Source organism: Gopherus evgoodei, chromosome 1 (assembly GCF_007399415.2).
Source record: "Gopherus evgoodei ecotype Sinaloan lineage chromosome 1, rGopEvg1_v1.p, whole genome shotgun sequence".
NCBI lineage: Eukaryota > Metazoa > Chordata > Testudines > Testudinidae > Gopherus > Gopherus evgoodei.
Genome location: NC_044322.1, coordinates 20,608,605 through 20,896,962, shown reverse-complemented (window position 1 = coordinate 20,896,962; position 288,358 = coordinate 20,608,605).

Sequence of the window (288,358 nt, the reverse complement as noted above, 5' to 3'; positions counted from 1 at the left end):
TCTCAGCTCAGAGCCTGCAACAGGTGTAGTGATTCATCAATGTAAAATGAAATGTGAGCCATGTGCACAGGCATTTTTGAAGCGTGCAACCTGTGTCTTGTGCCCTCCCGGAGAGTGTAACAATCCTGGTGATCCACCAGGAGCCCTAGGTGCCTGCCAGCTCTGCTCCCTTTATCTGGCAGCGTAACCCCCAGGTTCCAGGGGAGAAACCTGAGGAGTGTGATGTCATCTGTATAGTGCATGCCAGCTGCCTTGTTGAATGTTCTTGGGGGAACCTTCCAAAAGAGGGCTTTGGGGATGCATCCCTGCATTGATACAGGAGGTGGTTTGTGCTTCCTCAATTTTAAGGTGGCTGGGGGCTGATTTGTGCAGTTCTAAGGCAGCCCTAAGTTGAGAACTGGCTACAAGGGCTATGGTCACACACTAGGCTGACTCTTTAAAGGAGCTGTGGTACTTTATCTGCCTTCCAGGTGATGGGTTTGAGACCAAGGGTCAGGTGATAGCCCTACAGGCTACGTGATCTTTAGGAAAGAGGCAGGCAAGGAGGGCCGGTGCAACCATTTAGGTGGACTGGGCAGTTGCCTAGGGCTCCAAGATTTGGAGGCACCAAAAAGCAGTGCCTCCCAATTTTTTTTAAGTGGTTGAGCGGCCCGCTGCTGCTGGGATGGAGGGGAAGTCTCAGCTGCCCGCGGCAGCGGCAGTGGGCAACCCAGGGTGTTCCCTGGGTCAGTGCGCTGCCACGGCAGCCGGCAGCCCAGGGTGTCCCCTGAGTCAGCGCGCTGTGGCGGTGGCCTGCAGCTCAGGGTGTCCGCTGTCAGCATGCCGCCGCAGCAGCCAGCAGCCCGGCGGTCCCCTGGGTCAGCACATCGCTGCCTGCCGCCGGCAGCCCAGGAGTTCCCCTGGGTCAGCACGCCACCGCCAGCAGCCCTGGGTTCCACTGCCAGTCGCTGCTTCACTTCTCCCGCCTCCCAGGCTTGCAGTGCCAATCAGCTGTGTGGCACCGCAAGCCTAGGAGGAGAATTAGAGCAGGACAGCGTGCTCGGGGAGGACGCAGAGCAGAGGTGAGCTGGGGTGGGGAAGTACCACAGGGCTCCTCGGGCCAGGGGGTGGGGAGCTGCCGCAGGGTGTGAGGAGCTGCCATGGGGGCGGGGGGCACACTTCATGGTGGGGAGGGCAGGGAGCTGCTGCAGGGCTGGGGGTGCGCAAGGTGGTAGTTTCGCCTAGGGCGCAAAACTTCCTTGCACCGGCCCTGCAGGCAAGCAGCTCCATCCCCACAGAGACATGCAGGAACTAGGAAGGCTCCTGTAGGAGATCCAAGGTCAGAAAGGACCTGGGAAAGCCTTGAATGAGGGGCCTCTACACCAGTCAGATGAGTTGGTTTGGATCGAGCTACCTGCAATAAGAGACAGGAATCTTAAAAGGAAAAGACTAAATGAAACACCAGATAGTAGGAGCAAGGTTTTTGGGAGACTATTGAGCCCAGCAAGGGGACTGAAGAACCTGTAGAGCTGGGGGAAAGACTGTCTTTGATTTATGTTGATGTTGAACTGTGATGTTATGCTTCTTTTACCCCCCAGCCCTCATGGCGGGGCGTTTTGTGCATGAGAGCCTATATGTCACTGTTGGGGAACCCACAATGGGGAAACTGAGGCAGCAAACCTGTTGATGTCAAACTGGATATGCTCACCCTCTCCAATTCCTATGGATGTTCTGGCTGCTGGGAAATAACTGGGATGCTGCTTGCAGCTCTGGCCTTGCCCTTCCCTCCCCATCCTGCCCAGAAGTGACCCTGTACTTGCAGCTGCTGGCCAGGAGCACAGAATTGGTTCTGTGCATGGCACAGGAGAACTCCTTTGCTGGTGGAATTCATGGGGCTCTTTATACCCCTGGCTCTGGCATAGCTGGCACAAAAGTGCTATGATGAATCTGGACTCTACCCGATTTGAGGGGGGTGGGGGAGGGGAGCAGGTTGCAAGCCTCTCTTTAAGTGACTTTAAGACAAGGAGGAATAGTTTGCAGGTGGAATTGATAGCAGCCTTTGTCTTGAGCCTACACAAAGCACTGTTGAATATACTGTAGTGGACAATGCTTTACTGGCAGGAGGATTTCATATTAGAACTAATAGTTCTTTGCACATATGAAATGTCTGTGGGTTTGTCACCAAAGCCCAACCCTACTTTTTACTGAGTCTTTCTCCAACCACATCCTCTTTCCTCTAGCTTGTTTCTTTTTATGGGTCAGATTGTTTCAGTAAAGCAATGTAAAAACACAGTGAGTGCTATGCTTAAGTTGGTTTTATTTGGTGCCGCCTCCAGAGTGAATAAAATGTGGCTCTTTATGTGGGAAGTTGCAGTAGCTTTCTCCCTGGACAAAATCTGGCTGTTTTGTCTCATTTGCTGCAACCTGCAGCAACAGATGTTTGATAGCAAATGTACTTTGGAGACAAAGTCCAATTGCGGCTGGGGGATTATAGCAGACAAATCAGGGGCTCAAATGTAGATTTGGGAGGAACTGGTCCCACTATGGACCTCTAGGACTTAACAGGGTCTAAAGAAACAATTATGTAAACACCTAGTTTAAGTATCTACTTAAATCACACATTTAAGTAGATACTTGTTTATAAGCTGGACACCAATCTAATTCTACAAGATCATAGTAATGTAGATTCTCTTTCAGGGGATTTAAATAAGCAAGTCTTCCATTTCAGAAGTGCACATGACTGAACTGCCAAATGTTTCTTAATAAGAGGATTATACTGGATTTGATTTTACTTAAGGATCTCTTTTATAGAAAGCAATTTTTAGCAAGCTCTTTGCTTTTGGGATACCAGTGTGAATTCAGCATGTTGTCCTAACTGACATGAGTTAATTTATGTCTTTTTAGTCCCTTATCGTGAAACCTCCATATACTGTATAATTTGATACTAATAGGAGACTCATAGAATCATAGAAGATTAGGGTTGGAAGAGACCTCAGGAGGTCATCTAGTCCAATCCCCTGCTCAAAGCAGGACCAACACCAACTAAATAATCCCAGCCAGGGCTTTGTCAAGCCGGGTCTTAAAAACCTCTATGTATGGAGATTCCACTGCCTCCCTAGGTAACCCATTCCAGTGCTTCACCACCCTCCTAGTGAAATACTGTTTCCTAATATCCAATCTAGATCTCTCCCACTGCTACTTGAGACCATTGCTTCTTGTTCTGTCATCCGCCACCACTGAGAACAGCCTAGCTCCATCCTCTTTGGAACCCCCCTTCAGGTAGTTGAAAGCAGCTATCAAATCCCCCCTCATTCTTCTCTTCTATAGACTAAATACCCCAGTTCCCTCAGCTTCCATGCAGATTACAGACCTACTGCTTAGTAGGCATGTAGGCAGAGATTCACTTCTTGTCCACAAGCAGGTTGAGAGCAACCTTTGCAACAATAGGCTTAGTGGACTGAGGTGTGTATTTTGTGGTATGTGTTTGGACAGGCAGGGGTGGTGTTTGTTTCAATGTTTGGCAAGCACAAAAAAACAGCATCAGGGGAATCAATGAGTGGCAAGAAGTTGGGTCTCTTTTAAAGAAGGTCATCCGGTGTATGAAGCAATGTAATGATGAAAATCAACCAAAATGAAAACTAATGATTGCCCATGCAATTGATGTGGGTTGACTGCAGTGCCTATACAGCCCTCCCTCCCCTCCGGCTTCAGTGGGGCTGCCCCTGGGGCAGCAGTTAACACATGCATTGTCCATTGGAGGATCTGACCTAAAAGAGGACAAACACCGTTGAGCTCTTCAAAGTGTTCCATGTCAAGATTGTAACTTTGCCCTATGTGGCACACAGAGGCCTACTACCCAGTTTGCTTGTCTCTGCACATGAGTAGAGCAAACTCTACCAGGCTCTACTGCCTCCACTCCAGGAAGATGGGTGGCAATACCTTGGCTCCACAACACAATAAAAATGTGGGGGAAGAACTGATTTTTTTCCCCTGGAGCAGATTGTCTCCTTGCTCTGGTTGGGAAGTGACAAGGAAAGGAATTGACTCAGTCATGAGTCTTTCTTTTGGCTCCTGCTGTGAGGGTACAGCTATTCACTGCCCTTTACATGGGGCTTAGATGGAAAGGTACAATTGAGCCCTTAAACCTATCTTAAATGAAAAAAAACTAGTGCCTAGATTCAAGCACCAGCAGTTCTGTAATATGCATTGACAGCTCTTCTTAGCTAGACAGAGCTAATCCTTGACCTGTTAGGGCTTCATGTGCCACCGGTAACATCAGTTAAAAACAGCCACAGCCACCTCTGAATTTAAAAGTTGCAAGACTAATGAGGAGGAAGAATTAAAACTCAAATTAACTTGAGTTGAGTTTTAAATTCTACATTTTTTTTTACTTGGGCTGTCTGAATTTGGTATATTAGGACACACATGTTATGCAGCTAAATGAGCAACCCACCCTCCCCCTCTGCACACCCTTTATAAGACCTTATCTGAATCCATACTTGATCGATTTTTATCCAAATGCAAAATCCAGTTCATCCACAGCTGTCACTATCCACAGTTGTGGCCAGTTGGAACTACAGAGACATCAAGGATAAAAAGTCTGACCTTGCTCCAAGAGCTCCACCCCTTTTTGTTAGAGTTTGTTAGCTGCCTAGGGCCTGTGGCAGGGTTGACTGGCTTGGCTGCCGTTCAGTAGAGAGCAGTGATGCACACGCATGCTAATCAGTTTGTTGCCACACCTTACAAGAAGTTTCATGCAGGAGCCCTTACAGAAGATAGGAATCCTCTACACTTCACAGAGCTGTCCTGTGCATGCAGCAGCTTTCTGAAAACAGGATGAGCAGGGACTAAGGTGAGGCAGGCAAGAGGGTATATCACTATACCCTTCGCCTTGCAGAGGGATTGTACATGCAGCGGAGACTACTACAGTTATGCAGTTGTGGCATGTGAATAATTCTAACTAGGTACAGTTGGTGTAGCCCATGCTAAGATAGTGGGTCTTTGGCCCCACTATCGTGGTTGGTCTGCACGACTCATGCTTCTAGTGAAGAAGATGAATGTTCAAGCCCTGCTGATACCCCAGTGAGGTCAATTGAGTTAGAGTCTAAGAGCAAGACCCACATTGCTGACAGACAGCTCCATGGCACTAGGTTTGAAGAGGCACTTACTTAGAAGGCATTTAGACCTTTCCCATGCCATTCAAGGCCCTATCTCATCTGCTATAACAAGAGTACTCTATAAAAGAGAGACTGACAGCAAATATCTAGAAAAACCAAAGCCCAGAAGGAATCCTGCCTTGGTCCAGTTTTCTAGTTTTGTTTTTTAAACATTGCATGAATACAGTTTTTTATTCAGCCAAGTTCTTCTCTGGACACTACCTCTAACCCTTATTTTCCAGGCTGTCTCTAAGTAAACAGCTAGCTAATAGGTGAAGTGCCAGTAGGTGGCACTCAAGGATATATGGCATTGTTCCTGGGTGTTGTAGGACCAGTGAAACTTCTTGTTGCGGTGCACTGCAAATGGCTTGGTTGGCGCAGCTCTTAATGTTGGCAAGAGAGCACATAGACCCTAGGCTAGCAACCCAGGCCCTTCCTGGGGATTGGCCCTTTTGGTGCACAAAATGTCCTCCCTGAGCTTGACTGCCCCTAGGATTGCCCTCTAGAGCCACCACTAGAGTCTCTTTCTAGAGAGCCACTCCCACCTCACCAGTAGCCTGGGTTTATGTAATGAGCAGCACAAGGCACTGTGAGGCAGTAGAACCGCAGTAGCTTTGTGCAGGGTTCTGATGCATGCTCCCAAACTCAGCTGAGCAGAAGAGCTGTGCCACCTTCTGAATGCCCTACAACTAATAGCTACCATGTGGCTTAGCTTTCAGTCGGGGCAAAACTGTAAGACAGTAATTTTTCAATGCATCTCCACTCAAGATGACATGGTGTAGGTAGATAATGGCCCCTGACTTTAAGTTCAAGTACTCTTTAGTGGCTGACAGTGTGTGTTAGTGATTTAATGGTATATTTATCACTAGCAGCATTGTCTAATGAATGAATACTTAATAAGTCTCCACTAAGCTTGGAAGTGCCCCATTTTAAAACCATTAGAGCATTATTTTAATGAGGTGTTTTCTACTGCAGAGAAATTAAAGCAAACACAATGGCCCTCTGAAACTGGATGACTGCTTTAGGCACAACAAAAAAGCAGAATTATTAAATCAGAGAAATAGAAAGCTCAGTCTGGGTCAGAAACCATGCAGAGAAATGGAAGCTTTGATTTCTTCACCGTGCTTCTTGGTTTAGAAACATGCAGTTTATATTGCCAAGATAAGAGCTCTGACTTTTAGCACTGAAGGTGAAGATCATTAATCATGCTGCCAGGCCTATCTTTTTGCTCTTGCGTTCCCCAGGAGGGGCTCCTGTTCATGGAGGATGAGTGTTCTGGTGGGGGGAAGTCCCATCACAACCAAATCAAGGGTTTTTTTCCTGGAGATTTCTTAACTGTAGAGAGGCTGTTCCAATGGTTATGGCACTAGGCTGGGCCTTGAGAGATGAGGTTCAGCTCCCTGTTCCTGCACCATCTTCTGTGTTACCTGAGTCACCTAAATACCTTTCAAAATCTGCCCTTTAGATGCACATAGGCACTTCTGAAAATCCCACTAGGTGCCCCCCTCTATCTGTAGGTGCCTAAATATCATTCAAAATGTTTGTCTGGGCCTCCATTCTCCATCTGTAAAATGGGGAAACTAGCACTGGCCTATCTTCCAGGGATATTGTGATGAAACATTTACCGACTGTGAGGTTTTCAGATACTACAGTAGTGGGAATTGGGAAGGGGTGGTCATTAAAGTGCCATAGATGTTTCTTCAAGTAATATCAAAGACACCTAGATAGATAAAGCAAAGACTGGAAGGGGAAGAGAGGGAGAATCAGGGAAAATTTAAATATAAATGCATATGTCTAGTCTGTCTGAGTCTAAGAATTATGCTTAGCCAGTCAGGGGAAAGAAACATACCATGTGATCTGTGTGTCCAATAAAAACTAACCAACACAGCTTGACCTAAAATTTTGATCACTGAATACTTGCATTGAACACTTTGCGAATTACCTACAGACCAAGCATTATGAGCCTAATGCAAAGTCCATTGAAGTCAATGAACCACTTTTCTATTAAAAAAAACAATGTGTCTTTGTGGCACCTTAGAGACCAACATATTTATTTGGGGATAAGCTTTTGTGGGCTAAAACCCACTTCGTCAGATGCATGGAGTGAAAAATACAGTAAGCAGTATATATATTACAGCACATGAAAAGGTGGGAGTTGCCTTACCAAGTGGGGAGTTAGCACTAACAAGGCCAATTCAATTAAGGTGGAAGTGACCTATTCTCAACAGTTGACAAGAAGGAGTAAATATCAAGAGAGGGAAAATTACTTTTGTACTGCTAACGAGGCCAATGCAATCAAGGTGGACATCGGCCATTTCCAACAGTTGACAAGAAGGTGAAAGTACCAGCAGAGGGAAAATTACTTTTTTGTAGTGACCCATCCACTCCCAGTCTTTATTCAGGCCTAATTTGATGGTGTCTAGTTGGAAATGGCCGAAGTCCACCTTGATTGCATTGGCCTCGTTAGCACTACAAAAGTAATTTTCCCTCTCTTGATATTCACCCCTTCTTATCAACTGTTGAGAATAGGCTACTTCCACCTTAATTGAATTGACCTCGTTAGCACTACCCCTCACTTGGTAAGGCAACTCTCAGATTTTCATGTGCTGTGTATGTATACACTGCTATATATACTGAAAATCATGTGACTACATCCTGGAATGCATTGAGAAAAAAATAAATGTCCAGCTTAGAGAGGAACAAGCATATTTTAGACCATTAAGATCATGTGTAGACCATATTGTTGATCTCAGACATGTTATAGAACCAAGTGTGGAGTGGCAAGCACCTCTTGTGATGACCTTTATAGATTTCCAGAAAGCTTTTGACAGTGAACCTCAAAACAGTCTTTGGAAAATTATGGCATACTATGGGACACCAGCAAAAATAATTAAAATAATCAAGTAGCTAAATGATAATGCTGAATATGCAGTCGCAGATGATGACGGCATCAGTCAATAGTGTGCAGTGACAAACAGTGGAGTAAGGGAACGGTGTATTATGTCCTGACTATTGCTTGTACTACTCATTGACTGTCATGAGGAAAATAAGCACAGAAGGCAACCAAAGCATTTTATGGCCAAATGACAAAGCACAATTGAATTATCACGTTTTTACTGATGGTATTATCATCCTCAGTTTAACACACTGCTTAATGGAAGAAAAGACCCAGCTTTTGGCAGACACTGCAAAGCAAGCTGGCTTATTTTTCAGCAGGGGGATGACAAATGACCATAGCTATCAATGTCCCAAAAGCAACCATCAGTTGGAAAAACACTAGAAGAAGTAAGTCATTCTTACCTGCGTAGGGACTGAAATATGCAATTATGGTGACACCACGCTAGAGGTGAAGCAACAAATATAAAAAGCAGCAAACAACTTTCACAAACTTGACCAGTGTTGGAAAAGTAGCATAACTGACACATACAAAAACTCAAATTTCTAATACTGACATCATGTCTCTCCTTCTTTATGGAGCAGAGTCCTGGAAAACTACATCAAAAATTGATAAGATCAGTTCATTTCAAAGTAAATGCCTGCAGAATATCTTCAGTGTCCATTGGACAGAGTTTCTCGCAACACCAGAAATTCTCAGTAGAGCAAACCAACCTAAAGCATCAAACATGGTAAGATGGACATATTTAGGACATACTTTAAAGATGCCACCAACATGACTTTCATGTCAAACGATAAAATATGGACACACCTGGGAAGAGAAAAAGCAGGCATCCTATAGAAACATTGCACAGAATGGAGAAAGAAGCCAAATCCATCAACGTGAGACTCAGAAGCCAGAGTAGACCAGCGCAAGACCAAATTAAATGGCGGAAACTGCTGGACATCTGTCATAAACAGATAGTTAAGGGTTAATGTCTCTTTTACCTGTAAAGGATTAACAAACAGTGAACCTGGAACACCTGACAAGAGGACCAATCAGGAGACAAGATACTTTCAAATCTCAGTGGAGGGAAGCCTTTGTTTGTGTTTTTTTGGGTTTTGCTCTGTTCTCTCTGGGTTCTGAGAGGGACCAGACATGTAAGCAGATTTCTCCAATCTTTCTGAAAAAGCCTCTTCTGTTCAATTTAGTAAGTACCAGTTAGAAAGGCGGTTTAGTCTTTTTGTTTGTTTTCTTTATGTGCAAATGTGTATTTTGCTGGAAGGATTGCATCTCTGTTGCTGCAACTTGTATTTGTGCTGGGGGGAGGATTCTCTCTAGCGTCTATAAGCTGAAAGACCCTGTAACATTTTCCATCTTGATCTTACAAAGACAATTTTTACTTTTTTCTTTTTTTTATTAAAAGTTTTCCTTTTTAAGAACCTGATTGATTTTTTGGTTATCTTGTGTAAGAACCAATGGGAAGGGGTCTGTACTCACCAGGGAATTGGTGGGAGAAAGGAGAGAAGGGGAGAGAAAAAACCTGATTTCTCTCTGTGTTAGTATCACTGTCTCTCTCTCAGGGAGAGTTTGGGAGGGGGAGTGAAGAAGGAGGGGAATGGTTTATTTCCCTTTGTTTTGAGACCCAAGGGGCTTTGGGTCTTGGGGTCCCCAGGGAAGGGTTTGGGGGCCAGAAAGTGTCCCAAAACACTATATTTTTGGGTGGTGGCAGCTCTACCATTTCTAAGCTAGTAATTAAGCTTAGGGGGGTTCATGCAGGTACCCCATCTTTTGGATGCTAAGGTTCAGAGTGGGAGTTCATACCTTGACAACATCTTATGCACATGAGGATGCAGAAGGATAAAAATAAAGAGGGAGAATCTTCAGCATGAGTCTAGGGTGCTCAGCACCTCACAGGATCAGGCCCTTTGTGAAGTTGTTATGGAAGCAACCTATGTAGGATCAATTAAGCCCAAAATAAAACATTTTCTAATTTGAAAGAGTACTAAACTTTTAAAAATCTAAGCTTGATTGACCCCAATTCTTTTATTTCATAATGAATCAGTGTTTTGAGGACTAAACTCATGTCCTTTGTTCATATCCAGACTAAGAAAAGCAAGACGGCTACAGTGCAGCTTTTCCTCTCATTACTGGCAGAAAGACTTATCTGTAAATGAATATGAGCTAATTCAATCTTCATGCTGCAATAGTCCTGAGCAGATACTATCAAGCAAGGACATTTATGTTATAGAATATAATAGCATAGCAAGGAGGCTATTACTGCGCCTTCCATGGACTATTTTACTGCATTTATTTCACAAGCAACCAAGAATACTTAAAGCCACCATTCCTGGGGGGTCAGCATCACATGACTTATTTTCATTACTGAACAGCATGGCACTACATGGCTTATCCATACACAATTGCCTTTAATTTTTGACAGTGGTTCCTCACAGTTATAACTTATTACAGAGTTGTCACTCACTAGAGGCAGGGATGCAACTCTCTCCAGTTAGTAGAAGATGGCAACTGAAACTGATCTAGGTTCGACGGGGACAGGTGAGCAAAGCCCACAGGTAAGTGGGTAACAAGACCTGGGAGATGGGTTGGAAACAGGAGGGAGCACGGGCTATAATGGCAGAGAGAGAGGAGGGTCAGGGCAAAGCTGGGAGGGAAGATCAAACCAGTATCTTAGATGTCTATATGCAAATGCAAGAAGTATGGGTAATAAGCAGGAAGAACTGGAAGTCCTAATAAATAAATACAACTATGACATTGTTGGCATTACTGAAACTTGGTGGGATAATACACATGACTGGAATGTTGGTGTGGATGGGTATAGTTTGCTCAGGAAGGATAGACAGGGGAAAAAGGGAGGAGGTGTTGCCTTATATATTAAAAATGTACACACTTGGACTGAGATGGAGAGGGATATAGGAGATGGGAGTGTTGAGAGTCTCTGGGTTAGGCTAAAAGAGGTAAAAAACACGGGTGATGTCGTGCTGGGAGTCTACTACAGGCCATCTAATCAGGTGGAAGAGGTGGATGACAAAAATCCTAACAAAATCATCCAAAGCCCAAGATTGGGGGGTGATGGGGGACTTCAACTATCCAGATATATGTTGGGAAAATAACATTGCAAGGCACAGACTATCCAATAAGTTCCTGGACTGCATTGCAGACAACTTTTTATTTCAGAAAGTTGAAAAAGCTACTAGGGGGGAAGCTGTTCTACACTTGATTTTAACAAATAGGGAAGAACTCGTTGAGAATTTGAAAGTACAAGGAAGCTTGGGTGAAAGTGATCATGAACTCATAGAATTTGCAATTCTAAGGAAGGGTAGAAGGGAGTACAGCAAAATAGAGACAATGGATTTCAGGAAGGCGGATTTTGGTAAGCTCAGAGAGCTGATAGCTAAGGTCCCATGGGAATCAAGACTGAGGGGAAAAACAGCTGAGGAGAGTTGGCAGTTTTTCAAAGGGACGCTATTAAGGGCCCAAAAGCAAGCTATTCCGATGGTTAGGAAAGATAGAAAATGTGGCAAAAGACCACCTTGGCTTAACCACGAGATCTTGCGTGACCTACAAAATAAAAAGGCATCATATAAAAAATGGAAACTAGGTCAGATTACAAAGGACGAATATAGGCAAATAACACAGGAATGCAGAGGCAAGATTAGAAAGGCAAAGGCACAAAATGAGCTCAAATTAGCTATGGGAATAAAGGGAAACAAGAAGACTTTTTATCAATACATTAGAAGCAAGAGGAAAACCAAGGACAGGGTAGGCCCACTGCTCAGTGAGGAGGGGGAAACAGTAACGGGAGACTTGGAAATGGCAGAGATGCTTAATGACTTCTTTGTTTCGGTCTTCACTGAGAAGTCTGAAGGAATGTCTAATATAGTGAATGCTTACGGGAAGAGGGTAGGTTTAGAAGATAAAATAAAAAAAGAGCAAGTAAAAAATCACTTAGAAAAGTTAGATGCCTGCAAGTCACCAGGGCCTGATGAAATGCATCCTAGAATACTCAAGGAGTTAATAGAGGAGGTATCTGAGCCTCTAGCTATTATCTTTGGGAAATCATGGGAGACGGGGGAGATTCCAGAAGTCTGGAAGGGGGCAAATATAGTGCCCATCTATAAAAAGGGAAATAAAAACAACCCAGGAAACTACAGACCAGTTAATTTAACTTCTGTGCCAGGAAAGATAATGGAGCAGATAATTAAAGAAATCATCTGCAAACACTTGGAAGGTGGTAAGGTGATGGGGAATAGCCAGCATGGATTTGTAAAGAACAAATCGTGTCAAACTAATCTGATAGCATTCTTTGATACGATAACGAGCCTTGTGGATAAGGGAGAAGCGGTGGATGTGATATACCTAGACTTTAGTAAGGCATTTGATACGGTCTCACATGATATTCTTATAGATAAACTAGGAAAGTACAATTTAGATGGGGCTACTATAAGGTGGGTGCATAACTGGCTGGATAACCGTACTCAGAGAGTAGCTATTAATGGCTCCCAATCCTGCTGGAAAGGTATAACAAGTGGGGTTCCGCAGGGGTCTGTTTTGGGACCGGCTCTGTTCAATATATTCATCAACGATTTAGATGTTGGCATAGAAAGTACGCTTATTAAGTTTGTGGACGATACCAAACTGGGAGGGATTGCAACTGCTTTGGAGGACAGGGTCAAAATTCAAAACGATCTGGACAAATTGGAGAAATGGTCTGAGGTAAACAGGATGAAGTTCAATAAAGATAAATGCAAAGTGCTCCACTTAGGAAGGAACAATCAGTTTCTCACATACAGAATGGGAGGAGACTGTCTAGGAAGGAGTCTGGCAGAAATAGATCTAGGGGTCATAGTGGACCACAAGCTTAATATGAGTCAACAGTGTGATACTGTTGCAAAAAAAGCAAATGTGATTCTGGGATGCATTAACAGGTGTGTTGTAAACAAGACACGAGAAGTCATTCTTCCGCTTTATTCTGCGCTGGTTAGGTCTCAACTGGAGTATTGTGTCCAGTTCTGGGCACCGCATTTCAAGAAAGATGTGGAGAAACTGGAGAGGGTCCAGAGAAGAGCAACGAGAATGATTAAAGGTCTTGAGAACATGACCTATGAAGGAAGGCTGAAGGACTTGGGTTTGTTTAGTTTGGAAAAGAGAAGACTGAGAAGGGACATGATAGCAATTTTCAGGTATCTAAAAGGGTGTCATCAGGAGGAGGGAGAAAACTTGTTCACCTTAGCCTCCAATGATAGAACAAGAAGCAATGGGCTTAAACTGCAGCAAGGGAGATTTAGGTTGGACATTAGGAAAAAGTTCCTAACTGTCAGGGTAGTTAAACACTGGAATAGATTGCCTAGGGAAGTAATGGAATCTCCATCTCTGGAGATATTTAAGAGTAGGTTAGATAAATGTCTATTAGGGATGGTCTAGACAGTATTTGGTCCTGCCATGAGGGCAGGGGACTGGACTCGATGACCTCTCGAGGTCCCTTCCAGTCCTAGAGTCTATGAGACCTGATTGCTATCCCTTACTCATGCCTTTAGGCCATTGAGCAGTGGTAGTGAAAGTGAGCAGGCACATGTAAGTTTCACTCTGCTGGAGCAGCTCCAGAAGCATGTGTTGTGATGGTTTACTCCATTAATGGAATCCAAAGGACTGTACTAGTCTGTAACTATAGCCACTGAAGTCACTAGACATTGACTGACTTCCTGTCTTGTAATAGGGATATTTTGCCATTGGAGCCAGGCTTGTGTCAGGCCCTTTCTCGTGTCCCTTATTAGGCTGACGGAGTTTCACTTGAGACAGACATTTCAGACATGAGGATTGTGAAACTAAAAGTCATAATCCTCATGACACATGTGTGAAGTTTTGGGGTCCACCCAGAGCAGTAAGAGGCTCCATCACTACCTTGCCTGTAACTTCGGGGGCCTTTGAGATATGCAGCTATGTTCAATTCCTTGACACCAGTAACCAGCCCACAAGCATAAAGTTTCATTCTGGCTCTCACCAACCTGGTTGCACTCTTCAGTCCCAGGTCTCCCCAAATATCTCCTTCACAAGTTCTTAAGTACCAGTTACTTGAACTGCCCCCTCTACTTTGTCACCTTCCACTAGATCCCTTTGGCACATACATTCCACACCGTTTGCACACCAGGGACCAGCCTGGGGTAAAAATAAACAAAATGTATTTAAAAGAAAAACCACCCACTCAAAGGTGCCATAATAACAGAAAGCAACTGTACAAGAGTTACCCAGAAAATAAACATAAAGGCGCAACCTTTACACATCCAAATCTGATAAAATCCCCTGTCATGTGAGTTACCTATTGCCTTAAAACAGTTTCCCAGCATACCCCTCTAGTTATAGGAGGGATCAAGCATTCACAGTCTCCTGCCTTGAGACCTTCCCCCAAGTTCTGGATGTTCTTCACTTCACTTCATTTTAAAGAGATTTGCTGTTTTTTCCTTCAGTCACTGTAGATATTCAAAGTGGGGAAAACACCTTTCTTTCTTAGTTTTCAAAGCAAGGTTTTCTTTACAGTTTCAACCTTTCTTTGGAGGATTCCTCAGTGTTCTTCCTGTGCTGGACAATGGCGAGGTCCTTGAAGCCGGGCTTGTGTGTTTGGGGTGGTAAGCCCTTTTCTTCCAGATTACTTCACCACCCTGTTGTGAGGTGATGCTGAAGTCACACCACAGTTACACTTACAATTTCCTATATTATACACCTACATGCATTCATAACCATAACCTGGATGTGTGTCTCATAATGACTATTAACATCAGTGCATTACAAACTTCCATAACAAATTTTACTCAATAGACTTACAGTAAAAGGATATAGTATGCAATCTGTTAGTTTACGTGCTTATTTTGGAGCATTTAAACCTTCTGTTCTTTACTTGTAGTGTCTGGACCCTGATTGTCACACCATGCAAAACAGACCTAAGCAATCATGTAGCCTTATCATGGTCATCCTTGTTTCCCATTCCCCAGTCCATCTTGTATGTACTCTTAGGCCCTTATCTTGCAAAGCCTTATGCACATGTTCAACTTTATGCTTGTTAATAATCCCATCAATTTCAAGGGATGCCATGTGCCTAAGTCTTTCCGGGATTGGGTCATTGATTTGAAAGCATTTTAGGGCAAGGATTCTGTCTGTGGTTTTTTACTGTGCCAAGCACAAAGGGTCCTCAGTTCTGAGTGAGGGGCCTCTGGATTTTACTACAATGTAGGGTTGTAACCCCACAATCCACCCCATGTAAGAGACAAAGAATCTGCACTGGGAACAGTCAGGAGCTATCCCTTTTGATGGTGCAGACTACTTCCTCCCTCTATGCCCAGCACCAGTGGGATGGCTTCAGTGGGTGGAGCCATAGCTCTGTCCCTTTCCCATCCTCACCTGCCTATTCCCCACTCACCTGCATGGGAGGGAGAGTAATAGCACCTCAGGTTTTTTTCCCTGTTCAGGCTTCAGCTTTGCAGCTAGCCCGGGACTAATGAGCCTTCTTATTCCCCTTCCTCCCCCGTGCGGGAGTGCCGAAGGACTCAAAGAGAGCCTATAATTAATGGGAGAAAAGCCTGAAAGGGACCTGCAGAAGATTAGAAATGGTTACTGGGAGGCCAGAAGAAGGCTGAAAGTGGAATCTACCACTGACAGTTAGATATAAGTACTTCAAAGTAATGGATCACAGTTACGTGATGGGAACTGGATTATGTTCTCCTGCTACTGCCACAAATCTGATTAGCTGGGAGTGTTGATTGCCTGGAGTGTCTTGTAATCCTTTCCCCTCACCATTTCCAGCTGCCAAAAATAGGTCATATTTCCCAAAATAAAAAAGTTGTGGTACCAAATATATGTGTGTGTGTGTTCGTGCGCACAGACACACACATCCACACACACTTGTTACACCTTTGCTTTGCACCACAGAAACTTGAGAGATGGGGCATAAAATGATGAATGCTCTGCATGCTGAGACTAGGAAGATAAGTGACAGAAAAGAAAAACAGCAGGTAAACTGCAACCTCTATTAATGAAAACTGTGGGATCTGAATGTCAAGCTGGGTTATTTCAGTCACTCATTTCAAGAATAAAGATTCTGCAATTGCAATGCAGTTAACAATGTCTGTTAATGCATGACCCAGAATAGAATCCAGAATCCTCTCTGTTAGCTATGCTGGTTTTGAGGCTCTAAAGTGAGTAAAAGGTAGTAAAAAACCCAACCCTAATTTGCTTAATAAAATAAGCAGATACAGTTCTCAAAATACCCAGGGAACAAGTGCTACTTTTATGGTCACTTTTTGGAGAACTATATTTTAAAGAAAAACATACTGCCAATACCCTTCCTGTAAGAGTTAGGACATATGTATGTGGGGCTGGGGGCAGGAAATCCCCAAACTGCAAAGAATCAGAAGATGAGAAAGCATTTATAATTATTCTATTCATTTCAGCTGATGTATGCCTCATTTTCGGAATGACTTCCGGCTTAACAGTATGTGTGTAACCACAGAGTTTACTTTGGAAGTTTTGTGTATTTGTATAAAATTTCAAGCATGCTATAAATGACCAAAGTTGGAAAATTCTCCCAACTCCAATTATGATTCTTACAAGCATTTTTTAAAATTAAATATCACCATTCTTACCAATCAGAAACCAGCAGCACTCAGGAAACTGCAACAAAACAAATGAATTTTGGATGGATCAGGATTTATTTCCTGGGGGTGATTAAAGAACCTTTGTAGGACAAGAATACAATTCTTGACTTTTGGGACTAGCTGACATAATAAGTGTTGCTAGGTAGAATGACATCAGACTTGGAGCAGAGAGGCAGGAGCTGCTGTTCTTATTAAAGTTGTCCAAAGAAAAACTAATAAAAGTCAGCACAAAGGCCAGACAGAAGCTACAACTTGACTTTTATAGATTTGCAGACATAACATGTTAGCTACTGAGCATTCCTTCCTTAAGAATCTGACTGTGGTCACTAGTTACCCAAGTACACTTCTTCAGTCATATACTGTTCTACTCTTCAGATTGTAAATACTGAGTCTTTCCTTTTCCCCTCTGATGCTATTGCTTTGGTTTACTTAGCATTGCAGAACATAGAGAGTTTTCACCTCTCTATGGTCATTAAAAACACTGTATTACATGGCAAATGGTTCTTATTTCTCTGAGGTTATTTTCAATAGCTGTTTTGCTTCCCCCCACAGTCTCCTTTTTGCCTTCTTTATTTTACTTGTTTTATTTAGTTTGTATAGCTTTTACTTGATGCTATAAAGTAAAATGTAAAACAGAGCAACAGAGAAACTAAAATCATATGTATCTTTTAATGTACTGAGAGAGGAGAATTTAAATTCACCATCTTCTCCTCCTCAGTCTAGTAGCTTATATGTTGTGAAATGGAACAGAATAATGTTGGCGTAGTTATGAGGGTCTCTGCATTTTCATTATAAACACTCTATTTTCATGGCTTTACAAAATCTGTGATAAAAATTCACTTTGTATTGAAGCTTGGGGTATGAGGTCATTGTAACCCAGGAACAAATTGACCAACCTATTGGGCCAGATCCTCAGGTGATATAAAGCAGCATAGTCCCGTTCAAGACAAAGGAGCTATTCCAATTTACACTATCTGAGGATTGGGCCTACAGATTTTTATGAATATTGGGGTTTTAAAAATATGCTACGTTCCATGCAACTTTCTAGTGTCCTTTGATATAAGGCTGTTTTGCATTCGTTATTACAGATAAAAAAAATTGCCTATGATTCCCATATGTTGAAATCCAAAAGTAGCTTTTAAAACACTGAACTAGAACATGCATTAAGAACATTTAGAAGATTATTTTAAAGGCACTATTTTAAAGGATTATTTTACAACAGAGCTATAACAGAGGGCTTTGTGCCTTAAGGGCTAGAGTCTGGATCCAGTGAACCCTGATTACTAAGAAGGCACTCCTGAGAAGCGATCACCTGGTTCCCCATTAAAGGGCAGCAGAAAGCAGCAAAGGGAGATCATAGGCTGCTGGGATTGAGTAGGATCCAGAAGAGGGGATGGGGACTATGGCAGGAAAGGCCTGGGAAGACCCCCGATAAGATGGTAACTGTGTGGAGTTGAGGATACTTTATTTTGAACTGCTTTGTGGATTAAACCACAACTCAAGGAGAATGGAAAAAGAACAGGCTCTTCAGGAGTAAGACAGGATTTTAGCCAGGTAGAGCTGAGAGCAGCCTGCCAAGGCAGGAAAGTGCTGCAAGAGGCAGACTAGGGAGAGAAGAGATGCCCCAGAACTGTTTGTTTTTTTTCCCTGTTTCATGTCAACAAGTTAGATGGTTATTACCAGACAAAGGAGTTTGAATTATTGAGGAAGTCTCCGAACAGGGAAAGTGCAATGAGGGGCTGCTTCCCTGTTGTCCTGATGCCATGAGTAGGCCCCACATTGGCATATGAAAATAAATAAACTGCTTGTGAAGTTAAACACCAGAGCCCATCTGAGGCAGTCCAAACTGCAGCAGATACTTATTATAACTACAGTACATCTCGGTATTATGAGCACTATCATTTATCACACTAAGTGATGCAACAAACCGTGAAAGCGTTTGAACGTTCAGTGGATCTGAATTCTCTAGGTTTCCCAGTGGCCTCATGTTGTTTCAGAGTGAATTCAAGGGAGCGTCCTGCCTGGGAAGGAGAGATGCAGTTGGACATGAACTCAATTAGGGGCAAAATTAAAAAAGCCAAGGCACAAAACGAGGTCAAACTAGCTAGGGACATAAAAGGAAACAAGAAAACATTCTACAAATACATTAGAAGCAAGAGGAAGACCAAGGACAGAGTATGCCCATTACTCAATGAGGGGGAAAAGACAATAACAGAAAATGTGGAAATGGCAGAGGTGCTTAATGACTTCTTTGTTTTGGTTTTCACGAAGAAGGTTGGTGGCGATTGGACGTCTAACATAGCGAATGCCAGTGAAAATGAGGTAGGATCAGAATCTAAAATAGGGAAAGAACAAGTCAAAAATTACTTAGACAAGTTAGATGTTTTCAAACACCAGAGCCTGATGAAATGCATCCTAGAATACTCAAGGAGCTAACTGAGGAGATATCTGAGCCATTAACAATTATCTTTGAAAAGTCATAGAAGACAGGAGACATTCCAGAAGATTGGAAAATGGCAAATATAGTGCCTATCTGTATAAGGGGAAATAAGGACAACCCAGGGAATTACAGACCAGTCAGCTTAACTTCTGTACCCAGAAAGATAATGGAGCAAATAATGAAGCAATCAATTTGCAAAAACCTAGAAGATAATAAAGTGATAAATAACAGTCAGCATGGATTTGTCAAGAACAAATCATGTCAAACCAACATATTAACTTTCTTTGCCAGGGTAACAAGCCTTGTGGATGGGGAGGAAATGGTAGATGTGGTATATCTTGACTTTAGTAAGGCTTCTGATACTGACTTGCATGACCTTCGCATAAACAAACTAGGGAAATACAACCTAGATGGAGCTACTATGAGGTGGGTGCATAACTGTTTGGAAAATCATTCCCAGAGAGTAGTTATCAGTGGTTCACAGTCATGCTGGAAGGGCATAGTGAGTGGGGTCCCACAGGGATCGGTTCTCAGTCCGATTCTGTTTAATATCTTCATCAGTAATTTAGATAATGGCATAGAGAGTACACTTATAAAGTTTACGGACAATACCAAGTGGGAGGGGTTGCAAGTGATTTGGAGGATAAGATTAAAATTCAAAATGATCTGGACAAACTGGAGAAGTGGTCTGAAGTAAATAGGATGAAATTCAATAAGAACAAATGCAAAGTACTCCATTTAGGAAGGAACAATCAGTTGCACACATACAAAATGGGAAATGACTGCCTAGGAAGGAGTACCGTGGAAAGGGATCGGGGTGGGGAGGTGGTCAACAGTGTAATGCTGTTGCAAAAAAAGCAAACATTGTTCTGGGATGTATTAGCAGAAGTATTGTAAGCAAGACACAAGCAGTAATTCTTCCGCTCTACTCTGAAATGACTAGGCATCAATTGGAGTATTGTGTCCAGTTCTGGGCGCCACATTTCAGGAAAGACATGGACAAATTGGAGAAAGTCCAGAAAAAGGCAACAAAAATGATTAAAGGTCTAGAAAACATGACCTATGAGGGAAGATTGAAAAAAATTAGGTTTGTTTAGTCTGGAGAAGAGAAGACTGAGAAGGAACATGATAACAGTTTTCTAATACGTAAGAGGTTGTTAGAAGAAGGAGGGGAAAAAATGTTGTTCTTAACCTCTGAGGATAGGACAAGAAGCAATGGCTTAAATTGCAGCAAAGGCAGTTTAGGTTGAACATTAGGAAAAGCTTCCTAACTGTCAGAGTGGTTAAGCACTGGAATAAATTGCCTAGGGAAGTTGTGGAATCTCCATCATTGGGGATTTTTAAGAGCAGGTTGGACAAACACCTGTCAGTGAAGGTCTAGATAATACTTAGTCCTGCCTTGAGTTCAGGGGGCAGGACTAGATGACCTCTCGAGGTCCCTTCCAGGTCTATGTTTCTGTCTATGATCTAATGTCTCTTGCGAAGGATAATCTATTTCTGGGCGCTGATTTATGTAATTTTTTTTTAGTAGAAATCAGAATACATAGGTATTGACTCAACAAGGTGCCCAACCTAAAGCAAGTGTGTCATCTCACTGACTCCAATGACATATGACATAAAAATTGGCATATGCTTAGTATTATAATTTATTAGTGCCGCTGTAGCACCTAGGAGCCCCAGGCATGGACCAGAACCCCATTGTGCTTGGTACTGTACAAACACAGAACATAGTCCCTGTCTCAGTATATAATCTATAAACAAGTACCTTGCTGAAGTGGGGCAAACAATGGATAAGTCTCCTGAAATCTAGCATGTCCCATTAAGAGGATATTGGGTCTAAGTGTACCCCAATTTTTTACCAGTGTCTCTTTTTTTTGCCACAGTGGGACAAAATCTAGCCCACTGGGAAATTTTTGCCTGTCACCAAAAAACCCACCCCAGAATAACCAAAATCTGCCAAATCAGAGATATAAACTGGGATTCCAACATCTGAGGTGAGTGCCCTAAACACTGGTCTAGAGAATCAATGTTGCACTGAGCCACTGAACGTTTGTTATTATTCGTACGAAGTGGAACAGCTCCAACAAGAGACTGACTCTGTATCCTGGTTGTTAGGGCACTCACCTGGGATACACAAGTCTCAGCTTCAAGTTTGAATCAGGCAGAGCAGGGTCTTGAATAGGGGTCTCCCACATCTTAGGTGAGGGCTCTAACCAGTCTGGCGTGGGCTTTGGCTGGGGGCAGGGTCACTTTCTCACCAGATTTTTTTGTTGAAACCTAGTTTCTGTGAACAGTTTCCATTTTGATTAATTGGGATCTTTCAATGAAAAACAGTTGAGTTTCAAAATTTCTGACCAGTTCTATGCATTGCAAGCTCAATTGTCTCCCGAGAGAGAGAGCAAGAGAGACTGTTTTACATGTGACAGATGTTCGTCACATTGCTTAATGCATTTCTAGAAGGTGCTCAGATAAAGGGATGAGGGTGGTTTAAGAACATATATGGCACAGAAGAAATGCAAAATGGTGACTGACACCGCTGGGCCTAAGTACTGGGTCACAGATTGCACACAATTACCCATACTGCTGGTTACACAATCACCCACATAACTGGTTACCTAGGACCACATGCAAATAGTTTTGTGGAAGGCAATCTAACTGCCAAATGCAGCCTCCCACAAGAAGGGAATAAGGGAGCTTGTGGGTGGGATTGCTAAGGTGTAACCATGCCTTCTTGGACCACAACTGAGAACACCAAATTCAGGGCAAACTGTTGAGGAATGGGGCAGATACACCCCAAGTCTAGTGGCTAATCCCCCATAGGATATACCAAACCAGCAACAAAAGTAAACGTCTGTTTCACCACACTGGCTAACAAGAAGTCATAAAAACAGTTTCCTTAGGCATTCCAGTCCTTGTGTTACCACCAAAAACACTAGACTTAGAGATGAGTGGTTCTTCAAAACCAGTCTCTTCAAATAAAAGGTTCTTCTGATCCCAAAGGACCAACCACACACATAGGTCAATATGTAAATTATATTTTACCCCAAAATCACACTGATGTCAATCCTTTAGTATCTAAAATCTACATGTTTATTCATACAAAGGAAGGTGCGGGTTAAAATTGGTTAATAGAATCAAATACATACAGTAATCGCAAAGTTCTTGGTTCAGGCTTGTAGCAGTGATGGAATAAACTACTGTCTTGATAAATTTCTGGTTGCTTCCAAGTCATTGGAAGGACCTCAGTCATTTGGTTGGAATGCTCCCATTAGTATAGGTCCATAGTCCAGAGGCTTGAGCAGGAAAGAGGAAAAATGGAGGTGTTTCCAGGGCCTTTTATAGCTTCTGCCATGTGGAAGGAAACCCATTGTTCCAAACAAAGCCCTCAGCACACTTAGTGGAAAATTACAGGTAAAAGATGGGATATGGAATCACATGGGCAGTCACGTGTCCATGCATAATTTTGCTTAGTCACAGGAGGAAATCATTACCTATACCGCAGACAGTACATTTGCAGGACAGTCCATTTATTTTAGATGGGTGTCTCCCACGGTCCATTGTCAGTTAAGTGTTTCTTGATGAGCCACTTAATTTGCATAGCCCTTCCAAGATGTGCAGGAATACCTTGTGGGCATCACCCCAGGAGCAAACATTTGAAACCCAGGTATAGAGCCTACACACGTAACTTCAAATACAAAAACGATACATGCCTACACTCGTAACGTCAAATACAAAAACAGATAGCATAATCATGACAAGCAAATTATAACCTTTTCCTAGACATCTTACATGCCACATTTTGTACAAGATTTGTTGCAAATCTAAAACAGTGGATGCAACAATGATCTATATGGTTATATTTTAATCAGATAATGTCAGATAAGGCCCGGGTTGGGGGAGGCTGGCTGAGGGCGCAGCCTCAGCCAATGTTTGTTTTTGGAGTTCGCACCCTGACCCACTCTCCTTTGTTATGGTTCTGTGGGTTTGAAGTCTGATGCTGATACCTTGCACAGCTCTCAAATGAGTAGAGGCCTCAATTCATTTATTTTATATAGTTTATTTTAGAGAGTACAATAGTAAAAGACAATCTTGTCCTATAGATACAATGGGTAATGGTTAGAATTTCCCAAAGCGCTTAAGTGTCTTAAGAGGTTAGGGTCCATTTTCAAAAGTGACTTGAGAGCCTAATGGGGAGACATAAAAAGGCATAAATGACAGACACTTAACTTCCATTGACTTTCTGTGAGAACAAGGCATTTCATTGCCAGTCATGTGTTTGAAAGTCTCCCCCTCAGACTCAGTGAAAGTCAATGGGACCTAATCTCCTAGGTCATGTAAGTGCTTTTGAAAATGTTACCCAAGGAGTCTACAATAAGATCCATAGCTACGAAGGATTCATTCTAGCTATGCCTGTTTTCACAGTCTGAGGGTCTGGCTCATATAATTCTAAAACAAATTATTTTAGGGGAGTGTCCGTGCACAAAGAAAGCGCTTCAGCAAAACACAATGGAGCCACAAAGTACAAAGAAGGGTACACTGGGTGGTCTGATTATGCCATTTGGCAGAGTTGGGAGATGATTACAAGCTACTGGTCATTTTAAATCCAATCTGCCTTTGGATATGCTTCTACTAAACCTAACAGTTTATGTGTGTTTTGAGGAAGAATTGGCCCTGCACTGCCAGCTTTGCTCTTTGGATTTCCATGCTTGTGTCAGCTTGTTTTGGGCCTGTTTTAGTTGTGGAAAGAATAAGAAAAAATACCACTATGGGATTTGTCACAAAGCAAGGGACAGACAGTGATTCATGTCTTTGTAGGTTCGGTGATTCTCTCTAGCACCCTCTGCCAGTGTTATTTATGTTCTAAGCAAGGTCACTTTCTGTAAGTTATGGGCACAAACTGCAACTTTAAAAATCCTCCTTTCTAGTAATATTCACTCATCATATTTCCTACATGAAAATAAAGCACATCAGCTTCGAAAGAGCACAGGCTGTAAAATAATTACTTTCAGTCTTACTAAAAGATCCAGTCATTTGCTGCAAAATAACAGTTCATGGTAGCAGAAGAAGGGCATTTGTTAAATAAGATATTCACCCAACTATTCATAATGTGATTTAATCAGTAGGTTATATGCAGGTTTAAATATGAAATGTCCAAAATCAGCACAATGAATTATTTACAGCTGATACCTTGGGGAAGGGAGAAGTAGAATCCATCCTCGCAGTGCTGGGAAAGAAAGAAAAAAACATAATAGATCACCCACAATGCAACATTTGTCTCTGTAAAACTTTCTCATCTTCCTGCTGAGCTCAGAGGCCAGTTTTCTGACAGGCATTTGAAAGGCCAAACAATGGTGGTTCCAGCGTTACCACACTGTGTCTCTCACATATGTCTTCTGCCTGGCTTAGATTCCAAGTGTTCTGCACTATGTATTGGAATTTGCCAGTCTAATTAATGCCAGCTCAGTGCTCTCTTCAAGACCCTTCCTGCTATATGTGTTTGTGTAGGCATGTGCATTAGCACTCAGTGCTGGTTCACTTGGTGCTGTTGAATCTGCAGCAGTACGGGGATGCCTGAGTCGTCACTGGGCTTCATGCCAGGCTGAAGTGATTATGATTTATCACGTCCCGGTGCCTCAGGATCTGGCATACAAGTGGACTTTATGGTAATGGAGTTCTGTGGTGATATGCCCATGGGAAATCAAGGCACCTCCTCCTATATTACTGCTCTGGCTGGGGGACATCACTAGCTGCCCCTTCCTTATGTTTATAGATGATATTCATCTACTCTTCACTCTACACACACTGGTTCTGGATGAGTCTCCTATCGTCCTCTGACCCACCAGGAACACCGCCCCGCCATGCCTCAAGCTGGCATGGCCTAGGAGTCTGGGAAAGATGGTTATACCCTCATCTGGATGTTGCAGCTGAGGGGATGGATAGGTGGGACTGAGTTAAATAGCTTTGCAAAATTGGGCACAACTTGGTTTGAACTAGTATCACAGAGGTTTCTGCGTTAGTCTGGATCTGTAAAAGCGGCAAAAAGTCCTGTGGCACCTTATAGACTAACATGTATTGGAGCATGAGCTTTCGTGCGTGCACATGCATCCGAAGAAGTGAGTATTCACCCACGAAAACTCATGCTCCAGTATGTCTGTTAGTCTATAAGGTGCCACAGAACTCTTTGGTTTGAACTGTATTTGTAATGTTATAATGATAAGCTCAAATCAAACCAGATCGACACACTGGTGGACAATGGAGAAGTTGGAGCTAGATGCTGCACAAATGGTCTCTATCGATTATAAGCTGGACCTAAACCACCAAATATTCCCAGATTTTGGATACATTTAGATCTGAACTTTGCATCTTGCAGCTAATTTTATATCAGTTCTGGTGTCAACAATTCAAGAAGGATGTTCATAAATTGGAGAAGGTTCAGATAAGAGCCACAAAAATGTTTAAAGGATTAAAAAACATGTTTTATAGCTGGGATCAGCGACCTTTGGCATGCAGCCTGCCAGGGTCAGCCCCCTGTACATCCCTCGTCCCATGCTGCTTCCCGCAGCCCCCATTGGCCAGGAGCAGCGAACCGCGGCCAGTGGGAGCCACAGTCAGCCGAACCTGCGGACGCAGCAAGTAAACAAACCAGCCCAGCCCACCAGTGGTCTTACCCTGGTGGGCCATGTGCCAAATGTTGCCGATCCCTGTTTTATAGTATAGCCTCAAAGGAGCTCAATCTATTTAGCTTAAGAAAGAGACAGTTAAGGGATGGCTTGATCCCTTTTTATAAGTACTTATACTGGGAACAAACATTGGAGAAGAGGGCTCTTCAATCTAGGCTGGACGCTGAAGCTAGACAAACTCAGACTATAAATAAGATGCACATTTTTAATAATTAACCACTGGAATAATGTACCAAGGGTTGTGGTGGATTATCCATCACTGGCAATTTTAAAATCAAGATTGGATGTTTTTCTAAAAGATATGTTCAAAGAAGTCCTATGGCCTGTATTGTGCAGGAAATCAGACTAGATGAACACAGTGGTCCTTTCTGGCCATGTGATCTATGACACTGCCACCAAAAATCATTGGTCTAATGAGCAGCTGTTCAGCTGCCAAAAGGTCAGTTGTCTAATGCAAGAGAATATTTTGATTAGTTGTACGGTTTTATTTATTTTTATGCTTATTAATTTGGCACTAGCAATGTGCCTGACACAACATAAAGAAGGTCCCCATCCCAATGAGTTTACACTCTAAAATAAAGACAGACAGGGCTGCTATAACTTGTGTGGGTTAGAATGGCACCCCCAGGGAAGCTTGATGTATGCTAGCCCAAGCCTCTACAGCCCCCATTATGCCCTCTCTCCATCTCAGAACAGCCTGACCCCAAACAGGAGGGCCAGCCCAGGCAGGAGTGGCCTTTGCTTGCCATCCAGGGTTAGAAAACATTTTTGGCACCAAGCCCACACCCTTGAGCAACCGAGATGGGGGAGCCTTGCCTTCCCGTAGACTCAACCTTGAGCCCAGCATGCATTAGCCCCATTTAGACCCCTTAACATCACTCCAGCAGGCAAATACTTTATCTTGAACTTACCACCCTTTGAAACCACAGTACAGACTTCACCACAAAGCTGGTGGCTTCCAACACGTGTATGCAGGCATTTTCAGTGCACTAACCCAAATTAAGACAAACTAATGTGTAGACAATGTCTTAGACACAGGGCTCTTAATTGCCTCTACCTATTGAATACAAGTAGTTGGTGCCACACAGTATTCATAACCGACACAGCACACTTCAGGAAGTGATAAATTGAACCATTCCAGATGAAGTAAGAATAGGCTCAGATCTTTGCTCAGCATTCAAGCCAAACACTTTTTACAGATTAGAAAATAATTTGATAACAGTGGAGAGGGATGAAGAAACAGAGGGACAAGTTATCTTTCATTTTTGTGTGCCTCCTGCTCTTTGGATTTTTAGCTGGGACATGAAGTGGAAGTGCTGGAATATTTTTAAGAGGCTATTCCTATGTTAGTTCTAGGGTATGCCAACAATCTCAGCAGAGGGTCTGTCCTCACTATATTATTAGCTCAGGTTAGCTGGGCTAACTTGTGGAGGAACATCTCAACCCCTTTGTGGTATTTATCCAAATTAAATTGAACTTCCAAACTGAGGATCTTCCATCATTAATCCACAATCAGTTGCCATAAATGAGACCATTACAAGAAGGTGGAATTTTCAAGAGTGCCCAACTGACTAAGGAGAACAAGTCCAATTGATCTTGAATATGGCTTCTACTTCCAAGTGTAAGCAGAGTCAGGATAAGCTCTACCCTGACATCTGGTGGAAAGAATTTCAGAGAGTGTATTTGCATAGGCACACCTACCCTATCCCAGACTGCCGAGCTGTGGGACTGCTTGGTGACAAATGACTCACCCTCAGTTGGGTGGTACTTGCTAGACAAGGGACATGGGTTCCAAAACCCAGTGAATTGAGAGAGGCTGGGGGCAGGTATCTGTGTCTGGTGGTGCAGTCTTCTTGTGGAGCCAGAAGCACCAGTTCTAGCCCCTCCTCTCTCCACTGTGGAATGTTAGAGTTGATTTTTTATTCCCTTAAGAATTTAAATACAGGTTACAGCGCTGAACTCACTTTGGGCTAATGGTGCACTAGCACTGGGGCTCCCCTACTATGAGCTGAAATCACTAAAGAGCTGAAAATCACTAAGCTGAGAGCACTGAGTACTGTGCTAACTAGTGGGGAGCCTGAAGCTATACTGTGGAACAGAGCCGCTGGCGGAGTGGAGCAGTTTGTGGGGGCGGCTGGAGTGAATCATGGGACAGCTGGTGGAGCAGAGCGGCTGGTGGAGCGGAGCAGTTTTTAAGGACGGCTGGAGGAGCAGAGTGGAGCGGCTGGTAAAGCGGAGCAGTTCGTGGAGAAGGCGGGAGCAGAACCCACGGAGAGGCAGGGCAGTTGGCCCTGGACCACGTAAGGTGCCCCTTTCTACCCAGGCTGGGGGGGGGACCTCTGCAGATAGACTGTCGAACTTTGGGGCTGCACTGACCCAGGACAGAGACTTTTGGGATTGTGGGACTTTTGGGACTGTGGGTGATTTGGGGGTTGCTGGACTCAAGAGCCCAGGAAAGAGGACACAGCCCAATTTCCTGGGGTGGGTCTTTGCTCACGGTTTGGTCTATGAACTCTAGTTGAGGTGTTTTTCCCAATTTAGTGTTTGTTGTTTATCTCATGTAATAAACCTTTTCTGCTACACCGAGACTCTGTGCTTGCGAGAGGGGAAGCATTGCCTCTTTGAGGCGCCTCGGGGGGTGTGTAAGATTTTCCCAGGTCACTGGGTGGGGGCTTGAGCTGGTTTGGCATTGGGTTATTGAAACGGAACCCCTAGATACTGAACCCGGCCCTTGTTGCTGCCAACTCAGAGGGGCAGAAGGGTTACACAAGTGACTTGAGTGCTTTTGAAAACTTCTCCCAAAAGCCTGTTTTAATCTAATCTGCTGGCTGAAAAATTCTCCATGAGTCATGTCAAGGCCTGCCAAATTGCTTGTGCTATGGACTGTACTGAAAGCAAAACCCCTAGATTTTCTTCCCTGAGATCTCTCTCAATAGTTAATATACCCCTTACTTTTTAAAAACCACACACTTACTTACACTTTCTTTTCCTGTTGGACAGTATATGCTGTAGGCTGCTCAGGGAGTCTCAGTGGTTTTATGAGGTGAAAAAATCCTACATGAGTTTTGCAAAATGTGGCACTTTTTTGTGTGTACGTGTGAAATTTACCTAAAGCAAATTTGCCTGTTTTGCAGAGTTCTAATATATGATGTCTGTACATATAAGCAGTTTTCTAACAACATGTGGTAGAGGAAGGAAACCTTTAGAAGTATTTCTTTTCACTCCAGCCACTTTTAATAGCCTGTAGAGATCTACAGACTTTTTTTATCATCTCTAGCAGACAAAATACAGTGTTACAAAACAGGAAGCAATGCCAAACCCTTACAATATGCTGCTGCTACATTTCTGTATGGTGTCTGGCATATGCCAAGCTGTATGCACAGGATTAAAGGCTTAAAAAAACATAACTTGTTAGCTGAGTTTGCCAGTTTATTGGAAAAATTACAAGTCAAACTTCCTGCTTGTTTAAAAATAACACGAATAATAAAGGCCTATATTACAGTATGTAGGTAGAAAATGTTAACTTGATTTCTTAATTTTTTATACAACAGAACATACTCTTCAGGATAAAGAAAACCATTAATTTTATTTCTTCCTAGTCTAAAATCTATGGTCCAGGGCATAACGCCAGATTTAGGCTGATGTAACTCCATCGATTTTAATGCTGTTAAACTTCCATAGAGCTGGTGTAATGGAGGAGGGAATTAGATATGTTCATGTTACGTCACTGTAAAATGGAGCTGGAAGTCAGCATGCCTGGGTTCTAGTCCTGACAGCTGCTAGCTCACTATATCATCTTTCATAAAGCACCTTGAAATTGTCAAATGATAGACAAATCCTTAGTTGATGTAAGATGGTGGAGCTCTGCCAATTTACAACAGCTGTAAATCTGACCCATTGTATAAGTGCAAAGTAGCATTAGTGGGCATGCTCTGGCTCCCACTGAAGTTAATGGACTTGCAGCATTGATTTCAAAGAGGCACAAGTTGGGCCCTTTATTATTACCCTGACCAGCGTGAAATTTGATTAATATCACACATTTCTCATTGTTTCAAGACTTTTCTACCAGTTCAATCAAGAATGAAGGCCAGACTCCAATTCATAGAATAACTAGTCCCTATATCATGATTTTCCTCAGTAGATCTCAAAACACGTTGCAAATGAGGGTAGTATTGTTATTCCCATTTTACCGATGGGAAATGGAGGCACAGGGAGAGGAAGTGACTTTCTCAAGGTCACTCAGCAGACCAGAACTGGGACTAAAACCAGGTCTCCTAGGTGCTAGCCCAGATGGCTAGCCACTGAGTCAGACTTCTTGAAGGCTGGTAGAGGACAAGGGAACCCTAGTCAATGGTACTAATTCCAGGACGAACATACAGTAGTGTCACTAAACCATGCTCTGTATTTTTAAACAATCTAACTCTTACCTGCATTTAACAACTGTGTAAGGACCAACCAAGATCTCACTGGCAAACGTTAGCAAGCCAGCAATCCTTCTGAGCATTCTGGCTGCAGTGTGGACCTCCACACCATGTCCAAGGGCTGCAGATGGCAAGGGCAACATCTATCCCTGACAGTTACTGTTCATTTCTCTGTACAGCTTCTTTGTTACACCTGAGCAAACCTCTCAGTCCTTGGTCAGGTTGTGATGGGGTGTATCCTCACACCAGCACTGAAAGGGTTAAAGGTAGCTGGAGAATTCAAACAGTACAGTGGGTGGCAACTATAGGGTGTGTCAGGCTCAACTAAGGATGAGACTCAGCTGGGAAGGCGCTGGGTGGCTAGTACAAAGGAAGGGGGTCAGAGTGTGGAGGAAGGAGAGTCGGGGAACAGTCGGCCTTAGCATAGTTTCTTGAGGAAGGGATGCTGGCAAAAGGCCTGGAGAGGTGGAGCAAGTTCTGCAGCAAACCTTGATCAATAGGTATGAACTGAGCTTCCAGGGAGAAAGTTCTGGGAGTCATTGTTCGCTACCAGGGCCGGCGGGGATTCTGCAGAGCCTGGAAAGGATCTGGGGAAGAGGGCCGGGCGGCAGAACAAGATGGGAAGTAGTGCAAGGAAGCAGCATGAACCTTAGATGCTCACTATAGGGTCCCTGGACTGGAGCTCAGAGTACAGGGATGGTTCCCATACCAACGAGGAAGGTGACATGAAACCCCATGGCACAAGGGATGAGGACTATTGGAGGCCATGTGACAAGGAGTATTAAGGCCACTGGGCCCAGAGTCAGGGCTAAAGACATGAGGGAGGTCATTGGACCATGTTTGTGAGACTCTTATGCTGGAAAAGATGGGGCTGAACATCACCTGTCTGAAAGGCTGAGTCATGAGAAGACCACCACTGTAGGGCTAGAGCAGGCTAGCAGGGGAGGTGAGACTACTACACCCCATCCTGTCTCAAGGGGGATGCGCTGCTCTGAGTGACTGTCTGACACAGGTAAGTTTAAAGCAAACTGTGCACTTGGTTTTCTTTCCAATACATCTGATGCTGATGCTGTTCCGATATGCTGACTTTAAAGCATTGATAAGGAATAGCTGACTGAATCTCTGAAAGACACGCCTGGCTACAACATTGCCAGAGTTGGCTTTGCAGATAAATTTGCAAGTGGAGACCCCACTGTTTGCAGCCTCATTTCAAAGTCAAAAGACAATTTTATCCTTGGTGTGACTCATGTCATTATGTTAAGGATGTGTTTTCTGGATGTGCCATCCTGGGGAATCTCCCAAAAAGATTCTGGAGTTTTTGCTCCTGAAAATGGAAAACCAAGAAAATTGAATGGTGCTTGTTTGTAAATTTTATGCAGTACAAAACCCACATAAAACCAGTAAATTATACAATGTATATGAACACATGTGAACCTGCTCTGCACGTGCAGCAGCTGGTGCCACACTTTGAAATCGAATTTATTGGGACCAAGGAAATCTACCTACTTATTAATAAAAGGATGTCAGTGTGTTGCTATTCAGAAGATGGCTCTATTGAAATGTGGATTAACTGTGGCAGATATCAATATAGATTTGTATTAAAGAAAAGGCAGCATAACATGTTTCTGTGCTTGCCAATATATATTATAGATTTCCTGCATAAGAAGCATCATTGAACCAGAACAAAAATATCATGATGTCATTGAATGTGGGGGTATCTTTGTATGAAACTACTTTGTTCTCCAGAATCAATACTAAAATAACAATTGAGGTTCCTAAGTAGGGTTTGTAATGAAGTTACCTTTGAACTGTCAGAGCCTCAATCACAAGACAAATGATTGATTTGACAAGGAATTCAAAATGACAAAACACACAGAGAGACATCTTGACTATTGCTCAGTGTCCTACCGTTAGGAATTTAGAACCCGAGACACTAAATAGTAAAATATTTCAAAATGACTGTGTGTGATAAAAGAGTGGAACTGTCTGAAATGAGCCATATTGGCCTGTCTGATTGTTCCTAATAGCTATAAAAATAAGGCTCTTAAAGCCAGATTTACTAACATTTTACAACAGACCAAGAGCCAAATAAAAATAGCACAAATAGCTTAGGTGCTGGTGACTATGCTGGTATAAAATAAATGCAGTGTTTAACAAACCAAATCCATTTGGTGGCTCTTTGAAGGCAGTTAAGTAGATAGGTAATATGTGGTAAATTAATGTTTATGAAAGAGCATTGTCTGTATGGTACCTGTTTAATCGCCTCAGGTATATTTGGACAGTTCCACAGTTTGTTAAATATATACGGATCTTTAGCAGGGGTTATCCAGGCTCCCTCACCCCAGCACAACATACAGCAAAACAGCTCTCGCTACATGGTGGGGTGCACACAGACTTTCTGCCCGGAACCAGTGCAATCTCCTTGGGTCAATCCAACCTGTCTGTATGCTATGGTCTGGTGCTGGTTTGCCATGTGAGCTCAGGATGCTGTGTCAGTGACACAGTCTCAGCACTAGACTGAGTCCCCTTTTGCCAGCAGCTGTCTGTCCTCCAAGCAAGTCTCTCTGCCCTAGCTCAGGGGTCCTTCTGCTTCCTTTTTCTCCTGTTTCAATCTTTCTGGGCTAGTCCTTAGTCCCTCCCCTCGTCTGCTCATTGGCTCAAACCCTGCCAGGGCTCAGCATTAATTCTGTGTGTTTGACTGGCATCTACCACGAATCAGGTGCTGAGTAGCTGGAAGTGAGGCAAAAGGGGGAGAAAAGAAAGGTGCTCTCTCTCCAGCTCCACAGTGAGTTGCCAGTTAAAAAATTTGGTAGCTCAATTTTGCACATGCTTGAGACGAAAATTGTGCCATGCAGGTTTACATGTAAGTAGCCTTGAGCTCTTAAGCAGATTAAATAGTACTTATCATGCTTAAGAGCAACTGTAGGAGTAGAATATCAGAGGGTTAGCCATGTTAGTCTGGATCTGTAAAAGCGGCATAGCGTTCTGGGGCACCTTATAGACTAACAAATGTATTGGAGCATGAGCTTTCATGGGTAAATACCCCCTTCATTGGATGCATCCGATAAAGTGGGTATTCACCCACAAAAGCTCATGCTCCAATACATTTGTTAGTCTGTAAGGTGCCACAGAACTCTTTGCTGCTTTTGCAGGAGTAGAGTTGCATGAGTTTGCAAAATCCTGAGACTTTGAGGTGAAAATAAGAGTGAAGATGGTGTTAGAGATCCTATTATGCTTGAAATGTGAGCTGTGTATCTGTATTTCCTTCACAATACCCAGAAGAGAATGATTTGAATAGTTGAAATCAAGATGTAGGCAAATTATGCCATGGGAAAAAAACAATTTTCTGTCCAAGTCAGTAGACTTTTCACAAGGACACATAGCCAAAAATGAGCAGGACTAAGGGAACAATGGTGTAGTTAAAATAAGCTTGTGAAAAGCACCATGCTAATGTTGCATATAATATTTCTCTCCCCTTTCCTGTACTTCAGCTTATCTCTCTATTGGGATAAAGACCAGAGTTTTGTCTTTTCAGCACTTTGATATAGTGTCTGTATGTTATACAGAACGAAATCTCTGAGAACAAAGCCATACACTCTCCCAAGGAAAAATATTTACTAAATCTGTGTACGAGTGTGTGCATAACATTTTACAAAATCCTGAGACTTTGAGGTGAAAATAAGAGTGAAGATGGTGCTAGAGATCCTATTATGCTTGAAATGTGAGCTGTGTATCTGTATTTCCTTCACAATACCCAGAAGAGAATGATTTGAATAGTTGAAATCAAGATGTAGGCAAATTATGCCATGGGAAAAAAACAATTTTCTGTCCAAGTCAGTAGACTTTTCACAAGGACACATAGCCAAAAATGAACATGCATTCATAACATTTTACTTAACCCATGAAACTATTACAAATATTGTCAATACAACTTTTTAATGTAACATTTTTCGAGTGAGGGGGTGAGGACCCACGTTTTAGTACTTGTTATTATTGTAAGCAACTAACCATACTACCCTCCATTGAACGGATATTTTTAGCACACTAGCTTTAGCAGAGCTAGTGCATGTGTGTCTACCTGCACTAGGAAGCATGCTCCCTAGTTGCAGTGTAGATATAACTCCAGTCTCTGCAGAAAAGTATCCAAGCTCCTTAATGTTGAGAAAACACAGGATAGGCCCACGGTCTTCTTCAAACTCCCCTGGCGTCTCTGCAACAACTGTCTGCAATTTGTATAGGTTGCAACAATTCTAGTCCTTGCCTTCTCTAGTGGGGTGATAGAGCCTGTGGTTAAAACACAACAAAACTGGCAAAGCCTCCGGGACACAATCTTGACAGCACTGTTCCATCACTGAGTCCTTCTCCCTCTTCTCCTATTTATACATGATTTTCCCTTCCCTTTAATTCTTATTGGTTCCACCCACAGACTGACTCTGGATATATCCTGCCAGGCTGCTTGCCCACAATGGAAATCACTCCAAAAGCTTCCAACACTAACGAACACATCAGTTTCTGGAAGATTCTGGCTCATCCCCCACCCCACCCCACTCTGACAAGTATAGTATCTTCTCACTTAATGTTGTAGTTACGTTCCTGAAGAATGCAACTTGAAGTGAAACGATGTTAAATAAATCCAATTTTCCCATAAGATTTAATGTAAATGTGGGGGGTTAGGTTCCAAGGAAATTTGGGGGGGGCAGACAAAAGGCATTATATACTGTACAGTACTGTACTGTACTGTGGTGGAGAGGTGCCCCTGGCTTACCCTGGGGGCTCAGGGCTTGGGAGTGCAAGGTCTGGGAGGGAATTAGGGTGCTCATGGTGGGGGTGCGGGGTCTGGGAGGGAGTTAGGGTGCGGGAGGGTGCTCAGGGTGGGGTGTGGGGTCTGGGAGGGACTTAGGGTGCAAGAGGGCACTCAGGTGGGGGTGCAGATTCTGAGAGGGAGTTAGGGTACGGGAGGGCGCTCAGGGTTTGTGTGTGGGAGGAGGATCAGGGCTGGGGCAGGCAGGAGGTGCAGAGCACTTACCCAGGGCTGCTCCTGTTTGGTGCAGGGGGTGTGCAGGTGGCTCTGCACAGTGCGGCACTGCCCCCATGGCCACGATTCTGGGAACTGCCACACCCCCCCCCGGCAGGCAGGGCCACCTGAAACACAGAGGCCTTAGGGTCTGCAAGGCCCTGGGCTCTGGGGGCCCCAGGGCCCTGGCCTGCAACTCTAAAGCCCCTTTCGGAATGCGGCCCTGCGAACACAGGCCAGAGGACTCAGCAGGAGCAGGGGCAGCCGCGCAGCCAGCGGCCGGAAAGAAGCGGCACTTTCCCCTTCAAAGCCCCTGCGTTCCAGGTGGCCCTGCCTGCCGGGGTTGGGGGAAAGGCAGCTTCCTTGCTCGCTCCCTCCCAAAAAGTCCTAAGCGCCGCCAAACAGCTGGGAAGCGCTGGAAAGGAGGGAGGGAAGAAGGGAGGGGGAGGAGGCGGAAAAGAGGAACTAGTGCAATGCTCCCTTATAAAGTCAGCCAAATGACATTATAAGGGAGCATTGCACAACTTTAAACGAATATATTCCTGAATGGAGCAGTGACGTAACTTTGAAGTAACGTTAAGCGGGAGGACGGTAAGTGAGGAGTTAGTGTGTGAAGGCACGCAATCCCTAAAACAAAAACAGGAAAGTATGTATCCATCCCAGTATTTCTTCTCTTATTTACATCACTAAATGATGCAATGCAAGCATGTGGGTTACTTAGGTGTTTAGGACAGGATGATTCAGAAATGCTATGATGAATGTTGTTTATAACAGCAATTACAGAGTAATGGAGGGAGCAGTGCAAGTTTCTGAGGGGGCAGAATTTGTTGAGATACAAGCAAGGGTAGAGGAAGGAAGTTTGGGCTCATGGTGGTGAAAAGTCAGTACAAGGATTACTGAGGAAAGCCATGTGTCTGGTCCTAGCGTAAAAGTGGTCTGAAGTGCACATTGTCACAAATACACACTATGTGCATTTCAGTGCGGGGGAAAGATCCGTGAATGTGACATAGATGGACAAGAAAGATCTTGAAATTAGAGCCAGGCAAAATTTAGTTCAACAACAAGCTCTGCTTGAAACTTGAAAACTCATGCAATTAGTTCAACCCTGTAAAATAAGCGGGGTATTTTATACTCTAGCCGTAAAAACCAGGGTAGGTTGTCTCCTCCCATTTTCTGCAATTGCTCCCCTCATTAAAAAAATAAAACAAGTTTAAAAAGTAAAAATAGAGCTTTCAATTTGTCTAATAGAAGCCATTATCCTGTGCCCTTTTGAGAGAGCCCCACAATGTTCATTGAAAATAAAAAAACACAACATTTTCCCCAGAAAATGAATCATCTGATTATATGTTTGATTATACATAAAATGTTGTATCATTAAGGGATAATTTTTGTGGCTTTGTACTATACAAAGCAATAAACAGCTGCCGAGACTGATTAATAGACAACGCAAAGATGAAGCCTTTAATCAATCCCAAAACCATTTATTATAAAGCAATAGAGATTAGTCCTACTCTACCTCATACATTAACACTTAAATAGTGAGAAAAAAAAGAAAAGAATCTGTGCCTGATTCTGATCTTGTTAATACTAATTTAAGGCCCTGCTTCAGAAAAACACTTATGCAGGTGCTTAAAGTGAAGTCTATGCAGAAGCATGCTTTCATGCATAAGTCTGCTTTCCTGAATCAGGGCATAAATTCTGCAAGAAGTCCATTAAATTAATTACATACAATTGTGTACTTGAAATTGGAATCTAGCAGTCTATTTCTTCCCTTGTGAAGGTTTGAATATGTTATGTGTGTCTGGCATTCCACTGGGAACAGGGATAAGAGGAATAAGCAGGGCTGGCTGGAAAATGAAATTTCTCAGCAAATTTTGACATTTCAAAATTTGTTTTTTCTCTGATGCCGAAGAAAGCCAGGATCATGCAAATTTTTTCAGGGGGAAAGGGAAGATTGAGCTCCTGTTCACCTGCCCAGGAAGTACACTGCTGTTTAGGGCATTTGCCCAGGCTGTAGGAGACCCACGTTCAAGTCTGTGCTTTACCTGATTCAGAGCAGGGACCCCAAGCCAGGTCCTTCACATTCCAGGCAAGTTCCCTAACCCCCCTGTTGCTGGCTACTTTATGGTGTTGGGGTTCTGTCTCACACACCAGAAATTCCATCCTCAACCTGAGAAATTTTCCCAGTGGAAGTATTTGTGATTGAAACAGATACATTTCTACAAAACATTTTGGCATTTTCCAATGGGAAAAAAAAGGTTTGTCAAATTTAATTTGACCATCTCTAGAAATAAATATCGGTAGAAAGGTTTTAAAGGAGTAAAATTTCTTGAAGTCAGGTGTTTACAGGTGAGTAATTGTTCAAGGGATGTTCATGTTCATGTGTGAGTTGGCACAAGTTCCTATGCCACTTTTTCTAAATGATCCTCTAGCCAGCCCCTCTGCATGAGTTTCTGCTTCCTTGAACTTTATTCAGCCTCACAGAACCCATACCTGACCCACCATGTATCCACATCAGTTTAGCTGCTGACCATCTTCATCATATCTCTGGCTCACTGTAAACTCCTTCCTGGAAAGTGGCCCAAACCAAAGCCCAGAGAACTCTCAAGCTTCTGTGTACATGGGGTGGAAGGAACGTGGGTGGAATCAACATCCAAAGTTGAATCCAATCCTAAACTTTGCAAATGGTGCTTCTCTTTTGATGGGCTGAATGAAAACTCAGGGTCCAAACAACCCTAGAAGATATTCCAAATCCAAGTTCTTCCACTTGGTTTTACAAGGGAACGTGATGCAGTTTACTAAATCTCACACTTACAAGTGCATTGTTTTGAGGTTTTTGTTGACTCAGCTCATGGCATGGAAGGAGTTTGGGAAGGGGTTAGCGGACGGTAGGATGTTTTTCCAAAAGAAGTGCTCTAGTTCAACTACAGCTATTGGACTTGACGCATGAATTAATTCAGGGAACTTCTATGGCCTGTGATGTACAGGGGTCAGACAATGATTCTGTCTGGCTTTAAAATCCATGGGCCTATAAAAGGGTGAAGAGGGCTGAGTGAGTGATTAGAATGGAGGTGTGCGTTCTCTTTACAGATTCTCACTGTGCAAACGTAAGAAGCCTTGAGTTTCCTGGGTGAAATTTACCCATGGTATGGACGCCCAGTGCAAGGCCTTCCATGCCACCCAGACTCAGTGAGGATTAGTTGGCAGAATGGCCATGCACTGTGGAACCAGTGCAGAAAGTCACTATGAAAGAGGGCTGTGGATTGGCATTAATACTGATCTGGTGGCTCCTGTGCCTTATGCAGCCAGCACAAAGGAGCTGTGCTGCTATTCTAGTCTAGTAACAGATGTGGGGAGGCTCCATGGAGGCCCTGCCCTCTTGCCCTGGGAGGGTGGTGGTAAATTTCACTACTATCTGCATAGCGTCCAAGTACTTGCGCTCCAGAGTGAATTTGCCCTTTGTCCTGGGTTACCCACTTGTGAAATGAGTCCACTTTTGTACTTTCCTACCTGTGGCAAGGATCAGTGAATGAATATATGTAATAACAGTGAGATCTGTGGCTCACAGGACGTACATGTGAATGATTAATTGTTATTTTTAAAACCTCAGTGCCGGAGTAGAGTCCTCATTTTCCTATTTCCCCCCCGTCCTATTTTTCTTTTTAAGTGACCATCTTGAAATTAGCCCTTGTCTATACTGGGATCTTTTTGTACTAATTGCACCTGCGTATGATGGGATTTGCAAAGGTGCAACTTAGGGTACGTCTACCCTACTGTCTACACTGCAGTAGTATAGACATTTGCTTCAGTGACACTGTAGTAAACCAACTCCCTCGAGAGGCAGTAGCTAAGGATTCTTCCATTGACCTGGCAGTGACTACACCAGGGCTTGGATCTGCTTAACTACATCTATAAGAAGTGAATTTTTCACACCCTTGAACAATGTAGCTAAGTAAACCTAAGTTGTAGCTGTATACCAGGCTTACTCTAGTAAACTACTAGATAGATAAAAACTAGTGCAAGCTTTGTTTGCATGGTTGGTGAGTGTCTACATTAGGGGTTTGCACTGGTGTAGTAGTTCTTACAGTGCTAGAAATTTTCTCTAGATTAGAAAAGCCCCAAGAAAACTGACAGAGCCTCAGCTGGTTTGCATTAGTTTAACTCTGTTGGCTTCAATAAAGCTACACTAGTTTACACCAGCTTCTGATCAGCAGTTTGTGGCTTAAGACCGCTCTCTAGCCTTCACTCAGTCAGGGAACGGGGTGGTGTAGATAGAAATATGTATTTAACCTTTGTTAAATTATTTAAAGGTCATAAAAAATTAATGTTAAGTAATACAAGGAAAATACTGAACAAATGATTGCAGTGTGCTGCACCAGGCACTGTACACACACTGAAGTGCACAGGAGGAATAAAATATTAAATAAAGACCATGATGTTTTATATTTGCCAGTGAAAAATCATTATTCATGTATTAAGGTTTTTTAAAGCACTTAGAAAGGCTGAATCCTGCCCCACCCTGGTACATGAGAGCAAATGTCTGCAGGCATGCTCTGAGGGAAAGGGACAGCAAGATTTGTGAAACACAAGCTGTCATGCAGGAACAGCTTGAGAGCAGAAGGGAATGAGGATGCAGATGCTGGAAGTGCTGGAGCTTCAAGGCTACAAGAGTGGCATGGAAATTACTTCCTCTCAGTTATTCACCTGCAGAAGGATTCTGCCCTTGGTTACTCCATGGGGTGATGTCCTATGTAAGTGAGAGGAGACCCTGGCCTGAAAAGTGCTGTAAATACCATTCATTCTTACTCTTATTTATTAAATGTTTTACCAATTGTGAAAAAGCCCTTGGAGGTTATTTTTATGTAAGAAATTGAAAATTCTGTTTATTATTTTAAATTGTTTCATTTTAAAGACTCTTCAGTAAAATTTTCAAATGCATCTAAGCCTATTTTTTAAGTGACATAGGGCCTGATTTTTAAAGGTATTTAGATGTCTAAAGATGCAGATAGATGCTTTCCAAATTCTCTCTAGGTGCCTATCTGCTAAGTATGGGCTACAGAACCGGATTTTTAAAGGTATTTTCAATGACACTTAGGAGCATAAGTGCCTATGTCTGTTTTGAAAATGGGATGTAGGCTCCTAAGTCACTTAGGTGCCTTTGAAAAAATCATCCATCTTCTTAATGAGGATGCTTCATTTTGTTGAATGGCATCCTGCCAGAGAGGGTCATAGAATGTTGTAATGTACCTGCTGGTTCCTCTTCAGTGGGCTTGGTAGCAAAATCTCATGTATATGAAATGGCTTTTGTTGCAAGGAAAAAGAAAAGTAGGGCAGAGATACTGTAGGTGTTCAAGTGCACTAGACGAGTCTTCAGATTTCATAGTACATTTTGGCCCATTAAACCAAATAACATTGTTGTAATAAGTGGGGCTACAAATTTACCCTAATTGTGAGCTCAGCTATGGGAAAAATTTTATAAAGTCACAGTAACCTATAAAAATGCTGATGAGAAAAGGTTAAAAAAGGAGATAGACTGAATCAGCCTAAAGAAAGACATTACTGTAACTCATGGAATACATTAATATCCTTTCTGTTAAACAGGAGACATGTAGGATCAGAACTCAATGAATCAAAATTGGTGCATCAGAAATTAGGCTTAATTGGTGAACAAACTAAAAAGGGGATGAGAGAATCTACCCATCGCTATCCTCTTGGGATCATTTTAAGAGACTTGGGAAGAAAACTGGCAAAGCTCAGATTCAGATGAAAGCCAGGGAAGGAATGAACTTCACCCCATTGTTTGATGGGACCATGGGATATACTATGACACCATTGGGTCTTTGTTGTCAAGAACTTGAGAGATGTCCTAACCAGAACAGGCCAAGAGAGGAACCCAGATGATATTGTCACCTTCACTGTTTCCGGCTGACTACTAAGTGCCGCCTGGGATGTGAGACTTTGTCCCTTCCCCTCTTCCCATACACAGCATCTAAAAGACTGTCAAACATGGAGCTTTCCCTTATAAAAACTCCCTCCAGCTAAAGAAAAGGGAATATGGAATAATGTTAAAATGAAAGCTTTATTTAATACCTTATGCTTCAGATTCTTTTACTGTTTTTCCTTTTTCTCTGTCTTTAATAAAAGACTATTCAATGGTGTGTTGGCCATAGTACTAAGCAGGCTGAGGTTTCTGTATGCCAAACTCTGAAACTGTTTAATGTTGGACAGTTACAAGCTCATATTAACTTCTTTGACTCTTTGGGCCCATGTATTCTTTCTAAATTAATAAAACACTCAGCAAAATAACCCTGTTTAAATAGGACCACCAGGGCTGAAGCAATGGAATTTGCTCTTCTTAACCTGATTCTATACATTGAAAGCATGAGGAAAGTGAACTGACTTAAAGGTGGGATTTACAGAGGCCCTGCAGGAGTTAGGAGCCTTACTCCATTTGAATTTAATGGAAGCCAGGTATCTTATTCACTGGGGCCTCTTTAAACATGGCAGGGTGGGCCTTCTTTCTTCATGATTCTGGAGACAAGATTGCTTCTCCAGGACTGTACATTTTCTGAAAGTGGAGTGTGTCCCATAGCTGTAATGGTCTGGCTATATGAAAGGAGTGGTACTCCATCTAGCACAGTATTCTGTCTTCTGACAGTAACCAATGCCAGAGCTTCAGAGAGTGTCATGGATCCACAAGATGAGTGCTACAGCCCCAGCTCTGGAACAGTCTTGGGGAGGAGCACCTTCAGTGTACCAGGCCCTTAAGGGGTCTGATGTTTCCTCCAGGATAAGCCACACAGTTTCACCACCTCCTTAAATTGACCTCTGGCTTGCAGCATGCCTGCTTCACACCTTGAGCTCTGTTCAGTGAGTCTAACTGAGACAGACCCTGATGGACACTTGTATACTTTTTGGGGATCAATGAACTTTAGCAAGCATTTGCAGTGACACTCACACAGCATTGTCAAAACAGCAGAGTTTATTAGTCAGCTGGAATGAAGCATAGGAAGTCCTTAGGTTATCATAGAGAAAAAAAAGATTAAGGCATATAGTTCTATCGGGTTAGCCCACAGTCCAGCCAAGCTGTAGTGAACCCCATTGTTCACGCTCTGTCTGACTCCAGGTGAGAGCCCCAACTGCGTCCAGGAGCCAACACTTATCCCCTACCTCACACCTGACCAGTCTTCTGTTCCCAGGTTGGACCAATGCTGCTCAGCCTCTCAGCAGGGATGTCTACACTACAGCTTACGTTGGCATAACTTATGTCACTCAAGGGCGTGAATAAACCACCTCTTCCCCCAAGCAACATAAGTTACACCGACATAAGCACCGATGTAGACAGCGCTGTCAGTGGGAGAACTCTGCCGCTCACGGTGTGTGGAGTAGTTAAGCTCACAGGAGATGTCTCTCAAGTCGGTTTAGAGCAGCTACATTAGAGAGCTTGCATGGACACACCTGCGCCATTGTAAATTCTCTAGTGTAGCCATGCCCTATATCTTTCTAGGTCATTGGTTGCTTAGTATTAATGTCCGGGCAATTGGATTTGTCATTGTCTTTTCAGAGGCTCCACTGATGTGGGGCCCAAGACCCAGACACGTAAGTGACACTCATATCTGTCTCTTCACCAAGCCTGAGAGCAAACAACCTTTTTCCATCCCCTAGGTAACAATGCATCACATGGGGGAAACTGAGGCACACACAGTCTTCATCAAACATTACAAAAAATTCCCACTCCATCTCATTGGGAATGAACAGACCGGGCATATTATCACGTGATCCATCCATACAACAACAGTGGGATGATAGGTGTAATAATCAGAAGTCACAGCGCATCAGTTGTCCATTGACAAGTATTTTATAGGCATCACACCACAGGTGAGATTTCACCAGTTATGATGATTAGGATTCGCCTTATGAATCCATACAAAATGTGAGTTGATGAAGTCAGCTTCTTTATGCCAACCATTTGACTCTATTTTTCCCCATCTTTGTATCCTGCTGGTCCACCATCTGCTCTCACATCCAATTTAATTTCCTGATAAGCTCTATATAAGTATCCTCCATTTTCTGGTTTCATGTCCCCTCTGCTGCTTCCAGCACTCCTGCCCTCTTCTGCTATTTATATGCATGTGTTTTGTTCTATGCCTGCATGGTACAACATTTCTGAGCTCAGCCACAAGGCCTTCTCTGGTCATTAACCTTTCTGCCAGGTAGAGTGGGCAGCAACAAGGGCCCGGTTCATTACCTAGGGAGTCCTCTGAACAACACAAAACAGAAATGGTTAAAACTCCCACTCAGAAATCTGGGAAAATCTAACACCACCCATGGCACCAATTTGAACCCTGATCAGGGGTGGCTCCAGGCACCAGCGCAGTCGAATCCGTGTTACTGCAGAACCGCCTCCAGTAAGGCACCATGACTGCTGTGCTTGAGGTGGCAAAAGACATAGAGCTGCCCCTGGCCTTGATATACTGAGGGAACGTCTTCACTACCGGCCGGATCGGTGGGTAGCAATTGATTTCTCGGGGATCAATATATCACGTCTCAGCTAGACGCGATATATCAATCCCTGGAACTCCACCAACACGAACGGCAGTAGCGGAGTCGACATGGGGAGCTGCGGACGTCCATCCTGTGCCATGAGGACGGTAGGTAACTTGATCTAAGATACTTTGACTTCAGCTACACTATTCACATAGTTAAAGTTGCATATCTTAGATCGATCCTCCCCCCAGTGTAGACCAGCCCACAGTCTGTGTATAACAAAAGAGAACTTTTATTAAAAGGGAAAGAGAAGCAAACGTTAGTGTAACCCTTCTGCCAGGTGGAGCCAGCAGCAGCCAGAGCCGGGTTCAATATCTAGGGGTTCCTTTCCATCGATACAACACAGAACCAGCTTGAGTCTCCACCCAGTAACCTGGGAAAATTACACACCACCCCTGGGCAGCTCTGAGTATGAGTGTAAAAAAGAAACTTTTAATAAAAGGAGGGACATAACTCAGAGTTAATTTTGGAAAACACCACAAACAGGGTTCAGAAATATAAACCATGAGTAAAAGACCCACCCCCAAGTAGGCTGGGCATTGCTCTTTTCCCCTCAGGTTTTTAAGTTCAGCCACTCAAAAGTCCCTTTCACATGCCCGACCTTTCTCTGCACTCCACTCACAGTTGCTGTCCTTGGCCAGTGCATCTGCAGAGTTCACCTCCCACCCTGGCTGGGGGGTAAAGAGGCATCTTACTCACCCAGCTGGCCAGCCACCTGCTCACTGCTCTTGCCGTGCCCCTCCACCAGCTACCCAGCTGACTGTTTGTTGCACCTCTCTGCCACCGCCCTGCTGGCTGCTCATCATGCCTATCAGAAGTTAGTCGAGTAAAACACATTACCTCGCCCACCTTGTCACTCTCTGGCTCTGTCACTCTGAAGCCTACAAGGTCTGAGCCAGTCTGAGGGGATGGACACAACTACAAGCAAAGCTGAGAGCTCTTTTTTTTGTTTAGAATATCACCAAGTTCAATTATCATTGGGATTCATGGTTCTTGTTACCGTCCAGTTTTTTAAAGTTCTTGGCTCTTTTAGGCTTTTTTATATTTTATGAATTACACTCGTATGAAAGCACAGGGTTTCACTTTGCGTCATTATAAACCAGTAGTAAACTGAACATAATGTCATGTTGTATTAGCCAGCTATTGCCCTGCTATGGCAAATAGAGCCTCAGCTAGCTAAGTGAGATAAGAATGGACAGCCAGTCAAAATGCAGAATATTCCCAAAGTTTAAATCTGTTAGAAGTTTAAGTTCTTACTTTGCATTATTATGACCAAGATCAGAATGGGAAAAGACAAACTTGAATAATCCCCACTGCAGTCTGGAGGTTTTGACTTTGTTGACCTCCTTAATTGTTACATGTCTGTGAAATGTGGAATAATTTGTTAGACCTGGTGTGTCTGCCTCCCATTTATGATGCTACTTTGCCTTTACATTAGATTCTAGGAGCTTCTTCAGACATGCAGTTCTCAACTTCAGAGATAACGCTCTGTAGACTTGATGTATTTTTCCGTATAGACGTGTTTTATGAAAAAAAATGAGCTGAAAATATTTTCAACTGTCTGAAAGTAAATCTCTGTAGTGAAAACATAGTCTGTTCAAAATAAAATAAAACCAGGGATCATCTCAACCTAATTTTAAACAAGCTGAGTGTTTAAAAGTGTTTTCAAAAGTCCTGTGAAAAATTACTTCTTCCTGGACGAAGCCCATTTTTTTTTCCCAAGTATACCACACAGAATATTATGGGAGTGAAATACTTTTGCACAAGGAATAGTATCTTGCTCTGAGAAATCGTATCAGTTTTCATGAGCTCAATGAGTAATGAGTTCTATTGCTTGCAGAGTAAGGTACTTTGCAGCGTAAGTGTCAGAATCTGGCCGTAAGCTATTAGCCAGCTCTAGTTTTCTTTAGTAAAAGTGAAATTTTTATTTTGTCCTAATTTTCAACAGTAGACAAAATGAGGTCAAAGGACAACAGTTGACCAAATTTCTTAACTGCAATACAGTTTGTATCATGTATCAACAACTCTCAGACTTGAAGATTTAGCATGGCACAGGCAGTAGGGTCAGCTGCTTCCCTTGCGGCTCATCATGGCCAATGGTGCCTTTGCAGTGCCCTGCTAACAACTCTCCTCGTCAGGGCTCTCCCATTTCATTCCTACCAAACAGTCTCCAGCCCTTCTGTCCAGGCTTTTATTCCCTTTTCATTCTCTTGAGCTCACCCACAATTGGAAACAACAACAGAACAATTGCCCTGCAGGTCTTAGGCTCTGTCCTCAGGGGTTACTTTTCCACAACTCTCTTGAGTCATAGGAGTCATGGACATAGGAGACAGAAGGATGGAGAGTCTCTGGGTTAGGCTAAAAGGGGTAAAAAACACAGGTGATGTCGTGCTGGGAGTCTACTACAGGCCACCTAATCAGGCGGAAGAGGTGGATGAGGCTTTTTTCAAACAATTAACAAAATCATCCAAAGCCCAAGATTTGGTGGTGATGGGGGACTTCAACTACCCAGATATATGTTGGGAAAATAACACCGCGGGGCACAGACTATCCAATAAGTTCCTGGACTGCATTGCAGACAACTTTTTATTTCAGAAAGTTGAAAAAGCTACTAGGGGGGAAGCTGTTCTAGACTTGATCTTAACTAATAGGGAGGAACTTGTTGAGAATTTGAAAGTAGAAGGAAGCTTGGGTGAAAGTGATCATGAACTCATAGAATTTGCAATTCTAAGGAAAGGTAGAAGGGAGTACAGCAGAATAGAGACCATGGATTTCAGGAAGGCGGATTTTGGTAAGCTCAGAGAGCTGATAGGCAAGGTCCCATGGGAATTAAGACTGAGGGGAAAAACAACTGAGGAAAGTTGGCAGTTTTTCAAAGGGACGCTATTAAGGGCCCAAAAGCAAGTTATTCCGATGGTTAGGAAAGATAGAAATGTGGCAAAAGACCACCTTGGCTTACCCTTGAGATCTTGCGGGACCTACAAAATAAAAAGGCGTCATATAAAAAATGGAAACTAGGTCAGATCACGAAGGATGAATATAGGCAAATAACCCAGGAATGCAGAGGCAAGATTAGACAAGCAAAGGCACAAAATGAGCTCAAACTAGCTATGGGAATAAAGGGAAACAAGAAGACTTTTTATCAATACATTAGAAGCAAGAGGAAGACTAAGGACAGGGTAGGCCCACTGCTCAATGAGGAGGGGGGGAACAGTAACGGGAGACTTGGAAATGGCAGAGATGCTTAATGACTTCTTTGTTTCGGTCTTCACTGAGAAGTCTGAAGGAATGTCTAGTATAGTGAATGCTTACGAGAAGAGGGTAGGTTTAGAAGAGAAAATAACGAAAGAGCAAGTAAAAAATCACTTAGAAAAGTTAAATGCCTGCAAGTCACCAGGGCCTGATGAAATGCATCCTAGAATACTCAAGGAGTTAATAGAAGAGGTATCTGAGCCTCTAGCTATTATCTTTGGGAAATCATGGGAGACGGGGGAGATTCCAGAAGACTGGAAGGGGGCAAATATAGTGCCCATCTATAAAAAGGGAAATAAAAACAACCCAGGAAATTACAGACCTGTTAGTTTAACTTCTGTGCCAGGGAAGATAATGGAGCAGGTAATCAAAGGCATCATCTGCAAACACTTGGAAGGTGGTAAGGTAATAGGGAATAGCCAGCATGGATTTGTAAAGAACAAATCGTGTCAAACCAATCTGATAGCGTTCTTTGATAGGATAACGAGCCATGTGGATAAGGGAGAAGCGGTGGATGTGATATACCTAGACTTTAGTAAGGCATTTGATACGGTCTCGCATGATATTCTTATAGATAAGCTAGGAAAGTACAACTTAGATGGGGCTACTATAAGGTGGGTGCATAACTGGCTGGATAATCGTACTCAGAGAGTAGTTGTTAATGGCTCCCAATCCTGCTGGAAAGGTATAACAAGTGGGGTTCCGCAGGGGTCTGTTTTGGGGCCGGTTCTGTTCAATATCTTCATCAACGATTTAGATGTTGGCATAGAAAGTACGCTTATTAAGTTTGCGGATGATACCAAACTGGGAGGGATTGCAACTGCTTTGGAGGACAGGGTCAAAATTCAAAATGATCTGGACAAGTTGGAGAAATGGTCTGAGGTAAACAGGATGAAGTTCAATAAAGATAAATGCAAAGTGCTCCACTTAGGAAGGAACAATCAGTTTCACACATACAGAATGGGAAGAGACTGTCTAGGAAGAAGTATGGCAGAAAGAGATCTAGGGGTCATAGTGGACCACAAGCTTAATATGAGTCAACAGTGTGATACTGTTGCAAAAAAAGCAAACGTGATTCTGGGATGCATAAACAGGTGTGTTGTAAACAAGACACGAGAAGTCATTCTTCCGCTTTACTCTGCGCTGGTTAGGCCTCAACTGGAGTATTGTGTCCAGTTCTGGGCACCGCATTTCAAGAAAGATGTGGAGAAATTGGAGAGGGTCCAGAGAAGAGCAACAAGAATGATTAAAGGTCTTGAGAACATGACCTATGAAGGAAGGCTGAAGGAATTGGGTTTGTTTAGTTTGGAAAAGAGAAGACTGAGAGGGGACCTGATAGCAGTTTTCAGGTATCTAAAAGGGTGTCATCAGGAGGAGGGAGAAAACTTGTTCACGTTAGCCTCTAATGATAGAACAAGAAACAATGGGCTTAAACTGCAGCAAGGGAGATTTAGGTTGGACATTAGGAAAAAGTTCCTAACTGTCAGGGTAGTTAAACACTGGAATAGATTGCCTAGGGAAGTTGTGGAATCTCCATCGCTGGAGATATTTAAGAGTAGGTTAGATAAATGTCTATCAGGGATGGTCTAGACAGTATTTGGTCCTGCCATGAGGGCAGGGGACTGGACTCGATGACCTCTCGAGGTCCCTTCCAGTCCTAGAGTCTATGAGTCTATGAGTCTATGAGTCTCAGCAACTCTTCACTGCCGCTTCCTGCTGCTCTTATAGTGAACTCATCTGATTCAAACAAGGTGTGGCTCTTTCATAATCAGGGTTGGTTAGCCTTTCAGGGCAAGCCACCCTGTTATCTACATGTAAAACTCAAAAGTACCTACTCCTTCGTAGCTGTAGTTGTAGTGCACAGGTGAAGAATACAGATCACACTATCATCACTCCAAGGGCCAGAACCATGCTGGAGAGAACCCTGAAGGATGCCATCTGCTGCCAATACGTGGAAAACCTGAAATGGAAGCCGGACCATGGCAAGGCCTTTGAGGTGATACACAACTGGGATGCAAGCAAACACTTCCTTCCTGGGAGCAGCTTCACCCAATTTGCCGATTGGAGGTTCATCCGCAGTGCCCAGCTCAACTGCGTCCCACTGAACGTAGTGGTCCACCATAGGAATTGAGACAAGCGATGCAGGAAGTGCGGCTATGCCAACAAGATGCTACCCCACATCCTGTGTAGCTGCAAACCCCATTTGAGAGATTAGCAGTTGTGACACAGCGCATCCAAGATCGCCTGGCCAGAGCCATCCCGCCATCCGTGGGAAAGGTTGCCGTAAACTCCGTTATCCCCAGAACCAACAGCCAACTGCAACTGGACATTGTCATCACCAACAAAGACCAAAAGAAGATCATCATGGTGGATGTCACAGTGTCATTTGAGAACAGGACCCCGGCCTTCCACTATGCCTGAGCTCAAAAGGTAGAGAAATATGCCCCTCTGGCCAAAACCTTCAGAGCAAAGGGTTAACCACATCCAGACATACACACTGATCATCAGAGTCTTAGGCACATGGGACCCCAGTAAAGGGCGAGTACTGAGAGAATGCGGAATCGGTCAACGCTACGCTCAGCTGATGTGGCAACTCATGGTGTCAGACGCCATCAGGTGGTTGAGGGACATCTACATAGAACACACCACTGGACAGCAGCAATACCAGGAGGGATACTTTCCTCATGGGTTGTATTTTCTAACTGGACAACCAACCTAATTCTCAATTACTGAGGGACAATCTCCACACATTGATATATTTTGCTTTCCACAACCAAATCTCCATACAACTGAGTATTCGGATTCTAATATCTAAACTGTATTGTTACATCTATTCACCTAAATTTGGGTTATTGCTGATTATGTACTCTATGTATCATTTGACTTTTAAAAACAAACTTTGTATTTGTGGATAACCTAAGCACTATACCCAGATGTACAGAAACTCATTTTCCAACCTATGTATTATATATATTTTGTAACGTTAGCTTTAATAAAATTTTTAAATATATAGTTATAAGGGATTCTTACCACCTGACCTGATTATGGCCCAGTGATACACAGGATGCAGTTGGAGTCTGCTGTGGTAGAGGAATTAAGAACTGTATACTCAGGTTTTACAAAGTACACTGTAACAAAAAAGTTTCATGCCAGCAACATGCTCGCCACCTTACAGCACACACAATATGGATGGTTCTGCCCCAAAGTGGAATGCACACAAAGCTGCTGTAACTTTTGTTGGTGAGGACAGTGTGATGTTGCACTCCATAAGGCTTTATGGAAATCTGGTTATGAACGTATATATGACATAACTGGAATATGTTTTGTGCTACATATGCCATGTAACATATCTATTCCTCCTATTTGTATGCATACATCATTTTTGTGCTCGAAGTTATGAATATTGGCTGTGTACTTGCTAGATTTCTAAGTAGCCTTAGTAAAGCATTTGGTCAGCTTCTTGAGAAAGGAATGTGCAAGCTAAGTACCTAATCAAGATGCACTTAATGGACAATGGATCTTGAAACACCAATCCACATAAGAAGTCTACTTGAGAAAGTTCAAGGCAGCATGTGAACCATGGCTGCTACCTGTAACTTCTGAGTCATGCATGGACATGTGACTTGCCCATGTGACTTCAAAACTTCATCTTGTAGCTGAACTTTGCATAGGAGGGAGGAGGGGGTCTCCACCCACAAGAGAAAGTCTATTTAAACCCCTGTGAGACCCCTCCATTTAGTCTTCAGCTGGCTCAAGAGATAGCCTCTCCACCCCCAAAGGATACCTGAAAGAAACAGGAACAGAGGACAGTAACCAAAGCGGGTGTGAGTGATTGCTGGACCCAGACTACAAGGAGACTAGTCTGTAAAAGGAAACTTACTGAAACTCCTCTGAGAGTGAGGTTTTTATCTATATTCAGTTTTCTTACTGTATTAGGCATAGACTTGCTGGTTTTATTTTATTTTACTTGGTAATTTACTTTGTTCTGTCTGTTGCTATTTGGAGCCACTGCATCCTACTTTCTGTATTTAATAAAATAACTTTTTACTTATTATTTAACCCAGAGTATGTATTAATACCTGAGGGAGGGGGCAAACAGCTGTGCATATCTCTCTATCAGTGTTATAGAGGGTGAACAATTTATGAGTTTACCCTGTATAAGCTTTATACAGGGTAAAATGGATTTATTTGAGGTTTGGACCCATTGGCAGTTGGGCATCTAGTGTTCAAGACAGGAACACTTCTGTTAGTTGCTTTCAATTAAGCTTACAGCTGTTAGGGGACATGGTTCAGAACTGGGTCTTGGTTTGCAGCAGGCTAGGGGGTCTGGCTCAAACCAGGTAGGGCACTGAAGTCCCAAGCTGCCAGGGCAGGAAAGCAGGGGCAGAAGTAGTCTTGGCACATCAGTTGGCAGCCCCAAGGGGTTTCTGTGATCCAACCTGTCACATACGGTGCCCTAGGGACTGTTCTGCTGACTATGGATTGGGGAACGGTATTGCACATTGACCTAGCCACAGTCGCACCCTCATGATATCTTGTCCCCAGCCAGCACATGGGCACACTCTCTTCTAAGCTGAGCATGTTATATTTACTAAGCTACTCGGTCTTCTAGAATTTTTTTCCTGCTTAAACATTATCAGGATTGTTTAGACAATAGTTCTCCATTAAAATAAAGAGCTTGATGTTCTCTCACTCTTCCCAACATCTGCCAAGTCACAACTGCTTGTGTGCTATTTCAGATTGAATTTGTATTTCAACATTGCCAATTCTGATGTGCTTTTGCCTTCTGAAACTAGCAATGTAATAATAAGTATCCACCTCCTAGTATTTATTATTAATAGGAAGATAATAAAGTGGGTGATTAAGCAGTCGCTGGTTATTCCTGTGATCACCAGACTGGTCCCCTAAGGAAACTGGGTTCAATAACATGTCATGGAAGTAATAAAATCTTAATGAGTCATCAGCTAGACATGGAATTGTGAGGCTTGGCAGAGTTCAGATTCTATTTATCATAAAACAAAGGGAGGTGGGAGAAGGAGAGACAAAACACAAGATCTAGAGGTAGATCGTCTGCTGGTGTAAACCATTATAGCTCCATTGGACCTATGACAGTTTACACCAGCTAAAGGCAGACGTGTCAAGTCTCACTGGGCATGAGATTCACTCATTGCATACTATCTCACTCTTGCACCCATTCCCAACCTTATTTCACTCATTTATAAAGATTTAAAATATTTTTACTCAGGCGCTGCAAGAGACAGCTATACATCCAGGGCCTCAGGCCCAGGGCTTAGAGCTTGGAGAGCTGCTTTCCAAGCTTGTGTACTGTGGTAACCATGGAGACTACAGGCCTGCATTCTTAGCAGATGTGACGGGAAAGAGGAGGCTATGTGTGTGTGGGGGGGAGGAGGTTGTGTGTGAGTACTTGACCCAAAAAAACAGCAGAACTTGATCAAAAGTTTGCAGGTTCTGCAAAATACAGTTAAAAATTCAAACCACGCTGGACAAATTCGTGTCCTTAGCGATCTCCAACCATCCAGGTTTTTGTTCCAATCAGCAAACAGTTGTTTTTATTAAAATCCACTGTATATAGAATATCAAAGGGTTGGAAGGGACCTTAGGTGGTCATTTAGTCTAACCCCCTGCTCAGGGCAAGACCAATCTCCAGACCCCTAAATGGCCCCTTCAAGGATTGAACTCACAATGCTGGGTTTAGCAGGTTAAGGCTCAAACTACTGAGCTATCCCTCCTCTTCTCACATACCCTAGACTTTGGTATGAATCAGGACATTTAAGTGTTTCATATGCAATATTAAGCAGTGTACATTTTAAAATAAACTACTAAGTGCTAGTTGGATTAAAAACCTGGACTATTGGCTGTCACCAAGGACCAAAGATGAGAGTTCCTGACTTGAGCAATGACCTAACCCACCACCTGAAAAGTCTCACCCTTTGGCCTTGAATCTCATTCTTGAGGGCTGTAAATTTTACTCTTAAGGACAGTCAACCTTTGGCATCACTCTAAAGATCGGTCTTCTAACATTTAGTGTAGCAGACAAAAATTATTCTAAAATGATTAATTTTTCCCAATTCAGCTCCTATGTGACACATCTGCATTAATTCAGGGGATGCCAATTTTAGGATTTCTTCACTTCTTAATCAGCTCCTCTACATGGAGGTAAGGATTTAAGGAAAAGCGTGTCCAGGCCCTCTGGATCTGCTTAGACAAGCTTGTCCTGATTATTTCAAAACTATTCTTGTTCTGATAATCCTCTAGTTTCAAAGCCTCTTTGTAGTTCTTCCATATCTTTTGTCCTCATGCAAAAGAGCAACTTTCAGGTATGTATGTTTAACTTTTTTCTTTCTTTTTCAACATCCTATAGGAATTGGGAGCTGTGAAATATGCTATCTTTTCTCTGTCTATCTCTGTGTTCCCCCTGCCATTAATAATTCATTATGGAAAAAAAAACTATAAAGCCCTTGTAAGACAGAGGAGTGACAGCACATCCAGAAGAAAGACCACAGGTCAAGTTCAGATCTGCTGTAAGCGGCTTCAACACCATTGAACTACTTCAAGATTATTCATAACAGCAAGGAGAAATGTCAACTAGGCAATAACAGATCCTTCTCCAACCTTCAATTAACCTTTTTTCTTAAGCATTTAACGTGTAAAGTAACACAAATGAATATATTGAGAAAGTAATAAACAGCGAATAGCTGTCTGAGGTTAGACCTTCACCTATATAGCATCTTATTTCTTCGAACTAGGCTTTGGTTCCTTATTTAAATTTTACTCTTAAACAGAGCTGTGTGGAGGACAGTTCTATTTTGTGAAGGATTTTGAAGTTTTGAAATTTGGTTTCACTCCAAATCAGAGAAAAGACTGAATTATGAAATTCTCAGTGAAGGAAAATTCAGAAAAAAAATGTTTTGGGTTGTTGAAAACATTTCATTTTGATTGTATGTTATAGTGTATTAGAGCATAGAATACAAAACAAAAATATTTGAAAAGTTTAATTCAAAAAATGAATTTATTTCTTTAAAATAAAATGCTAAGGAAATATACGAAATTTTAACAGGCATTAAGACTTCAATGGAACTGCTTATTCTAATGGAATATGGTTCCATTGCAGTTTCTCTGACCAGTTTTACTTTAATATTTTTTCTACATACTGTTAAAAATGTTGTTTTAAGCATGATGTTGCCTCTCCATGATCCAAACAATCTATCTAAGGCAGGGATCTCAAAGTCCCAATCTATGGGCCATCTGCGGCCTGAGAACCTCCCCATGCTGCTGGCAATGTCTGCGGCAGGCACCGCCCCCCCCACAACTCCCATTGGCTGGGGGAGAGGGACACAGACACTATCATTAGTTGCTGGGCAGAGTCAGCCATGGAGGCAGGGCACTTTTTTTCCACAATGAATATAAACATGTCAAAATACCGAACCCAGCTATCTAATGCACACCTTGCTGCAGTCCTGAAGGTCTCAGTGCTCAGTCACTGAGGCCAAGCATCAACAAACTGACAGAACTGAAGCATTGCCAGGTGTCTAGCAAACACTAAAAACTCTCTGGCAGGTGAAGAATTGTGTAAAGTTGCATGACAGTTTTATTATTTCTAAGAAATTCAAAATAAAAAATACAATATAAACATTTTCTTTTCTGAACACCATCTTCAGTGATGTTATTGACCCGCTGGGAGGATTTGAAGACTGGCACTAAGGTAAATTCAGTTTGAGACCCCTGATCTAAGGTACTTATAGGGGCTGTATTGCTATAGTATCCACAACTATGAGTTAAGGCCATTATCCCCATTTCACAGAGGGGGAACTAAGGCACAGATGCATTAAATAACCTGCCTAAGGGAATACAGGAAGTCTGTTGGAGATCTGGGAATTGAGCTCAGGGTTCCTGAATTCCAAGTTAACCAACCACTGGACCATCATTTGTGAGTAAAGTAAATTGACCTTACTGAACATAGCCATCACAAACGTGTTAACAAGAATATCCACTCAAAAGAACTTAGTATTTACTTGTCTCCTCAGATTATACTTTTTCACATTGCAGGTGCTTCAGCTCAGAGCAGAAACTAATCTGGTCTTGAGCCATTGTGATAAAGAGCAGATGGTATGTACTGGTAAATTCACCCTTTTGTTTACTGTCCCTCCTTTCCCCCAATTATTCCTGGTTGTTTAGAACACACATGGTTTTGGAAAGTGATACATATGTGTCATAAACAGATAGTTAAGGGTTAATGTCTCTTTTACCTGTAAAGGGTTAACAAACAGGGAACCAAACACCTGACCAGGGGACCAATCAGGAGACAAGATACTTTCAAATCTCGGTGGAGGGAAGCCTTTGTTTGTGTTTTTTGGGTTTTGCTTTGTTCTCTCTGGGCTCTGAGAGTGACCACACGTACCTACAGGCTCTCTAATCTTCTATTCCAATTTTGTGAGTTCAAAAGTAGAAAGGCGGTTTAGTCTTTTTATTTGTTTTCCTTAATTTGCAAATGTGTAGTTCGCTGGAAGTATTTTAAATTGTATTTTGCTGTGGGGGGAGGCTTCTTTCTAGTTTCTATAAGCTGACAGACCCTGTAACTTTTACTATCTAAATTACAGAGATAACTTTTACCTTTTTTCTTTCTTTTTATTAAAAGTTTTGCTTTAAGACCTGTCTGATTTTTTCCCCTTGTTGAGGCTCAAGGGAACTGAGTCTGTACTCACCAGGGAATTGGTGGGGAGAAGGGAAAGGTGAATTTCCTCTTTGTTTTAGATTCACAGAGTTTGAATCTGTATTGCCTCTGGGTGAAGGGAAAAGAGGAGGGAGGGGGAAGGTATCATTCCTCTCCGTGTGGTGATTCAAGATGTTTGAATCATGGTGATCTCCTAGTGTACCCAGGGCAGAAAGGAGCTGGGAGGAAGGGAGGAGGGGGAAGGAAAATGGTTTATTCCCCTTTGTTGTGAGACTCAAGGAATTTGGGTCTTGGGGGTCCCCAGGGAAGGTTTTGGGGGAGACCAGTTTATGAGGCACTCTACTCTAAGTCCTGATTGGTGGCAGCACTAAAGGATCTAAGCTGGTAATTAAGCTTAGGGGAATTCATGCTAGTACCCATATTTTGGATGCTAAGGTTCAGAATTGGGAATTATACTATGACATGGTAGGCCATGGTGGGATAAAGTAGAATCCAAAAGCCAGTAAGATTATTATTTTTCTTTTTTCTCTGCTAGCTGCTTATAAGCAGAGAGAGGGTTTTTAAAACTACAGCCAAAATTTTTTTATTCCTTGCTCCTTTCTGGTTGTGCAGAGGCTGCCTCAGGGCAAAGACATTAAGGTTTAACAAGGGTGTTTTGTTAAACAAAGCAGGCTTAAGTGAGCAGCAACAGACTCTAGCAGAACATATTTGCAAATGAAAGGGTTTTTTTTTTTCCTTTTTACCTTACTGTGAGTAACAAGGGGAAAAAATCAGACAGGTCTTAAAGCAAAACTTTTAATAAAAAGAAAGAAAAAAGGTAAAAGTTATCTCTGTAATTTAGATGGTAAAAGTTACAGGATCTGTCAGCTTATAGAAATTGGAGAAACAGCCTCCTCTAGCAGAAATACAATTTAAAATACTTTCAGCCAAATACACATTTGCAAATAAAGAAAAAACAAATAAAAAGACAATACCATCTTTCTACCTTTGTACTTACAAAATTGGAATAGAATATTAGAGAGCTTGTAGGTACGTGTGGTCACTCTCAGAGCTCAGAGAGAACAAAGCAAAACCCAAAAAACACAAACAAAAGCTTCCCTCCATCGAGATTTGAAAGTATCTTGTCTCCTGATTGGTAACCTGGTCAGGTGTTTGGTTCCCTGTTTGTTAACCCTTTACAAGTAAAAGACACATTAACCCTTAACTATCTGTTTATGACAATATGTAACATACCTATGCATGTCTATGTCTGCTGATGGGTTCAAGAAAGAGATTGCCTTATAATTTATGAATAAAGATGAGATGGTTCAATTTCTTTTAATAAAATGCAACTTTCTGAACACATGAGAACAGTAAGTAGTTATTGTTCCTTGGGAACATAGCTGATCAGTTCCATGAATTACAAATGTGCACTTCCTGGGTCCAATGTCCTGCGGCGTGTCTTAAGAAAATAGCTCAATATTTTCTACCACTCTGATAATCAGTCTATCGGAAGAGGGTACATCTTGATTCAGTAGTTATTGTTCAGGGGCATTGAGTCATTTGGTTTGTTGAAGAGCTTTGTTTTACATTTGTAGCTGAAAGATCCATGTCTTTAAAGTTCTCAGGGATATCAGCCTTGGGAAATATGCTTGCAGCTTCTTGCATGCTAGGCAATGACTTGAAACTCTCCTGCTGAATTTCTAGTCCACTGGTGAAATGGAGCATCTTGATGTTCATCTAGCTTTTTCTTGGTAAAAGGTGTGAGACAGTGTAAAGAGCTGATATTTAGTTGTTTAAAGTATCAGGGGGGGTAGCCGTGTTAGTCTGGATCTGTAAAAGCAGCAAAGAGTCCTGTGGCACCTTATAGACAACTAGACCAGTTGTTTAAAGGAAATTATTGGTCAGATAGTTCTCAGGTGGTCACTTCATAGCTCTGATAGCAAGTGTTCTGTGAAAAAAATGGGCTGATTTTGGTATTTTTTTAAAACTATATACATATATTATATGTGTGTGTTAAGTATTCTGCAGGAAAGTGCTTATGTAGGAGGTGTTAGGGGAGATTCTGCAGTTGTTCTTAGATCATGTTTTAAGCCAAATTGTTATCAAGAGAATATATTATGATTTTCCTTGGAAATGAAAAGGTGTCAACTACAGAATTACTAAACATTCTGTCTGAATTTATAGTTAGCTCAGACACTCTGTTTCCTTCCCCAGACCTGAAGAAGAGCTCTGTGTAGGTCAAAAGCTTGTACAATCCACGACAGACATTGGTCCAGTAAAAGATATTATCTCAGCTACCTTGTCCCTAAACATTAAGAGATGGCATCCTCTGGTATCCCCTGCTAACTGATCTGTGTTATTTAAAAAACATTTTTTAAGTGGCTACTTATTGGTAAAAGATCCAACTTTTTGATGAGATTTATCTCAGTTGATTTGCATGTGATAAAAAGTAAATAATAGCTTGTAGCATGGCTACAGGCATGTATTTTTGGCAGTTCCCAAACCTGGGTGAATTCACAAAATCTATGGCAGTGAATATTTTTTAAATTTCTATATGAATTCACTTTGACCATATTTGCAACCCTTTAACAAACAAATAGGCTAGCAGAAATGTTAGTTGACACAGTGAATTTTAGGAAATAATGTGGAATATTCATGGAAAATGAATGTAAATACATAACCCATGAAAATTCATAGCAAGTAGAACTAGTTACTCAAAAAAACATACCATGTTACCTGTGTGTCCAATCAAAGTAGCTCATTTTTTGAATATCAAACACTCAAAAAGACTGTTAGCTAATGTACCAGAAATTATTTGGTGAAGAGTTTGTTATTCAAACTAAAAATACACAATCTCCTCTCTGTTAGTATGTAGATAATGTACTAAAAAGGTAAAATGCATTGACACTTCAAAATATTCATTAAGATCCTTCTAAAGGATGCCATCTGGCAGCTGCTGCACAAAATCATTCTGACAAAATACTACACATGTGGGTGGCAACTCTTTACTAACAATAAATTAGCAACCAAAAGCTGTTAGTGACCACTAAGCTTGCAGCAGGAAACACTCCATCCACCCAAACCTTATAAGAATGGAAATAAGAAGTTAAGGGGGAAGAGTCATACTCCTTTCTACCTTATAGTCCTGCAAGCTTTGATAATGAATTCCAAGTGCCATTTCCATCTCCAAAGACACTGAAAAAACAATTCTTACCCGTGCTCCATCAAACTTGTGCTCTACTGCAAAACTTCAGGAGTGTATTAGTTGGATGTATTCATTGATCACAGGATGATTATTCATCAATATGATGTGGCTGTGAAAAATCAAATGCAATCCTATGATGTGCAGATGAGGTATTTCTGGTTGATAGAGGAGCATTAATACCAATGTGTGAGGCACTGGTAAGACCTCATTTGGAATACACCTGTACCTAGATATAATGCTGTCCTCAGGAGCCAAAAATCTTACCCCGTTATAGGTGAAACCGTGTTATATCGAACTTGATTTGATCCTCTGGAGCGTGCAGCTCCGCCCCCCCGGAGTGCTGCGTTACCGTATTATATCCAAATTTGTGTTATATCGGGTGGCATTATATCAGGGTAGAGGTGTACTGTGTACACTTTGGTCACCCCTTCAAGAAATATGAATTTAAACCAGGCCAGGTGCAGAGAAGTGCTACAAAGATAATCAGGGGATGTAGAGCCTATCTTCCAAGAGGAGAATGAACGAGCATGGTTTGATTAGCCTAGCAAAATGAAGAATGAGAGAGGACACTATTGCTTTCTATGAATATATCCAGAGGATAAACAACACGGAGTGAGAAGAGCTAGTTAAGCTAAAGAACAAAAGTTGTCATAAGAACAAATCAGTATAAATTGGCCATGAGTGAATTTACCTTGGAATGTAGCAGGATTCTAACCATCAGAGGAGTGAGGTTCAGGAACAGCTTCCCAATAGGAGTAGTGGGAGCAAGAAACTTATCAAACTGTATCTTAAAGTCAGATAAATGTATGAATGGGATTATATGATGGGGTTCCTGGTGATATCAGAGACTAGACTAGCTGATTGAGGATGCTCCCTTCCCTAAATTCTTATGAGTGACCTCATAGTCATACTTGTAGATCTGTTCATATCATTGATATAAATGCCTATCTTTGCTTTCTGTGCATTTGGGACCCTTATTCTGCCTTAACACCACCAGGTCACTGTTAAGGTTTTGCATTAGAGTGCAAATGCTAATTTCCTAGTTGTTTATTCAGCCAGAGGGAGGATTGACACCTGCTTTCCCAGTGTGTTGCATTACTATCTATTAGTTAACAGTAGAAGATTGGGAATCCTGGAGTCTATCCCTGACTGGGGGAGAGAAGTGTTGCCTATGGTGGTTAAAACTAACAGTAGCCCCTGTCATAAACATACAGCTAAGAGTAGCATAACATCCCTCTTTACCCTGTAAGGGGTTAAGAAGCTCAGGTAACCTAGCTGACATCTGACCAAAAGGACCAATAAGGGGACAAGATACTTTCAAATCATGGGGGGAGGGGCGAGGGGGAAAGGCTTTGTCTGTTTGTTCTGTGTGCTTGTTGGAGACAGATCAAGAAAGCAAGCAATCCAACTCCATTAGTATTAGTAAATACTAGCGAAAGAATGTGTTAGCTTACTTTTATTTGGCTTGTGATTTCCTTCAGGAGGAGGGAGGTTTATCCTGGGTTTTGTACTTTAAGGTTTTGCCTAGAGGAGAGATGTTCTTGAGTCTATGTTCTTGAGTCTTTTGTTATTCTGTAAAGTACTTACCATCCCGATTTTACAGAGGTAATTCCTTTACCTTTTCTTTAATTAAAATTCTTCTTTTAAGAACTGGATTGATTTTTCATTGTTTTAAGTTCCAAGGTTCTGTGTTCACCTGTACCAACTGGTGAGGGGATTATTCTCAAGCCTCCCCAGGAAAGGGGGTTTATGGGTTTGGGGGATTATTCTCAAGCCTGCCCAGGAAAAGGGGTGTGGGGGATTGGGGAGATATTTGTGGAAGGTAGGGCTCTAAGTGGGCCCTCCCTAAATGTTTGTTTTAAATCACTTGGTGGTGGCAGCGTTACTTAATCCAAGGTATAAGAAAGAATTTGTGCCTTGGGGAGTTTTTAACCTCAGCTGGTAGAAATATGCTTAGGGGGTCTTCATGCGGGTCCCCACGTCTGTACCCTAAAGTTCAGAGTGGGGAGGGAACTCTGACAAGTCCAAAGTGGCTTAGTTACTCTGAAAGGCATGTGCTATAGTGGCTAACATTAGGGTTTGTCATATTAGAGTCTTGAGTTCTGGGCCTGCAGTGACCTTGTGTGTAAGCTAGCTAGTTTTAAAAAATCAGGGTAGTGTTCAGTAGCTCTTCCTTAACTGTTTTCTGCATTAGGATTTATGAATTTACTTAATAATAGGAGTAGTAAATTACATTATGTTACAAGGAAGGATTTGAACTTGAGGGCCTCCTTTTCCTAAATCAGGAAAATTACCTCTAGGCTATAGGAAGAAAACTTTTCTTTTCTTTCTTTCTCCTTTATCTCATCTATATGTTTATTTTTTGTTCTAAGAAGTGAATGACACCCTTCATACTGCAGTAGATTTTCATCAAATTAAAATTCAGCAGGTGCCACTTAAGAGCACACATTTCCCATTATGGCTGAGCATTACCGAATACTCTATAGATCAATACTACCAATGTATAACTGATATGCTAGGAATCCGCATATAAGGGATTATATATTGCCAAAAAGACAAATCCCAGAGTGTGTTAGATTCTTGCAAAGGGATACAAGGAATAGTGAGACAATCTAGTGAGAAAAAAATGCCAAAAGGAGTGAGTTTTAAGCTCTTCTTATTCTTTCTGTATCAATTAATTTTTTTACCATGAAAAATTCACATAGTGCTCAAAGTTTATATTCAGTGGGGTGACTTTGCCATTTCAGTGAGATTTTTCTTTAAAATTGAAGGCTTAAAGTTCTTGTGAAAAGTGAGTTCTGTAATGCAACCTTTAGCTGCATCATAATAATGCATTTATCTCTGTTAATCAAAAACAAGGACAAACAAGCAGGTTCTTCACCAGTGCAGAGCTTGGAGTCAGAGGCCTTCCCCTGACAGGTGGCCAGTCCACCTCCCTACATTATTCAACTAGAGTCTAATTCACCAAACACTAAACCATCTCAACTGTTTTGAACTTACTTTTTGTTAGAAACCTATCCGAGTAAAATAAATAAATAATATGTAGTACGCACTCGGCACAAGCATACCATATCACTCAAGATTAAAAAGATGAGAGTATTGGACAGTGTTCATTAGTTTAATTCATGCGCTTTGAACATTTTAATGTGGGATTTTCAAAAGCTCCAGCCTTGGTCTGAACTCTGCTCACATTCTAGCCAATAGGCTTGGGATTGTTAAAGGAGCCTGCGGGGTATGTCTAACATTATAGCTGGGAGTGCGCCGCCCAGCCAGATAGACAGACTCCCATTAGCTCACCTTGAGCTAGCATGCTAAAAAATAGCAATATGGACATTATGGCTTGGGACAGCAACTCTCAACCTGCTCAGTTCCGGACTCTGGGCTTGGGGAGGTGTGTTTGTGGGGGTTACCCCAAGTATCTGCTGGAGCTGCAAATCCACATTGCTAGTTTTAGTGTTAACTTGAGCCAAGCTAGTGGAAATCTGTCTACCCAGGCTGGGAGTCTTGCTCCCAACCTACAGTGTGGATGTACCCTATCGAAGTTGGGAACTATTGACTTTTAGTAGGAGTTGGGCAGTCTAATTCCCCTAGGCCTCTTTGAAACTATTAGCCTGGAAGATTTATCAACAACTTCAGTCAGAGCAAAAGTAGGCCAGTCTGAGCGCTCTTAAATATCCCACCTATAAGGCACAATATAAGTTCAAATGCGCAAGTAGTCCCATAGATTTTAATGGAACTGCTGGTGAAGTAAGACTACTTAATATAAAGATGGTGGACTTAGCCCTTAACAATTTAGAAATACTTAATAATGCTATATGATTAATCATGTTTATTACGGTAGTGCCTAAGCACCAATGAAGAATAGAACCCCATTATGCTAAGTCTGGTACACAGAGTAATGTCATGTTTGTGCCACAATTTTGAGGGGGGGAGTTGGGTTTAGTTAGGAGGTGATCAACTATATGAATGAAAAGTGAAGGGAGAGGGGACACAGAGGAGAAATAGGATAAGGGAGACAGGGTAAAGGAAAAGAGAGAAAGTTTTATGCTCCATTCCCTACCATTCAAACATTCCCTACTTTTTTTGCACCACTTTATTTTCTTCAAAAGATTCTGGTCTTGATTCTTTCATTACCTTCTGCCTTTGGTAGTCATTTATGGCCATCCAAACAAGAGTAGAATAGCAACATTTTACATCCACTTTCCACTAGAAATGTCTGCACAAGGTGATGGGAGAGTCAGGTAGCTTCTATCACGAGTTTGATGTTCTCATTGAATTGCAGAATATCATTTTTTTATGAAAAATATTTGCTCTGATTGGAAAGAGATTACATAGCAGTTTTGGTATTCAGTATAGCTCAGATGTCTGAAGACAGAACAGCTGTTTTCTGATATCACTAGCCATTTGAAATCTGTTATACTGGTTGATCAGAGCAAGAACAGATTGACTGATGGCCTACTTGACCAAAAATGTAAGTCAATGTCACTGTTGAAATAAACACTTTTACTTTTACTGTTGAAAATAGATTTCTTTATTCAGCTTTTGAAGCAATTATTTCAATAATAGGGAAAATAAAAACCACTTACATGGCAAATGTAACCCTGCATGATTTCTTTATAGAGTCTCAAAACCCTACAATACTTATTCACAACAAAGAAAATTAGAAATAGTGCCCGAACATTAATGCAGAAGGATTTTGAAAAAAATATAATAAAAAAGGGCTCCTGATATACCATTCTCAGTATCCGTATAATGGAATCAGTAAGTTATCATCTTATTTTATTCAGAGACAGATGCATACTGTGTACTGGACATATAACAACATTGAAGATGGCATCTTTCAATTCAAATATGAAACCAAGTTTCCATCTGTCTATTTCTGGTCTTTTGTTCCTGTGCAAGTTTACAGGTCTCATGATTAAGAACATTAGTCGATCATTTTTATTAGGAAGTACTTTCCATGCAAGATACATCACAAACCTCCAGAGAATGAAACCTGGGGAACAAAATATTAATGAGAGATGAAGCAGTAAAAGAGCATTAGGCAGCATATGGAATACTGAAATGCTTTGCTGAAGAGAGGGCCTTTCAGTTTGATATAAACACATGGAGAGATGTGACAGGCAGAACTTGAGGGGACAGTGGCAATCTCAGGTACATCTGTAGATAAGACTGGTCATTTTCACCAACAGAACATAGGCATAGACCCCCCCCCTCTCTCTCTCTCCTCTCTCTTTCTCTTTTCTGCAGAAAAAAACATGAAGGATGAAGGTTACAGACTGATAAGATATGTCGACACTATGGATGGTTGTGGCTCTGGTGGAGCCTCAGACTAGCCTGACTCCGTCATGGCTTGAGCTTGCCTGAGTCTTTGCTGCAGCTACAATGTTCACACTGCTATTTTTAGAACACCAGCTTGAACAAAGCTAGAGCAACTTTGTTTACCCATTGCTGGAAGGATCTCTTCCAGCTGCCATGTAGATGTACTCGTAGTGACTCAAGCATTATAGAGACCTGATCCTAGGAGGTGCAGCACCCTCAACACCAATTGGAAAGAGATTCTATTAATATGGTGGATGTAGACTCTCAGCACCTTTCAGGATCAACACCTAGTTCAGCACCTATAGTACATACTCTCATACAAACAGAATAGTATTCAATTATATGAAAAATGCACTACCCATTTCTTCTTTTCATCTCATATGAAAAATATGATTTGTTAGTGTGTAAAGCTTGGCCATATCTGTTTGTAGGGGTTGGGCAAATTTATGATTATATAAAGGCATAACACAATCCAATGGTTGGAAGTTTCATCTAGATAAAAAATGTGCCTTATTACCAGTTCAACAGTAAAGATAATTGACCCTGTAGTTGTTACTAGGGATAGGTGGAATCACCATTACTTGAAATCTGTAAATCAAGTTTAGATGTCTTTTTAACAGTTGTGAGACCCTATTGTTACTTACACAAAGGACTTTTACACTCCTTTGGCCATGTAGAGGGACCTTAAAGTTCATGTAAATATATGTAGAGCTGCCTAGAGGATGAGAATTCCATTTTGAAAATGTTTGAATGCTTTTGCAAAATGGAATTGTGTCTAGACAAATATTCTCGGATCAAAAATGTCAGGTTTTCAATCTGTGTCTCTCTCTCTCTGGAAGTGTTCTGGCAGTCCACACAGTACCTCAGAAATCTTCCAGCTGAAAACTTTTTGTTGAAGTCAATATGTCTCCATGAAACATTTCTGCTTTGATGAAACTGCCTTATTTTGACAAAAAACAATTTGAAAATGTTCCAACCAGCTGTATATGTAAGCAGTGTAAAGAGGCCTCTGTAAATAAGAATAAAGCACATGCTAGACGTCAGCCACAACTTACTGATAATCATAAATAGTCTCTTCTGGCCTAGACTTTTTATTCCTAATAACCTTGTATTCTTTTAAAGAGTTTAGCCTCTCAGACCTAAGATGGTTCTGGAATCAACCAGGAACAGCAGGGCAAAATACCAGATCTTGCCCTGAAGATGGGACTGGATCTCTAGCATGAATATATCCCTTAGGAGTGGCTTGCAGATTTCTTTTTCTGGTAGAGTAGGGCAAGATAAAATTGTCTTGAACTTAAGGCAGGCAGAACATTCCATAAAGTAGCTCCTGAAAATAATAGATAGCAACTATGTGCCCTTAGTAATCTTATCCCAAAGTTTTACAAATGGCTAATATTATCTCCCACTATAGTAGATGATTCATAGTCAGAATTTACCTCTGGAACTGCATGGGGATTCTAGGATGATGTCTTTTCCCCCGGTGCATTCGTTGAAATAATCCAGAGCCCTGAACTTGGATATAAAGGCATGAGAATGCCAAGGTAAAAAACTATTTGCAGTGTTATAGCTCTGCGGGTCCCAGGATATGAGCGAGGGACAAGGTGGGTGAGGTATTATCTACTGACTGGACTGAAACTTGGTCTCTTCAGTGTTAGGAACAGTGTCTCTCAGATCGTGTTTCTCCTGAGAGGAAAGCTGTAGAACTTGTTAAGAAAATTGTAAAGAATTATTAAAGTCTTCAAGCAGTGCTCTAAAGTATCACACCAGTCGCCTGACATTCACTCTAATCACATGTTCCATTACCGCTAAGCTGAAATCTAACATGTATAGATATGTTGCAGAAATGGAGTAGAGCTTCATTCATTATCCTTTTTCTGCACGGTTATAACTCGATGGGTAGTAGATATGGTGGAAACTGCAGTGTAGACAAGGCACTTGCATGTATATCACATTCACACATCCATACTACTCTTATCAGAAAGAAACTTTGGGAAAGAGACAAAGAATCTGTTATGGACTAACAGACGTTTAGAGCATAGAGCTTTCATGGTGAATACGCATTTCATCAAATGCATGTGTAACATGACTACCCCTCTGATACGTGATTTGGGAAAGAGGGGTCTTTTTCCTGAGGATTAGGGGAGGTTTTCTTCTGAGTAAGAACAATTGCCCATGTCCCTAGTTAGACTTATGGACTTGAGTAGAGTTAGGTGGGAAATGGTTTTCCTGATATTTTTAAAAAAAATCTCATCCTGAATTAGAATGAAAAGTCAAAATCTTAAATTTTCCTGAACTGACAATCAGGTGGGGAAAATGTCTTTGGATCAATAAAAATGGTTGTTTTTTTTTTCATTTCATTTTTTTTCTGTAACTAGCTGAAAATTTGAAATGAAAAGACAGGTCAAACTAAAAAAAAATTTTCTTTGTTTCAAAAATTCAGTGCCCAATTTTGAAACTTTTTTCAAAATGAGAAACTTGTCTAAACTGACCCTTTCTGGGAAACAGTTTCAGTTACAACAAATTGGCCCTTTCCAAAGAAAAAAGTTTCATTGAAAAATTCCCATCAGTTCTAAACCTGAGTACAGGTGTAATGAAGTAATCAAGGAACATGTCCTACATATTCCCCACAGAGCTATCCTGTTTCTGAATCAGACAAAAGATGAGTAGGAGGAAGATGCTCTTTCCTTTTCCTCCTCAAGGAAGATAAATTATGGGACTTTGGGGGATGGAAGGCATTTTTAGGTCATTCTGGATGAAAGATAAACAGAATTGTTGACAATATATATTATTTTCTTTAAAAGAGTTATCAAGTGAGTGCTGCCTCTCTGGACCATTATGAGACTGAGATGACAGGTTGGGTATTCAGGGTGGGAGCCTTTTGAACAGACCATTTTTGCTTCTACAACACCATTATTTATGTTACCTGCTAATAGAGGGTCAAGCGGACCAAAGGGCCACACCTCAGGGCTTTCAGAGGCATGCCCAGCTGATGGACGTCAGGGATGGCAAGAATATCTGGTCGGGGAGCTAGGCTGGGTCAGCCAAATGGGGAAAGTTGACTGATCCCTCTCCCTATGCCCAGGATGAAAAGGAGAGGCATCATACCAGCTAAATATCCCAATTACCGTCCAAATATGGCTCAGTTGATGACCCACAAAAATATTTAAGGATAAAATTTTCAAAAAATACCCAAGTCCTATTTTCAAACTAAGTTTAGGAGCCTAAGTCTAATTGAAAGTCAGTAGGTCATAGGCTCTTCATTCAGTTAGACTCTTGGAAAATTTTACAATATGCTTGTTGATGTTCGCCACTGAGAAAACTAGCAGGCTCTGACCAGGAGAGGCTGGGGAGTGCTGAGACAGCATAGGGACTAGCAGACCCCTCACCCCATTGTGAAGCAGTTAATGTGTGAATACTGAAGCACTAGTGTCGAGTATCAGAGGGGTAGCCATGTTAGTCTGGATCTGTAAAAGCAGCAAAGAGTCTTGTGGCCCTTATAGACTAACAGACGTATTGGAGCGTGAGCTTTCATGGGTGAATATCCACTTCGTCAGAAGCACTAGTGTTCATTCTGCACTGAGCTTGTAAGTATGTTTCCAGGATTTGTCATGTCCACAAATACAGACAGTCAGATTTTTACTGATTTTCATTTTAGAAGGCAATCGTCAGCATACTTCAAATTAGCAACACAGGAAAAAAAGTGTCATAAGTGGAAGATTCCCTACGTAGCTAACTGAACTGGATGGCTGATCTATAATTGCCTGTGACTGTCATACTGATTTGCCAGAAAGAAGACTCTTATCCACATCACTAATATATTTAGCTGAAAATACCATGGGAGGCTAATCCCAAAGTCTTCTATCTGGTGAACAGACAGAACAAGCGCCACCATGCTCATCTACACTTTAATCTGGTCGTGAATTAAACAGAGAGTATACTGTAGTTCATCTATATGTAATTTCAAGTAGGAAAGAGAGTACAACACATAGAAGTGTTTATTCAATGTTTTCAATAATAGGGTGCATCTGTGCGGTTTTGCTATTCCTCAGTAGAAAACATCCTGCCCGCAAAGCTCATGTTTGACAGATAATGTTTTTGGCACACATTTTGGAATAGGCATGTTTGGGAATTCACTGAAATTTGGATCAGATCAAATGGTGCAGTCCTTAAAATGACTTGTTCATTCAAATGTCTTGCAAAACGTGGAAACTTGAAACTCAGCTGCATTTGCAGTTTATATTCTCTTTTACAGTGTTTATTGCTTCCTCTCTCTGGAGGGTTTGACCAGGGAGGCAAAAGTGTTTTACCTCACCAAAGAAATAGGTTGGAAAATTCAATAGTTTTCATATCTCTTGCCAAGCACAGTAATTACACAAACTCCAGCACATATTTAAAGAAAAGTAGCATTTCTCCCTCATGCTGGCTTTGTTGATACTAATGAAGAAGTGAGTTGATACGAAAAAAGCTGTAATTGGAAATATGGATGAAGAAATTGAAAACAAGTTAGCATACATCTATCTACTCTCAGTAAGAATGGTGCTAGGCTTTACTTAAGCAGACACTGGCATACTGATTTGCCAGAAAGAAGAAGCTTGTCCACGTAACTAATATATATTTAGCTGAAAATACCATGGGTAAGCTAGCTTGTGACAGACAGAACAAGAATAAGTTGTCCCATGCATTGTGTCTTACTCTCTTAAGAAGGAAAGATGTCCCTCACCACAGGAGGAGAGGTTTGATCCCCTTTTTCATGCAACTGCCTGCGCTAGTATAGAATTGTGGATACTTCACCTGGTCTTCTAGTGCCTCTCTTCCATTCCCTAATTGGCATAGATGTTAGAACACTTTTTCCTACTGCCTAATTTAACATTTCCCTTTTCCAGTTTTACGCCATTACTCCTCTTACTATCCTTATTAACCACCTTAAATATTTCTTCTTAAAGCATTTTCATGTTGGCTGTTATCATATCCCTTCTCACCTTTTCTCTAAGCTGAGTGTATGCATTGTTAAGCTCCAAGTGCAGGGACATAATCAAAGACTCTAGGTCTCAGCTCAGTTTATCTCTGTATGAAAATGGCCTTATTATATCTCCAGTAATATTCACTTTCTATTATAAGAAATGTCCTAGGAGCCCACACACAGATCCACCACAAAACCCTCTGCTAATGCAATGGAAAGTTTGCAGAGGGAAAATAATATTATTAATAAAAACACAGGAAATACAGAAATTAAGGCTTCTACAGCAAGATGAGCTCAGCTAGGTTGTACAAGTTGCATTCTCTATGCCTGTTTTTGGCTCTTATAAGTACTTAGCAAATGCCTAATTATAAGCATGTGTGTAGTTCCATTGAAATCAGTGGGAAAAATATCATAGGAGCAAAGATTTCAGAGGTGAAGTTTACTCATATGCTAATATTTGGACCCAGCAGAGCAGGCAATAGCTGTGTTTCTTTCTATCAACTCTTCCTCTATCTGGTGTAGAGACTTCATTGTTCAGGCAGCAAAACAGAAACCAAAATGAAAGTGGGGCTCTGCATTGAGTATACACTGCCTAACCATTTAAAGGGACAAGACGTCACACATACATAGGTATCTGGCTGAATCAGGGCCTTAACATGTAGCTTAATATCTGTCTAGGTACTATGCTGCAGGTACCATCACACGTATCAGAGATTTATCCTCACAAAACCATGGAAGTTGGGCAAATGTTACCCCCATGTAAAGATGGGGAATTGAAACACAGGGCTAGATTCACAAAGGGGTTTAGGCATCTAAGTCCTAAATTTGGATCCTCAAAACCTCCACTCAGCTGCCACCTAGCACTGTAGCTACCTAAACTCCCTAGGCGCCCACGTTTCCTCTGATAACAGAGATGCCAAGTTTGGCTGTCTTAAGAGTGCCCAAAGAGTGAGATTCAAGGCCAAAGAAAGAGACTTTCCAGGTGGTGGGTTAGATAATTGCTTAATTCAGGGACTCTTATCTTTGGTCCTTGGTGACATCCAATCGTTCGGATTTTTAATCCAACCAGCACTTAGTAGTTTGTTTTAAAATGTACACTGTAATATTCCATATGAAACACTTAAATGTCCTAGTTCATACTAAAGTCTAGAGCATGTGAGAATTCTATATGCAGTGAAAACCAGGAGATTTTAATAAAAACAACTATTTGCCAGTTGGAACAACAATCTAGATGGATGGAGAACTCTGACAACATGAATTTGTCCAGTGTGATTTAAATTTTAAACTTTATTTTGCAGAATTCACGAACTTTTGACAAATTCCTGCAGAGGTTTTGTGGGCAAACTCATTTTTTTTGACCTTCGAGTATTCACACACACAAAGAAAACCCTCATGTAGCCTCCTCTCTCCTCTCAAACGCAAATAGAATGCAGGCCTGTAGTCTCCATGGTTACCACAGTACACAAACTTTCCAAGCTCTAAGGCCTAGGCCTGAGGCCCCAGTTGTATTGTTGTCTCTTGGAGTGCCTGGGTAAAAATATTTTAAATCTTTATATATTTACTCAAAATGCATGAGATAAGCCTAGGAATGTGTATATGAGTGTGATAGCATGCACCTCATAACCAGTGAGTGAGGCTTAATACAGCTGGGCTAGTTGAGAGGGGAGGGATAGCTCAGTGGTTTGCATGTTGGCCTACTAAAGCTGAGAATATGAGTTTAATCCTTGAAGGGGCCATCTAGGACAAAAATCAGTACTTGGTTCTGCCTACTGAAGGCAGGAGGATGGGACTCAATGACCTTTCAGAGTCCCTTCCAGTTCTGAGATAGCTATAACTCTTACTTCAAAAAAAAAAAATAAGTCTCTTAGGTACCTAAAAATCTGCCATTTTGCATGACATACAGATGCCTCAGTGCAGGCACTCAACTCACATTTAAGCCCCAGCAAGATCTTCAAACTTGGCATTGCCCCACCCATCTCATCTGTAGAGCCAGTGCAGTAAGTGTGCTCAGAGGCCACCTGACCAATCATACCCTGTACAAAACACTAGAAGAGAAGCTTCCACTGCCCCCTTATAACGATTAGCCCAGTTATTACACCACTGACCCAGGATGTGGGGTACCTAGGTTCAGTTTCACCCTTTACCAAGTGTGGAACAGGGAGTTACACCCCAATCTCCTGTTTCTTAGGAGAATGCCCTGCCCCCTGGGCTTTGGGATCTTCTGAGGTAGGTGTTCCTTGTGTTCTTCTGTTGAAGCTCTTCCACTTGGTATTAAATCATTGTTGGGCCAGAGACAGAGGGAAGGACTGTATAGTACAGTGGTAGGGCTCTCATCTGGAACATAGGAGACCTCAAGTCAAGTCCCTATTCCAATGTCTATTTTAACTAATAATTATTTATTAAAGCTGAAGTGACCCACACAAGAAGTCTAGGAGCAGGGATCAGAACTGAACCTAAATATCCTGCATTCTGTTTTAATGTATTAGTCACGGAACAAACTTGTCTCTCTTTCTAATATTGTCAAAAGCGTATCATAAAACAGACATGAGTAGCAACACAGGCTCATTAACATTACAGTAAGACTTAATTTCTGCAATGTATGGTCCTTAATATTCAGCATTTTAATAGTTATCTTTTATTGTTAAGTTTACACCAGCATAAGCTAGTTCCATACATTGAATGGATAAGATAATTGGTTTGAGTTTCCAGTGAATGAGAGCTGTGCCAGTGAGTATTAATCTCATAATAGCTGCTAACTATTACTATAACCGAGTGACATAAGAGAATGTTTATCTGTAACTTCATGTAAAATTTAATTCCGTTTTCACCCCCATCCCCGGCGTGCATGTTACACAGGAATGCTGTTCTTGACTCAGTAGTTGGATATTCCATGTCTTGTCCAAAGCAATTATCATTTGAATCCTGAATAGAGAAATACAAACAGGATGATAATTACCAGTTACTCAGCTGGTCATTTGGTGTTCTTGTTTAGTCTTCAGAAACTAATAGAGGGCTCTTTATTATTATTTCTTTTCAGGGGCATTTTGATGAAGTCCTAACAAATGAAAAGCAACTTGTTCTTTCGGTCAGCTACAGAGTCCAAGTGACTCACAATCTTAAATGGATTTTATTATCACAATACACATGTGAGGTATGGCAATATTATCTGTATTTTACAGATCTGGGAAACTGAGGCACAGAGTAGATTAAATTATTTGCCCATGGTAACACAGTGGTCCTATAGCTGAGATGGAAATTGAATGCTGATTTACTGAATCCTAGTCCTGTGGCCTCTTTACTAAATCAAGCTTCCTACCCTGCCCCGTGTTTCACTGAAGAACATGCAGGGGGAACTTATTAGGGTAAAAATGAAAAAAAAATAACATTAACTCTAGAAAAGCAAAGCTGAATAACTTGTCAGCTATTTTTAATGCCCTTGCACTTATGTGGGGAAATTATTATAAAGTAGCCATGCATGCCAATAACTGAAGCTCAGTTTGACGCTCACTAAGGCCAAATGAGGAAAAAGAAGATGATCCCCAGGACATTTACAACTAATGATACTGCATTAGGCCAGTACTTGAATGGTTAAATGTTATAGGCTAACTTTAATTATAAAACATTTCAGGCCTTCGGTCAATCATCTTTCTCTTGCTCACTTTTCCTATTTTGACTCCACACACATTACTCAAATGGTCTGAACCAGGTCCCTCACCCTCTCTGCTACTTAATACTGAGGAGGCAAGGTGGGTGAGGTAATAGCTTTTATTGGGGCAACTTTTGTTGGGGAAAGAGACAAACTTTTGAGCTTACACAGTGCTCTGAAAACAGCTCTGTGTAAGCTTGAAAGCTTGTGGGGTTTTTTCACCAACAGAAGCTGGTCCAATAAAAGATATTCCCTTGCCCACCGTGTCTCTCTAATATCCTGAGACCAACAAGGCTACAACAACACTTCCAACACAATACTGGTCATTTCAGCTTGCCTCTTATTCAGAGACATACCATAAGAGCAAGTGCAGTATGAATTTTATAATAAATACCTGATGTGATCCAGGATTATGCCTTGCACTTTTTTTTCTGTCTCTAACACCTTTGATCCTCAGATTTTTTGTGTGCGTTTGTGTGTTTTTGTTCCTACATTCTGCTACTAGCTGAAGGTCAGCAGTTGCCTGAGCATTGGAGGAAGGGCTTGATCCAAAGCCCTCTGAAGTTAATGGAAAATGTCCCATTGATTTCAATGGGCTGTGGATCAGACACAAAGACAAAGGATAAATAATCAACTGAACTAAAATAAGCCTTAGTGGTTTCTCCCCCTCTTTTGACAAAGGGCCTTGATGAGTTTTCATGTCCCCTTTCACTTGTGCTTAATAAAGCTAGATGACAATTTGATAGAAAATGCAGTTTCCACAAAAATAGGAAAAGTTCAATTTTGCTGAAACTTTGATTTTCTTTCTGGAAAAACAAAATAAAATATTTCATCTTGGGTCAGTTTGACTCAAATGAACATATTTCACTTCATTAAACCAACCAAAACCTTTTTTTTTAAGCCAGTTCAACATTGAACTGCGTCTGTCAATGGTGCTCTGGGGGTTTAATGTCCCCATGCCCCTCTATGGAATAGGTTCCCTGGCTGGGCTACATCTCCCATGATGCAATGTGCTCTCTCCTCTAACCAAGCCTCAGGGTGCATCATGAGCCACATGACTGCAGATTTCTCATGAAAGATGTAGTTTGGCTGGGCAGCCCAGCCCAGAGGAAAGAATAGGGGCACGAGGTGCCTGAACTGCAACTCCCATGAGGTGCCATTATTTCATTAGCAAAGAGAGAAGCTGAATGCAAGTTAAGCTGAATAAGTAGAACTTGTCGACATGGCTGAGTTGCTTCCAACCTAACTCCACCTCTCACCTGTTACCTTGGTATCCTGGCAATAGTAGCTCCTTCAGGGAACAGGGGCCCTCTGATACCAGTTTCACTGATTATGTTACAACCATGGCACCATTGGCAGATGCAGTTTAATGAACAACTCAACATGAACTCACAGTGTGAGACTGACCAAGAGAGCTTATGCAATCCTGAGATGCGTAAACAGAAGAATCTTGAGTATGAGTGGAGATGTTGTTTTTTCTCTGTTTTTGGCACTGATGCAACCGCTGTTGGATTACTGTGTCCAGTTCTGGTGCCCACAATTCAAGAAGGATGATAATAAAGTGGAGAGGGTTCAGAGAAGAGCCATATGAATGATTAAAGGATTAGAACCCATGCCTTATAATGACAGACTCAAGAAGTTCAATCTATTTAGCTTAACATAGAGATAAGTTAAGGGGTGACTTGATTACAGTCTACAAATATCCATGTGGGGAATGAATATTTAATAATAGGCTGTTCAGTCTATCAGAGAAAGGTATAACATGATCCAGTGACTGAAAGTTGAAGCTAGACAAATTCAGACTGGAAATAAGGCATATTTTTTTGACAGTGAGGGTAATTGACTATTGGAACAATTTACCAAAGGTCGTAGTGGATTCTCCATCACTGATAATTTTAAAATCAAGATTGGATGTTTTTCTAAAAGATAAACTCTGGGAATTATTTTGGGGAAGTTTTATGGCGCAGGAGGTGAGACTAGATATTCACCATGGTCCCTTCTGGCCTTGGAATCGATGAATGTTGAACAGACTCAGAATAAAATGTTTTGATTCAGTTCAACAAACCAAAGCAAACATTTTCAACATTTCTGAGACAAATTTATTCAGGTTCATTTATTCATTCAGTGAAACCTTGAGATATTTCAACTTCGTATCCTGATCTGGGATAAAAACCAATGTTGAAATATTAGAATTTCCCATGCAATGGATGTTCCAATGTTTACTTAGCTGTGCTGCTTATCTCTTTTCCTAGCTGTGATGGGGTATATCAACACCATTCTTCCAGATCCACTAGGGGATTAAGAGATCAAGTAGATACCTCCTCAGCTGTGACTAATTGGTGGTCAACAGATGAATTAGGAGACTACAGACCAGGCAGAAGGAGCTGACTGGGGACTCTAAGGGGACCCAATTGCTTTTGCAGTAGAAGCAACAGCAGCAAACTGGCAGGAAGTGACATAAAGAGCTCCAAGGAAAAGCACAGGAAGGAGATGCTCTATGAAAGGGATCTGGGGGCAGATGAAAGTAGGAAGTATCCCAATGAAGCAGAAGTGAGTCTGTGGGAGCAGATCTTAGTTGCTTAATATGGGGTCCCTGGGCTGAAATCCTGAGTATAGTGACGGTCTAGGTTCCTCTACCTGCCAGCAGGAAAAGGGATATGAAAGCCTGCTGATGCAAGAGGGCAGTGACTACTGAGCCCTAAGTGGGGCTGAATACCTGGGATACAGTAATTAGATTTCTTTGTTGGACTCTTTACTACCCCACAAGGAATGGGGACTATAAGTGACCTGACCAGAATGCTGAGTTGTGGCAATGGGTAAACCACCACAGATTTGGACTGGCCATTGCAAGGGGGCCCCAGCTAAAGAGGCTGCTGCACCATGTCTGGCCATGAGGGCCCACACTGGCTGGTGACTGACCCTTCCACATGAGCATGTTACCAAATATTGCAGTCCCTTACTCACTCAAGTAGTTTGTATGCGTGGAGCCCCACTTGCTTTAGCAAATGCAGGGTTAGCAGGACTGGGTCCATAGGCTATACAGGTGGCATTTGAAATGCATTCACTAGTGGCTTAACTCTGCTCCCAGTGAAGTTAAAACTATTGACTACAATGGGAGCAGAGTTAGGTCAATGCTAAATGCTGAAAAGGAAAATATAAAAGCAGCAAATGGACATGAATGTTGAAATCAAATATCATTTAAGAAATATCCCTGCCCCTACTATCAGCTTGCATGATGAAATGCAGTGCTGAGACCATTGGATGCTAAATTACTGTTGCCCAAGAAATGAGAAATAGAGGACTAGTCAATGCTCTAGGTGTCTGCACAATGTTATTTAGCATGGCATTTCTGTAATTGTGTCAGAGTGGGAAAAATTCAGTGTTCAATGCCCTTTCAGTTCACACTTCCACTTGTGTGCTGGAGTCACTATAGAGGGCAGGAATATAATATGTGTAGGAATGCTGGCTGAGTAACCAGGACCCACTCATGCCTTATCCAGCTGCCTGTCTCTTTGTTTCTGCTGTTGTATTTCCCACATCTAAAAAAGGGAGCAGTAGGTTTTAAGGTTACTGCACATCACATGCTTTACTTAGAAGAAGCACGTAGATGCCACATAAAGACTTGAAACAAAGGGTACATCCAGACTACCCGCCAGATTGGCAGGTAGCTATCGATCTATCAGGGATTGATATATCACGTCTTGTCTAGACGCAATATATTGATCCCCGAATCTGCTCCCATCGACTCCGGAACTCCACCAGGGCGAGCGGTAGTAGCAGAGTCAATGGGGGAGCTGCGGCAGTCGGTCCTGCACTGTGAGGATGGGAGGTAAGTTGAAATAAGATACGTCCACTTCAGATACGCTATTCCCGTAGCTGAAGTTGAGTATCTTACATCAACCCCCTCCCTCCCCCAATAGTGTAGACCAGGCCTCAGGGATGATTCTCTTACAAAGCAGGTAATTCTGCTAGCATGCCACAGACTATGTCAGAGGAGCAGCCTGAATTCAGAGTGTGGTGTGTGGTTTCATCCTGAGATACAACGGTGCATAGCCTTTGTCTCAAAGGCCCATAAGAAGCCAAAGGTTGGTTCAGTTCCAGCCCAGACTGTAGTGACTGAAAGTCATTGCTATAAGGTGACTGTTCCGTGGCCAATATGAAATGTGTGCTGTTTTCAGTCTGTTATGTGTCCACATCACACATAGAGAAAATCCTCTATCGCCACCATTATTCATCAGCACCCTTATGACATTCTGTCCCCCTGGTGGGGTGATTCTGTGCTCAGCTCTTCCCATTAAGTCTCTGCTTCTTAGAGTGGAGAAGCCCCAGGAGGCAGAGCAGTGAGGCCATGTCCAGACTACCCACCGTATCAGCGGGTTAAAATCGATTGCTCGGGGATCGATATAAGGCGTCTAATCTAGACGCGATATATCGATCCCCGAGCGCGCTTATATCGATTCCGGAACTCCATCAACCCCAACGGAGTTCCGGAATCGACAGGGAGAGCCGCGAACATCGATCCCGCGCGGTGTGGACGGGTGAGTAATCCGATCTTAGATATTCGACTTCAGCTACGTTATTCACGTAGCTGAAGTTGCGTATCTAAGATCGATTTCCCCCCCCTAGTGTGGACCAGCCCTGAGAGACAGTAGGGATTGAGGAAGCAAGGAAGCTTTTATAGCAACTGTAGCTCTAGAGAGTTGGAGATGGAACTGCAGCGTAAACACTGCTCACATCCTCCGGCTACTTGGGACTCAAATGAGGAGAAAATTGGCTCTTGTACTTGTCAGAACCAAACAGTTGGTAAGTCTGGGTGTGAAGATCAGTTCAGCATGGATGCAGGATCCCCACTTAGTCTTGCCCAATTATCTGAACTGGTTAGATTTGCAAAATTGGGCCAGAGATCTTGCAAGAATTCTGGTAAATTTCATGCTTCCAGTTGACCTAGATATACCATTAGAAAAGCCTTTCTCTGAGTACTCCAGGACTTCTGCTTCTGGTCCGGGTGGAAATGGGAAGCAGGAGCACATGAGTATGAATTAAAAGTAGTAGTAGTTATTCACTTCTTTTTATAAATACAACAAAGGGCCCAGGTTGGTTTCATATTTGCATGAAAGTTTAGGTTGGATTTTATTTTATCTAAACCAACTCCCCTTTTCCTTCAAATACAATAAAATAGGAATCTTTGGAGCTCAGAGAAGAACTTGAAAGCCCCTTAAGAAAAAAATGGACTGCACACAGAGCTCATTGTTTCTGCATCTGTTTTACTTCTAAAGTCAATTGTTCAGTGTCTGACTAGCTGTTACCAAATATCTGACTTGAAACTTTCTTATGTAACAAGACTGTGCCTCTTCAATGTATGACAGTGAGTGAATATATTCCATATTCACCAAGAGTAGGATTGTGGAAATCCAACAGGATTCTACCGGCCACTGAACCAGTGGGGAAGGAACAATTGGTACACTCGGGGTGCTGAGAGCCATTGAACCAAACAGTAAACTGTATATGAGGGGGTACTGCAGCACCTCTAACACTCTTAGTGCCAGCACCTATGCCCTGAACATGGGCTAAAAGGAAACTGACACTTGTAGATTCATTTGGAGCATTAAATTCCACAACATCCTGTTTCTCCCTCTGTCCACATGGATCCCTGGGAACCTTTAAGTAAGCCATATTGCTCCCTGAAGACATCTCTTGTAAGTAGATCTTAGGGCTTTTAGGAGAAGAGAAGGCAGCAATGGAGGAAAGGAGGCTATCTGGGATGAATGGGGCTTTCAGAAGCTTGGAGTGAGGTTCACAGATGTAGCAAACCCAGAACCTCAGACTTGGTTCAAGTGGGTCTACAGTGCAGTGCAAATATTACACTGGAGTTTGCTAGAGTTGTGTGATTTTTCCCATCAGACAACACTCTCTGAAACTTTCATTTAATTCCTCGTCTTCTGTACTGAAGAACAGAGCTATGTCCTTTGGAGACTGACTTCAGATTTAATGAAAAGTAGCCCGGCTGTATTAAATCTGTGCAAACATTCTGAATGTAGCAATGTTTTTATTTTATTTGCCTTAGTGACATCTTTGAATATTTTTGATTTAACCAAACAGTTCACATTTCTAGAGGATAGCAATGTCAGTGTGTCTAGTAAATCCCCTTTCCTATTGCTAGAAAGATAAATTTAATTTTAATTTCAAGGAACCCTGGAGCTTTTGGGCAATGGTCTGAGGTCGGGATTTTCAAAGGTGCTAGGGAGGCATTGGTCTAACTCTGCTCCTTTGAAAATCCCACCCTGAATATCCCAGTACAGTACCATTCCAGGGAATAGCAGCACTCTGTGTATGTGAGTGTGTGCTTATGAGTATGTGCATGTGTGTGCACTTCTTTTGGTTCCTATACACGTAATTATTCTAATTGCACTATTAGTGCAGAGTGTACTCTCTCTTTTTTTTAATTTCAATGAGAGCAGAGTTGGGCCAGTGCTGAGCAGTTTAGAAAATTCTACCTTGCATAACAAAATGATTACTGCAGGAAGTATGAAGGGGATGTGTAGTTTGTGCCTTAGGTGTCAGATTCAGAGAAAGATTTAGGCACCTAAATCCCAAACTCAGGCCCCACTGGGATTCACAAAAACACTGCTCAGCTGCCCCCAATCCCCATAGATGCCTAAAGTCACTTGGCACCTACATTTTTGCAGGAAAAGTTCTGTAGGTGGCTATGTTTCTCCCTTGGGCATGCACACTGCAGCCCCATGCCAGGCATCTACCTAAGCCCCAGAGCAATGCACAAACCAAGAGAATTAGGCATTCCTCCACCTGACACAGCTGCTAGCACACCTACCAGATCAGGACCTTCTAGACAAGCTTAAATCAAATAGCAAGGAGGGAGAACTCCCTCATACCTTCTAGCCTAGTGGTTAGGATAGTCCCCTGGGAGACCTTTGGTTCAAGTGCCCCCTCCACCTCAGAAGGAGAAGTGATTTGAACTGGATTCTGCTACCTCATAGATGACTGTCCTAGCCATTGGGCTATGGGATGTTCTAGTGTGGGACTCTCTGTCTCTCCTGTTGAAGCTGTTCCACTGTGCATGAATAAAGAAAGAATCTCTGGGCCAAAGCAAGACAGCAAGCATGAGAATGACTCCATAGCTATATAGTGGTTAGAGCAGCCCCAGGATACTGTCTCTCTGTGCCGATGACTCTTTTAAAGTTTTTTATCCACAGTGGAACAGCTTCAACACAGAGAACAAGGGAGCACTGCATCAGAATATCCCATAGCTCAATAGTTAAGGCACTCCCATAGCAGATCCTGGTTAAAATGCCTGCTCCCCCATAGGGTGGATGGGGCTTTTGAACTAGGGATTCTTCCACATCCCAGATGACTACCTGAACCATTGGGCTAAAAGTTATGAGGGAAGTCTTCTCCATAGGCACCCAGTGCCAAGAGAAGGTTTGCAGCTGAGAAACCCAAGCAGACAGCTTACCAGTCACCTTGACATCTCCCAATGTCTATTTTAGGCAATGAGATGCCTTTTGTGCATCCCAGTCTGTGGTGCCTGATATCTCTATATTCATTGTACGGGGAGCCTAGGTGCCGAACTCAGGCTTTGTGAATCCCAGTGATTTTCTAGATGCCTAAGTTAGGCAAAGTGATGCTCAGTATCACCATGCCTAAATCTCTTTGCAAATCTAGCCCTAGGTCTCATAGTATTTGTACAGAATCCACTCTTCGTCTTCATCTGCTTCATCTTCTTTTCAAAGATCCAGGGATCAAAGAAATCTTACTATAATGACTCTTAATATTCATTCTGGCTTTTTTGTTTGTTTCCATCTCTTCCCAAAGTATATAACACATCATAACGAGATGCATAGTAGCAGCTCATCACTTTGCACACAGTAGAGCAAGACTTTTCAGTAGCATGGAAATTTAGTTTATTATGAGAAGCAGATTCTCACATAATACATTTGCATTTGACAAGCTGAGGAGAATGGGTTTTAATTATTTCACCTCAATTTTAGCACAAACTGTTACAGTTATCTCTCTGCAGAACACTTATCTCTAAATTCCTCCTAGCTCATAAGTTTGAAAAAGTTGGGATTTGCTCAACCCTTTGTTAATCTCCCACATACAACTTGGTTAGTTTAAAATTAATATTGCTGGACGGCGTAGCCCAACACAAATCATAAAGAACAAAGAAGTAAGCCATCAAGTCACTCAACACCTCATTTACAACTAATACATTAGTTAAGATCCTCCATTGGTGTGAACTGGTATAGCTCCATTGATGTTTCTAATGCATGTAAACATAGAAATATCAGTCCACACATGGTGATATTTATGAGGCAGGTTGTAAACTTATTCTGGCAGGGATCATCCTTTTGTTCTGCGTTTGTAGAGCACCAAGCACCATGGCACCTTGGTCCAAGACTAGGGCTCCCAGACACCACCACAATACAAGTTAATACTAAATATGTATTAAGTACATTTGACCACCACAACTACTTTCCATTTCCAACAGGAATTACTTCTAAGATCCCAGAACGCTAAGCTAAAACTACTGACATTTAAAAGCAAACAAGGACCATATAAAACTTAAACCAAAACACCCAGCCAGGGAGATATTCTAGTCTTCTCCCCTTCCACCTTTAAATAATACTCATGTGAGACCCAGGAGAAGCTGTTCCCCTTTCTCTATTACATCAAACATATGTTACATGGCTTAATTTTCAAGGCCCTTCATAGCCTATCCCCCCACACCTATCATCGCTCATTCACTAGCCAGATGTTGATTCCAGCCTCCAGCTGGCCCATGATGCCAGCCTCCATTATGCACTTGTCAAATTTTCAAACAAGTGCCCTTTTGTTTTCTCCCATGCTGCCCCTAATGTTTGAGAGGAACTCCCCATAAACAGACACAAAGCTACCTCATTATCCTCCTTCAAACTATTCCTTAAAACTCTCCTTTACCACAATACCTACAAAAAACTTGACAATGGTTAGGTGGCTGGTCTGCCAAGACCGACCATCATGCTGACAGTTATCTCATTGGTTCCCTGTACATCCTATCTATCTGTCTAAATCCATCCGTCATCTCCTCTTACACTTCAATTATAAGCTCTTTGAGGCAAGGACCATTTTTTTGTTCTGTTTGTACAGCGTCTAGCACAGGGATCGGCAACCTTTGGCACGCGGCCCACCAGGGAAATCCGCTGGTGGGCCGGGATGGTTTGTTTACCTGCAGCCTCCGCAGGTTCAGATCACTGGCCACAGTTCGCTTATCCAGGCCAATGGGGGCTGCGGGAAGCGGCAGCCAGCACATCCCTCACCCACGCCGCTTCCCGCAGCTCCCATTGACCTGGAACAGTGAATGGCGGCAGTGGGACATGCAATCATCTGAACCTGCGAATGCTGCAGGTAAACAAACCATCCCGGCCCACCAGCGGATTTCCCTGATGGGCCGCGTTACAAAGGTTGCCAATCCCTGGTCTTGCACAATGGAGTTTTGATACATGTCTGTGGGTCCTAGGCACTATGGTAAGACAAATAATAAATAATTCAGTTTTGGTCCAGTAAAAGTCTGAAGGTTTTCAGTCTCCTAATCAATTATGGCTATATGCAAGTATCAATTTAAGCTTTATTAGCACTAATGTGGGATGACTCACATGACAGTCATGACTTTTCCACTCTGGAATGATATAACTGTAACTCACGAGTCGGTGAGTAGTATGGGGCCCATTTTGCGCCTCATTCATCATGAGAATACGTTTGTTACAGCCCCTTGAGAGCTTTAGCTAATGGTTTTAGCTTTGGAGGTCTCCAATCAGTTCCCACTGTGTTGACCAGGATGGTGCCTGTTACATGAGTATCTGAGAAAATCTCTATACACCTCTACCCCAATATAACGCTGTCCTCGGGAGCCAAAAAATCATACCACATTATAGGTGAAACTGCGTTATATTGAACTTGCTTTGATCTGCCAGAGCGCGCAGCCCTGCCCCCTCGGAGTGCTGCTTTACTGCGTTATATCCAAATTCATGTTATATGGGGTCGCATTATATCGGGGTAGAGGTGAACATCATGTATTTAAAACAATAAGTGTAGTAATAAGGATGCTAGAATCAGCATTCTGCATACACCCATTAATGCTATTAATCACTGGGTTCAGACCTGATATAAGCGGTTGTATCTCTGGGGAAATTTTTTTCCCAACAGAATACATTTATTTCTGGGATGTTCAGTAGCACATTTCCCACAGCCGTACCTTTCCCCCTTTATTGCTGATTGAGTCTGCTAATTTTTAATAATAATGCAGTCTTGCTAGTAGGAGCTATTTTGGTAATAATATCTATACCAGCTGCTGTTTATTTTCTTCTTGCTTTGTCAGGGTTTTATTTGTGATTTAGTAATTTCTACAATTTGCAGCTATATATTGCTTTAGCTTATGTTAAGATCCCTTAAGAATTCCTCCTTCACAGTGGGATTGTTATTAATTCCACAAACAATCTCGTCCTTTTCAGAGAACCTTGTAGGTCTCCAAACTTGCAAGTTTTACTTTTCAGTCTCAATTACATATGGCTCTATTATCCCACTTTGTAATTGCACATAAGTGAAAAGCTGATCCCTTTCGTGGGCTATATTCTTTTTTGGAGTGCAGTATTCATCAAATTTCTGCAAAGCCACAGCTAGATGATAACTTTGAACCTCATTCTCATAGGAGATGAAGTTCTAAACATCCAAAGCTGGTTCCTCTCATTACATGGAGGGACAATGAAATCTTAACCCCAGATTCTTTGCTTCATTGAGCCTCCACTCGCACAGCAGAGATGGAAGGACATCAATCAAGGAGCCAGTTGCAGCTGATTTTTATTTTCAGGGCAAATCTGCACCACCTTGAGAGAAGCACCCTGATCCAATTGGTAGAGCACTCTGCTAATAATCAGAAAACCTGGATTTGCTTGTTGGTACTGTCTGCTGTGTACTCTGGGGCAATTCACTTCATTGTTCTTCACCTTTCTTTCCCCTCTCACTCTTTGATTGTTCATGCCTTAGAGCAGGGGCTGCTTGTACGCCGCCTAGCACAATGGGGCTCTGATCTCAACTGGGACTTCTAGCTGCTACTGTAATACAAACAGTAAGTGAGAAGAATTAGTAATCAACCAGTATCAATGTTGTGGTTTCACTATATGTCCTCAGAACTGTTGCGAGTTCTTTGAGAGTGATCATTAGTGTTGGAGGAGTTTTCCTTCTTCATCCAATTGACACATGGATATTATAGTTTCATCCTTTGTAAGGACTGAAATCGGTGTTTTGTTTCTCATTAGTGTTAGACAGATTACGTTTATTTCAGAGCTTGGAATACAGCCATTTCATTACTCTCAGCCTCTCTCAATCTAGCTCTCCTAGCTGTGCCTGTTCCAAGTACCTGCTGTTACACTGTAGAGTCTAGTGACATTCTGAATATAAATGATATATACTAAGTGAAAAATAAACCAAATGAAATATCCATAGGGGTTCTTTATTCTGAAAGTTTAAATACTTCACTTGCTAGATTAAAGAGATAGGGTAGACTCCCTGCATTCTCTTTCAAGTGTATTTTGCCAGCAAGAGTTGCAAAAGCAAGGGTTTCCCAGCTCAGGGAATGTCAAACCCATCCAGAGGTGTAGGGAGCATGGGAGAGAAGCAGCCTGGCTGAGAGAAGCTACATGACTCTGGGTCCACCCTGTCATAACATTCTTTCCCAGATCTGGACCTTAGCGTCGAAAATATGGGTGTTAGCATGAAAACCTCCAAGCTTAATTATCAGCTTGGACCTGGTAATTGCTGCCACCAGCCAGGAATTATACAGTGCCTAGCTCACTGTGGTCTCCCCAAAACCTTCCCTGGGGGACCCCAAGACTCAGATTCCTTGAGTCTCACAACAAAGGGGAATAAACCGTTTCCCTTCCCCCTCCTCCCCTCCAGGTGTTCCCTCCCTGGGTTCCTGGAGAGATATACAGAAGCAAGCTCCGTGAATCTAAACAAAGAGATTCTACCCTCCCTGTTTGAAGTCCTGGAAACACAAGTACCGAGAGATCTAATCTCTCTTCCCCTCACCCAGGGGGTATGCAAAGTCAGGCTTAGTAAATCTAACACAAACAGATTTTCCCCCTGACTTCTTCCTCCCACCAATTCCCTGGTGAGCAGCAGACTCAATTCCCTGGAGTCCCCACTAAAGAAAAACTCCAACAGGTCTTAAAAAGAAAGCTTTATATAAAAAGAATGAAAAAGAACATAAAATATAGTCTCTGTATTAAGGTGACAATATACAGGGTCAATTGCTTAAAGGAAAAAAATGAATAAACAGCCTTATCCAAAAAGAATACAATTTAACACATTCCAGCAACTACACACATGTAAATACAAAAAAATATATAAACCTATTGTCTTACTATCCTTGTACTTACAACTTGGAAACAGAAGATTAGAAAGCCTGGAGATAGAAAAATCACTCTCAGAGCCGAGAGGGCACAGACAGAAGAAAAAGAACTCACACCCAAAACTTCCCTCCACCCAGATTTGAAAAAGTCTTGTTTCCTGATTGGTCCTCTGGTCAGGTGTTTCAGGTTACTGTTGTTACCCCTTTACAGGTAAAAGAACATTAACCCTTAGCTATCTGTTTATGACACGCCCCCCAAATTGCAGACAGTGGGGAACCTCACTGGCGGCGATTTCCTCCTAGAACTTTAAATAAACAGATTAATACAACACATGCGCCTTTACATATACCACTAAGTATATAACTAACAGACTTGTACATTTTAAGAACACTTTTTAACTACTGGATTCTGGGAAACTTTCACGGGAGAGTGCATCAGCTACTTTGTCAGAAGCTCCTGAAATGTGCTGAATTTCAAAATCAAAATCTTGGAGAGCTAAACTCCAACGAAGAAGTTTCTTGTTGTTCCCCTTGGCAGTATGAAGCCACTTTAGCGCAGCATGGTCAGTTTGTAGCTGGAACCGCCGTCCCCAAACATATGGGCGTAGCTTTTCCAGGGCGTACACAATGGCGTAGCATTCCTTTTCACTGACTGACCAGTGACTTTCCCTCTCAGACAGTTTCTTGCTGAGAAACACGACAGGATGGAAGTTGTGATCCATTGCTTCCTGCATGATAACTGCTCCTATACCACGCTCAGATGCATCTGTGGTTACTAGGAATGGCTTGTCAAAGTCCGGGGCCCTTAGCACCGGGTCAGACATGAGCGTCGCCTTTAGTTGGCTGAAGCCTTTTGACACTCATCAGTCCACTTAACTGCATTTGGCTGGGTCTTTTTGGTCCGGTCGGTTAGTGGGGCAGCGATTTGGCTGTAGTGTGGTACAAATTGCTTGTAGTACCCGGCCAAGCCTAAGAAGGATTGAACCTGTTTCTTTGACTTTGGGACAGGCCACTTTTGGATAGCATCCACCTTGGCCTGTAGGGGGTTTATGGTACCTCGACCCACCTGGTGTCCCAGGTAAGTCACTTTGTTTTGGCCTATTTGACACTTTTTGGCCTTAACAGTTAGTCCGGCTTGCCTGATGCACTCAAAGACATTTTCCAGGTGTAGTAGGTGTTCGGGCCAGGAGTCTGAAAAAATGGCCACATCATCGAGGTAGGCAACTGCAAATTCTCCCAGTCCTGCTAGTAGACCATCTACCAGCCTCTGGAAGGTGGCGGGTGCATTTTGCAGCCCGAAAGGAAGGATATTAAATTCATACACCCCCGCATGGGTGACGAATGCTGACCTTTCCTTGGCAGGTTCGTCTAGCGGTACTTGCCAGTACCCCTTGATTAAGTCTATTGTAGAGATGAACTGGGCACGTCCCAACTTCTCCAATAGCTCATCGGTGCATGGCATTGGATAGTTGTCCGGACGATTTACCGCATTTAGCTTACGGTAGTCCACGCAAAAGCGTATTTCCCCATCTGGTTTGGGTACCAGAACCACTGGAGATGCCCATGCGCTGGTAGATGAGTGGATTATACCCATCTGTAGCATGTTCTGGATCTCCCGTTCTATAGCAGCTTGGGTGTGAGGAGACACCCGGTAGGGTGGGGTTCTAATTGGGTGAGCATTACCTGTGTCAATGGAGTGGTATGCCCATTCAGTCCGTCCTGGGGTGGCTGAGAACAATGGGGCGAAGCTAGTGCACAGCTCCTTGATTTGTTGCTGCTGCAGACGTTCCAGGGTTGTGGAGAGGTTCACCTCTTCCACGCCACCGGCTTTTTTCCCTTCGTAGTAGACACCTTCAGGCCACTCAGCATCATCTCCCTGGACTGTAAACTGACAAACCTGTAAGTCTCTGGAATAGAAAGGCTTGAGAGAATTAACATGGTACACTCTGGGTTTTAGAGAGGAATTGAGAAATGCTATGAGGTAGTTCACAGTTCCCAGGTGCTCTTGGACCATGAATGGCCCTTCCCATGATGCTTCCATCTTATGGGCCTGTTGCGCCTTCAAGACCATAACCTGGTCTCCTACCTTGAAGGAACGTTCTCTGGTATGTTTGTCATACCAGGCCTTTTGCTCTTCCTGAGCATCCTTTAGGTTTTCTTTAGCAAGGGCTAAAGAGTGTCAGGGGGTGTTTTGTAGGTTGCTTACAAAGTCTAGAATGTTAGTCCCTGGAGAAGGGGTAAACCCCTCCCATTGCTGCTTCACCAATTGTAATCGCCCCTTAACCTCGTGGCCATACACAAGTTCAAATGGTGAAAACCCTAAACTGGGATGTGGTACAGCCCTGTAGGCAAACAGCAACTGCTGCAACACTAGGTCCCAATTATTGGAGTAGTCGTTGACGAATTTACGTATCATGTCCCCCAAAGTTCCATTAAACCTTTCCACTAGGCCATTGGTTTGATGGTGGTACAGGGTGGCAACCAAGTGGTTCACCCCATGAGTTTCTCACAGTTTTTGCATGGTCCCTGCCAGGAAATTAGATCCTGAATCTGTAAGAATGTCGGAGGGCCAACCTACCCTGGCAAAAATGTCTGTTAGGGCTTGACACACAGTGTTAGCCCTGGAGTTGCCTAGAGCTACTGCTTCCGGACATTGGGTAGCAAAGTCCACCAAAGTCAGTACGTACTGCTTTCCTCTGGGCGTTTTTTTTGGGAAAGGACCCAGAATATCCACAGCTACTCGCTGAAATGGGACCTCAATTATGGGGAGTGGCTGGAGAGGTGCCTTGACCTGGTCTTGGGGTTTTCCCACTCTTTGGCACACCTCACAAGACCGGACATACTTGGCAACGTCTTTGCCCATCCCCTCCCAGCGGAAGGACTTCCCCAACCGGTCCTTGGTTCTGTTCACCGCAGCATGGCCACTGGGATGATCATGGGCTAAGCTTAAGAGCTTCCCCCGGTACTTAGTTGGAACCACCAACTGTTTTTGCGGCTGCCATTCTTCCCGGTGTCCACCAGAAAGAATCTCCTTGTATAAAAGTCCTTGGTCTATAACAAACCGGGATTGGTGAGAAGAGCTGAGAGGCGGTGGGGTGCTCCATGCCACTGCCCAAGCTTTCTGAAGGCTGTCATCTGCTTCCTGCTCAGTCTGGAACTGTTCCCTTGAGGTTGGGGTCACCAGTTCTTCCTCAGACTGTGGACTTGGGCTTGGTCCCTCTGGAAGCGATGTAGGTGATGGGGTTGTTTCCGTTGCTGGTGAACTACTCTCCGCTGGTGCACCTGAGGGTATTTCAGGCTCTGGTTGAGCCTTTTGGGTATGGCTGTCTGTTGCTTCTGCCAGTTCTAGCTTGCTGGCGCCCTCTGGCGTTCAGTTTGAAGATGTGGTTGCAATTGCTAGTGCTGGTTGCTGTTCCAGTTCCGGGCCTGGGACTGGAGGTGCTATGGCTGTTTCAGTGGTTGGCATGGAATCCGGGTCCACTACTTCTGTCTGGGTCTCTGGTAACACAGACGGGGCCTCTGTGGACGGCTCAGGAACAGGAATGGGTCTGGAAGCTTGCCTGGTTTGGCTGCATGTAACCATTCCCACTTTCTTGGCCCACTTCACCTGGTTGGCCAAGTCTTCCCCCAGTAGCACGGGGATGGAATAATTGTCATAGACTGCAAAAGTCCACATTCCTGACCAGCCTTTGTACTGGACAGGCAGTTTAGCTGTAGGCAAGTCTACAGCTTGTGACATGAAGGGGTAAATTGTCACTTTGGCCTTTGGGTTTATGAATTTGGGGTCTACAAAGGATTGGTGGATAGCTGACACTTGTGCCCCCGTGTCTCTCCACGCAGTAACCTTCTTTCCGCCCACTCTCAAATTTTCCCTTCGCTCCAAGGGTATTTGAGAGGCATCTGGGCCTGGGGATCTTTTGGGTGATGGTGGTGAAATGAACTTCACTCGGTTGGCGTTCTTTGGGCAGTTGGCCTTGATATGTCCCAGTTCATTACACTTAAAGCATCTTCCAGCTGACTGGTCACTGGGTCGAGGTGAGTTACTGGAGACTGGTGAGGTGGAAGAATAGGGTGTCTGTGGCTTTCCTTGGGTTATAGGTGGGATCTTTGGCTGCCCTCGGTTGTAGGGTTTATTGTCGGTGTGCCCTCTGGGGTATTTGTTCCCCTTGACAGTAGCTTTCTTGCTTTCTGCCACTTCCATCCATCTGGCTCCAATCTCCCCCGCCTCGGTGAGATTTTTGGGTTTTCCATCTTGTATGTACCATGTTATGTCCTCAGGAACACCATCCAAGAACTGCTCCATTTGTATGAGGAAGTGCAGTTTGTCTATGGATTTAACATTGTTTCCTGATATCCAGGCCTCATAATTTTTCCCAACATAGTAAGCGTATCTGGGAAATGACACATCTGGTTTCCTCTTTTGGGTTCTGAAATGCCGACGGGCATGATCCGGGGTTATCCCCATTCTTAATCTGGCCTTGTTTTGAAACAGTTTATAATCGTTCATTCGGTCCTTTGGCATTTCAGCCACCACCTCTGCTAAAGGTCCACTGAGCTGTGGCCTCAATTCTACCATGTACTGGTCTTCAGAGATGCTGTACCCAAGACAGGCCCTTTCAAAATTTTCTAAGAAGGCCTCGGTGTCATCACCTGCCTTGTTGGTGGGAAATTTCTTGGGATGTGGAACCATAATTGATGAAGGGTTGCTAGGATTGGCTGGAGCATGCTGCCCAGCCTGCGCTAACTCCAGTTCATGTTTTCTCTGTTTTTCCCTCTCTTCACTTTCTTTTTGTTGTTTTTCCATTTCTCGGTGGTGAGCCATCTCTTCTTCTTCTAGTTTTCTGTGGTGGGCTGCATTTTTGGCGTCTTGTTCTCTTTTATGGGCTGCCTGTTTGATCTGTTCTTCTCTTTCTTTCAGCTCCACGTCTTTTTCTCTTTTTTCGATTTGTCACCTGTGGTCTGCTTCTTTGATTTGTTTCCCCGCCCCCATTTTTGCCTTGGAAGTCATGGTTCTTGTTTTCTTGTGTTGGGGTGCCCTCCGGTGTTTATTGTCTGAACTGCAGGCTTTCTGTTTCCTGGGGTTTGCCTAGCAACAGTGCCTTTTTCCCTTTCTCCCTCTAGCTAATCTTTTAAATGTAAAGTAAACCAGAAAAACCACTTTATTTGCATGTGTATTGTGCTGGGTACTTGACTCTCGGAGTGCTATTGTCTCACAAAAGACCCTTTGTCAATCCTTAATGGTTCCTTGCTTAATATGCAAGCTACTGCCAGGAGAGAACAGAAAAAAAAATTTCTCTCTGGTTCCTTTTAAAACCAAACCCTCTCTGCTTAAAAGCCCCTAGCAGAGAAAAGAAAAATATAATATTCCTACTGGCTTCTGGATTCTATCTTTCCCACAACGCTGCACACCATGTCATACCATTTCCTCCCACCAATTCCCTGGTGAGCTGCAGGCTCAATTCCCTGGAGTCCCCACTAAAGAAAAACCCCAACAGGTCCTAAAAAGAAAGCTTTATATAAAAAGAATGAAAAAGGACATAAAATATAGTCTCTGTATTAAGGTGACAATATACAAGGTCAATTGCTTAAAGGAAAAAAATGAATAAACAGCCTTATCCAAAAAGAATACAATTTAACACATTCCAGCAACTACACACATGTAAATACAAAAAAAACATATAAACCTATTGTCTTACTATCCTTGTACTTACAACTTGGAAACAGAAGATTAGAAAGCCTGGAGATAGAAAAATCACTCTCAGAGCCAAGAGGGCACAGACAGAAGACAAAGAACAAAGAACTCACACCCAAAACTTCCCTCCACCCAGATTTGAAAAAGTCTTGTTTCCTGATTGGTCCTCTGGTCAGGTGTTTCAGGTTACTGTTGTTACCCCTTTACAGGTAAAAGAACATTAACCCTTAGCTATCTGTTTATGACACACCCTATGAAGGGGTTTTTGTGGGTGGGGCTGAGGCAGCAGATGGCTCGTTCATAGATTCCAAGGTCAGAAGGGACTTGTGCTTAATTTATGCTGGGATTTACCCCTGGCCCCTCTAGGCTTGGCAGTTCATAGCTTCACTTCTCAGCTCTCTGGGTGCCCAGCTCTGAAGGCAGCATTGCTGCCAGCAGCAGTGAAGAAGTAAGGGTGGCAATACATGCTCCCCTTACTTCTGTGCTGATGCTGGCTGCGGCACTGCCTTCAGAGCTGGGCAGCCAACAAGCAGCCGCCACTCTCCGGCTGCCCAGCTTGAGCCCCAGCTCCTCTTCCATTACAAATTAAGCACTGGAAGGGGCCATAGTGATGATTATCTAGTCTGATCTCCTGTGTAGTACAGACCATAGAACTTCCCCAAAATAATTCCTAAGGCATATCTTTTAGAAAAAAATCTAATCTTGATTTTAAAAAGTATTAGTGATGCAGAATCAACCACAACCCTAGATAAGTTGCTACAATACTTAATTACTCTCACTGTGGAAAATTGTATGCCTCCTTCCCAGTCTAAATTTGTCTAGCTTCAACTTCTAGCCATTGGATAGTGTTACACACCTCTCACTGAAAGCCACCCCACGTCCCTCCCCTCTGTGGCACTGAGCTCAACTGCTTCCCAGTTCTGTGGCATCTGGAATTGATGCCAATCCCGTGAACTGCTTGCCTTTGACCTCTTGGAATGGGGAGGAAGCAGCCATTATTGGGGAGGAAGCACCACGCTCAGAGAAGAAAATAACCATGGCAAAAAGGGTAAAACTGTGAAGGAAAACGGATTGGAGGAGGGGACAGAAAAGGAGAGAATAACCATTCTGCTGGGGGAGGAGGAACAGTCGATTACAAGGAGGCACCCCTATTAACAAATAAGACAAGGACTAGTACTGTAAGGTTTTTCTCCCATCTAAAGACCAGCAAGGAACATCTTCATAACATAACTGAGTTGAGGACTGAAAGCTATTTGTACCCTGCAGCACTTCCATACTGATGCTGCTACCCACTTATATTTGTTTATAGTAATTGCACCCTGCTGTGCATGTAGTGGGCCTGATCCTGCCTCCTGGCCTTGTATCCCATTACACAATGGGAAGGATTGTGGCATGGACAGGCCATGCAGGTGGGATTTCTCACTGCCTATAATAGCATTCCCCATGGCAGTGAGAAGGAGGTGGGTAATCACAAATGATGGAACTAGGGCTAGACAGAGACACCTCAATTAAACCATATTCTATAGAAATATATGGTTCCACTGGAATCAAAATGCTTCATAAATAGGCCCATTTTGCCAGAAGCTCATTTTGAAAGACTACTGGAAAAACGTAGTCGACGTTAAAATACCCTGTCCCAACATTTTTGCAATGAAATGTTTCTATTTTTCATTTAGAAATGACTCCTCATGTCAGGGTTTTTTTTAATTTTATATTTAGCTGTGACACTCTGAGTAAGTTTCCCAGACCTGAAGAAGAGCCCTGTGTTGCTCGAAAGCTTGTTGCCAACAGCAGCTGGTCCAATAAAAGGTATTACCTCACCCATCTTTCTCTCCAATATTCTGGGAACAACGTGGCTACATGCACCATGCATATAGCAAATGTGCAAACACTTTGGGTATGTCTACACTATGGGATTATTCCAATTTTACATAAACCGGTTTTGTAAAACAGATTGTATAAAGTTGAGTGCATGCGGCCACACTAAGCACATTAATTCGGTGGTGTGCGTCCATGGTCCAAGGCTAGCATTGATTTCTGGAATGTTGCACTGTGGGTAGCTATCTCGCAGCTATCCCATAGTTCCCGCAGTCTCTCCTGCCCATTGGAATTCTGGGTTGAGACCCCAATACATGATGGTGCAAAAACAATGTCACGAGTGATTCTGGGTAAATGTCATCACTCATTCCTTCCTTCATGAAAGCAATGGCAGACAATCATTTCACGCCCTTTTCCCCTGGATTGCCCTGGGAGATGCCATAGCACAGCAACCATGGAGCCCGTTCAGCTTTTTTTTACTGTCACTGTATGTCTACTGGATGTTGCTAACAGACGCAGTACTGCAGCGCTACACAGAAGCATTCATTTGCCTTTGCAAAACAGCAGAGACGGTTATCAGTAGTTCTGTACTGTCTGCCATGCCATTGTAAATTGGCAACGAGACAATGGTTATCAGTCATTCTGTACCGTCTGCTGCTGTCATGGGTGCCCCTGGCTGAGGTCGGCTGGGGACACAAAGACAAAAATGGGAATGACTCCCAGAGTCAATCCCTCCTTTATGGTACCTAAAAATAGAGTCAGTCCTGCCTAGAATATGGTGCAAGTGTACTACAGAACCAGTGTACCAGAGAACCAGAGAGCACAGCTGCTCCGTGTCAGATCCTGCAGAAACGATGAGCTACATGCCATTCTTGGGGGTGCCCCTGGAAAAACCCCACCCGTTGCTTCCCTGCTCCCCCAACCCTCCTGGGCTACCATTGCAGTGTCCCCCCATTTGTGTGATGAAGTAATAAAGATTGCAGGAATAAGAAACACTGACTTGTTAGTGAGATAAAATGAGGGGGAGGAAGCCTGCAGCTGCTATGATAGTCCAGGCAGGACATTAAATGGTGTGGGGGAGAGGAGCCCAGCATCCTACTGCTATCATAGTTCAGGCAGTACAGAATCTTTTCTTTACACATGAAAGGGAGAAGGCTGATGGAACTCAGCCCCCAGTTGCTATGATGAGAACGGTTACCAGCCATTCTGTACCATCTACTGGGAATGACAGGGAGTCATTCGTATTTTTACCAAGGCACCCCCGGCCAACCTCACCTGAGGCCAGCCAGGAGCACTCACAGGTTGATGACAAGGACGGCTATCCGTCCTTTTGTACGGTACTATCTGCCACCGGGGAAGGAAAGGAAGAGGATGCTGCTGTTCACTTCCGCTGTACCATGTCTACCAGCAGCATGCAGTAGACATATGGTGACACTGAAAAAAGTCAAGAAACGATTTTTTTCCTTTTTCTTTCATGGGGGGGAGGGGGTAAATTAACAAGCTATACCCTGAACCACCCAGACAATGTGGTTGACCCTGCAGGCATTGGGAGCTCAGCCAAGAATGCAAATACTTTTCGGAGACTGCTGGGGACTGTGGGATAGCTGGAGTCTTCAGTATTCCTTCCGTCCCTCCATGAGCGTCCATTTGATTCTTTGGCTTTCCGTTACGCTTGTCACGCAGCCCTGTGCTGTCGACTCTGTATCATAGCCTGGAGATTTTTTTCAAATGCTTTGGCATTTTGTCTTCTGTAATGGAGCTTTGATAGAACAGATTTGTCTTCCCATACAGCGATCAGAACCAGTATCTCCCCCACAGTCCATGCTGGAGCTCTTTTTGGATTTGGGACTGCATCGCCACCCGTGCTAATCAGAGCTCCACACTGGGCAAACAGGAAATGAAATTCAAAAGTTCGCGGGGCTCTTCCTGTCTACCTGGCCACTGCATCTGAGTTCAGATTGTGGTCCAGAGCGGTCACAATGGTGCACTGTGGGATACTGCCCGGAGGCCAATACCATCGATTTGCGGCCACACTAACCCTAATTTGATATGGCAATACCGATTTCAGCGCTACTCCTCTCATCAGGGAGGAGTACAGAAACCAGTTTAAAGAGCCCTTTATATAGATATAAAGGGCCTCGTTGTGTGGCCGGGTGCAGCATTAAATTGGTTTAACACTGCTAAAATCGGTGTAAACGTGTAGTGTAGACCAGGGCTTAGTACTGTTAACTTCAATGGGAATAGGATTGGCCCTGAATAGCCCTGGAGGAATGATTCCTCCAGAACAATATTGGGAAGCATATGCTGCCATTGCCTGTTTCATACGGTATAAATTCTCCAGCTAACCCAAGAATACAAGATTCACACTGTTAAGAATCTATTACTCCTGGATTAATCTGACCAAATAAACAGAACAGAATAGTAACTAATCAGTCTATTCCTTTTGCTGGAGATCAACACAAGAATGAGGGACAAATTGTAATCATTCCTAGCTTTTTCTTTAAAAAACGGCAAAAATTGGGGATAGTGCAACTGTGTTGGGGGCTCATATAACCTTACAACAGACCTAAAGATCTCTCTTCTATTTCTTTGTAGTTTCTGAAGTACCAAATTCAGACATAGAAACTGAAAACTACCCAGAGCCTTCTCCCCAAAATAACGACCAGTTTCCAGAAGCCTGTCAGTTGAGAGCTATTTCTGTGGGATTGGGAGCATTGCTGTCAACCCAACTCTGATGGAACAGTTCTAGGAAATAATTATAGGTTAATAGCATATTTTGCTTGAGAAGGAGGAGTGCACAGAGTCAAACCTTTTGTGGATACATCCAAATCTAACATGACCAGTCCCTAGGGGTGCTGTAGACAGCTTGCATCTAGAAAACTAGAGGGAAATTATCCACAGTTATTTTTACTGGCGGAACATCCCCCAGATATGCATTGTATTATATGTTTGGAGTGTGTCATTACTTCAGAAAGGTCCAATTGTTATAGAAGAGACATAGCCAATCATACTGCTACTGGACCTTCTGACATAAAATAAGAGCTTTCATAGAGTGACTTCCATACAACAATACAGGCATCTCAAATTGCCTATCAAGGTAATTCCAGAGTGCTAGTTTTGAGGGTTTCTGGGCTAGTGGTGTGACAGTAATAGTTCTAGACAGTATTAGAGTTAGAATTTCATTAACTTAGGTCAAGGGTATTGCTCACAACACTGGCATTATGCCCTGCTCTTTTTTAGAAAATCCCTCTGCAAAAAGAGGATATCTCACTTTAACACCTTATCTGAAGGCTGTGGCCACTTCTGACTACAGCAATGTCAACTATAGGTATAATGCATACAAGTCCCAGTGGGGACTTGAAGTTATAATACCTAGCCCTTACAATGCTCTGAGCCAAACATCTCAAAGTGATTGGCAAAGGAAGACAAGTATCATTGGCCAAGCTGGCAAGCCTCTACGCTCATATTGATGGCATTTGTCTGCTTGCCTTTATGTAATACAACAAAGTTTAAACCCTACATCCAATCCATTCCAAAATTTCAAGGAATGTTTTAACCATCAGTAGCCAGAACCCTGCTGATTTTGTGGAAAATTGGAAAAGCAGGAGAGGGAAAATGGAGCTCCTGGCATCTGTTTCACAGAACCACCTCTTCCGGACCCTCAGTAACTGTCTAGAGATCAAAGAACTGGCTGATGGTGCCTATTAACACCTTCCAGTATGACAATATCCTTATCTCATTGCTTCTTATCCTTCCAACAGAGTTTCATATTGATACCTTAAATGATTCTTCATCTAGATGGAAAGAAGAAAAATAATAATAGGAAGGAGGGAGCAGACAGAGCCTATGACATGGGGGCACACAGATTCACTGGTGGTGGGAGATTGGAGGACCCTTGGTATGCGGGAAAGGCGGGCACAGAGAGCCACTGACATAGTGGGAATGAGGGGCACACAGAAGCTTTGGCATGGGGGTTGTGGGAGACATGGAAAAGGGAGAAGGGGGTTCACATACCACCCCTGACTTGGGGAAAAATGGGGTTCTCTGGTCTGAGGGGAGGGGATGATAAGGGACACACAGAACCCCTGGCATGTGGGGAGAGAATGATGGACCTGGGAATGGAAGGCACACACTATGGTCTGAGAGGGGGGATACTTCAGGGAGTCTCGCAAGTAGAGAAGGATGGGAAGGTGGCACACAGGGATTTTATGGAAGGGAATGAAAGACTGCAAGGAGCCTCTAGTGAGTGCAGTGAATTTGGCCTGCTAAAACTGAGACATGTGCAACCCTCTAGTTAGTCCTGTTTTACTGCCAGGGAAACAGAGCTGAAGCAATTTGTCCAAGTTCAATTCAAGGTAAACAGTAGAGCTAGAGACCGAACCCAGAGCTCCTGGCTCTGAGTTCTACCAGATGGACCATACTACTTTGGTATGGCCTTAAGAAGAGTGCTAAAACGCCCAAAGAAATCTTTTGCAGGAGGAAAAATTCCATTTTGCTAGGGGAACCTGGGTCCAGCCACTACGCCAGGTTCCAACTCAGGCACCTGTTAATCAGTGGCCATGATTTGCTCCATCCCAAACCTTGCTGCCCTTTCTCTGAACCTTTTCCTATTCCACTTCTCTTAGGCTTCTGCTCCACCACCCCCGTGGGTAAACTCTTCCTTCAGGGCTTCTCTTCTCCCCCTGGATTCCCTCCTTTCCCTCTCTAATGGCCAGAGAGTGACTGTAGGCCTTCTCATTTCAGACTTTTTCTTTTCTTTTCATGTCATTTTATGGTGCAGCAGCCTCACCTACCGCAGTTTTCTCATAAGCAAAAATCCATATCCTCTCACCCGTCTAGTGTCCTTAAAAAGGCAAAGTAATGCTTGCTTACTGCTACCCCACTTTTCCACTACTCTCATCAATCCTTCCAGACTATATTTTTCACCCTGAGGCATCTCAGTTTTTCATAAAACATCTTTCTGTGTAATTCTCCCTGCTTTGCCAGAGCAGATGCTCAGATGTTTCTTGTGCTTTGCACGTGTCGTGAATCCCATCTGTGTGCTTGTTTCGTAAATATGAATTACCATTCAGTTCACAGTGACCTGTTACCACGTTAAATATAGTTACTTCACTTCTTCCATCATAGCTACACCATTTTCCTCAGGTTTAGGACATATTTCATAGAATCTTTGGCCTTTTTTCTCTTGGTACATTGTTCTTGCCACACCTACTTTAGTTATCTCTGCATTAAACTTTTGAAGTCCCCGTTTCTCAGAGGGATCTTCAGATCAACCCTTCATTTTCAAGGCTTTTTTCACTGGTTTTTCTGCCATTTCATTGCCCAGGATCACAACATGAGCCATAATCCACAGTATTACTATTACCTAATTTTACTATCTCTGTAATTGAGAACACTATTTCTTTGATTAAGTCATTCCTGCTTTCCGAGGTGCTCTTTCTAATCTCCATTATACCCAATAAAGATTTGGATAGGCTAGCATACATCCCTTATCGAAGTCAGTGCCAACAGTATGCCCATCAGTTCGCCACCAGAATGGCCACAAAATTGAATAGTCCCATAGCTCTCTTCATTCCAAATTCAGGAATATAAAAGGCTGTTCCCATTCTATCTGTGTTGTCATCTCTAGAGCTGTCAATATAGATTTGGCAATGCTGACCCCGTTTGCCATGTATAAACTCATAACTCTATGTCATCATATTTGAGGGTCCTGCTTTTACCATATAATTCCAAATCCACAACTGGAGAGACAACTGTCCAGTTATAAGCTGATTTCCCATGACCAAAGATTTTAATTTCTTCCAGACTTTCCTTTTTACCCACATCTTTTACCCACTTTTTGACCCTGTGAGCAGGGCCATCCCTAGCCATTTTGGTGCCCTATGCAGCTCCCCCCATGTGGGGGCTGTGTGGGGCCCTAGGCCTCCATGGGGGGAGGGGGCAGATCCCAGGCCTCCGTGGGAGGGGGCAGGAGGAAACTGCCCCCTGGTCTCAGACTGCTCCGCTCTGCTTCCCTGCCTCCCAGCTTTGAGGGACGGGGGGAACCGCCCCCCAGCACTCGCCAGCGGCATGGCTGGGAGCAGGGGAGCGGAGCAGGCTGGGACTGCTCTACTTACTGCATGGTGAGTGCAGGCCTGACCCCTGCTGCAGTCCTCAGGGAGTAGGGGCAAGTCTGGGGTGGAGCAGGGGTGGGAAGAGGTGGGGCAGGGTCTGGAGCAGCACGCAGCTGCACAGGGCACCAGGAAATGGGGTCCCCCAAATTTCCTGGTGCCCTACACAGCTGCATAATTTGTGTATGGGTAAGGATGGCCCTACCTGTGAGCAGTAGGAGTTTGTAGCACCCAGTTACTTCTTGTCTACTGAATTGTCAGCTGTCTTTGTATATTCATTTCGTACTCATACATTCACTATTTCCATTAACTTTAGCCCAAAAGCTTAACTGTAACAATTTCATCCTTAAGTTTAAAGGCATTTCTCAGGTTGCTACCAGCAGCACACACAACAGAGTTGTAATATTGCAGTGCATGTGATTCAGAGCTTGGGCTTGGATCAACTCTATTTTTTTTAGTGTTGATTTAGAAGCTGAATTAATGGTTTGGCATCCATAATCTGTAACTGTTCTTATTAATGCCCTATACAGCATCAACAACATGTTCTTCTCTGAACCCCAATTGTTCCCAGTGTCAGTTCAGAGCTATTTCTTCTTATCAGCACATTTAGCCTGAGCTCTGGGACGCTCCCACTTTGCAGCCTGAACCCAGACATCTACACAGCAATGAAACAGCCCTGCCACCTGAGCCCTACAAGCCCAAAATTGTCTAGTTGCTATGTAGACATTTCCCCGGAGCCCAGGCCTGACACTTCTATGCTCTGTCAACCCAGGGAGTGAATGTCCCCTAAATTTGAGGTCTCTCTGGCATTGCTGTGGGAGGTCTTTATTTTTTTTTCCAAACAAAACAATAAAAGAGGAATAATAAATGGACTGCAATGGCTGAGAGAACTTGTGAATTCGAATTTTTATAAGGATTTATTATGTTGACTGTGTCTGTTAATAAAAACTGCACGTCTGAGCAAAACTCTTTCAGTTGATGCTGCACACAGAAAATTTCCCTTTTGCTAAATAATGGAGTGTCTTTATTATGAATTACTATAGTGCAGTGCTGAGTTTTATATTATCTATAAACTAAGGTAGTTAAAAAAAAATTGTCTTGAACTTCTCAAGGTATAATATGAACAGGGAGCTCCTTGTATGTAAAATTTTAATGCCCTCTAATGGTTGGTGTTGCTAGTTATGGAGAGGAGCAGGGGAGAGAGATTGAGTCTTTGGATAACAGTGTGTTTTTCTTCTTTATTGGTTAGAATCAGTCTTCACCAGGTTCTCAGCACGTTAGGCTGAATTCACAAAACGTTCTACTAGGCCTTGGAATTACTCAGCAGCTGAATGAACTGAAGAAGAGCCTTTCCCGGTAAGATCTCTTCAGTGACCTTGAATCAAGGTCAGCTGAATGCCAAACTCCACTCCATAACTTGGAGCGTTTGTCCTTGTGTGATGCATTTGGATACTGTATAGGTTCAATTCCAAAGAGGAAGCATTAGTGCTGTGCAGCTGGCATGTGTTACATTTCTCCCTGAAACCCTGAGTTCCTCGGTAGCATATGCTGCCCATCTAAATAAAGGTGATGTCATGAGTAACAATTGTGTGGTGACTATCTAAGCAAATGATGGTCTTGTTTTGAAAAGAGCTATGGCTTATGGTAATCAGGAAGCAGTACCTTCTATCTCCCCTTTTCCTTGCCTCTTGCGGACCTCAAAACCAAGGGGCTAGATCATGCCATCAGTTTTTTAATCACTGTTAATGGGTATTTTAGAGTCAAATTAGATTATATGAATTGGCCCAAACAGATATAATCTACCCTCATTTTCATGTTGTTCAAGTAACAATAAGTAAATATGCTTAAAATGCTCTTTGAGTGTAGGAGATCGGGAGAAATAAGATAGGGACATAATCATAATTTTTGGAGAAAATCACGCAGGTAGTTACACTCTGTTAAATTGTTTTACTGGGAGGTAAACCTGTGGCATCAGCTGCTCTTAGTTTGACTGTTCCCATGCACTCAGATATTTTTCATTTTCACCGACATCCCTGGTTTTTCTCTGAGACATTATTTTGTCTCTACGTAGGATGATGTCTTAAGGTACCTCTGCATGTCTATGTAAATGTAAATACAAGTCTTCATTTTGTTTCAACTGATGGCCCTTTGCTGCTGGCTCTTTGACAGGACAGTCAGCAGGAATAGTAACTGCTAGAAATGCAGGCATGCAGTGCCAATATGGAGCCCAGCCTCTACTTATTTCTCAAGACCCAAGTAAATACCACCCCCAGTGTTGCTGATTATGGTGCTTCTGCATTGTGGTTTATAAATAAATAAACAAGAATCAAACACTGGGCTAGGGGTAAAACTTTCAAAAGCATTTAAGCGATGTGGGAGCTTAACTCCCATTTTCAAACACAACTTAGACACTTAGGCTCCTATGTCTCACTGAAAGTCAGTGGAGTCAACAGAGTTGTGCCACTGCACACCAGCTGAGAATCTGGCCCATTGTTTCTACCCAGTTTGTCCAAGTCAAGGCCCTGATCCTGCAAGCTGCTCTGCACAGACAGATACCTGCACCTGACAAGAGCCTCTGACTTTACTGGGGCTCTGTGGGTAGGTCTACACTGCAATTGGACACCCACAGCTAGCACATACCAGCTGACTTGGGTTCATGGGGCTCACGCTAATGGGTTGTTTAACTGCAGTGTAGGCATTGAGTCACGGGTTGGAACCCGGGCTCTAGGACTCTGCAAGATGGGAGGGTCTCAGAGATCAGGCTGGAGCCGCACCTAAACATCTACACCACAATTAAAGAGCCCCTTAGCCAGAGCCCCTTAGCTCAAGTCACCTGGCGCAGGCCAGCCACGGGTGTCTAATTGCAGTATAGACATATCTTGAGTGGCCACACAGAAACAGACTACACCGAAATAGAACTTGCAGCCAGATCAGAGCCCGTGAGTTTAATCTTATTTTTTGAGCAACTTGGGTCAGGACCTATTTCGTTCTTCCCTCACTAGCATTCCATGCGCATGTAGGGAGTTGTACTCAGATGTTAAAGAATTGCATATAACAAAGCTTTAATGAAAGACTTCTATTGTATATTTCTTCTTGGCTGCATTTATAAATGAAGAGAAACCATAGAGAGACATTAAGTTAATGGAAATATTGTGAATCTTCCCCTTAGGACCAGATTATCATACACCAGCCTCCATTTCCGTGGGTGCAAGTAATACTGCACTTACAATAGTCTGCATTCATAGTATAGGTTACTTAGATTTGTGGACACAAATGGGTACAGATGGCAAAGTAACATTAACTGCAGGTGCAATTAACAGTAAGAACAAAATTGCACCAGCAATTCTGAGCATGCAAAGATGTAGGGTCCAGTTAAGGCCAGGTTAAAAAATGGACCTTACTTGTCTTAATACCAGAAAGTACTGTTGGATGAACTTGGTGCCATTCCTTTTTGTTTTGTTAACTAGTTTGCTCTATTTCTCCCTGACTTTCTTCTCTATAGCCCATGGCTCTCTGGAACTGAACCAGTGATTCCCACTGGTTGAGAACAAAAAGTCTCTTTACAATCATCAGCAATGTGGAATCTTGCCACTTCCATTGTATGCCACTCACTTGGCAAGTTGGTTTGATGACACAAGCTCCCCCTGGCATAATCCATCTCGTTGTCTTTCTCCAAAGGGTAAAATCACTTTTATTGATGGCCAAAAATGGTACACACCACTGGGATCAGAAGAGGTTTTATTGAAGACTTAACTAGCAGCGCCAAGAGTTAAACTCTGTTTTAGAAGAAAGTAATTGTCTCTGGGGCTGTATGTTCAAGCTGATTCTTGTTCAGATTCTGATTCTTTCATCCACATCTTAGCTATGAATAATAATACTTAGTACCTACAGAGAGCTTTGCATTTTTTCAAAGCATGGTACAAATATTAACTAATTAATCAAGGCTTTTCAAGATTGCTTGCTGCTGCTTCCTTTCTGGAATTTTACTTCTTATGAATAAAAAGGTCCAAATTTCACCCATGACTCTATTCCCATCAGGCCAAAAGAACAACGGGAGGCTTGGGCCTGAAAAAGAGTTTAAAAAATATTGTATAAAAGTCTGCGGGAGGTTTAAGAACCTTGCTGTGCTACTGAAACAGAGGAATGACCATAGTGGATCAGACTCATAGCCCATCTAGGTCAGCATCTTGTCTCTAAGAGTGGCCAGCCTGAGAGAATTTAATAGGAAGGTGCAAAAAGCCTTACAGAAAGCAGCTATGGGATGATCTGCCCTTCACAAAGGTCTCACCCTACCTTCAAACAGAGATTGATTTCATTCTGGAAACATGAGATTTTATATTTTATTTGAAAATATAGAATTCTACTATTGCCTTCCTCTCCCACCATCCTTTCTTTTCTGGAGCCCCTGCTAAGTGAGTTCCAACACTCTTGGCATCCCTCTGATCCCTCAACAGGAAATCTAAGGCAGAAAGAATGACAGTATTAAACAAAAAACTATCCAAATATCTATCTGTGAAATGCTTGTAACCTTCCCTGCCTCCTTGGCTTCAGTGAGTTTGATCCATTTGTGGTATTGCTAAATGTAGTGTATAAACTGACAGTAGTGAAACAGTTGGGTTCATACTATTACAACAGAACAGCTCCTCTATAGAGTTTAATTAGTAGAGCGCATCAGAATTTTTCCACTGAAATTTTCCATGGGAAATTTTGAGTTTTTGTCAAACCAAAAGATTTCTGGCTGGAAACCAAAAGATTTCCTGCTGGAAATGGGAGTTGTGACTCCTGAGAGTTGTGGTTTGTTCCTTGTGTCTCCATTCTTTGCTATGGGACACAGGGCCGGCTTTAGGAAGTGCGGTGCCCAATTCGAACATTTTCAGTGGGGCCCTGGCAGGGATGACTAAAAAAAAAAAAGTGTAAAAAAAAAAAAAGCCTTTTATTTCTTCCATGTATTATTTACTTTCCATAACTATATAAATAATACAATTATATATTATGTACATTGCATCATATATGCTGTTGATTGCTTATTAATGACCTCCATTTCACATGTGTGGGTCCCTGCCACTCCCTGCCCCCCTCATTGAAGAAGGTGTGCAGGGTTACTGCCCTGGGAACTGCAGGGCAGCAGTGGACATGAGGCTGGTTGGAGGCAGGGCAGGGGCTGACTGGAGGTAGAGTCTAGCTGCAGGCAGGGCAAGGGGTGCAGGGCTGGCTGGAGACAGGGGGTGTGGGGTGGGCTGGCTTCAGGCAGTGCCACAGGGGGATGCAGCAGGGGTTGAGAGGGCTGGAGACAGAGGAGTGCGGAACTGGCTGGCTTCAGGCAGGGGGGTGCAGCAGGGGTTGAGAGGGCTGGAGACAGAGGAGTGCGGAACTGGCTGGCTTCAGGCAGGGGGGTGCAGCAGGGATTGGCTGGAGACAGGGCAGGGGGTGCAAGGCTGGGTGTGGGCAGGGCGGGCAGGGTGTGCAGGGCTGTGTGTGGGGCTGGCTGACTTTGAGCAGGGCCATAGAGTTGTGTGGCAGGGTTGGCTGGAGACAGGGCAGGGGGTTTGGCAGGGGCTGGCTGTGGGCACGGGATGCAGAGCTGGCTGCAGGCAGGGGGGGCAGGGCTGGTGCGGGCTGGGCAGGGGGTGCAGCAGAGGCAGCTGCAGCCCCCACTCTTTAAATAGCCTCCAAGGCTCCAGCTATCCCAGGGCTCTGGGGGTTATTTAAAGGGCCTGGGGCTCCAGTCCTTCTACCTCGCCGGACCTTTTAAATAGCCGCGGGAGCTCTGGAGAATACATGGGGGTGGCGGGGCTCCGGCAGCTTTTTAAAGGACCGGGGTGGCAGAGGCAGCTGGAGCCCTGGCCCTTTAAATAGCCCCTGGAGCCCCCCGCTATCCCAGGGCTTTGGGGGCTATTTAAAGGGCCCAGAGCTCCAGCCGGGAGAGCAGGGCTGCAGGGTAGGGCTTGCGCTCCGGCTGGGGCTCCAGCTGGGAGAGTGGGGTTGCGGGGCGGCTTGCCGCGCTCCGGCCAGGGCTCCGGCTGGGAGAGCGGGGCTGCGGGGCAGCTTGCTCCGCTCCGGCCGGGGCTCCAGCCGGGGCCGCGGGGTGGCTTGCCGCGCTCTGGCTGGGGCTCCAGCAGGGACTGCATGGCCGCTTGCCCCGCTCCAGCCGAGGCTCCAGCTGAGAGAGCCAGGCTGTGGAGCAGCCGCGCTCCCGCCGGCGCTTTGGTCAGGGGAGCAGGGCCATGGAAGACCCCAGAGCAGACCGCAGCCGGGGTAAGTAAAAAAAAATTAAAAGGCGCTTAAGGCGCGGAGCCCAATTCTGGGGAATCGGCTGAACTGGCCTAAAGCCGGCCCTGATGGGACAAGGTCGCCAGCTGGACTAAATCTCCCATAGTGCATTGTGGACTCCCTTTTGGTTGGGGGAAACTGTGAAACATGGAATTAATTTGGGGAGGTTCTATGACCAGTATTACACAGGTGTTCAGACTAGATAATCACAATGATCCCTTCTGGCCTTGGAATCTGGATCTATGGAGTTGCTGGCCTTGGAGCCAGTACTCAGATCCATATAAGTGTCTGTGCGTCTCAAAATCTTGCTAAACTTTTGGTACGGTATATCTTAGATTGTGAAACTCATTGCAACAATTTACTTTCTTCACAATTATCTTCTTTTATCCCTTCTATATCTGTTGCTTTTCAATTTCACTAAATGTCCCTTCATTCTTTTATTATGAGTGAACAGAAGAGCCAGATCTACTTCTCTAGACCATTCAGTTATTCAGTAATACACTTATGATGTCCCTTCTTCTATTTCCTGTCTCATGTAGACAATCCCAGTCTTTTCAAATATGTCTCTTTGTATGGAAGTCTGTCCATACCTATAATTATTCACCCATCTATGAGTCCCCTGTATTACTGATATCATTCGTGATACAATAACCAGGGCTGAACATAGTATTCCGGTCCAAAGTATGGTATTCCTGGCATGGCAATATAAGATTTCCAGTATTTTCCTTCCTTTAACATGCAGTTTGCTTTTTTAACTGCTGTTGTACACTGAGTAGAGGACTTCACCGTGATGGCCACAGGGCTGTCCAGGTCTTGACCTGGAGCTGTTATGAGTAATTGAGAATACAACTAACAGACTTTTGAAAGCTTCATGGGTAAATCATAACCATCTTTATCACACTGAGCTCCAGTTTCAGTAGCTGTTGAGTGTTTTTTAGGCCTGCTTGTCAGTAAATCAAAATGAACACATTTGGAAGACCACATTGCACCTTGGACAACACTCATTAATACTTTGTATCTTATCAGTTTAAAATCCATTTAATTAACAACTTCCAAATCTTTCTCTTTAGAGAAACAAGCAGGGGATAAAAGCTTTGATAATGCAATGTACCTTTTAGGGAAGCAACATACTATTGGTTGCTAATTGCAGTGGAATATTTTTAGAACAGCATTTCCTTCATCTACATTTTATCATTTCTTCATAAAAGCCCCAGGAATAACAGAACCAAGGAAGCGATAATTGGCAAGCTGTAGTTCTAGGTGAAGAAGACATAGCATCTGTCTTCACCTCTTTCAGACTGCTGTTCCACCAACATACTCCAAATCCAAGATTTTCCCAATTTCGTAACCACCATGCATTTATCCGCAGAAGTTTGCAATAAGGCAGTTAAAACGACTTTGTGAATTGTGTTGTATTTTAATTTTTAAAGAGGTTTAAAATTGCCGTCATTACTTTTTCTTATTTCTGCCAGCAGACAAATCTGCAACTGATAAAGATTTTTATTAAATTTATTCTGTGGGTTTTTTTTTAAAAAAGTGCTCCACTGATTGTGAGGGATTTTTTTTCTTCCAAGAAGAAACAGATGCCAAATTGCCTCACAGATGTTAAAGAAACAAGATGATATCCCAGTTTTTTTTTTAAATAAGGGTTAGTTCTTCAGTGGTGCAAACTAAAGTGAGTTTAGACTAGAAAAATACATTAGCAAATATTCAGGGACTTATTTTTCCCCTCTATTTCTTGGCTTACTGACAGCAAGTCCAATAAATAGATTAAAATTAGGATTGTGTGAATTTTGCCAGCACGTGTGTAGAACTGTGGTTTGCTTAATCTGCAGGTAATGCAGGAAATTTCAGGGACCCATATGTCTTCTGTTGACAGCAGGTGTTTTACAATGAAGCTCATGAACACATTTTGGGATGATTTACAATGCAGCTTTAAGGGGCTTTGGGCTACAAATCTGTAAGTAGATCCCCCCACCCTCTGTACTACAGCATGTTTTCTCCAAATGAGGTGTTTATCCCCGCATTGACATGACTTGCATAGGACATTGATTATTATAAACCAGCATATTCACATCATATTGCTTTGTGATTTTCTGGCTTTCTGTGGCAGAAGGTTATTCTCTCAGCAATGGTTATCAATCATTTTTGTGCATTTAGATTTTTCTTTTTCTTTCTTTTATCTGTCTTTTATTTTGTAAACATTTAGATTATTCACTAAAAGGCGAATGCCTGCTCCACAGCTGAAATGTATTATTAAAAAAAATGTAACATCCATTCTGATCACATTCTAATTCATGGGCTGTCATTGACTTGAAACAGCTTCCCCAGAGTGAAAGGGATGCCTCTGATTTCTTGATTCAAACTCTATCGCTCATGATAGAACTACTTGTAAAAGAAGCCTGATGTTTAAACTGGGCTATTTCTACAAATGTTTTATGCATCACCTGGGGTATGCATTCTTTTCTTACTGCATAGACAGAAATAATGGTATGTGAACATTTTTCAAATGTGGGGGCTTAAATTAGGTAAAATCCTATTTCGGCACATAAGTGGCCTAGTTTTCAGGGATGTTGAGCACCCACAGCAGTTTAATTATTCATAAGAATTGTGTATTTTGTATTTATTAAATATGTATATTGCAATAGCACCTGAAAGCCAGACCCAGGTCAGGACCCCATTGTATTAGGTGCTGTATAAACATATGACAAATGTCAGTCTTAGAGCTCCCAACCTAAAAACATTAAAGCCCAGGGGCTCCGCTGGTGTTACTAATCATAGTTTTTCTTGGTATTGTTCATGTTCTAGGGACACTCCTGATGATATCTTCTTAGGATTCAATTAGTGGGACAGATTATCATGAAGCGTTAGAGCTCGTGGTAAAGGGGAATATCAGAAGAGTACCAACGAGGGGCCAGGCAGTGATTATGGACAAATGCCTTTGTGTTGGGTCATTGTGCCTCTTTCTCAGAACAGCAGATACAGTAGTGCCACATGCACCAAACTGGTACCAGTGCACCAGTTGATGCTGTTTAGTTTCCGCGGTGTCCTTTCCATTGATATTGTGATGACCTCAGACAGCAGAGGCCTGGGTTGGAGAGACATGCGCATCTTCAGCCCTGAGACTAAGTGAGAGCAATTCAGGTCACACTGCGCGATGCTCACGTTAGCAGAGAGATCTTTCTTGTGGTCCAGACTGTAGGTGGAATTCTGCAGCAGCAGCTGTTCTGAGTGTGTTGTTTCCCATCCAGCCTGCCTAGTATTTTGCTCCTGCTGCTGCTGCTGGTGTTTAGTAGGTAGTGATGCAGCTGAATTCCACTGGCAGTTTTGGCTAGCCTAAATTCTGTCATACCCACCTGAAGTCCTTCCTGTTTCATACCAATCTTCTTAATGTGCAAGAACTGTGAGTTTTCATTTGTTGTCTTTGGGATACACATAGAGGCATGAGGATCATCTATCCGACTGTGGTGATATATGAGTGTATGCCCACTGGCTTAGTTTTGGGGAGGAGACAGTACTGCAGCAGCAGCATCCATCAAGATGGCACACTATACATGTGCAGTTCTCAATGCTCCTTTCTGTTTCCTGGGTTCACGGCCTCAGACAATGAGGCCAATGTGATGCATGTGGTATGAGACAGTGAGTTTGCCCTTTAAAAGGCATATTTAATAAAACAAACAATAACCTCAAGAAATGGACCACTTCTTCTCTCCATTTCTTATTGAAGAAATATGAAAATATTTTTGCAAATATGAAATCTGATCAAACATCACTTTCCTTTTTTTTTTAAACAAATGCTGCCCTAGAAGCCATCTCTAGAAAGAACAGCAACAGCTTTTGGAAACCTCACACAACATTCTTGAGCCCGTCAGCACCACGGTCTGGTAACGTGTTGCAAGTGAAAATTGTCTTCTAGGAACAGCTCTGAAGACATATATTTTGTAGGCAACCTGTGTTTACGAAGACATTTGTCAAGAAGCTAGAGTGGTCTCTTTCTTTTACAAGTGTGTCTTTTGTATATAAACAACCCTGCAATAAATATTAAAGAAAAAAGAGCTTGTATACACTTGTATACACTGCTCTTCACTCATTTGCAAACACTTGGAAGGTGGTAAGGTGATAGGGAATAGCCAGCATGGATTTGTAAAGAACAAATCGTGTCAAACCAATCTGATAGCTTTCTTTGATAAGATAACGAGCCTTGTGGATAAGGGAGAAGCGGTGGATGTGATATACCTAGACTTTAGTAAGGCATTTGATACGGTCTCGCATGATATTCTTATAGATAAGCTAGGAAAGTACAATTTAGATGAGGCTACTATAAGGTGGGTGCATAACTGGCTGGATAACCGTACTCAGAGAGTAGTTGTTAATGGCTCCCAATCCTGCTGGAAAGGTATAACAAGTGGGGTTCCGCAGGGTTCTGTTTTGGGACCGGTTCTGTTCAATATCTTCATCAACGATTTAGATGTTGGCATAGAAAGTACGCTTATTAAGTTTGCGGACGATACCAAACTGGGAGGGATTGCAACTGCTTTGGAGGACAGGGTCAAAATTCAAAATGATCTGGACAAGTTGGAGAAATGGTCTGAGGTAAACAGGATGAAGTTCAATAAAGATAAATGCAAAGTGCTCCACTTAAGAAGGAACAATCAGTTTCACACATACAGAATGAGAAGAGACTGTCTAGGAAGGAGTATGGCAGAAAGAGATCTAGGGGTCATAGTGGACCAAAAGCTTAATATGAGTCAACAGTGTGATACTGTTGCAAAAAAAGCAAACATGATTCTGGGATGCATTAACAGGTGTGTTGTAAACAAGACACAAGAAGTCATTCTTCCGCTTTACTCTGAGCTGGTTAGGCCTCAACTGGAGTATTGTGTCCAGTTCTGGGCACCGCATTTCAAGAAAGATGTGGAGAAATTGGAGAGGGTCCAGAGAAGAGCAACAAGAATGATTAAAGGTCTTGAGAACATGACCTATGAAGGAAGGCTGAAGGAATTGGGTTTGTTTAGTTTGGAAAAGAGAAGATTGAAAGGGGACATGATGATAGCAGTTTTCAGGTATCTAAAGGGTGTCATCAGGAGGAGGGAGAAAACTTGTTCACCTTAGCCTCCAATGATAGAACAAGAAGCAATGGGCTTAAACTGCAGCAAGGGAGATTTAGGTTGGACATTAGGAAAAAGTTCCTAACTGTCAGGGTAGTTAAACACTGGAATAGATTGCCTAGGGAAGTTGTGGAATCTCCATCACTGGAGATATTTAAGAGTAGGTTAGATAAAAGTCTATCAGGGATGGTCTAGACAGTATTTGGCCCTGCCATGAGGGCAGGGGACTGGACTCGATGACCTCTCGAGGTCCCTTCCAGTCCTAGAGTCTATGAGTCTATTTGTGATTCAACAGAAAACAAACGACTATTGCCTTTCTGCTATCTCTGATTTCTCTTCCAAATGCTTGACACACAGTGTGCATTCATAACGGGCAAATCTTCAACTAGATCCTCAGCTGGTATAAATGCAGGTAGTTCCATTAACTGCTGCGGAACTGTGCTGATGTGCACAAGCTCAAGATTTTGCTCTTTGGCTTTTTGGCTTGTTTAAATAAGCAGTAGCAACAAAAACTTGGATGCTTATGCAAGCTATCCAAAACCTCTAGCATCTACAAAAATTGGAAAGAAATCTTGCAAGAACACTTTTGTCTTAAGATGTCTCTTACTACCTATTCTGGACTTGCTTGTGGCAATGACATGATGAGACTAGCTGTGTGCTCCTGTAAGGAGCCACTAATGCCCACGTGGAGGCTTTGTGCACGGCTGGAGCCTGGGTCTGTATGTGGAGGGAAGAGCTGCCACTGCCAGCTGCCACTTGCCCTCCTGCATGGATGGGCAGGAGTGGACAGAGCTTTAGCTCCATCCTCTTCGGGGCAGCAGCCTGTGCATTGAAGCTCGTGTAGAGGGTGAGCTCATCTGTGCCAGTGAAAGGGCTCGTGGAAAATACTTCCCTCCCATGAAGCAAAGACTAACCAGGAACCAGACTGTGGCCAGTGGTGAGCTGGAGCCGGTTCCCACAGATTCCCAAGAACCAGTTGCTAAAATTAGACCTCCGTGGAGAACCGGTTGTTAAAGGGCCAGGGGGTGGGCAAAGAACTCTGGTCCACGGGCCGGACCATACTGTTGCTCCCAGAATTCCCAGCTGGGGAGGCTGAGGCTCCCCTGGCCCCATCCCCCGCTTCCCCCCAGCTGCAGCATAGCCAGCCACTGGCACCAGCTGAGCAGCTCAGCTGATCTCAGGAGTCATCCTGCTGCTGCTTTTTGAGAGTCCTGGCAAGGTGTGGGAAGGGTCCTGCTGCAAGCTCCAGGGCTGGCCAGAGGGGAGGGGAAGGAGCAAGTGGGGCAATTGGCCTGGGCCCTGCAGAGGCCCCTGGCCCCGCGAGGATGTCTCCTCTGGGCCCTCTCCCGCTTCCCCCACCCCGAAGAGCCACAGCATGGCCAGCAGCTCAGCTGAGCTCTGGGCTGCCGGCAAAGTAAGGGGGCTGTAAGCTCCAGGGCCATGGGGGAGTGGGGCAAGTGAGGCAATTTGCCCCAGGCTCCTGGCCCCACAAGGATGTCTCCCCCCAGCCCCCCCAGCCCCCCCACAGAGCTGCAGCATGGCCAGCAGCTGGGCAGCTCAGCTGAGCTCCTGAGTCATTCTGCTGCTTTGAGCTGCCAGCAAGGTAAGGAAGGAGGGGGCTGCAAGCTCTAGGGTTGCCGGGGTGGCAAGTGGGGCAATTTGCCCCAGGCCCTGCAGGGGCCCCCAGCCCCACGGGTATGTCTCCCCCTGCCCCATCCCTTCCCTGCTCCGCCCCCCTTAAATCAGAACTTTTTATAGGGAACCGGGTTGTTAGATTTTGGCAGCTCGTCACTGATTGTGACTGAGTCAAAACCTGCTTTCTGCCCCTTAGTCAGGATGGACTGTAGCTTTGACATCCAGCCCAGTATGAGGATGGACTCTCTCATGGGGTGCGCATGTAATGAAAGAAAATATAGTCTTTCCTGACACAATGTGAAAAGATTCAAACCCAAGGCTGTTTGAATGCACAACCTTAATTGAGCCCACTCGTGCATATTGATTATAAAATTATCTTTAATTACATGATGTGGTGGGATCATATGTAGAAACCCCACACTGGAGAATAAGGGATTAAGAAGTAGCTTTGGGCCCAGGCGGCCCCACCCAGCCACACCTCCAAAACCTGCATAAACTGGAGGCAGAGCTTAAAAGGGGAACCAGAGTAGCTCAGAAGGAGGCAAGCTGTGGAAGGGAACAGACCTGTGCCCTGAGCTCTGGGGAAATAACAGCCCAGGAGCTCTTGTTGCCTGAGACCTGACGACACTGATCTGCACAAGCCTGCAAAGGAGAAACTGGTGACTGTTTGGGAAGGTCAGATACTTCATTTTCATTCAGTTCTTTAATTTACCCTATGAGGAACAAAGGGGAACTCAGGTAGGAAGTGATCCAGGGAGACAGCTATTTAGCAATCCAAGCTGTATAATGTATCTGACCACCATTGGTCCCTGGATCACAGTCCAGTGGGGAGGAGAGACCCAGGCTCCTTTACCAATCCCTCAAGGTGGGATAACAATGCATCTATCCATTGGCAGGGAATCCAGCTGAGTAAAACCTTGAATACTAGTCCTGGAGCTAAGGAGAAAGTCCTAAAGCCCTCATAGGCACCACCAGGCTTCTCTGTAGTTGGCCTTTTCTTGCTGTATATCCTGAAAGGGGTGGGCTAGAACATGTGACCCACCCAGAGCTCTGAGCCACAAAAGAAAGAGACCGGCCCCACAGGACAGAGTGTAGAAGAAAGGAGGATCACCGGCCAGACCCCTGACTGACCACTAGGCAACACTGCCAGTGTGAGGTCATCTTTCACACATAATCACATACTAACACAAGCTTTCTGCAACCTTTGCAGCATCTTGAAGTAGTGTGTACTGTACTTTTATCCAAGGTAACAAGTTAATTTGCTTGGATCAGAAACTTCTATAAATAACAATTGTAACTAGGCTACCACCCTATCATCCATTTATCTTGTTCAGCAGAACAGTTCAATAAGCCACAAAAAGTCAAGAATTTCCTTAATCTTGTAAAGCATGCATAGTACTGTATTTCCTCTTTTTTTTTTTTTTTTTTTTTTTTTTTTTTTTTTTAAATAAGCAGCATTTGGAAAAGGAGTAAAGAATTAAAGGAGGGAAACTACAAAGATTAGCAGAGATTGTCATGGATTTTAAGACCCCTGTAATGATCTAATCTGCTCTCCTGCATAATACATGCCATAGAATTGTGCCCAGCAATTTCTGCATTGAGCCCAATAACTTCTGGTTTACCTAGAGCATACTTTTAAGAAAACCACCTAAACTTGATTTAAAGATTTCCAGTGGCAGAGAATGCAGCACATCCCTAGGTAAATTGTTGTAATGGTTAATTACCCTCCTAGCTAAAAAAATTGCACTTTCTTTCCAGTATGACTTTATCTAATTTCAACCTCCAACCATTTGGTTTTGATCTGCCTTTGTCTGCCAGATTAAAGAGCCTGCTGCCATCAGAAATCTTCTCACCATGTAAGCATTTACAGACTGTGATCAAGTCACTTTAACCTTTTTTTCTTATACTGTTCTTGGAGCACTAAAAAGGTCGGGGTGGGGGGGAAGGAAGAATTAAGGTCAAATTCTGTAACTAGATGTGCTTGGACAGCTCCCACTGAAGGAAGTGGGTGCTATTGCTGTGTACAACTGAGGATGGAATGTGGCCATTAATTATTTGTAGAGTATGGCTTGGGGGAAGTACTGTGAACATCAAATGAACAGCATGTTGTCTTTGTTCATCCCGGCTAAGCAGGTATCATGTGCCCTCTGCTGGGATAGTAATACTGCTGGCTGAATCAGATGCAGAGCAGCAGCTGCAGTCATTCCAGCCAAAGGGAAGATGCAAACGGCACAGATTTTAAAGATAAAGGAGTAGCAGTGGGATTAATACCATCCACCCCCCCCCCTTATCCCCAGACCTCATTTTTTTTTCAGCACCGCTCTTTTGAGCCCTTTAAAGATATATTTTGTGTTTCTCTTTCTTGATGATGATTTTAGGTCAGAGATTACTTGCTTTTTTGAAATGATACCACAGTGAGCAATCTGCCTTTTTATGCTATTGATTAAAAAGTAATGCTTGGTTAGTAAGCATCTCAGGAAAGCTGTAACACTTTTAAGTTACTGCTGTAAACATTCATCTCATACATTTAAATTAAAGGAGGAAGTCACTAGTGGGACTGGAACACATGTATCCAGTTACCCCAGCCTAGCTGTCTTTAAGAGCACTTTTAATGGCTTGTGGCAGCAGAGATTCTGTTCTGCTTTACTTGAACATTAGATAGAATGAACCTAGTTTTCTAATTGTACCATTTCCCTTTCTCATAGCAATCAGCTTCCTTCATGAGTCTGCTGCCATTACAGACTTCAGACTCACAAGAGATTACTGCATTTTTTAAAAAGGATCAGACTGATTCAAAGTGAGAGTGTTCAGTGCAGGCATGAAATTTGCTGTCTATCCTTCGCCTATTCATGGCTAATGGCAAAGTCAGTCCAGGCTCCCAGTTCAAACTGCTCAGAGCCAAGCCTACACAAGTGAGATCCTGTCCACTTAAGTAAATGCCCCGAGTGTACTCACCACTCTCTTAGTTACTAGTCAGTTGCGTTTGTGAGAAGACAACATTGCATTTGTAATAATAATAATTAATGAAAACGGGGGCTGAGTTGCCATAATGATGAGCTCAGTATAAGGACCTGAACAGAACAGAATGCTGGGTAAGCTTTTGATGTGCAAGTCTGATTGGGATGCTCAACTCAGTGTCTTTGATATGCCCCTCTCTCCACATCTCCTCTGTCACCTGGTGATTGGCCCTACTTCTCCTGAAGGGGGCCAACTCCACCTGAGCCAGAATAAACTGCCTCCCAGACTGAGGGGATCAGGTGACAGCCTGATGAACAGCGGGGCCTCATAAAAAGGGCAGGGAGAACTCTGAGAAGAGCTACAGGGATCAGGTTAGCCCATGTGGAAGGACTGACACAGAGCTACATCCAGAAGGAACAGACAGACTGCAAGAGGAACTCCAGGGAGGGCAGCCTGGGAGTTAGCACTCTATAACAGAGCAGGGAAGGACACAAAGGTATCCCAGGAGGGCCAGAAGAATCACTTGTTTGTTTGGATTTTTGTCATCCTGGAGAGGGTTAAATTAAGTTTAGGGACTTGGCCAGAGAGCCGACCCATATCACCAACACCGACCCATGTGGACAAGGCAGAGGGGACCACTTCACGGCATAGCACCTGCAATGCCATTTTCAACCAGAAGGGGGTGCAATGGGATGGTCACACCTGTGACCCCCTCACTCCAGCAAGCCAAACTAAGTCCTTCTCCCTCTCCCCTGCTCTCCACCATCCATTTATCTGATTCTCAGCTGGCCCTTTGAATTGTCATCACGTGATCTGAGGCTTCACAGGAGAAACCCAACAATTCCTCAGCTCTGAAGATCTCATCAGGCTAGAAGAGCTGTCCAGACCTCCTGAGTTCCCAAGACAGGCATTTAACCAAAGCTCAGGTGTCTTTTATATGATTTGTGTGGGAGAGAGGGATGAGAAATCTGTCCAGAGTTTTCCAACTTAAAACAAGGCTCTAGCCCACTTTGAAGTTTAGCCAAAAGTTCAAATGCCTGATCAACCTGTTACATGTGTAACTCCTATTGAAATGAATGGGAATGGAGCATACACAAATGGTGGGATAATCTGGCACTAGGCTGGTTGTCTTTCTCTTCTCCTGAAATTTGAAATCAAAGGGTTCTTAGTTTGAGCCTCTCATGTCACTACCCTTCCCCTACTCCTTACCTGTTCTTCTCTCTTTACCCACTACATCTGTACTTACCTTTCTTCCCTGCCATTTTTACCATCCCACATTGACACCCTGTGCCTTGTTTTTATATCCATGACCCTGGCCCTGTATGTTTGTGTACACTAGGAACCAGTGGCATTCTTCGATGTAAACTGAGGCACAAAAACACACAGTAATCATCAAGGCTCCCTTTATCAACATTGTTTTCAATGAAAACTGGCCTTTCAAAAGATTCTAACATTTTTGCCTACATCTGTAGCATTCAAAATATTCTGTTTTATGTTTCTTGTGAATTTTAGGGGAGTTCAGTCAAAAGGTTTCATTCAATTAGAAATTTTGATTCAGTTTGAAACAAAAAATTGTTTGGTGAATTTGGTTTGAATAGAAGCAAAAGAAAAACAGTTTTCATGTTTTGGTTTTCTGTATCTCTTCTGGAGCCAGAAAAGTGAAGGGAAAAGCATGAAAAATATATGCTGTTTTTAATTTGATTCAAATTGAAACGATTTTTAATTTTAAATCAAATGACAATTTTTTTTCATGTTTTGTTTGGACAAAAAGTTCCATGAAAACTGTCAAACAAAATCAAAATTATTTCCTATGGGATTTTTTTGTGTATGAAAATTAATTGCCATTTATTTGAACAGCTCTACTAACAGGTGGAAGGACACTGAAAGTCAGTCTATTATCCCATTAGAGGGGCAGCAAGGTAAGGTAATTTCTTTGGCTAGCACGTCAGTTGAAAGTGCCCTTCAGAGCTGGCTGTGGGTTTTGTGGAAAAGAAGACATCTGGGGGATTAATTCAACTCCTTACCTACTTGTGATCATCCTGAGCTCCGGGACCCTCTTACTTCACAGGGTCCTAGAGCATGGATAGCTAAGGGTTAATGTCTCTTTCACCTGAAGCACCTGACCAGAGGACCAATCAGGAAACCGGATTTTTTCAACTTTGGGTGGAGGGAAGTTTGTGTCTGAGTCTTTGTTTTCTGGCTGCCTGCTTTCTCTGAGCTTTGGAGAAGTAGTTTCTACTTTCTAGTCTTCTGTTTCTAAGTGTAAGGACAAAGAGATCAGATAGTAAGTTATATGGTTTCTTTTCTTTGGTAGTTCCATGAATATAAGTGCTGGAGTGCTTTGATTTGTATTCTTTTTGAATAAGGCTGTTTATTCAATATTCTTTTAAGCAATTGACCCTGTATTTCGTCACCTTAATACAGAGAGACCATTTGTATGTATTTTTTCTTTCTTTTTATATAAAGCTTTCTTTTAAGACCTGTTGGAGTTTTTCTTTACTTCAGGGAAATTGAGTCTATACTCACCAGGGAATTGGTGGGAGGAAGAAATCAGGGGGAGATCTCTGTGTGTGTTGAATTTGCTAGCCTAATTTTGCATTTCCTCTGGGTGAAGAGGAAAGTGCTTTTTGTTTCCAGGACTGGGAACGGAGAGGGGGAGTCACTCTGTTTGGATTCACAGAGCTTGTGTCTGTGTATCTCTCCAGGAGCACCTGGAGGGGGGAAGGGAAAAAAGATTATTTCCCTTTGTTGTGAGACTCAAGGGATTTGGGTCTTGGGGTCCCCAGGGAAGGTTTTTCAGGGGGACCAGAGTACCCCAAAACACTCTAATTTTTTTGGGTGGTGGCAGCAAGTACCAGGTCCAAGCTGGTAACTAAGCTTGGAGGTTTTCATGCTAACCCCCATATTTTGGACGCTAAGGTCCAAATCTGGGACTAAGGTTATGACAGGGCCCTAGCCCAAGCCAGAACATCTGTGCTGCAATCAGACAACCCACTAGCCCAAGCCCTGCAAGGCTGAGTCAGATGGCATGGGCCAGCTGTGTTTTTTAATTGCAGTGTAGACATACTATTAGGCAATATAGGTCTAAGACCTCCATGGGCACTCCCCTAGTCTCCTGTCATTACACAGAGACATTGCAATGAAAATATCCTATTATGATTTCAAGCTTTCCAAACTCTCTCTCCCTGAAGTTGAGAATCATGTAGCACACTTGAACAGAGCAAGTTTGGATGGCTCATTTTTTTTCCCCCTCTGAACTTTCTCCTACCCTATGTAGCCACAACACTTCGGAGACTTTCTGTTGAAACTCTGCTTTTGCTCTTCAGCCAACCAATTGACAGTGATGAGGAGTCGAAACCAGATGCCACTGATGAAGAGATCCAGAAAAATATGGAGCGGATACAGAGGAAAAGCCGCTACCAGCTGAAACCTCAAGGGGAATTCCAAAGAGCTGCTACATATACCTGGAGCCAAAAGAAACAAAGTATAAAATATTTCATTTTCTAGAAGGTCAAAAGGGATCCGATCACAAATGATAGCCTTCTCGGTGAGGCTATGGAGGCACGAAGAAACTAACAGGCATGGCCTCCTTGGTTTCTCACAGCAACAAAGTTTGGCTCATCTACCAAACCTGTTTTAAAGGAGGTTTGCTTCAAATATATTCTCTCTCTCTCTCTCAAGAAGTCATGACGATTGCTTATGAATCTGGGTATTGCTGAATAGTTAGCAAATATTTCTCTTAAAAAAAATACACTAAGTGCCAGGTTTCTACAGCTGTACAAATGCTGCTGCTGATCTAACTACAGAAACTTCCATATGCCAGTTAGGATGGGTTTAGGAAAGAATCTGCAGGAAAACATTCCACTGCTCAAGGGAGTAAGATGAAATTCTTTACCTCCAGAGGTTCTGGCATAATCTCTTCACTAGAATGCAAGAAAAAATGGACAGCTACTTGGATGCTTGTGCAATCCTGCTAACTGGAATTTAGATGCTTAACTATGCTGATTCTTGTTCATATCCTCATATATTATCCCATCACTAGTTGCAAGGGACTTTACCAAGGCCTTTCCATTGAACTGAGTAGGGATCATATGTTAGATCCTGCTCAAGGGATTTTCTGTGGTTACCAGGTATTTGGTGTGGAGGGAGAAAATGGCAGATCTTGGCCCATCACATCCTTTTCAAAATATATATTCTTTCAGATTACAAGAAATCCAGAAAATAAATCCCACATGTGTTTTAAAATATAGACAATAAAACAATGTTCTGAATATCAGTAAAACTAAATTATAAGTGACAGGAAAAATTATCCCTCTCTTCCCCAAGCAAGCAAAAGGAAAGTAATGAATAAACCCTCACTTAACTTGTCTGTTCCTTACATGGGCATTATAAAAACACCTTCCCCAAATTCTCCATCCCTCTGCGTGACCAAGGACAGCACGTCCACTGCAGATCACAGCTGGGGAGTGCCAGGGGTGCTCTTTCCATGGGGATTTTCAGGCAGGACAAAGTAATGGTGTGAGTGTGAGCTGCATTCAGCACAGATTGACAGGTCCCAATCTTGTGTAGGAAGACCACTACAGTGCAGACCAGTTCAGAGGCTATGGTTAGCTTATGCAGTGGGCTCCACACCCTGCCTCCTAGCTGGAGTGAAGATTCATCCCCCTCATAACCTGCCTAGCTGGCTGCTGCATGCAAATCCCCTTTATCTGGGCTTTGTGCAAGGGAGTTGTGTTTGGCACTAGATGCCGTTACTCCCATGATTTCTGCCTGGCAACCTCAAGAATATTAAGCCTATTATGAAGTTTATACTTTGGTTTTTCATAAGCCACTGAACTGGATAAAGAAACCAGCCATTCTTCCATAGATGGCTGAGTTTCACTCTTCCAATTGCTTAATGTGATTCTTTTAGCAGATATCAAGGCATTTTCCAAACCATTCTTTGTTCCTTAAAAATGGTACTACTCAAAAATATCCGGTAATATCTTCAAGGCAAGAGTCATTTATATTCGGTTTCCTCTGAGATGATTTCTTATTATAATTTTACCTTCAAAAATCTTGGCTGTCATCACAGTTCCAAAACTATATGCATTCTATTCTGATGTTAGTTTTACACATTTAACATCTTTTTTAATGTCCAGGACAACAACTTTGTAGGAATGTCTTTCTCTATGTGTCTATTAATCTTCTCGCTGATTTTTCTTTTTCCTGATGATGTCCTCTGTTGCTTTTCTCTTTGTGCAAAAACATGAAGGCTTAATTCATTAATGCTTGCAAAAAGTTTTAAATCAAGCTGGATAGCACATGCTGTAGAAATGTAATGCATTTAACTCAAACCTCATGTCCAAATATTTTATTGATCTGAAAGATGCTATTAAAAATAAGTTGCAGGCATTTTTATTGCATTGCCACTGTACATAATCCCATTCTCATAGCACTGCTTACAAAGAACAATGAGAAATAGCACGGGAATACCTATTTCAGCATTAATTGGTTTTTCCTTCATGTCTGGGCCTCCAAAAGCCTGACACAGCTGTACCTATTCTGTGAATAAACTGTAGACTCGAATTCTCAGTGCATTCAGGCGCACTAAATTCAATTTAAAACATTACATAGGCGTTATTGTATGATTTATCTGAAGTGCTTTCATATCAGTAAAGGCTTGAATTGACAGATCCTGGGCCCAATCCTGGAGTCTTGGTATGAGAAGTCCCATTGAAATCAGTGGGAGTACTTGCATGAAGAAGGGCTGCTGCGTCTGGTGCCAATTGGACTATAGTATATACAACTGTCTGTTCCTGAGATGCTCTGACAATCACACTATTGTGCTTTTCTTTTAATGCTGCAAGTCTTTTGAGATCTTTGTTCAGTATGTGCTGTGTAATATGGAGGGCAGGGGGCTGGACTCGATGACCTTTCAGGGTTCCTTCCAGTTCTGTGAGATAGGTATATCTCCATATATTATATTATTATAGAAAAGAGAAACCAGTGTTTACTTGATTCAGAGTAATGAAATTGTGCTTTAAAAAAAAAAGAATCAATAAATAGGACAGGAATAATGTCTGTCTGATTATTTTCTCCCCAATAGCAGCTGAGAACAAGTGCAATCTCCAAAATGAGATGAGTTGCTCAGACTTGGTGCTTTTGTTATTTTTCTTTAATCCACTGTTGTTAGGATGTGCTTTCTGTGGGAATTTGTCAGACCTTCCTCTTGTACTCCACAACGGCAAATCTGATTAAGACCAGTGCTACTTTTACAAGCAACTACAGGTTCACACCAAACATGTAGTAAAGTATTCTATGGTAATTGTCCCAAACTCTTTAGCTTAGAGGAGATATTTCTGCAGTGTTTGGGCTGTAGATAGATGGTGAAATCCTGGCCCTATTGAAGTCAAAGTGGGCTTTGCCTTTGGGATTTCACCCAGAATATTATAGCATGCTGTTGTATTACTGCAAGGAGAGGTTGTTTTGGTTTGAGTAAGGAGGGTGTGTGTGTGGCGGGGGGTCATGTTAATTTCCATAGTGCCCAGGGGCCAGCTCAGAATGTAGACCTGTTGTACTAGGCACTGTACAAATATAAAGAGAGAGTCCCTGCTCCAAAGGGTTAACAGTCTAAATAGGCAAGACAGAAAACTACTTGCTCTTCATCCATAAACCTCAAACAAGGTCACCATTATCCCCATCTATAAAAATGGGGCAAACAGAGACACAGAGCAGGAAAGTGACTTGTCCAGGGTCACCCAGCAGGTCAGTAGCTAAGCTGGGACTAGAACCCATGTCACCTGAGTCCCATACTAGCAGGCCACACTGAAATGGATAGACTAGTCAAATGGAGTGAGCAATGTGATGGCTGCAACATGGTGTTTGTTATTTTTAGGGGGGTTATTTTAAAGATCCTTTCAGTGGGGTTATGTTAAGGTATTCCTCTTGTGTGGGGATATTAGCTACAGCCACAAAAACACTGCTCAGCTGCCTTCAAAACCTACATGTGCCTAAAGTCACTCAGTGCCTAGCAACTGAGCCCCCAGGCTCCAGAAAAGTGATTTCTAGCCTTGGATTCCTGCAGTGCATCCCTGCAGCCTGGACTTAGTGAGAGGGTGGGGGCTTAAGACTCATCAGCTTTTTCCCATTGGCCAGCTTAGATGGTTACCTGTCTACTATGCAGGCTTTTTTGGATCTCTTAGGCACAAATCACTCCTCATGCACTGGAGAGGGAGTTTAGGTGCCTAACTCATGCTTTGTGGATCCCGTTGTTCCAGTGATCTGCCAAGCACTTAAAAGTCAGGCATTGCAACAGTCCTTTTGTTGATCCAGGCCCTTGCCTCTCTGTGCCCTAGTTCTGTCTTCTGTGCTACTGACCTCTCTGGAAAGCTTTGATATCAACTGCTGGAAAGTGCTATATAAAAGCTAGGTGATGTTATCTTCTAGGGTGGAACATAGCAGCTAGTTAGCAGCTCATAGCAATACTACATACTCAACAACATATTAGGGTAGGAAATGAAGAACAATATGGTACCCAATGGCAATTGTGCTGATGTAACCCTTCTGCCAGTCAGAATTGGCAGCAACAAGGGCCAGGTTCAATATCTAGGGGGTTCCTTTTCAACAATACACCATAAAACCAGCTTGAGCCCTGGGACAATTACACACCACCCCCTGGGCACTTTTGAGAGGCAATACTTCCCCTCTTGCAAGCATACAGTCTGAGTGTAGCAAAACTTTTAATAAAAGGAGGGAAGTAACTCAGCATTAATTTGGGAAAACACTTCAACTAGGATTCATAAATATAAACCATGAGCAAAAGACCCACCCTCTAATAAGTTGGGCAGTGTCCTTTTCCCCTCAGGGTCTAATTTCCAGCAATCCAAAAGTCCCTTTAACGTACCCATCCCTTCTATGTACCCCACTGACAGTTGCTTTCCTTGGCCAGTGCAGCCTCAGAGTTCAGAGGTTCATCCACGGAGTTCACCTCCCATCCTGTGTGTGGGTGGGGGGGGGCAGTAAGGAGGCACCTTACACACTGCACTGCTTGGGTACTTGCTCACTGTCCCAACGGCCAATTGCTGCACCTCTGTAGGGCTCTGCTTTGGTTCTCTCTACCAGTCACCCTGCTGGCTGTGCCTCTCCACCCCCCTCTTTGCTCGCCACTTGCCATGTCTCTTCACCAGCTGTCCTCACCTCTCCACCAGCTGGCTACTTGCTAAGATATCTTCAGGACCTCCCCACTCAACACAGCTCTCAGTAATTTCAGCTGTTAGTGCAGCTCACTGCTGACGCACACTGGGTACTCTCTTGCAATAAAGACACTGTCCCAAAGTAGATATAATTCTGAGATATAGGTATCAATGAGCTCATGTCTAGAACATGTAACAAGACTCTCAATTGAATCTAAATTAGCTCTTTATATCATAGGGAGAGGCAACCAGGTAGATCATGCCTAGAAATCACACCAGATACAAATACTTGTCCTCATCCTCTCTCAACTCATTGGGCTTTGGAACCCATGTCCCCTGCCTAGCAACTGCCATTTTGTTGAGAGTGAGTCCCTCCATCAGGGTATACCAGGTACAATTCTGCTGCCCTCAGTTCACACAATAAGGATAACAACACTTTGTTACTCCTGCTCCAATAACAAGGAAACTGGGGATCCAACACTAGTCACAAGTGGTTGTTTGGGCAAGCAATCCCATCATGCTGAGCATCTAGGCAGGATGGGTGTTTCCATGCAAATAAGATCAGCTTCTGAAGTCATTTTCCACAGTTCACCACTAGATGTCAGAGGAGGGCTCATTCAGACTGCTTACAGGGAGAATGAGGAATGTCAATAGACCGAATACAGTTCCCAAAATTAAATCTGCCCTGGTCACTGTAGATAACATCCCTTCTCACAAAAAGTGCAATAGGATCTTTAATGACCCACGCTGGCCTGTATCTTATTTCTAGATCCCAGATGAAATATAACAACGTGAGCACTATGATAACCCCTGCGCACAAGGGAGGGAAGGAATGGGATTGGTATTGACTCACAGAGCTACCCATCTCTGTTGGACTTGGGGCAACCCACCCAAATTCTGACATGGCTAACACTGCACAGTTTGAATTCTAACAGGTTCACATCACAAGATAGTACTGCTGCAAACTGCATTCCCTCTGTCAGTGGCCTCTCCAAGCATCCCATGAAAGCGTAGAGGTCAGGATGCTTCCATTATCATCCACCTCAAATCCTGGCGCTTTCACTCTGACTCTGACTGTGAATTGTTGAAATGCTGACTCTTGAAACTGAGGTTAAAGATAATGATAAGCCTATTAAACAAATGAATCACAGTGGGAGCGACATGGCCCACAGAATTTGTAACATGCAATCAGGGCCCTTTGTTCAAGGTTCAGTGGATTGTATCTGGCTCAGGTCAGTAGTAAATGAAAGCTGTTACCTTAAGGCTGTGTGGGTAGCTTTTGTGAAACAAACTGGTGGTCCCACTACTGCACTGCTGTAAACATTCATAGCTGAGGTCTCACTGAGTAGGAAGACTTGGCTACCCTCACGCCCTACCAGGTCATTGTTAAAGCACCTCAATTGTGTGGTGAAGCTTGCACTGCTTATACCATGTCCGGTCTGCAGCTAAAAAGGGGAGCTTCCCTATCCAGGGTCATAGACCCAGCACCTTTCACAAGCACTTAACCCACTTCTGGAAAAAAAAGTTAAATCATTTCAGATTTCACCCCTTCCTGGTTTTTATTACATCTCTCAAACTGAGGTTCTGTCCCATATTTGCTAGGTTGAGAGTGTTGGGTGCGTGCAAATGGAGCACAAAATCAGGGATAAGGTAGCATCCAAAACAGATGTTACGAAGACGTGCTCCCTCTGAATGTTATCCTCACTCGGAGCACATGATACCATTGCTCTGGGATCTGCACTGGCTGCCCATTGTTCTCTGTGGTTATGTCTACACTGCAGCTGGAGCATGCTTTTCAGACAGGGTAGCCAGCCATATGCTGCTAAAAACAGCCATATAGCAAGGGGTAGGATGGGTGGCAGGTAGGGCTCTCTGCCTGAGTACAAACCCACCGTGATGCCCTGGATATGTACCCGGGTAGCTAGTCCAAGCCACCCTTCATGCTACTTCAGCTCTACTGCTAATTTTAGCACACTAACCCGTTTTTGTCTACCCTTGCTGGGAAGTCATATCCTGCATGGAGTTCAAGGCTCTGGTCATGACCTTGTTAAGATAAGTTCCTGTCTGCATCCTAAAAACTTGCCCATACCGGTATTGCCCTGGCCTCTTCTTTTGTCATTCAGTGTTAAACGCATCCTAAACTATATGCATTTCCTTACCTTTTGGGGGCGAAGCTAGACTTTTAGGCACCTGCTCCCCTACTTGGTGTAAACTTTGCTTGTACCAATCAGAAACTAACACACACAGTTTTTGGGCCCCGTCCCCATGACACTTCTATGATGTCATAGTGGGTACTTTAGGCTGGTCTGCCATGTGCAGGCAGAAGAGGAGAAAGAAAAACGAATCCTGTGTACCTTGTGCACACCCGTAACCGAGTCTGATCACCTCGAAGCCTCTCTCAGCTCACGTGTTTTAAGCAGAGTTTCTACGTTTGCCGGTCGTTATGAGTTGGTTTGTATTCGTAAGTATTGGTTATTACTAAATGCTGCATCTGTGTTTATAAATATTGTTTACTGCATCTTTGTTTATAAATATTGTTTGATAGTAAATACTTTAGCCATTGTACGTTTTAAGTTCCATTAACCCTATTAGCTAATCATACGCTGCTCCCCTACCCCTTGTAACTATCCCCAATAAAACTTTAAATTAATTAATTTTAGTTGTGTGCGTGCCTGCAGTTTGCATCGTGACCCATACCCTCCTTGCATCCCTTACCTATACAGTCTATTGCCACGTGCAGCCTGGTAAATAACAGGTCTGCATTTTTCTTTCGCCCGTAAAAGTACGTGGCAATCTACAGACCTATAAATCTCTAAATGGCCTGGGCATGGCCTACCTAAGGGACCGCCTCTCTCCCTGTGCCATAGTGCCACAGCTGCAGTCAACTGAGGCACCTGAGCTGGGTTCTCCTCATTATAGAAGAATGAAGGCAACTGGCAGGGTGTTCTCTGAGAAGGCTCTGGGATTCTGAACTTGGTCCCCCGCCTGGTGACCTTCTGCAAAAGAAATCTGTTTGGTGGGGTTTCTGGAGATGGCTGAGGATGTATGCCCGTAATCATGAAGGGGTGGAAAGGAGTTCTCTAGGTGTCTGACTGGCTGACTTCCTGTGAAGTGACTAATGTGGTGGGATATTATTGTTATTAATCACAGGCTGCCTAGGTGTCATTTTTGTATTTTTAAATCTAAATAAATATAGTTAAACTGATGGGTTAGGTCTGATAGCAAACAAAATCTGATTTTACAAAAACCTCAACAGTTTAGGAAAGTTTGGGAAACACAAGTGTCACCAATCTAGTCTTATTTATGATTTGTATTCTTGTCATGCCTAAGAGCTCTACTCGTGGCTCCTGACCCCACTGTGCTAGGTACTGCACAAATACAAAACACAAAGATGGTCCCTCAAAGAGCTCAGAGTCTAAGACAAGAGACAATAGAGAGATATAGACACATGATGGATTCCAAGTAAACAATGAGATATGATGTCCATCATTGTAAATTCTTTTTTAAGATTTCTTGAATAGACTCAATTCTCAGTTTGGTTGCTGATCATCTAAGGTCCCATTGTCATCATGAGAACCCTGGCAACATTCAAACCTATTATAATTTTATGTTCTTATTTATTGCTCATTTGTTTCTGCCTACAATGTGCAAGGTGCTGCACAAACATGGAGAAGACACAGTCCCTTCTCTGATCAGCTAAGGTTCTAAAAACAATGGACAGTGACGGACGGACATCTTCAGTGCATCAGGCACAAAGGGATGGATGGTCTGCTCTGATAGTGCTCTGTTTGGCTCAGGACTGAGCTGATAGCTATAAGCCCTCTTTGTTGTCCTGCAGCTAGTTGAAGAGTGATAGCTTAAGCTAGACAGTCCAGAGGCCTTTCTAATTTATTCCCAGCTACCTAACACTACAAGGGACTGTTCTAGCACCTGGGAAATGGCCAAAGTGCAAAGGTATCCCACCTACATCCCAGTATGTGTGGACTACAAGGGGGCTGACACAGAACCACCGTTCAAGCTCTTCCCCACTACAGGTATCAGAGGGGTAGCCGTGTTAGTCTGGATCTGTAAAAAGCGACAAAGAGTCCTGTGGCACCTTACAGACTAACAGATGTATTGGAGCACAAGCTTTCGTGGGTGAATACCCACTACCCAAACGCAGCGGGTATTCACCAATGAAAGCTTATGCGCCAATATGTCTGGTAGTGAGTCCGTAAGGTGCCACAGGGCCCTTCCCCACTACAGAAATATTCAGGTAACTGGTTAAGCTGGTTTTCCAGGTCCTTTGCACCAGAGGGATAGAAAATGGCCCCAACTCTCTTCTCTTTATTATCAGAACCATGTGTTCTTCTTGTGATGCTCTGGCCAAAAGGGATATATAAACAGGGGAATATAGAGTAGGCAGGTTATACTACTGAACTTCGCACTGGTGTGATGACTACTGGAATACTATGCCCAGTTCTGTTGTCCACTATTCAAAAAGGATGTTAATAACCCAGAGAGGTTTCAGAGAAGAGTCATGGAAAGTATTAAGTGATTGGAAAATAATGCTTTATAGTGACAGAGTCAAGGAGTTCAACTGACTTAACAAAGCAAAGGTTATGTGGTGACTCGATGACTAAGTACCTACAATGGGAGCAAATGTTTGAAAATGGGCTTGTCAGTCTAGCAGACAGTAGTATAATAAGATCTAATGTCTGAAAGTTGAAGATCGACAAATTCAAATGGCAAGTAAGGTGCACATTTTTAACTGGGAAGGTAATTAGCCATTTGAACAACTTTTAACATCAAAAGCGGATGTCTTTCTAAAGGATATGCTCTAGTTCAAACAGGAAATGAATAGGGAAGTTCTATGGTCTGCAATTGTGACGAACTAGGAATGTTCTTAATGTTTTCTCTGAATACTGTATTGGTGCTTCAGTGTCCCCATGGCAGTTCTTAAGTATCTGGCAGAGCAAAGGGCCAGTGCACCTAAATGCCTGACACTCTGTCTCCTAGCAACTGATGGCCTGGGCCCCTCCTCTGCAAAGGTGCCAGCTGAAGGTGTTGGAGACAAAGGGATCAGGTGACCTCCTGGCCCGGGAAAGGAGCTGAGCAGAGAGGAGGGGCTGGGAGGGGTTGTTAGTCTGGAGCTGGCTGGGGTCAAGGGTGGAGGGCAGACCTGGGGGTCTGGCTCACTGCCCCCCAGAATGGACCCAGCCGAGGGGTCCGGTTCGCTGTATCTACAAGCTCTGTTTTAGACTCTGTTCCTGTCATCAAATAAACCTCTGTTTTACTGGCTGGCTAAGAGTCACGTCTGACTGCAAAGTGGGGGTGCAGAACCCGGTGGCTTCCCCAGGACCCCGCTGGGGTGGACTCGCTGTGGGAAGCGCACGGAGGGGCAGAGGATGCTGAATGCTCCAAGGAAAGACCCAGGAGGTGAAGCCGTGTGAGCTTCTGGCCCTGAACAAGTCTGCTCCAAGGGAGAGGAGGCTCCCCAAAGTCCTGACTGGCTTGGTGGGGAGCAGTTCCAGAGCATCGCCCGGTGACTCCGTGACAGCAATATGCAGGATGTCAGACTAGATAATCACAATGGTCCCTTCTGGCTTTTGAATCTCTGAAATTAATGGAGTTAGTATAATATTTGTGAGAGAGAACTCAGTCCTGCAGTTGGTATTCTCTGTCACTGGAACACGTGGTACAGAGGAGACTCTGGTGTTATTTACTTAGCATGTCCAGGGCAGTCACAGAATAAATGATGTGTATTTTGTCTTTAGACACTAAAAGTCCACTATTCCCATTCCCATTCCCATTCTCCAGTTATAATCAATGGTAGTTTTGGGAACAGGCTCGCTGTGTGGCTGGGTGCAGATATGACAGCGAATCTTTCCTGCATCAGTCTCATTGGATGTAAAAACTTTTATTCCTGGGGGGAATTCTGCACCATTGCACAATGCAGAATTGGTGCAAAATGAATGTTCTGCACAGAATTTTTTTTCCCTGCAGAATTGATGTTGCAGAGCTGCTGCCCACTATTAGGGGCCTCTGGACTTGGTAGAGCCTGGCTCCTCAACTCACAGTGCTTTGAAAGGCACGAGTGGGCTGGCATTACTGGGTTTGTTGACCCAGCTTGATCACATGATATGGCCCCAGGCCCCCTCCCTGTATGGCAGCTGCTGGAGCTGGTGAGCTGCAAGCTGTGTCTGTGGGGAGAGGCAGCAGCTCTCAGTCTATGGGCTCTTCAGTCTAGCAGACAGTAGTATAATGAGATCTAATGTCTGGAAGCTGAAGATCAACAAATTCAGATTGGAAGTAAGGTGCACATTTTTAACTGTGAGGGTAATTAGCCATTTGAACAACTTTTAACATCAAGAGCGGATGTCTTTCTAAAGGATATGCTCTAGTTCAAACAGGAAATGAATAGAGAAGTTCTATGGTCTGTGATATGCAGGATGTCAGACTAGATGGAGCTGAGAACTGCAGGGAGATCCTGCTGCTTTCCAGAGGGGGAGACTGAGGATAAGGGGGAGACCTGCTTGGGGGAGGCATGACTTGAGCTGTTCTGGGGATGGCCGAACCTTTAAATTGTGCTCCCCCTCTATCAGCAGATATGGGCCATCTCTGCCCCGTGGGACACCAATGAAGCTGTGCAGAGTGTAGCTTGTGGCGGGGCTCAGGGTGGGAGGGGGGCGTGGGGGGCGTGGGCATCTGGGCTGGGGGGCGCCCTGTGGCTGGGCTCTGGGGGAAGGAGTGTGGGTGTCTGGATCGGGGGGGCCATGCTGCTCCCTCCAGAACTCCCCAAATATCCCCTCCCAATACACTCACACACCCCTCCAGCACCTAACAAATACCCTCTCTAGCACCCCCCAACATACCCTCCCTTGGCAGTGACCTCGATTTGGGAACTTGAAATATAGTAACCCCACAGGGGCAAGGTGAAAAAACCAGAATTGACTACCCCGGAGGGGCAGAGTTTTCCCCTAATATGTGTCCAGCTGGCACATGCGACACCCAGACTGAGGTCCCCAGCAAAACATAACAAAGAAACAGGAACTGGGTTATCATAGGGGTTTCTTTAACTCTCTGCTCCTGGGGGGAATCTTTTCTGCTGTCCGTATTGGTAGAGATCCTTGCTGACAGGTATTTTGAAATAAATTATCAAAATAATTGAAACTGGTGTCATTATATTGTGTTATTTTGACAAATAAAATATCCAAGATTTTGCAGAATTTTTAAATATTATTTGCAGAATTTCTATTTTTTTTTGGTGCAGGATTCCCCTAGGAGTAAAAAACAAGGACATCTAGATCCACTTCACAAGTGGCACTAGCTTCTCTTTTCAATCACTAATTTTGATGATTTTCTCTGAGGAAAAATGCTTTGCATTTACCATCCACAGCACTTCAGGGTGCAGATTTTCCAGACCAGATGTGCTGTGTTCAGTGCAAGTCAAGGGAAGGGAGAGCAGAAGAGTAATTTTAAGACACCTTTACCCTTGCTTAGCCCTGAAGTTGCAAGCACTAACCTGCAGCCTGCTCTGATTTACCCAGGTGCCAGCAGTCACCAGGAAAACCTGTCATATGAAAGGAGACTCAAAGAGCTTGGCTTTTTTAGCCTAACCAAAAGCAGGCTGAGGGGAGATATGATTGCTCTCTATAAATATATCAGAGGAATAAATACCAGGGAGGGAGAGGAATTATTTAAGCTCAGTACCAATGTGGACACAACAAATGGATATATACTGGCTATCAGGAAGTTTAGACTTGAAATTAGATGAAGGTTTCTAACCACCAGAGGAGTGGAGTTCTGGAACAGCCTTCCAAGGGGACTAGTGGGGGCAAAAGACATATCTGGCTTCAAGACAAAGCTTGATAAGTTTATGGAGGGGATGGTATGATGGGATAGCCTAATTTTGGCAATTAATTCGTCTTTGACTACTAGCGGTAAATATGCCCAATGGCCTGTGATGGGATGTTAGATGGGGTGGGATCTGAGTTACTACAGAGAATTCTTTCCTGGGTGTCTGGCTGATGAATCTTGCCCACATGCTCAGGGTTTAGCTGATTGCCATATCTGGGATCGGGAAGGAATTTTCCTCCAGGGCAGATTGGCAGAAGCCCTGGTGGGGGTTTGCCTTCCTCTGCAGCGTGGGGCACGGATCACTTGCTGGAAGATTCTCTGCACCTTGAAGTCTTTAAACCATGATTTGAGGACTTCAATGGCTCAGACACAGGACTAGGTGGGTACAGGACTAGGTGGGTGAGATTCTGTAGCCTGCGTTGTGCAGGAGGTCAGACTAGATGATCAGAATGGTCCCTTCTGACCTTAAAGTCTATGATTCTATGTTTAAGGTTGGTTGGAAATTTTCTGTCAGAATTGATTTTGATGGAATGTTGGATTTTGACTAATTTTTCCGTGAAAGGTGTCTGGACTCTGTAGAATACTAGTTTTTAATTGGAAAAAAAATGCCCTTAAATCAAAATATTTTGGCTGAAAACTGAAATATTCTGATTTGGAAATTCCTCCATGGTGCCTCACGGAAGCTGTAGTTCAGTGGCTTCCTGTGTTCATTCTCTTCTATGGGTCAACCTCCATGGCCAGACTACATTTCCCATAATGCAGCATGGCTAGGGACTCCTACAATGTGTTGGCTCCCTTCTCCAAAAGGGCAGACTGTGGTGCATCATGGGAGAGTGGGTGCTTGAAGATCCACAGGACTGCTCCCATGAGGCACCATGGCAGCATTTCCAAAATTAAAATATTTCAGTTTATGGCCAAAAATCCAAAGTTTCCATGGAGGGAAAAAGACCCCCTACTTTTGGAGCAGCTCTACCCAGGAGTTGCTTTGGAAGCTGGGAATCAACCAGGACTGGGATTACTTGTGACTTCGCCTTATTATTCCAGGCCATGCTTCTTACATCTCAGACAAGGGAGGAAGAAAGAGCATAGGAATCTCTGCAGTCTCTCTCTGATACCCACGTATTCCCATAAACAAGGGGAATATTCTACTGATAGTTAAACTGGGATTAAATGCTGAGAATGCTGGTATTGTATCCTCAAAGTAAGGCTCAGATTTTCAAAGGTCCCCAAGGGTGTTAGGCACCCAAAACTCATTGAAGTTTTATCATCCCTATTTTAAGAAAGATAAGAATTAGGTGACTTGTCCAAGACTTCGGAGGTAGAAAGAATCAGAGCTCTGATATGAGTTCAGGGATTCCCCCTCCACTGCTCTGACTGTATCTCTCACTAATAGCCGTGAGACTGGTTCTGAAAAACAATAGCCATTATCTGCAACTATTTTCTGCAATAGGGGGTTCCCCTTTGCCCAGTTAGGATATAGTTAAATACCCCTTTTCCAGGGTAAACTTTTGAAATCTCTTCATTGCTCAAATGAGTTGCACATAAACCAGAAAGAGGCAGAAATATTAAGATTATCAGTTATCCATTAGTTTTTCCCTGAAAATTGTACTAAGTCATTAAAACCTCATGAAATGTACAAGAAAGTGCCAGTGCACACAGAATGAAATAGGTGTGGAAATAGAACCCTGCACAGATACAAAATTTGTAGCTGCATCTGATCCACAATCCACAGAAATGGTCTGCAAATATCCATATCCACATCTGAGGCTGCAGATATCTGCGGATAGAGAGAGGATATCTGTGGATTTTCAGGGCTCTAGCTGTAAACAGGTATCCTTGTCTTGGCCCTCATGTCAGCCCTCACCTCAGTTTCCCTTTTGCATCCCCATTAATGCCATAAGAGTTTATCCTGCAGTGCATCCTAGTTTATTAAGAAAATCATAGTGCATGTCATCTTTGAAACACTGCTTCATTCTCACCATACCTGGACTCTTAGGCAATCCTCCTCTGTCCCACTGCCAGGACAGCCACACCAGCCTTTCCTTCTGGGATGCAACACCACCCTTCCCATCGGAAACTCCCGCCCCCTCTCTGCTGGGAGCATCCCTCGCTCCCCCTGGCCGTCTCCTGGCTCCTGCTCTCCAGCAAGGAGACATCAGTAGGTAAGCGGCTCCCCCTTCCTTCAGCTCTCTCTAACCCTTGGCTCTAACTCTCAACTTAGAGTCAGCAGGTATCTCCCTCTGCTGCTGCTGCCTCCATTGTGCTGCCGTCAGCCCTGGCTCTCCAGTCGGTGAAACCAGCCAGCCAGCAAACTTCTCTTGCTGCTCTCTTCCTTTCAGCCCTTCTCAGGAGCCTCCTTCTCTCTCTAGCAACTCTCATGTCCTGCTCTTCCTGACGGAACCAGTCTGCTCCGATTCACAGATTATTGGTTTCACCAGGCCTCTGATAGCCCCCCAGTGCTGCTCTCCTTCTGAATTGGTCCAAGCAGGGAGTACCAGGAGCGGAACATGATCACGGAGCACAGTTTCATTTAGTGGACCAGCTACCCTGTTACCGGTACCTTGCTGCTCTCAGTGAAAGGTGGGAGCATGAGGCAGACCAGGACTTCCATCGGTGGGTCTACATGGATTCACTGGGCCACGGGCACTGCTCTCCCCCCATGCCCAGGATTGTAGACCTTGGCATCCTCATAAGTTCCACACCTTTTAGCCATTTTCTTGGCCTAATGTCAATGTGTTACATCCACAGACTATCTCACTGACTTCAGACCTTGTCTATTGCTGCTTTTAGGCCTGTTCCAGTTTCTGTTGGGAAGGAAGGCAGGCGTTTGCAATCAATTAATAAGAATCCATACAAATTCCCTCTGAGAACATGTGACCAGTCCTTCCGCCGGGAAAAGGTCATTTTGCTGGCCCACATATTCCAATCTGCATTTCCTTTGGCAAATGTTCCACACCCACAAGTCACAGTACATCACGTTTTTTTTGTAAATCACATGCTTAGAATGTATTCTGATGCCGGCACAAAAGACAGCAGGAGCTAAACAGCTGAGATGCCTGTTTGAAATTATCTTCTCTAAACCAAGCGAGATCAGTGTATCGAATGATGCAGATTTAAGAGCAGCATATCAGACGACTGAAACTACTGCTTTGGAAAAGAATTGTGCTCCTGATACAATTCTGGGAATTACAATTTGACATCTTTTTTTTTTTAATCCTGGTGAACGCCTACAATGCATCTTTTCTAAACCCAGTAAGGGCTTTCTTTTGTTCACATTAGCAGTTTTACATGAGCTTTCATAATTGTTTCTTATAAAATAAGTTGATTTCTATCATCCTGGTTAATGATGTGCTACATTGTTTATAAGATAATGCAATGAACGCACACTGAACTCATCCTATTATCCCATAAGTAATGCAATAAACTGCTTAACAGGGCAATTAAATCAAGTGATTTTAGTTTAATGTCATTAGATAGTGTTCAAGAGTACCCAACTTTTTGTTTGGAGGATAAGCTTACCCTCTGAAATATTGGAAAATGGACCTTATTAATGTTTTTGTTTGTATTCCCCAAGGTGCTAATCACACAGCTTTCTGAATGGGAGAGAACTAGTATAGCCTCTAGTAACGTGTGACACAGCAATGGATTTAATAACCTTGAAGATGTCCCCAGGGTATTATGCAGCAGTGTTTGAAGCTTAGAAGAAAAAGACATTTCATTTTATACAGATGGTAGAAAATCAAATACATGAAAGAAATATAAAGGTTAAATAAATTATATTGTTTAAAAAACTTCAACCCACAGTATCAAACCTGATTTGAATTTTTGAAGGGGGTCTAAATGGATAGTTTTTTGGATGACATTAATTCCTTCTTTTGTACTTTAATAGAATTTCACTTTTCCTTCCACCTGAAAATGTAATTTAAATACTCAGCACCACATGCAATTTCATTAGGAATGGTTCCAGTGGAATTAAATCTCTGTCGTGCATCTTAAGTCTATTCTAATGATTACTGCTCTACTGAGTATGTAATTTAAAATCTCGTGTTACTACATTAGCTGCTGAACACCAGGAACTAGCTCTTTCCAACGTCACAGTTGAAGAGTCATCTTGCTTACTGCCAGAGAAGTCTACTTGCAGTTGCATTTCTAGGGAACAAAAGTGACATCTAACAGTTTCTGTACTTAATCCCAGTTGCATCTTCCCTGGTCATTTTTAAGGGAACCAGTTACCATTGGGGCAGGGACTATCTTTTCGTTTTGTGTTTGTATAGTAGTGCCTAGTACAATCAGGTCCTGGTCCGTGACTGGGACTCCTACGTGCTACGAGAATACAAATAATAAAAATAATAATTAATACCTTCTTATCTTATTTGTAGATGTCAATGAGATTCCCAATTTTAAAATTGGGAAGCAAAATGTAGGCTCTCTGTATGGGTCTAGATTTTTAACAAAAGTTTAGTTCCCATTTAGGCACCTAAATAAGAACCAGACTTTTTAAAATGCTATCATCTTGCCATTCCCACTGTGATAGGATCAGATTTGTAAAACGAATCCATACCCACTACGCTTCACTTTTGAAAATCTGCCCTCATAGGTGAATGCTGAGCTCTTTGGAAAGTCAGCCCTTAAGTCACCTGAAAAGAGGAGCTGATTGTTCAAAAGGGTTGAGCACCCAAGTGCTCTTACTGATATCTGTGGAAAATGCTGGGCGCTCGGACTTGTGAACAGTCAGGCCTGTTGTGACTAAATATGGATTTGGGAGCCAAACTCTAGACTCCAATTTTTGAATCTTGCTGCTGAATTTTATTTAGGGCAAGTGCCCACTCTGTTCAGTGTTTCCCTTATAAAACAGATCTACTCATTACTATTGTTGTAACTACAGCTGGTTGGCTTGTTTGTTGCAAATCAGATTTATTTTGAATTTAGCCTTTATTTGATTCAGTATGCCAGTCATCTGCAAGCAGATCCTTATCGCTATGAATGTGTTCGTTATTCATAAGTATTTGCTGTATAGTTTAAGCAAAGAAATTTCAGCCTGTTGTGTGAATATTTCATGAATTACAATAATACCAAACATTTATACAGTGTTTTTACCTGTTCAATCTACAGGCATTTTCAAAAGTGCCTTAGGCCTGGTGTACACTTAAAGGTTAGGTCGATATAGCTATGACATCAGGGCTGTGGAAAAACTCACAGCCCCGAGCACTGTAGCTGTACAGACCTAACCCCTAGTGCAGACACAGCTAGAAGAATTCTTCTGTCAACCTCGCTACTGCAACTCGGAGAGGTGGATTACCTACCGTGATGGAAAAACACCTTCTGTTTCTGTAGCAAGTGTCTACACTATGATGCTAGTCAGCATTGCAGCTGTAATGCCCAATGTGTAGACATGTCTGAGAGTTAAATGCCTAAGGCCATGTCTACACTTTTGTCGGTATAACTTATGTCGCTCAGGGAAGTGAAAAAAACCACACCCCTGAGCAACATAAGTTACGCTGGCAGAAGCGCCGGTGTGGACAGCAGTAGCTTCTCCTGCTGACATAACTACTGCTGCTCATGGAGTAGTTTTATTATGTTGATGGGAGAGCTCTCTCCCATCAGCACAGAGCGGCTACACAAGCGATCTTACGGTGTCACAGATCCATCAGTACAGCTGTGCCACTGTAAGCTCGCTAGCGTAGACATGGCCTGACTCTCATTCAAGTCAGCTGGAATTCAGTGCCTAACTCCCTGGGGCCTTGTGAAAGTCTCACCTGTAACCATCAGAAGACTCCAGTGATGTAGTTGGGTAAATATTATCCCATTTTTTTGAGACTAGGGAACTTACCCAACAAGGTGAAATGACTTCCCTAGTATTACATACTAAGTGAGCAAAACACCCAAGATTAAAACACAGGACTTCCTGACTTCCTTGCTATTGATAATGTGTGACTGGACAACTGAGGTAAGCTAAGTGGTATTACTTCAGTTCCTTGATTGGATACTGGACACTTCTTAAAAGAGAAACTAGCAAATGTTGACCAATGAATAGAGAACAAAAACTGAGGTACTAGAGCTGCTCAAGACACTTTAAATTTTGAAATTTGTTGACAAAAAGGCTGTGTTTTTATGAAATACTTTCCCATTTTTGACCAGTTGGAAGGAATAATTCCTAAACTTTTCATTCATTAAATATTTGGGATTGTTGAACAACGAATAAAACAACCTCACAATTAGAGAACCAAACTTCCATTCACAAAAATGGCTTTGTTATGCTTTTAGACATCCAGCCCTAGTCGAAACTTCCAGGGCCTGATTCTGCACTCCTTAATGAGCCGTTGAATTCAGTGCCTTCATCTGGAGTTTTGGCTAAGTAATAACTGCACAATGGAGACCTTCAGCACTAAACTCAGATGATTCAGTAGGGGTGACTTTAATAATAAAAGACTTCTTTTTTTTAAAATGACAGCTACTGTGTAATATGGGGACTATAGGTCCCGTGAATCACATCTGGGTTACATTTTTTTTTAAATGTCTGTCTGCTAGCATAATTAACTAGTAGTTCTAAAATGTAATGTATATCACTCAAACAGGTCAGAATTACATTGTACTTTAGAGAAGCGCAGTGAAATGGGGAATGCAAATTTGAACTCATGTAAGTTTTTAAAAAAGTGAACAGTAAATCCTACTGGGACTCTGAATTTGACAGAAAAATTATAGGAATGATCCATGCTCAGAAAAAGAAATGCAGATAAAAGGCCTGATCCTGAGAAGTCCTCAGCATCTGAACACAATGGGCCTGATTCCTAGTTACTCTATCCTGCACTTCAAATGGGGATGAAGGAGAGATTAGATAGGGTGACTTTAAGCCACCTTTGTGCTTCCTGTGTTACAGTACTGTGCAGGGTCCTGGCTGACTCCTCATGTAAACAAGAGCAGCCACTTGGATGCGATAATGTACACTGTTTCCTGTGGCCTCCTATGGGCATTGGAAGCAGAGAATAGCCAAAGTGCAATGCTCTCTGGCCACCCTCTCCCCAGACCACCCCCTACATCAGAGGCTGGGAGCCCTTACACTATCTGTGCATTGGCTGGGGAGGCCTCATTCATAAAGGATATTGCATGCAGTGGCTACCACTCATCTGAAGACCCCTTTGTGCTTCCAGAATGTCTTGAGCATAACAGGCTCAGGCCCAATGAGTGAAATTCAGAGAGCCAGCACTAGGAGGGCACTTCAGTGGGACTTACCTGCCGCATAGCTCAAGAGCTGGTCGCTACAGAGGGGTTAGTTTCACCAACAGTGAACTGAGACTGCTCAACATGTCTCAGAATCCAGTGCAAAGTTTGCAACAAACCAACACAAAAAAGAAGAATTCAGCCTGCATTTGACTAACAGGGCGGTGAGGGGACTAGGCAGCTGCCATGGTTTTATTTTGGCTGAAGTACTTCCCCTTAGTATAGAAATCTGAATAGATATTACATAACAAGTATCTGTTTGGATTGGTTCCCTGCTGCCCTGCCAGGTATGCTTTATTTCCCCTTACATGGCTTCTCACAACCTCTTTCCGCTGGGATTTGAATACTACATTACCATACCACCTAATTATTTCTGGTGTTATTTGCATACTGAGAAAAGGAACAGTTTCTCCTCCATGAGAGCAAACAATAAACTCTGTCTGTCACTCTTCCACCGGGAGGCAGCTTGGATTGTTTTGCTAGAAAGCCCACGGAGGTGGGATAAGAGGAAACCTCAGAAATAGGTAAGTAAAAATGGCATAGAAAAATAGCCATGAAAAGAATATAGCCCTGATTCCCTTCTTGGATACACTGGATTTAAACTGGCATAACTCCACTGTTGTCAATGGACTTACACCTGATTTACACCCTTGTGAATAAGAAGATGAACAAGGCCCTACATCTCTGCTGAAAAAAATGCCATTAAAAACATGAAGATCTAGCAGATATTTTTGTTCCATTGGCTTTGGCTTTACGTTAATGAGACATCTGTCTTAGCACAAAAGGTCTTGAAGATTTGTACATAGTAATGAATCATTATTCTAGTCTCACATAGGGTGAGGAGGGGAACCTAGTATTGATCCTAGTGTTCTGCTCATAGGCTATCAGCCAGAACATCGTTCCCATTGCCAGCTGTTAAAGAGAGAAAATCCATATGATGATATTTGCTCTAAGTGAGATACAGACAGGAGTAGAAATGTAAATACTCCGGAGTCTTACTTCAGCTGGATTTTTTTTTTACAGTCCCCTAGAGGGTGAGGAAGGATGGTCTAGTGGTTAGCATACTGGATTGATATTCAGGAGATGTGGGCACCGATCCCACCTCGGGCATCCACTTGTTAGGTGACCATGAGCAGGTCATGAGGACTTGTCCACATTTAAAATGTTGCAGTTGCACCACTGTAGCGCTTCAGTGAAGACATAACCTATGCCAATGGGAGGGCTTCTCCGAGTGGTGCAGTTAATCCACCTCTCCAAGAGGCAATAGCTAGGTTGATGGGAGAATTCTCATGCTCTCTACATCTGGGGTTAAACTGGTTTAACTGCGTCGCTCAGGGGTGTGGATTTTTCACACCCCGGAATGCTGTAGTTATACTGATCTAATTAACTTGTGTAGACCAGGTCTTGCTGATAGTGCTTCCTGACCTTGCCAGATGGTTGTGAGGGTAAAATCCATTAATGACCAGCAGGTGCTAAGACAATTCAGTGATGATGACCATGTAACCACCTAGTGAAGCCATATATCCAAATGCTGTCAGAGCCTGCAGAAACTTTAAAATGGGCTTTTTTCCCCCTGCTTCTTACTAAATAAGAGTTATTATTTTTATGGTCATTAGAACTTGTCTGCTATGCTGGCAAATTATTTTACTCTGGCAATAACTTGTTGGCAATAGAGTACGTTTTGCAGAGAGATTGATTCTGGAGATATGGCTGTAGGTGGCAAGTCCTCTTAAATTAAATGGTGTAAAAAGCCAGTTGGAAAATGAGGGGGAGAGGTTAGTTCAGTCGGATGTTTGAGGGCTGTTTGCAAGACCTGGAAAAGCACACATTTCAAAGTAGCTTTGATTTACCATATTCCAAAAAGAAAATAGGCAGGAGAAGGGGAAGACTCAGCTAGAAGTAGCAGAAACATTGGCACATGAAATACATTTCAGCTACACAGCAAAGGAAGTCAGAGAAAGCCTAGGATGGCAGGTTAGGGGATTGCTAAGAAATGACATCTGATAATTGCAGCAGGAGAGTTTCTGTGTAACAGTGCCAGGCTATTGGGCATTTAATTGAGAGAATTTTACAGCATGGTATTTGCTGGCAGGGAAAATGCATGCAGAAGTAGTGATAGTTTTACGTCTCTGTGTCATGAACATCTGAGATTGTTTTTCTTCCATCCATAAAGTGTATCTCATCACTAACCTGGCCTCCCCAGGCCCCACTATTCCTCTTCTTTCTTTCTTTCTTTCTTTCTTTCTTAACTGAGCCCCTTTTGTGCTGATAATGTGGACTACACAGATGTTTACAGTTTCCACCATGCACACATCTCTCTCTATAAAGACCTCTGACTTCAGAACTCTTAAATCCTAGATTAGCAAACTCTGGCTGATGATCCCTGCAGAGGAATTGGACTATAGCTACACTACAGCTGAAGTTGATATAAGTAATGTAGCCCAGGGCTGTGAATTAGCAAGCGACATAACGTATGCAGAATCACGCGCCGGTGTGGACAGTGCTATATTGGTGGGAAAGCTTCTCCCGCTGACATAGCTACCGCTGCTCACTGGGGCTGGAGTAATCCAAACGGCTTCCAGCGACATGGCTCTCTAGTGTAGCCATAGCCTTATACCCAGGAGGTGCCCAGAACACAGACCCAGGAAGGTATGTCTACGCTACGAAATTAGGTCAAATTTACATAAGTCGTTTTTTTAGAAATCGTTTTTATACGGTCAATTGTGTGTGTCCCCACATAAAATGCTCTAAGCGCTAGCATCGACTTCTGGAACGTTGCACTGTGAGTAGTTCCCACAGTCTCCGCTGCCCATTGGGATTCTGGGTTGAGATCCAAATGCCTGATGGGGCAAAAACAGTGTCGTCGGTGGTTCTGGGTACATGTCATCAGGTTCCCCTCTCCCTCCCTCCCTCCGTGAAAGCAACAGCAAACAATCGTTTTGCACCTTTTTTCCTGGGTTACCTGTGCAGACGCCATACCACGGCAAGCATGGAACCCGCTCAGCTCACTGTCACCGTACGTCTCCTGGGTGCTGGCAAACATGGGACTGCATTGCTACACAGCAGCAGCTCATTGCCTTTTGGCAGCAGATGGTGCATTATGATTGGTAGCCATTGTTGTCATATTCCTGGGTGCTCTTTAGCTGACCTCAGTAAGATTGGGCAGGGGCGCCTGAGCAGACATGGGAGTGACTCAGCCAGGTCATTCCCATCTTCTGCCGAGCACCCAGAGGATGACTATGGCTAGCAGTCCTACTGCACCATCTTCGGGCTAGCAGCCAGGAGATGATGATGGCTAGCAATCATAATGCAGCATCTTCTGCTGAGCACTCAGGAGATGACAATGGCTTGCAGTCGTACTGCACCGTCTGCTGCCAGCCTAAGATATAAAAGATAGATGGATCAAAACAAGAAATTGACCCAATTTGTTTTGTGAAATCAATGGCCTGCTAAACCCAGGGTTTTAAGTTCAATCCTTGAGGGGGCCATTCTGTGTGGCAGTTGTTTGTGTTTCTCCTTGATGCAAAGCCACTCCCTTTGTTGATTTTAATTCCCTGTAAGCCATGTCATCAGTTGCCCCTCCCTCCGTCAGAGCAACGGCAGACAATTGTTTTGTGCAAAACCAGGCGAGGAGGCGACGGCAGCGCGGTGACGAGAGGGACATGGTCATAGACTTCTCACAAAGTATGGGCCGGGCAATGTGCACCGGCAATGTGGACATCATGCTGATGAGCTCTGCATGAGCTCTGCAAACACACTGGCCAAACAGGAAATGAAATTCATAAGTTCGCAGGCCTTTTCCTGTCTACCTGGCCAGTGCATCTGAGTTGAGAGCGCTGTCCAGAGCGGTCACAATGGAGCACTCTGGGATAGTTCCTGGATGCCAATACTGTCGAATTGCATCCACACTATCCCAAATTTGACCCGGCAAGGCCGATTTCAGCGCTAATCCCCTCATCGGAGGTGGAGTAAAGAAATTGATTTAAAGAGCCCTTTAAGTTGAAAAAAAGGGCTTCGTTGTGTGGACTGGTCCAGGGTTAAATCGAGGTAACGCTGCTAAATTCGACCTAAATTCATAGTGTAGACCCAGCCCTAGTGCTCTCACAAACTTAATTTAGTGCTCTGACTTCATACTGATGAAGGACAAACTATTCGTTCAGCCCTGGATCTAGATCACCTACAAAGGTCATTGCCTTTCTCTCTCTGTCCTTCTATGGTGTTTGTTAGAGGGCTGTCCCTCAGTGGCAGATATAGAGTTAGTGGGGCCCTGTGCTCAGCTTCATTTTTGCCCCCAGCCCCAGGACCCAGCCAAGAAAAAGAACATTCTCTCTTATCTCCCCCCACACATACATCCCTGTATTTCATTCTTTTTTTCTTCATCCTCCTCCTATATTATAAGTAATAGAAAGTAAATGAAAATAAAGTGAGGTACCTGGATTGTTTTTGTAATCTAACTTTTTTTTCTCAGACCACTTGAAAATTGCTAAGGGTCTCGGCTGACCACTTAATGATCTTTCCAAATATTGTTTGTACTGTTAGCTAACTATTGTAAAGTGCTTTGGATAAGAGCGCTTTATTTAAAAAAAAGTAAAAAAAAGTTGGGTTGCGGGGTCTGGCCAGGAGTTAAGATGTGGGAGGGGGCTCAGGGCTGGGGCAGGAGGCTGGGGTGTGGAGTGCTTACCTGGGGCAGTATCTGTTTGGTGCGAGTGGTGAGGGTGGGGATGGGGAGGGGGAGGGGTGCAGGAGCTCCTGTTTGGTGCTTGGGGTGGGGGTGGGGATGAGGGGATACAAGGAGGGTGCAGGAGTCAGGACTGGGGTTGTGGGGGGGGGTTCAGGAGTCAGGGCAGGGGTTTGGGGTATGTGTGTGTGTGTGTAGGGGGTGGTATATTGGAGGGGGGTAGCTCAGGGCTGGGGCAGTCCCAGTCATGGCCGCTGGGTTACCTTACCTGGCTCACTGGTGGATGTGGCCCTGGCCCACCGCTGCTCCTGTTTGCTGCCAAAGGGAGCTGTGGTGGCAGCAGCACATGAGAGCTGAGATGCCCTGGCCTGCCGCTCCCTTCCCCTGACTTTTTGCAAGGGCAGCCAGCAGCAGTGTGTGCGAGGGACTGCACCTGCACTGCCCGGCATCCAGGGGAGCAGAGCAGCAGGACAGGTGCAGATGGACGCCCCTCTAGGGGGGAACAGACTCCTCCCCTGCAGCGCGCCCCTCACCTGCCTGCCTCAACTGGTTACCTGCTGTGGCACGTGGGGCCGCCAGCATTAGCCTGCAGCAGGAGCCTGGCTCACCGGCTGGAAGAGCGCACCACACGCTGCACCTCCAGCACAGCTCTTAAACGGCTCCCTCTCTGCTCTCCCCTACAGCTACTGTCCCTGCACTGGTCCCCCCCAGCAGGGAGTGCTGGGCTGCCCGGCCCTGGGACCTCCTGTAGTTGGGGGTTCCCATGCCAGGGCACAGTGTATTTCATTGTAAATCCGCCTCTGCTCGCCCTTCACCCTCCCACTTCCCTGGTTCTTGTCATGCAGACAGCAAGCAGCAAAAGACCAGAAGTCCGAAGCGCAGACAATGCGATGTTTATTGGGGTTAGTTTCCAAGCAAGCATATTCTGAAGCATTTCACACCAGTCGGCCTTATCTCTGTACGCCGACAGAGCGTGTCCCTCTCCCCAGCTCTGATGCGGCAGAGCCTTGTCTGTGTCCCTGTTCACTGTTCCCTTTTTCCTGTTCCTGCCCCCCCTTAGCAAACATGAATCCAAGTTCCCTTCCACTTCCTGTGTGATCCCAGTTTTCACAGTAATACTCTCAGCTATACCTTAACCAATCATTTTACTGAAATTTAACTAACCAATCCTAACATATTGTAATGTAATTCTCTAACCAATTATATTCCAGTGTCCTAATTAACTTACACTTAGCAAAATTAATTATACAGCAGACAGAAACAATTAGAGGACCAGACAGACTAACAATAGAAAAGTGGGGGCCATAAAGATAAAATACAGAAATGAGGGTTTCACAACCACACCCATTGATAAGTGAGTTCTTGCCAGACAGGATGCTATCAAACTAATTTTTCTTTAATCATCTTAAGATCTGTTTATCTGGTGGTGATGGGCACTCTCAAGGCAGGATCGTCTTCCTACCAGCCCAATACCACCTATTTCAATGTGACTGGTTTGGGATGTGAGGATGTGACCGTTCGCTTCCCAGCTTATGGCTACACCTGCTGCGTAGCCAGAGGCCTTAGCCTAAGAACAAGGCCCCATACTATCCTAGTGAGAGACGGCCCATACACAGGCAGACTGTGCTTTTGATTCTTTGTTTTTATACCTCTGTAACTAGCTAAGTGATAAAAATATACCTAATTTCTTAAAGTAAAGACCTTCGCAGGCAGGCCTGAAACATCTATATCCTAACAGTAATCATATGTTTCTCTTAGTATCTTCAGCTTGGTATCTTAACCTTCCCTTCAGATTAGAATCTAAGAACAGCAGAAAAATTATTACTATTTATGTATTTGTCTTATGGCAGCACCTAGCCCCAGGTAGGCGCTGTACATACACAAAACAAAAAGACAGTCCTTGCCCTAAAAAGCTTACAATCCAATTACAAGACCAGAGACAACAGGTGTCTACAATAAGCAGACGGGAGCAGATGGAAACAAGGAACCAGTACTGATCAGCCAGGTAAGCTTTGATCTCAGTGCTCCAGCTGCCTAACTACTGGCAGGCTTTTTCTAGCCATCATGGGAAAGGAGAAATGTGAAGCAGGACAATGTGGGTGGCTTTGAGGATGGGTACAGGGAGGTCTTCCCCTGCATGAGGGTCAGCATGGGAGAAAGCACAAAGGTGCTGTCTTATATGAAACTGTAAGAAGTAGGCATTAACTGTTGGCACCATTAGCAGAGCATCTCAAAAGCATATGAGAGATGATCGGTGGGGTGGGGGCTGAGCCATGAAGGGCCTTGAAAGTGACGGCAAAACTATAAAGCAGCAAATAATAAATGTTATTTTTTCCCACCTAGGTCACATGGATGTGTTAATTTCTAAATTCAAGGATTAATATGTGGGCATCTTTCCTGAGCAGAAACATGCATCTCACACATTGATCTGAACAGAGTCAGGCTCAGTCTGAACTGAACCCAGGGTTAAAATAGCCATGGAAACAGCCTATCCTCTTGCCCTTAGAGGCTGGCTGGAATAAGGCACATTTTGGGGACCATGTATCTAACCTTTGACTTAAACTAGTGCTGTCAGTCAGGTACCTTGTGTGAGTGCTAAATTAACTCAGAATTTTTCCCAGTATGAATGTCAGTAGACTAAAAGGGAAAGCAGATTCCTGGGTTCATCAAACTAAGTAAAGAGGAGAATGAATAGAAAAAAAACAAAGGAAAGAGGGCGTTATTTCCTTGTATTCATCCATGGTGTAGCTCCAACTGAAGCCAGAGGGGCTTTGGCCCTTGAAGTCTAAAGCTATGATGCTGACATTGTGCAATGCTCTGGATTAGGAAAACCCAAAGAAGTTTCATAAAATTTCTATTTTGTGCACTACAGAGAAAGATATGGCTAAGAGAAGACCAATTTTAAATGTCTGGCTGCAGTCATACCACTGCAGACTGCAATCTCATTAGACCTTCTAGCTAAGCAGAAGAGAGATGGGAGAAAGGACACACTAAAGCAGATGGCACAAAGAGAAAGAACAAGTGTGACAGCAAAACAAATCTCAAAAGGGAGAGGGGAACAGAGCAAGGAAACTGATTAAGCCAGTCAAAAAACAGAGGTAGCAGTCACAGAAATTGTGCTACCAATTAAAAATAATTAGCTTCTCAATGTGGTTTTCCACAGATGAATGTTGCTATGTAAGTACAAAGTCTGCTGATTAGTGATAGTAGTTAAGTATGCTTTTTGTGGAAGATTATTATATTTGCACAAGCAGAAGTGAAAAACCAAGCGTAAAAATGACACTAAACCAGTGGATCTACAGAAAATCTGTTGAATGAAAAGCAAAAAGATCAAAAATATTTTCCAATTCTGCACTATTTCTTAAATCCATTAACTATTTGTGTTTAATAAAATTAAATACCATTTTATTGGCCTAAAGATCTATATGCAAACCAAAGAGGTTAGTGGTAAAATCATTCAAGGAGGATCCTTTAAGATAAAACTGAATGCTTTTGACCTTTAAGAGTTGAAGTATTTCTGTCGTCCTGAAATCTATTCTCTTAAAGCTCCATTATTGCAGATACAAATAAATACGTTTAATGAATCACACATGGCCATTGCTAATCAAATCACTTAATACTCATGTGGTAACTGTGCAGATACTACGGTGATGCTGCGTGATAGAAGCCTGATGAGAATAGACTGGATAGTATATAAGACACCGGTAGGGAAATATAAGATAAAGGATGTTCTTGTGATACTGAGCCATTGATCAAAGAGGATCTATGTTAGATAGCACAAATTCTAGTGGCCCTTTTGGTATTATGCCAACTCATTTCATAAGCTGTAATTTATGGATTTGATGCACCTTTGCAAATAAGGCTCTTTGTCTTAGTATTTGAGCCTAATTCCTACCACCACCCGCAGTTAAAGGTTACCCCTATTGAAAGTTCAGTTCTACAGTATCTAAATGTAATTATATTTCTGCAATTCACTCTATCCCATTATCGGCAGATAAAGACATTACCGAGCTCATGAGCAAGAGCACATCCCTGACAAGTCTTTTCCCCCTATTATTGAGTAATGGAAAGTAACTGCTATTCTCATCGACTCAAGGATTTTCTATTACTTGTTTAACACTAAGTCTGTTGTGCAGTGTAGACATAAAGATAAAATGTGGTCTTGGAGAGTGATCGATTTATTGTTCATTAATTCTCAAGTCAATTGTATGAGGGTAAAACCTTTTAGGTGCTGCCAGTGCAAGTGCATCAGACATTATCAGTGGAATATCAGCAAACCTCTCTCCCCTTTTTAGTCTGTAAACCCAAAAGTTAATGCTAATATTATCATGCATTTCTCTAGTGCCTTTTGTTCAATAATTTCAAAGGACCAGTACTATCTGCATCTTACTATACCTGTGAGGTCAGTAAGGGATTTAAGATGGAGCATTTCACAACTCACTGACCTGTATCTTCATCTCTGGTGTGGAACACAACATGTGTAACAGCACAAGTCAACAGTTTAAGACAAAAATGAACAGGAATAATGGATCTAATTGAATCCTGTTTGAGAGACTACTAAATTCTGAGCTTGTTGACACCTTCGAAACCCCACTGAAGGAAATAGGCTGTATTCTGCAGGGTAAATCAGGAGTAGCTTCCAGTTATCCCAGATTTATGCTGGTGTGTGGGAGATTAAAATCTAGCTGAGTGGCATTGCACAGATGTAACTGAAGGCACAAATTGCAGACAGTGGGTTGCACAGGGCAGAATGTGACCTGTATAAGCATTAGTACTGCTATTGATTCATGAGCCAGAACAATCACAGCTTGACCTTTAGATTCAAAGGTGAGTTTACAGGGTCAGCTGTTAGAAAAATGCTTATTTTACTTGTGGACTGACCAGATGTGACATGGAGTCCATGAGACACAAACAACATGGAACCCCACAGTGCTGTTCTTTACACAGTCATTTTAAAGTGTAGACCCACATTTCAGGGTGTGCATTTCAAATGCTCTGTAGAGCTTCAGTCTTCTAGCTCCTGTTGATTTCAGGGAGAAACGGAGGCAGCTGAAAGTACATGCAATGCTTTGAAAATACATCCCCAATGTGATTTAGCCCTTGCAGCAGATTATAACAATGGGATTTTGTAACGATCCTGCTCTGTAACAACACATACTCGCCCATCATCTCTATTCAGAATGGAAGCCACATTTCCTTTTAATAACTAAAATGGGTGCACTGCTTCTGGAGGTGCCACTTCAAAGCAGTGGGAGTTCAGCAGGTAGCACTTGATCTGAAAAACAGAAGAAGTGCAGCAATGCCAAGAAGAGGAGCAGGATTTCATATGTACTCATTGGATCACTTAAGGAAAATATCTAAGAGGTCAATGTGAAGTATTGCTTGGAGCTCACTGGGCAGATTCTCAACTGGTATGATTTGTCATCGCTCTTATCATAACCTTATTCCCAGATTCTGGACCTTAGCGTCCAAAATTTGGGGGTTAGCATGAAAACCTCCAAGCTTAGTTACCAGCTTGGACCTGGTACTGCTGCCACCACCCAAAAAAATTAGAGTGTTTTGGGGCACTCTGGTCCCACTGAAAAACCTTCCCTGAGGACCCCAAGACCCAAATCCCTTGAGTCTCACAACAAAGGGAAATAATCCTTTTTCCCTTCCCCCCTCCAGATGCTCCTGGAGAGATACCCAGACACAAGCTCTGTGAAACTACGCAGAGTGATTCCCCCTCTCCGTTCCCAATCCTGGAACAAAAGCACTTTCCTCTTCACCCAGAGGAAATGCCAAATCAGGCTAGCAATCCAACACACAGCTCTTCCCTGATTTCTTCCTCCCACCAATTCCCTGGTGAGTACAAACTTAATTTCCCTGAAGTAAAGAAAAACTCCAACAGGTCTTAAAAGAAAACTTTATATAAAAAAGAAAGAAAAAAATACAAATAGTCTCTCTGTATTAAGATGATACAACACAGGGTCAATTGCTTAAAAGAATATTGAATAAACAGCCTTATTCAAAAAGAATACAAATCAAAACACTCCAGCACTTATATTCATGCAAATACCAAAGAAAAGAAACCATAGAACTTACTATCTGATCTTTTTGTCCTTACACTTAGAAACAGAAGACTAGAAAATAGAACTACTTCTCCAAAGCTCAGAGGAAACAGGCAGACAGACAAAAGACTCAGACACACACTTCCCTCCACCCAAAGTTGAAAAAATCCGGTTTCCTGATTGGTTCTCTGGTCAGGTGTTTCAGGTGAAAGAGACATTAACCCTTAGCTATCTGTTTATGACAGCTCTGTGGGTGTCAAGCTGCACACACGTACAGTTCATTTGTGTCAGGTCCTGATCTGTAAGTCCTAGTGGCAAAACATGATAGTATTCTATAGCCAGCTGGTCACAAATGCCAAATCCCAGGGTGAATGCACTGAGGTACATCCCCAGCTGCTGCAAACAGGCTTGGGCTCTGGCCCACAGTTTCTTACTGATGCATGTAAGGAATGCTTCAAAATTAATTTTTAAAAGTGACAGGTGGCTGATCTCCTCTTCCTCCTCAGCTGGGAAGAGAAGTTCTTGGGACAGATTTTTGGCTGGTGTAAATCAGCATCGTAACACTGACCTCAATGGGGCTACACTGAGTTACATCAATTGAGGGCCAGGCCCATTGTCCAAAATGACTTATATTAGCTGAATTGCAATAAACTTTTCTCACCAGTTATGTCAGAGTTTATGGATTTGTGAGACAATGAAATTAACTTAATTGCACATAACTGTAATTAATTGCGACATGAGTGTTAGGGGGCTGAGGGTTTCTTGTTATTTTGAAACAACAAATGATCAAAGGAAAGGAACTCATCCCCGTAAACAGAGAAAATGTCCTAGGATTGTTTCAACCCTTCACACCTAGGGGGAACAAAAAAGGAGAATGTAAATCATTTGGAATACATTTGCCCCAGTGGCATTCTGAAGGGCATAAACCTCATATCCACCAATAGGATTTAAGGTCATAAGCCTCAAAAGTACTTAGGCACCCTACTTTCATTGATTTCAGTGTGAGCTAGGCACCACAGTACCTTTGAGGCTGTGGGACTAAGCATCTAACCACCACTTTAGGCACCAATGTCTAACATTTTGGTGCCACTGAGATCCTCAGAATCCCTGCTTGGCAGCTGCCTAGCTCTGGAGGTGCTTCAAATCCATAGAGGCCTGAATTTCCTCCACAGAAGTTCTCAAGGTGCTTAAGTTTCTGCCATTGAGCATGCACACAGATGGCCAGGACCTACCTCATAACTAACCCCTAGCAGGATCCTCAGACTAAGAATTTCCCTGCCTATATCACCATTAGGGCCTAATCTTGACATTAAGACCATATACGTTAAGATCCTCCAAATAGCAATACAAATAGCTATAGGTACAGCAGGATTAAGATATAAGGGGGGGGGGATTAGAAAAACGAGCACTGTTTAGCCTAGTAAGAAGAAGAGTTTTAGGGGATTTGACTGAAGTTGGAAAAATAAGAAGGACACACTGAAAAGGGAAGGGATCATCTAATTAAATTAAATTAAATTGGAATTAAGCTCAGAATTAAAAAGGAAATACACCTGTATTTGATGCTATTCAGTCCTCTAGATTTTATTGTGGGAGGAGGTCATTGATTTAAATACTGTGGCTGGTATATTTTTAAAGGACTGTGTAATTTTATGACCACTCTTAACACTTGTACTTACAAATGACACCATAATGATAACGACAATCAAATCTCATTCTATAGCACAGGGAAGTTCCCCCCAACTCCATGCCATTATGGAGCCATTGTCAGTTTTCTAGTTTGTCTTCCTCTGAAGCATCAAGTATTGTCCTCTACCAGCTGGAGGATGCTTGGTTAGATTGACTGATTGTCTTATTTAATAGAGTGGTTCTTACACTGCTAATCACTAAACACAATTCTGTATTTTTCATTTATTTTCTTTGATATAATCAACTTACTAAATGGAGTCACTAAAAATTAATTTAGCAACATGCTTAATGTTCTCATCCACTTGCATTCTTTAACAGATTATTATCTATTTACTTATTCATTTGTTTTATCATAGCACCCAGGACCCCAATCAGGGACGAGGACCCCATTGTGCTAGGTGCAGTACAAGCACAGATCAAAAAAGATAATCCCTATCCACAAGACTTTGCAGTCTAAGTAGAAGAAAACAGACAACATCTGGATATGGATAGATCAATGGGAGAGTACAAGGAAACAATGAGATAATATTGGACAACATAGAATCACAGAGACCTCGAGAGTTCTTCTAGTCCAGTCCCCTGCACTCAAGGCAGGACTAAGTACAGTATTATCTAGACCATCCCTGACAGGTGTTTGTCTAACCTGCTCTTACAAACCTCCAATGAAGGAGATTGCACAACCTCTCTAGGCAATTTATTCCAATACTTAACCACCCTGACAGTTAAGTTTTTTCTAATGTCCAACCTAAACCTTCCTTGCTGCAATTTAAGCCCATTTCTTCTTGTCCTATCCTCAGACGTTAACATGAACAATTTTTATTCCTCTTCCTTGTAACAGTCTTTTATGTACTTGAAAACTGTTATCATGTCCCCCTGAGTCTTCTCTTCTGCAGACAAACATCTTTTTTTCAATCTTTCCTCATAGGTCATTTTTCTAGACCTTTGATAATTTCTGTTGCTCTTCTCTGGACTTTCTCCAATTTGTCCACATCTTTCCTGAAATGTGGTGCCCAGAACTAGACACAATACTCCAGTTGAGGCCTTATCAGCATAAAGTAGAGCAGAAGAATTACAGCACTCCTGCTAATACATCCCAGAATTATATTTGCTTTTTTTTTTTTTGCAACAGCATTACGCTATTGACTCATATTTAGCTTGTGATCAACTATGACCCTCAGATCCTTTCTGCAGTACTCCCTCCCAGGCAGCCATTTCCCATTTTGTATGTGTGCAATTGATTCTAAGTGGAGAACTTTGCATTTGTTCTTATTGAATTTCATCCTGTTTACTTTAGACCATTTCTCCAGTTTGTCCAGATCATTTTGAATTTTAATCCTATCCTCCAAAGCACTTGCAACCCCTCCCAGCTCGGTATGGTCCACAAACATTATAAGTGTACTCTCTATACCATTTTCTACATCACTGATGAAGGTATTGAACAGAACCAGACCCAGGCCCAATCCTTGCTGGACCCCATTTGATATGCCCTTCCATCTTGACTGTGAACCACTGATAGTCTCTGGAAATGGTTTCCCAACTAGTTATACACCCACCTTATATAGCTCCATCTAGGTTGTATTTCCCTAGTTTGTTTATGAGAAGGTCATGTGAGTCAGTATCAAAAGCCTTACTAAAGTCAAGATATACCACGTCTACCATTTCCCCCCATCCACAAGGCTTGTTACCCTACCAAAGACAGCTATCAGGTTGGTTTGACACAATTTGTTTTCAATACATCCATGCTGTTACTTATCGCCATATTACCTCTTAGGTGTTTGCAAAATGATTGCTTAGTTATTTGCTCCATTATTTTTCCAAGTACAGAAGTTAAGCTGACTGGTCTGTAATTCCCCAGGTTGTCCTTTTTCCCCTTTTTATGGATGGGTACTATATTTGCCCTTCTCCAGTCCTCTGGAATCTCTCCCATCTTCCTTGATTTTTCGAAGATAATTGCTAATGGCTTAGATATCTCCTCAGTCAGCTCCTTGAGTATCCTAGGATATATTTTGAAGACATCTAACATGTCTAAGTAATTTTTAACTTGTTCTTTCCCTATTTTAGCCTCAGATCCTACCTTATTTTCATGATGTTCTCTGTGTTAGATGTCCAATTGCTACAAAACTTTTTGGTGAAAACTGAAACAAAAAATTGTTTAGGACTTCTGTCATTTCCACATTTTCTGTTATTGTTTTTCCTTTTCATTGAGTAATGGGACTACCCTTTCCTTGGTCTTCCTCTTGCTTCTAAGGTATTTGTAGAATGTTTTCTTGTTACCCTTTATGTCTCTAACTAATTTAATCTTGTTTTGAGCCTTGGCTTTTCCAATTGTATCCCTGCATGCCTGTGATGTTTGTTTATATTCATCCTTTATAATTTGACCTAGTTTCCACTTTGTGTAAGACTCTTTTTTTTAGTTTCAGATCACTGAAGATCTCCTGGGTAAGCCAAGGTGGTCTCTTGTCAGACTTCCTATCTTTCCTACACTGTGGGATATTTTCCTTTTGTGCCCTTTATAATATCTCTTTGAAAAACTGCCAACTCTCTTGAACAGTATTCCCCCTTCGACTTGCTTCCCATGGGATCTTAGCTACCAACTCATGGCCTCAGCATCCCAGCAGCCTAACCGTTGTCAAGTTTTTTGTAAGCTTCACTGCAGAGGAAAGTTTTAAAGAGAGATTTGAAGGAAGATAATGAGTTAATGAGATTAAATATGCCTTGCAGTCTGCACTGGCCTGTAAAACGATATGCTGAGAGCATTGATCAGTATTTGCTGCTTTGGGATGATCGCTGACACCATAACTAATTGGCCAAAACCAATGGTGGAAGAAATTTACCTTGGATCAATATCTCAGTAGCATTAAGAGTGTGAATTTTCAGCATGATGGTGGAAAGATAATTCAGACTGAAGGAAGCCTGAGACTTTACCTTGATAACTTGCTTTAAACAAGTACTGAAAGATAAGGGTGGATGGGAAAAATGCAAGAATGGGAAGAGGCAGGGATCGATAGTATGCTGTACTACCTCTTACTGGAGTTTACTTCTTATATAGCATATGGGTTTTATGTCTGAAGGATATAATGTTTCCAAGAGCCTCTAGCATTGTTTTATTGTATCTGCTGGTTAATTGCAACATATGGTTGTGAGATTATTACATTTCAGACTCATCAACTCTTGATAATGAAGCTAATGTGAGTCCTGTGTAAGTACTATATTCACTAAAGAGTACATTTTTCAGAGTCTAGTTGCTAGTCCATTCATAAAGAACAGTCTGTTCATAAAGGCTGGGTTTAATTAGGTTCTGGTGTGCCCGTCATGCTGACCAATACTATCTCATTTTTTCCTAATACTCCCTAATGGCTGTCTGTATCCATCTTTTGTCTCTTGTCTCATACTTAGGCTATGTCTACACTACACACTCCTTCCAGTGGCATGTAGAGTATATACATTCATGCCCTCTTAGCACAGGGTATAAATAGCAGTGTAGATGCACAGGCACTGCTTAGGCCAGTAAAGACCCACCTGCACCTCTATGACGTGTACCCTACGTTGGTCTCTACATGCCCAAGCAATGCTTCCCCCTCTACACTGCTAAAAATACTGTACTGCTGCCTCCCCACCGCCAGGGTCCCCACCTCAGAGAATGGCTCCGGCAGTGGGGAAAGGCTCCCTGCTGCCAGAGCTTTTCAGGGCCCCCCAGAGGATTCCGGGGGCCTGGGGTCATCGGCGGCAGGCGGCTCTGGTGGACCTCCCGCAGGCGTGCCTGTGGAGGGTCCGCTGGTCCCGCGGCTCCTGTGGAGCATCCGCGGGCACGCCTGCAGGAGGTCCACCGGAGCCGCGGGACCAGCGGACCCTCCGCAGCCATGCCCGTGGGAGGTTCACTGGAGCCGTGGGACCGGCAAGCGGCAGGGAGCCCCCCGCATGACGAAATGTCTAGAGCCGGCCCTGTTCAGCGGCAGGGGGCCCTTCTGTTCTGGGACCCACTACTGAAGTGCCCCAAAGACCCGCGGCGGGGGCCCCCCGCCGGCGAATTATCGCTGAAGCGGGACCCGTCGCCGAAGTGCAGCCCGCTCTTCGGCGGTAATTTGGTGGGGGGGCCCCCGCCGCGGGTCTTTGGGGCACTTCGGCAGCGGGTCCCTGAACGGAAGGGCCCCCCGCCACCGAATTACCGCTGAAGACCGGGTTGCACTTCGGCGGCAGGTCCCGCTTCGGCGGTAATGCGATGGCGGGGGGGTCCTTCCGCCCCGGAGCGGAAGGACTCCCCCGCCAGCAAAGACCAGGAGGGGAAGAAGCTCTGGGGCCCGGCCCTGCAAGAGTTTTCTGGGGCCCCTGAGTGAGTGAAGGACCCCGCTCCAGGGGCCCCGAAAAACTCTCGTGGGGGCCCCTGCAGAGACTGGGGCCTGGGGCAAATTGCCCCTCTTGCCCCCCCCCCCCCCCCGGGCGGCCCTGGAGCTTTTCCCCGCTGCCTCCCCTCTGACAGAGCCTTTCACTGACTTGTGTAGCTACACATTGCAGTGTGGACACAGCCTGCTTTTCACTACAACCTGTATCTACACGGACCCTATACGCCACCTATACATAGACTAGGATTGTAAGCCCTTTTGGGGTGGAGACCATCTTTTTGGTCTGTGTTTGTACAGCACCTAGCACACTGAAGTCCTGGGCACTACAATAATACTGCTAATAAATGGTAATTAGAGATGGAAGGAATCAGGTTGGAAGAAATTTGAGAGTGATTAGATCCAGGATATTGGTTCAGGCTAACTTCGGGGTTGGGGGAGAACATCCTTCCCTATTCTTCCTGAATTTTTACCCATTTCTACAAATGTAACTTCGATATATGCAGTGCTAAATCAAGTGAAAAGCAGTATAAGAAATACTGGGCTACCATGAATCACAGTAGAGCATACAGAAAAAACTTCAGCATTTCAGTGAAATTCTTCATTACAATTTCAATAAGAAAAACGAAATGTTTCATTTTCTGACTCCTCAAATCACTGCACATAATGTGTAGCCAAGTCAAAGTCCGTCATGATGTTAAGAGAGTACAAAATTAATAAGGTAAGAATATTAAATTACACATTTTTGAAATACTGAGAGAACTTTCTCATCTCATTGTTTCAGCCCTTGCACTCCTGAGCTTTCCAGCCATGGATGGCCCTGAAAGTGCTGGATCGCACAGAGAGGTAATCCCAGCTGCAACAGGAATAGGAAATGGAAAAATCTCACAAGAAAGCCTGGTCTCAAGAGATTTAGAGATATGCTCTGCAGATTTGCGAATTGCAAGTAGTCTAGAGAAGCATCCTCAGATTTGGAGCCTTAACCCCTCCAGCCCTTCTGAGCTTCAGCCATCTTATCAAATTTCTGAGGAAAAAGTTAATTTAGCAAATATCTGAATTATATTTTCTGAACCAGAATTTTAAGTCCCCCCTTCCTGTTTTGCACTCACGATTTTCAGGTGCTAATAACTATAGTAGATATTGATGCCCTTTGGCTCTCTGATTGTCTCTGCAAATAAATGAGTGGAAAGCAGAGTGATTTTCAGGTGCTAAGCACCTGCAGGTTTGAAGCCTCTTTTATCTGGATGCCTAAATATGGATTGAGCTTCCTAGTTTTAGGCAATCAGGTCTGCAAATGTCCCAAATCCTTTGTTACTATGTCCACTTAGTGTTACCCCAGTTCTCTTGAGATCCAGTAAGCTTTTCCTTCCCCTACCTCACCCCAATTCCCTACTTTCCCAAGTCTAGGTGTCAGCACTGCCAAAGTTAATACGGTTCAGTGAAGGGCAGTCAGTCATTCCTCTGCCCCTGGTGGCTCCTATTGTTGCTGCAGCCTTGCCTGGCTGCACAGCCTTTGCTCCTGACAGCCCTGCTAGGCTGCCTTGACAGAAGAAGGTGGAACATCCATTGCCTGTGGTGTTGCTGGGATCCTAGTGTCTCATGCATCTCTGCCCTTCTGCAGCACCTACAGCCAATGCAGCCCTGCACAAACTCTGACCTCAAGTCAAGGCCTAGATAGGCTACTCCAGAGGAAGGAGGTGGAGCCTCAGACAGCATGATAGGAGTGATGTCTGCCCTAATGACGGAGATGGTTTGCTCACCCTTTGTCAGTGTCAAGTCCTTCTGTATCAGATATAGACTGGTCACAGAGCTGGCTTATACGCACCAGGTGTGTTCATTAAATGATCCTTGAATATTCTGCAGATGTGGCTAAGATTAGCTTTAAATAAGATGTTTTACACATAGTACCCCCTAGTGGCTGCACAGTGTAATACAATTTAGCATTCCATTGCATCTCCTCCTTTAGGTTCTACTTTCCTACCATTTACAAAATATACACTATCATGCTAAGTGTCTGATTTTCTAATGAACAGTTTGGTCATCTCACTGTCTATTAGCTGCAATGATTGGCTGTGGTCGGTCTGGAATTCTTGAGTCATCTTGTTCTGTATCTACCATCTGTAGACTTTGCTCTGTTGATTGTTCTTTCCGAAGAACAAACTGTAGATGTCAACGATTGTTGAACTCTCCATTGTCAGTTTCCATCACATATAGTCTGGGCACTGAATTCTTTTTCTTTATGACAGCTGGAGTTATCCATCCTTTTTTGCCATCCAATTTGACATTAACACAGTTACTAAGTTCTAGGCCAACCAAATCTGTAACACAGCGACAACTGTTGTAAAAGTGTCCATAAGCTCTGTTAACCTTTTTATCTGATTTGGCTACTCTCACCATGCCTGGCCACTTTGGCAACAGATTGTTTTACAAAGTTGGAATACTAGTTCTGACTTGTCTTCTTTTCAGGAGTTGTGCTGGATTATATCTGGTAACGGCTCTTGGTATTGATCTGTAACTCACAAGAGCAAGGAATGAATCTTCCTGCTGTAAGATTTTCTTGGTTGTGTGTACAACTGTAAGTCTCTCCATTCACTTATGGGTAATGTGGGCTTCTGGTAATATTCTGCTGCTGTGAATTGTGATCGGTTGCCTGTCACTAGTTGTTTTGGAATACCAAAGTGAGCAAAAGTGCACTTCAGTTTCTTGATAACACTGCTACATGTTATATCTTCCAAGTGCACTGTTTCCATAGAATGAATAAATAGCCCATGATGATCAGGTAATGATGACCTCTGGTTTTGACAAGCTTAATTGTCCACATATGGCAAAATAGTCTCTTGTCAGTTCTTTTGTGTACTTTAGATACTCAGGTAAGCTGCCTTTCACGTAATTTGAGCTTCCTGAAGTTACATGTCTGTCGAGGGTGCTTTTTGTAGCTGGAGTAGTCTCCTTTCTGACACTTGTCTGTATGTGTCCACAACATCCGTGTATGTCTTTATATCATCATCAAGCTCACAGGTAGCGAGTTTAATGCTGGGCTCCATGACAGAATGTTTGCTACTACCAGATATTTCCCAGGAACATATTTAGCAATTGGGTTAAATTGCATTAACCTAGCAATAGATGTTGGTATCTCAGCAGTGTTTGCTCCAGGTCTTTTCCATTGATGAAGGTTACAAATGGTTTATGGTTACAAGCAAACAAAAGCATCTGGGGTAGCACAGAGATCCACAAGCCAAAATAAAGAAATAAACCTGATTGCATCTATCTAAACATTCCCTGTCCCAATGATTTCTTTTAGCTATGGAAGATAATTTTTCATATCTGGTTCAAACCTTACACAGAATTCCTGCTTATAGCATTGTTGCTCTATGTCCCTGCAGCCCAGAGAGAACTACAGAGGAATCCAGTCTGTAAAAGTTCTCACATGCCCATAGGCTTTCCAGACACTCCTTTTCTATCTGTGTGTATCATTTTTCTGCTTCTATAAGTATGCGAGAACTACATGCAGCTAGCTTCCAGTCAGAGCCATGTTGTTGAAACTATACATCATCTAAGCTATAGCTGCTTGTATCTGTGACTATTGTGGGTTTGTTCACATCATAGTATTTGAGAACTGGAGCTGTCAAGATAATTTCTATTATATTTTTAAGGCAATTTCTTGATTTATCTCCCATAGCCAAGATGTGTTGGACTTTAACAGTTTGTTCAGTGGGTTTGTCACTGTAGGAAGGACTTGTAGGTATTGACCAAAGTAATTTCCATCCCCAGTATACACCTCAGTTCTGGTACATTAGCTAGAGTACTTTCTCCAGTTGCTTTTACTTTCTCAGGGCTAGGACTGATTCTGTCTTTGCTTATTGTCTGTCCCAAAAACTAGATTTGGGGTAGTCAGAGCATTCATTTTTCCTTGTTTAGCTTCAGTCTGGACTGACTGATTAGGCTTTGAACTTATTCAGGGTTTTGGTGTGTTCCTCCATCCAAGATCCACGTATCAGAATATTGCCCAGGAATATTATAACTCCATTAGTGTTTGTTAACAGTTCTGCCCTCTTTCTTTCAAAAATTTCAGGTGCACCGGTAATCCCAACAGGTGATCTCTGAAAGTAAAATCTCTTAAAGGGTGTGATAAATGTAGTCAGTTTAGCACTTTCTGTGGCTAAAGAAATTTGCCTGAGGCATCCAGCTTGGAGAGGAATCATCCAGTGTAGAGAGGGTATATTTTGCTCTCAAAACTGCTTCATTAAGTCTTTTAAGAGCTACACAGATTCATATTTTTCCATTACTTTTTATAACTGGTTCACTTTATGAAATAATGAGATTAGAATCCTGCAAGGTGTATGTACACTGCATGGATCAGCATTGTGGTCCCTTCTGACCTTAAAGTCTATGAGTCTATGAGTTTATGGGTCTTTTAAGGTTATTATTACTGGATCTCCTTTCAAAAGTCCAATATCACCAAATAGTCCATCGAGTTCTTCCACCTTTCTCACCAGGCCCATCATGGCTGCAACGCTGCGGCTGAGAAGGCTTTGGTCTGCAGTCCTTTGATCACATACACTCTGGATGCCTAGCTTTTGTCTTTGTAAATTGTTACTGTGGTGAATGGGCCCATGCAACTCAGAATACCTCCAGGGCTAGGAAGAGCTGTTAGGTGACTTCCGCTCTGGCAAGGGCTGAAGGTGATTTTAAGCCCTTTCTGAGATGACTGTGCATCAGCTTCTGAGTTAATCCAAAAGTCAATAGCTTTGCCATTAATATTCAATTTCACTCTGCAGGCAGGCTCTATGTCATCACACATGATAGATCCCAGAAGCAATGAGTCTTGACTGTCTGCAATTTGAGCCAACTCCCTGACTGCTTTGCTACAGCAAACTGATGCAAAACATACATATTTCTTGCATTTATTATACTGTGTGCCTCTGGCTGGACTTGGGATCTCCCGGGATATGACTTGTTCCACACCTTGTGCATGTAAGTGGAGTTTGTCCCTCTTAGCCTAGCAGTTCTCTTGCCTTGACTGAGAGGTTTTACGATACTGACTTTTAACTCTTGAGTGTCTGTTTACAGTTTCTAAGATAGTTTCACGTTTTTCAAATTTTCAAAGTTTTACTGCCTCACCAGCTCAGATGGCTTTGCTCTCTGTATCACTGTGGCTAGGGTTAAATCTCTCTTCAATTGTCGATTCTGTGAAAGGTTTTTATCTCTTAGCCAGATAACTAACCTGTCTCTGATATTTTCCTTCTTTGCCTTTCCAAAACCACAGTTTTCAGCCAATGAACGCAGAGCTCTTATCAAACATTCAACATTTTCCCTTAGTTCTCTGGTGAAAACATGCTTTTTCATAAACCACATTACTCTGAGGTATAAAGTATGCATCATACATAGCCAGAGCCCTTTCATAGTCATCTTTGTGACTGACTTCAGTAAAGTCAAAGGTTTAAAGATACGCTCTGCTTGCTTTCCCCTAGCATAAATTAAAGAAGATACCTGTATATCTCCAGTTTCTTTGTAAAGTTTGTTTGCAGTTCAAAAACCTGCAAAATACTGCTTCCAGTCTGTCCATTGAGATTGGTTTGTCAAAGCTGAAGTTCTCTGAGGCACTGAAGAGTGGCATGTTGATGAGATCCTCTTAACACCATTTCATGTACTTCTGTACCAGATATGGATTGGTCACAGAGCTTGCTTATACACATCAGATATGTTCATCATAATATCCTTTAATGATCGGCCAAGTAAGCCAAGGTTAGCTTTAAATAAGCTACTTTACACACAGTGCTGCCTAGTGGCTCACCAGTATAATACAGTTTAATATTTCACTATAGTCAGCAAGTTTTAATCTATGGAAGAGGTGCCCAAACTGTGGGGTGCATCACCCTAGTGGGGCATGGAGGAACATTCCAGGGGGCACACTGTGGGGCTAGGGCCAGCCCCCATGGGGGGGAAGGGAGTGCCACATTTCCAGCCCTGCTCCGTCCCCAGCCTTGCTCCTCCTGCAACCTTGTTCAGCCCCCAGTCCTGCTCTGCCCTCAGCCTGGCTCTTCCCTCATTCCCTTTCTGCCCCCAGACCAGCTCCAACCCTAGCTGCAGCTCCACTTCTCCCTTGCTCTGCTCCCCAGCCTGGCTTTGCCCTCATTCCCTCTCCACCCCTAGATCAGCTCCACCTGTAGACCCAACTCCTCCCCCCATTCCCAGTTTCACCCCCAGCTCTGCCTTCAGCCCAAGCTCTGCTGCTGAGAAAGCCTTGGCTGTGCAGTAATGGGGGAGGCACAGACAGACTTCATTGTTGGTAAGGGAGGGTGCAGCTGGAAAAGTCTGAGCACCACTGGTCTGTGGGCACTGCTGCATAGCCATTGCTCCTGGAGCCCCAGGTGGTCAGAAACCTGTTTTTCTTCAGTGTTTGATGCATTTGATTTGTGGCATTTTCTTCCTGTTGCAAATCTCACAATAGTTACTCATCCATTTAATGTGGCCTCCAGGTTAGACTGACATAATAGACTCTCTATGGGACTACCACACAGAAGCTACAGCTGATTCAGAATGCTCCACCGACTGCTGATTGTTTAGTAATGTTCACCGCAAGAACCATATGCACCAGACCTGCACTAGCTCCTTATTCCCATTTAGGCACAACTCAAGGAATTGATAGTAATAATTATTAAGCCCTGTGTGGTCTCGGGCCTAACTACCTGAGAAACTGCTCCATTCCTCATGCAGCTTTACTGCAGCAGGGTCCAGCAGATATGATCTTGCTATCAATTCCTGTACATGAAAGATTGCAGTTCAGTAACAGGGTGCTCTGGAATTTGTTTCCCTAATTGATCCAACAGAACCAGTATCTTTGACCTTCAGGTCACAAATCAAAGCTCATCTGTTTACACAGCTGTTTGCCTGAGGTGGTTATGATGGGGTCTGTTATTTACCTTCACAGACTGATTTGCATGTGAGCCTCTTTAGATGTTGGCTGGCCACTAACTCCCTAATCATGTAACTGCCAGCACCCAGATGGATCCTATTATGTGCATAGATGGCTTTATTCTGAGTCCATGCCAATGCCAGGATTGGCTTGTGGGATCAGGGCCCACCTTTGTATTGGTTTTTAGAATGTTTGTACATGTGCCTAGAGACAAACATGGTGGGTGCTTTGTTTTAAAGATATATATGATTGTAAAATGCTTTAAGATCATCAGTGAAAGACACATGAGAAAATAATATTAAGAAGTGCATTAGGACTGGCACTGATGTTGCACACTGATATCACTAAAGCTCTCCCGTGATGTCATGAGCAAAATGGCCAGCCATAACCTGTACATAGCTCATTTAATCTCCCAAGTGCTTTTAACTAATTCCTCCTCAGAGCACCACTGCAAAGCCCCATAAATAATCTCAGTCTCACCATTTTACTGCTCGGGAGGCAGGGGGGGTCCAGAGAGAACCAATCTCAGAACCAGGGTTAGAGTTCAGGAAATCCTGTTTCCACACCTGTGCTTGGACCACAAGATCACAGTCAGAAGGACTGGTGATGGGGGCCTTTAACATTTATTTTTGAAACCGAATATATATCTTTTGTGAGGTGGGGAGGGGGGATTTCCATGGCTCAAGTGGTAGGCAATAGGGCACTTTGTACCTGCCCCATGATGACGAAGGGTCTATCTTTTTCTCCCTTCCCATTGGGTGGATTAGTGGTTGGCAGGTCCGCTTTGGAACTCTCATCCACAAGGCATCAATCGCATTCAGTCTGTCCTCAGGGAGGAACTTCCACCGCTAACCCCAGTGAATCAGGTGGACACTGTGAATATTCAGTGATCTCCAAGGCTTTTAAGTCAGTGATACTCAGACTGAGGCTTGTGAGCCGCAAGTGGCTCTTTAATGTGTCTCCTGCAGCTCTTTGCAGCACATGATATTAAAACACTGTGTGATTTAATTATTAACCAGTCTAAGTTATCAACCAATCAGGATGCTTTTATTATATTAGTAGCCAACTGTAGCTGATTTGTAAGCAGAGTCTGAATGAGCTCTCCCCGGACATCTACTGATGAGCTGTGGAAGAAGACTTCAGGAGCTGATCTCGTATGCATGGGCATACCCACCGTGCCTAGATGTTCAGCATGATGGTATTGCTTGCCCAAATGATCACTTTTGGCTGGTGTTGGATCCCCAGTCTCCTTGTTATTGGTGCAGGAGTAATAAAGGGTTGGTGTGATAAATGAAGGGAGGGAGAGGGTAGCTCCCTTTTATGGACACCCAGCCACCAGTTAGCTATAAAATCCCTCCTGGTGGCTGTTCTCTGCTTGATTTACCCGTAAAGGGTTAACAAAGTCCCCCAGGCAAAGAAAAGGTCACCTGACCAAAACAGCCAATGGGAAGACTAGAACTTTTTAAAATTGGGAAAGAAGTTTTCCCTTTGTGTCTGTGGTTGTTCTCCGGAGAGCTGAGACACAGAGCAGCAATTCTGCAAGCAGCTTTAAGCCAGGTATGATCAAAAATCATCAGATCATACCTAGAACTTATCTGGAACTCCCAAATATGTAAGCTAATTAGGAATGTTTAGAAAGATGTGATTAGATTTATTTCTGTTTATTTTTTAAGGCTTGCGGATTCCTCTGTGCTAAGCCCAGATGCTTTTGTTTGCTCGTGTGACAAAGTTCCTCCTCTACCTTGGTGGGTCCTGCGCTTATTGGCAGATTTGCTCACCTCAGTGATCTTCCCCACAGTCTGGGTCAGCTCCTCCTGTGTCTGATCAGGAGTTGGGAGGTTTGGAGGAAACCCAGGCCCGTCCTCTACTCCAGGTTCCAGCCCAGGGCCCTGTGGATTACAGCTGTCTATAGTGCCTCCTTAACAGCTGCATGACAGCTACAACTCCCTGGGCTACTTCCCCATGGCCTCCTCCAAACACCTTCTTTATCCTCACCACAGGACCTTCCTCCTGGTGTCTGATAACGCTTGTCCTCCTTAGTCCTCCAGCAGCACACTCTCTCACTCTCAGCTCCTTGTGCCTCTTGCTCCCAGCTCCTCACACGCACTTCCTCTCCTCTGGTTCCCCCCACCTAACTGGAGTGAGCTCCTTTTTAAACCCAGGTGCCCTGATTAGCCTGCCTTGATTGGCTGCAGGTGTTCTAATTAGCTTGTCTGCCTTAATTGGTTCTAGCAGGTTCCTGATTACTCTAGTGCAGCCCCAGCTCTGGTCACTCAGGGAACAGAAAACTACTCATCCAGTGACCAGTATATTTTCCCTCTACCAGACTCCTGTATCCCACTGGTTTGGGTCTGTCACACTTGTAACCTTTAAGCTGAACCCCCAAGAAAGCTATTTTGGATGCTTAATTTTTGGAAATGCTCTTTTAAAATCTAGTAAAAGCCTAAGTTCCAGCTGTATTTCCTTTCTTTTTTTGTTTTTAATAAAATTTACCTTTTTTAAGAACAGGATTGAATTTTTGGTGTCCTAAGAGGTTTGTGCATGTTGTTTGATTAGCCGGTAGCAACAGCTAATTTCCTTTGTTTTCTTTCTCAGCTCTTCCCTGAAGGTTGGTGCAGTGAAAGGGCTTGAGAGTACCCCGAAGGGAGGAATTCCAAAGTGTTCCTTCCTAGGTCCAAGGGTTTTTTTTGCATTTGGGTGGTGGCAGTTTACCAAGCCAAGGTCAGAGAAAAGCTGTAACCTTGGGAGTTTAATACAAGCCTGAAGTGGTAAGTATTAATTTTTAAAATCCTTAGAGGCCCCCACCTTCTGCATTCGAAGTGCCAGAGTGGAGATTCAGCCTTGACGATTGTTATCCTTGTGTGAATCAAGGGCGGCAGAATTGTGCTCAGCATATCCTGACTGAGGGACTTACCCTCAACTAAATGGCTCTTGCTAGGCATGGGACATGGGTTCCAAAGCCCTGGGGGAAGCAGGTACTTGTACCTGGTGGTGTGGCCCTGCCTAAGGACTTCAGACCCCATATGACCATAACAGAGCTGATTAAGACTTATTTGAATGTTTTTTTACACACCACAGAGCTGAAATCACTGATACCTAGGTTTAAGCATTAGATCTGCTTTTGAATAGTGGCTCTGATGCAAAAGACTGTCCAGTGTGTACCAGCAGTGAGGTTCCCCCACCATCAGCTTAAATCACTGAGAGCTGTATTAAGTGGTGGGACCTGAAGGCATCCTGGTGGATTGGCAATTTGCTGGTAGGGCAGCTGGTAGAGGGACTGGAGCAGAGCCCCACACAGAGGTGCAGTAATAGGGCAGCTGGCAAAGAGGAGTGGAGCACCAATTGGATGGCAGGGCGGCCAGAGAAGAGGAGTGGCATGTGAGTTCCCAGGCAGCGGAGCGAGTATGGTGCCTTCTTACCCCTCCACTTCACCCAGTGTGGAAGGTGAACTCTGCAGATGCACCTTTGAACTCTGCATTGACCAAGGATGACAACTGTGAGTGGAGTTCAGAGAAAACACAGGAATATTAAAGGGACTTTGGATCCTGGACTTAAGAATCTGAGAGAAAAGGATGCTGCCCAGCTTACTCGGGGGTGGGTCTTTTGCTCATGGTTTATGTGCATGAACCCTGTTTGCGGTGTTTTCATTATTTAATGTCGAGTCACTTCCCTCCTTTTAGTAAAAGTTTCTTTGCTCAGACTCTGTGCTTGCAAGAGGGGTAGTATTGCCTCCTAGTGGCACCCAGGGGGTGGTGTGTTATTGTCCCAGGTCACTGGGTGGGGGCTCAAGTCTGTTTTGTGTGGTATTGTTGAAGAGGAACCTCTAGATACTGAACTGGCCCTTGTTCCTGCCAACTCTCACTGGCAGAAGGGTTACAGATAAAATCAGTAATAGTTGGTCAGTCATTTTGCTGTGAGGATAATAAATATTAAATGGAAAAATGCATTCACACTACTGTGTCTCTTTTGGGTAATGTTGATTGCTAATTTGGCTCCTGAACCACTGAGGTCTGAGTATCACTGCTCTAAGTGCGCCATGTGGCCCTCAGGTTAGATGCCATTAAGGCAGACCAAGCATCTACATCAGTGCTACAGGGCTGCTTCAGAAGGTGCACAAACACGTTAGTGTCTGGTTACAGCAAGGGTTGTGCAGCTCCTGAGGCTTTCTGTCATGGGCATTACCTTGGGTATCCTTCCATTACCCTCAATGGGTGTTAGATGAAGACTTATGAGAGCTACTGCATCCGTGTTTTGGTCAACGGTCAAATGTCTACAATTCCAGAGTTAAGAGATGTACCTACCCTGCCTGAGGCATCACAGCCTAGCTATGAAATCAGGGAAGGAGGATGAAGTAAGAGCTCTGAATAAAGATTTGCTTATGGAAAATAAAATTAGCAGGAGAAACCTAATACCAAGCCAAGGTTAACTGAAAAATATAATTAAACTTCACATTGACTTTAATAAAATACAGTACTGAGTTTGCTCTTTAAAGTAGATTATGCTGTTGACATTACAGCAGTACAATAAACAAAGCGCTAAGCCTTTTACTAGCAGAACATAAAATTAAAGCTGGTTAAGACAAGCTAAATAAAACGAGTTTATTCAGTACTGTCTAAATCATCAATAAAAATTCCTAATCACTCTCCTGCAAAAAAGCTAGATTATTTGAGCTGCAACAAAACTGAGGCTGTGTCAGCAAGTTAGATGCAAATCAAACACCATTCAGACATCTCAAAAACTCTGGAAGTGTGTGCTCAGAATACAGAGGAAAGCCAGAAACTCCATGAGGCCTTCTTAAGGTTGTGGAAAAATAAGTTAGATCTGTTTCCTACACTATGATCTACTTACTGAACCAAGAGTCTATCATCAGCATGATATATCATAGCCAAAACATCATCACTGGCTTTCCATTCTTATTCCCCATGTATATTTTAACAAAGCCCTTTTTTGTTTGATGTCCATATTCTGTACATAGCACTTAGCTAAACTGTTCATTTTGATGTTTTATCACATTGCATTACCTTTTAATACAAACCCAAATGGCTGCTGAAATGGTCTACGATAATGTAAGGGTTGCCATGCACAGCAACACTCCTGGATGCAGTCATTTTTATACACAAAGTCTTATTGTAATGTTGTGATCAATAACGATGTTCACTCAGGCATGGGGTGAGTTTGTGAACTATTAATATTTTATAATCTGGCACCTTAAATCACAATCTACTCCTACCTCAGTGAAATGCATTTTCCAGACCTGCTCATATCCTATAAATAAAGATTACAAAACCTACCCTCTGAAGGAGCTATTAAAGAGTTTCCAAGCAAACTTCCAAAAAAACAATACATCATTTAGATACACTATGAAAAAATGATAATGCTCATTTAAGTCTGTTGCCAAAGGCTATATGTTGTTCATAGTGAAAGCTCAGTGATCATGTATTTACAAGACATGTATAGTCACTTTCTCATTATGCAAGGATGTATTAATAAGGGCCCTTATTCTGGAAAGCATTTAAGCACATGTTTAAATTCTTCCCTCTTTAGGCCAGTCCTTAAACAAGTGTGAAAGTGTGTAGGCTTGCATGGCCTCTCCTGCTACCAATCGCCTTTTTGCTGTCACACACCTGGAACAGCAGTCTATATAAGAGGAAATTAGCTGTCTCTAGGGCGCGAGCCCTCAGGCATGGTAGAGCAGTGAACAGTTCAGGGGCCCAGGCCCTGGGGCAAAGCAGGGCACCAAGCACAGACTAGGGGACTCCTGCAAAGGGTGAGCACCCGAACACAGTCTAGGGGACTCCGCCAAAGTGTGAGCGCCCCAACACAGTGTAGGGGACTCCGGCAAAGGAGGGAAGGAGTACTGCCACCCCACGGGAGCTTTGGCAGGGGAGATGTGGGCCCATCCAATTCCACCGCATCCCAGCCCAGGGCCCTAACAGAGTAGTCTGCCATTGGGTCAGCAGGAAATCCACCTGCAACATACTGACTAAAAGCAGCAAAGAATCCTGTGGCACCTTATAGACTAACAGACGTTTTGGAGCATGAGCTTTCGTGGGTGAATACCCACTTCTTCAGATGCATGTGGTGGAAATTTCCAGGGGCAGGTATATATATGCTAGCAAGCAAGCTAGAGATAACGAGGTCAGTTCAATCAGGGAGGATGAGGCCCTGTTCTAGCAGTTGAGGTGTGAAAACCAAGAGAGGAGAAACTGGTTCTGTAGTTGGCAAGCCATTCACAGTCTTTGTTCAATCCTGAGCTGATGGTGTCAAATATGCAGATGAACTGAAGCTCAGCAGTTTCTCTTTGAAGTCTGGTCCTGAAGTTTTTTTGCTGCAGGATGGCCACCTTAAGGTCTGCTATAGTGTGGCCAGGGAGGTTGAAGTGCTCTCCTACAGGTTTTTGTATACTGCCATTCCTAATGTCTGATTTGTGTCCATTTATCCTTTTCCGTAGAGACTGTCCAGTTTGGCCGACGTACATAGCAGAGGGGCATTGCTGGCATATGATGGCGTATATTACATTGGTGGATGTGCAGGTGAATGAACCAGTGATGGTGTGGCTGATCTGGTTAGGTCCTGTGATGGTGTCGCTGGTGTAGATATGTGGGCAGAGTTGGCATCGAAGTTTGTTGCATGGATTGGTTCCTGAGCTAGAGTTATTATGGTGCAGTGTGCAGTTACTGGTGAGAATATGTTTCAGGTTGTCAGGTTGTCTGTGGGCAAGGACTGGCCTGCCACCCAAGGCCTGTGAAAGTGTGGGATCATTGTCTAGGATGGGTTGTAGATCCTTGATGATGCGTTGGAGGGGTTTTAGCTGGGGGCTGTATGTGATGGCCAGTGGAGTCCTGTTGGTTTCTTTCTTGGGTTTGTCTTGCAGTAGGAGGCTTCTGGGTACACGTCTGGCTCTGTTGATCTGTTTCCTTATTTCCTCGTGCGGGTATTGTAGTTTTGAGAATGCTTGGTGGAGATTTTGTAGGTGTTGGTCTCTGTCTGAGGGGTTAGAGCAGATGCGGTTGTACCTCAGTGCTTGGCTGTAGACAATGGATCGTGTGATGTGTCCGGGATGGAAGCTGGAGGCATGAAGGTAGGCATAGCGGTCGGTAGGTTTTCCATATAGGGTGGTGTTAATGTGACCATCACCTATTTGCACCGTGATGTCAAGAAAGTGGACCTCCCGTGTAGATTGTTCCAGGCTGAGGTTGATGGTGGGGTGGAAGCTGTTGAAATCATGGTGGAATTTTTCCAGAGTCTCCTTCCCATGGGTCCAGATGATGAAGATGTCATCAATGTAGCGTAGGTAGAGAAGGGGCGTGAGTGGACGAGAGCTGAGGAAGCATTGTTCCAGGTCGGCCATAAAGATATTGGCATATTGTGGGGCCATGCGGGTGCCCATAGCAGTGCCACTGATCTGGAGATATATATTGTCATCAAATTTGAAATAGTTGTGTGTAAGTATAAAGGCACAGAGCTCAGCAGCCAGTTGTGCTGTGGCATCATCAGGGATAGTGTTCCTGACAGCTTGTATTCCATCTGTGTGTGGGATGTTTGTGTAGAGAGCCTCTACATCCATGGTGGCTAGGATGGTGTTTTCTGGGAGATGACCAATGCATTGTAGTTTCCTCAGGAAATCAGTGGTGTCACGGAGATAGCTGGGAGTGCTGATGGCATAGGGTCTGAGTAGAGAGTCCATATATCCAGACAGTCCTTCAGTGAGAGTGCCAATGCCCGAGATGATGGGGCATCCAGGATTTACATACTGACTGTGTCTTTGGTGGCACCACTGCCAGAAGGTAGTCTGGTTCCCCTTAACTGTTTCCTATACTCCCCTGCAGGTGTACTTTCCAAGGGTCATCCTCCATCTCCCCAGAATACTCAGCATTTGGAAAGCAGAAGTCTTCTGCTGGCAGTGGGGAGAACACGTCTGTCTCCTTTGGAAGCTGCCTCGCAAATGAGCTACAAGGCTCCTATCCCACCACTCTGCTTCTGGTGTGGAAAGCATAGCCTTCCTGGTTCCACCACCCCTCACTGTCAATCTCCGAGAGTGGCCATGCCTCTTCTCTACAATGTTCTTACATCCCATTGATCTCACTACTTTATTAGTGAGGAGGAAATAATCTCTGGAGAAACCATGTTGCCACTTTTTTTCTTTTTACCACTGCTCAGTTTCCCAGATGGGGAAAGGTTACAACAAGAGACTCATTTGTACAGAGTTATGCTGCATTGTGACTCTCCATGTCACTCTGCTAGGGTGAGGCTGGGAATAAGGCAGGAGTGTGGCCAGATTATCCATAACTACAGGATACACTGGGCAGAGCTTCCTAAGGAAGGGGAGTGCCACCCAGAGGCTGCGTTAGTGGTCATGAAATGGCTCTGCTGCTACATGTGGGCTGGAAGGAGAGGATTCTGTCCCTGTTAAGGAGAACTGGATATTCCTTGTTTTGTCAGGCTTTGCTAAGAGGGTGGGGATAGGCTCAGGGGAAGCTATAAACACAGATGTGAAGGCAGAATTTAACACTTATTTACAGCATTTTCATATTTAACCCCTTTCTTGCAGTATAATTCCTGGAGTAAATATACACATCTCTGTTACATATCAGCAGCCAAACCTGTGCACTGAAAGACACACAAACACCTTCTAAACCTGTTGTCAGTAAGAAAAGTCATAGGACAATGTCATTCAGACACAACTATTAAAGTAATTAATAATTCATTCATAATTTTTACTAAAAAATAAGGTTTTGAATGTGACTAAAATTGCTGTCCAAGGAACAGAGAGTGTCTGCCCCTGGTGCAGTGAGAGAGTAACCCCTTCTTGAGGGCCAGACACAAACGCAGTCCCTGCTACTGGAAGCCTGTTGGGGGCACAAATCATACCAAATGAGGCAGGGAGAGAAGTGAGGTCATCTGCTCTGAGGCCCCATCCATCTGTGAAAGCCTCCTGGAACTTCTGCTCAAGACTAAGGATCCATGTGACTTAATGATGTTTGGCACTTAAAAAAAAATAAATCAAGTAACAAATGCAAGTGAAGCTGGGAATATCACATGATGTCACAATCCATGGGATTTTCCATAATATGCCGTGCAATAGCAGGCCTCATCTTCAGCGGGTGCAAATCGGTGTTGCTCCATGGACATCACTTGGAGCTACACTGATCTATACCAGCTGAGGACTTTGCTCAGCATCCTTATCCATTCAGAGCCTGACCTGAAGGGACTTGAGGTGTGAGGCAAAGGCTAAGGAAGTCAATGGAAACACTTCCATTGACTTCCATAGGTTTTGGAGTAGGCAAATTTTAGAGAGAGGGATGGAAAATGCTGATTTCTTCTATTTTTTAACACCAGCTACCCAAATAAATAAATCCCAGACAGGTCCCACTGTTTAGCTCTTGAATTAATTGACAATCCTGCCTCCTTAGAAAATATTTTATATTTTAAAAAACTCTGTACAGCCCAGTGCAAGTGAAATATGTTTCCATCATTTCAGTGCTGTTATTTTCTTAAAATATTGTTGGGCTTAACATGGAGACTGGCTTCGAAAATTAGGTCATGCCATAGAGGGCTTCAGATATTGGTTTTGATTGAGTCTTTTTCCATCCAACTGTGTTTGTGCTTGGGAGCTGTGTTTGAAATCAAGGGTCAACTCTGCAGGCAACTATGCTGGGAAACATTAACTGGAGTGGAGTGTGTTTGAGTAAAATGCCATTTGCAGCTGAGCAGGAATTCTATAGACTGGATAAAACCGTGGGGCAGAGTGAGACAAACTGAAAATATTTAATCAGAAAACTTTACAATGGGACTGTTTTCTTTAGGATATTAACGATTAAAACATTTATGTTTCAAAACGAAGTGATTTCCCCACACCTCCTCCGCTATTTAAACAAACCCCTTTTTAGAAACCTAATTCAAAGGGCTGAATGAGGTGAATAGGGGAGCAGCTCTCAAAACGTGAACTCTCCTTCACCTCCTACCCCAGTGCTTTGAGGCTGTTCTTGTCTGACATTCTCATTGCTCATCGAGTGTATTGAATACTAATAAATAGGGCTAGATTATGACTTGAAGTACATGCCTCTAGCAAGGGCTATGGGAGATGCCAGACATCTTAGCCATCCGCAGGGCTTTGACCAGGAACTTCTCTACAGTTTGTGCTAAATAGCCAGGCAAGGGTAGCTAGTGTGGGTGGGATCACTTTGTAGTGGCTTTAATCTTTCTGGTGATTGATTTAATTTCGTTCATCATCATAACTAGGATGACCAGACCGCAAATGTGAAAAATCGGGATGGGGGTGGGGGGTAATAGGAGCCTATATAAGAAAAAGACCGCAAAATCGGGACTGTCCCTATAAAATTGGGACATCTGGTCACCCTAATTATAACATAGGAATTACAATATTAGATTAAATCAATGGTCCATCTAGTCTAGTGCTGTATCTCTAATAGTAGCCAGTACAAGATGCTTAAAGAAAAGATTCAAGAAACCAAGCAGTAGACAGTTATAGAACAACTTGCCCATAGGAAAAAAAATTCCTAATCCCCCTTAGTTAGTCTGGTTTATGCTCTGAAGCATGAGGATATTTACCCATTCCAATCTTGGAGGTTTTATTTAAATCAGTAGTACCGTAACTCTGAATATTCTCCCAGTCCATGTAGCTGCCCAGTTCTGTTATCAGCTTCAGTAATATCTTGTGGCAATCAGCTGAACAGGCTAACTGCATATTGTGTGAAAGTGCATTTGTCTCTTCAATGCGTGTGTTTACAAACTATCTTGAATATGTACAAAAGGATATCGTGTAACTCAGCAAAGAATTAGAATTTACTCCTGTGTAAGCCTTTGGGCTCAATCCTGTGTGGTGCTGAGTGCTCTTGCTCCAGTCAAGGAAAGCACTTAAGCATGTGCTTAAATTTAAGCACATAAGGAGTCCCATTCACTTCAGCAGGACTTCTCCATGGGCTTAAAGATGAGCATGTGCTTAAGTGATTTTGCTGGAGCAAGGCCAGAACGCTCTACACCTTGAAGGACGAAGCCCTTATTGTAAAGTGTTTGGAGCATTTAGTACGGCTTTGTACAATGCCTAGCACAATGGAGTCCCAACCTAACAGACATACTGGCACTGCATAAATCTAAATGATCAATAGTGCGTAACAATATATTTTACTTTACAGGCTCATCCTTTAAAAATGCTTAATGCTCGCTTTACAACAGGCCTTAAATACAATTTTATGATAAAAGACAGTCCAGATCTCCAATATAATATTAGTTACCAGCTTGTGTGTCTTTTATAGCCTACACATTGTGATTTGATTAACTGAATTCATTTCCTACTGGACAAATTAATTCAGTAGAAATGTGATTATTTTTTAAAGCATCAAGTTTTTGGTTATTGTGGTTAGAGTTTGTGTAACCTTTCTTTTCATTAGCATTATGCATATATTTCCCCCACCAAATGGTAAGGCAGCTGTTTGTTTTTATTTTATTTAATTTATTCTGGTTAGTTTTGCTGCCTTTAAAGTTTGTTTGCCACCCAGCAGCGCACAGCTGAATCTTCTCCAGCATTGCTATGAAATACAGGGAGACGTTGTGCTTTGGGTGGGGGAGTTAAACAGTACCTCACAGAACAATATTCTCCCTGCTTTCCCCTCAGTGCAAAAACAAACAAAAAAATGGAAAGCTTGCCTGGAATTTCAGCTAATGCAGTATACTCAACAGAGAATCAGTCAGCAGGTACTTTTCAAAACAGCTCAGCATTTGGCCTAATTCTGCTGCCACTGAAGTCCATGGTGAAACTGACCTTGATTTCCGTGCCGAGCAGTTAGGCCAACAATGAAAGCCACTCTAAATGTTCTTAATAACAAAGGAAGGTTACAACTGTTTAACCAAACATTTCTCTCTGGTTTATTTAGAATCTTTTCTACTGGTTGAAGGCCAATGCATTGGTTGCTCTCATGGTGTCAGGGACCAGGACGTGGACAGTTGCAACTAGTGGTTGGAGTAGGAGTCAGGCCCAGTGGTTGGAGCAGGAGTTGGTAGCTGGGAACAGGAGCCCAGCATAAGAAGCCAGATGCTAGAGCCAAGGGTCAGAATCATATTCAGAGACCAGATGCCAGAGCTGAGTGTCAGAGACTGTGACCGGAGTCCCAGGAGAGCCAACTGAGGTCACTCAATTAGGGTGAACTTCAAAGAATGGGGCAGACAATCCCCAAAGCTGGTGGCTATTCCAATACTTAGATTTACCAAGCCAGCACAAAACAGTTTCTATATTACCTCACTGGTTACCCAGAAACCAACCACACAGTTCCCTTAAAATAAACCAGCCTCAGGCCTCCATCCAGATACCCAAGTCAGGTATGATGTGGATTACTGAAAAACTTATTCATCATATAAAAAAGTTCTACCAATCCCAAAGGATCAGACACATTAGCTCCTAGGTTAATGAATATTTCAGATCTTAACCAAATACAGGCTTACAGCCAATTCTTATTAGCTAAACTACAATTTATTAAAAAGAGAAAAGAGAGAGCATAGGTTAAAAGCTCAATATACATACAGATGTAAGTACAATTCTTGAGATTCAGATTCATAACAGAGATGGTGAGCTTTGTAGTTGCGATGAGTTCTTTCAGAAATAGTTCATAGGTTATAGTCCAATGTTTGTAGTCAGGGCAGGCCAGTCAGGACTGGGATCTCAGTCCTTGTGGCTTAGGCTTCCCCTGCATGAAGCCTCGAGCAGATCTGAGATAAACAGGATCAGGACCTAAACCATTTTTATACAATTTCAGGCCCTGTTGTCACAGCTCGGAGTCCTTCGGTGAGCAATAGGCACTCATATGGATTTTGAAGTGGACCCATTTCCTAAGCATCGCTAGTAATTATCCACATAGATTAACATAAAGTAATTGCCTGTTTTTCCACCATTTGCAGATGATTTGCTATACATTCCAATGAACGATGAATACAGTGATATCCTATGTTTACAGTTCGTTTCAATGTTAAGATGTTCTTTTGATCTCTGAATTAACAGAATACAGCATAGAGAGGGAGTCTTTGATTACATTGCTGACCTCTACCAATATATATGTAAATACACAAAAACACAAACATTATCTACCCATATGTTTTTAAGGGTTGAATCTGAGTCATTTATCCTGCATGATGCTTAACCCTTTCTGGTCGTGTGTCAAAGAAACAAAGTCGGGAATTTGAGCCAATGGTTAGAGCCAGGTTATTTGGAGTGAGACAAGGCAGGAGCAGGGCTAGAACAAGACAGGGGCAAGGATGGGAACAAGCAGACAGAGGATCTATCACAGCCATGGGTGAATGCTCTGGGCAGCCAGCACCCTGCTGCTGCTGGTGGTGGTCTTAAGGGCAGGTCCGCTGACCCCTCAGCCATTCAGGTGGTTGGCCCAGTTGTGCTGAATAGATTGCCTGGAGGCTAAGATATCACATAAATCGTCTAGCTGCGGGTCCTTGCTCCTGACACATGGCTAGCTTCTGTAATCAGGGAATTTTCTGTCTATATTTAGAGGGGATTATAGTTAAGGGTAAGATTTTGTCATGGATATTTTTAGTAGAAGTCAGGGACAGGTCACAGGCTTCAGTGAATTTTTATTTATTGCCCATGACCTGTCCGTTACTTTTACTAAAAATATCCATGATAAAATGGGAAGCGGTTGGGCAGCAGTGGGGTGGCTGGGAGCTCCGGGGCCCCACCATTCAGTGGGGGCTCAGAGCTCCAGGGTTCCCCTTCCCCTCATGGTGGAGGGTAGCTGCAGGTCCCCCTGCCCTCTCCCCAGCAGCAGGGAACTGCGGGAATTCCCCTGCCGCCATCGCAGTAGGGAGTTGCTGGGGTCCCCTTGCCCCTTCAGGATGTCCAGAAGCTACAAGGGTCCCCCTGCCTCACCATGTTGGCGGGGACCTGCGTGGGTCCCCCTATCCCACAACTGCAGCAGCCAGGAGCTGCAGGGTAACCCGCTCATGACGGCTGGGAGCTTGGGGGCCTGCTGCCTCAGGTGGCGGGGATACTTCACAGCTTCCTGCCACTGAGGGAGGTGTGGGTGGACCCTGCAACTCCCAGCTGCCAGGGATGAAGTCACTGAGTCTTTGGAAGTCAAAGATTCCATGACTTCCACGACCTCCGTGACAAAATCGTAGCCTTAATTATAGTCTTATCAGCTAGCCCCTATTTCATGAGTTTGTCTCTACAGGGCAATGGGTTCCCTGTCTTTTTGATATCTCTGTGTTGTTGTAATGAAGTGTCTCTCTTTAGGGCAGTCCCATTACACCAGTGGTTCTCAGTCTTTTCAAACTACTGTACTCCTTGCAGGAGTCTGATTTGTCTTGCGTAGTCCCAAGTTTCACCTCACTTAAAAACGAATTGCTTACAAAATCAGACATAAAAATACAAGATTGTCACAGCACACTACTACTGAAAAATACTTATTTTCACCATGTAATTATAAAATAAATCAATTGGAATATAACTATTGTACTTACATTTCCATATGTAGAGCAATATCAACAAGTCATTATCTGTATAAAATTTTAGTTTGTATTAGCTTCATTAGTGCTTTATATGTAGTGTGTGGTAAAACTAGGCAAATGTCTAGATGAGTTGGTGTATCCCATGGAAGACTTCTAAGTACCCCCAGAGATACAGGTACTCCTGGTTGACAACCACTGCATTACACTATTTCCCTTGCTGAGTTTCAATGTGTTGCTGCACCGATGCTGCACAAACAGCTTTTCTTGGTGTACACCACCTGGATGAAACTGTCCTTCATCACAGAGGTCACTACTGCTTGTCCACCTTCTACAAAGAGTGATATTATCCCCAAGCTGTGTCATAGGCAATATGGCCCAGGAGATAAGAACATGAAAATGTTCCATATTGGCTCAGAACAATGGGCCTCCCAGCCCAGTATCATGTTTCTGACAGGGGCCAGTGTCAGATGCTTCTGGCAGTTGGAGGTTTAGGACATCCAGAGCATGGGGTTGCATTCTTTACCATCTTCACTAAGAGCCATTGATGGACCTATAGTCTGTGGTCTTACCTAATTCTTATTTGAACCTTCTGATGGGACGGGCTAAGCCAAGAAGCTCCCTGCTGGAGGCCTCAGGGTCCTTCCACACTCATCCCAGGTAAGGAGCAGTGGAGAAGTCCTCCAGCAAGCTAGAGTGGCTTCAAGGGAAGCAGCTAACCAGGGCCTAGGAGGGCCATATAAAAAGAGCTGCAGAAGAGAGCAGCACTTAGCTACTGCTTGGAGCTGAAGAAGAAAGGACTGCATGCTTGGCTGGCTGAGGGAACTACAGCACAGCAGGCAGATAAGTGGGAGCAGAAGCCAGCAAAGTGAAAGGCTCCTGGCTGGCTGCTAGTACTGAGCCAAAGACAGTTTGCTAGCAGGGACTGGGGGAGCAATGAAGGAGCTCCTGGCTGGCTGTGGGGACTGAGTAGGGACTGAGCCTGGGGAGAGCCATAGGAAGATAGTGTCCCCAGGAAGGAAGCCCTGGGGATAGGGCCCCATACCAGGGCTTGGCTGGTTTAAAGACCATGGACACACCCAACTAGAGAGGGCACTTGTGAGAGGTGGATGCTGACCTTGTTACAAACCCATTTATACTCTTGGTCTTCACAACATCCCATTGCAACCCATCCCAGGTTGATTGTGTGTTATATGAAGAAATACTCGTTTTATACATGCTGCCTATTTATTTCATCAACTCTTCACACTCAGCTTTGGACTTAACTATCTTGAGTAGTTTTGTATCATCTACAAATTTTACCACCTTGACCATTTCACCCCCTTTTCCAGATCATTTATAAATACATTGAACAGCACAGACTCCAATACAGATCCTTGGGGGACTCTATTATTTACCTTGCTATTGTAAAAACGGATAATTTATTCCTTCCTTCTCTTTGATATCTTTTAACCAGTTATTGATCCCTTTGAAGACCTTCCCTCTTATCCCATAACTGCTTAGCTTGCTTAAGAGCCTTTAGTGAGGGACCTTGTCAAACGCTTTTTGAATGTCCAACTATATTGACTAGATCACTCTTGTCCACATGCTTGTTGACTCCCTCAAAGAATTCTAACTGATTGGTGAAGCATGATTTTCCTTTATAAAATCTGTGACTCTTCCCCAACATATTGTTTTTATTTGTGCCTGATAATCTTGTTTTTATTATAATTTCAACCATTTTGCCTGGTACTGAATTTAGACTTACCAGTCTTTAATTGGTATGGTTGCCTCTGAGCATGTTTGTTTAAAAAAATGGTGTGGGGGGCATTACATTAGTTATCTGGTACAGAGGCTGATTTAGGCAATAGGTTATATACCACAGTGAACAGATCTGCAATTTCATATTTGAGTTTCTTCAGAACCTTGGATAAATACCATCTAGTTCTGATGACTTATTATTATTTAACTTATCAATTTCTTCTAATACCTCCTCTATTGAGCCAATTGAGCCTATTGAGTCTGAGCCAATTCCTTAGATTTGTCACCTAAAAAGAATAGCGTGGATCTGGGAATCTGTCCCACATCCTCTGCAATGAAGACAGATGCAGAGAATTCATTGAGCTTCCCTGCAACGGACTTGTCTTTTTGTGCTCCTTTAGCACCTTGATCATCCAGTGGTCCCACTGGCTGGCCGGCTTCCTGCTTCTGATGTACTTAATTTTTTTTTTTGCTGTTAGTTTTTGATCCTTAGCTAGTTGTTCTTCGGATTCTTTCTCAGCTGCCCTAATTATACTTTTACATATGACTTTCCAGAGTTTATGATCTGTTCTATTTTCCTCACTAGGATTTGACTTCCAGTTTTTAAAGAATGCCATTTGTGTCTAACTGGCTCTTTTACTCTGCTGTTTAGCCAGGGTGGGATTTTTTTGGTCTTTTTACTGTTTTTTTTTTATGTGGGAATACATTTTGTTGTTGGCGGCCCATACCCCGATTGGGGTGACGGGCATGAGTGAGTGAGTGAGTGAGTGACATTTTGTTTGAGCCTCTGTTATGATGTTTTTAATAGTCTCCATGCAGTTTTCAGGCATTTCACCCTTGTGATTCTTCCTTTTAATTTCCATTTAACTAGCTTCAATATTTTTATGTAGTTCCTCTTTTTTAGTTAAATACTGCTGTAGTGGGTTACTCTGGCATTTTCCCCCCTAAATGGATATTAAATTTAATTACATTATGATTTCTGTTACCAAGTATTCAGCTATATTCATCTCCTGTACCAGCTCCTGTGCACTGCTTAGGACCAAATCAAGAATTGTTTCTTCCCTTGTGGGTTCCAAGGCAAGTTGCCCCAAGAAGCAATCATTAATGGTGTCAAGAAATTTTATTGCTGCATCCCTTCCTGAGGTGATGTCATTCTGTCTGGAGTGGCTTACAACCATGAATGGCAACCTCACGGCAGACTGTCAAAAAAAATAAAAAAGGGCAGAAACCTGAAACTGGTTATGTGTTCTGTAATTAGATTTCACCAACCCAGTAACAAGTGTGACCTCCTAAAGCACTATAACTGCGTTAACTTGGAATCACAAACAGTCCCCCTGGGCATGCCAGTCTATCTTGCCACCCAGGCAAACTGGACTATATGATAGATGGTCACTTTACACCAAAAATTACACTGATATTCACATTACTGCCAATCCCAAAGGACCAGTCACTTATCCTAGGTCATTTGTAGTCTCATCTCAAACCAAAACCCCCTGTAGACAATCCTGTAATAAACAAACTAAAGATTTATTAACTCTCCTTTGTTTTCTTAGTCAGTTACAAGGTTAAAACAGGAAACATACACGCACAAATGAGTTAGTCTTAGATTTAAAAAGATAATATATAATATAATAATATATAATATAATAATAATAAGCAGCTCTATATGTCCTCTAGGGCTGACCTATGCCAAGCAGCATGTACATCTCTTGTTTATGTTTAGGAATCTTTGCACCTCAGAGTCCAGACAGAATAAAGAGACCCAGTTTCTCTTTGTAAGGGATTTTTATTCCCTTCTCCTCAGAATCCAAGCTGATGGGATCAGTTCATGTGTAGATTTCACCTGCCTGGAGCTAATAAGGAATGCAGTCAACAAGATCACTGTCCTTTGATGCTTACACAATGCCTCATTTGCCTTCAAAGGGCCACCTTGTGTGTAGGAGGAGCTTTACTTTAATTAATGCTTCTTCTCCTGTTTGGTGAATTACACAAATAGAGTTTTACAATGCAAACATGCAATAGAACTTTATATCATGGGATACAGGTATTATTAGTAGAATTAATACATGCAGCATCCTACAAGTACTCCATAAAGTCAAAACACTAAACACATTCTGATAACACTAATATTTATTTTTACATCACTAACCCACAGCTAAGCCAGATTGGTTTCCAGCTATGCATTTATCAGTGTTCAGTGAGGCCTTGGACCTTGGCATGAGTTGGCACCTGGTCTGCCAGCATCACAGGTGGCATATACCCAATCAATATGAGGACAGTTGAAATCTCCCACTACTAGTGCATTTTCTACCTGCAGCCTCTCTAATCTCCCTGAGCATTTCACAATCACCATCACCATCCTGGTCAGGTGGTCAGTAGTATATTCCTACTGCTATTACCTTATTGTTCAAGGATGGAATTTCTATCCATAGAGATTCTATGGTAACTTTGATTCATTTAAGATTTTTACTTTATTTGACGTTATGCTTTCTTTTGCATATTGTGCCATTCCCCCACCAGCGTGACCTACTTTGTCATTCCTATATATTTTGTATTGGTATCACAGGGTTCCATTGATTATCCTCATTCCACCAAGCCTGTCATATCAATATCTTTGTATCTTCTAGTTCATACAACGTAGTATTCAGACTTCTAGCATTTGTATATAATGTGTCCATATATATAACATTATGTCCGTAATCACTTGCTTGCCTTCATGTATTCCCAGTGTTGACAAAGCAGTTTGTAGCTTTCACACACGTTAGTAGGTCAAGGAAAAGATTGTGGGGGAGCTGAGAGTTTACCTCAACCTGCTAATGTGGTAAAACTACAAACTGCCCTGTCTTCAATAGGATTTTACCTCATTATGTACCACATATTAGCTAACATAAGTGAAGAACATACCCTTTGCCCTACTGAACACAATGCCATTGAAAGTCAATGGAACTAAGCTCCTAAGACACTTGGGACTAGATCTTTAAAGGTATTTAGGCACAAAGATTCAGCTAAGCACTTTTGAAAATCCCACTGGGTGCTTATCAGCATCTTTAGGTACTAAACACTTCTAAAAATCTGGCCTTTAGATACTTCTGAAAATGTTACTATAGATCAGAATCTGACCTTTGATATGCAGGCCTCTCTCTAACTGAATTAAAACTCACCCCAGACAAGATTTGGTTTCAGCACAAACCTCTGCATGGCCCTTTCCACATCTTTTGCAATAGTTCACCCTTACAGCATGATATGCAGATCAATATACTTAAGGTTCCTAATTAAATTCATTTTCTGTTTGACTAAGAGTGTTTAGGGGGCAAACGTTCACCACAGCAAGAAGGATGTTGGTTGTTCCTGTTTGTGACAGGGTGGCCAGCTTCCTTCTCCTCCTCTCACCTTTACCTCCTCCTGCATGGGAAGAGCCTTTAGTAATGACACTTCATGACAGGTAAACTCACTTCCTCTTTCTGTCTGTGACATTCAATCTATCTTTGCATTTGAAGCTACACCAAAGAGTAACGGCCCAATTCTGCCCTTAAACGTATCTGTTCTGCTCCCACTGGAGACAACAGGCCAAATCCATCACAAACTTAGATAGCCTAGTATGTTAGGATTGCTTGGGCTATAAATGGGAGTTGTGTGTGTCTGGCTGAGGACAGGACTGGCTTCTGGGTCTCTTTTATGAGGTATCTGATTATTTTTCACATTTCCAAAGTTTGGAATAGTTGACTGTAGGGTGCCTTATGCAGGACCAGATTTAGGGGTGCTGGGCTTGGGAGGCACTGGGCTGGGAGGTTTGAAGTAAAATGTTTCAGGAATTTCATATGTGGATTCATTTTTCACTAACTTCCTAGAATGTGCTGGACTTTTGTAGAATCTTGTGGAATCTTCCAGACTTTCTGAGAACTACATTTTTTATTTGCTTATATATGGCATGAATAAATATAGATTTACAGATCCCATTGTGCAAATTTATCTTAAATGACAGGGATAAATCATGCATGCACATTGCGCATCAAAATCATGAAATGGGCTACAAATTCAATAAAAAATTAGGTATTCAAAAGTTTAACACATGGAGAGGTGGTGCACCAAAGATGCTCCTCTCCTGGGGCGCTAGAATGTGATGCTGACACACTAGATTAAAATGTCTAGGTTTCATGTAGGATTCCTTAATGCTTTGCAAGAGACATCCAGAGTACACTCGTTCTGGATGGTTTAGCACCCAGTTCAAGTCACCTGCTAGAATCTTTTCCCCAAATTTCTTATAAAAGAGAGACCCAGTGGAAAATATTGAAAGCCAGCAAGTGAATATATGCAGTTTATGGAAATGTTCTCAGAATTTCATGAGGCTGGCATTGGAATGATCCCCGGACTGCTTCTCAAAATTCAGTAAGTGGTTCATGAATTGCTAAATACAAGAAAATGTAAATAATGGCCAACTTTACTGTGATTAATTTGGCTCATTATCATAATGTACTAAAAAATTGGTGGTGGGATTATCAAATGCACTCAATGTTGGCCTAAACCTGCTCTCACTGATAACAGTGTGAGTTTTACCAGACTTTAGTGCTGACCTAGTTAGGCTGACACTCAGCATTCTTGAAAAGCCCAGGCTTGAGCAGCATCCATGTCTAGAAGGCCACTGCTTTTGTAATCACCTCCCAGAGATTTTAATATCTTGGGATCATGAAACTTGTGGAATCAGTTTAAACAGAAATTATAAACCTCTTTACTGTCCACCTAATGCTTCCCTACCTTACAATGACAGCCCATAAAAGAGACTAGACACACAAACAGTGGAGTAAGAAGTGTTTGAAGAGAGACCTAGCAGAGGTCTACAGGATTTGAAAACATTTCTGAGGTGGGAATACCATGACTATCTCATTTTGTCCATGCCCAGTACACTCATAAACAGTATTACTATTTATTTATTGGTTTCAGAGTAGCAGCCATGTTAGTCTGTATCCGCAAGAAGAACAGGAGTACTTGTGGCACCTTAGAGACTAACAAATTTATTTGAGCATAAGCTTTCATGGGCTACAGCGCACTTATATTTATTACTATAGTTCCTACGAGCCTTGGTCATGTACCAAGATCCCATTGTGCTAGGTGCTGTACAAAAAGATGGCCCATGCTCCAAGGTGCTTACAGTCTAGGTATAAGATGGGACAACAGGTGGTTACAGACCACCAGGGGAGTACAAGGAAACAATGAGACAATACTGGTCATTTATTAAGGTTAAGATTTTGTCACGGTTATTTTTAGTAAAAGTCATGGACAGTTCACAGACAATAAACACAATTCACAGGAGCTATGACCTGTTTGTGATTTTTACAAAAAGTATGAGGGAAGAGAGGGCTGGGTGACATATGAGAAAGCACAAAGGTGCTTGTCTGAAATCATAACAAGTGGGCAGTGGAAGGTGGCAACATGTTCTTCGGCTGAAATGTAGAGATTTGCAGAACGGAGCTGGCATTGTTCAAAGTGTGCATTAGAGCTAAGCAAAATATTTCCTTGAAGTTTGACAGACTTATAATTCTTCCCCTTTCCAAGTTTGCTTCATGCACTTGTTCCTCTGAAGTTGGTAACACTCAAGCAAGATATTTTGCACCAGACTTTCTGAATGCTGTGAAAATGTTAATGGGGATTCAAGGGTTGGCTGGCTTCCGTCACGCGGTCCAAGCTAGATAGTTCATTTTCTGGTCCCCTGTCTTGCTGAGCTTGTTCCAAGGGTTAGTGTAACTCACTGGTCAGTGTGTGTTGTATTCCCCGGTGAGCAGAGGATGTGAAGCCTCTAGATACAGAAACACATGCTTTTAGATGGAGGTGCTGGGTTCTGTGTGCCAACCAAAATGACAGTTATTACATCAGCAGAAGCCATTTTGACTCCTTTTCTTAGTGGCAGAGTGTGCTGCCCCTGAGCCAGTCAGGGAAAAAATGTTGCTGTTATCTTTCAAGTTTTTGCACCTCTAATAATATTTTTAATTATACAGCCTGGGAGTTGATTTCTTTTTCCCCAGTATTTGTGATCCTAATTAAGGCATGCATTTATTATTAACACTGCCTCCTATTTTATATGGGGAACAGCCCTTAGAGAATCTTTTCTGTTGCAATGTGACCCTTGAGGCCTCATGTCTGTCTAATTATTGAGGCCTGCCTGTATTCCCCTCAGGCACTGCCCTGTTTAATCCCCATCAATTATATAGCCTGGGAACAGTTTCTTTTCCTAGTATTTGAAGTTCAAATTAAGCCTTATGTTTATTATTAGTGTTTCATTTCATATGGGTAACACAGGCCTCGTGAGGAAGATCAGAGAGCTCTTCTGCTCTGTTGTAGTATCCAGGGCATTCCCCACAATGTGGATAGGGTCAGCAGCAAAAAACATAAACAGGATATCGTTCTAAAGTAAAAAAAAAAAAAAAAATACAGTGCTTCTCCCAATAGGCCCTATTACCCAGGGGCCGCAGTAGGGTTTCACACAAGAAAGGACAAGTCTCTGAATTGCTGCTCAGAGCTGTAGTTCTGAACTTAATTGGGAGCAACCAGCAATGAGGAGGTGCCTGTCTGAACCAGAGACTGGAGATGCGGGCTGCCCACCAGCAAGATGGGTCTGCTACTAAAATCAGACAACAGGATGCTGCTGATGTGTCACTTCATCTTGAACCGGATGATGCTGGCAGGCCTATCGAGAGAAATTTGGGGGCTCTGCTATATCGTGTTCACTGGGGTCCCACTCTCTCCCATTTCACTTTATTTACACAGATGTTAGACATTTTGCGGAAGCTCTGAGCTTGGGAGCCTGGTACAATTGTTCTTCCCCCTCTTGTCTCCACTGCATGCTGTGATGGAGCCTCTGGATGATGAGACAGTGGAGAGGTGTCAGTTGGGTACAGATGAGGAGCAGCAGCCCAGTGTTAGTGGCTATGAGGAGGCTACTGGTAGGAGGGAAGTCTTCTCAGCCACAATTTCTGTACTGCCAGGAAAGAGCCTGTACTGCTCAAAAGGCAGAACAGCAACTGCAGCAGCATCATGCTACTGCTGATATTGCTGTGCTGGCCTGGCTGATATCCCTTCTTTGTTTTCTCCTCATATCGTCATCACCACTGTTAGTGTCATTACACCAGTAGTGGTAGCAGCCTGGGGAGGGGAAGCTCACTCATTTAAAGCCCTAGGGATGAATCAACACAGTGTACTGATCAGATACAATGGAGCTGGTGTGTGTGTGTGAATCCAATTGTACCTATACTTTCTTGTCCAAACTTTGCTTGCTGCTTTTTTGGCCATACTGCTATCTTTGTTGTCTGTGGACTAACACTTCTGATCTGTGTCAATGTGTCTTACTCACCTGTATTCTACTGCTGACTCTGTATCTTCTATCATACCTACACCAAGGACTTTAACTCAAGTGTGTTATGAAAAATTACTGCAAAAATGGCATGTTTTCATTAAAGGAATCTTCTCGCTGCATGTACCCAGAGTCACATCAGCTTATTTAACTGACAACAATATTTCTCATTATTTTTCAGTCCTGTCTGCTTTTCAGAACTAAGGTAGAGGGAGCTGGATTTTATTCTGGTTGGCTCATCATTGACAGAATTGCTAAGTAAGCTCCAATTGCAGAATAATCTGTGTCACGGATGATGGTGTATAACCAGAAAACAACCCTCACCTCCACACACCATGACTTTCAGATCCCAGGTGGAGTTGCAGAGCTGGCAGTTACAGAAACCAACTGATCGCATTGATATGGAAGCCATCAAGAGACAATAAACTTGGAAACCATGGTGCCATTTTTACAGTCACATTATAGAGTTGAGGAACACTTTAATGCCAAGCTGATTGAAATGTTGGCACTTGATTTCCTGGCATCTTCAGTTGTTGACTTGGGGAAGCGTGAGGCAATGGCAATTCACCTCCCAATCACAACAGGCATGTAGATCAGTTATTGGAGCACTGACTCGGGGGAGGAGGGCATTGGGTGAATTGGGGAAGGCAATTTTGAAGAGAGAAGGGGTGGAAAGGTCAGTACTACCACAGCATCCAGCAGGATGCCGCCCACCACATGTACGTGCAGTTTCCAGAAATCACATGGTACTTGTGATCTGTTTTACAAGCTTAGGGAGACAATAGTTGAATGGTCGATCAGCTCCTCTGTCTGTTTGATGATGAGTTTGTCCAGAGTCCCTGCTTTTCACCCAGCATGGTTCCCCCACCCCTAGAAATGGATTTAAGGAAATTGACAATTTCTGCTTGAAATTTCACAAGCACAAAGTGTTGACCCAAAGCAGAATTTTACCTTTTTCACAAGTGTCAGTGCAACGCTCACCAAGGAAAAGGGTGTAGGGAGAGAATTTACTATGTGATGTTACTGTTCTTTTTATTATTCAATTAATAAACAGCTTGTAAATGATAACATTTCCATTATTCAAATAAAACAAATGATAGCATGAAAGGATAAAACAAGAGGAACCATTAATGATCCTCATTATAAAGTTCTACTCTCTGTCTTAGGTACTTACAGGTCTCCATTACTGTAGTATCGGAGCACCCCACAATATTGATTGTATTTATCTTCACAACAGGCCTGTGAGGCAGAGCAGTGCTGTTATCCCATTTTACAGATGGAAACCGAGGCATAGAGAGACTAAGCAACTTGCCTAAGGTCACACATGAAGTGTTTGGCAAAAGAGGAAACTGAACACCAAAGGGTTCTTCTGATCCCAAAGGACTAGCCACATAGCCAGGTCACTATATAACTTAGATCTTACCCAATAATCACTATGTTGCCAATCCTTTAGTATCTAATAGGAAGGGGACTCCCTCATAAAAGACTAGAAAGACATGTAACCCTCCTGCCAGGCGGAGCCAGCAGCAACAGGGCTGGATTCAATATCCAGGGGTTCCTTTCCATCAATACAACACAGAACTGTCTCGAGCCCTGTGACGATGCAGTTCTGGCGGGACCCAACTGAGAGTGCCAATTCAGGACTAATTGCTTAAACAGGGCAGTTACAGCCCAAGGCTGGGGTTTTTCCACCTCTAAGGCAAACCATACCAGACAGACAAAGAGGACTTTGGTTTCACCCCACTGGCTAACCACAGATTACACAAGCAATTTCCTTAGACACTCTAGTCTTCCAGTATCACCACCAGTCCCACTCGTCCTGTGGATGAATGATTATGAAAACCAACACCTCAATAAAAGAAAACGGTTCTCTTGATCCCAAAGAATCAAGCCCCAGACCCAGGTTAATAAACAAATCAGATCTTACCCACAAATCACGCTGTGGCCAATCCTTTAGAATCTAAAATCTAAAGGTTTATTCTTAAAAGGAAAAAGATAGAGATGAGAGCTAGAATTGGTTAAATGGAATCAATTACATACAGTAATGGCAAAGTTCTTAGTTCAGGCTTGTAGCAGTGATGGAGTAAACTGCAGGTTCAAATCAAGTCTCTGGAGTACATCTCCCGCTGGAATGGGTCATCAATCCTTTGTTCAGAGCTTCAGTTCGTAGCAAAGTCCCTCCAGAGGTAAGAAGCAGGATTGAAGACCAGATGGGGATGAGGCATTAGGCTTTTATAGGCTTCTTTGTTCTTACTGTGGAAAATTACAGCAAAATGGAGTCTGGAGTCACATGGGCAAGTCCCTGCATACTTTGCTGAGTTAGAAGGCGTATTTGCCTTCTCTCAATGGGTCAATTGTGTAGCTGGTGGTCCTTAATGGGCCATCAAGCAGGCTAGGCAGAGCTAACACCAACTTTTCTGGGATGTTTCCCAGAAGCACAGCACAAATTTGAAGTACAGACAGTATAGAGCCAATACTCATAACTTCAACTACAAAATAATATATACATATAGACAGCATAATCATAACCAGCAACTCATAACTTGGTCTTAGACACCTTACATGACCCCCTTTACATAAGATTTGGTGCCACTACAGGACCTTGGTTGCAACTATGTTCTATATGGTCCCAGATTATATCAATAATGCCACAAGCCCCCACCCAGGAACCTGGGAAAATTACACACCACCCCAGGGCACCTATGAGAGACAATACTTCCCCACTCGCAAGCACAGAGTCTGAGTGTAGAAAAGAAACTTTTTATAAAGGGAGGGAAGTAACTCGGCATTAATTCTGGAAAACATTGCAAACAGACTTCATGAACATAAACCATGAGCAAAGACCCACCCCCAAGTAAGTTGGGCAGTGTCCTTTTCCCCTCAGGTTCTTAAGTTCACAGTTGCTGTCCTTGGTCAGTGCAGATCCAGAGAGTTCACTCCCCACCCCGGGTGGAGGCCAGGAGGCACCTTACTTGCTGTGCCTCTCTGCCAGCTGCCCTGCACCACTCCAGCCATTCATTTGCCAGCTGTCAGTTACCTTTTGCTGCCACCTGCCTCTTTGCTGTGACCTCTGCACATCAGTGTCAGTGAATTTCAGCTCTTTGCAGGCTGGGCAGAGGCACTGCCCCCCCCCAAGTGATTTCAGCTCTGATTCAGTATTTAAAGTAACAAGAGGTTCCTAATGAAGCCTATTTATCTCTTTCTTTGAACAGTGGGAAGAAATGGGTTAAATCAGAACAGGACGAATCTTTAGGAATGGGTTACACTTCTCCTAGCTAAGCCACCTGTCTCCATCCCTCTTACCTTCACAGGGCTCTGGCATTTGAGTCCCTGGCTTAACGAGGTTCTTCAGTTGAGGCTGCCCCATCTCATTTGGAACAGGTTAAGTACAGTCCTGCTTCTCTGTATTCCTATAATAATTACAACATTGGTAACAGCATTTCACTGCCCCTGCATTCAGTACTAAAGTGATTTGTAAACCAACATCAGCCAAAGTTGATTACTTTGAGGAAAACACTGCTCTATCTGCTGGATATCTCAGCAGAGCAGGAGCAAACTGTATTTACATAAACAGATACAAAGTCTCTCCCCCTCCCAGCTAGCTATCAGGGAAGCTTTCATTCACTTCATTTAGACCCTTACAGACATTTGAGTTAAAAGAGGGTTGTGTGAGTCCTGTAGTCCATTATAAACTGAAAAGATTCCATGATCCTGCAGAAGAAGTCTAGAAAATCTCATGTGTTGTTTTATGGTAGTAAACCACACCCAGATGAGAGCAGTATAGAAAAAACACCAGATGGTTTGTCTTGATGTGAGATTGGAAGGCAAACTGAGGCAGTGGGTGGCCCCAAAAAACAGGCTGAGTAAATCCTGCTACATTTCTCAATCGCATACCATATGTATTGTCATGGTAAAATTCCCCACTCTGAACCTTAGCGTCCAAAAGATGGGGTACCAGCATGAATTCCTCTAAGCTCAATTACCAGCTTAGAACCTGTAGAGCTGCCACCAACCAGGAATTCCAGTGCCTGGTACACTCTGGTCCCCACAAAACCTTGCCCGGGGACCCCCAAGACCCAGACCCTCTGGATCTTAACACCAGGAAAGTAAACCCTTTCCCTCACCGTTGCCTCTCCCAGGCTTCCCCTCTCTGGGTTACCCTGGAAGATACTGTGTGATTCAAACTCCTTGAATCACAAAACAGAGAGGACAATTCACCTTCCTCCCTCCTTCTCCTTCCCCCTCCCAGACTCTTCCTGAGAGAAAGTAATCCTGGCACAGAGAGAAATTAGCCTCTCTCTCCCCCTTCCCCCCCACCAATTCCCTGGTGAATCCAGACCCAGTCCCGTGGGATCTCACCAGAATAAAAAAACAATCAGGTTCTTAAACAAGAAAAGCTTTTAATTAAAGAAAGAAAAAAACAGTAAAAATTATCTTTGTAAATTTAAAATGTAATAGGTACAGGGTCTTTCAGCTATAGACACTGGGAATACCCTCCCAGCTTAAGTATACAAGTACAAATTAAAATCTTTTCAGCAAAATACCAATTTGAACTCCTTTCAGCCAAATGCACATTTGAACTCCTTCCAACCAAATACACATTTGCAAATAAGGAAAACAACCATAAGCCTAACTCGCTTTATCTATCTAGTACTCACTAGTCTGAACTTATAAGAGCCTGTATTGGAGAGATTGGAGAGAAACCTGGTTGCACGTCTGGTCCCTCTGAGCCCCCAGAGTGAACAACAACCAAACACTAACAGCACACACAGAAACTTCCCTCCCTCTAGATTTGAAAGTATCCTGTCCTCTGATTGGTCCTCTGGTCAGGTGACAGCCAGGCTCACTTTTCTTGTTAACCCTTTACAGTCAAAGAGATATAAAGTACTTCTGTGCTATTAACTTTTCTTATCTGTTTATGACATGTACCATTCCCCTTTCATATTCCCTCCCAATGGTTATCTGGAATCCAGATGGAAAAAGCACCAATGAATACAAATTAGTCAGTTGTGTCACCTTTTTTATTAAATTTACCTCAAAGTTGGCTATAAGTGGTTGCTGAGACTGATGAAAATAGAACTCCTAAGTCTTTTCCATAAACTTCACCTTCCCATTTTGGAGCATTGTTACCTGTTTGGCTTGACATTAGTCTAGTGTAAGGGCAAACTTCTGTTCATTTATCTGTCTGTAAGATCTCTTCACTGCTTTGCTTTCTCCTCTCATCGCGCAGAACTCCTATTGATGAGAGTGGAAGATCTGCGCTTGTCGAAATGACAGAATATTAGAGATGTGATCCATCATGCAGATCTGAGCACAGAATTTTTGCCTTAATTAGGTTTTCTTAAAATTAATCTATAATAAATTGAATTTACTAACAGGATATTTATTCCAAAAAATGGTTTCCTGTAATGTAGTGACTGTATCTTTAGATCAGACATTTGTAAAATAGACTATTTGGGTAATAAGAGTTTAATGAAACTTCCTTCTCCCGTCCCCTCCTTTGGAGGACATTGAATTCAACAGGCTTAACTCTGACAATGACTGATGTGTCACAAGAGATGATTTGCATGGAAAACGCTGGGGTCTCATTTTAATTCCCATGACAAAACAGAACAGTGATTTTTATCATTTCTGAGCCATTTATATTTGCCTGGAGCAAATGATAATGATAATTCTTGTGAATTCAGCAATTCATCAGCAGCAGTTCATCCTCTACATAAGTGGCATAACTTTGACTGCCATGATAGGCTATGGGTGTGACAATACTGTATGTGTAAACCTGCTTCACTAGGAGAAAGGTCTAATTGATCACCTATTTCCTAGAAAGAGTGATTATTTTGTACAAGATGGTTATTGAGGTGGAAAAGGGGATGCACAGACCTGAAAACAATGCCTTAATCACTTTGCCAATCTAGTAATAGGTGAGCTTTTTATATTATAATCTTTCTCAGCGGCATTTGTTCCTTCTGCCTAGTAAGACACCGAGCTATCAAATTACTGCTGTGCAGTTCTTCTCATTCTAAGACGCAGCAACTCTTAGGAGCTTCTAGATCTGTTAAAACCTTGTCTGGTTCAGACAGTGTCTGGATTCAGGTTTACATGAGAAACCTGTTATAGCACCAGTAAAAAAGACCCACCTCGCGTGAACCAACCAAGCAAACAAAAAGTTGCAGAAAGGTCAAGCAATGCTAATGTATAGCTTCTAAAAAGAGAGATCAGTAAATACACTTGCATGTTAGATTTATTATCCATACAGGCATTTTTAAAAATGTAAATAATCAGCCCCTGGATCAGAGGTCGGCAACCTTTCAGAAGTAGTGTGCCGAGTCTTCATTTATTCACTTTAATTTAAGGTTTCATATGCCAGTAATACATTTTAACGTTTTTAGAAGGTCTCTCTCTATGTATATATTATATCACTAAACTATTGTTGTATGTAAAGTAAATAAAGTTTTTTAAATGTTTAAGAAGCTTCATTTAAAATTAAATTAAAATACAGAGGCCACTGGACCGCTGGCCAGGACCCAGGCAGTGTGAGTGCCACTGAAAATCAGCTCACGTGCCGCCTTTGGCACGCGTGCCATAGGTTGCCTACCCCTGGCTTGGATGATAAGGATTTATTTTTTTAAAGGTCTAGCTTCCAAAAGTCTCTTAGTGCAGCTCCCTCTTTACTAACAGTTACCCTTCTGTAGCAGACAAATTTCTGGATGGGCAGACCATTCTTAACAACTCAAATTTGTTAGTCTGAAAGGTGCCACAAGAACTCTTGTTGTTTTTTCTTAACAACCCTGTTACTGAAGTTAGATTTTAGGCAAGAGGTAAAATTTTCAAATGCACTGAATTGAATTGAGCTCCATTTTCAAAAGTGACTTAAGGCCAGCTTTTAAAAGGTATTAGATACCTACAGCGGCAGACAGGTGCCTAGTGGGATTTGCAAAACTGTCTAAGTATTTAATTTCTACTGAAGTCAATGAATATTGGGTGCTAAGTCCCAGATCCTCAAAAGTATTTAGGTGCCTGGGTCCCATATGAGTTAGACACCTAGGTAGTTGTGAGGATCTGGGCCTTAGATACTTCTGAAAATGGGACTTAGGCTCTTATGCCACTTAGGCACTTCTGAAAATATTACCCAGGGTTCATTTGTGTGCTTACTGTAACCTACTGTATCCGACTTCTCAGAAAGAACCAGATTGGAAGGCCAATATAGACAAATATTCATATTTCAAGCCTTTAATGGTTACAAGTCCTGCTTCTATTCTAAAAGGATTTTTTTTAAATAATAAACTTTCACAGGAGAATAAAAGCAGTTAGGTTCCTATTTTGACCAGTACAGAACACAAATCTAATGGGGCTTCCTAAAGCACAAATGCCTAATCATGTGCTAATGTGAGTGGATGCTTCTGAAGTACAGCTTTTATTTCCACTGGACACATGCAGGGCAAAGGATGCAACGTTCTTGATTTCAATAATCTCGCTCTCCCCCTTGTTTTGAAAAAAACAAGCAGAATTATAATGTTGAAATAACTTTTCTGCTCTCTCGCTCTCCTGGTGGTTTGGCAGACTGGTATAATAACTTATTATGTGCACCGAATAATGCTTCCAACATCAGTTACGGCTGATGTGGGGTGAAGGCTTGTCCTTGTTTGGGTTTTTTTTGCTGCTGTTTACTGTACTTGAGAATTAAGACCCTATTATTATTAAATCTGACATTCAATTCTATTACCTTATGCACATACTTTAAATATCTCTGCTTCCCAAATGCTCACATACGCCTTATTTCTTTTAAATCTTCTCTGTCATTAGAGATAATTGGCGTTTTAACAGTATCAGTTTCTCCCCCATATAGTAATAGGGTTCACTTATCTCACCCGTAAGCACTAAAATTCTTCTGTAAAATTATTATCCTACCTTGGGGCACAAACAAATATGTGGGTGGTTTCACTGCTTAATGTAGCCCCTGCCCTAAGCAATGGGAAAAGCAAGAGCAGTGGATGTCAAGAGAGAGGCATCTTAGCAGAGCTATATGGGGAAGCATTCCCAGCTATCTATGCTTGTAATTTGCTTTGCTCAAATCATGCAGGTTAGTAGTCCTTCCCTTTCGTATGCACCAAAATAGCTCAAAAGTGTTTATTGTGAATTTTACAGATTCTAGATCTTCTGACTGTCAGTCATAACCTTTGCAAATTGCCTTCCTCCCTCCACCCACATCTTCAGAAGTAAAGTTAGGTGAAATTGTCAGACAAAAAAAGTCCATTAACGGTCCCTGGTTTGCCACAGTGTGAACTGACTATTACAGGATTTCTCAAACCAGGTTTTAATAGAGCCACCTCCCATTTTTTACCACAGACAACTTCCCTTTCCCCATTCCTGTGGCGCATTAGGAAAGGATCTAGTGCATTTTTAATGTCTTTTAGCGGCTGGAAAGAAGGAGGAACTAGCAGGATGTGACCCACCAGCTCTGCAGACCAGTGCCAACTACTTTCCAGACCACTAGTGGTCCTTGGAACACAACTAGAGACCTCCACACTATTATAATTAGTTATTAATACTATTTACTCTAAAATGTAAACCTACACATTATTCAGCAGCAGTAAAAATGTTATGTGAAACCTCACAGAAATTGCTTAGACAAACTGTCCTTGAAGCTCATTAGTACTGGACCTGAATAAGATCCCAGTCAAAGACTGGAAGATTTGGACTGCTATTTATATTCCCCTAATTCTTCCATGTTTGCTCTGGTTGCCAGTGCAACAATGCTCAGTATTTATATTAAGAAGGTTTTGATTTTTGCCTTGTTGAAGGCATTCTGGCTCCTGGATACTCTGCCTGAGCTGGGATTTACTTTCTGTCTCCCTCCCCTGTTCCCTGCAGTTTGCCTCCTGCTGACAGATGATCTTTCCCTAGCTGAGGTATTTTTCTCCAAGTGTGAAATTGATTCCAGATGACAACTGAGTGTGTCAATCACTTTCCACTTTTGTCATCTTCAAAGACTCCTCTCCCCCTTATTTAAATTGTATTTTCATAATTGAAAATTGCTTTCAGATGACTTAATGAATTCTTGCATTTTATTACTCTGTGAAAGGAAAGAAAATTCTGCAGGATTCAAATGAAAGCACTTTTATAGGGAAGCGTTTGTATCAAGCTGCTTGAAAACAACAACAAAAATGTCTGCATCCTATATTTGTTTACAAACACATACAACAAAAAAGGAAATTGGAGGAATGGTAGAAAAAGCATCTTTCCCCCATGCAATATATTTTTTTAAACAAGTATTCAATTAGATTTTGGTAAAGCTTCTGAACACTTGAAGGTACCAGCAACTTCAAAATGGCTAATGCAGTCCATGGATGAGCAGAGATTTGTATGCTTTCCAGTTCATGTAGTCTTGCATCTTTTTCTCCAGCACCTCTTTAGAAGGATAAGGCTGAACCTGGAAAACATAAATTCTGATGGTAAAATATACTGTGTAATCTCTATTAGCTATCCACAGCTAATCTTATGACAGTAAGTAGACTGAGGCATACACTGCTTTCATATAACTACACAGCAGTATCATTGATCACTGGGGCTTGAAATGCAGACTTGCAAAGCAGTAGGAAGATAAATGCAGATGGACTATTAAATCATCCAAAAGCTTTGCATTATAGTGATTGTTGTGCAAAAGAGTTTTCCTGTATACATATGCAGTATACCAGTGCATTATGGAAATATTTAGGATTATATATTGAATTAGACTGCGAGCTACTCTTTATTTATATTCTCCAAATACCTAGTGGGTATCCAAACTTGAAACTAAGTATCTCTCTTCAACTGAATCGAGGTCTCACAATGTTCCAGTATGCTGTTTTAATTTTATAAAGCCAGATAGTGAGATGACATGTTCAAATAGACTGAGTTTGTAGCTAAGATCCAGGAACTTCTGAGTTCTAATTCTGGATCTCAGAGCAATTTGGTGGGGCCTATTCTCTGCTCACATTTAGGTGTGAATCTGGAATAACTCCACTAAGGGCAATGGAGTTAACACCACTATTATTCCGGTATAAATGATGTCAGAATCAGGACCACTGTGTTTGTCTAGGCAAGACACCTTATCCTTTCCTTGAGACAGCTTCTGAAATCACTTACACTGATTTTCCAGCACTATGGGATGGATTCTCAGCTGCAGGGACACTTTGCCAATGAAGAACTGACATAGTGTAGTAAAACTTCACGGTACCCGCTCCCAAGCCAAAACTGCAGAGCTGCAACTCAGTGGTGGCACAGATGTGTCATTATGAAATTCCCCGATGCCAAGGAAATTCTCTATTGGCAATTTGTGGCTGGACTATGACCCCCTTACACACAAAGGGGCTATTACTGGGCTTGAAAATATAGCCCTGGAACCGTATAGGCTTTGGTGGACTTACTCCTGGTTTAAATTCATTTCAAAGCCAGGCCTTGTCCCAGTTTCCACATCTACAATAAAGGGAACACAACTATTTATCTACCTCACAAGGACGTCATGTGGATAGATTAAGTAAGAGCACACTGAAACCACAGAGCCCTGTGGAAGTGCTATTATTATGTTGCAACGTAACCTACTACTACCCAAATAGCTGAAAACAAGGCCAGCTCCAGGCACCAGCCCAACAAACAGGTGCTTGGGGTGGCCAATGGTGAGGGGCGGCACATCCAGCTCTTAAGCAGGTCCCTCAGTCCCTCTCTGAGCGAAGGACCAGCTGCCGAATTGCCGCTGAAGACTGAAGGGCGGCAGGAGAGCTGCAGATTGCAATTGTGGCTTCTTTTTTTTTCTTTTTTCCCCTGCTTGAGGCAACAAAAACCCTGAACCCAGCCCTGGCTGAAAAGAATTAGTTGATGGATTTTTCAGGTTTGGCAATGCATATCTGGGCCACCGCATTTACAGCACAGAAAATGACTCATTTGAGTAATCTGTGGACTCGTTTGAGTAATCTGTGTTCAAGTGAATACATCTTGGCTTCTTATTCTCTGCCAGCTTGTCAGAGAACAGTTTCACCAAACAAGGAGCTACACGCTTTTCAAATAGCCTTTCCTTAAATACCATGGGTGAAATTCCACACTGTGCCCCTTAGAGGTGCAGTACCGATCTCCTAGGAGTGGGAGGGGGAGAACTAGTTTAATATCCTACTAATCCTGGGCTGCTTTGGTGGCTGGAGAGGCTTCCAACATAATTAAGACAATTCGGGGTGCCTGTTTCAGTAGCATCCCAGGGCTGTCTGATGGGACACAGCACTGCCTGCACTCGCTGCAGCACTATCTGGTGCAGCTGCACCCCCAGCACACCAATACAACACAGCTTGCTTGAGGAGCCTCAGAAGGCAGCTGTCTGTGGCAGTGCCTGCACTACAGGACTTCTCCCGCAGTCAGACCCAGGGCCCCTTTTACCCAGGCCTGAGGCGCTCACCCCACATTTATAAAAATGCTTTATGTGGACACCCACTAGTACCAGGAGGCTGCTTTTCATAAGTGCATTTTGCAATGGAATCCTGTTTGCTGGGAAAAGCTGAATTGGGGCAGGTCACATGTCACAGCTCACTTCTCCCACTTCCATTTCTGGAGAGCCTATGGGAATACAGGACCACTCATGCAAATTTAAATTTGCCATTAGGTTTGCAGTAAGATTCAAACGTGGTAAAACTGTGTTCTTTTGAACCAGAACCTGTTAGTAGATCAGGCCCCACCAAACCGATAAAGATTGCAGATCCTTTCGGAAGTAAACTGGGAAGGGTTTGCACAGCTCCAGTAATCAGTGTGTTGAAAGGTCCCTTAGCTGGCCTGACAACATTACCCTGCACTGGTTGCCATTGTTGTGTGGTATGTTATTAAATGAATAGTTATTGATTAATAAATTATGGGAAAGAGCATATGAATATTAGTTCAAAGGTAGCAGGAGTCCCATTCTGAGCCTGCCCTGTATTTCAGTGAGTTATTGCCAATCGTTCACATGTATTTTATGTTAGGAAAGAACTCCACTGAGCCACAGACACTGAAGTAAGAGTCAGGAAAACATGCATTCTGTTTCTGATTCCATCGCCGTTGTACTGGGAGACCTCACATAAGGCATTTTATCTGTTTCTGTAAAATGGGGATAAAGGCATTTATCCTCATTTGCAAAGGGCACGGAGATGTATGGATGAAAGTGATTATATAATTAAAATGCCAATGTAATTCAAATTGAGCAAAGGAATAGTAAAGTGATTCTGAGTGTGTTGAACAGTATCAGTGAAAAATAAAGGTATGGTGAAGAAATCCATCATTTAGATTTTTATACCTGTGGTATCTGTGGCATCCGTTATACACAAACAACAGTAATCTACTGCATTGGTCCAAAATGCTGCAGCAGAGCTATCATCAATCTCAGTGTTTTGGGCCATTGCTAAAAAATCCTGCTGTAACTTCCAGGATGACACAGGAATGAAAAGTTCATTATAAAATTATCTAGAGTCTTACACCACCATGACTAATGCGTAACTGTCTTATTAGGTTCTTGCAGGTTTTTATTCCACAGAAGAGTTAAATACAGCAAAGTTGAGTTCCTTGACAATTTAATTTTATCTAAAGGCTTCAATCTGGCAAAGAATGAAGGAATCATTCTTGCTGTAGAAATGTAATGATGAGGATATCAAGGAAAAGAAAGGTAATAAAAAAAGCTTTTGAAGTAAATGACTTGAATGTCTTTGAGACTGATTTAAGTCACTGTATGTATCTGGCAGTGCTACTTGCATCTCTAAAGAAGTGCAATTAGGAGATGAGATGCAGCAGCTTGTAGCTGTAACTACAGTGAGATATAGATAACACTTGTCAAGAGTTATTTCCTTTTTAGGCACCCTGCTTTAAGGAAGCTGAGGAAGGTAGAACAAGAGGTTTCTAAATCTAAATAATTCTTTTTATTAGTGGTTCCTGATTAATAAAAAGCCTTCAAATGGAATGGAGGCCAAGGTTATACAAGAACTGCCATACTAAATCAACCCAATCTCTAAGCCTATCTTGGACAGTGACTAGTACCTCAGAGTGAACATTCATGCAATCAGATGAGCACAGGCGAAGTTTCTTTCTCTCCCTGACAATTAGTAGTTAATGTCCTCTAACATGAGACTGCTTTCCCATATTAATTTTGGTTTGAATTATCAGAGGTGCATACGACAGTTAAGCACCCAACTGAATTTCATTGGGACCCTTTGAAAATGCCAGTCTTTTATCCCAGGTATAATCCTTTTTCGGACTGCTGCTTAGCCCTTCTGGCTTTGTCTGTCACAGGCTAACCATGTATTAAAAATAGGATTATTTTCAATTTTTAATTTGTTATCTTTTCATTCCCTGTGATGTCTCTTTGTTCCTATGCCATGAAAAAATGGCAAATAAAGGCCCTGAGTCCTAGACTTTGTATTTCTTAGTCCATAACTAGAGTACTGAACAGCATAGCAAAGCCAGACATCATTGAACTGCTCTGCTCCTCTGTTACATCATGGAGGGGGCCTTTTAATAGTGATATACAGGGCAGCTTGCTTCAAGAAAGTGATAGCTGAAATCTAAGATCCGTTAATATAATTACTGTATTTAGCTCATTTCTAAACTACAATCAGAACATAAAGCTGCTGTGCTGGTAGAGTAGCCTGCAGCTTCTTCAGTCTCTAAATGGCAAAATAATGTTAAAGCAGTGGGAAATAATGATCCATGATGCAATAAAGTCTCATTGATTTTAAATCCCCAACTTTCCTTCCAATAAACATACTGCATTTGATTTTTTTCAAAATCAGCAAAATAAAAAAGGATTTGTCTCAACTGCTATCTGATTTTTAAGGCTGTGTTTAGATTAACGTAACTCTCTTGTATGCAACAGCAGCAACTCTCAGCAAAGGCCTTTAGGCATTTGGAGACATAATCTCTTCTCATTTACCCCACAGCAGACTCCATTGACTGGAAATTAATTGAAAAGGAGAATTTAGCCCTTTGAGTGTAAATCCAGTGCATGGAAGGTTATGACACCTAGCAATAAGACTTCACTTAAAGATGAAATGCATTTGATGCTATTTCAACCTGATCTGAACTATTTATAAATTCAACTTTATTTCTTTGTGTTTTATTACTTATTTCACAAAATGTCATGTTAATCTGGATAGCTACTGTGAAAGGTTTTCAGTTACAGCAAATCAAGACAGCGTATTTCTTGTAACACTTCTCTTGTCGCACACTGGCAAAGTATTTGTTGCTTGCTGATTAATTTGAAGAAAGGGCAGGGAGCGATCTAAATGTTCAATTATTTCCAAAGAAGAATAGAACCAAATACAAAACTGTAGTTTTGACTCTGTTCTTTGCTTACTACAACACATACTCTGGGACTGTGGCAAAATGGTCCCTAAAGCTCTGATTATTCTGCAAATGTCAAGGGGGCTACTTATGTGAAAGGTTAAGCGTGTATCTCAGGGCAAGGTCTCTCCAACAGCGCAGCTGTAAGCTCTCTGGTGTAGCTGCTCAAAGTGGATGCGAGAGAGCTCTCCCGTCGGCTTAAATACTCCAGCCCATGCACGTGGCAGTAGCTATGTTGGTGGAAGAAGCTTTTCTGCCAAAATAGCACCATCCACACCAGTGCTTATGCCAGCGTAACTTATGTCGCTAAGGGATATGGTTTATTCACACCCCTAAGTGAACATAAATTATGCTGCAAAGAATCCTGTGGCACCTTTTAGACTAACAGACGTTTTGGAGCATGAGCTTTCGTGGGTGAATACGATGAAGTGGGTATTCACCCATGAAAGCTCATGCTCCAAAACATCTGTTAGTCTATAAGGTGCCACAGGATTCTTTGCTGCTTTTACAGATCCAGACTAATATGGCTACCCCTCTGATACATAAATTATGCTGACATAAGCTGCTGTGGAGACATAGTCTGAGAGTTTGCAAGAGCAAGGCCCAAATGATAGGCAGTCAACATCGGCATGACCAGAGGCAGCCCATGCCCAGAGAGCCTGATCTGAAGCCCAGTGAAGTCATTGGCAGTCTTTTCATTGACTGCAGTGGCTCAGGCCTGTAGTGTAAAGTATATATTTCATACACGACACAAGGGCTGTGCATATGGGTCTTTACTTGGCCAAGAAGCATAGATTTATAAACATAAGGGATGTGCTCCAAGGCCCGTAGATCTTCAGTGGCTCATGTTATGGAGGGCCAGGAGAGAGGCTTCTCCACATTCTTTTATGAGAACCAAAATAGGAACTATGGCCCAGAGCCACAAAGGGAGTTCGGTGTTGTCATGCTGAGTATTGCAACACTTAACTTTTAGGTGGCCAACCACCCAGTGGCTTCCACAAACACTTATCTTCATGGTTAGAGAGAGGATCACACTGGGGCTTAGTCATCCCGAGACAGCAGCCTGCATATCCACAGGGAGCACAGTAGATACCTAGGGGACTTCTATAGCAAAAATGGACATGGCAAGTGAGTTTAGGCATCTACAACGTTAGGCAGCAGTTGAGTGGGGGGTTTATGGCTCTCATTGGTTCCTAAGTCTGAGACTTGGGCAACTAAGTTTTTCTGTGGATCTGGGCCCCATGTTTGGTTGGTGTCCCAATTTTATTACAAGTTTAGTGACGTGATGTTTTTCTTAAAGCTCCAACTCTCAGAGTCAAAGGATTACACAAGCATCTTAGTTTTCATATAAAAAAAATGTACATTTCTAGCCCTTTTGTTGGCAGGAAAAGCTATAAAATATGATCTGAATGTACCCCAATAGCTCAGAAACCAGAAGGCAAATCAAGAGCCTAGTTAAAACAAACAAACAAACAAACAGAAACCTCTCATGATTTTGAATCAATCTAATGATGATTTTTTTCTGGAGGCCATGATTGTTGGAGGGTTGGGGTTAGCAATACTGCTCACCATTTTTCAGGTGGGTACCGTCTATACAGGCTCGCCTGTTCATAGCCTATAGCTCTATCTGAATATTAGAGCACACAATATATGGAATGTGAGACAATGCTGACTAACTCACTAAGGTCTATGGTGATTTTGTCACAGTCCCTGACTGTTGTTTTAAACTTGGGGTTTCTGCATAGTTTGGTTTTTTTTTAATGTATTCAATTAACTTAGTATTAACAGTAGAGAGAACACAAATCTGATATATTGGAAGTGTGCAAAGGGACTTATCTGACTGGAACTCTCAATACTGGAGAAAAGCGCAAATGGCACCAGTGCTGCTCTTAAGGGCAGATGCCAGTTGTGTGTGTAATAGTGGAGTTGACTGCTCATTTGCCCCTGTTTAATAAAAATTGCCTGGGCCCAATGTAGCACATTTGACTGAGTGTACACGGCGGAGTAATTACACTGATGAGACTAAATGTAAGTCAGAACTGGGAAGTAATGACTCCAGAAGAGTTAATTATGCTGTAAGCAAACACATTAAAAGCCTGCCAAGAATGTGAGGGTGAACGTAGGGTTATTCAGCGGGACAATGAAATTCTAAATGGAAAGCCGAGGGGATGCACAGCTTTCCAGCAATGTAACCGGAAGGATTTTAAACAGCAATAATGGCTGCTGGGAATGAGTGTGAGTGTGTGCATCATTAGCATCTCCATAAAATGTGTTTATTTCACATTCGCACACAATCCTTCGCCCATTTCCGCCAGCCGTTGCTGCTGTTAAGCAGGACATTAAGCAGGACCCTGACATTGATGGAAAGGGGTGCATTCCTTCTGTTTTCCATTTGAAATTTCACTGTTATATGACATTGCTTCCAAGTTATTATGGGTATGTATTGCTTGTATTCCAGCAGTGACTAGAGGCCTCAGTCAGCAGCACGGCCTCACTGGGCTATGTGCTGTACAAGCACGAATTGAAAAATAGCCAGTGCCTCACCGAACTTCCAGCCTATAGCCTTGGTCCTGCAGTCGGTCCCATGTGGGTGGACACTGCACAGACACATGGCATCCCATTGACTTAAGCTAGGCTCCAGTCCTGCAATCCATCTGCCCATGTGGATCAAGTTAAGTACTGGGGCCTATATTCAAACAAAACTCAGTCGAATGGGAGAAGACAATCGAATGGGATGTCAAACAAGTCGAACAAGACAGTCGAATGGGATGAAAAAGGGTGAGGATGACAGTGATAGGAATATGTAGTAACATGTTAGGATAAGTAAAATAATAGGAACATGATGTAACATACAGGGAGGAAGGATGTGTCTAGTGCTTAGGGTAATAGGTTGGGACTTGGAAGATGTGCATTTAATTTCCTGCTCTGGCACAGACTTCCTGTGTGATCTTGGACAAGTCACCTAGTCTCTCTGTGACTTTAGTTCCCCATCTGTAAATTGGGACTAATACCTCCCAGAGACATTGGGAGGATAAACACTCCTGTCCATGCCCAGATCACCTTTTGCCTTGATTGCTGTAATCTCCTTTTCTCTGGCATCAGTGTCTGTAACCTTGCCTCCCTCAAGTCTGTTCAAAATGCAGCTGCAATCATCTTCCTGGCTCACCCCTTGGTCACTCCTAGAGCTGGTTGGAAAATTTTGTTGTTATTTTTAACTCTGTGGAAAATTTTGACCTTTCCACACACACACACAAAAATAATAATAATCTTTGTCTGAAAACTTTTAAAACACAAAACTTCAATTCTGAAAGACTGCCACAGAGCCTCCATTGAAGTTGTAGTTGAGACACCTTTTGCTCCTGTTCTCACTACAACTGCCACGATGCATCACGGTGGTGCCTCTTGCTGAGCCATGCAGAGAAGTAATCTGGCTGGGGAACTCAGAGGAGGGCATAAGCCGCCCAAACTATAATTCCCATGTAACTTTGGGAAAGTCACCTCCCTCTCTCTGTCCCTCTGTTTACCTTGTCTTATATATGTACACTGAAAGTTCTCCAGGTCAGGAGCTAAGGGTAGGTCTACACAGCAGAAGCAAGCCTACCCCAGCTAACTTGAATCCAGCTAGCACATGTAAGAGTATCAATGAAACATAGGCTTCAGAGTGGCCCAACAAGGCTAGGACCTACCCAGGGTTCATGTTGGGTTTGTACTACTCACACCGCACTGGATGCAACACTAGTGTTACTCCCGTTAGCTTGATTTAAGATGGCTTAGGTAGCCTAGTGCATGCTCAGTTTTTGCTGTGTAGACATACCATACGTGTTATTAAAGTGCATAGTACAATGGGACCCCAATCATGGTTGTTGCTTCTAGATATTAATGTAATGCCAATAATTAATGTTCCTCTCTTCATTTCTATCATAACCTAGTCCCAGATTTGGACCTTAGCGTCCAAAATATGGGGGTTAGCATGAAAACCTCCAAGCTTAGTTACCAGCTTGGACCTGGTAAAGCTGCCACCACCCAAAAAATTAGAGTGTTCTGGGGCACTCTGGTCCCCCCAAACCTTCCCTGGGGACCCCAAGACCCAAATCCCTTGAGTCTCACAACAAAGGGAAATAAACCTTTTCCCTTCCCCCCTCCAGGTGTTCCTGGAGAGACACACAGAAGCAAGCTCCGTGAATCTAAACAGAGGGATTCCACCCTCCCCATTTCCAGCCTTGGAAAACAGAAGTACTAATCTCTCTTTCCCCCTCACCCAGAGGGAATGCAAAGTCAGGCTAGTAAATCTAACACACACAGATTTCCCCCTGACTTCTTCCTCCCACCAATTCCCTGGTGAGCACAGACTCAATTCCCTGGAGTTCCCCACTAAAGAAAAACTCCAACCGGTCTTAAAAAGAAAGCTTTATGTAAAAAGAAAGAAAAATACATAAAAATGGTCTCTCTGTATCAAGGTGACAAATACAGGGTCATTTGCTTAAAAGAAATATGAATAAACAGCCTTATTCAAAAAGAATACAATTCAAAACATTCCAGCAACTATAGACATGTAAATACAAAAAGAAAAACAATAGAAACCTTACTGCCTTACTATATTGTACTTACAACTTGGAAACAGAAGATTAGAAAGCAGGAAACAGAAATCGTCCCATAGCCGAGAGAGATAGATTCAAGACAAAGGACTCAGACACAAACTTCCCTCCACCCAGATTTGAAAAAGTCTGGTTTCCTGATTGGTCCTCTGGTCAGGTGTTTCAGATTACTTCTTTCCAGGTGACAGAGACGTTAACCCTTAGCTATCTGTTTATGACAGTTTGTTTAATCTGGAATATCTGCCTGTGGTATCTTCCTTTTGTGAGGTCTGAGCACATATTGTCAGACTCTGAGATTGCTGAGCCATATGTCTTAGCACTGGAGGATTAATTACTTTAGCAAACCCATGCGTAAATGCTGAATACGTAGACAGTGACATCTGGCTGCACTTTCCTCAGGTGCTCTCTACTGAGGCCATCATAATCAAAATTCTGTGTGAATTAATCCTGTTTGGGTTATGTTCCACTCTGGAATTTTCACCCAGCCAGTGTATTTTTCTCCCAAGAAAATGGTATTTCTCAACTGAAAACATCATCCTTGAAGAGAACCAGTACAGATTATTTCTATTAGTCAGGCTCTTGGAGCATCTCTTTTTCCTCAGGTAGAAAATTCAACAGCTGGATTATTTTCCTCCACTGTTTAATTCAATATATTATTGGAAAATGTTTAGGCAGATTTATGAAAATGTATCTTTTGCCTGAAGGTTTAATAGTATATAACAGATATTCTCCACAGGATGTTATAAATAGATACCCCATAGTATCTATGCTTTCATGAACAGCATTGATTTAAACCACTTACAGTAGTCAACAATTCTAAATCTTTTTTCAAGCTACCTACAACCACCTCCAATATCCATAAAAGCAGGTGGTAGCAAAATATACCCACATTTAAAGTTAAGGTGCATTTTTTGTATAGTATCCCTTCAAATAGCTTATGAACCCTCTAGTGACACTTTCTGTCAGTTTAGTAGCCTGCCAGAGCAGTAGTGGATATGTAGCTAGGCCTTGCATGGTGCATTTATTTAGCAAATGTGGTTATTTAAACCCCACTGTGGTCCTGTGCTTTCTTCATATTTTGTGTGTTGTGTAAGACAGATGTGAAAGACAAAATAGTGGGCCACAGGCCACACCATCCAGGGATCCAGGAATAAACCTATTACAGGAAAAATGTACACCCTAAACATGTGTCTGAATACAGTCAGTTTCACTGTTATAGTCACTTGTATAGTCAATAAATCAGCTTCTCACTTGCTGAAAACATCTTGACATGACAAAGGCTGCATCTTGTACATAGAGTGACCACCTTTCCAAAAGGCAAAAGCGGGACACATGCAGGAGCCCTGCTCCCTCTGTGTCCCTGCCCCTGCTCCTCTTCCTCCAAGGCCCTACCCCATGGCCAGGCTGGAAGCCAGCGCTGGGCCATGGTAAGAGTTGCCCATAGAACCCATCACACTGTGGGGAGCACAGGACCCTCCACCTGTCCTGACAGCGGGGGACTGATGTGCCCGAGAACAGCCCCCCGAGCTTATGTCACCTCCCCACTGGGTGCACTGCCCAGGACAGGGGGAGGATCTGGGGCTCCCCACAGTGGCCTGGGCTCCCTCGGTGGCTCTTATTACTCCCCAGCTTCAGCTTCTGGTCTGGGCATGGGGCAGGCCTCAGAAGACAGAGGAGAAGCAGGGGGCGGGATCTCATGGCAAGGGAGATATAAGGCCCACCTCAGTTCCCCCCACCAGTAAGAGGCTGGCACCACCACGAGCCTCGAGCAGACACAGAGCAGTACCACAGGGAATCCAGGACAAATGCTGTTCTGGAGTCATTCAGCCTGGGACCAGGACTTGAACTCTATATTTTGGGACTATCCCACCCAATTTGGGATGGACGGTCACCCTACTTGTACATCCTGTGTTTGTATCCATTTTCTCTTTTAATTCCAAAAGGGATAACCCGGTACTGGACTCCAAACAATCCTGTTTGCTTGGAAGTCATAACAATAGTTTAAGTTACTGGGGAAGGAGGGATTTGTTATTGTTTTCTTACACAGGTGTACAAGCAAAAAGGTTCCATCTAAGTGCAAACACTTTTGTTCCACCTGCATGCCAACTGCCCCATGCCCAGAAGTATGTTACTGTCTTGGGAAATCTGTACAATTGGGAATGTGCCTGCCCAGCAAATCAGTTATTCCAAGTTCTTACACTGTTTCTGCATGTGTTATTTGATTGTATTGTGGCATTAGCAAGGAAAATGGCATGACACAAAAGGGTAAAATTTTATAACCAACCATATGCAATGAACACGGTTCAGCAACACACCCATTTTTGGAAGCATTCGAATCACCTCAGGCAACTCTACCATTTCTAGATAATTGCTATGGTCTTAACGCTAATACTCTAGACTAATGAGACTTACGACTGTGCATAATTTATGGAGATAGTCCTCATCCATGTGCCTTTTGAAGAACTCCTTTGATATCACAATACACTCCGCTCCATCAGAAACCAGGGTCATTGTAAGTGTATCTTCAAAGACTGCATACACCAGGCCCTATAAAACATTAGTATATTATTATTTATATTGCACTAGCACCTATTCTGTTCTATTAGGTGTAGATTCTCAGCCTTCCCCCATCACCCTCATATCTGAGCATGTTCCACATCTGTTACGTATGGTTCATTCTTTCTTTCCCTCATCCACTCCCAACAGTGACCAGGGCCCCATTATACTAGGTGATGTACAAATATAATGAGATACTGTCCCTGCCCCCAAAGAACTTACAATCTAAATGGAGAAGACAGACAAAAGGAGGAAGGGAAGACTGAGGCACAGGTGAAATGACTTGCCCAAGATGAAACAACTGGCTAGTAGCAGAGCTGGGATTAGAACCCAGATTTCCTGACTCCTAGTATAAACATCCTGGCTACTGGATGATACCACCTCCATAATTACAACCACTGAGAATTTACTGTCAAGAAGATTCAGATAAGAGTTAGTATATTTTTTAAATTATTTATGTGAATGTCATGAATTCACACAAACCCAAAAATTTCCCCCTCCCAAAAAAACCCACAGTCCCAGCAGAATTTGGACACCAAAAGGAAGAAATGCCAGAGATTCCATGAAGTCTACTCTGAGATTCTGCTATTGCTATTGATTTTATGTGCAAGGCACCAAGATGCTATGGTGATGGGTGGCAGTATAAACCCCCAAAATAGAATAAAATATGAACTGTGCCCAATGGGATCTTTACACAACAGGAGATGCTCTTCAAGGGCCTGAGTGTGTTGCCACCATAGTATCCCCAGTCCTTGTTGGAGCAGAGAGAGATTGGGAATGAAGCTTGCATCTTCTGCATGGCTGTGCAGAAGCACTGGATGAACAGCATAAGGATATTTCAAAGTGAACTCTCCACAGATACAATCAGCACAGCCAAGTGAACTTGGTCCTAAAATTACTTAAGATCATATAACAGGTCTTTATCACTCAATGTTACAAGGACATTATACCACACACAGGACCAATCCCAACTGCTGCACACTCAAAACTCTCACTGAAATCACATGATCAGGCCCTGAGTGGTAATTTTCTCCCTTATCCACCCATAGCTAGCACCATCACAATTCTTGCCAATACTCTGAAATGCCAAGGCCTGAAGATGACTAGGATTTAATTTTACTCCCCAAAAATATTGTAGCTGTGGCACAGTGCCATAGTGTGGGAAGTCACTTTGACAGTAAGTTGTCTCTCACAATTTCTGTTCCAGAAGTACAGATTTTGGTATTGCTGCTACTGCTAAGGAACATAATACAAAACATGGGAGAATCCAAGAAGCAGGGCCTATGTTACAATGCTGGAAGCCCATGAAAACAAAAAAGGCCCCATAACTGCCTCCTCCAGAGAAAGAATTAGACAGTGCAGCTCATCTCCCTCAGAAACACACTTAGATCTCAAGTCTCACACTAGCCAACAGTATGACACAGGGTAGAATTTTAATTTGGACCCATTCCTCCAGCTATACCCTCCATTGTCTCTATAAAATAAGTTCTCAAGGTGATCCAGTGGCTATATCCTGCAGCGCACTTTAAAAGTGTCTCCTGTTGTGTTGAGTCAATATTTACCTCTGCTATTAGTGGAAATTCAGGAATTACCCAGCCAGTCAGTTCTGGTGCAGCTCCTGTGCACTGTGGAAGTGATATTCTTCCCCATTGACCATCACTTAGTACATGTGTATTCACTGACTTTCAGGTCATTAAAAGACAATGTTGTTGGCTTTAGATCAGGCCACTCACCCATCTTCCTGGTTAGAGAAATACAGACTCTGGTGTGTAAACTTCAATGGCCAAGTGTGACACAGGGCCAGAAAGGGTTAAGCAACTTGCATATTAATTAACCCAGATTCTACCTTTAGAGGCATATTAGTAGATAATGTTTGAGTTTTAGTGCGTTTACATATATATTGTTAGATTGTAACCAAACAGTTCCTGTCTATCACGGTTAATTCAGAAATCAAAAGGAGGTATTAACATTTAAATTAACTGTGAACATAGTGATATTGCTGTCATGATTTCTTTTTGAAGTATATAGCAAATCACCTGCAAATGGTGGGAGATAGGCAATTACCTTATATTAATCCATCCAGCTAATTGCCGGTGATTTTTAGCAAATAGGAGGTTACTTCAAAGACACTATTGTTCACCCAAGGACTGCAAGAGGTCAAGAGGCTGCCTGGAAAATGTATAAAGGGCTTTTGGGACCCAATCCTTTCATCTCAAATCTGCTTATGCTTCATCAGGGGAAGCTTGTGCCACAAGATTGAGGTCTCCAATTTCATTTTGGGTCGTCCTTGTGTTGAACACTGGACTGTAACCCATGGACTAATTCTAAAAGAACTATTTGCCACACTTCAGCTCACCATTTCTACTATGAAACTGATCTAAGAAGTCTATTTATACCTATATGTATAATGAACTTCTAACCAATACTCTCTCTCTTTTCTTTTTTTAATAAATTTTATTTTAGTTAATAAGAACTGGCTGTAAGCGTGTATTTGGGTAAGATCTGAAATATTCATTGACCTGGGAGGTAATGGGTCTGATCCTTTGGGATTGCTAGAACTTTTTATATGATGAACAAGATTTTCAGTAATCCTCATCATATTTGATTTGGCTGTCTGGGAGGAAGGCCAAGACTGGTTGCTTTAAGGGAACTGTGATTTGGGCTTCCAGGTAACCAGTAATGCATTGTGGGCACTGTTTTGTTGCTGGCTTGGTGAATCTAAGTAGCAGAATAACCACCATTTTTGGGGGGGTTGTCTGCCCTATTCTTTTCAGTTTACAGTAATTAAGCAAACTTAGTGTGGCTCCCCTGGAACCCCAGTCACACCAACTTATTCAAAAATGGGTACTGATTTTGGGTGCCTTAATTTTTTGAGTGCCCAACTTGACACACCTTTAATGGGCCTGTTTATCAGAGGGTATCTCCTCAAGCTCATTCAGGTGCCTCAAATATGTCACTGCAAATCACGAGCCACTTTTGAAGTTCTTGGCCTGATGCTTTTATTTTTTGTAGCCTGCACCTTTGCATTTATAAAAACTGTCTGTAACAACAGCTATCATTTTATTCTCACAGTCGCTAAAGCCTGCAGTGTGGGAGACAGATGTTCTCTCATGAAGACTTTATTTTTGTTCGTTATTTTCCGTAATCTAAAATAGGGCACTGTAGATTGACAGTGTGTATCTTGCTCGTGGTGTGAGCAGAGTTGTCAAAAACAAATTTAAATGGCAAATGTGCACTGGGACAAGGTGCTGAGGCTCCCTGGAAACTGTCTGGAGACCTGTCTTTTTAGATTCCATAATACAAATCACTCCAGCATTCGTCACAAGACAAGAAGCATTTAAATCTCAAAGGCACATCCAGTCCATTAGCACGAAACTAAAAATAGTAGCATGGGCTTTTCTTAAAAATAGAAGGGTTCTGTAAGGAGACAAGAAGCAGTAAAAGCTACCCACGAGATGTATTTATGCTGAGAAAACATTCAAGGAGTAGCAGCCTCTTACTTGCTGTTTCACTTCTGTATTACTTTTGTTGTTCTTTAATATGGAGCTCCAAAGTACACACAACCACAGCTTAACATAGGAGTCATATAGGCCCCAGTTCTGGATTTCATTATTGCAAACACAACACCATTTACCACACAGTACGGCAAGGGTGTAAGTAAGAGCAGAATGTTGAGGTTTTCTACCGACCCTTACTTACATTTATTGCTTATTTGTTTACATGTATTGGAATAAGACTAGGGGTTCCAAATACAGATCAGGACCCTATAGTCCTAGGCAGAGTAACCCACAAATTATTATCTTTTGCTCTTCACACATCACGGTCCCTGACCCAGAGAGGGTATAGCTTCTTCTGTAGCCCCAACCTGCAAACCCCTTTGTGCTTCCCTTTATTCACACAGCGAGTCCCGTTGACTGCAATGGAACTATACACATGCTTAAACATAAGCACACAAATCATCGTTTGCAGGATGGGGTCCACTGTACCTAATTTACAGTTCAAAAGCAATAGTCTAAATATTAAAAATGCAGATTTTAGAATAATGGAAATGTAGGGATGGAAGGGATCTCAAGAAGCCATGTAGCCCTGACCCCTTTGCTGAGGCAGGAATAAGTATATCCAGACCAGCCTTGACAGATGTTTGTCTAACCTGTTCTTAAAACCTCCAAAGGATGAGGATTCTGCAGCTCCCTAGGAAACCTGTTCCAGTGTTCAACTATCCTTAGAGTTGGAAGTTTTTCCTAATATCTAACCTAAGTCTCCCTTGATTCAAACAAAGTGGGTTATTCCTTGGACATGAAGAACAACTGATCACTGTCCACTTTCTGATAACCATTTACATATTTGAAGGCTTATCAGGTCTCCCCCTCTCCAGCCTTCTGTTCTTTAGAAGAGACATGCCAGAGTCTTTCGCCTTTCTTCATAGGCCATGTTTTATCATTTTTGTTGCTCTCCTTTGGACCTCTGCACTTTGTCTACATCTTTCATTAAGTGTGGTGCCCAAAACTCCAGCTGAGGCCTCACCAGCCCTGAGTAGAGTAAAACAATTACAGCCTATGTGCTACATACAACATTCCTGTCAAATACATCCCAGATTGACATTTGTCTTTTCCATAACAGCACCACACCGATGACTCACTTTCAATTTGTGATCCACTAGAACACTCAGATGCTTTTCTGCAGTACTACCACCTAGCCAGTTACTGCCCATTTTGTGTTTGGGCATTTAATTTTTCATTAAAAAATGAAGCGCTTTGCATTTGTCTTTACTGAATTTCATCTTGTGATTTCAGGTCGATGCTTCAGTTTATCAAGGTAATTTTGAATTCTAATCCTGTCCTCTATAGTGCTTGCAACCCCTCCAAGCTTGCTATCATCCACACTTAGAGGAGAGGAAAGTGATCAGGAACAGTCAGCATGGATTCACCAAGGGCAAGTCATGCCTGACTAACCTAATTGCCTTCTATGACAAGATAACTGGCTCTGTTGATGAGGGGAAAGTGGTGGATGTGTTATTCCTTGGCTTTAGCAAAGCTTTTGATATGGTCTCCCACAGTATTCTTGCCAGCAAGTTAAAGAAGTATGGGCTGGATGAATGGAGTAAAAGGTGGATGGAAAGCTGGCTAGATCATCAGGCTCAACGAGTAGTGGCTCCATGTCTAGTTGACAGCTGGTATCAAGTGAAGTGCCCCAAGGGTTGGTCTTGTTTCATAAAATATCAGGGTTGGAAGGGACCTCAGGAGGTCATCTAATCCAACTCCCTACTCAAAGCAGGACCAATCCCCAGACAGATTTTTGCCCCAGATCTCTACATGGCCCCCTCAAGGACTGAATTCACAACTCTGGGTTTAACAGGCCAATGCTCAAAACACGGAGCTATTCCTCCCTCCAAATATATGGAGATATACCTATCTCATAGAACTGGAAGGGACCCTGCAAGGTCATCAATTCCAGCCCCCTGCCTTCACTAGCAGGACCATTAATGATCTGGAGAATGGTGTGGACTGCACCCTCAGCAAGTTTGCAGATAACACTAAACTGGGAGGAGTGGTAGATATGCTGGAGGGTAAGAATAGCATACAGAGGGACCTAGACAAATTAGAGGATTGGGCCAAAAGAAACCTGATGAGGTTCAACAAGGACAAGTGCAGATTCGTACACTTAGGATAGAGGAATCCCATGAACTGCTACAGACTATGGACCGAATGGCTAGGAAGCAGTTCTGCAGAAAAGGACCTAGGGGTTACAGTGGACAAGAAGCTGGATATGAGTCAACAGTGTTCCCTTGTTGCCAAGAAGGCTAACGGCATTTTGGGCTGTATAAATAGGGGCATTGCAAGCAGATCAAGGGACGTGACCATTCCCCTCTATTCAACATTGGTGAGGCCTCACCTGAAGTACTGTGTCCAGTTTTGGGCCCCACACTACAAGAAAGATGTGGAAAAATTGGAAACAGTCCAGTGGAGGGCAACAAAAATGATTAGGGGGCTGGAGCACATGACTTATGAGGAAAGGCTGAGGGAACTGGGATTGTTTAGTCTGCAAAAGAGAAGAATGAGGGGGGATTTGATAACTGCTTTCAACTACCTGAAAAGGAAGTTCCAAAGAGGATGGATCTAGACTGTTTTCAGTGGTAGCAGCTGACAGAACAAGAAGTAATCGGTCAGTGTGGGAGGTTTAGGTTGTATATTAGGAAAAACATTTTCACTAGGAGAGTGATGAAGCACTGGAATGGGTACCTAGGGAGGTGGTGGAATCTCCTTCCTTAGAGATTTTTAAGGTCAGGCTTGACAAAGCCCTGGCTGGGATGATTTAGATGGGGATTGGTCCTGCTTTGAGCAGGGGTTTGGACTAGATGACCTCCTGAGGTCCCTTCCGACCTTGATATTCTATTATTCTAAATTTTATAGGAATACATCATTGAAGATGTTAATGGAAAATATGGAATACTTTCAGATCCAAGACAGACTGCTGCAGGATGCCACTTGATATATCCTCCCAGTTTGACAGCAAGCCATTGATAAATACTCTATTGTGCACCCATCTCATAACAATGTCATCCAGACCATATTTTTCTTGTTTGCTCATGAGATGAGAATGTCATGTAGGACAAAGGCAGGCTACTCCACAGCATGTCTTTGACCACGTAGCATTGCAATCGGCTGCATGTAACTGGACAACTGCTGAAGATATTGTCACACATTTCTTGCTGAATTTCATTTTCATTGGTATTTAGTTGTTTCACATTTGTATATCCTTATGGTGATGCACAGGGCAAATATTTTATTTTAATATTTAATATTTAAATTTAATATTTAATACAGGGGAGCTCAAATCTATCCTTTTCTTTCTAATTTCTGTGTTGGCTTGACCTCAGACTGCTCTCATTTACTCAGACATAAAGCTGGAGTAATTCCATTAAAGTCAGCTGTTGGAACTGAGAGCAGAACTGGAGCTCATGGATTTCTCACTATAAAAAATGACAAACACCAGGAAACACAACACAACTTTTAGTATCATTATGTATGTCCTGCTTAAGCATGTGCTTTCCTGAATCAGGGCCAAAGCTAGGGTGACCAGATGTCCCCTTTTTAAAGGGATAGTCCCATATTTAAGCCCTCCTGCAGGTGTCCTGACTTTTTCTTAAAAATGGGCAAGTTGTCTCGTATTTTCTCCCATCTCCCCCATCAGTACCGGTGGGTCCTGCTGCTGGCCGGATTCCTGCTCGCCAGCTGCCCACCCACCAGCGGTGAGTGTGGGGGGGATGTTCAATGGCCGACAATGGGGGTGAGTGTGCAAGGCTGGTGGCAGGGCGAAGATGCAGAGCATGGGGCCAGCCGCTTCCCATGCTGATCCATCAGCGCAGCCCCACACTGCGTGCCAGATCTCAGTCAGCAGAGCCCTGCCCGTTCTTCCATTTCCGGCCAGAGAGCTGCAGTGGCTGGTGTGTGCGGTGGCTGATGCGTGTGGGTAGGCGCCAGGCACCAGTCGGTTATGGATCGTCTCTGCTGCACACCCATTGGCCCTTTACATCCTCCCCCTCTCACTGTCCTCTTCTTGCTTTGCCCCATCCCACAAGTCCCACTGCTTCTCCATATCCCCCGCTGAGCGGGGTGTGTCCGGGTCGCAGTGCTGTGCAGAGAACCAGCCCCTGGTCGGAGTGCTCAGCTCACCAGCAGCCTGGCTGGCAGGTTCCTTCCTTCCTCCACTGCCTCTGGCTGGGCTGGCACCCCGGGAAAGCCGAAGACCCTCTGGCCTGGGGCTGCCGGCCAGGAGGAGCTGAGCCCTACATGTGCCAAAGCCCCACACAGGGCTGGCATGGGGAAGCTACACTCTGGAGTGGCGGGCAGACAGGAAGCAATTTCCAGCCTATTCATGCCCTGAACCTGCAGGCTCCACAGCACTCCACAGCAGCCCCTGGGGCAGGGGCTCAGCACCCTCTTTACCCTACCCTCGCCCTGAATAGATCCTGTACTTTTGTGAAGCCCCAATAACTTAATTCAGACTCCAGGCAGGCATAACGTTTCAGGATTGCTCATGTGGTGCTGATTGCAGGATCGGGCTCAGTGAAGGTCTCCCCTTCCCATCCCCTTTTCCATCCACAATCTCCATCAACATTCAGCTCAGCTATGCAGTACTGGGAGCAGAGATTGTAAAGTCTGTAGAGTCAGTTTAAATAGTAGGATGTTTCTGAAGCAGCATTGCCCCAGAGAAAAACAATGAGATGATGAGTAGGTGGTTGGGTGTAGGGGGAAGAAGAGGCACATCCCTTATAGCCAGCATCAGCTGCCCCAACCCTGATCCCACTTCCCCTCCACTAGTTCCCCAATCAACTTCCACACCCAGACATCAGCACGCCTCAAACCCAGCCCCCACCACGCTCATCTCCAGTGTTCCCCCAGCAGCACTCTCCACCAAGTGCTTAATAAAACCACCCATGGTTTCTTGTCTTGCTCCCGGTATCACAATTCTTTGCCACCACAGCAATTTGGTAGGTCACTGAAGAGAAACCTCTCAGTTAGTTTTGGGTCCTATGTGAAAAAAGGGTTGAGAATGACCGAAATAGAAAACTTGAGTCTCTAGGGACTTGATTAAACTCTCACGTGAGATGCGGAGCCTTTCCCATCTAGGTCACCAGCCAGAATCCAGCCCAGTGAACAGTTTGAACCTATGAGTTGCGCCAATGTAAATGCAAATCAGGAATAACTCCGCTGAAATCACACTGAAACCAGTGCGAGTGAGAGAAGAATCAGACTCTAGTACGGTACATTTATCATATCTGACGAGCATCATATTCACTTTGATTGATTTTAAATGGGGGTATCAGTGTTCTCACATGTTGAACCTGTATCAAAAATTAAACAACTCCCAGTGGGATTCTTCTAAAATTACATTCTGAAATTGAACTTCACTTGAACAACAGAGTTTAAATACCTGGGGATGGAGCTAGATTTTAATATTCATACAGAAGAGTAAAGCACTGAAATGTGTAGTAAAGGTGGTTTGCTTCTTTTACAGCTCATTTATAGCAGAGATCAAATTTATTATCCCTAGCATAATTCCAGTGACTTATACCAGAGATGAATTTGATCCAGTATGTATAGAAATTTCTGTACAGTTAATTTTGACTTTGCATTCATGTTGGTGATGTACGTATCAATCAGCGTTTCACATTATCTGTTTGGTAAACTGGAGGTTGTTAAATCCATTTGTCTTTTTTGTTAGGATTTACTGAACTGTCTGACTTGTCACTTCCTATATACAGGTTACTTCAATTGCTGGACTTGCTCTCTAAAGGCTTAAATAGAAGATTACTGCCATATCCATCTTTTTAGTCATAATTTGATGACTGTAGCAGCACTGAGATTGTTAAGCATCCTTTCCGCTATAATTCTGATCTTGATCAAAATGCCATTTCGGGCAGTACATCTTTGGCTTGCAATGGATTTCTAGTTGAGGAAAATTTTACACCATCTCTGCTTTCTTTTAAGTGAAAATTGTTCCACTGGGAAGTAGTGTAATTATTTGTAATTTATTATAGAACTTTTCTGTTTCAATTCTTATCCTTTAGGACCCACTCAAAACTGAGCTTTATAAACCTCAAGTGATTTTTTTTCAAGCCAAGTACAGTAATTGACAAAAATAAATACCAGATCTGGTTACTCTGACCTTCAGAACTTCACACCAATCTAGTAAAACAGAAGGCAGTTCCTGCACACAGGAAGCAGACCAGAGACCAAATTCTTCTCCCACTTAACGCCTCCAGTCAAGCACAGGGGAGTTGTATATAGCTGGAAGTTAGTGCAAAATCTGGACCTTATATTTTACAAATGTAAAGAAATAAATCAATATACAAGGATTTCAGAGACAAAGTTCATGTGCAAACCACAAAATCTACTACACACTTTTCTCTCTGTTTGTAACAAACAACATCACATTTGTATAACCGTCCCTTTATCCCAGTCTACAAGTTCATTATGATCTATCGTGATCTATTTTTTTTTTCAATTAAGTATTTTTGGTTTGGGAATTACCATAGTGCTTTTTATTCTGTAGATGTAAATGAAGATACAGGGCCTGATTCGCCATTATCTTCACCTGGTCTAATCATATAGATCTGGGTAAAATGAGTGTAAAGTGAATATAAGAAAGTACCAAACTCATTTTGCAGAGGTGTGAACAGCTGCCCCAGATCTAGGCAGAGAATAATCAGCCCTAGCATCTGTATTTAAAATGTTAGTAATTGGTATGGGTCAGGGTCCCCAGATTATTCAACTAAACCTGATGAGATATTTCTGAAAGTTCCTTGCTTTATACCCCAACTACTAGACCAAATGCCCTTCCTTACTGATACTACTGTCATGTGGGGTCCTCACAGAGGTTTCTCATATCCAAAGTGGTCATGGTCAATTACGTCAATCATTGGGCACACAATAGTTTTGCGGTTCCGAGCAATGCGGTCTAGCAGAGGTGGCAACGAGTTCACATTGGCCTCGCAGTGAGAATCCAAGAATGTGATAACATCTCCTATTGCCACAGAGGCCCCCAGCATTCTCCTGGTCTCTTCCTGCTTGCTTTTCCTGTTCTTAAAGAAACAGGCTCATATATCTACCCATTAACATGCTTCACAGTTATTGTAATAGAATGCTAAACTGTAGCCACTAGGTGGTGCTGTGTGTAAAATACCATATTTAAGCTAACCTTAGATATATCTGGCAGATCATTAAAGGATCTTATGATGAACACATTTGGTGCATATAAGCAAGCTCTGTGACCAGTCCATATCTGCTACAGAAGAACATCACATGGTGTCAGGAGTAAATTAAGAACAAAATCAGAGGGAAAACAGCAGCAAAGGTCACAAAAAGAAGGAACAAAGTAACAAAAGTTGCAGGATCTCATTAACATGCCACTTCATTGCCCCATAAAAGATCAGCTTTGAATTACTTTCACAATGGAAAGGCTGGAAGCTGTATTTTGCAAGATTTTGAATTGAAAACAAACTCCACAAAGAAACTGGAGCTATATAGGTATTCTCTTTAATTTATGCTTTGGGGAAGCAAGCAGACCATATCTTTAAATCATTTGACTTTGATGAAGTCAGTCACAGAGATGACTATGAAAGGGTTCTAGCTATGTTTGATGCTTACTTTATAAGAACATAAGAATGGCCATACTGGGTCAGACCAAAGGTCCATCTAGACCAGTATCCTGTCTTCTGACAGTGGCCAATGCCAGATTACCCAGAGGGAATGAACAGAACAGGTAATCATCAAGTGATCCTTGCCCTGTCACCCATTCCCAGTTTCTAGCAAACAGAGGCTAGCGACACCATCGCTGCTCATCCTGGCTAATAGCCATTTATAGCCCTATCCTCTGTGGACTTATCTAGATCTTTTCTGAACCCTGCTGTAGTCTTGGCCTTCACAACATCCTCTGGCAAGGAGTTCCACAGGTTGACTGTGCATTGTATGAAAAAATATTTTCCTTTGTTTGCTTTAAACTTGCTGCCTATTAATTTTATTTGGTAACCCCTAGTTCTTGTGTTACTTTATACCACAGAGCAGTGGCATAGCCAGGTGTAGTGAAGGTGGGGAGCGATCACAAAAAAAGGCACCACTGCTGTGGTGCTTTTACTCACCCGGCAGCATTTTTTCTGACGGGGCAGCGCTCCACGTTTTTGGCGGTAGTTCAGCGGTAGGTCCTTCCGCAGGTCTTTAGCGGCATTTCGGTGGTGGGTCCTTTGGTGCTGCCAAACACGCCTGCGATGAATGAAGAACCCACTGCTGAACTGCCGCCGAAGACCTGGAGCGCCGCCCCATCAGTAAAAGCGCCATTGGGTGAGTAAAAATTAAAAAGGTGCCAAGAAATTGTGCTCGGCAGGAGAGTGGCCACTGCCCTGCTTCCCCCCGGTTACGCTACTGTCGCAGAGAAATATGGTTTACGATAGATCACTTTTTCACCAGAGAATCCAAGAACCAGGGGAAAATGTTGAATATTTTACTACAACTCTGCATACATTGGCTGAAAACTGTGGTTTTGGAAATGCAAAACATAAAAATAGAGACAGGCTAATAATCTGGCTAACAGATAAAAACCTTTCACAGAAGCTACAACTGAAAAGGGATTTAACTTTAGCCACAGCTATACAGAGAGCAAAGCAGTCTGAGCTGCTGAGACAGCAAAACCTAGAGTAACTGGTCAAACTTGAAAAACAAGAAACTATGAGGAGATAACTGGGAGTATGGCAACATTTGGAATTTCAAAGTGCTGCCCCGGCAGCGCTGCGGGAGTGCTGCCGCGGCAGCACTTTGAAGTGTGAGTGTAGTCAGAGCGGCAGCGCTGGGAGAGAGCTCTCCCAGTGCTGCATGTAAACCACATCCCTTACGGGTGTAGCGTGCAGCGCTGGGAGCCGCGCTCCCAGCGCTGCTGCCCTGATTACACTGACGCTTTACAGCGCTGTATCTTGCAGCGCTCAGGGGGGTGTTTTTTCACACCCCAGTTGCAGCGCTGTAAAGTGTGAGTGTAGCCAAGGCCTATGTCTGTGGATGAGGGGAAAGCAGTGGATGTGTTATTCCTTGACTTTAGCAAAGTATTTGATATGGTCTCCCACAGTATTCTTGCCAGCAAGTTAAAGAAATAAGGGCTGGATAAATGGACTGTAAGGTGGATAGAAAGCTGGCTAGATCGTTGGGCTCAACGGGTAGTGATCAACAGCTCCATGTCTAGCTGGCAGCCGGTTTCAAGCAGAGTGCCTCCAGGGTCAGTCCTCGAGCTGGTTTTGTTCATTATCTTCATTAATGATCTGGAGGATGGTGTGGACTGCACCCTCAGCAAGTTTACAGATGACACTAAAATCACTGGAGGGTAGGGATAGGATACAGAGGGACTTAGACAAATTAGAGAATTAGGTCAAAAGAAACCTGATGAGGTTCAACAAGGACAAGTGCAGAGTCCTGCACTTAGGATGGAAGAATCCCATTCACTGTTACAGACTAAACTGAATGGCTAGGAAGTAGTTCTGCAGAAAAGGACCTAGGGGTTACAGTAGACGAGAAGCTGGATATGAGTCAACAGTGTTGTTGCCAAGAAGGCTAACAACATTTTGAGCTATATAATCAGGGGCATTGTGAGCAGATCGAGGGACGTGTCATTCCCCTCTATTCGACATTGGTGGGGCCTCATCTGGAGTACTGTGTCCAGTTTTGGGTCCCACGCTACAAGAAAGATGTGGAAAAATTGGAAAGAGTCCAGTGGAGGGCAACAAAAATGATTAGGGGACTAGAGCACATGACTTATGAGGAGAGGCTGAGGGAACTGGGATTGTTTAGTCTGCTGAATAGAAGAATGAGGGGGGATTTGATAGCTGCTTTCAACTACCTGAAAGGGGGTTCCAAAGAGGATGGCTCTAGACTGTTCTCAGTGGTACCTGATGACAGAACAAGGAGTAATGGTGGGGGAGGTTTAGGTTGGACATTAGGAAAAACTTTTTCACTGGGAGGGTGGTGAAGCACTGAAATGGGTAGGTGGTGATAGACTATGTGGTGATACTGGATTTTTTAAAGAAGATCCAGTAATAATAACCTTAAAGAAACAAGGCTGATCCATGCAGTGTACATACACCTTGCAGGATTTCAATCCCATTACTTCATAAAGTGTAATGTTAACTGAGTTAAAGAGTATGGACTGGCATCACTAAGAAAATATCTCAGCTAACAGCACAGTGCACCCCAATGGTACCAGTTATAAAGAATAATGGAAAACATATGAATCTGTGTGGCTCTTAAGACTTAATTAAGCAGTTGCGAGAGAAAGTACCCTCTGTGCACTGGATGACTTCCTCTCCAAAGCGAAAGGAGCTACAGTATTCTCCAAGCTGAATGCCTTGAGTGTATTGTGGTAAATTCCTTTAGCCAAAGAAAGTGCCAAACTGAGTACATTTATCACACTCTGTGGGAAATTTCGCTTTTGAAGATTACCTTTGGGGATTACTAGTGCATCTGATATTTACCAAAGAGAGACAGCAGAACTGTTTATGACCACAGATGGAGTTATACATGGGCAGTGGGTATAATAGACCAGGAATGGCTAAGCCTTCCCTGGCGCAGCCGCTGCACGCTGGATTGTGGGTTTTGATTATTTGCACCACCTCGGCTTCTGCCAGAGGAAGTTTTATTATGCAGTTGCAACCTGCCCACTGCTGCCTGACTGCTCCTCTCTCTCCAGCCCTCTCTCTGGAAATCCCCGCTGCTGCTTGCTGGTTCCTCCTCTCCTCCCCCTTTGCCCGCCCCCTCTGCTAGTCCCTCCTTTCTCTCTTCCCGGGAACTGGATGTCTTTCTGTCCTCCCACTGGTACATTGGCCTCTGTGTATCATTCCCCCTTGATGTGGGGAGAAGCTGCCCATGCCCAGGGCGTGTGGCTCCCCCGAGGGGCAGGATCTGTGGGGCTGCAGTGCAATGGAAGACAATGCAAGAATTCCAGACCAACCATAGCCAGTTGTTGCAACTAATGGACATCCAGATGACTAACCTGTTACGCATTCGGGTTGTGCAATTAGAAAATCAATATTATTCAGAGACACTTAATAGACTGACCCATACTGAACTTAAGAGATAACGTATTCGTGTATATTCTGTAAATGGTAGGAATCTAGAACTTAAATGGGGAGATGTAGTAGAATACTAAACTGTACTATACTGTTGAGCCACTAGGTGGCCCTATGTATAAAATACTGTAGAACTTCAGAGTTCTAAACACGTTGGGAATGGAGGTTGTTCCTAACTATGGGCTGGTCTACACTATGGGGGAAAATCGATCTTAGATACACAACTTCAGCTATGTAAATAAAGTAGCTGAAGTCGAAGTATCTAAGATCGAATTACTCACCGTCCTCATGGCGCGGGATCGATGTCCGCGGCTCCCCCTGTCGATTCCGCAACTCTGTTCGGGTTGGTGGAGTTACGGAATCGATATAAGCTCGTTTGGGGATCGATATATCACGTCTAGATGAGACGCTATATATCGATCCCCAAGCAATCGATTGCTACCCGCCCATACGGCGGGTAGTGAAGACGTGCCCTGTAACTTTGAACAAAACATAGTTGTTCTTTCAAAGGTTTACAACTAAACATTGATTTCATACAGCTTTGAAACTTTACTATGCAAAAGAAAAATGCTGTTTTTCCTTTTTTTTTAATAGTTTACATTTTCCAATAGTTTACAATACTGTACTGGGTTTTTTTTTATTTCATTTTTTTTCTCTCTTGCTGCCTGATTGTGTAATTCTGGTTACAAATGAGCTGTGTGGTTGACTGGTTAATTAGTAACTCTATTGTTCATAACTCTGAGGGCTTGGCTACACTGGAGAGTTGCGGTGCTGATGGTGGATTTACAGCGCTGCAACTTAGTAACTGTCCACACCTGCAAGGCACATCCAGTGCTGCAACTCCCTGGCGGCAGCACTGGCTGTACACCTGGTCTGCTTGGGGTGTAACGATTGCAGCGCTGGTGATGCAGTGCTGCTCATCAAGTGTGGCCACCAAAAGCGCTGTTATTGGCCTCCAGGGTATTAGGAGGTATCCCAGAATGCCTGCTCACAACAAACCGGAAGAATGGCTGAACTCCGAGCTCCCCTGAGCTGCTTATCTAAAAAACAAACACAGCTCCTGTTTGTTGGAGTGAGCGAGCAGAGGCAGGCAGGGGAATTGCTTTGGAAGGTTCACAGCTGTTTGCTTGAAGAGAGAAGTCACACGGCGGGGGGGGGGGGGAGTCCATGTTGAGCAGCTACTTATGTGGTCTGAAGGCTATTTAGGAGTGCATAATTTGCATTTAGTGAATGAGAGAGGGGTGGGGGAAGGGCTCGAAACTTTTAAATTGATTGCAGGTTGGTTCCAGTCCTTAGAACTTGCAAGGCAGGGAGCTGACAGATCCAAAAATCCACTCTCTCTCTCTCCCCCATGTTCCCCCTCACTCCCCTCTTTTGAAAAGCACGTTGCAGCCACTCGAACGCTGGGATAGCTGCCCACAATGCACCACTCCCAACAGCGCTGCAAATGATGCAAATGTGGCCACACTGCAGCGCTGGTAGCTGTCAGTGTGGCCACACTGCAGCGCTTTCCCTACACAGCTGTACGAAGACAGCTGTAACTCCCAGCGCTGTACAACTGTAAGTGTAGCCATACCCTCAGGTTCTACTATTCCTTATTTAAGCTCACCTTAGCCATATCTGGTAGAGTGTTAAGGGTTCTTATGATGGAAATATCTGGTATGTATAAGAAAGTTCTGTCCCCAGTCCATATCTGGTACAGTTATCATTATGTGCACTAAATATGTGCCAAATCCTGCTCAGTCCCCAGTGCTTGGCAGAGTTTGTGGCTCTGACCCTGGGCAGTGGGATGAGATGTGACAAATTTGTATGTATTATGTGAGGAGTTTTCCCCCTTCAAGATAAAAGAAGGCCTCCACAGCTCTAAAGTCTGGCTCCAGTGGGTTCCGCCCTGCAGAGGCAACAAGCACCAGAGTTTGTGTAATTTACTCTTGTCACTTCCATACCCCTAGCATCTATAGATTTAGAGAGGTAGCTAGAGTATACATCAGGATGTACACCTACACCCTAACAAACCATTCTCCTTTCTGGCAACCAACTACCCTATTCATTTTTCACCTGAGATCTCCATATTATCTCTAATCAGGTCATTTTCTCATCCTCCCACTTAGCCGTTTTCCCTGTACTTATTCACCTTCTTGTCCTTTAATGAAAAGCTCACTGCTCTAGTCCAGCTCTACAATCTAATTCTGGCACCTTCCATTAGTGCTTTAAAAAGGAAAGGGAGGTGTACAATTGGGCAGCATGATATATTCCAACATCATTATCTCCGATGCTATTCTGACACTGTTAACCTGGGCGAGAAGAGACAACCGGCTCTGAAAGCTGCCTTCTGAGCCTTTTGAGAAATCATTTCTTGGGGAAATAATGAAACGAAATCCTTCTGCAGTGACCTGAGAAGATATTATGGGAAAGTGCCCAGTGGAGCAAAGTACAGGTGTGCTGCAATTGCCGCAGCTTGCATGGGAGCTAGCCTCTTGAATTCTCAGTCTAAAGCTTCACCACTTATCAGGGAACAAAGGCCATAAGAAATGTTGACGGTTGCAGGAACTTAAGCCAATTTTATTCTCTTCCTCTTTGACAGAGAGGTTCTTTCTCTACAACCCTGTCTTGAGAGGCAGGTGCTGCTTAGTTATGAAGTAGGAGTGAGATCTCTCCCCCTCTCCACCTACTAAAACATCTGAATGAGCCAAAGACACTCAGCTACCTTTTCATCCTCTAAAACACCTAATTATACAGCAGGGTACCCAGGTAAGTTATGTGCAATTATTTCCTTGAGCCACCTACAGAGAGAATTATAATTCACATCTTCATGTGAATGATCAAACATCTGGCCACCAATAACCAGGCAAGATGGCTTTTTAGTTTCTGATCTGCCAGCCAATAAGTGTTTATTCAGAGAGTGTTTTCACTGCTGCAAGTACTAATTAAGACCCATTTGCTGCCTCTAAATGGGGGAACTTTTTTTTTGTCAAAGGTAAATCACAGGTGAATACAAAATGAAAACCAAATAAAAATTCCCCTTGAACTTTGCATCCTTGTATGTCTAAGTTGCCAATCAGGGAGCAGAGAAAGGGAAAGAAGAGAGTGGGGAACATAATTATAATAAGCCCCAATCCAAAATCAATGGAAAGCCTCTCATTGACTTTAAAGGGCTTTAGATCATGATTTTAATAAATATCTTCACATATTTAAAGAGCCTTCAATCCAAAGCACTTTATAAATGACAGATGAGTTATTTCACCCACCACTGCATTGCTGCCATCTCTGGGGCAGAATGTGGCAGCCATTTAACAGCAGTGCCACATGCTAACATAGGCTGTGAAGGGAAGAATTCCTTATCCATTTTGAAGTGCAGGGGGAATTTAGCGAAGTGTATAGAAGATGCGGTTATCACACGTCTACTGGCAGAAAGAGATACATGAGCTCAGTGTCTATTTAAGGTGCCTGAATAACCTTTTATTAAATACAGTAGATAAAATAAACTGAAGAAAATGCACAGTAGGACTACAACCCAGAAAAGTACAATAAATAAGCAATCTCTTGAAGTGTGGCAAAATCCTAAATTACTGGAGCTGAGAAAAAGGAGTGAAAGTGTGTTTTAAAAACAAATCATTAGAAAATTTTCATAATTATTTAGGGGAAAGTTGCTAAAGCACTCATGAAAAGACAAGTGGAGGTGACACAGCAGTCTCTTTGAGTGGTTTTGGGGGGCTAACCTTACAGGTCATCAGTTCCAAACTCCCACCCCTGCTTCAGGGTGAAGAACCCTCATATAGCTTTTGGGGAGGCAGGAATTCATGCAAAAAATCCTCCTAGCACCTGAGGAGAGAGGGGAGAGCTCTGCCTGCTTCATGCAGCAGCCCTGATTGGCTGGAGGTTGGGTCAGCAGCCAGTCAGGGGATTCCGCCCCCACATCCCAGGCAAGGCTGAAATTCATGCAAAGGCTGGAGCTTCTGGCATCACTGGGAGACTGGCTGATGAATCAAAATTGTGTGATTCATGAGAGCTGGGAACACTGCCGTCAGGGCCCCTTCTTCCCTTTAGGCTCTGGATGATCCTCATGTGCAAGGTTAGGGATGCAAAATTATAGCAAAGTCTTTACTCTGAATCTGCCTGCCCTGGTCTAGAGGGGTCAGGATGGCACTTTTACAAAGTTAGCAACATTCTTTTTTCTCTATCTTCCTTTTTCTTTTCTTAAAAGTGATGGTGCCCTGCAGAGACAGTTTATCAGTTCCATCTGCATACCACAAAGGCGGCTTATAAGGTTGCTTTGCTTTGGAAACCACAGCCAGGGGCCTGAACTCTCTATTGTAATTCACTGGCTCTGCTGTAGATACAGCAAAAAGGTTAATTTCTGTGAGCATCTTTAGGGGAGAGTGTTTTGTCCTTTTTAACTAGTCAAGTAAAGCTAATGCAGCTATTTTACATTTATATTTATAAAAGAGACCCAGAGCTCTGCCGGTTTCAACCCTTCCACCATCAAAATCTCCATTGTTATGCTGTAGGCGCAGTCTGGTAGGTTATCTAAATTAATGACAGAGAGGATAAGTTGTCCTGTTTGGAACATGCCAATCACTTCAGAAGCACTTCTGGGGTCTTTCACAGTGGGGGTGCACACCTAATCATGGGAATGGTGGGTAATTGGCTGTCTCACCTCTAATTATAATTCAGTTTCAGCAGGAGTTGATGTGAGGTGTTCCAAGTACTGAAACAAACTTGTTTTTCTATCTTCTTGCAGATTTTACTTATGTTACCATAATGATGCCGCTTAACTCTGAAACATTCAGGAGGCACTTCATTGTCATCTCTGACAGGCAGATGTGATACCCAGAGTCAAACAGACACTGAATTTAAAAAAAAAAAAAACTGATCGGCTACAAGCCTGTACCTTCAGCCTGTGCAGACTGGCTGAAAGTCACCTCTGTGCACAGAGCCAGCACCCAGGGTGTGCACCACTTGAGTCCGATTTCAAAGCTGTTTCAAGTGCTGAAGTGAGAATTAAGAGAGACCATTTGCAGGGGGGAGCCTTTGACCTGATAGGAATACAAACTCTATTGTTAGGAGTGGGAGGATGCATTACAGCTTAAAGCATTGCACTAAACCTAAGAGAGCCTGGAGTTGAGCCCTGGTTGTACCATAGACTTTGGGAACGGACTTGGGAAGTCACTTAGGGCCAGATTTTTAAAGGTATTTAGACCCTTAAGGATGCAGACAGGTGCTTAGGGGATTAGGTGCCTGAATCTGCTTTTGAAAATCTCACCAAATGCCTACCTGTATCTTTAGGTGCCTCAATACATTTAAACATCAGACCCTCAGTGGTGCTGCGCTTTCATTCATCATCTCTAAAATGAGGATGACTGAGGATAACGATGGTGCTTTTCTCCCACCCCTTGTCTGACTAGACTGTACGCTTTTCCGAGCAGAGATTGTGTCTGTGTGCCCAACATAAGGGGGATGGGCCCAATCTTAATGGGGGACCTTTAGGGGCTATAAATAAATAATAATAATAATGTTCAGATCTGAATTTAATTATGAGCAATTTGAGGGCATGGACTCTGTCTTCTGCATTTGTACAGTGCGAAGCCATAAATAAAAACAGATAAATAACATTAACTGTACATAAGCAAGCCCCTCATATTCCAATAGAGGGCAGTGGCACATATGTAAAGAAACCAGTACATTGTATACTGTAGTTCATAGTAAAGATACAGATTGTCCTTGTTCTCATTTGAGAGCATTTGGTGTCCAGAGGAGTTATAGCCAATGATTGGTCCCCATAGATTCATAGATTCATAGACTCTAGGACTGGAAGGGACCTCGAGAGGTCATCAAGTCCAGTCCCTTGCCCTCATGGTAGGACCAAATACTGTCTAGACCATCCCTGATAGACATTTATCTAACCTACTCTTAAATATCTCCAGAGATGGAGATTCCACAACCTCCCTAGGCTGTATTGAACTGTGGCCCCCATACTCCCACAACATATATATAATCAATATTAATTAAAGGATACATATGGTGCTGACATGCAAACAATGGGGTAAGGTTTATAAAAGAAATTCTACTGTGTGTGAAGCCAATTGCATCTGATTCACTAAAACTAGAAAATATGACAAAAGGTAATTTCCATGCAAAAATAGCATTTCTGCCCTGGCTTCCCATGCTCAGTGAGCAGTGTGTTTATGGAATATTTACTGGGCTATAGGCAGACGGGGAGTCTGCTTGAAATCTCAGAACATGGGGTTCTGGGACCTGAGTACCGTCAGCTTCTCTCTTTCAGGCAACCACCAGATTTTTGTTTGCTGGGCAGAATTTAAAGGGGATTTTTCTCCTCACAAGGAGGTTTGATCCCAAGCACACTTAGCCCAGTGTAATCAGGGGCAACTGCACTGACATCAGTAATCTCACTTTAAGATCACTGGTGTGAAATGTGAGTACAGCCCCAACACTCTGATTCTCTGTGGCCTTGTCAGTTGTATACCATTTACATGTATGGAAATGAGTACAAAGTGGGTCTAAAACTGCAAGGGCCTGATTCACATTTACATTAAGGCCTTGTCTACACATAAAAATTGAACTGTTTTTAATAGGCTGGAATCATAAAAGTATTGCAGGCCCTCAAGAGTGGATGCAATTATGCATTTACAGCAGTCTATAAAATCATGACTAGTGTGGAGAAAGTAAATAAGGCAGTGTCCCACTGTTCATATGTAAGATATGTATCAAAAATCCAGCTGAGAAATACCCATCTTGATCTCCAACATTTATATCTCACTGTAAAATTGCTCTCCAAGTGTCTAAGTTCCCCTCCTCCCTTTTTTTATTGCTGTGAAACGGATACTTAGGAATCCAAATTAGTACTTGCTAAAGTCTCACTTAGAAATGAAATAAGAGATCATTTTCAAGCTATAAAAGTATATTCTGCTCTTACAACAAAAGAATTGCCTTAATTAAAGCTGTAGTTCTGTTGTTATTGTTTTTTTTCTCTTTAATTTAATGGCCCTGTTAATGCCATACTGTCAATAAAGTTAGCAGTATGTTGAACTTGTACAACTGGTGGAAATTTTTGTCAAGCTTTACTGCTCATAAGAACATAAGACCAGCCATACTGGGTCAGACCAATTGTCCATCTAGCCCATATCCTGTCTTCCAATAGCGGCTTAGGGACACTTTAGAGCATGGTTTTGCATCCCTGCCCATCCTGGCTAATAGCCATTGATGGACCTACTTCATGAACTTATGTCGTTCTTTTTTTAACCTTGTTATAGTCTTGGCCTTCACAAAGAGTTCTACAGACTGACTGTGCATTGTGTGGAAAAAATACTTCCTTTTGTTTGTGTTAAACCTGATGCCTATTAATTTCATTTGGTGACCCCTAGTTCTTGTGTTATGAGAAGGAGTAAATAACACGTCCATATTTGCTTTCTCCACTCCATTCATGATTTTATAGACCTCTATCATATCTCCCCCTAGTCGTCTCTTTTCCAAGCTGAAAAGTCCCCGTCTTATTAATCTCACCTTATACAGCAGCTGTTCCATACCCTTAATCATTTTTGTTGCCTTTTTCTGAACCTTTACCAATTTTTTTCCAGTTCCAATATATCTTTTTTGAGATGAGACAACCAGATCTGCATGCAGTGTTCAAAATGTGGGCGCACCATGTATTTATATAGAGGCAATATGATGTCTTCTGTCTTATTATTTATCCCTTTCTTAACGATTCCCAACATTCTGTAAGCATGTTGTGCCATTCTGATAGTCTACCTCTGCAAATAGAAGTTAATGGGAGTGTTCATGCAATAGAGCACTGTTCAACCAAGTGAGGAGCTCAGAATCTGGCCCTGACCATGTAAAAGTTGCTAAAGTTTTCCCAACTCCTTCCTGAAAATTGAAACCGCAAACTTTTATTAAAATACTTCAAAAACTAGATTGCTTTTTATATTATGAACTGAACTAGGCTCTCTGCTGCTTTGGGGCATTCAGTCAGCTACCTTGCATAATTCAAATCCTTAAAGCCCCAAATAATCCAAGTCCATGCTCAGTCTGCAGAAAACCTACTGAGGAAAACAGTTGTTCTGGATATTTCCAATATCATATAGCAAATTGCATTTTCTGCCAGTATGTGGCACATTTTAACTCCAAGGAATTTGTAATTATATTCCACTATTTGGCTCCATTTATTTCTTTAGCGGGCTTCCCTTTCTGTAAAAGAGGGAATGAAGTTCTGTCTTTACCTGCTATGATTATCACTTGTATTATATATGTAACTGTTCTTAGAGGAAAATGAATGTAAAAGGCCAACTAATAAATATGCACGAAACATGTATCAAATGAGGGCAGCTCTTTTGTCTAAATGCTCCATATCCAAGAGATAAGAGTTGTCCAATTATCCTCTGTGTTTTCTTTCAGCGTCATCTGAGCGCTAAGTACATACTTACAAAGATATCACCTGTTTGGAGAGTTTGAATGTGAATGTATTTGTGTGCAGTTTCCTCTCCTTCCTTTATTCTAGTGCTCTCTTCTGCGTCCATAATCACAGCCTTTTGGGTGCACCTTGACACTGGTTGTTGGTGCTCAACTGTTCTTTTTTCTTTCTGTAGCACTGGCAAGAGGCACTCCTCTTTATAAAAAGTATCTGAGAATGGAACCTTCTGACTCTCAGGTTCCCTCTGCTGAAATGATACATAAAGTAATTCACTTGCGTTAATGGATCTAGAAATGGCCTTTTAGAAATGCACAGATGTTGCCATTTCAAGACAGGAGTTGATAATACACCATTACCACAAAGCTCAGTGTGGACTGTAATTTTACAAACTCTCCTGGTTTCAAAACCAGAATGTTATCTGTGAGACTGGAAAGAGAGCTGTGGTAGTAACCCTGCCAGCACAGCCTATGAATTGAGCATCACTTAATCCCTGTTTCCAGACCATAAGTGAGTCTGATGTGAAGTATAAGCTTTGTGCCGACTGTCTCCATAGGAGAAAATTTCACTCACAGGGAGGAAAATATTATCAATCAGATTTTCTACTAAGTTCAGCTCTGGAGGAAAGATTCAAAGGTGGCTTAGTGCACCCCGGAACATGGGGGTAGCCTGATAGCCGAGATCTATTTTTTCATTGATACAGTTGAGGATGCCCTAAAAATCTATAACGATGTATGGATTGCTCTTAGAGGGGTTGTGTCACTTGCTGTTGCAGAACACACAGAATGTAGTGCTCCAGTTTGAGCTGGTAAGGGAAGGGGAAAATGGGGCTTTTACAATGTATTTTATTCAATGTTGCTTCCTATTTTTCATGGGCAATGGCTCACTTGATTTACATTTTCAAAAGTGGCCATTGATGGACCCACAAACTGAGACACCAATAATCAAAGGTCAGCTGAGCATCTTCTTCTCCCTTTGGATTTGATTCTGCAAACCTTTATTTTCTCCAGTAATCTGACTGAGGTCAATGGGACTACTGGTGTCAATAAAATGAGTCTGCAGTATTGGGAAACTGGGGGTGATCCATGGAGGTACTTAGGCATCTAAGTCCCATTTTTAGGCACCACTGAGATCTGCAACACTCCAGTTCAGCTGCCACCTAACCCCTTAGGCACCTAAACTCACTTGGCACCTTAGTTTTTGCCTCTGAGTATGCGCACTGCAACCTCACACTACGCACCCAGGCACCTATCTCCTACCTGAGGATGCGCACTACTGCCTTGTGATAGGTGTCTGTATGCCTAAGACCCACAGCAATTCACAAACTGGGGAAGATAGGTGTTCGGCCGCCTAAGTCACATGTGGGAATCAGTCTGGTAGGTGGGCTCAGATGCTGCCTACCAGTCAGGTGAGTTCACACAAAATAGCTGGAGTTGGGGAAGAGAAGGACCTCCATTATAACCTTTAGCCTAGTGGACAGGTACTCACCTGGGATATGGAAGACCCGTGGCTCAAGTCCCCCCTTTGAAGGGGGGGAAAGAAGGGATTTGAATAGGGCTCTACCACCTTATAGGTGCGTGCCCTAACCCTTAGGCTACAGACTCATTCTAACTTTTTTCCTGGCTCAATGAATATTTAATTATTTAATTTAAGTGGAACAACTTCCATAGCAGAGCTTGAGGGAGCCCCACCTCGGAATATCACATTGGCCAGTGGTTAGGACATTCACCTGAGATGTGGCAAATCCTTCTCATCAGACAGGGGGTGGGGGCATTGCATCCCATATTCTTCACAGAAATATTATGATATGATTATAACATAATCATAATGTATTTTATGCAAGATAAGTCATGTGAGGTGTCATTGGAAAGGTTATGATTTGCTGACTATGATTATCCTATTTGCATGCATGTATCATTTTTGTATTTGAAGTTATGAATATTGACTAAGTATCTGTATTTCAAATGTAATTACACCTCCCTCACAGCCACTAAACAAGATGTTTTCAGTCTATATTGTGGGTGGGGAAGGGCATATTCATGGCAATGAGCCATTAGGAAAACAATAGGCCTTAGGAGAAGCTTATCTCCCACTTGGGGAGCCTTCCTGAGAACGCTACAGACAGCCTCTGAGTAATGGCAGCTAGGACTTTACAAAGACATATGATGTGACCACATGTCTCTAGATTCCATCTTGGGATGTCAGTGTCTTTCCACAGACCACTCTGGGAACCAAGCTTTGGGAATAAAGGGTCCCACCATATGCAAAAGCTAGATAAGGCGGGAGTGACATCATCTGTACATTTTCCTGTGAAGAGAAGGGCTCCTTAGGGGATAACTATACAGTTTGGATAATGCACAGTGAACGTGGATGCTTACCATGCTGGATACTGAGAAGGACAGTTGATTTTTGCTGTTTGCTTAAATTATTTAGCTGTCTTCATTTGACTCATTATAATCTCCACACATTGGCCTAAATCACAGTACCTTTTGCCGATGGCAAAACTCCCACATACTTCTATAGGATCTTTCTCTCTGTGTCTGTCTTTCAGTTTCACTCTCTTTCAATCTTCCTCACCCCACCAAGCACTCTCACACTCTATGGAAATGGGAGCGGAGAGCAGCAGGGTCTTTGTCCCTGTTCCTCCACAGGATGCACATGTAATGCTGACAGACCCTAGTCATTGGTGGCCTTGTTCAAACCTGGCACCTCTGGAGCTTAATGCATGGGGCTGTACTGCATGACCTAAAAGACACAAGTCTCTGAGCCAAGGCTGTAGCAGACTCATCTCCAACCGATCTAGCTGCCACTACAGAGGAGCAGTGTGCCACACCAAGCACAGTTTACAGAGATGTTTCCCTTCCCACTGTCCCTACCAATAGAGTAGAAAGAGCTTGAGTGAGCAGATATTTGATGGGCAGAACTGAATACCTCTCCACATGTCGACTAGTCTCCCCTGTCAGGGGAGAGAGTGGAGTTTGGGCCCCCATGATTCTGTTGCATGGTACTGTAAGCAAGAAACCATTTAAGCTGTTCAGCAGCTGTCTTGAGGCACTTCATCAGGCTGGGCACAGAACAGTGACCCCATGGATGGGGGGTATAACAGGCCTGGGAGGCTAAGCTGCTCCTAATCCAGGCGGCAGCGGGGGCTCAGCTTGGGCTGATGGCCCAGGGCGGCTCAGACTGGCTGGCAGCCTGGAGTGACTTAGGCTGGCCAGTGTCCCAGGAAGGCTCAGGACAGCCCAGGAGTCAGGCCAGTGCTTGGGCCAGCCAGCAGCCCAGGGGCTGGGCTGGCTCAGGCCAGCAGGTGGCCTGGGACTTGGGGCGGGTGAGGCCCAGGACTTGGGGCAGCTGAGGTGGGTGGGCCAGTGCTTTGGGCAGTTTGGTCAGGGCTCCTTTGGCTGCGGGGGGTGGGGGCAGCGGGCAAGGGGGATGGAAGGAGCAGGGTAGGGGTGGGGCCTCGGGCATACAGAGTGGAGCTGGGGGGCTCCATGCAGGGGTCATTCACGTGCAGACCATCAGTGACCCCTGTCATAAACAGATAGTTAAGGGTTAATGTCTCTTTTACCTGTAAAGGGTTAACAAACAGGGAACCGGACACCTGACCAGAGGACCAATCAGGAAACAAGATACTTTCAAATCTCGGTGGAGGGAAGCCTTTGTTTGTGTTTTTTGGGTTTTGCTTTGTTCTCTTTGGGTTCTGAGAGTAACCACACGTATCTACAGGCTCTCTAATTTTCTGTCCAAATTTAGTTAGCACAAAGGTAGAAAGGCGGTCTAGTCTTTTTGATTGTTTTTCTTTATTTGCAAATGTGTATCTGGCTGGTAGAGTTCTAATGTGTATTTGGCTGAAAGTATCTTAAATTGTATTTCTGTTGGAGGAGGCTTTTTCTCCAGTTTCTATAAGCTGACAGACCCTGTAACTTTTGCCATCTAAAGTACAGGGACAACTTTTACTTTTTTTCTTTCTTTTTATTAAAAGTTTTGCTTTTAAGACCTGTTTGATTTTTTTCCTAGTTAAGGCTCAAAGGAACTGAGTCTGTGCTCACCAGGGAATTGGTGGGGAGAAGGGAGAGAGAGCAGTGGGAGAAGGGAAAGGTGAATTTCCTCTTTGTTTTAGATTCACGGAGTTTGAATCTGTATTGCATCTGGGTGAAGGGAAAAGTGGGGGGAAGGTAACATTCCTTTCTGTGTGCTGATTCAAGGAGTTTGAATCACGGTGATCTCCTAGTGTACCCAAGGCGGGAAAGAGCTGGGAGGAAGAAAGGAGGGGGAAGGGAAATGGTTTATTCCCCTTTGTTGTGAGACTCAAGGAATTTGGGTCTTGGGGTCCCCAGGGAAGGTTTTGGGGGGACCAGAGTGTATCAGGCACTGGATTTCCTGATTGGTGGCAGCTTATCAGATCTAAGCAGGTAATTAAGCTTAGAGGAATTCATGCTGGTACCCAACTTTTGGACTCTAAGGTTCAGATTGGGGAAAGATACTATGACATGGTAGGCAGTGGTGGGATAAGAATCCAAAAGCCAGTGAGTTAAAAGCAAAAAGCCAGTAAGATTATTATTTTTCTTTTTTCTCTGCTAGCTGCTTATAAGCAGAGAAAAAAGGGTTTTTAAAAGCAAGTCTGCAGGTTTTTTTTTCTTTCTCTCTTCCTTCTGAGTACACTGAAGGCAGAGACATTAAAGTTTAACAAGGATCTTTTGTTAAACAAAGCAGGCTTAAGTGGTCAGCAACAGACTCCAGCAAAACACATCTGCAAATGAAAGGGTTTTCTTTTGTTTAATTTAAATGCGGAAGATTAGGTAGAAGAAGTTTAAAAAGGCACTGTTGCTAGGCAACTCCAAGCAGGCAGCAGAGGAACAGCATTTCAGGCAGTAAACAGAAGATTAGAGAGCCTGTAGGTACATGTGATTACTCTCAGAACCCAAAGAGAACAAAGCAAAACCCAAAAAACACAAACAAAGGCTTCCCTCCACCGAGATTTGAAAGTATCTTGTGTCCTGATTGGTCCTCTGGTCAGGTGTCCGGTTCACTGTTTGTTAACCCTTTTCAGGTAAAAGAGACATTAACCCTTAACTATCTGTTTATGACAACCCCCACAGTGGCAGCCGCCCTGGGTGCACCCACATTGACACTGATAGGAGTTGTACCGTGTGAATGAGGTTGGTACTAGGGATATGTATTGGAATGGTGCAACTGGTGTATCTGATGTGGCTGATGTTCTGGATAACTTTCTGGGTCCCACTCAGACATGGATTCAGTGGAACATGTAACAGGAACCAAAACTTGACATTTATTTGACGTAAAGGGCTGTCTCACCCCTACACAAAGATCCCAATCCTGCTCACTTGAATAATCTCTTTGAAACCACTGGGATTTATACCAATTCCTTGTTGGAACTGAAATGATGAGCTATTAGACAAAAGGTTCGTATTTCCACTAAACCAGAGCACCCTGTCTCATAAATATCAGGCCCACAGCATAATTTACATACCTCTGAGGTGCAAGACTTTCCTTGTTAACGCCCATCTGTGCATAGTATTTATTATAATTTCTTCGTTATTATTATTTGTACTGCAGTAGCACCTAGAGACCTCAACTTGCTTGGCACTGTGGTAGCACATAGTCAGAGACACTCAGTGCACCCAAGCTTTTACAATCTAAATAGATGAGGTAGGAGAAGGGGGAAATGTTGTCATTAGAAAATAATAAATTATTATTAGAAAAATGGGAGGGGGTGTTCCTTTGGAAAATTTGGATTTTTCACTGAAAATTCAAATACTGAACCTTGACCAAAAAAGTGAAAACTTCCCCATCTTAGAGAGGAGAGGTGGCACATTGTGGGAGTCTCTAGCAATGGTGCATCGTGGGAGATGTAGTCTGGCTGGGGAGCTCTGCTCACAGAGAAGAATGTGGATCTGAGGCAACTAAACTACAAGTCACATGTGCCATGGTGGTGGCATTTCTAAATCAAAATGTTTCAATTTTCAGCCAAAATATTTCAGTTTGGGGGCTTTAGGTTTTTATTAATGAAAAATATAATTTTTCCAGACAGTTTTGCAACAAGTTTAGTTAAGTGCAAAACACAATTTTCTGTCAAAACAATTTCAATGGAAAATTTCCAACCAGCCCTTTATGGATGGGAACCATAGAGGTATAGAAGGAGTAAGTAATTTGCCCAGGATCAAATAGGAAATCTGTGGCAAAATCAAGAATTGTACCAGATCTCTTGAGCTCCAGGAGATTATTTTAGTCAGCAGATCATTCCTCCTCTTGTGCACAAACTAACACATATGTGCTCTTAAAATGCATACCCTATTGTCCCAAGGGTTTAATATTTTTTCTCTGTTTAGAGATGCAATCTTCCAATAGCACTGGGATAGCAGCTATTGTAGCCTACTGAGAATTGTGTTATGTATGCAAAGGATTCACTTGGCTTTCTCTCTAGTATGTTACATTGTTATCTAAAAAATGATTGTTTCTCTTTAACTGGAAAATGGCAGTGTTACAGTGTGGCCTACTTCCAGCCAGAATTAACATTTTTTCTATTAGATTTTCGGCATTAAATATTAGGGCACACTTTTAAAGTTTCAAATTGAAAATATCATCATTAATTTTCAAGTTAATGTGGTCAACCTTTCCCACACGGACAGCATTTAAATGAAATTAGTGAAATGAGCTACAGTACCTTGGTCAGGGCCTCATATGAATATCCTTCACTAATGGGCTCACAGTAGAGTTGGGCTGTAATTAATAACATCTTTGGTTACTAAAAACAAACACCATGAACCCAGCATGTCTCTATCATGATCAAGGCCTTTACATATAGGAAAAACATTTATGGCCATTTGCTGTAACTGGCTAAATATATAATATAAAAATAATATAATATAATATACACACATACATACATACACACCTATGTTTTCAAAGCAGTGGGTAGGATATTTTCCAATTAAAGGGACAAATTCTTCTGTCTGCATCCACAAAGGACGGGAAACCAAGGCCAAATGTGTCATTAACATTAACATTATTTTGCATTTATATTGTGCTTTACTTGTTCAAAGTACTTTACAAACATGAATTGCTTAATCCACATGACATACACACTTTTTCAGAGAAGGATAAATTGACTTCTAATCACTCTAATCTAATAATAATAGTAATAATAATTCTAATCACTAAATCACTCTATGACAGTGGTTCTCTACCAGCGGTATGTGTACCTTGGAGGTATGTTTTTAAGTGAGATGCAACTTGTGGTACATAAGACAAATCAGACTCCTGAAAGGGGTACAGAAGGTTGAAAGCCACTGGTAAGTTAACCAAAAGAGGAAATCACAAGACTGGAACATAGACCTTACAACTCCCTATCCTATGTCTAGTCCACCTGACCACACTGCCAGCCTTGACAGGACATGCTGATGCCACAATATATCTCTCACTTCATTTGATCCTTTGCAAGCCTATATCTTGGTACTGGAGCTGGTTGGAGAAAAGAAATTTCAAAATTTCGTTTTACTTGGATTTGGAATGAAAACCAGAGCCAGGGCTCCCCAACTCTCAGCTTCCTGTCAGCCCACCAGGCAGGCTGCCTTCGAGCCAGGTGGGCAATCTGACCCGAAACAAGGCAGGTTTCACAACCTGTCTGGCCAGCAGGATTTTGTCAGAATTTCTCCAACCAGCTCTAACTGGGAGCAGGTTTCCCAGGCTGGGAGGGGGAGGACAGTGGCAGATCTGAAGCATTGTCTCCTTCCACCTCTCTCTCTCTCTCTCTTTCTCTCTCTCTCTCTATCTCACACACACACACACACACTCTTAAGATAAGGCTAACAAGATCAGAAAACCCCTTTGTGAACTAAACTCATGGAAGTCAGGGTCACTGCCAGTGATGGCTACATAGCAGCCTCACTCTTGGAGTTAAGCCCTGGACCTCCATACTGATGACTGTAGGCTTCTTGTGATGTCCTGAGAACTGTGGATTCAGATATAACTGAGAGCAGGATTTGGCCCCCTATCTTTAACTTTTGCTTCTTTTCCTGAATCAGTTCATTTAGCATTACAAAGAGAGGGACGAATTCTCCCCTTAGCTAGGTATGGTGGATCTTGACCTCACTCTTCTCTTCTCCCTACAGAAGAAGGATTCCTATTGCTATCTGTGGTAGTTCTGCACTTTTAGAGATAGCAGAATACTGGAGGTGAGATCCGTCTGGATGCATTTGAGATGGATATTTTGCCCAAAAGGGAGGAAAAAAAGAAGTTACCTCACAGTGTGGGTCGTGCCTGACATGAAATGTTCTTATTTGTTAGACTATTCAAAGTGTAACTAAAGGAAAGTTTAAAAAATAATATTGTGACAATGTGTTAAAGAAAATTGAATTGATGGAGTTACAGATCATAAATAATAGCCAGACATGGCATAATGGCATGGAGCATCATACCCAAATATTCTAAGAAGAAAGAATTAGCTGGAACCAGGATCAGAGCCACATTGTGCTATTTACTATAAATGGAGTAAGGGTACAGCTACACAGCAATTAATTACCTGCATCTGGCCTGGGTCAGCTGATTTGGGCTTGCAGGGCTTGGGCTGCTGGTCTGTAAAATTGCTGTGTACATGGTTGGGCTTGGGCTGGAATCTGACTGCTGTGATCCCATGTGGGGGAAGGATCCCAGAGCCCAAAAATCTACACTGCAGCTTTTAGCCCTGTAACTCACACTCCACAAGCCCAAGTCAGCTATGGCCAGCGGTGGCCATGCCGCGGGTCTTTTATTCCAGTGCAGACGTGCCCTGCTCCAAAGAGTTTAAATTCTAGACAAAGTGTGGGAGGGGAAACAGAAGCACAGAGAGCTGAAATGACTCTCCCCAGGCCACTGCTGGAAATAGAACATGGGTCTCCTGACTGGAGCTGGGTGAAATGTTTTGGACAAATAATTTCATCACCAAAAATTGTAATTTCAGTTGACTCAAAACTATTCACAAATTTGACACAAACTCATTGAATAGTTTTGCCTCCCCCACAACATGGGACCAGATTCATGAGGAGGAATATATACTTAATCCAGTGGTTAGGACACCCCTGGGATATGGAAGACCTAGAATTCCTGCTCTGGAGCAGGGACTTGAATCCAGGCCTTCCCCCTCCCAGGTGAGTGCCCTTGTCATAAACAGATAGTTAAGGGTTAATGCCTCTTTTACCTGTAAAGGGTTAAGAAGCTCAGTAAACCTGGCTGACACTTGACCAGAGGACCAATAAGGGGACAAGATACTTTCAAATCTTGGTAGGGGGAAGTCTTTTGTTTGTGCTCTTTGTTTTGGGGGTTGTTCGCTCTTGGGACTAAGAGGGACCAGACGTCAGTCCAGGCTCTCTAAATCTTTCCGAATCAGTCTCTCATGTTTCAAACTTGTAAGTAACAGCCAGGCAAGGCGTGTTAGTCTTATTTTTGTTTTCTCAATTTGTAAATGTTCCTTTTTGCTGAGACGATTTTACCTCTGTTTGCTGTAACTTTGAACCTAAGGCTAGAGGGGGTTCCTCTGGGCTATATGAATCTGATTACCCTGTAAAGTATTTTCCATCCTGATTTTACAGAGATGATTTTTACCTTTCTTTCTTTAATTAAAAGCTTTCTTTTTAAGAACCTGATTATTTTTTCCTTGTTTTAAGATCCAAGGGGATTGGATCTGGACTCACCAGGAACTGGTGGGGGAAAGGAGAACGGGGGGATGGTTAAATTCTCCTTGTGTTAAGATCCAAGGGGTTGGATTGGTGTTCACCAGGAACTTGGTGAAAAAGCCTCTCAAGGCTGCTCAAGGAGGGGAAGGTTTTTGGGGGACAGGAAGTGTTCCAGACACTGAAATTTCTGGATGGTGACAGTGTTACCAGATCTAAGCTAGTAATTAAGCTTAGAAGCGTCCGTGCAGGTCCCCACATCTGTGCCCTAAAGTTCAGAGTGGGGGAGGAACCTTGACAGCTCTAGTTACCTGGTTACAGTCAGTCACTCTCTCACTCTCTTTCCCCACTCCATGACAACTTGAGAATTTTATACAAAGTGGAAAAACATCACTCACCTCAGCATATCCTATAGCCTGTGATGTATTGTTGGAATTACAACCTATCACTTTAATATTAGGAGGAGTGTGTGTGTGTGGGGGGGGGTTTCCTGGTCCTGGTTCTAAGTTGGGGGCTCTGTAGGGCAGCATACAATCAGTCTGTGAAAAGCCAGCCTGCAGAGGGTGGAGTGAGTCATGCCTCTCTGCTTTATGGAGCAGCCTGTTTTGTCTCTCTCTGTTTTAGGGTTCTTGTGTATTATCAGTTTGAATTCTAAAAAATAAAGTGGTGTCAGTTTGCAATCTTCCAGCAAGAGTCGTTTATATTTTTATCTAAGTTCTATGTTTATATGCTGTTAAACAAAACAGTGGCCAGAGGTTAGGGAATGCCAGTGCAGTAATTTGGCCAGCTCTGCTCCTGACTCCGAGTCTAGTGTCAAATCTACTGGACCATGCTGCCTCTGTGAGCCATGGCAGTCTTGATGGGGCTGTTGGCTATGCACTAGTGTAATGCCATTGGCTGTATTTAATTTTGTCCTGATTTCCACTGGTATGAGATCAGAAACAGATTCAGGCAAAAACAGAGTAAAAGTAATGCAGTGGAGGAACTGCAAAGACAAGTTAATGGGCTGAGCATACAAGAATCTTAATCAAACGAAAAGAAAACTCATACATTCTGGGAGACTGCTCACAAATCTCCACAGGCATGTCCACAAAAGGGACATCTCTAATGAATCTTGTCAATGCATGGAATGTATAAAATTACATTGCACAATGTGGGACTTGAGAAGCTGATTGTCACTGTTTAAAAAAAACAACAAAAACCAAATGCTTCCATAAAAATGAAGACTTACAGTATCTAAAAGACTTTAATGATAGCTGAGGTTTAGAAGATGTCATTGCCTTCAGGACCCGCAGCCTCCCCTGAAAGAAAGGACTGTTTTTAGCTCTGTGTAATTGCAGGATGTCTTCTCACTCCAGAGTGAAGGGAATTATCTTCAAACATAAGACAAATAATGAGAAATTATCTTTCTCTTCCAGGCAGCTAATTAAACAGGCCCAATATCAACTGTAATTTCTGCTGTATTGTAGCTACAAAAATTATTGTCAGGTACCAAAAAGCAGTAGGAATAAAGAACATATCATAGAAACATAATGAGGTAATTATTACCTAAATATAAAGAGAAAATGTCTTATGTTTGCAATGTAAAACTCTCATTTATGGATTATCTTTTTCTCCCACTGGTGTTTATTGTATTCTCTCTCTCTCTGGCTTACTCTTTCTCTCTGTACAAGCCACTGCACAGTGCTTTCTACTCAATACTTGTCCTTACATTGGAAAGATAGGGTCAGCAGGTGCTTTTCATAGAGTCCTGTAAATTTCAGATCCTTTTCATGAATGTACAGGCCAACTCAGGGAGGAAATGTGAAATTTTATTTCTGAGTCATTTAGATGGAAAATTTGCACAACAGAACTCTCAAGGATCTAACTTAATTTCCCTTCTAGAATGTGAATGGGTCTTACTTCTTACAAAAAAAAAATTCATGGCTACAGTGAAAAGAATCCTAAATATTTCAGAAGACAATTCCAAATGTATATAACAATATTGTTTCCCTTTAGACCTGAGCAGCTAGTCAAAGTTTGAGGCCTTGAAGGTTGAGCAGTTAGGAGCGGAAATTGACAGTGGAGTCTAGTGTTGATGCAATCGTGTTTATTTACAAGGAATGCACAAGTCCTGCTCCTACAACAGCAGGAGGAATCCAAAATAAAAGGAGCAAGTTCTGAGCATACAGATCCCTGGTCAGAACAATACCCAGTCGAACCCTCTATCCACCTGGTGCTAGTTTTTGGGCTGACTCTATCCGGCCTTTTTTACGTGTGGCCTCTAAATTGTCTTTTACAACCATCTTAAATGAAGGATACATTCATACATCAGAGGGGTAGCCATGTTAGTCTGTATCAGCAAAAATAATGAGGAGTCCTCGTGGCACCTTAGAGACTAACAAATTTATTTATTTCATATAAATTTGTTAGTCTCTATGGTGCCACAAGGACTCCTCGTTGTTTTCATTCATACATCAGTTTCAACAAGGTTTTAACTCAACCCATAGGAAAGTTTGACTCAGTTTGTAACAACAAAGAGAGAGATTTCCTGCTTCAGTGAGCATCAAGGAATTGTTTTATTGCCATTGACGGAAGACTCTGAATTTGATTTAATTTCTGTGACTCTTCATGGAACATATCTTGACTGTTTTTCTTTTCCCTCCACAAAAAAGGCTAAGTAGGATCGAGTCCATTTACTCATGTTGTTGTGGCTCGTGCTGTAGATCCAGGTTCAAATTCTACTGCTAACCCGTAAGGGTGGTCATAATTTACATCTTGAGTCAATAAATGTTAGTGTTCATCAAGGTTAGGAGGGAAGTCCTCCTCTATTGAGCTAGTAGGCCTCTGAGCACACCTACGAGATCAGGGCCCACCTGTGAGTTGGCAGAGGAATGGCTAGAGTGAGGCCGTAGGGAGCTTTTACTGCTGAATGAGTTTAGGTGCCTACAGGATTAAAGGGCAGCTAAGCAAGGATTTTGTGAATACCAGTAGTCCCCAAATCTGGGAATTAGGTGCCTAAATCCCTTGTGAATCTATTCCTAGCTCTCCATTCTCTCTAGGATCAAATTCAAAATTCCTCCATATGGGCTAAATTCTGCCTTCGGCTGCAAACAGAGCTCCAGATGGAAGTCAGTAGAAGTCTTGTGCAATCTCATTGCAACTTGTCTGTCCAATTTCAAAATGGGACTTTTTGTATTTAAAGTTATCCAAGTACTTGAGTTTAAGGCACTTTATTCTATTTTATGCCCTTTCTCTCTTCCTCACACCAACAACTTGAGGTTCATCTCCATTATTAAACTGATCATTATTGTCAAAGGTAGCTCATTTTGTGTCTTTGGCTCCATTGTATGGAAAAGCCTTTCTGTATTTCTCCACTTCATTGATTTCTTTTCCAATGCCAGTCCTGTCTTAGACTCTCCCTCTCTCTCTTATCTTGCAGGCCTCTGATTCCTGTCCCCAGATGCTTTCCATTTTTATCTAGTCAACTTTTATGCTCATAATTATTTAATATGTTTATTGATTGTTCATGGAACACTGAGTCTTTATGTTTTTGGTCACACTGTATATTTGAAACTGACTAATACTAATGTGCAGTAATGTGATTCCTCCCCCACACCCAAGCCAATTTAAAAAATGCCACTTAAAACCAAAATTACTTGGCTGTCTTTCTTTTTTTTTAATATCTACAGATTTTTACAAAACTTCTTCCTGTGTTTCTGTGTTTGACATGCACTGCCATTAAGCTACTTTTCAAAAACTGCTTGCCAGTGTTCTTCAACCTCTCCAATGTTCAAACATTGTGTCAGGGCACAAAACTATCAGTGGATTTAGAGAGCCATATGGCAATAATGTGGCAATCTTGTAACAAAAGAAGAGACTCTTCCAAGAGAGATGGCACTTGCAGCATTCGGCTGTCCATGTAAAACCATTGTTGGTTGGCACCAATGGCCCAAAGAAACTGGCATGCCATCCTAACAGATGGGCATGAGTATAAGTGGCCAAGAGACTATATCTGAATATCAAATGTGTTCTAAGAGAATAGTTCATCGCCAAGAATATATCAGTGCTTGTCTGTCTTGTGTAGTCAAGGAGAAAAGAAAACCTGTGCAGTGAGCATGGTAAGGGTTAGAGGCCCTCAAAAAAATCACCCAGTTTATAGCAACACTCACAAAATGCAGCTGATATCATTGACTAGAATGCAAGAGACTCATTATAGGTTTTTTATATTTTTGGTATTGAACACCAGAATGGTGGTTGTTGGTACTGTAATACACTCACTAGTGTATATGTGTATCACTGCCCTCTGCTGGGTAGCAACAGAACTGCTAAAAAGCATGCCACAGTGACTCATAGGCCCCATACTGCTAGAGGTAACGTATTCTCCTTTAGCTTGAAAGGAAAGGGAACAGCCCTTCTGAAGTGGAAGGATATATGCGTTTTATTCCCACAGTTTGCCATGAAGTTACATGTGGGCAGCACAAGGATAAATTAGTAGCTTCTAGAGATCTTCACAAAATCAATACTTTCCAGTATGAAAGTAACCCTTTAGTAGTATAAATTAAAACAAAATAATCTACTGCATAGCAGTCATTTTTTAAAAGGTGGCCAATGAAGACACTGACTAGAACAGATAAAAAACAAGAAAATAAGTTTGAAAAAATAGAAAAAAAATCCTTTCTTTTTTCAGTAAAATTCAGCATTTCAAAATTTAAAAGTTGATCAGAAGTCAAAAAAAGTCCAACAAGCTCAAGAATGGAGGTGAGAAGATCCAGAAATTTCCCCACTTTTTAAGGTAGAAATTTAGAGTCAGCTGTAAATCTGAAATTTCAAGTTTACCCAGTCGTCTCCAACCTTTTTATGCACAAGATCACTTTTTGAATTTAAGATCAACCCAGGTTTTCCCTGCCCTTTCCCTGAGGCCCCGCCCCACTCACTCCATTCACCCCTCTCTGTCTCTCGCTCAGCAGAGTGTTGGGGTGTGGTAGGGGGTTGGGGTGCAGACTCTGGGAGGGAGTTTGGTGCAGGAGGGGGCTCCGAATTGGGACAGGGAAGTGGGGTCAGGGAGAGGGTGCAAGGTGTAGGCTCCGGCCAGGAGGCCCTTACCACAGGTGGCTCCTGGCTGGCGGCACAGCACGGCTCAGGCAGGCTCCCTGCCTGCCATCGCCCCACGCTGCTCCCAGAAGCGACTGGCTTCTGGCATGTCTTTGTGGTCCCTGGGGGCAAGTGGGGCAGAGGGTGTCTCTGTGCTGCCCCTGCAGTTCCTGGCCAATGAGAGCTGCGGGGACCATGCTGGGAGTGGGGGCAGCGTGCAGAACCGTTTCCTTCCCTCCCATGGGTCACAGAGACTTGCCCACAGCCAGATGTTTCCAGGAGCAGCGTGGGGCCACAGGCCCAGCAAGCAGGCAGCCTTCCTGAGCCCCTCTGTACCACTAGACTTTTAGTGGCCTGGAGTTTGCGATCCACTGGCAGAGGCTCCAGGATCGACCAGTCGATCATGATTGATGGGTTGGTGACCACTGCACTGTAGCCTTAAGAATGACCCAGCCCTCATCCACTAATTATTACAACAATTCATTAAAACATTTATCTGGAAAAGATTCACTGGGCTGAATAATTCTTTGCAAACAAATTACTGGGCAAATTTAGTATCTCTCACCTTTTCGTGTGTGTACATGATTTTTCCCCCTCGTATATTGATCCTGAACACAAGGCGGCAATTTTTAGCTATTTTAGGCAGTGTTGATTTGGTTGTCACTTCACATGATTTGCAATATGTGGTATGAAAATCCATATAATCCTGGTTGAGGTCTGTGCTTCCAAAAGAAGACTGTGGCCTTGACTCAGCAAAGCATTTAAGCATGCGCTTAACTTTAAGCATTCTACTCAAGTCAATAGGACAAGTCATGAGATGAAAATTAATCGTGTTTGGCTGAATCAGAGATACAATCAATATGGTTGATAACATGGTCAATATGACTGTCCTAGAAGTATTAAGCAGGTGGATTCATTTCTATCAGGCTGGTTAATTCTCGGCATGAGGAAAGTATTGCAGGGGGCCAAGGAAAAACACAGGTAAGGGGTTTTTTTTTTCTGTGCTGACTGATACTACTCAGGACTATAGCTGACAAATCTTTGAGGTGGGATGTGCTAGACAATTGTGCATCCATGTCTGAAATCCTTGCTTTGTCATAGAGTCAAAGAGTTTAAAGCCAGAAGGGACCACCAGATCTGACCTCCTGTATATCACAGCACTCAGCACCTGCATACTAACCCCAACCACTGAAATGATACCACATTTGTGTCATTTTAGCTATTATTAGCTATGTTAGATGCATGATTGCCCTTCTGATTTTAGTTTGTCCTCAGGTTATATATAAACTCTTCTCACAATGCTTTTACTGTGTGCGTGCATATCATAAACAGATAGTTAAGGGTTAATGTCTCTTTTACCTGTAAAGGGTTAACAAACAGGGAACCAAACACCTGATGAGGGGACCAATCAGGAGACAAGATACTTTCAAATCTCAGTGGAGGGAAGCCTTTGTTTGTGTTTTTTGAGTTTGGCTTTGTTCTCTCTGGGTTCTAAGAGTAACCACACATACCTACAAGCTCTCTAATCTTCTGTTCAAATTTAGTAAGTACAAAAGGTAGAAAGGCGGTTTAGTCTTTTTGATGGTTTTTCTTTATTTACAAATGTGTATCTGGCTGGTAGAAATTTAATGTGTATTTGGCTGAAAGTATTTTAAATTGTATTCCTGCTGGAGGAGGCTTTTTCTCCAGTTTCTATAAGCTGACAGACCCTGTAACTTTTACCATCTAAATTGCAGAGATAACTTTTACCTTTTTTCTTTCTTTTTATTAAAAGTTTTGCTTTTAAGACCTGTCTGATTTTTCCCCTTGCTAAGGCTCAAGGGAACTGAGTCTGTACTCACCAGGGAATTGGTGGGGAGAAGAGGAAGGTAACCTTCCTCTCTGTGTGGTAATTCAAGGAGTTTGAATCACGGTAATCTCCTGGTGTACCCAGGGCAGGAAAGAGCTGGGAGGGAGGAAGGAGGGGGAAGGGAAATGGTTTATTCCCCTTTGTTGTGAGACTCAAGGAATTTGGGTCTTGGGGTCTCCAGGGAAGGTTTTTGGGGGGACCAGAGTGTATCAGGCACTGGAATTCCTGATTGGTGGCAGCTTATCAGATCTAAGCAGGTAATTAAGCTTAGAGGAATTCATGGTAGTACCCCAACTTTTGAACTCTAAGGTTAAGACTGGGGAAAGATATTATGACATGGTGGCAGTGTGTGGGAAAGATGGAATCCAAAAGCCAGTAGGAATATTATTTTTCTTTTTCTCTGCTAGCTGCTTGTAAGCAGAGAGCAGGAGGTTTTAAAACTACAGCCAGAGAATTTTTTTTTCCTTTTCTCCTTCTGGTTGTGCAGAGAGACTGCCTAAAGGTAAGGCACTTTAAGTTTAACAAGGGTCTTTTGTTAAACAAAGCAGGCTTAAGTGGTCAGCAACAGACTCCAGCAGAACATATTTGCAAATGAAAAGTTTTTTTTAATACTTTTTACTTTACCGTGAGTAGCTAGTGAAAAAAGTAGAAAGACTCTGTTACTAAGCAACCCCAAGAAGGCAACAAAGAAGCAGCAGTTCAGACAGTAAACTAGCAGAGGGCGCCCCAACACAAGACATCAGAATCCATGAGTACCAAGGACACCCTGAAACAGGAACGGGCAAGGCAACAAGCCATAGAAAAAGAAAACGAACATAGGAGATGGATAGAACTAATTAATGCAGAAATAGCCAAGGAGGACGCGGTCCACAAAACAGAACAAGCAGCCAAAAAAGAGGCCCACAAAAGAGAACAAGAAGCAAAAGAGGCAGGCCACTGAAGACAGATGAAACTCCAGAGGGAAGCCCACCAGCAGGCCCTGGCATTAGAACAGGTTAAGCAACAGAACACAGCCTATCCTAACAACACTTCACCAGTTGTTGTTCCACATCCCAAAAAATTTCCCACCTACAAGGCAGGCGATGACACTGAGGCCTTCTTAGAAAATTTTGAAAGAGCCTGTCTTGGGTACAGCATCCCTGAAGACCAGTACATGATAAAACTGGGGCCACAGCTCAGTGGACCCTTAGCCGAGGTGGCGGCTGAAATGCCTAAGGAGAACATGAACGATTATAAACTTTTTCAAACCAAGGCCAGATACAGAATGGGGATAACACCTGAACATGCCCGTTGGCAGTTCAGAACCCTAAAATGGAACCCAGATGTGTCATTCCCCTGACACACCTACCACATTGCAAAGAATTATGAAGCCTGGATATCAGGAACAAAGGTTAACAATCTGGATGAGCTGCACCTCCTGATACAAACGGAGCAGTTCTTAGATGGTGTTCCTGAGGAAATAGAGAGGTACATCCTATATGGGAAACCCAAAACGGTAACCGAGGCGGGGGAGATTGGAGTCAAATGGATGGAAGTGGCAGAAAAGAAAAAAGCTACTGTCAAGGGGAGCGAATACCCCAGGGGGCACACCAACAATAAACCATACAACCGAGGGCAGCCCAAGACCCCACCTACAGCCCAAGGAAAGCCCCAGACTACCTATTATCCCACCTCACCAGTCTCCAGTAACCCGCCTCAACACAGTGACCAGTCACCTGGAAGATGCTTTAAATGTAATGAACTGGAACATATAAAGGCCAACTGCCCCAAGAACCCCAACCGAGTGCAGTTCATTACACTACCATAACACCAAAGATCCCCAGGCCCAGATGCCTCTCAAATAGCCTCAGAGTGAAGGGAAATTTTGAGAGTGGGTGGAAAGAAGGTTATTGCATGGAGAGACACGAGGGCACAAGTGTCAGCTATCCACCAATCCTTAGTGGACCCCAAATTCATCAACCCAGAGGCCCAAGTGACAATTTACCCCTTCATGTCACAAGCTGTAGACTTGCCTACAGCTGAACTGCCTGTCCAGTACAAAGGCTGGTCAGGAATGTGGACTTTTGCAGTCTATGACAATTATCCCATCCCCATGCTGCTGGGGGAAGACTTGGCCAACCAAGTGAAGCGGGCCAAGAGGGTGGGAATGGTTACACGCAGCCAAACCAGGCAACCTTCCAGACCCATTCCTGTTCCTGAGCCGTCCACAGAGGCCCCGTCTGTGTTACAAGAGACCCAGACAGAGGTAGTGGACCTGGATCCCCTACCAACAACTGAAACAGCCACAGCGCCTCCAGTCCCAGACCAGGAACTGGAAAAGCAGCCAGCACCAGAACCATTGCCAGCACTGATGCCAGCACTTGCAAATCCATCTTCAACCCCAATGCTGGAGGGCGCCAGCGAGCCTGAACTGGCAAAAGCAGCAGACAACCACACCCAAGAGGCTCAGCCAGAGCCTGAAATACTACCTAGTGCACCAGCTGAGAGCAGTTCACCAGCAACAAAAACAACATCATCACTTACATCGCTTCCACCTACAAGCCCAAGTCCATAGTCTAAGGAAGAACTGGTGTCTCCAGCTTCAAGGGAACAGTTCCAGACTGAGCAGGAAGCAGATGACAGCCTTCAGAAAGCTTGAGCGGCGGCATGGAGCACCCCTCCGCCTCTCAGCTCTTCTAATCGATCCCGGTTTGTTGTAGAACAAGGACTTCTATACAAGGAGACTCTTTCTGGTGGACACCAGGAAGACTGGCATCTGCGAAAACAGTTGGTGGTTCCAACTAAGTACCGGGAAAAGCTCTTAAGCTTAGCCCATGATCATCCCAGTGGCCATGCTGGGGTGAACAAAACCAAAGACCGGTTGGGGAAGTCCTTCCACTGGGAGGGGATGGGCAAGGACGTTGCCAAGTGTGTCCGGTCTTGTGAGGTGTGCCAAAGAGTGGAAAAACCCCAAGACCAGGTCAAGGCCCCTCTCCAGCCACTCCCCATAATTAAGGTCCCATTTCAGCAAGTAGCTGTGCATATTCTGGGTCCTTTTCCAAAAGAGACCCCCAGAGCAAAGCAGTACATACTGACTTTCGTGGACCTTGCTACCCGATGGCCGGAAGCAGTAGCCCTCGGCAACACCAGAGCTAAAGCTGTGTGCCAGGCCCTAACACACATTTTTGCCAGGGTAGGTTGGCCCTCCGACATCCTTACAGATTCAGCATCTAATTTCCTGGCAGGAACCATTAAAGAACTGTGGGAAACTCATGGGGTGAATCACTTGGTTGCCACCCCTTACCACCATCAAACCAATGGCCTGGTCGAAATATGACAGTGCAGAGGCAGAGAAAGGAGGTTAAAATACTCATTTATTATTGTTTCTCACACTTTTTGGAAAGGCTTCTCTTTGACAATTAAGAACAAGCAGGTTTCATCCCCAAAGCATTTTTATAGATTTATGTTGGCTTGATTGTTTTTCTTGTATTGTTTACATTGTCGGTACCATTTTTGTATCGCATAACCAAATACCCACAATACGATTCTTAAACCAATTAAAACTAGAGGGTATGCAAGGACAATCAGCATATGATTTGCCTGGGGTATGTTAAAATGAATGTGAGGATGCCATAGTGGGGGGAAAAAAAGCAGCTCACTTCCACCTGCATTTGGCCAGAAGATTATCCCCATCCTATTAGACACAGTCTTGGCTGCATTCATAACCTCCAGGTTTGATTACTGCACCTCATTATTAGCTAGGAATAAAGCCACACACCATGAAAAAGCTCCAACTGGTACAAAACACAGCAACCCTTCTGCTTATCAACGCAGGTCACCATCAATGTATCACCACAGTGCTCCACTCTCCAGTTCAAAGTCTGTCTTCAAATTCAAAGCCCTCAAAGGGATTAGTGAGTGATTACATCTTCTCTCCACAGCCCTGTCCTCGTGTGATACTTGGATTCCACGGGAACAAAGAAACTGTCAGCCAATATCAGGAGACTCATGAGTGTGGAAGACAGAACTTTCACAGGAGCTGGACCTAGACTATGGAACTCATTGTTACAATGAATAAAAATGACCACAAAACTAAACATTTTTCAGAATTAAATGCAAAAAAACTTATTTCTCTGACTTAGCTTTCCCACAATAATTTCCACACATGGAACAGACCACTCCTTCAGACACACGAACATGGACAAAATAACTTACTACAGGCTAATCAAGCTATTTCTCTGACAGGCTGAGAAGAAAGAATGAAACATGTTGTTTTTATTTATAAACACATGAAGAAACTCTAGTAACATATTGCTAGGGACCATATAAATACATAGACAGAGTTGTCCACTGGTGTTAGCAGTGGATGGTGTGGAATTATCCGCTTTGGTTGGAGTGAAAGCAATATTCTAGCGTGGTTTAAGGAAATTCTCAATAGGCCAAATTCAGTTCTGATATTGCAGCTCAGATGAAATCAATAGACTTACCCCAGGTCTGAGTTTGGCCCACTAATTCTTGTAACAGAGGCACAGTATAGGTAGGGACTGCTCTTCCAGAAACATAATATGACTCTGAACCTAAGGGCTTGTCTACATCAGAAAGTTGCAGCGCTGGTGAGGGAGTTACAGCGCTGCAACTTTGAAGGTGTACACATCTGCAGGGCACCACCAGCGCTGCAACTCCCTGTTTGCAGCGCTGGCCGTACTCCCGTTTTGTCTCGGGTGTAGAGGATCCAGCGCTGGTGATCCAGCGCTGATAATCCAATGTAGACACTTACCAGCGCTTTTCTTGACCTCGTGGAAGGAGGAAGCCTCTGGTAATCAAGCTGGTCTCCTTTCCCGGTTTGCTCTCTCGTTCCCGGAGCCCCGAGCAAGCAGGTCTCCTTCCCTGCGGTTTGCTGGGTGGCTCCGGGAACGCGAGAGCAAACCGCGGCGAAGCGGGTCTCCTTCCCCAATTTGCTCTCTCGTTCCCGGAACCCCGAGCAAGCAGGTCTCCTTCCCTGCGGTTTGCTGGGTGGCTCCGGGAACGCGAGAGCAAACCGCGGCGAAGCGGGTCTCCTTTCCCGGTTTGCTCTCTCGTTCCCGGAGCCCCGAGCAAGCAGGTCTCCTTCCCTGCGGTTTGCTGGGTGGCTCCGGGAACGAGAGAGCAAACCGCGGTGAAGCTGGTCTCCTTTACCGGTTTGCTCTCGCGTTCCCGGAACCCCCCTTGAAGCCGCCCAACAGCGCTGCAGTGTGGCCACATCTAACACCACTTGCAGCGCTGGTTGCTGTAAGTGTGGCCACTCTGCAGCGCTGGCCCTATACAGCTGTACTAATACAGCTGTAACAACCAGCGCTGCAAAACTTTAGATGTAGACATGGCCTAAATGCTTTCATTAAAATTCTGTTTCCACTGGGTCCTTTCATTGTTCCAGAAAGAAAAGATAACTTTTACTACTTTTCCAAATACACTTCAAACAGATGAGCCTGAATGGATCACTTGCTTTATCTTAGCCCTTTCTTTTCTCATTCAGGCCTTTAAATTAACAGCTCTTGACTATACCCCAAAGCAATTTAAACTACAGTCATGTATTTAGGAACTTTGCCTTGTGGCCCAACAAAGGATTAAAAAATCCCCTGACTCTCCCCTTGAGTTTTAATCATATGCCTCAGAATATTTTTCCAGTCAGTATGAATTTTTCCCCATGCTGGTAGATTTGTTTGTTTTAACACCATTAATACTCTGTTCTGACTGCAAACCACTGCTAGGGGCTAACTTCTTGATTCACCCAATTAATCCCACCATGTATTAGAATGTGGGTTTCAGAATATTTGCTTACTATACTTCATTGTATTTATTTATCACAAATTACATGCGTAAAATTGCGACAATACTTACTACTAAAAACAAGACCTCAATTCTGCAACTGCTGGAGCCCCATTGAGTTCAGTGAAGTTTTGCACATGGAAAGCAATATGCCCATGCACTACCAACTGCTGCATCAGAGCCTATAATTGTATCATAAGGTTATTCTGGAGCATTAATTCTATCCAGGGATATGTATCAAGGATTGGTTAACGTTTGTACCACATGCTGGAAATGCAAAGCACTATATTCAACAATTACTGTTTTGTCAAGTGTCACTAGATCAGGGATCAGCAACCTTTGGCACGCAGCCCATCAGGGAAATCTGCGGGAGGGCCGGGACGGTTTGTTTGCCTGCAGTGTCTGCAGGTTCGGCCAATCGCAGCTCCCACTGGCTGCAGTTTGCCGTTCCAGCACATCCCTTGGCCCACACCACTTCCCACAGCCCCCTTTGGTCTGGAACGGTGAACCGTGACAAGTGGGAGCTGCGATCGGCCAAACCTGTGGATGCTGCAGGTAAATAAATCATCCTGGCCCACCAGAGGATTTCCTTGATGGGCTGCATGCCAAAGGTTGCCAATCCCTGTACTAGATTATGCTGTTAAACATAGTCTTCCAAGTTTTTTCTTAGTATCTGGGCAAATTTTCAGTCTTGGGAAGAAATCTTTTAGTGGTGATGGGTTTTGTTTGGTTTGTTTTGTTATGTAAGGTACTGCAATAAGGAAGTAGTCTTTGGAGAAGTAGCTGTGTGAGCAGGAGAAGACTTTGTTCCCTGACTTGGGCTCTGAGAATCAGGAATTAGTGTTGTGAAAAAAAGATATTGCTCCATAAGTGGTGAGTTATATGGGCTCGAGATGCCCGGGCTCCAGGAATATTCAGGGCCGGGTGCCCTGCTCCAGCAATATTTGGAGCTGAGTCTCTCCCCCGGCCCTGCCTGGATCAGGCCCTGGCCCTGGCCCCTGCAGGTCTTCCCCCACTGCCCCTCCCCGCCGCGTCCCTGCCTGGAGCGCGTCCCGGCCTCTGCCTTCCACCCCTCCCCCTGTGTCCCCCCTCCGCTGCGTCCCTGCCTGCTCACAGATCGGCTCCCGGCAGAACTGCTGTCTGCTGCCCCAGGGTCCTAGCGCCTGCCATCCCGCTAATGGCAAGGCAGGCTGCCCTTACCCTGCTCTTCTGCCCTAGCCCTGAGCCTCTCCAACGCCCCGAACCCTCATCCTCAGCCCCAACCCTCATCCCCCTGCACCTGAATCCTCAGCCCGAGCCAGAGCCCTCATCCCCCTGCACCCTAATCCTCTTCCCCAGCCAGAGCCCTCATCCCCCCACACCCTGAGCCTTTGCCCCAGCTCTGAGCCCCCCTTCATCATGAACCTCTCATCCTCATCCCCAACCCTCATTCCCCTGCAGCCTGATCCTCTGCCCCAGCGTGCACCACCTCCCCTTTCCTACACCCCCCCAGCCGAGCCTGCACCTAAACTACGCCCCAAAGCCTGCACCCCTCTCCCCCTCCTGCACACCTACCCCCTGCACTAGCCCAGAGCCTGCACCCAGCACCCAAACTCCCTCCCAGAGCCTGCACCCCTCACCCCTTCCTACATCCCCACCACCAGCCTAGAGCCTGCACCCAAACTCTATCCCAAAGCCTGCAGCCCTCACCCCCTCCTGCACACCCACTCCGTGCCCCAGCCCGGAGCCTGCACCCAGCACCCAAACTCCTTCCCAAAGCCTGCACCCCTCCTGCACCCTAATCCCCAGCCCAGGACCTGCACCCCAGACCCCCCCCCCGAAACCCCACCCACAGCCTTATGCAGGTGGAAGCAGAGTTTGAGGGGGCAGAGTTGGGGGAGGCAGAGTTGGGTGGGGGGTTCTGGGCACCACCAAAATTTCTACAAACTTGCCTCCCATGATTGCTCCACATGCTCTTGGTTACCACCTCTGTTCCTGGACTGGTGTATATAAAGCAAGTTACACTTACAATATATCTAATATATATATTCCATTTCTTAGTTGCCAATTGATTAATACTGGTTCCATTTCTCACTATCATTGCTGGTCTTGTGTAGATGGACAGATTACTATAGATTTATGAATACACATAATGTTCACAATATTGTGGTTTGCCACCCCCTTCCGGATGTCTCCAACTGCCAGTGGATCTTTTGTTGCCAAAGAGCTTGGTTTGTTTAGCCTAACAAAATGAAGGCTAGGGGGAGACATGATTGCTTTCTATAAATACATCAGAGGGATGAACACCAGGGAGGGAGAGAAGATATTTAAGTTAAGGACCAAAATTGGCACAAGAAGAAATGGATATAAAATGGTCATCAGCAAGTTTAGGCTTGAAATTAGACGACAGTTTCTAACCGTCAGAGGAGTAAAGTTTGGAACAGCCTTCCAAGGGAAGCAATTGGGGTGGGGAAATCTAACTTGTTTCAAGGCTGAACTTGATATGTTTATGGAGGGGATGGTATGATGAGGCTGCCTACAACAGCATATGGCCCATCCACAACTGCTATTAGCAAATATCTCCAATGGCCAGAGATGGAACACTTGATGGGGAGGGCTCTGAGTTACTACAGAGAATTATTTCCCAGGTATCTGGCTGGTAGGTCTTGCCCACGTGTTCAGGGTTTAACTGATCACCATATTTGGGGTCAGGAAGGAATTTTCCCTTTGGTCAGATTGGCAGAGACCTGGGCATGGGTCACTTCCATGGTTTGCACTAGAGTAAATGGTGGATTCTCTGTAACTTGAAGTCTTTAAATCAAGATTTGAGGACTTCAGTAACTCAGCCAGAGGTTATGGACCCATTGCAGAAGTGGATGGATGAGGTCTGTGGCCCGCAATGTGCAGGAGTTCAGAGTAGATGATCATGGTGGTATCCTTTGGCCTTAAAGTCTATAAGTCTATTCTATCAGGATGCAAACTTGCTGCTAAGTATTGAAGTTGTAGTTCCCAACTGAGATGCCAAGACTGGACACTGAATAATAATCCCACAAGTACACTAGGATTTGAAAACTAGAAGATCCACTCTGTTGGTTCACTGCCACCAATGATAAAGCTGAATAAGGCTGGTACTTTACAAAATAGTATAATATATAACTTATTGTTAGAGTATCAGCATTTTCTCCATGGTTATGTGGCCTTTCCTGCTTTCAGCAGAAGTGGTAGTAAAATTATATATGAAATAGTAAATCAAACACAAGTGCTGATGACCGTTGGAAGAATAGAAGATTCCTCCCTAGCGGTAAATATTGTGGATTTACTTACTGTTTTGATCACATAAATTTTGGATGATGCCTTTGAATCCTTTGAGATGACTGTTCCTGGCCTAAAAAGTGATGAAACACAAATTAATGTCATGGCTGTAGTGATGAGTTTGTCCTCAAGAAAATAAATGCCAGTAAGGTAAAATGAAGAGATTATTAAAAAAATAAAATGAATAGATCAGATTTTCACTTTAACAACTAAAAATAAATAGGACCATTACTAGCTTCCTTTGCCCTTCGCTAAAACTTGGAAGAAGTTGTGAGACACTGAATCAAATGCCAGGACAGAATGGCCTATCCCAATCAGTTATAATTTTCTCCCTTGGAAAGACAAGAAAGTGCACGTATTACATAAGAGCCCCATCTAGAATCTAACCATAGTGATTTGGTTCACTTAAAACCTAGGTCAAAATTTTCAGACTACAAACTGAATAGGCCCCTACAGTATAAATGAAGCCCCAAATTTCAGACATGCTTGCCTTCAGTTAAACATCCAAACCCATGTTTAGGCACCTAAGCAAAAGTGAGGCCTACTTGGCACATACATAAGAACATAAGAACGGCCGTACCGGGTCAGACCAAAGGTCCATCTAGCCCAGTATCTGTCTACCGACTGGCCAATGCCAGGTGCCCCAGAGGCAGTGAAGCTAACAGGCAATGATCAAGTGATCTCTCTCCTGCCATCCATCTCCATCCTCTGACAAACAGAGGCTAGGGACACCGTTTCTTACCCATCCTGGCTAATAGCCATTTATGGACTTAACCACGATTAATTTATCCAGTTGTCTACCATTTGTATGAAAGTTGAGCAGAAGCTCTGCATTACTTTAAAATCAGGCCATTCTTAAATAGGTGGCTGAGTGTGGATTTAAATGCCAAGCTTTAACCATCGCATCTTGAAAATCTGCGTCTTAATTTATGCTATAGGGGCCTGTAGCGATTCACAACTCACCTCTGCAGCACCGCCTGTTGGCCCGGTATGGGAATTAGCTCTCCAGCCTTGGAGTGCCCTCTGCAGGCCAGTGTCCCACTGTCACTTGTCCTGTGTTCCTCCCGGATTCTGGTGCCCCTCTCCCTTGGGTGCTGCCCCCTGGCAGTATCCCCACTCTTTGGGCTCCCCTCCCAGGGGAATCCCCACCTTGCCTCTGTGTTCACTGCCAGTCCTCATCGAGCCCCCACACTCTGGGGCAGACTGCAGTCCATATCACTCATCATCAGCAAGGGGGGTTTATACTTGCTGCCTCCACTTACCCCCGGGATACATCTCTGCAACTCCAGTACCTTTTCAGGCCTTTGCCTAGGCCAGCAGCCTGGAGGTTTTCCAGGTGAGAGCTCCCCGGCTCCCTGACCCTATTCCCCACCACTGCTCTAGTCCAGTACCTTACACAAGTCTCTCTGCGCCTAGAGAGAGAGTGCCTGTGCTCCTGGCCCACAGCCTCTTTATAGGGCCAGCTGCGGCCTGATTGGGGCATGGCCCAGCTGTGGCCACTTCCCCGATCAGCCCAGGTTTTCCCCTACTATAGCCCTCTTCCAGGGCTCTTTTAAGCCCTTCAGGGTAGGAGCAAGTGGCCATCCCGCTACAGGGCCCTATCCTGTACATCCTGTTCCCACTGATAATATTCCCACTGATCTTCAGTGGAAGCAGAATTGATCCCTTCGTATGCTGCTGGGGAGCTGAATTATTGGTCAGGCTAGGATATATGTTGGTTTCTGAATATATGTTTGAGGAGCACTTTATAACAAGAGCCTCTATGTGGTAGGTGTGCATTTCATTCATTTTGAAGGAAGATACATCCTCCAAAAGCTTTTTGGGCGGTAGGGAGGTGGCTATGATGACAAACAATAATACTCTGAACTTCTATAAACATGATGCGTTAATTAGTCTTCAAAACAATCCTGTGTGCTAGGAAAAAGTTCATCCAATGTTCATTTTATAACTGGGGAAACTGAGGCATGGCAACTGGGCCAAGATCACACAAAATGGTAGCAGAGAAAGTGAGTCCAAGAGTCTGATACCCAGTCATATGATATGACCACTTGGTATGGGACTGGGGCTGGTAAGATGCAGGACAGAATGGGAGGGTTTGCTCTTCATGATTCTGTTATTTATTATCATCTGGGCACTTTACATGGTTCCAGTTGAGATAATCAAGATATGATAAAGAAAGACTCAACATCTTGTTCCTCTGATGTCTACCAATTGGCTAGGAATCCAAGAATCAGTCAGTGGGGCAAAGAGGTACATCTCAGAGCTGCTTAACTTAGGCCTAAACAGAGACTGGGAATGGTTGGGTCATTACACTAATTGAATCTATTTCCCTATGTTAAGTTCTCCTCACACCTTCTATGGGTCATCTCGATTATCACTTCAAAGGTTTTTTTTTCTCCTGCTGATGATAGCTCATCTCAATTGATTAGACTCTTCCTGTTGGTATGGCTACTTCCACCTTTTCATGTTCTCTGTATGTATAAATATTTCCTGTCTGTGTGTTCCATTCTATGCATCCAAAGAAGTGAGCTGTAGCTCATGAAAGCTTATGCTGAAATAAATTTGTTAGTCTCTAAGGTGCCACAAGTACTCCTGTTCTTTCTTTCAGTGGGGGACAGATGTACTAAATAGAACATTTTGGGAAATTTATATAAAGTACTGAAACTGACAGAAATGGAAAAATATTACTAGGGCTGTATGTTCAAACTATATTTCAATAACATTTTAAAAGCAGAAAAATAAATAAGTCTGACATTCATCCATAAAACTTCTTACAAATACTAATAAAAAATCTGCCTCTTAGTTATCCCTTTGCCAATAGCAAGATCAGCTAAAGCTGGTTTTTAAAAGTTGCAGAAATATATATAAAAGAAGAGAAAAAGACCAAAAGCTCAAAAAAAGTAAGATTATCTATTGTGATCTTATTCTGAAATAAGTCCTTTTATTCTTGGTGTTTAACTGAAAGCAGGAAGGAAAGCACACAATGTCAGAGAGTTTATTCTTCGCTGTCAGAACCTTCTCACAGGAACATAAGAATTGCCATACTATATCAGAGCCACGGTCCATCTGGTCCAGTATGTTTTCTCTGATGGTGGTCAGCACCAAGTGCTTATGAGGAAGTAAGAATCCCACAGTAGGCAGATGTGGGATAATCTGCCCCCCACATTATGTCTCATCCTGGTTTCTAATAGTTAGAGATTGCCTTAACCCCTAGGCATGAGGTTTAATATCCCTTCCAGCGTTTATGTTAGCATTATTATGATAACTCTGGATATTCTTGTTATCCATGTAAATTGTAAATGCTCAATCATTTTTTGAATCTTGGTAAATTCTTATCCTCAATTACTTCTGGTGGTAATGAGTTCCACAGACTAATTGTTCACAGTGTGGAAAAAGTAATTCCTCTGATCAGTTTTGAATTTGCCTCTTTTAATTTAATTGAATGTGCCATTGTTCTTATGTTCTGAGGCAGACAAAACAGAAGCTCTTGATCTGTTATAGATCATGCATTTTATATACTGCCCCTCTTATTCATCCATTCTACAAAATATAGTAGATAAAACATGAGAAGTAATTGAATAAAATTAACCATGGTCCAGCCAATCCCCATCAAACTTCAGGGAAATTTAGAACTGGATCTCTCTCTTGTGGTTTGCATAGGGTAGAACAACCAAAAAAAATTCCTCTCACCTAGCAAATAATATGGGAGGAAACCTTCCACCTGTTCTCCTTAAAATGTTCTATGCCTCAACTATGCATCTGTTCAAAATTGTCCATTGAAATATTTTTCAACAATTTTTTTTCATGTCTGTTTCCCTTTTTGAGTTTTGATTGAAAAACTTAATAGGTGAAATTGTTGATTCAGAGCCATGGTGCCTCATGGGAACTGTAGTTTGGTTACTTCCTGCCAACAGTTCAGCAAGATGGGAGATATCATAATGGGAGCTGTAATCAGCCAGGGAGAAGAATAGGAGCACAAGGTGTCAACGCTACAACTCTTATGAGGCACCACATGGTAGCGTTTCTGAAACAATTTTGCTCCCCCTGAAAAGTCAAAATTTTCAATGAAAAATTTAGATGAAAATAATTAGTTCATCAGTTTCCCATGGGGGAGGGGTAGAGTGGAATCTATTTACTGACTAGCTCAGCTGATCATTGCCAATTTAGCTTGCTTTTCTTTTTGTTTTCTTATTACGTTAGTCAACAGTAATAAATATATACTAAATCTTATTGAGGTAAATGGTAGTCCTTCCATTGACTCCAACGGAGTTTGGATTGGGCCCTTAATGAATTAAGGTTTCATAGACGTATGTAAGATCCGAAAAAGACAATGGTGACAGCCTCAAAATCCCAGCTTGGTAGCTTTCTGGCATCAGTCTGTTTCATTTGTTATGGTTCCAGCAGCAACTTACCTGAAGAAGGTGAAAGCACAAATTCTGGGGTTATTATAAGGCAGCTTTTCAACAGGCCATCCTGAAAGCAGTTCAATTTTGTGCAGGAAATTCATGAAATCTGGTCCCTTGCCAGATTCCGTGTTTAGAAATATGTTTAAAAACTCCTATGAAGAAAAAGGAGACTTTGTTAAATGCTAAAAAGAATGATCACATAAGAGACATTGGGCACTGACTGCAGAGAATTCCTTCTTGGGTGCTGGCTGGTGAGTCTTGCCCACATGCTCAGGGTTTAGCTGATCGCCATATTTGGGGTCGGGAAGGAATTTTCCTCCAGGGCGGATTGGCAGGGGCCCTGGAGGTTTTTCGCCTTCCCCTGCAGCGTGGGGCACGGGTCGCTTGCTGGTGGTTTCTCTGCAGCTTGAGGTCTTCAAACCAGTTTTGAAGATTTCAATAACTCGATCCTGGGATAGGGGTTGTTATAAAATTGGATGGGTGGGGTTCTGTGGCCTGCCTTGTGCAGGAGGTCAGACTAGATGATCAGATTGGTCCCTTCTGACCTATGAGTCTATGAGTCTATATCCTCTAACATGACATGGCTAGATTAGCCACAACCCTAAGCAACTCCCTAGGAGGCGCTCTGAGCTGGACGCACAGCACTGAAACACCACTCCTCCTTGCTCCTAGCAGGTAGTAACTTACTACTGCAGGTAGCAGTTTACACTGGCCTATATCAGGAGAAAATTACTGTATCCCTTCACCAACTCAGCTACTCTGGAAAGTAAGCAAGGAAAAGTGGCCACAAGGGTCTGCTAATTCCCCATTCATTCCCTACCTCTATCTGCTCTACAAAGGGAGTAAACAGAAAATGTGCCCAGTTTACTCCTGTGCAGTTTGACCGAACACCCAGGTAGACCATGTAGGAGTATAAAGGCGAGTTTTCCTTCTTTTTACTCCTTTGCATGGGCATGTAATCCAAGTCACACACTAGCCCACAGTGAAGAATATGGTAAAGAAAATATTGTGGGTCTGTAATACTCTTACTTTAATATGTATTTAAGATGAATGATAATGTATGATGGGGAGAGAAAAGAAATATATGCCTCTTGAAATACTATAGGTTGAAATTATTTGACTTAGAGAGAAAATGTGTTAAAGAACAGTCAAAGGTTAAAAAAAGGTGTATTGATAAGAATGATATCTGCATGTGTATATATATATATACACACACACCCCATCAGAATCTACTCATTCCATATCCCCAGGAGAAATAGTGCACCAATGATTATTCAGCAGCTTTCCTGGATAGAACAGGTTTTCACTATCTCTCATCTCTTCCTTACCATACTGAGTGTGGAGGTAAGGACTGGCAAGGACAAGATAAGAATTCCTCATTAGATGACAGTAAGAGAACCTGCCCACCCAGAAACTGCCAATCATGGAAATAAGGCCCTTCAGAGGCAGTAGAAATGAACAGGGGTGGGTTCCAATTAGGTCACATTTGATGGGGATGTGAGGTTGGCTTCATTTTGATCTGGGGGTTGGCATCCTGAGCCCTGAAGCAAAAGTCTGATGACTTGCTAACACTAGGGTATAAAAGAAATGGATCAAGCTATCCCTCTCTTCACCCTGTCCCATAAAATGAGGACAGGGGGCCAAACCATGAAATCAATGTCTGGTAAAATTAGAGTATCTGAATGGTAAATAATCCCTTGTAGCAGGAGGCCACAGAGTCAAATACTGTGGCTGAGTTTTTTAAGAGTGTATAATTTTTATGTCTGATAATAAGAGTGGCAGTTACATGTGCTAAAATAGGTGTAATTAAATCTCCTTCAATAAGGAATTTACCTTCTCCAGACATATCATTTCACAAGTGATTAACTGGATAGGTGTTTTTGAACTGACCACAGCTGGGGACAGGGCAATGGCCTGGCTGGATCAAGGGTAATTCCTATGAACCTAAAAGAAAAATCACCACTTTTCTGGTGTGTTCTAGTCACAAGTGACATTAGAATAACCGATCAGGCAGAGCAGAAGGCAACAACTATTGCTCAGGGAATAGAAGGCCAGGATCCCGTCCAAGGTACAAAGCTTATTAGAGGAACAAACATCAAATCAGCATCTCCAGGACCTGATGGGATTTGCTAAGGGATGCTAAATTAGGAGTCAGCATATTCTCTGGCATAGATCCACAAGTCATTAAAATCAGAGATGCTACCAGAAGACTAGAGGAAACCTGGAAGTAGTGCCAATAGTAAAGAGTGGAGGGATAAGGGTAATAGACCAGAAAAAGTTGGCCTCTGTAGCTGTAAATATGTTGGAATTAATCCTTCATTAGAAATAAGATGTTTATTAAAATAATCTAAAGGGAGAAATAGGTACATTGGCTGCTGTTCAAAAAAAAATCAGTGTTTACCAATGCTGATCACATAGAGGTACCCGAGTACCTTTGTTTTCCACTTTACTTTAAAGGAGATATCTGTGATGACTGTGTGATAATGGTTGGTAAATGGACAGTACCATAAATGCCAACACAACAGTGAGCACAGGAAAAAAATGACCTTTTCAAAAGGAGCTATGTTTCTAAATATTGCGGGAGGAATCACAGAAATGGTCTAAAATTAAAGTATCCATAACAACGTGAGGACACAGATGGAGGCTGGCCTAACAAGCTAAAGGCAGACAGTTACAGTTAATAGTAGCAAATCTACAGAGAGAGAGAGAGACAGGTAACAGAAATCTCCTTTAGCTTCCTAAGTCTCCTAGCCACTGGAAAGCCCAAGGATTTGGTGCTGCCTCCTCAGCAATCCTCAATCTTGTTGGAGCAAGGAGTAAAAGCTTGGGACTGGAAAGTTTAACTGAGAGATCGCTTGCATTAGTGGACAGCACTATCATGAGGCCAATGAGTCTGCTAATGTAGGCAGCTGTTGGGGAAAATATATGCACAAAGACCTAACTGGTAGAGGTGCAGGCAAGGTTTATTATATTACACATGAACATTGCTAACAGGAATCCACGCTGGAAGAAAAATGAACTGTGCTAGAGTCTGAGGCAGTATCAATCTGCCCCATTCCTACTGCATTACTGGAAATTACCAAGAACTCACACTAGAAATCACTTCCAGAGACAGAAATGGATATAAACCGCCCAACAGTTTGTTTTAAGCAGAGTGTAAACTGCTGCCTCTGTGAAATTTTCAGTGTAAACCTTAGGGGTATCCTCATTACTGGCTAATATGAGTTACGACTCTGCCTGGCCACCTTCTGAGAATAGTGAGTGAAAATACAATACCAGGGTCCCTTTGAATTTAAGGGCAGGTAACTTTGTTTACTGAAGGAGAATAAAGACGTTATTTTTCTCCCTAGGGTTGTATACTTACATATGATTAATCACTTGCAATTTGGCTGATCAAATACTATGGCACAGCCACGCTAATGTATGAAGACTAGAGGATCATACACTTTGTGACTTTGCTTGGCTGCGCTGTATGCCCAATGAGAGAACAGCATGTGGAGCTGCTGCCTGCAGTATGTGTAGGCAGCAGCAGGGGATGCCAGACCATTTCCTCTCCCTGTAGCAATGGGGGAGGAGGAGGGAATGTGGAGTGAATAGAGAAAGGATAATGAGAACTCGGTGTAGCAAAAGTGATGGGATCCATCACAGACCTGCCCTGGGCCCTGCACTCACACTGACTTCAGTGGGCTTTGGATGAGTCCTGCAAACTACTACCCAACTAAAACCTCTCCAGCGCATCATCAAAGATCTACAACCTATCCTGAAGGACAGTCCCTCACTCTCACAGATCTTGGGAGACAGGACAGTCCTCGCTTACAGACAGCCCCCCAACCTGAAACAAATACTCATCAGCAATCACACACCACACAACAAAAACACTAACTCAGGAACCTATCCTTGCAACAAAGCCTATGGCCAACTCTGTCAACATATCTATTCGAGGGACACTATCATAGGCTCTAATATCAGCCATACCATCAGAGGCTCATTCACCTGAACATCTACCAATGTGATATATGCCATTATGTGCCAGCAATGCCCTCTGCCATGTACATTGGCTAAACTGGGCAGTCTCTATGCGAAAGAATAAATGAATACAAATCAGACATCAAGAATTATAACATTCAAAAACAAATCGGAGAACACTTCAACCTCCCTGCACACTCAATTACAGACTTAAAGCTGCAATTCTCCAACAAAAAAACTTCAAAAACAGACTCCAACAAGAAATTGCAGGATTGGAATTAATTTGCAAACTGGATATCATTAAATTAGGCTTGAATAAAGACTGGGGGTGGATGGATCATTACACAAAGTAAAAACTATTTCCCCATGCTAATTTTCCCCTACTGTTACTCACACCTTCTTGTCAACTGTTGGAACTGGGCCATCCTGATTATCACTACAAATGTTTTTTTCCTCCTGCTGATAATAACCCACCTTAATTGATTAGTCTTGTTATAGTTGGTATGGAAACATCCATTTTTTATGTTCTCTGTGTGTATATCTCTTTCTACTGTATTTTCCACTGCATGCATCCAGTGAAGTGGGTTTTAGCCCACGAAAGCTTATGCCCAAATAAACGTGTTAGTCTCTAAGGTCCCACAAGTACTTCTCGTTCTTTTTGCTGATACAGACTAACACAGCTAGCACTCTGAGACCTGTACCCATATGAGGAATCTGGACAAATACAACAATAATAATCACCCCACAGGGTCAGGAAAAAGGTTTTCTCTCTCCCCTCACCCCAAGTACAGCATTGCAGAATAGGCCAGGTGAGTGCTGGAGTTGTTAGCATTCTATGAACATTAGCATGTCCATTTCTAAAGATATGCAGATGTGAGAGCTCAAGGAAAAATAAAACATGGTATTTGAATCAAATAAAGCATTTTTAACCTCGGTAGGCCAGTTTTCCCAAAAAGATATTTATTTACAGTTATGTCTACACTGGGGAGGAGGGAAACAACAATTGCAGAAGTGAGTCTTAGAACTGGATCTACAGAATTGGTGGTTCCTGCAGGGTCCTTGCAGACCTTGATCGCAGGTGTCCTTCACCACCACCGTGCTTTATTATATTCTTTCATCAGGTCACAACCTGTAATGTCATATACATATCTTTACATTCCATAGCCAGCTTCCCTACCTACTTCTAGGGAAGGGAGCAGTACTCACAGCCACCAGTGCCGCCTAGCTCCACCTTCCTTCACTCTCTCCACGCAAATCCCAAAGCTTCCTTCCTTTCAATTTATATATTCCCAACAGCTGAGGTTGCTTCCCTCCTCAAATTAGCCCCTCAGCTGTAGCTCCACTCTGTTAATTGATCTTCCAGGTAGGTTCCAATTGACCTATATTGGTGGTGATCTGAGTGACAGGGTGCTGAGTCAGCTCCTGACTCAGCATATTCAGTTACCCTCAGGCTTGTGCGATGGCACTAAAAATAGCAGTGTAGGCATTACCAAGAGGGCTGGGTCTCAGCATCCAAGCTCCAGCCTGTATGGGAATGTCTCCATTGCTATTTTTAGTTCTGTAGAACAAGCCTTGTGAGCCCCAAGTCTGGAAACCCGGCTGAGGTTCGCTGCTGTTGTTTTTTTGCAGTGTAGATGTGCTCATAATCTTTCACCATCTGCAAGCCTAGACATGCCTCCCTACTTCACCTTTCTCTGGAACTGTTTTCTGTCAGTAGATAAGAAGAAATTCTGCCATAGAGAGTTTCTATTTAAGTCAATAGGAGCTGCGCACACACAGAGACTTGACCCAAAATATTTGAGTGGCAACAACATTCCTGAAAATGTTTCACAAGATCCCGGAGTTTATCATAAAATATTATTCAATGTCCACTGCTAATGGCAGGCACAGCTGGAGATCGAGGGTCTGACTTTCCTCCCATTTACATCAGTTTAACTCTGTTGACTTGAGGGTAGTCACTCCTGATTTAGACCAGCTTAGGTGAGATCAGAATCAGGTCCTGAAGGCCTTGATGCCATGGCTCAAACAACAAAAATATTAAGAGCCAGGTTCTTCTCTTTTACTGCCATGAGAAAGTACTGTACTCTACTGATTTCAGTGGGGCTATCTGTGGAGATAGACAATATTCCACACGAATAAAAGTGGTAAGGTTTGTTCCCAAGTGATTTTTCACAATTTTACTAAGCTAGTGCCACTGCCGTCAATCGATCTATTCATAGGAGTAAAGCCTACTCCTGTGAGCAGGTAAGGGCCTGGACAGGACCGGCGCTAGGGGTTTGAGCGCCCTAGGCGGACAGGAATTTCGCCGCCCCGCGCTCTGGTCCCGCGGCTCCAGTGGAGCTGCCGCAGCAGTGCCTGCAGAGGGTCCGGTGCTCCGCGGCTCCAGTGGAGCTGCCACAGTCGTGCCTGTGGGCAGTTGATCGGAGCCGCTCAAGGAGCCGACCATCCGGAGGCACAATTGCGGCAGCTCCACCGGAGCTGTGGAACAGCAGATCCTCCGCAGGCACCACTGCGGCAGCTCCACCGAAACCGCCTGCCACCCCCTCCAGCAAAATGCCGCCCACCAATTATTCTGGCGCCCTAGGCGATTGCCTAGGCTGCCTAAATGTAGAGCCGGCCCTGGTCCTGGAGTCATCTGCCCTAATTGCACTATGAGTGAGATAACAATCAGCTGCTCACTGAACTTGCAAGGTATCACATGCTCTTGCAAGGCACTGAACCACCCTCAACTCCAGATGAAGCCACTGCAGTTGTGGGAGCTCACTATCCTGCAGAACTGGGCCCCTGGCAAAATAAAATAAAATTATCACAATTAAACATGGTATTTCACCTGAGGAAGAAACTCACTTGTCTAGAAACAGCCAGCAGGGAAACAGTATCATGACAGACAACTGTGGCATTTCTCCTAGCACCCGTCAAGATGGCAACATCCTAAAAAGTGAATAAACAACAGATCTGAATTATTAAAGAGAGTGCCTATAAAAGTGCCTTTTAAAAATATAAGATAAAATAAAAGAATATTTCTATGTATATATTAGTGGGATAAATCATGGCTAACAAGCCAGTCAGAGCTGCAGGGTGCCGGCAAACTGAAATCTATAGACTATCAGAAGCAAACAGCTCAGAACGCTGTGAGAAATAATAGTGTAATATACGTGCTGAACCCAGAGGGGTTTTCTTCGACAGTGGAGATTGCTCTTCTGAGGTCAAATCACAGTTTCTTCAGGTCTCTGGTAGGATGATTTGAGTTTAAATGCTTTATGTCTATAAGCTGCTCCTAGCAGGATCCTCTTTAGCATAATGTGGTGAAGTAGTAGCAGCACCATACTTAAGGTCACATCAGACTTCTCATTTTGAGGGAATAATTCAAAAAGAAAAGTTTCCTGACCTGCAGCCCATGAAAGGTGAACCCTCAGCTGTTACCGATGATACTCAGGGTTCAAAGTTATTGCCCTGCAAAGGAATTCATAACCACCACAAATGTACTTTCTGAGCAGAATATGATACAAAAGGACCCCAGGCATTGACGCTATGTACACCGGTAAGCACCCTACTGACTCTACCTGATTTTAGGCCTAAATCTCACTAGTTCTTTGAATAACCTTTCTTTGAGGGGAATTAACCATTGGAACAGATTGCTAAGGGGTATGGTAAATTCTCTATCTCTTGAAGTCTTTTCATCAAGATTGGGTGTCTTTCTAAAGAGTATGCTTCAGTTCAACCACACATTGTTAGGCTGGTGACATTCTATAGCCTGTGTCATGCATGAGGTCAGACAAGATAATTTTAATGCAGGGTTTGGGTCATGCCAAAGCGCTCTGGAATGCCATTCAGGAGAGCTAGAGGGGCTTTCTGGGACATCCAGTACTATCGCTTCTGAGTAGTCAGAAGTAATGGAGATGAATTTAGGGATTCCTGTTTTTAGAACTCACACACTCTTAGAATGGTCACTTCTGATCTTAAAATCTATGCATCTAGAAAGTTTGGTAGCATTGTGCCTCTGGACCTTTTCTTTCCCCTTGAACACAAGGGAGACAGGAGCATTTTTCTTGTTAATTATTTACATAGCCCCAAAGAGAGGAAGATTACAGTGTTGCACCCAATGCTAAGCCCTCCACAATAAAAGTAGGAATGAGGCACAGAAAAAGATGACTTTCTGGTCCCCTAAACACTAGAGAGAAGGAAAAAAGGATCCTAATATTGAACAAACAAACTTGTTTGTGACAGGTCCTACATCCAAATTCTCGTGAATTTCAAAAATCTATACACTTCCTTAAAAATTGCCATAAAAATAGAAAATAAGTACAGAATTTATTTCTTTTTTGAAAATTTTCAATCTCTAGATGAAACTCGGGGCTACTGAGGGTCCAGGTGTAATGTTAATTTTATATTTCTTTTGAATACTAATGTAAAAGTTTTAAAAGTTTTTCTGGATAACATTAGACCAGATTCTGCTCTTAATTATATTAATGCAATCTCTTCTAAATCAACAGCTTAATAGGGGTATAAATGACAGCAGAACTATCAATAATAATTTGTTATATACTTATATTGTATATATCCAACAGAGGTACAACTGGCAAAAGGAAATCAAAGCATTCAGATTTCAATACTACAGCCAGTCAGAAAATGGGTTCTTTTTTCCTGCAGAAAATTTTGATGAAAACAAACAAGAATTTGTTGCCAAAAACCTGAAAACCAATATTTTTTTTTGGTTTTCCAAAACCATCACTGAACATTTTTGTTTAAAAACAAAAATAAATTGGGTTTTCACATTCTGACCACAAAGTCAGACATTGGCTAGGAAAGCAGACACTTTCCTCAAAAAAATTTCATTTCGTTTTGACAGAAAAATTTCAACCATCTCTACTCAATACAATGAATGGCTCTCTGGGTTCAACTGGACAGTCTCTACGGAAAAGGATAAATGGACACAAATCAGACATTAGGAATGGCAATATACAAAAACCTGTAGGAGAGCACTTCAACCTCCCTGGCCACACTCTAGCAGACCTTAAGGTGGCCATCCTGCAGCAAAAAAACTTCAGGACCAGACTTCAAAGAGAAACTGCTGAGCTTCAGTTCATCTGCAAATTTGACACCATCAGCTCAGGATTGAACAAAGACTGTGAATGGCTTGCCAATTACAGAACCAGTTTCTCCTCTCTTGGTTTTCACACCTCAACTGCTAGAACAGGACCTCATCCTCCCTGATTGAACTGACCTCGTTATCTCTAGCTTGCTTGCTAGCATACATATATATACCTGCCCCTGGATATTTCCATTACATGCATCTGAGGAAGTGGGTATTCACCCACGAAAGCTCATGCTCCAAAACGTCTGTTAGTCTATAAGGTGCCACAGGATTCTTTGCTGCTTTTACAGATCCAGACTAACACGGCTACCCTCTGATACTTGACAGCGCAATTAATGTACCTCTGAAAAAAATCTGGAGATTTCTGTTTTCTCATTGTGGGCATTGCCTTCAACAGGCTTTGGAACAGAACCCTGATGTAGCATACTATAATGAAGTAAATGTAGGTAGGGGATGTCTGGAGCAATGTGAAAGGTTCATAGAGTCTAAGGCCAGAAGGGTCCACTGTGATCATCAAGTCTGAGTTCCTGTACAACACAGGGAATAAGACTTCCTTGAATTAATTCCAATTTGAACTAGAGAACACCTTTTAGGAAAATATCTAAGCTCAATTTAAAAGTTACCAGCGATGGAGACTCCATTGCAACCTTGGTAAATTGTTCTAATGCCTAATTCCCCTCACCATTCAAAAATATGTGCATTCTGGCCTGAATTTGTCTAACTTAAACTCTAACCATTAGATCTTGGCCAATGCAAATACACTCTCCTCTTTCATCTATTCCAGGGGCGGCCAACCTAAGCCTGAGAAGGAGCCAGAATTTACCAATGTACATTTCCAAAGAGCCACAGTAATATGTCAGCAGCCCCCCATCAGCTCCCCACCCCACTCTCAGCGCCTCCTACTTACCGGCAGCCCTGCCAATCAGCACCTCCCTGCCATCCCTGCACCTCTTGATCAGCTGTTTCTTGGCGTGTAGGAGGCTCTGGGGGAAGTGGGGAGGAGAGAGGGCACGGAAGGCTCAGGGGAGGGGGTGGGAAGAGGTGGAGTGAGGGCAGGGTCTGTGGCAGAGCCAGGGCTTGAGCAGCGAGGACCCCCTGGCACATTGGAAAGTTGGCACCTTTAGCTCCAGCCGCGGAGTTGGTGCCTATACAAGGAGCAGCATATTAACTTCTGAAGAGTCACATGTGGCTCCAGAGCCACAGGTTGGCCACCTCTGATCTAGTCTATGCACCAACCCCAGATCTGGAGCTTCCAGTAGGATCTGGAGCTTCCAGTAGGATCTGAGATCATAGCACCATACTGAAGTTATTCCTGAAAAAATAACTTCCTTCTCAGTCTGATCCAAAGCCATCTTGAGTCAGTGGAATTCTTTCCACTGGTTTCAGTGAGCTTTGTATCAGACTTTGTACATGTGAAGGTTTCTTCTGTATACACTTGCAACATTGGGTAAAAACAAACAAGCAAGAAAGTACTGATGTACCCCAAAATATTTCCCTTTCTTCAGAAAGGCAACCGTCTTGGCGTAAAGCTCTCCTGTCTGTTTTCTGACAGCCACCTTGGTGACCACTGCTGTGCCTGAGAGAATCAAATAGAAATTCTGCGGGATATGGCCTTGCCTGATGACTACTCTTCCAGGCCCGAAACTGAGCAATTGAAAAACAAACAAACAAACAATCAATCAATATATCTGTATCCAAGCAAATGTATTTCTTTTTTTTTTTTGTTAAGCACTTGGGTTGAGGCTCAAAGGGTGATTGTGGTTATTACTGTTATGGTGGCATTTATGGGGCACCTTGGGATGTCTATCATACCATTACATTTTTATTATGACAATAGGAATTCTATTGTTTATACAGTAAGTATGGGACTTTCAAAGGAGACTAAGGGCATTAGGTACCCAAATCTCATTGAAATTCAGTGGGATTTTGAGCATCCTAGGATAAAATTTTCAAAATCTTCTAAGTGACTTAGGCCCCTAAGTCCAATTTCCTAAGGAATTGAGGCACCTAGGGACCAGATCCTCACAGGTGTTTAGGTACCTAATTCCATGGGAGTTAGACGCGAAAAGATCTTTGAGGATCTGGACTTAGGATCCTAAGTCTCATTAAAAGTCAAGCGGAATTAGGCTCCTAAGTCAGTTGGGACATTTGAAAATCTTACCACAAATAACTCCTTTAGATTCCTTTGAAAATTCCAACCTCTGCTTGTTAAAAGCCTAGAGTGTGGAATAAACAGCTAGATCGAGGTCGGCAACCTTTCAGAAGTGGTGTGCCGAGTCTCCATTTATTCACACTAATTTAAGGTTTCACATGCCTGTAATACATTTTAACGTTTTTAGAAGGTCTCTTTCTATAAGTCTATAATATATACCTAAACTATTGTTGTATGTAAAGTAAATAAGGTTTTTTAAAATGTTTAAGAAACTTCATTTAAAATTAAATTAAAATGCAGAGCCTCCCAGACCAGTGGCTAGGACTCTGGGCAGTGTAAGAGCCACTGAAAATCAGCTCGTGTGCCGCCTTCGGCACGCATGCCATAGTTACCTATCCCTGAGCTAGATAGAAGAAAGACAGGCAGACCATTGGGTGACACCAACAGGAGTTTTGTATGAAAAAGGAGCTCAGGATAAGGGCCACCATTTTCTGTATTAATGTGTTTCTTTTAACTCTTCCTTTACCTCCTGATATGCTTCCTGATTTGTTGTATATGAAACATGCAGTGCAAAATACAACTCTAGTCCATCATCACATTCCATTTTTCTCCAAGTTTGGCAGTTATAAAATTAATATGGTTTAAATGGCAGTCAAACCTTTATGCTTCTTTTTAAGAACAGACCTTTTTGAAATACAAACGGAGCTATTACAGTACTGATCTGCAATACACCTTACACCCCCATAATGGCTCAGAAAAGGCAGAGAGTTGTGATTTTAAGGTCTTCAGTGGAATTTATTTGTATTTGGTTATAATATACTCATTTATGAATTTTCATCTGGGGTATGGGTGTTCTGCTCTAAATTCATCTTCTCAGTTACAAGGGATCAAAAGCCCACTCTTCGCTGTGTGAAAGGAAATATTTAGAATGCAGTTAAACATACAATATGCTGTCAGGTGAGGTGTCTTTGTAAATACTTAATTCTAAATCCTAGATCCATTTGCATAAGACCTGACAGTTCTCACTAGAAGTGGAATTTAGGTCATATCCATCACACCAGTCAGAGGATTATTTTCTTTGATCATGAGGAAAAGCTGATAAGAACGACTGTCACATATTGCTTTATCATCCTGGCAAACCTTGCAGGCTCTGTAACAGGTATTGTCAGGGCCGGCGCTACCATTTAGGCAGCCTAGGCAATCGCCTAGGGAGCCAGGGGACGGCATTTTGCTGGGGGGGCGGCAGGCAGCTCCCGTTGACCTGCCACAGGCATGCCTGCGGAGGGTCCGTTGGTCCGCGGCTCTGGTGGAGCTGCCGCAGTCATGCCTGTGGACGGTCGGCTGCTCCCGCGGCTCCGGTGGACCTCCCGCAGGCATGCCTGCGGCAGCTCCACCAGAGCCGCAGGATCAGCGCCGGGGGCGGCAAAATGGCCGTGCGCCTAGGGCGCGAGAAACTCTGGCGTCGGTCCTGGGTATTGTCACAGTTAAATGCCTTGTTTTATGCTGGTTGAGGATAAATCCATAAAACTCTCTCTGTGTGTGAATAGATATATATATAGATATATATATAGATATATATATATACACACTAACATCTGCAAGTTTCTATACATACATAGACTGAATTCAAATGGGAGTTTTGCCATAAACTTTAATGGAACCAGGACTTGATTCAGTGGTGAATATACTGGTTAAATGTATCTACAGTAAGCAGAGAATTGCAACATCAGAACAATATCATAACTCTTAGTACAAGAATAGACACCAATTCTGAAAAGACTTACCCTCATGCTTAACTTTAAGCACTTGAATAGTCCCATTGATTTAAAACAGGCCCTAATAAAGGGGACAGGGATTAGAACTTCTGGGTTCTCTAGTGCCTTCTCTGCAGCCAACTAGTCACATGGCAATAAATAAGTCAAGTGACTTCTCTGGACCGCAGTTTACCCCTTTGTAAAATGGGGATAAAATTACCTACTTTATACTTCACGTGTGGAATTTCATTAAGGTTTGTAGAGCGCCTTGCCTGTAAATTAGTGTATAACAAAGTATTAGTATCATGATGGGAGTATTAGAAATTAAATGATTTTCAGAGCTTATGAGCACCACAACTGTTGCTTATATCACTGGGAGCTCATTTCCTCTGAAAATTAGGTCAAAAACTTTTGGGGCTTGATTTTACTCAATAGCATGTGGGCTTGTATTTCCACATACCTAGAAAAATCTATTATACTTGTGCATGCACACGCTCGAGTGGATTTTCTGAGACTTATGGAGATGTGTCTCTGAATATTGGAGAGCAAAATCGAGTCTTTTGATATCAAACTTGTAGATATAGAGCTTAATTTCCTCCTTTTTCCATTTTTTCTCACCTTCCTTTAAAGGCATTCATCCCTAGCCTTATTGTAGTTATCTCTTGTGGCCAGTTACTGCAAGTCTTTGGTACCAATGGAAGTAAACTTTCCTAGTGTGGGACTCTGTTACTGCAAGTTATAAAGTTATATACTGTACTTGTGTCAGCATCACAAGACTAATGTTTTCAAAAGCAAGCATACCTAAGTGATTTAGGAGCATAAGTCCCATTTTCAAAAGTGATTTAATACTTCAGGCCAGAATTTTTTAAAGGCATTTAGGTGCCTTAACTCCTATGGAAGTTAGGAGCCTATGCACTTTTGAAAATCCCATTAGAGGCTGGATCTTCAAAGGGAATGGGGACGGCTTGGGGGACAGGGTGGGAAGAGGAAGGGCAGGGATGGCACCTGGGACAGAGCAGGGGTCGAGCACACCCCAGCACATTGTAAAGTCAGTGCCTCTGTTTGGCTTTGTGATGCTGAGCCTAACTTTTAGGCACCCTGCCTCCTAGTGGAATTCATCACCCCGAGTTTGGTGCCCTGGCTCCCTATACAATGCCTGGGGAGAGTCAAGCACCTAAGAAAGAGTTTCACAAAAGCCAGTAAGCTGAGCAGGGAGCCACGTAGGCTAGCCAATAGGAAATACTGAGAAGAGGGTTGAGGCCTAGGCTCCATTCCTCAGAGGGAGTTAAGCACCTAACTCCACTCGGGATTCACAGCTGCGAACCTTGCCATGAAGTTAGGATGCCTAAGCCAGGTCAATCCTTTCTCACAAAAAGCGTGGAGGAGGAGGTGTCCTGCCTTATACTTTATAGCCCCGTAGTGAGAGCACTCACCCAGGAGGTTAGACAGACAGGCTCAAATACACACTCTCCCTGATTTGGAGCAGGGACTCGAACCAAGGTCTCTCTCCTTCTCCGTGAGCACCCCTAGCCACTGGCCTATAGGCTATTCTGGGGTGAGGCTTGGTCTCTCCAGTTCAAGTTGTTACACCACCAAGCTGAAAAAAAATATTGGGTGATCAGCACCAGCTGGCAGCCCTCCTGATCAGCTCCTCCTCTTCCCCTTGGCACCTCCCGCCCGCTGGCAGCCCTGCCGATCAGCTTCTCCCCCTCCATCCCAGCACCTCCAGCATGTTGTGGATCAGCTGTTTAGCATCGTGCAGGAGGTGCTGGGGCAGGAAGGGGAGGACTGAGGGCAGAATGCACTTGCAGAACGAGCAGAATGGGGTGGGTTGGAGGTTTGGGGAAGAGGTGGAGTGGGGGCGGGACCTAGGGCAGAGCTGGGGTTGAGCATCCCCCTGCAACTGAGAAAGACAGTACCTCTGGCCCACTGGTACACATTTAGGTGCCCAGGGGGATTTATCAATGGAAATTTAGGAAACTAGAAATTTTTGACACCTACAGAGTTAGGGGACACCTGAACAAGGGTTTTGAGGATCTAAATTTTGGACTTAAATTCTTGAAGTGGTAACTGGGCACCTACATTCTTTTGTGGCTCTAGACCTAAGTCCCCATCTGCATCTTTAGGCACCTAAAATATCTTTGAAAATGTCACCCTGAATGTCCAATTTTGAGCTTAGCTTTCATCACACTGGATCGAATTCTCCCCTCACTTTTATCAGTTTTGTGCTATATTGACTGAAATGGTGTTAACCCGATTTATACCAGTGTAAGTGAAAGGAGGTTCTTCTTCGAGTGCTTGCTCATATCCATTCCAGTTAGGTGTGCGTGCCACGTGAACGTTCATCGGAAGATTGTTACCCTAGCAACACTCGGTGGGTCGGCTGAGTGCCTACCCTCGAGTGGCGCTGCTATGGTGCCAGATATATACCCCTGCCGACCCAGCCACCCTTCAGTTCCTTCTTACCGCCTGTGTCGGTCATTGGAACAGTGGAGTGTGGCTTAGCTGACCTCCACTTCCCTAGCTACTTGTAGTTCTTGTGTATATAGTTATATAGTTATTATCCTTTTATATATATATGTTTTTTCTTTACTAGCATAGTTAGTTTAGTAATAGTTAGCGAGGTTTGGGGAGTAGCCCCTTCCCCACACCCGGTGCCGGATCCCATGCCCGACTCACGGGGTTTTAAACCGTGCTCGGCCTGCCACAAGCCAATGCCGACAGGAGATCCGCACGACTCCTGTTTGAGGTGCCTCGGGGAATCGCACTTCACAGCTAAGTGCCCCATTTGCAAGGCTTTTAAGCCGAGAACAAAATGGAGCAGGACTTTCACTTACCCCTCCACCTTCGGCACCGAGCGCTGGTCAATCGGCGGACAGAAGTGCCTTCCCGGCACCAGACCGTGCCGGCACTGTCAAGGCCTCTTGGCACCGGCCGTCGCCGGCACCAAAGTTGACTCAGCATCGCTCCCTCTCTCCGAGGATGGGAAAGCCCACGACTCCTCCTGCCAGTGCCTGACAGCTCCCCAGCACGTGCCGTGGTTGAGCTCCCTGCTCCTGCTGCTTCCGTGCCAACTGCACTGCAGCCAGAGAGTCTGTCTAAGTCGGATCGCCCGGCACCAACACCTGCCGAGGCACTGACAATGTCGGCACCGTCAATCCTGGTCCCACGAGGGCCATCGAATCCGGTGCCTGACAGCTCCCCAGTACGCGCTGTGGTTGAGCTTACTGTTCCTTCCACGCCGGAGACATTCCCAGCAGCGAGGGATCTCATTGCCATGACAGAGTAGATGCTGCCTGAACCCCCGACACCACTGGTGCAGGTAATACAGTCTCTTGGCAAGCCTCACTTGATACGACCATCCTCTGTCGGCACAGCAGAGCGGCACCGTTCATAATCATGGTCCTGCAGATGCTCCAGGTCCCGTCAGCACTCCCACTCCCGACACCACTTGCAGTCCCGATGCTGTTCTCCTCCTCAGTACCGGTCGCACTCGCCGCACCGGTCGGTGTCCTGTTCGCCGACCCACTACTCTCGGCACCGTTCCAGCTCCTGGCACCGCTACAGGCACCGTGACTCCCGTAGCCGCTCCCGACATCGAGCCTCGAGATCTTTGTCGACCTCCCGGCACCGCTCTGGTCGCAGGTCCAGATCTTGTTCCAGGTACCGGTATGCCTCAAGGTACTGGTCCCCGGTGCCAAGTTGGGCAAGGTCCGGTAGACTCAGAGACTCTGACCAAGATTTTTTAACACCTCCATGGCCATCCGGACACGCATCAGTGTCATCCCACGCGGACTGCTCTTATGCTCAGGACCGCGATTTTGATGTGCTCACCAACAACTTGAGAGCCCATCAGGCCCTCCTAAGGAGGGTAGCACTCTATATGGACCTCCAGGTGGAGAAGGTCCTGGAGGTAGGGGACCCGGTAATGGACATTCTATCGGTGGTTGCCCCACTAGAGGGGCCCTACCCGTTTATTCAGACCATCCAGGCGAATGCCGATACTCTATGGGGGGTATGACTACTTGTTTGTCCATCCTCCTCCCTGCTCACTAGTCGTTCAGTCCATTAAGGAAAGGGAATGGCATGGCCAGCAGGCACCAGTCCCAAAATCGAAGGAGGCTAGGCGAATGACCCTACTCAGCCGCAAAGTGTACTCTGCAGGGGCCTTATAGCTCTGCGTGGCAAATCAACAAGCCTTGCTTAGCCCATATCATTATAACATCTGGGTGACAGTGGATAAGTTTATGGAGCTTCTCCATCAAGATTCCCGCCAAGAGTTCACTGCTCTCTTGGAGGAAGGAAAAAAGATGGCCAGAGCTTCCCTCCAGGTCTCGTTGGAGGCAGCAGACTCAGCAGCCAGGGCTCTGACATCGGGTGTTACCATGAGGAGCATCTCATGGCTTCAGGTTTCAAACCTCCGGCCGGAGCGGCAGTATACCATTCGCGACTTACCATTTGATGGTAAAGGTCTCTTCGCAGTGAAGACAACCCTCGGCTGCAAAGCCTGAAGGACAACAGGGTCCTTATGCACTCTCTCAGCGTGCATACCCTGACTACCTAACGCAGGCCTTTCCATCCCCAGCTACACCGCCGTACTCTGTGCCTAGCCACAGACAGGACTTTGGCAGACGGCGCAGCCGAGGTGGTCGCAGACGACCGTCAGGACCCCTAGAGGGCCAAGATCGAGGTCTCTCGCAATCACCACCGAGACCAAAGACAAACTTGCGAAGGTGCACCCGAGAGTGGCGTACCAGTTACAGACGGGATCCCACTCCTACTTCCTCTTGGTGTAGTCCCAGTTAACTTCAGATCGCTGGCTCCTACACATGGTGGAGTATGGGTACCACCTTCAATTTGTTCCAGCCCTGTCCATCTTCAGGGACCCCTCTCAAGAGCAATTCCTCTTACAAGAGGTGCAGATGCCGATGGACGAAAGGGGCAAGGGGTTTTACTCCCATTATTCCCTAATCCCCAACTTGTACGGAGGTCTCAGACCTATCCTAGACCTGCGAGGACTCAACCAGTTTATGAAAAGATTGAAGTTCCGCATGATATCCCTGGGAACCATTATCCTGTCCTTGGATCCTGGAGACTTGTATGCTGCCCTCGATATGAAGGACGCGTACTTTCACATCGCCATTTTCCCTAGGCACAGGAGATACCTCCGCTTCTAGCCAACCATCGGTACTTCCAGTTTACAGTCCTGCTGTTTGGCCTTTCTACAGCCCCACGGGTATTAACGAAGTGTATGGCCGTAGTCGCCACCCACCTCTGCCGACGTCGGATATGCGTTTTCCGTATCTGGACGATTGGCTTATCTGAGGAGACTCTGAGACACAAGTCACTCAGCATGTGGGCATTGTCAAGGACCTATTCACATGTCTAGGCCTGATGATCACTATAGAAACATCCACTGTGGTTCCCATGCAGAGGTTAGACTTCCTAGGAGCTATCCTGGACTCCGACTTAGCCAGAGCCTGCTTACCACAGCCGCGGTTTCAGGCGATGGCAACAATCATCCGAGGTCTGCAGACTTTCCCAACGACCTCGGCTCGCACTTGCTCAGTCTCCTGGGTCCCATGGCTGCCTGCAAGTTTGTAACCAAACACGCCAAGCTCCGCCTCTGTCTTCTCCAAGTTTGGCTCAAATCGGCGTACCGCCCGGACAGGGACCCAATGGTCATGATAGTCACCATTCCCTTGAGCACCCTAAGCTCCCTAGAATGGTGGCTAACTCCCTCTCTGGTGTGGGCAGGGATGCCATTCCATCTGCCCCAGCCCTCACTGTCCCTGACGACGGACGCATCATCTCTCGGCTCGGGTGCTCACCTCGGTCACCTTTGAGCTTAAGGCCTTTGGTCTTCTCAGGAGCTGGCATTCCACATCAATGTCCAAAAATGAGAGCAGTCCACCTGGCGTGCCAAAGGTTTCAGCAGCAGCTGCTAGGCCGTGGTGTCTCAGTGTTTACAGCCAACACAACGGCCATGTGCTACATAAACAACCAGGGAGGGACATGGTCCTCCTCCTTTTGTCAGGAGGCCATCCATCTCTGGGACTTTTGCATAGCCCACTCGATAAATCTGATAGCGTCCTTTCTCCCAGGCGTTCGGAACGCCTTGGCGCTTCGACTCAGCAGGTCTTTCCTGTTTCACGAGTGGTCGCTCTGTCCCGATGTGATGCATTCTGTTGCCAGAGGTGGGGATTTTTCCCCACATAGACCTGTTCGCTTACCGCGAGAACAGGAAATGTCCGAGGTTCTGCTCCTTCCAAGGTCTCTCCCTGGGATCGATCTCGGATGCTTTCCTCATGTTGTGGAAAGGTCAGCTCCTTTATGCCTTCCCACCGTTCACCTGGCTCATTGGGTCCTGCTCAAACTTTGCAGGGGCAGGGCGTGCATCATCATGATCACTCCAGCGTGGTCCAGGCAGCACTGATATACCATGTTGCTCGACCTGTCAATAGCCAACCCAATTACCCTGCCACTCCACCCAGACCTCATAACTCAGGACCACGGCAGGCTTTGCCACCTGGACCTGCAGTCTCTTCACCTCACGGTGTGGCTGCTGCATGACTAAACCGGGGTAGCAGGAAGCCTTCCACCTGGTCAACGTACCTGGCCGAGTGGTAGCATTTCTCCTACAGGTGCGAAACGCTTGATCTTACCCCTACTGAGGTCTCCATCCCCTCTATTTTGGACTACTCCTTGCCTAAAACAGCAGGGCCTAGCGTGTCATCGCTGAGGGTACACTTAGCAGCCATCTCTACCTTCCACCCAGGCTAAGGTGGTCGTTCCGTGTTCTCACACTCTATGGTTTCGAGGTTCCTCAAGGGCTTGGAGCGCTTACACCCTCAAGTACACCGCCCAGCCCCAACTTGGGACCTCAACCTGGTTTTAACCAGACTTATGTCTCCTCCATTCGAACCGTTAGCCACCTGCTCGCTGCTATACCTGTCTTGGAAGACAGCTTTCCTCGTAGCCATTACATCGGCCAGACGAGTGTCCGAGCTCAGGGCTCTTACGGTGGTTCCGCCGTACACTATGTTCACAAAGACAAGGTGCAGTTACGACCACACCCGGCTTTCCTCCCTAAGGTGGCTTCGGCCTTTCATGTTAACCACACTCAACGCAATGGTGGCAACAATTGCACTCCCTGGACGTCTGTAGAGCGCTTGCATTTATATTGAGCGGACAAAACCATTTCGTAAAACGCCCTAACTCTCGGTCGCAGTAGCAGACCGAAGGAAAGGCCTACCTGTTTCCTCTCAGAGGATCTCATCTTGGGTGATGACGTGCACCCACACTTGTTATGATTTGACTCACATTTCCCCAAGCCACATCACCAAGCATTCTACCAGGGCTCAGGCTTCATCTGCCGCCTTGCTGGCTCATGTACCTACCCACTAGATCTATCGCGCAACTCCATGGTCCTCGGTCCATACTCTTGCTTCGCATTATGCTCTGGTTCAACATCAAGAGATGCTGCAGCCTCTGGCTCAGCAGTTTACATTCTGCCACATTTCACTCCGACCCCACCGCCTACATAAGGCTTGGGAATCACCTAACTGGAATGGATATGAGCAAGCACTCGAAGAAGAAAAGACGGTTACTCACCTTTGTAACTGTTGTTCTTCGAGATGTGTTGCTGTCATAACATTTTTCCCAGATTTGGACCTTAGCGTCCAAAATATGGGTGTTAGCATGAAAACCTCCAAGCTTAGTTACTGGCTTGGACCTGGTAAAGCTGCCACCACCCAAAAAATTAGAGTGTTTTGGGGCACTCTGGTCCCCCCAACAACCTTCCCTGGGGACCCCAAGACCCAAATTCCTTGAGTCTCACAACAAAGGGGAATAAACCATTTCCCTTCCCCCTCCAGGTGTTCCCTCCCTGGGTTCCTGGAGAGATACACAGAGCAATCTCCGTGAATCTAAACAGAGGGACTCCACCCTCCCAGTTTCCAGTCCTGAAAATACAAGTACTTCCCCCTTCAGCCAGAGGGTATGCAAAGTTAGGCTTAGTAAATCTAACACAGAGAGATTTTCCCCCTGACTTCTTCCTCCCACCAATTCCCTGGTGAGCTGCAGACTCAATTCCCTGGAATTCCCACTAAAGAAAAACTCCAACAGGTCTTAAAAAGAAAGCTTTATATAAAAAGAAAGAAAAAAATACATAAAAATAGTCTCTCTGTATTAAGGTGACAAATACAGGGTCAATTGCTTAAAAGAAATATGAATAAACAGCCTTATTCAAAAAGAATACAATTCAAAACACTCCAGCAACTACACACATGTAAATACAAAAAGAAAACAATATAAACCTTATCGTCTTACTATCTTGGAGTTACAACTTGGAAACAGAAGATTAGAAAGCCAGGAGACAGAAAGATCACTCTCAGAGCCGAGAGGGTCAGACACAAGACAAAGAACAAAGAACTCACACACCAAAACTTCCCTCTACCCAGATTTGAAAAAGTCTTGTTTCCTGATTGGTCCTCTGGTCAGGTGTTTCAGGTTACTCCTTTCCAGGTGAAAGAGACATTAACCCTTAGCTATCTGTTTATGACAGTTGCTCATATCCATTCCAAACCCACCCTCCTTCCCCTCTGTCAGAGTAGCCGGCAAGAAGGAACTGAAGGGTGGCTGGGTTGGCAGGGGTATATATCCGGAGCCATAGCGATGCCAGTCCAGGGGGCGCCCAGCCAACCCACCAAGTGTTGCTAAGGTAAAAATCTTCCAACGAACGCGCACGCGGCGCGCGCACACCTAACTGGAATGGATATGAGCAACACATCTCGAAGAACAACAGTTACAAAGGTGAGTAACCGTCTTTTCATATCCAGTTGATGTTTCCTTGGCTACTTGGCAAGATTCTGAATCCAGTTTCACTGGTGTAATTCATCATCCTGAGTTAGGAGTAATTCCAGTGTCCTCAGTGGATCTGCCTGGATGGTGGCGCAATTGAGATTAGAACCTGGTTTGCTATATGAAAAATCACAGCTTGAGTTTAATTTTAAAATCTCGATTTAAACAACAGCACCAAGTAGCAAATAGGCAGACTACATATGAATCAAGGAAATGGACTACCAAGCATCTCAGCATCTGTGCAGTCCCTTTATTATTAAAAATACCAAGGCACGTAGTTACATGTTCATCCATTTGTAAGCTTAAAGGAGCTAAGATATATAGATCCAATATTTCACTTTGCAGAAACGGTTTATTTCCAGCAATAAATATAATGTTTGTGAAATGAGAATAGGCTATTTTGAACTGTTATAAGCCCACTGAATAATTGAATTATTATTCACTGGGGGGCAGGGTAATTTGTTACCTGTAAGATTCCAGTGCTCTGAATCAAAGCAATTATATTCACAGTGTCATTTTGTGAAATAATAGCGCAAAGCTCTCCAAAAGAGAAAGCAATCACTGAATGGATTTTGTTGAAATAATGGCACCCGCTCAGCACTCCTCTTGCCTCATTCATTGTTACTTTATTATATGGCTAAATAGCTCATTCCACTCTGCTTCACTGGATTGACAAATAAGAAGGAAAGAAACAATATCTATAGAGGAAAGACAGCACAACATTTAATGACAAAATATTAAGTAGTCACTTTTAGGCCCATAAATGAGCAAATGACAAAGGGCTGACACATTTTATAATGAAATAAATATAATGAAATAAAAAAGAGGATATTCTCCACAGGAGGCGGTTTGTGCTGTGGGTCTTTTAGAAAGTCAGGTACTGACTGGAAGTGGGTTCCAAACTGTAGTATTATTAGTCCTGAGTATTCAAAAATCATGAGCAAGGCCCCAGAAAAATCATGAGATTGGTTTGAAAATTTTGAGATCCTAAAATATAATAATTAGGGACTTATTGCTAATTCTATCCAAGGGACATAGATGCCCCCCCCATCACCATAGTATGTGAGCACCTCACAATGTTTTGTACTCACAATGCCAGGGGCCATGCTAACATCCCCATTACAGATGGGGAACTAAGACACAGAGACTTGCCCAAGGTCACATAGCCAGCCTGTGGCGGAGGAGGAAATTAAACCTGAGTCTCAAGTTCCAGTTTAGCGCTTTAACCACTAGACCATCCTGCCTCTCATCCAGCCTTTCCTCCTTCTCAGTCTATAGGGTGCACTTGAGTCATATTTGTAGGCTTAACTCCACAACCATGAGAACTAGAAACTTTGGGTTCTTTATGAGGCTGTCAATTAATCGCAGTTAACTCAAAAAAAATTAATTGTGATTTAAGAAATTAATCATGATTAATCGCAGTTTTAATTGCACTGTGAAACAAGAGACCACCAATTCAAATGTATTAAATATTTTGGATCTTTTTCTACATTTTCATATATATATTGTATTCTGTGTTGCAATTGAAATCAACGTGTATATTTTGATTACAAATATTTGCACTGTAAAAATGATAAACAGAAGAAATAGTATTTTTCAATTAATCTCATACAAGTACTGTAGTGCAATCTCTTTGTCCTGAGAGTGCAACCTACAAATGTAGATTTTTTTTTGTTACATAACTGTACTCAAAAACAAAATAATGTAAAACTTCAGAGGCTACAAGTCTATTCAGTCCTACTTCTTGTTCAGCCAATTGCTGAGACAAACAAGTTTGTTTACATTTACAGGAGATAATGCTGCCCTCTTCTTATTTACAATGTCACCAAAAAGTGAGAACACGCATTTGCATGGCACTTTTGTAGCCAGCATTGCAAGGTATTTACGTGCCAGATATGCTAAACATTTGTATGATCCTTCATGCTTCAGCCACCATTACAGAGGACATGCTTCCATGCTGATGACACTTGTTAAAAAAATAATGCATTAATTAAATTTGTGACTGAACTTCTTGGGCGTGAATTGTATATCCCCTGCTCTGTTTTACCCACATTCTGCCATATTCATGTTATAGCACTCTGGGATGATGACCCAACATATGTTGTTAATTTTAATTATACTTTCACCTCAGATTTCACAAAACGTAAAGAAGGTACCAATGTAAGATTTCTAAACAGGGCTTTGGAGCTGTGCTCCAGCTCTGCTCCAGCTCCAGGCAAAAACTTTATAATGAAATCTGGGGCCTGAGCTTTAAGAAAATACCAAATAACATGAGACTTGTGACAAAATCATGAGAGCTGGCAACATTGAGACAGAATACACTGAAAGCTAGGGAGAAGGGTTGAAGTTTGAGCTAAATGTTATGGTTTACAACCATCTTCAATCAGTCTTAAGGTCTGGCAGACACATTATTGCTAGATTATTATTGACGATGATGATGATGGTGTTATTTGTGTTGAGGTAGTGCCCAAAGACCCAGGTCAGAATCAGGATCCAGTTGTTCTGGTTCTCTGTGAACACAAAGGAAGACCTGGTCCCTGGCCTGAAGAGGTAATGATCTTAGGCCCAAATCCTGCAATCGGGTCTGCATGGGCAACCCGTAGCACCCATTCGGAAACCTGCTGACTGAAAAAAAAATATCCACCGGCGCAGATCCAGTTGCAGAATTGGGGCCTAATTTAAGAGGAAATGTGACGAGACATACCAGATAATAGGAAGGAAAGAACAAAAGTAACAGCAATGAGAGCACATTGTTACATGCTTAGAACTAGGTCATGTGCAGTCTAGACCTTGAGGGTTCAGAGTCATTCAATTAATTATTTTAACTCGTGTCTACTCGTTAATTTCACAGCACTTGCCTCCTTTGTTTTAATCTCCATCAATTTTCAATGACTGCCTATTCCTTTATATACTGCCTTTCCTTGATTCCTGTTTTCTGCTTCTCTGCTTTTTGTTTTCCTTTAATCTTTTGCCTATTCGAGATGAAATTCTGCCATCAATTATGTTTCTTCAGCAAGCACTGAAGTCAATGGGAATTGCCATACATTTACTTTCATCTCCAGTGGCATCACAGCAAACTTACCATTCATACCAACCCATCTGAGCCAGTTTTTCCTGGATGTGGACTGGGTATTCAGAGAAAGTGCTGACTGTTGCCTTCAAAGACTGCATGGCCTACAATTGGGGAAAGAAATAGAGAGAGTGGGATTCAACAAATCGCACTGTTCAGATAAACTAGCCCTGAAGTTGTGGGAGAAGGTGAAGAGCAATGGTGAGTGTGATTGTTCTCCTGGGAGTCAACAAGGAACTGATGTGTGCAAACAGATGCAGTTTTGCCTGTGTGAACCAATATCACCTGAAGGTTTGATCCTGCAAGGTGCACTCAGAGGGAGTCAAGAGTATTCAGTGCCTCATCGGAGGTGCTCAGCACTTCACAAGATCAGGCCTTAAAGAGGAGACATTACAAGGCTTTAAGGCACAGAAATTAATCTGGCCAGCACTAGTGCTAGTTCAGGGACCAAGTGGAAGGTGGGTTACAGCTATTTGGGAGTTTCGGGGACTGCTGCAGCCTTGGTGGAGGCAAGGGCAGCCTATAATCAGTGGGCATGGGAAAATTCCAGCCTTGCTTCCTCCTGTCTATGATCTAAACTCTCCCTCTTATGCTCCACCTCACCTTCACCCTGCCCAGGAACCCCCCATGCACTGAGGCTGCTTCAAAGTCAGTGCGGAACTGGCCACCCTAACTCTAAATCTGGCATGGAGGGCCCGTGTTCCAGGGTTATCCCTCAGGAGATGCTTCTATCTGACCTACAGTCCCCTTCCCCCAGCCTAATTGTCAGAAAGAGGGATACAGGGCAATGATGGTCCTTAAAGCCAGTTCCTACAAGATGTTGAACAGTTCCTGTGGAGTCCAAGAAAGCTTCATTTCCATGAGAGGGATGAAAAGCTTTCTGCCAATGGTTGCGGATATTACTGGACTCACAATTGTATTTACAGTACTTACAACCATTATTAAAACAAAACAAAAACACAGTATTCTATAGTCAGTTGTAAATGCTATACCTTACAGTGATGTTAATACAGGGTTGTGGACCATGACTGTCCAATGCTATAGAATCTTTCATAATGGAAGAAGGCATGAAAACAAAAAATGACCATTTTAAGTTTTCAGTAACAATAATATAATTTTTTGTTCACAAATTCTGACTTCTCACATTTCATCTCTGGATTTTGATATAGTAGTAAGAGTCATAAAACCATGATTGTGGTTTTTAAGAAGCATGGCCAAGCTTCTCAAACATGACTAGTGATTTTGGGTGTGTCAGTCTTCGGATAACCAACTTGAAACACTGAAAATGGGCCTAAATTTTCAGAGGACAGGTGCTCTGAACTTTATGAAAATTCAAGCCTCTCTACTGGATCTCAAGCTGGGTTCCAAAAATTGAGGCAATTAAAATCATCAGTCATATCTGGAAATCTTGGCCTAGATCAATAGTTCTTAACTTTTTCCATACCAAGATCTTCTTTTCTATACTGGAATAACTACCACCCTTCCTGGGACCCCTGCTACCATCTGCCCAGTCTCTCTCTGACATTCCTTCTCATTTAGCAATAAGGGAAGTATAGAGTCATGTCCTCCAGGCTGAGACCCTATGGACGACACCATGCAAAGTGCTGAAGTCAGTGGAAGTTGAGGATGCCAAACATGTCCTTAATATTGGCCAGCTCCTTGGAGGGTGAGGCCCAAAGGCCAATGAATATTAATGAAAGTTGCAGGTATTCAGCACCTTCCACAGTGCCCCGCCTGTCAGGAGTTAGTGCTAAGATCCAAAGATATTCTTCACAAGAGTTCAGGTGCTAGCACAATGTCTTGGCCAAATTCCAACTCGAATAGTTATAGTCTATCATCTTATATCCCTACTGCTGTCAGGCACTGGCTCCTAGTCTTCAGTTCTGACACAGTGGGGAAATACCTGAGCCCTAGGGGGAGGGATAGCTCAGTGGTTTGAGCATTAGCCCACTAAACTCAGGGTTGTGAGTTCATTCCTTGAGGGGGCCATTCAGGGACCTAGAGAGAGAAAAAAAAAATTGGGGATTGGTCCTGCTGACCTTCTGAGGTCTCTTCCAACTCTAATATTCTATGATCTGACCCAGGCTCTGCTCCAGGATAGGCTGCTACCACATGCCTGAAGGCTGAGTCACTGCAGGCTCTGTGGGAAGAGTTAGCTCAACTGGAGCATTGCTGCATGCCTGAGTAGTGACTCACTGCAGCTCTGTTGGAAGGGCAGCTGAGTGAGCAGCTCTGGTACAGCTGTGGGCTTGCCTCACAACTGCAATTGATCTTACTAGCAATGGTGGGACATGAGGCCATAGATAGCCCAACAGGTGCACTAGTACATTATTTAGAGATTCAAATGCTAGAAATAAAACCTGGATGTGCATTTGCTTGAAAATAAGCAGTCAGTTAAGGAGGAATAAAAAACAAAAGAAGAAGTCAGGTTAGAAGGAAATGTGAAGATGGTAGGGCAAAAATTACACCCTTTTGTGTTTCTCTTATTGAGTATAGAAAATCTTCATAGACTATTTAGGAGAAGGAAGGCTCCAAATCTCAGAACAGAACTCCTCTCCTGGAGATTGTATGTAGCAGACATCAGAGTCCATTATGGCAAGTGCAACTCAGAAGTATCCTGTAGTTTAACAGTTACCACATCCCATAGTTTAAAGGCTACCACACACAGTACTATGGCTTGTTTTCAACTTTTTTCTCTGTGGACACATTTAGGTTCATAAAGGGAGCTGCATTCTGAAAACAACTCCATTTACATCCAGGCATGTCTGCCATCCTGACAGTTCAGTAGTGGTACCTCATGAATATTGTGCTTCATGAATAAAAACTGTGTGAGAATAGCTTTGTTTGAGCACAAATCTCTGATTGCCTCCAAACAAATGGAAAGCTTGAAGTTAAATATACAGTAAAGTGAGTTATTTCCAAACATCTACAGCTCTGTGTTTGATCTGAATGGAATATGTCTGCCTGAGACAGCTGCTTCTAATCTGCTTTCTGCCAAAGATATTTTCAATCTCTCTCTCTCTCTCTTTTTATTTGCAGGGTTTTCACCAAATCAAAGCCCCTCAGAGCTGAACCACCCCAAAACTGGGGAGAAATTCAAATCCAGATCAGTGCCTTGAGCCAAGTGGTACAAACTGAAGTAACTCCATGGAAGTCAATGCGCTATGGCAATTTACAGCATCTGAGGAATTGACTCTTTATGTTTTGGCCTGGATCCAAACAACCCCGATACTTTGGGAAATTTAGGACCCATATCAATAGTTCGAAGCACAGGGGCCCATATCACTTGCATCAACAACTCAGCTTTCTCAGACCTTACCAGCTTGATGTCTTCAGCGGTTCGGTTTTCTGGTGGCCCTGAGAGGATGGCCTGCGCCTCATGACTGATAGTTGTCTGATAGAAGAGAGGGGGAAGAGCAAACCCCAGTCAATTAGTTATGGATACTAATCATGCTGTGCAATCCATTGTGTCTGGGAGACCAGTGAGGTACATAATTTAAGTTTACATATGTGCGAGCTAGATCAGAAATCAGCCCTTGTTCTTTAAGGCATGAGCTAGTTGCTTCTTAGGGCTGAGAAGGGAATTTTCTTCTTATGATAAA